The 244,840-nt window shown below is 42.2% G+C and overlaps 5 protein-coding genes across 11 annotated transcripts; 3 read left to right on the forward strand and 2 right to left on the reverse strand.

Moving 5' to 3' along the window:
- Window positions 1-623: 623 nt before the first annotated feature.
- Window positions 624-11,698, reverse strand: NUDT2 (nudix hydrolase 2). 2 transcript variants are annotated; one of them, XM_082621067.1, is made up of 3 exons: window positions 6,681-7,165; window positions 3,295-3,428; window positions 624-1,239 (listed from the first exon to the last, which is right to left on the reverse strand). In XM_082621067.1, exons 2-3 carry the CDS (start codon window positions 3,419-3,421, stop codon window positions 923-925), a joined length of 444 nt encoding a protein of 147 aa, XP_082477193.1. In that variant the 5' UTR covers window positions 3,422-3,428; window positions 6,681-7,165; the 3' UTR covers window positions 624-922. The 2 variants fall into 2 exon arrangements, with proteins under 2 accessions (XP_082477193.1, XP_082477192.1); XM_082621066.1 differs by lacking the exon at window positions 6,681-7,165 and adding an exon at window positions 11,562-11,698 and having other exon boundaries at window positions 628-1,239.
- A 239-nt stretch (window positions 11,699-11,937) lies between these two features.
- KIF24 (kinesin family member 24) lies at window positions 11,938-71,689 on the forward strand. 3 transcript variants are annotated; one of them, XM_082627819.1, is made up of 13 exons: window positions 11,938-12,062; window positions 28,292-28,939; window positions 32,210-32,399; window positions 37,394-37,491; window positions 42,068-42,283; window positions 45,319-45,406; window positions 51,758-51,879; window positions 52,706-52,811; window positions 58,957-59,028; window positions 60,753-60,862; window positions 65,492-67,687; window positions 68,986-69,175; window positions 69,701-71,689. In XM_082627819.1, the coding sequence occupies exons 2-13, from the start codon at window positions 28,317-28,319 to the stop codon at window positions 69,839-69,841; spliced, it is 4,152 nt and encodes a 1,383-aa protein (XP_082483945.1). In that variant the 5' UTR covers window positions 11,938-12,062; window positions 28,292-28,316; the 3' UTR covers window positions 69,842-71,689. The 3 variants fall into 3 exon arrangements, with proteins under 3 accessions (XP_082483945.1, XP_082483947.1, XP_082483946.1); XM_082627821.1 differs by having other exon boundaries at window positions 69,082-69,175; XM_082627820.1 differs by lacking the exon at window positions 69,701-71,689 and adding an exon at window positions 69,435-69,694.
- A 73-nt stretch (window positions 71,690-71,762) lies between these two features.
- On the reverse strand, window positions 71,763-128,276 carry UBAP1 (ubiquitin associated protein 1). 4 transcript variants are annotated; one of them, XM_082627970.1, is made up of 7 exons: window positions 128,131-128,276; window positions 96,899-96,939; window positions 88,781-88,905; window positions 81,953-82,876; window positions 74,680-74,862; window positions 73,438-73,539; window positions 71,763-72,825 (listed from the first exon to the last, which is right to left on the reverse strand). In XM_082627970.1, exons 2-7 carry the CDS (start codon window positions 96,930-96,932, stop codon window positions 72,685-72,687), a joined length of 1,509 nt encoding a protein of 502 aa, XP_082484096.1. In that variant the 5' UTR covers window positions 96,933-96,939; window positions 128,131-128,276; the 3' UTR covers window positions 71,763-72,684. The 4 variants fall into 4 exon arrangements, with proteins under 4 accessions (XP_082484096.1, XP_082484097.1, XP_082484098.1 ...); XM_082627971.1 differs by lacking the exon at window positions 128,131-128,276 and adding an exon at window positions 127,605-127,899; XM_082627972.1 differs by lacking the exon at window positions 81,953-82,876.
- Window positions 128,277-168,911: 40,635 nt separating this feature from the next.
- On the forward strand, window positions 168,912-210,669 carry DCAF12 (DDB1 and CUL4 associated factor 12). Its single transcript, XM_082623309.1, has 9 exons — window positions 168,912-169,283; window positions 170,370-170,624; window positions 192,725-192,928; window positions 193,999-194,059; window positions 203,021-203,214; window positions 204,198-204,263; window positions 205,903-206,065; window positions 207,872-208,050; window positions 208,575-210,669. Exons 1-9 carry the CDS (start codon window positions 169,206-169,208, stop codon window positions 208,731-208,733), a joined length of 1,359 nt encoding a protein of 452 aa, XP_082479435.1. The 5' UTR covers window positions 168,912-169,205; the 3' UTR covers window positions 208,734-210,669.
- Window positions 210,670-223,926: 13,257 nt separating this feature from the next.
- On the forward strand, window positions 223,927-224,547 carry LOC309802790 (translationally-controlled tumor protein-like). Its single transcript, XM_082618660.1, has one exon. The coding sequence runs from the start codon at window positions 223,942-223,944 to the stop codon at window positions 224,422-224,424; it is 483 nt and encodes a 160-aa protein (XP_082474786.1). The 5' UTR covers window positions 223,927-223,941; the 3' UTR covers window positions 224,425-224,547.
- The last annotated feature ends 20,293 nt before the right edge of the window (window positions 224,548-244,840 follow it).

Consider the following 244,840-nt stretch of genomic DNA (forward strand, 5'->3'; position numbering starts at 1 on the left):
TGCCAGTGGCCTCAGTCATGCTGACAACCATGCTGACCCTGGGAGTCAGGACTGGGCTGGGAGGTTGGAGTGTATGTGTCACTGACCTGGTGGCCCAGGGTTGCCTGTCCTTCCTTTCCCTGTTGTGACTGGGGATTTGTTCCAATGTTCCTTGGGTCTCGAATTATCTTAGGAAATATTTACTGAGAACCTATAACATACGTGCCTGGTGCCAGGGAAAGATACATTAGCGAGTACAGTCGTCCTTCGTCACCCGCGGAGGATTGGTTTGAGGACCCACTGAGGATACCAAATTCCCAGGATGTTTGAGTCCCACCGTCAGCCCTCGATATCCGCGGATATGGTGGGCCGATTGTATAGCAGATGCCATTCCTGCGCTCCAGTCCCACTCGCTTGTATATCCTGTCCGCTACAAGTCACTACGTCTCAGGTACACCGGTGGGGTGGGGTAAGGGTGCTTGGAGGTCCAGAGGCAGGAGAGCCACCCGGTAGCATTGGGTCTCTCTGATTCTGACTCTGTCCCTCAGCTTCTCTAGGGTACAGTGTTTGGACACAGGATTCCCTCCAGCTAAGGTCAGAGCTCTGATTCACTCTAGCTTTTCTCCCCACCCAAGGCAAGAGCCCATGAAATAAATACAGCGGGTTAGAAGGAGAGATAAGCTGCTTGACGTTTATTCATAACGTATAAGGATGCACTCACTGGGCTTGGCCTTTTTTTTTTTTTAACTCCTTTCCCTTCCTTTCCACCCAGCTGAGATTTTTTGCTTGCTCTTCTCTGAGGGTCTTCAGCTGATTTTACCAGCCTGTCTGCAATCTGCTATAATGAGCCAAAGACCAGCATAGGCTTCCCTGGAAGCAAAGGTAGTTCACCTCAGAAGCCCTCAAGGATCCTACGGAGGCAAAAGACCCTGATCTGGTCAGTTCAGACCACCGTGGAGCAGAGAAACTGGTGTCCTTCCTGGAGCACCGCCTTCATCTCCTTGAACTGAGCCAACTGGCAGGCCTCATGCAGCCCCAGCCAGCGATAGGCCTGGTGCTCGTGGGAGAGACGGACCTCCACGTCGTAGTCCTTTACCTCTGCCAGCCAGTATATGACGGTTTTAGGCTTCTTCCTGGCCACATAATTGAGCTCCCTTCTGAATCCCTCAATGATGGTCAGCTGGCCTGCTTCTATGCCTGCTTCTTCCTGAGCCTCCCGAAGGGCTGTTTCCAAGTCACTTTCTCCTGGTTCCACATGGCCTGGTTAGGAGAAAAGAAGAGGAGGTGGATATAATCTTCAACAAAGCTGGATTTTCCAGGTCAGATGATTTAAAGCTGGGGTCTCTGGCGACTTTTCTAGCTGTTGCTAAGCTTTGGCAATATCCTCACATGCCTAGGGATGGGGTACAGGGCAGGCAGTGTCTGGCTCTGTGGTGTCTGGGCAATCCCTCTTCCCCACCCCATCTTCTCTACAGGGAGTGAAACAAACCATATATTTGGCAAGTCTGGTCTAGAATACTGCCCTTCGATGGTGAGAGAGACAGCCTCCCTCAGACCTCTATTTTTCTTTGGAGTTCTCTTCATCCCATATCCTCAGGGAGACCCTTCCCTGGGACATCTTAACGTGATTTTCCCAAGGAGGGGCAGTCCTTTCTTGCCAGGTGGGAGCTGGCTGAAGAGGGAGCACTTCACCTACAATGCACAGTGAAGACTTAACACTGTCTGCAGTTGGTCTCTGAAGTCCCAGGGCCAACAGTCTGTCTCCGAACCCTGCACCGAGGCACCGGCAGCTGTTTCCAAGTAGCTATCAAGGCTCTTCCAAATTGTTTTCATCTTTCTAACTGAGCAAGGCCAGATTCCAGTTTCACAGGGAAAGTCCTGATGGGAACTTAGACTAAGGACAAGCTGAGAGCCAGTTCTAAGAAAATTTGTTGGCAAGGCCCAAACCCAATAAGACAACTGCCAAGAAACTGTTGTAAGAGAACTTGAAGCTCTGCAGACTGGGAGCAGCCCTCAGCTTTGCTTCAAGCCCTCCCTGCAAATTCTCAGCTTGCTCAGGGGGTGCCAAGAAGGCCTGGGAGTGGTCTGGCAGCCTCGGTCAACACATGGCTCCAGCAAGTTGCTGGGGGCCTCCTGGTTCAGGAGCTCACAGAGAGCAGGAATTCTTAGCTGTTCTCTTCTTAGTTCAAAGACAGGGCTACATCCTAGCCTCCTCCTTCCCAGGGGTCCTCAGAGCAGTGCCCTGAGTCAGCTGCTGCTGCACAGCTCCCACAGAAAGCAGCCAGGAGCTTGGACTTAAAAGCCCATTTTCGTTCACGGCTGCTAGGGAATTTTCTCTGTATAGCACCTCGTATAGCCACAGACACAAAGACAGGTAGGTAATGCACCAGGGGAGGAAGGTGGGAGGGATGCTGGTGGTGAGACAGGTGACGCTGATCCAGGATGCCCGACCTTCCCTCAGAAATGTGTGGGAGTCTCTGAGCACACCCTGCCTAGCGGCATCTATTTAGCACTCTGCCCATCGGTGTTAACAGGGTAACTTCTCCCCCAGGCCCAAGCAGGGAAAATTCAGAGAGGTCCTTTGAAATCTTTCAGTGAGAGGGACCGTGCAGTGTGACTCAGGTGATCAGGAGGCAAGTGTGAATATTCCTATTCATAGTATCTGTGACACTTCAGTCTCTTTTTTTTCACCTTGTTTCTCCTCAGTGAAACTTGAATGGGCAAATTTTATTTCCTATTCCCACTTCCTTGTTTTCCTCCAACCCTGGAGTCTTGTTCACCCCTCCATGACCCCACTTGCTCCCTTCTGTCTGGGGGTTGTTCACTATGAGCTCCTGACCTGCAACCCAGTAATAACTTGACCCCAAGGTCCCCAATTCCCAGCCCAGTGCCTCTTCCCCTACCCAGCCGTTCACCACAGAGGCTCTGGTGACTGATGCAAGAAAACCAGGTGTTATGACTTCCCTGGCAGTCCAGTGGTTAAGACACCGTGCTTTCACTGCAGGGGGCACAGGTTCAATCCCTGGTCGGGAACTAAGATCCCACATGCTGCATGGCACGGAGAAGAGGAAAAAAAAAAAAGGAAAGAAAACCAGGTCTTGCTTCTGCCCTGGAATTCAGCCACAGAGTTCTATTTCCAGTTCTTCTCTGGGCTGGCATGGAGACTTTGTATGTAGAAAGGATCAAGAGCTCTTGCCCACCCCACCCCCTCCTGCTACACAATCACTGGGAAGCAAGCCTAGCAGGGTGCCTGGGAGGGTGGATTTCTGAACAGTGCTTGGCATTTCCCCAAAGCCCGCCCCTCTGGTCTCGCACCTTTGGGAGGAGTCCAGTGATGAATGCCATCTGATGCCTGCAGCAGTAGAAACTCAATTGCAGTGTTGTCCATCTTGGGAATGAGACATCTTCGGAAGATGATCAAGCCACATGCTCTCAGGGCCATGGTCTATCTGAAGGCGTAACAAAAAAGATGTTCGAAGTTACACAGAACAGGAAGATCCATACTGACGGGCAGTACTCTGGTGCTGCGGAGTAGCACAGACCAGCTAACAGTGACCTCATCACCTCTAGACAAAGGCAGCATGCTGAGAACCAATGGGGGGAAACCAGGAGTCAGAGACAGGCCTTTGTGTGTAACTGCAGGACCTTGGTCCCTACCTGTTAGTGTAGCTCTATCCCAACTCCTCTAGGTCTCCCAGCTAAAACAGGGCTGGCATGTGTATGTAGAGACAGGAGATCCTCAGAAGCAACCCCACTGAAACTGGAGAGATGCGGGGAATGGGAGAGATGCAGTACAATATTATCATCAAATTTACAATCCCATTTCCCTCAGCCTCCAACCTGAGTCTCTAGAGCAAAGAGACCCCAACAATGTGGTTTGTGATGGCTCAGAGGGGTCACTTAGAAAGGGTAGCTTAGTGTACTAAAAATTTATTATCGATTTTTTTTCAATCTTTTATCCGTTTTGGAATGTTATACATTCACATGGTTCAAAACTCAAAATATAAAGGGGAACACATGGTAGAAAGTCTCTTTCCTACCCCATCAGAGGTGAACTGGCAGAGTAGTCCAGAGTGTGAACCTGGAGCCTGGGTTCAAGTTCTGGCTCTGCCACTTATTCACTGTGTGATTAGCTCCTAAGCCTGTTTCCACAGCTGTAAGACAGGATAGTAATAGCTCTACTGTAAAGAGCTGCTATGAGGATTACATGACTTAACTTTTGTAAAGTGCTTTAGAACAGTGCTTGGAATGTAATCTCAATAGATTTCATTATGCACAGAAAAATGTCTGAAGGATACACATCATTAATACTGTTTTCTGGGGGGATGAGATTATGGGGAGACTTCCATTTTCTGCTCCATATATGTCTGTTATTTGGAAATTTACAGAGAACATTGATTATTTTTATAATCAGAAATACAGTGAAGACAGACTTTTTTAGTCTTTTCCATTTAGCCTTTTTTCCATTTCAGAAAAAAATGTCAACAACAACAAAAGACAGGAAGGGAGCAGGAATATCTGCAGAAGTGAAAAAAAAATTCATCATCTGAAGGAGGACATGTAATCAAAGTAACAAAAAATATGGAAGATCCTTTATGTGAAGCCCTGCAAAAGAAAAACTTGCACCATTTGTTCACTCGACAAATATTTATTGAGTACCTACTATGTACCAAGTACTGTGCTTGGCCTTTGCCCTCACAAGAATATAGAATATAGTTTATATTCTAGTGGAAGAGGCAGACTTTAATCAAATAGTTAAGCAAATTTAAAAATAATTGCCAATAAGGTATGTGTTCCAAAGGGGAAATGTGAGATTGGTAACTTAACCCGACTGAGGGATCAAGGAATGCTTCCTGGAAGAAGGGATGTTTGAGCAGAGAAGTAAAGGATAAGTAGAAGGTAAGCTGTCAAAGGGAAAGAGGAGAGAAGATGTGTTCCAGGTAGAGGGAACAGCATGGGCAAAGGTTCCGAGGTGAGACAGCAGAACTGAAAGAAAACCCGGGGTCTCAAATGCAGCGGAGGCCTGAGGGAGTGGCCCAGGCGGGGAGAGGCCCAAGTCGGAGGGTCTCATCTCCAAGATTCCAGGGCCAAAGAAGGAGCTGGTGCTCACAGGTGGCAGAGCTGATGCTGAAAGGGTGGCTGGAGTAGATGCTGATGGTCTCCATGGCCCCCTTGTTGGTGCTCAATCAAGATGAGCTTGCATTTTGTCAAAGGCATAAAAATCAGACCCAAATCACAACCCATTCCAGGGCAATTCTCAGGGCTACCAACAGATGGTAATGTTACTCTAGAAAACAGTGGTTCCTTACTCAAAAAACCAAGCACACCCAACACTGTGACCTTTCCAAACCTTTCTACACCTGTAAGGAGAGTTTTTAAGCATTGGAAATAATCTCAAAATGGGTTTTTGAAATGGTCTGTGCTCTCATTTACTGTTGGTGGGAGATTAAATTAGCATATCCCCTTAGGAGGACAATTTGGTAGTAATTATCAAAACATAAAATGCACATTCCCTTAGACCCAGGAATTCCAATTCTAGGCATACTGACATATAGAAATACCTGTTTAAGATGTACACACACACACACAAAGAAAAAAAGGGCAGAAACAAATATCCATCAATATGGGAATGGTTAGATAAGTACAGTATTTCATCTATATGATGGGAGATTATGAGGCCTTTAAAAAAATGAGGTGGAGTCAAATGTGCTGCTTGTAAAAAGATTTTCAGTGGAAGAAGAATGGCTCATAACAGTATGTAAAGTATGGTTCTTTTTGAGTTTAAAATTCATATGTAAACTGGTATCAGGCTTTTACTAAATATGGTGTTCTGTTTCCCTGGTCTCCCCATTTAGGCTGAGAACATTCCTTATTCTGGAAGCCAGAAGGAACCCTGTCACCAAAGAACTGGTGAAGCAAGATTTCAAATGACTGGTTCCAGGTTTAGGCAGAAACAGGTACCTGATCCCATGCTTTCCTATCAAAATGCTCAGAAAGTATTAGCAAGTTATAGGTGTAGGGCACCTTGCCCCTGCTTCGAGTGGAGTCCCATGCAATGGATGTTGGAACCCCTCAATAAGCTTAGGGATCCCAGACTAGTGGGCACAGTGCCCTCCCTCCACACCACTGCTATTACCAATACAGCATGAGGAAACAAAGATGCTGCATGGGGATGGCCAAGAAAGACAGGCCTGGGGTGGCCATGTGGAACTACTGGGGAGAGGGGCGCAGGCCAATATTTTCCTATGGGGAGGAGGCTTAGGTTACTGACGGGTGCACCCAGCAAAAATGTATCTCAGTAGATACCAGTATTCAGTGGTGACCACATCTAAGAAGCAGACTGACCAACGGTTCATCTTGATGCAACAAGAAGAGCTAGGATCAGAGAGATGCTCACTTTCTCTCTATGCTCTGCACCCACAGAGAGGACAGAAAGGCAGAACTCCTATTTGCCCTTCAATTGCTTGGCTTGAGCCAGTTGTCCTCTAGAATTTCTCTTTCCTTCCCCATCCATTTAACCACCTCCTCATCCTTTCAGCAACAACTCAGATGTCACCTCTCCTGTGAAGCCTTCTGGCTTCTAATCATTCCATCTTCTGGGCCTTTAACATGGCTTGAATAATCTTCTGCTGTAGGGTTTGATAAGAGAAACAGAACACTATGAACAACAGTAAAGTAAGAATTTAGTATAGGGATTAGACCTTGTCCAATTAGGAAGTTGATGGAGAAATCCACACAACTCTGTCACTTCTGCATCTGGTGTTAGGTCTGAAGTCTCTGTAAGTCGGGGAGGCCAGCAGTTGGGAAGGAAAGCTGGCTGTGAGGTGGAGGAGTGGAAGAACTGGAACCTGTGAGAACAAATCGACTTCTGTTCACTGTCTCCAAGCTCACTGACTCCGGTGAGTTGCAGGAGAAGCAAGGACCCTTTGCCACAGAGCTGAACGTACATCTAGCCTAGGCCTCTCAGAGCAGCTGAAGGAGGAGATTCAGCAGGAGTCGGAGGGCTGCAGGCCTGGGTGCTGTCCTGCACAACCAAGGTGAGCCAGCAGGTCAGGGTCAAAAGGTATGCACTGCCACCATGCCTGGTGTCCTTCACAGTGTACTGGCTGCTACTCCACTTCAGTTTTCCAAATATTGCACAAAATTTTCTTGAGGTCAACCCCAACTGGAACCATACAGGAAGGGAATCCTGGGAAACTCGGTTCCAGCTCAGCTAAGTGGACACAGTATAAAGCCACCACAAGCACGCATGCCTAGTATGGTAAATCTCTGTCTGTACCTCTGGCAGGGAAGAGCCAGACTATGAGCTGTCTCCTGGGACCCAGCACAGCAGCTCTCAACAGATGTTCATTGACTCAACAGAACTGTCTCCCCACCTCCCACTCAAACAAATGTTCAGGGTACGTTCTGGGACTTTGGGAAATAGCCCAGTGTTTTCCTGAGGAGTGCCATTTACATAAAAGTCAATGGAGCTATTGTTGGAGGCTTTCTGTTTTTCTGGAGACCACGGAGCTGAAACTGTCCTGGGGTTTGAAAGTAGCCATATTTCTCTCTCTCTCCCTCATACACACACACACACGCACACACACACACACGTTCTGGCACGCACAAACTCTGAGTGGATTCAAACCTCAGGGGGTTAAAGAACACAGCGTCTAATATGCAAAGATGCCTGCAGCCAGGATTGCGGAGGTGAGAACTCCAGGCTGACAGCAGGCAATTCACACTTCAGAAAAGTGGCAAAGTGCCTTAGGTGGTTAAAAAAACCTGAACAAAAAAACCCTCAATGTCATCAGAAGGTTCCAGAAGCTAACGAAAAATACTCTTGGCTTTCTCTATAGATACAATTCCCTCACAGCCTAGGAGGTTCAGGACTTAGGTGCCAAAAAATAATTCACAGATAAGTGGCTAAACTGATGTGCTGTGTTCCAATATTTTCATCAAATTAATCAGAGCGCTACTGCAAGCATAGTTCAACCCCCAAAGCCCTCATAAATGTACCTTTACATACAGAAAGAGCTCTCCAAATCCTACCCCCCGACTTGTTCCTCCCAGTGTAAAATCCCTCTAGCAGAAACAGTATTTCATCCCACCATGTTATCAATTAAGCATCTACCCTGTGCAAGGTTCTTCACGTGTATCTTTTCTAATGCTCAAGACAACTCTTCACAATAAGCATTATCATCTCCAGTTTACGATGAGGAAACTGAGATTCAGAAAGGTTAATATACTTGCCCAAAGGCATAGCTGGTCTGTGAATGCTGAGATTTGAATTCAAGTAAGTCTAACTCCAAAATCTGTATTTTTTCCCCTTTATACTGCTTTGCTTACCGTGAAAGAGCAGGGCTTAGGGCACAAGTGGCCCTGAGAGAGGACATGAAAATGATTTATAAAATCATTTCCAGTTCCAAAATTCCCACTTTGATCTATATTCATATGGAGGATTTTAAAGATGTCTAACTGGACTCCTTTCCACAGGTTTTAGTTGGAGGGTGGTATAGATGAAGGTCTTGGTACCCAAAGACAACCCTGGAGGGGTAAAGTGTAGTCTGAGGCCCCTAAACTTTGTGTTTCTGATAAAGGTTTCTATGCCTCTTCTGCTTTTTTTCTGGGAAGCAGGAACCTATAACCACACGTTCAAAACCATACCGAGTAGCCTGAGGGTTCCCAAGCACCAAGTACTGGGGACACACTGGATGCTAGCCTTGGGCAAGCACACAAATTCCTAACTTAGGGCACTGGTGTCCCGAAAATTTGCCCAGGCCACTCCACTGCGAGGAGGAAGGCCAACTCTGCCTGCCCACAAGCGACTTTGTGACTCCTCATCTTTCCCTCACTTCCCACATCACAATGGTCTTTTCTCCAATTCTCCAAGTCCCTTCTTCCCTTTCAAAGGAGTGGACAGAAATGAGGCTCCCATCTTTGAATAAAGCTCTCTCTTGTAACAACAGCAAAAAGATAAAACTAAAAAGAAAGAAAGGAAAAAGCTCCCAACTACCATAAATTGAATAAATTGACAAAGAAAATGTTCCCTCAACTGCACCTTTCCCTGGACATCTGCCACTCTCTTTTCTCACAGAGACCAAGCTGCTGAGTCATCTTGCTATCTTTGCTATTTGGCTGAGGGAGGAAACAGGAGATTTCACCTGTAATGACATGAGTATTGGCTTCTAGGATGAAGCCAAGTCAGACAAGGTTGGGACAAAAATCATTTCTAGTGAAGGAGATCTGTTCAATGGCCTATTAGTGCCATCTGCTGTACAATTCTGGAAAGCAAACATGGGGAATTCTAATACTAGAGCCTGAAAGGATTCATTCGCTCATCTAATGTCTGTTGAGTGTGTCCCATGTGACAGGCAGTGTTAACAGGATTGAAGAGTAGATAGGAAGCTGAATACTACTGAAAGTGGAAGATGTTTAAACAGACAAGTTACCAAATGTGTTTTTTGCACCACAAGGGTACGTGTAAGATGTAAATGTAGCAAAGAAGGGGTGGTATCTTAGGTCAAGGGGTACGCCATAAGGATTTTGAGGGATGACTAGGAGTTTACCAAGCAGAATAAAGGTGGCAAGGGGCACTCCAGGCCAAGGGAGGAGTGTGAGCAAAGACCCTCAAGAACAAGACGACATTCCATTGATAAAACTTAGTTTCTATCCCGTAGGCAATGAGGAGCCTTGGACTGGTTTTGGACATGGCTGTAATATGGTTAGGTTGACATTTTACAGAGACATTCTGACAGCAACGAAAGCGGAGAAAGAATTAGAAGGTAAGGAGGCTGACCAGTTACAAGCCTGTTGCAAACAGTCCAGATGACAAATGATATAGAGTCAAATTAAGGCAGAGGCAGTGAGAAAGGAGAGGAAGGGATGAATTTGAGAGAAAATCAACACTATTTGATGTTTCATTGTCCAAGGGAGAGGGCAAGGGAGAGGTATTTGGTTTGAGTGACTAGGTAGAAGTAGGAGTAGAATGTACGCAAATGATTCCTGTTTGGGACAAGTTGAATTTGAAGTGCTATAGACTACCCACAAAGTAAATGGACACATGTGTCTAGAGTTCAGTGATCACCTCATCCCATCTCTTCATTTCCCAAGGCTGAAATTTCCTGTTAGAGAAAGATTTTGCTTCCACTGTAGGTATCTCTGCAGCCCACCTCCCTCCATTTGGGTAAAGCTGCTTGTACATCTGGTATTCCAAGTATTTTCATCCTCTGTCAGAAACAGCACGGCACAACACAGAAAAGCATGGCTGGCTTCACAGTGAGACTTAGCTCCCTAATTTAACAGTGTCTTACTTTGAGCAAAATACTTAACTATTCTAGGCCTCATTTTCCTCATCTTACAAACAAGGAAACAACAACCTACTATTCACGGTTGCTGCAGAGTTTAAAATAAATAATGTATATGTAGTGTCTGACATAGACGTACTGAATATACGAGTCACGTTTACCCCTGTTATCATACAAGATTATCAGAAAGCTTCTCTATGTTATGTTTTAAGGGCATGCTCTTAGCTTTTATTAACAGTTGAATCAAGAAATGGCTTTTCACATTTTCTGCAAAACTACCGGTGATCACACCATGTATATCCCTGATGGGGCCCCACAAGATAAATTCCTCTTGATTTAGCTACTAGGAAGAAATTCCACTCTTTTGAAGAATGTATTGCTTCCTGAATTATTAGTTATTTAACTGACAAGTTTTAAACTAAATTGGGTACTCAGTTACAGTACATCTGCTGGCTCCATTGGCTAGTATATTTGCTTGTTTCTATTATGAAGATAACAGCTATCATTTTTGGAAGAGTTACTACTTGTCAGGCATTGTGCCAAGTGCTTTACCTTTGTTATTTCACTTAATCTTCACAACCCCACGAGAAAAAGGAAATTACAGCTCAGACATGTGTCTGAGTAGTGACTCAAAAGCAGATTTGCCTGTCTCCCAACATCACTGCTCTCAGCCTCGACTCTACATTAGCTACATTTGCCTATTTGATTGCATTCAGTTTATTTTAATTTGTCATTCATATATTTTTCCCTTAGGAGATATAATAAATGCATAAGGTCCAAACCAAGCCACAACAAGGAAAAAGGAAGTTATTTTTTTAGGTAGTGGGACTCTCGTGTGACTTTCTTTACTTCTGCTATAATTGCCACGATATTATCCATTCAATAAATGAAGCTATTAGAAAATATAAAACCTCTTTTGGAAAGTAGGCAGGGCTTAAAAGGTAACAACAATGTTAAAACTGAGGCCCAAGGAGGGGAAGGAATGGACCTCGGGTCGCTGGGCCCTACACCGGAACTCTGGGCTTCCGACGACCCACCCGATCACCACTTGCATGAGGGCAAGCAGGGCTCGCGGGGCCACTGATCCCTTCTCCCTACGCATACAGGAAAACTGAGGTCCTGCGAGCGTCTGGGGCCTGGCCTAACGACGCCCCACTGCCAGCTTGGAGGAGGGAACGTCCACCTCTGACCCTACAGCGACGGGAGGTAAGTCAGCTGCAAACTCCCATATCTCCGAGCCTCAGTTCCGCCGCGGAGAACTAAAGCCAGTGGACCCACCCTAAGATTACTCACCTTCAGAAGTGGAAGCAGGCAGGAGGCGGGCCTTAAACGGAGACCTGGGGTACGTCGACCAATCCGGAGAGCTCCATTGCGCTTTGGGCGACCAACAGCTCCGGGCATTAGGATTCTGGACCCGCCTCAAAGGTGAGGTTCTCTCACTTAGAACATCGCGAGATCTTCACTTAAGTGGAGTAATTGGTTGAAAGACCAAAAGACGGGAATTGAGAGTTACGCCCACCGTTTCATTAGTTCCCTGATTGGTCTTCTGGAAGAGAAGGCGGCTCACGTCCACGAGTTCCCTGGATGCCCATTGGTGAACGGTGCTGGACTGCCAGCGCGCTAGCGTCGGCGCGGGCGTTCGAACCGGCGCTTGGCGGCGTTACCATGGGGATGCGGCCTGGCGGCAGGCTCAAGCTAGTGAGCTGACAGCACGCCTCGGTCGCCCGCCTTGGGGCTCTTTGCTGTCAGCGTTTTCTCCTGTCTTCAGACAGGGTTGATCGAGGAGCCTCCGAGGTGAGAAATGGCGGGGGAGAACCGGGGCGGGGTGGGCTGCTCGGGAGCCTTGCTGCCTGCCCCGCGGGAGACGGTGCGCAGGGCGCCCGCCAAGTGCGTGAGGAGGCGGGCAGTTGGGACGGAACCGGGAGTTGACCTCTTCCGATGGTCCGAACGTTCACCCACTCTCCTACCCTCTCCCTCACTTCTCCCGTGAAACCTTTTCTGAGTCTCGAAATCCTCTTTACCCCTTTGAACCTATAGCCCTGACTGGAACCTCTCTTAGAGAGCTTCTGTTCCTCCTTGGGTACTTCCGTGAACCCCATTCTCTTCCCTTCTCCCATATAATTGTGAGGTCTTTGAGGCAAGGCAAGCATCTTTCACAATGTTTTACACATAGTAGATTTTTCAGGAAATATTTGTTGAGTTGAATTTAATTCACCACAAATAAATTGGATTCCCCTCTATGCCCTGCCCCTTTTTCCCTCCCATACAGAGATTATTTTTTATCTTTATGGGGGAAGGGGGAGGGCATCCTGATCTCATATGCAAAAGGACCTGAAAGTTTACGGTTGGGCTTTCCACTCTTCGTGAAAGGGAAAACTTTTGGATTGCTTACTACAACTCTTCTCGCATTGTGGCTTTTAGTCTTGGTCTCCCAGTGTTTTTATTAGACTCCCGATTAGTCTTTGCTTAAAACAAACCATTCCGTTGTTGCTGTATGCCAAAAGACTTGATCTCAGTTTCTTAGTGACCCACAGCTGTTGTCACATTTTAAGTGTTTTCTGTTTTGTATTTCTGTTCTGCTTGTAGTCTCTCTACTTCGGCACATAAAACAGCTGCTCCGGTAGCCTATCCATTTATCAGGTGTCGGTGATAGAACTGCATTACCAAGACTGTTGTTTCGTTGTTAACTCCTAAGGCTATATATTCCCAATATGCTTTGTTGATTCTTATATCAAATCATAGCTCAATGATGACTTTAATAAGAGGATTGAAAAAAGTCAGGTATAGCAGCTCTGTTCTTATTACCTTCTTATAAAAGTTAGAACATAACCTTATAGCTAAACTGTAGACCTGTGGCATGTAATGGAACCCTGACTGGGGATTCAGGGTTTGGTCTTGGCTCTGTCTCTCTCACTGTGGCTGGCTTTGCAGGTCATTTAGCCCTTTTAGATTTCACGTTTTCCATGTGGAAAATCAAATATTTGAATTAGATTAGAAGTCATGTGTCTCTATTATCAATTTAGTCAAGCCGTTGATGCCAGGTAGATATGCACTCAGCCTTTCAAAGACCATATAGCTGGAAGTAATAGCTACCATTATTGAGCATCTACCCTGTGCAAAGCACTGTATTATATCAAGGGCTTTACATAAATATTACATTTTTCTTAGCATAGTACATTAATCTACTGCCCACATAACATTTCATTAAAAACTGTTGGTTTATGTTGTTAATGAAAATCTTTAGCTATTCATAGTATGTCCTTGGGGCAAACTAGGGCATGATTCTCTCATCTTCCAGTTTAGGAGGAACAGCAGTTTCTTTCACTGGGCTGCAGTTTTGTTTGTAAAGTGAGGGGCTGATTGAACTACTCTTCTCAGATCCCTTCAGTTTAATTGATGAATTAATCCAGTTTCCTGTGCTGGCTCAGCAAACCTATTCATAATTTGTTCAGAGTAGGTCCTCAACAAATTTTGTTAAATGAGTAATAGGGTGCTACTTCTTGTACTTTGAGTGTTGTGGTCATTGTATACTTTCCGAGGTATTGTCTCAAGGATTTTGATGTTCATATCCTATTAAACAAGAAGACTTTTCCATAGGCATAAACTAATAGGTACCATTCGTACTGGAAAAATTCAGTTTTCCACAAGTATGTCTTTTTCCTGTGTAGGGAAAAACCAAATATGTGGGGTCCCCACAATTCTCTGTGACACCAGCTGGGTGTCCTACCGTTTAACTCAATGTAACAGTTTACCTGGAGATAGTGTCAGATCCCAGAGGTTAAGGGCTTAGTCCCACAAGACTGCTCCCATACCACTTAAAATGCCAATCAAAAGTAGTTAGGTCCCCAGATACCCACAACTTCTCTCAGATTTGGCTACAAATTGGAAGTTCCCACGTCCCCCTCCTCAGGTTTGATTAATTTGCTACAGCAGCTCCCAGAACTCAGAGAAACACGTTTATCACCATCAGAAGTTATCTTGCTTATTTGATTATTGATTATCTCCTTCCATTAGAATAATAGCACCTTGAGGGCAGTGACCTTATCTGTTTTGTTCCTCAATGTCTAGAAAGGGCCCAGCTCATAAAAGTCCCTCAAGCTATTTCTTGAATGACTGGATGAAATTTTGTTGTAACTGTGACCATAGCTGTGTCCATAGCAACTCGTTTGAGTGATAGAAACTTCCTTCATTTTTTTGCTCAGGGGCAGTGAGTCAGGGCACCACCAACTCTGCTTTAGTTTTCTTGAGTAATCAAACTACCCTGATACAAAAGTTTCTATCACCTATGACTGCAAATGGTATCAAATGCTTTTGTATAGTTCTAAAAATCGTGTAGGGATATTTATTCATTAACTAATTATTGAAGGTTTATTATTCCCAGACATTGTTTTAGATTCCAGGGATAAAAAGATCAATAAGACACATTCCTTAACCACAAGATCATATTCTAATGGAGGAAATAGACATACTCATAGATAATTATTACAGAATGTAACTGCAATGATAGAGCTATGCAAAAGGTATGATATGAACATAGAAGGGAAATCCATCCACATCTGGGGAGACCAGAAAAGAACTCATTTGTGTTTTAATCAATGGATAAGAGGTAGACAGGTAAAGTGAGGTTTGATGAGAGTTGGAGGAGACCATTTAAGAGCACAATGTGAATAAATGCACAGAGATAACAGTCTAAGAAACTGACTAAACTGAAGAGTAGGTGGGAGAGAGAGGAATGGGCTAGACTGTAGAAGGCTTTGTAGGACGTGCTAAGGAGCTTGGACTTTGTCCTTTAGATAGGTGACAGGATGCCACTGAAAGGTTTTAAATAAGGGAGCAGCATGGTCATAACTGTGCTTTCAAAACAATGACCTGGTTCTGTAGTGTGGAGGATGGTTTGGAGGGGGCAAACTGGAGGCAGGGAGAGCGGTTAAGAGACATATAATGATCTAGGTGAACCACCATCTGAGGCTGAACCACCAGGGCTGTGGTAGTAGGAATAAGGATAGCAAAGAGGAAATCTGACAGATATTTAGGAGATTAAATTGACTGGACCTGTTGATCAGATTTGGGATTAAAGGAGAAGGAGGAGTCTAAGGATGCTTCCCAGATTAGCTCTGAGTGACTGGATAGATGGTATTTTGTCACTTACCCTACCCCAACCCTCACTTCCCCAAGGAACAAAGAGATGGAGGAACAGATTTTGTGGGGAGTTAATGAGTTTGGTTATTGACAAGTAGTTCAGATGCTCAATCATGGGGACATTTTGATAGTGATACCTGCATGTTTTTGCTGCAAGACATCCGTAAAATTGTTAGTTTTATTGTAAGGTGAACTAAAGTTACACTGGAATTCTGAAAGTACTCAGTTAATAACATTGCACAATATCCAGGCCAAAAAGACTAGTTGAGATTTCACAAGCAATGAGGAGCAGTACTGTGTCTATTATAGTCTTTTAAGTTACCTGCTTATGCTGAGATTTGATTGGTTAAAACTAGTGGTATAGAATTATGTAGCCAACAAATAGATATCTAATCACTTTCAAAAACAAATTCATATAGTTGTTTTTAATAAATTATCTATGCCTTTGTTTCTTCATTTGTATAAAGTGAGGTGATGACAACGTCCATCTCTCACAAAAAGTCTTGGAAGATTAATCAGGTAGCATAATTAATTATGTATTAATAATTTAGATCCCAGTGAATGGAATTGTTTTAATCGTTCTTTGCTTTCTCAGCATCACTCCTTTAGAAATAATTTCTGGTGCCATTGTGGCAACGGTTCCCAAGAGGATGTAACCCTGAGTAAAAGCATCTCTGTCATCTTAATAATTTATAAAAACTGATTGTAATCGTTATTTTTCCAATTAAACATGTGAGATATATTTTGTTGAAAGTATTTTATAACTGCAAAATGGCAAAAAATCTGAAAATGACAACTTCTGCAATTGGATTAGACCAAGATTTAAAAAATAAAACACTGAGTTTAAACCCAATATTGGTTACCACCTGTTTCTGGGAATTCTTTCAAAATTAAACCTCTATATTTAGAGAGGTAATACTTGAACTGTTTTAAGATAACTGGGTTCAACAATTTAGTTATGCTTATTTTTAGGTGATTGCTCCCATGTTTTGCACCAGACTTAGAAATTTTTAAATGTCATAGTGGGGCTCTTGAAAGGAATTGCAGTAATTGCAAAGCATTAGCTACTTAACCATAAACAAAGATGAAGCTTGTTTTTCAGTTACAAAAAGAAACAATCTTTCAAAAACTACTTTTGGGTATAACTCACATGATTTGTATCCCCAAGTTCGCATCCAGCCTGAAGAATTACATTAGGTATCCTATATTCTCATTCTTTGCAGCTGTTGTTTTAAGCAGCTGTCTAGTATCCCTTGTCTTCTTTTAAGACCAGTGGTCTATAGATAGAATAATCCCTAGAGTTTGAAATAACTTAATTCCCTTGTTGGAGGAAAAAGTGTATACTGTATTATCCACCTTTTAATCTCCCACTGATAGTATTGCATTTCTTGTGTTCTTAATTAGGGGTCTTATGCCTAATGTGGGGTACACAAACATCTTAATGCAAGTTCATTGAGAATGTTGGGTTTGTATTGTATCTGTTACTAATGGTGCAGTGGGTTCGGTGACTTTTTTAAAAAGTGATCATTACTAGTGGTTGCCTAGGGCTGGATGGGTTGGGGGTTTAGTATGTAAATGCATTAGAAGCCATCGAATTCACTTTAAATGGGTGAATTCTATGGTATGTGAACTATATCTCAATAAAGTTGTTATATATATATATATTTATTATTATTATTAATTTATTTATTTATTTTGCGGTACGCGGGCCTCTCACTATTGTGGCCCCTCCCGTTGCGGAGCACAGGCTCCGGACGTGCAGGCTCAGCGGCCATGGCTCACGGGCCTAGCCGCTCCGCGGCATGTGGGATCTTCCCGGACCGGGGCACGAACCCGTGTCCGCTGCATCCGCAGGCGGACTCTCAACCACTGCGCCACCAAGGAAGCCCTATTTATTTATTTTTGGCTGTGTTGGGTCTTCGTTTCTGTGCGAGGGCTTTCTCTAGTTGCGGCAAGTGGGGGCCACTCTTCATCCGGTGCGCGGGCCTCTCACTATCGCAGCCTCTCTTGTTGCGGAGCACAGGCTCCAGACGCACAGGCTCAGTAGTTGTGGCTCACGGGCCTAGTTGCTCCGCGGCATGTGGGATCTTCCTAGACCAGGGCTCGAACCCTTGTCCCCTGCATTGGCAGGCAGATTCTCAGCCACTGCGCCACCAGGGAAGCCCTATTTTTTTTAAGTGGTCATTGTCACAGTTTAGGGGAACTCAGTTGAAGAAATATTTCTTGGCGATCAGAAGCTATTTTAGTCCTTGTATTTCATACTACCTCTGTATTAATGAGAGCGTATATAATATGTTCTAATGCCTGCTGACCTTCCCGTGTAGTTCCTTACTTTCAGGAACAGTATATTCATTTAAAACATGTATAATTGAGCAAGTAGAAAGTGGAAAATAGTAAGGTGTTCGAAAAGGCCACTGAGGTTTAGCGTATCAAAGCTGTGTAACCTTAGGCAAGTCACTTAATCATTCAGAGCCTTAGTTACCACATAAAATGAAGGTGTTGGATCAGATCCTAGTTCTCAAATTCTGATGCCCACAGGGCTAACCAATTAAAGTAAATAAATAAAGTTGGTGGGTGTAAAGGAACTGGGAGCAGGGGACCTTGGCGTATGGATAGTATATGTTCTTCTAAAGAGAGCAGCCATAACTCAATTTTGATCCATTGCTGCTTTATCTTATTGTAGGCCCAATGTAACTGTATCTTTAATTTTCAAGAAAAGCAGAAACTGGATATTTTTAATTGTTCCTGCTTTTTAAATATTGCAACTAATTTAACAAAATTTTAAGGGCTTCCCTGGTGGCGCAGTGGTTGAGAGTCCGCCTGCCGATGCAGGGGACGCGGGTTCGTGCCCCGGTCCAGGAGGATCCCACATGCCGCGGAGTGGCTGGGCCCGTGAGCCATGGCCGCTGGGCCTGCGTGTTCGGAGCCTGTGCTCCGCAATGGGAGAGGCCACAGCAGTGAGAGGCCCGCGTACCGCAAAAAAAAAAAAAAAATTTTAAACACTATGCAAGCCAAACTACAAGTTATGAAGGAATCCTTCATGGGCCTAATATAGACAAGATCAGCTATAGACTAGACGATCTCTATTGACCCAGCTAGCTGTAGGATTCTTTTTTTTTTTCCCCTTTATCTTACCTAAATATTATGTGGTACATTCCAAAGGGTATGTGTGAAACATATATGTAAGTTATAAAGCACAATACAAAATGAATAAATACCTAAGACCTAGCAGGTAATATCCCTGTATTCTCTTCCTGTTCACCATTTTCTTGCTCTTCCGTCAGAGATAACCATTATCCTTCATTTTGTATTTAGATACCTAAATAATACACTGGATTTGCTTGCTTTTGAGCCTTATGCAAAGGAACGTAGTTTTCTGGGATTTGTTTTTTTCTTCATGATGTTTCTGAGATTGATAAATTGTTTAGTGTGGTTTGTCCTTTTATCACTATTGTATAATGTTCCATTGTATGAATATACCCAAATTTATCTGTTCTTCAGCCAATGGACATTCAGGTTATTTTGGTTTTGGCTCTTGTGAACAGTGCTGCTGTGAACTTTTTTGTATGTGCCTCCTGAAGCACACATGCAGAATTTTTTCTGAGGTATATACCTAGGAGTTGAGTTGCTTGGTTGTATACTGTATGAACACTCAACTTGGTAAGATAATGCCAAACTGTTTTTCAGTGTTTCTGATTTAGCCCCATGATCCTTTACTCTGAGAGTTCTCCATAACTCTCTGCCTTCTCTAATTTATTGTATTCTCTCCTTCCACACCTTTTTCCCCTTAGTGAAGATAACCTGCCTCACTGCCCCTTATTTTCTTTCTAGACAACTATATGTTCTCTGCCATTAAGAACTTTTCCTCTAACATAATAGAATTATATTTAGAAATAAATATTACACTTTTACAGTTAGATTATAAATAACTTGTTAAAAGTGCCTTTTAAATGCTTTTCCATGCAGAAATATTTATTTTAAAATTTAATGGTCATTTAAAGAACTTTGTAAGTTTTATTTGTCAGGTTTGATCTAAGATTAATTACATTTAAGTTATGTTTACTGTGTGTTTTTTTTAATTACCTCACAAATGATCATGTTATTTCTGGCATTTGTGAACTTTTAGTTGTTTCCAGGGTTGCTCAGCATAAATAATTTGAAATTTTATTGTTGAACGGAGAGGATTTTTTTAAACTTGGGAACATGAATTATTTCTGAAATAACTTTGAATATTTTTCTTTTAAAAAGGCTGTGACACACAGATGCTTTCAACTTTTGTTTTTTCTACTATAAATGTTACCCAAAGCCACATTTTACTTTCCTCTTCATTGTATTCTTTGTAACAAAAATAAATACACCTTTAAAGAGGAATTATTTAATTAACCATTATAAAAATAACAAAGATTATTTGATACTATGAAATCCATGTACAAACGAGTCAGACTTTTTTTCTTTTTTTAAACAGGCTGGTTTATTTTATTTAAAATAAGTAAGGGTAGAGTTCCTAAGATTCTTAATAGAATGAAATTGGCTTTGGTTTATGCATTATTAGACATACTTAATTACTTCTTGAAAACTATTGCCATCACACCCACCTAGAACATGTTTGGTATGCCCTTCTAATTTATTCAACTGAAGCTCTTGAAATTTTCATTCTGTGCTAGAAGAGTGTAAAAAATAACTCAGCCTGTGCATTCTTAATAGCTCTTGACCACAGCTCAAATTTCCCCAGAAAACTTCAATACATTTTCTCAATTTCTTCCATGGTTAATTTTGTTTTTGATAATTATAGAAGTGAACGTTTTAGGAAAAGCGCCTTTCTCTGTTAGATGCTAGTGTAACATCTAAAATTTAATGGTACAATGTTTCTTTTGGGAGTGATAAAAATGTTCTAAAATTGGATTGTGGTGATGGTTGCGCAACCTTGTGAATATACTAAAAACTATTGAATTGTACACTTTAAATGGGTGAGTTTTATGGTATGTGAGTTATATCTCAGTAAAGTTATTAAAGTTTAATGATGTCGTTGAGGTATTTATTGACCCTTTTTTTCCTTTTCCTCTTTGATAATTGAAGTTTTGGGAATGTCACATAAATTTGAGAAACTAAAACTAGCTTGGATGCTTTAGAACTTGGGCCATTTTCCCCCAGTTTTTCTGATTGGCAAGGAATATATAGACCTTAGATTTAAGTTTTCTACTTTTATAGTGATCAAAAACCTCTATTAGAGATATTGAATCTTGACAATTATACAAGCGACAGTAGATTATGCTATTTTCTTCAAATTTGTTTCACTACTTGTTTTTCTCAGTTAAATTAGACTGATTTAAGAAATTTTTTCCTTTATTAGCAGATGTCGTTTAGGTCAGTGAAAAAAGAGCTATGGTAAATAGTATGATCATTTTAACTTTTTTCCAAAGGCCTAAGAAAGGAAAATCACAAAATTTTCAGTCACTAAATGTTAAATAGATTTAAACTAACAATGACACTATATGATTTTATTTTACGACAAATTATAGAAAATACAACTCATCTATAGTGACAGAAAGCGAGGCAAAGATTACCTGGGACCAAGGGTGGAGGAGAGGATTGATTGCCAAGGGGCCTTAGGAACTTTTCTGATGGGACTGTCTTGATTGTATTTTGATTAATGTGGTGGTTACATGGGTATATATTTGTCAAAACTTATGGAACTGTACACTTAAAATGGGTCTAGTTTGTTATACATAAATTATACCTCAGTAAAGTTGATTAAAAGAAAATCAATTGAAATGACCACACATACACATGACTTATATTTGTATCAAGTGTTGGTCTTTTGATATGTAGCATCATCTAGTGTTTCCACATTATATATAGTAACCAGGCACTTATGTCAACTGTTTATGCCAATGAAGGAGAGAAAAGTATTTGTACAATTGTCATCGATGAAACAGTATTACATTAGTAGAAGCCTACACATAGCATTACTATTAATTAATTAGTATATTTTGCAAGTATAGTACATCTACTTCAGTATATCTAATTTCTTACCTTTCGATTCTGTTATGTATTCAGCTTTTCATCAATCGAATAATAGAAACCATCTTTTAATAGTGTTAAAAGTTTTTAATATGTTTTATCTATTTGTTTCTAATAAGTCAACACTTCCTACATGCCAGGCACAGTGATCCAGTGCTGAATAAGAGCATAGCTCCATCCTTATGGAGTACTTTACAATTTTCAAATTACTTTTACATAAATAATTTTTTTTTTTTTTTTTTTTTGCGGTACGCGAGCCTCTCACTGTTGTGGCCTCTCCCGTTGCGGAGCACAGGCTCCGGACGCGCAGGCTCAGCGGCTGTGGCTCACGGGCCCAGCCGCTCCGCGGCATGTGGGATCTTCCCGGACCGGGGCACAAACCCGTGTCCCCTGCATCGGCAGGCGGACTCGCAACCACTGCGCCACCAGGGAAGCCCTAGTTTTACATAAATAATTTTATCACATCCTTTGAGAGAGGGAAATAAAACTCAGAGAAACTAAGTGACTTTGTCCAAGGTTACACAGCTAAATGACTGAGAGTTATCTGATTCCAAATTCAGGTTCAGGCAGTTTAGGTGGGTAGAGTTACAAAGTGTAGGTAGATGAACGGAAAACTTGAGGGGACATGTTAAATAGTTGGATCTTATCCACATCCTGGAATGTGAATAAACTTCCTTAATTGTGTATAAAGTTGCATGTATTCCCCTTCCAGTTTATCTTCTCTGCCACCAGGATAAGAAAGTTTGAATTTCTGCCAACTGGATTTCTTCCAAGACTCTATTTCTGATTGTTACCCCAACAGCTGAGACCTAGCAGTCTCTGGGTTTGTCACGAAGGAGCACTCTGCATACTAGTGGCATTGAACGTGAGTGGGCCCTACATGTAAAAACCTGCCCATCTGGCCTCCATTGGATTTTGCTGATTTGCAGGGCATTTTCCAGGTGGTGGCAGCTGTGAAAGATTCCATGCTGCAGCACAGATCTGCAGGAGACAGCCACTCTGTTGAGCAGGGTAGATAGAGGGCCTGTTAGGGGGGCTGGCAAGGAGCTGTCTTTGCAGCTACTTTTTAAGGAGGCAGCATGGAATAGTGCAAAGAACATGGGAGTAGCCATGAGAAGACCTAAGTCTGAATCTTAGAACTGTCACTTGAGAGCTGTGTTACCTTGGGCAGGCAACTCACTGATTCATTCCAGTCTTTCTCCTCCTAAGTAAAATGAGGGCATGATATGTGCATTATGGATGAATCTCATAATCATTATGCTAAGTGAAAGAACCCAGATACAAAAAAGAATATATTGTATAATTCCATTTATATAAACTTTTAGAGAAGCAGACTTATATATAATGGCAGAAACATCATACAGATCAGTGGTTGCCTAGGGCCAGGGGCAGAGGGAAGGATGGAATGCAAAGAGGCGTGAGGAATCTTTTGAGGATGATGGAAATATTCTGTATTTTAATTACGGTGGTGGTTTCACAGGCGTATTCAACTGTCAAAACGCATGGATTTGTACCCTATTGTGCACACACACCCAAAAGGGGATCTTGAAGCTATTTCAGGGCTTAATAAGAAAGAATGGAGGGAATTCCCTGGCGGTCCAGTGGTTAGGACTTAGCGCTTCCCCTGAAGGGGACATGGGTTCCATCCCTGGTCAGGGAACTAAGATCCCGCATGCTGTGTGGCACGGCCAAAAAAAAGAAAGAAAGAAAGAAAAAATTGAAATAGATTTGGATTATTTACCATTTGTACAGGAGGGGAGAGAAGCAGCATGGATTGGTATTTGTGTTGTGTATTTGTAGGCTGTATATTTACCCTTTCTGCTCTAGGTTACCCAGTAAAGTTATAGCTAATATAATAGGAATTCTCCAACACTAAACAAAATCAACAATCATCCATCTTGACCTCTAACTCTTCCTTTACCCCTTTGTCATTTTTATCTGGATTTTTATGAACTAGTAATAGTAGGGGACATTTGAAATCAGACAGATTTCTTAAAATACTTGAAATACTTAATTTACTAAAAATTTTAATCTATATTCCATTGTCCAGTCATTCCGCTTCTTAGTGGTTATTATATCATATCACTTCTATGTTGAGGAACTCTACTGACATCCTTATAGTCACAGTGCAACAAAGATGTCAATGGTAAATGCTTAACTCCAGTATGTAAGGAGGGCTGCAAGAAATAAAATGGAAATGACTTGCCCTCCCCAGCCCCCCAAATTCTCATCCTGTATTCTATTAGTGATTGTAAATGCCTCAATGTCCTGCTTAATAAAGCCTCCCAGAAGCCACAACTAATTGTTTGGGGTTGACACTGAAGTCAGAACTTGATCTAGAAATACTATTCAGTAACTCAAATATGAAGTGAGTAGTGACTTTCCTGGATTAGCTACTTGTAGCTGTATAGCGTTATTCCTGATCTTCAAAGGGAAGAGAAGGGCCGGTGTGGTTGTGCTTATTCTATCCCCTCTTTCCCTAATGCCCAGGCCCTCTCTGCTTAAGACTTGCCAGGAATACATAACCTTTAGCTGGATGTGGGACAAAGGGCAGCTACTTCTAAAACAGAGATATGTGTTTCTTGGAAGAAAACTGATTTTAGGTTTTGGCCAGGAAATATACAAGATGAAGCTCTCAAAGACTAAGGCAATTGATAGAAACACATGGAATATATAAAAGCCATGAGTTAATAATGAATTTGAACCTGCCTCGCCCCCTCAAAAAAAAGCAAAAGCAAAACCCCAAAAGAATTCATTGGACACCGTCCAAAATAACTAGGGCACTACTACTACTTAACTCTGAAAATTAGAGATTAAAAGAAAGAATACTTCTATGCCCGCCTTCATGTGCAAACTCTACTTTGGATAATCAAATAGCCCTAGTTGTTGACAGAAAGTTTTTCTTTATCGGAAAACTCCACAAAGAATGATAGATTCAGAAAATCACCATTTTGCAACCCCAGTGAAATAACTGAGGCAGGTAGCGATCAACAGAGGATGAAACCATTGGATTGATTGGTTGATGAGAGAACTTTACAATGAAGGAAATCAGTCTGCAATTTGCAGACATTTGTATGTATTCTGATGTGATGTATTATGAAGCACATGATAACATCTATGAAGTATTTTTGCCCCAAATGTGGAACTTGATTCTAAGATAGGGTTGCCAGATTAAGCCAACACAAAACAGGACACTTAACCACTGCGCCACCAGGGAAGCCCCAACAGGGTTTTAAAAATAGAATTCTGGTATAACCAGACTAAATAAAATAGTTTATGTAAAGTACTTAAGCATAGCGCTTGGCATAAAATAAAACTTAGTAAATTTTAGTTTCATCAGATCATCAAGGTAGTATGACCATCAGCTGAAATAATGGGACTGGCTTTGTTATATAAAATGTTTTTTTTAACAGGGTATTTATTTATTGTTTTGTATTTATTTTTGGCTGTGTTGGGTCTTTGTTGCCCTGCGCGGGTTTTCTCTAGTTGTGGCGAGCTTGCGGTTTGAGGGCTTCTCATTGCGGTGGCTTCTCCTGTTGTGGAGCACGGGCTCTAGGCATGCTGGCCTCAGTAGTTGCAGCACGTGGGCTCAGTAGTTGTGGCACATGGGCTCTAGGACACACGGGCTTTGTTGCTTCACAGCATGTGGAATCTTCCCGGACCAGGGATCGAACCCATGTCCGTTGCATTGGCAGGCAGATTCTTAACTACTGCACCACAAGGGAAATCCCTATATAAAATGCTTCTTTGACCTATATGAAGTATTCAGGGTGATATTGGTAAAGACATTGTATATATTAGGCTCTTCTTGCTTGTAAGGACCCTGAGATTGTGTCCATTACCTTGGGTGATGGGTCTTGTAGAGAGTTAGGAAATAGAAAAAATGGTTCCATAACCACATAAGCAGGCTTAATGGAGTCTTCTTTTTTGTTTTTGTTTTTTTTGGATGTGGACCATTTTTAAAGTCTTTATTGAATTTGTTACAATATTGCTTCTGTTTTATGTTTTGGTTTTTTGGCCATGAGGCATGTGGGATCTTAGCTCCCCTAGCAGGGATGAAACCCACACCCCCTGCATTGGAAGGTGAAGTCTTAACCACTGGACTGCACGGAAGTCCCTTAATGGAGTCTTTTAATCATTTAGTTGCCTTAGGTAAAAAGTAGAAGTGGTAGAACCTTCTGTCCTGAAGGTTAGGCCACGATAGTAAGAGGCCCGCGCACCACGATGAAGAGTGGCCCCTGCTTGCCACAACTAGAGAAAGCCCTCGCACAGAAACGAAGACCCAACACAGCCATAAATAAATAAATAAATAAATTTAAAAAAGTTTTTTAAAAAAGCCAGCCTAGATGCAACAGGAGAAATAAATTCCATCTCTTTTTTTTTTTTTGTGGTACGCGGGCCTCTCACTGTTGTGGCCTCTCCCGTTGCAGAGCACAGACTCCGGACTCACAGGCTCAGCAGCCATGGCTCACGGGCCCAGCCGCTCTGCGGCATGTGGGATCTTCCCGGACCGGGGCACGAACCCGTGTCCCCTGCATCGGCAGGCGGACTCTCAGCCGCTGCACCACCAGGGAAGCCCAATTCCATCTCTTGATGGAAGGACCTGCAAAGAATTTGTGACTTTTCTTTTTAATCTACCACAGATGGAAAAGGGCAGGATGAGTTTAGAATGTGTTACTTATTAGCCCCTTTGGCCTTTTCTTTAGCCTAAGTAGCATTTCCTCCAACATTTATTACACAGGCTCCTTTTTTAAAAAAAAATTATTTGGTTGCATGGAGTCTTAGTTGCAGCAGGCGGGCTCCTTAGTTGTGGCTTGTGGGCTCCTTAGTTGCAGCACATGGACTCCTTAGTTGTGGCATGTTAACTCTTCGTTGCAGCAGGCATGTGGGATCTAGTTCCTTGACCAGGGATCAAACCCGGGCCCCTTGCCTTGGGAGTGCAGAGTCTTACCCACTGTGCCACCAGGGTAGTCCCAACACAAGGTCCTTTAATCATCACTTTTACCTGGCCCTGACCTCTTTCTCTGTGTCTCCTAAAGTGAAGATAAAATATAAATTGCAATGAAAAACAAAAAAGCTTTACCAAGAACTAACTAATTAATAGGGCTTCCCTGGTGGCACAGTGGTTGAGAGTCCGCCTGCCGATGCAGGGGACACGGGTTCGTGCCCCGGTCCGGGAGGATCCCACATGCCGCGCAGCGGCTGGGCCCGTGAGCCATGGCCGCTGAGCCTGCACATCTGGAGACTGTGCTCCGCAACGGGAGAGGCCACAACAGTGAGAGGCCCACGTACGGCAAAAAGAAAAAAAATGAACTAACTAATAGAATTTTGAAAACTCTGAATTATTATTATTTTTTTTAATAAATAAATAATTTATTTAATTTTGACTGCATTGGGTCTTCATTGCTGCGTGCGGGCTTCCTTTAGTCGCAGCTAGCAGAGGCTACTCTTCGTTGCGGTGCAGGGGCTTCTCATTGCGGTAGCTTCTCTTGTTGCAGAGCACTGGCTCTAGGCGCGCAGGCTTCTGTAGTTGTGGCGGATGGGCTGTAGAGCACAGGCTCAGTAGTTGTGGCACATGGGCTTAGTTGCTCCACGGCATGTGGGATCTTCCTGGACCAGGGCTCAAACCCGTTTGCCCTGCATTGGCAGGCAGATTCTCAACCACTGCGCCACCAGGGAAGCCCCCCAAAACTCTGAATTATTTAAAATAAATTGTAAAGAGAAAATGTAGTTTACTTACTTTTGAATATTCTCTTGAACTTGAACTTGATTAACAGTGATTAACTGTTTGTTAACAGTGATTAACAGTGATTAACTCCTCAGGGAGTTCTCCAGGATTTTAATAGTAGACCAGGATTATGTGTTATTACCACATCATTTGTTAGTATTTAATTAAATAGTTTGGTGTTAAATTTTTTAAGCATTTTACTGTATAATCATTTAAAATCTTGACCATAGTGTTAAATTTCCTAGGTAAATTCTTTTTTTTTAATTAATTAATTAATTAATTAATTTGGTTGCACTGGGTCTTAGTTGTGGCAGGTGGGCTCCTTAGTTGTGGCATGCGAAACTTTTAGTTGCGGCATGCATGTGGGATCTAGTTCCCTGACCAGGGATCAAACCCAGGTCCCCTGCATTGGGAGCACAGTCTTAACCACTGTGCCACCAGGGAAGTCCCCCTAGGTGAATTCTTTTATTTATGTTCTGTATAGGTAGACATCTACAACCTTTTAGAATAATCTGAAATCCTGAATTAGTAGGTTCTAAATTAATGATGTTTTTACCTCTTTATTCAACTAACTTCTGCCAATACTCAGCAAACACAAATGTGATTTCCTCTGAGTTATATTCATTTATGATCCTCTGTGGTCCACTATTTAATTCTGCTTTCCATTCTGAAAGAGCTCTTAACCTTTGTTCATTAATCATGGGAAACAGTTGTGCAACATGCCTTGACATTAACTTGAGCATCTAAAATTAGTCCTGTAACAATCAGCAGTTGGGAACAAGGTTTTAGTAGTTTGTGGTATATGTTAAGTAGACGTTGCAAGGTTGGAAGGAACTCCCTAGAAATAAGTAAGTGACTTGTGTTATGTGTGTGTGCATGTACCTGTGTGTATACACAATTGAAAGTCTCTTTTTATTAAGCAGATGGACAAATTACATCTGTTACTACAAATGCACTATAAGCATCTTTATGCACTATGCTGTTTAATCATTTTAGAAGAAAAATATATTTATTGAAAACCTGGTATGCTAGAATGGATTTTTCTGCATGTTTCTTTTGTGGTGTTCATTTTTTAAAGGAATAATTGTATTATATATACTATATTTCAAGTGAATGAATTTTTTTTTCTCTTCAGAGTTTATAGAAATCCATTCACAAAAATGACATCCTGGTTATATGAATGTCTTTGTGAAGCTGAACTAGCACAGTATTATCCTCATTTTACTGCCCTTGGCCTTCAGAAAATAGATGAATTAGCCAATGTTACAATGAAGGACTACTCCAAATTGGGAGTCCATGACATGAACGACCGCAAACGTCTCTTCCAACTTATCAAAGTCATTAAGATTATGCAGGAAGAAGATAAAGCAGTCAGTAGCCCAGAGTATCCTCTACAGACAAGCAGTCTGTGCATCAAGCCTCAGAAATCTAGATCTGGCCCTCGAAGGCAACTGCATTTTGATTCTTCTGCTGACAACAAAAACAGAACTACCAGCAACAATCAGTTTGAGCTGTGCAATTTATCACATTCGTCTGCAAGTGAACAGAAGTCTAGTTACCTAAAAGTACTAGAGCATTTGCTACCAGATGATTCCCAGTACTGTACAAAAACAAGAATTCTGAATGCCACAGCTGCTGATTCCTACCTACAAGAAGAAACTAACACTTCACTCTTTTCATCAAATCACTTTTCTCCGATACAGGGAGATTGTGATAGTCCCGTTATGCAAAGAGTCTGTCATGTTTCAGGGTATAACTATGGAATCCCTCATTCCTATATCAGGTAATAACTTATTTTTTTCTTTTTTAATTTTGGAGGGAGGGTAGCCTTAGGCAAGGGCAGGCTTCTCCAGGACCAGAGGAGACCAACTATTACATTTTTACAGAAAATGATAGTGAACAGCTTCTGCAGTGATAATGGAAGTAACTTGATAGGGCAAAATTAATGAAGAATTTGGACTTTCCAGCTGGGAGATGATATTGTTCATATGCATCAAGCAGCTGCTACTTACCAGGGTCTGCTATTATTCCTATAGCAGACATATTTTTATTATTATAGTGTAACATGATACATCGAATGCATCCATGAAGGTAAAATATCAATAGTTAACTAGCCTCTGCAGTGAAAAACAAAAATTACACAATCCACAGGATTTTTTTTAAGGCTATCAAATTCACTTCAGCCAGGAGGCATGAAGCTTAGTTAAAAACAGCTGTTTAATTCAACTAGTTGAATTAAATAGGTCTTTGGAGCAATTGATTTACCTGCACATATTGAAATATGGTCCTGATTTTGAGTGCTTTCTACAATCCCAGCCCTGGAAGGACAGGTGATTTTGGTTATTTCAAAGAGTAAGACACTTTTGATGGAGTTTAGAGTTTGGTTGTCAGAGTGACAGTGCTTTGAGTTAGAATTTGAAATAAGGTCCCTAAGAGGTGAAATATCAAGTAATCCCTAATACCAACCTTGGTATATGATAGAAAATACATTCTTTTAAAACTAATATGTATTGTTTGTTTTGTTATTTTAAAAGTTATAGATGGTGAGTTGTGGAGAATAAAATACATTCTTAAGCCACTTTTAAAAAAAAATAAAAGACTATTATTCATACCTTAAAACAAAGTATTTACCTCTGGTCTTATATTGGCTAAGGTTTCAGAGGATTTCATAACCAACTAGTTTTTTTATTCTAAAAAAATAGAAGACCCAATTTTAAAGGTAAAAATGCCTTTAGTTATTTGAAATACATAAGTGAATAATATAGTGTTTCTGGAAGAAAAAAAAATTTTTTTTTTTGGTTTGGTTTAGCAAAGCACAGAGCATATAGTACTGTTTTCTTCTTTCAGTTGTGAAAGGACTAGATTGTTCTATGATCATCAATGCCAGGATTGTTGCTGTCCTATTGGTTAGCTCAGTGGTGAAAGAACAAATAGTTTCTTGAATGTTAGTCTTTTTTTTTTTTTTTTTTTTTTGCGGTACGTGGGCCTCTCACTGTTGTGGCCTCTCCCCTTGCGGAGCACAGGCTCCGGACGCGTAGGCTCAGCGGCCATGGCTCACGGGCCCAGCCGCTCCGCGGCATGTGGGATCTTCCCGGACCGGGGCACGAACCCGTGTCCCCTGCATCGGCAGGCGGACTCTCAACCACTGCGCCACCAGGGAAGCCCTTGAATGTTAGTCTTTTATTGAACAACACATAAAAATCTAAATTGGAATTATTTATAAATAGAATAAAGATGTGACTTTGCATTATTTATTTAGATAGAATGGATATTTTAGTTTAAATATTGCTGTTTTATTTATTTGGCAAATATAAAGTACCACCTCTGCTTGCCCTGATCCTAGATATAAAGATAATTAGGATATCTGGAGACTCTCAGACTCTTAGGGGGCAGGGTAAGTGGGAAGACAGGCAACCATATAGTGAGATAAGTGCTCTCACAGAGGTTTGTACGTGGCAAACCCAGAACGAAAGCTATTCAATTGAGCTTTCTCACTTTATATCATTATTTTCATACTCTTCCCATTCCTTATTATATTAGAGAAATGGAGGTAAGAAAGTACATTTTCCCCAGTAATTCTCAATATTGTCTTCTCACCCAAACCCTAAGTAGGAGCCAGAGTTTCAGAACCCTGAGAAACTCCCTCACCAACTTAAGGCTTCCTATTAGTGAGCCATCCCTGTCCAAAGAGCATTCTCTTTGGATACCTCAAATCAGGTAAGTTCAAAATAAATTACTGGACTCAGAACTTTAATAAAAGTCTAAGGCATTTAGATAATTGGCTGCCCTGACTTATTTAAGATCTTGAACAGACCTAACTCTAGATGTATTAACTCTGCATGTCAGACAGATATATTTTATTTCTTCTAGGGAAGGTTGAGCAGTAAAAGCAGAGCATTTTAGAATACATTAAAACTTTGTTGTTTTTTTTTTTTCTGGGGAATTCCTTGGCGGTCCAGTGGTTGGGACTCAGCGCTTTCACTGCTGGCCCGGGGTTCAGTCCCTGGCTGGGGAACTAAGATCCGCAAGCCATGCAACATGGCCAAAAAAGAAAAAAATTGTTCTTTTCTTATAAAAAAATCTAGCAAAAGAAGATGCAAAAGAAGAGAAAATAGAACAGTGAGCCCCCACATGCCCATCATTCACTTTCAATGATTGTCAAGATTTTGCCACACTTACTGTCAAAATGGTACATTTTTTTAGACGTCTACTCTACATTGGTTAAAAAAACAAAACATGCTTCAAAGGGCTTGAGTAGTCTTTTTTTTTAAATTGGCGTATAATTGCTTTATAATGTTGTGTTAGTTTCTGCTGTACAATGAAGTGAATCAGCTGTATGTATACCTGTATCCCCTCCCTCTTGGACCTTCCTCCCACCCACCCCCCATCCCACCCATCTAGGTCATCACAGAGCACTGAGCTGAGCTTCCTGTGCTTCACAGCATGTTCCTCAACCAAGGAATATTGCCTCAATATTCTGGATGTTAAGGGTGATGAGTTCACTGAAGTCAGCCAGAGAAGAAATGTATCTAAATAGAAAGATGCATTAGTGGTGAATTAGCACCAGTCATAAAATTGTCCTGGGAAGAGGAAATATAGGATTGTGTTCTAACAAATAAATATATATCAGGGTAGGCAAAAAGAGGATGCGAGGAAATAAGACAAAGGGAGTGCCAGAATGTACCTGGGAGAAACAGGAGGAAAATACATTGAAACCTACCACCAAATTCAAGGTATTTAATAAACCCGGGTAGGATTAAAAAAAGAAATTAGATTGAATGGTCCAGAAAACAGTAAATGTACAATAATAACTGGTTTGAAAGGAAGCAAGAAACCTGCTTTTGGGTGGGGTGGAGTAGAGAAGGAGATAGAAGTAATCAGGAGGATTTATAGCGAATAAAAGAACTCAGTGTCAACACTTCAGTATGTAACATATTGTGTGTATATGTGTGTGTGCGTGTATTACACCTAATATGTAGCAAAATGTACTGATACTTTGACCTCTTAAGTAGTTTTATCGTATTATTAAAAATAAAACCCACTTATATATCAGCCAGAACACCTCAGAGAAGGAGAATCCTTGGACTGAGATGGAAAAAATCAGAGTTTGTGTTCGAAAACGCCCTCTGGGCATGAGGGAGGTACGTCGTGGAGAAATTAATATTATTACTGTAGAAGACAAAGAAACTCTACTTGTTCATGAGAAGAAAGAAGCAGTTGACCTCACACAATATATTCTGCAGGTATGATGCTTTCCTTCTGTGTTTGGAACTAACATTATCAAGTGTCAATTTTTTGTTTTTTGTTTGAGTAGCAGTACAAATTCTAAAATCCAGTTCTGGGTTTGGGTGTTGGCATTCATTCCTGATGTGACATTGCACTAAATCATTGATAAGCCTTAGCCTTCATTTTTAAAAAATATAATGCAGTGGGGGATACAAAAACGTAACTCCTCCACTCTTGTGCAATAGAGTTGCATCATACAGTCACTTAACATGCTTTATGTGAACTTAATTACACATATTCAGTCAGAAAAGAGTGAATGAGGGAATAAAAAGAGTTTAAATAATGAACTGGTGGTAAGCAGGGCCAGTCACTGAGCGTATGCACCAGAGCAACTATGAGATGTTCACACAGTCTCAGTTCTCTCCTGTCTCTCACAGTGTGAACTTCTCATTCTGCTGAGTGCGAGTCTGGAGTTTAATGATGGAGGGTATATTTTTGAGCAAAAAGACCCCAGATTGCCAGCCAACTGCTTATTTTGATTCTCACTTGTATTTGGGCCTAGGCTTAATTTGGTGGAAATTGGGCTCCTGAACAGGCCACTTTGTACAAGGTAGATTGCAGTGAGTAAATATAACCCAGGGATATGATTTTACATAGAACATATAAGGGGTTAAATAAAACACTGTAGTTCAAACACATTAAAAAATGTTCACTCCCTGCCAGAATGATCATGATGAGTCCAATGACAAAGGGTTTGATACTGAAAGGAATTTATTCCTAGCTGATAGGTACCCTTGTGATAATTCCTTCAGTCTCTTATAAAAGCAGCAAACCCCACAGATGGAAGATACCATAATTTAGGTACTCTTAAAATGATGAAGCAATTATGAATAATCTTAAACAGGGGATAATCCACCAGATGTTAAGATTTGGGAATTCAGAGTTTCTCTTATCTGAATCTGCCTCCCTGCATGTTCATATTATGTTCATTCTATTCACTCTCTCTCTTGCTTCAAAACCCAGTGACTGGGGGTTCCTTGGTGGTCTAGGGGTTAGGATTTGGTGTTTTTCACTGCCGTGGCCTGGGTTCATTCCCTGGTCAGGGAACTGAAATCCTGCAAGCCACGTGGTGCAAAAAAACAAAACCCAGTGACAGGTAGAAAGAAAAAAAAAAGTGGTGAGTAATCTGGTGTGCAAGCAATTCACCTTAGTCAGCTGAGATATTACTCTACTAGAATAAATCCTTTAACACTGAAGTCAAATTGTTAATACTCTCCCCTCTTTAACACTTGCATTGTTCTTTTTTTTCTTTGCTTACCAAAATTGGCTTTCACAGTAACATTCAAAGCAATCTACTGTGTCTTTCTATGGGCACTAAATTACTAGGCCACTGTATAACCAGCCCAGTCACTTTAACAGCCTTATTGATTGCTGGTCAATGCACAGTCTATTAGGTCTAGGTGGGAGGTACTTATATTGAAGATGGTCCAAATGACCAATTAGTTGTAATACTATCTAGTTCCATGGCTACTTATAGCCATGGTAATAGCCCTATCCAATCACCATCTACCCAAGACTGCCTTAATGATGCTTCTGTCGCAGTAATTCCCTCAAGGAGGCATCATCTTATCTTTTGTATTTTTCCATTATCCCAAAACACAATAACCTTACTCCTTTGTCATTGCCATTGGTCAATACTTATTGAATACCCATATTTTCCTTAGCACTTTCTGTGCTGTTTGAACTTTGGACCTTCACTCTCATAGGTCAAAGTCCTTACCTGTCAATACTTATAATATATGTGTTGAGAGGCCTTTTTTCTCCCCCTTTTTCTTAAGTAGAAAGAAGAAAAGGGAGGTTCATAGCAAACATAGCAAATACATATTGGTACTAGATTCTTTGGGTTTTATTTTTAAACTTATTCAGGAATTCAAATAGGTTTATGTGTCCTTTAATTAAACATCTTACCCTTTCAAATCTTCTTTTGTTACTTATGTGATCATATACATATAGTGTGCTGTTCTACTTACCATTAAATTTTAGGATATCAACATAATAAGTGAAAAAACAAGGAGACATATCTGTATGTGTTTCATTCCAATTTCTTAAAGAAAAATATATATAGAGAAAAAAAGATGGTACTGAAATATATCAAAGTCAATAGTGGCCATCTCTAGTGGTAGTAAGATTTACAGATAATTTGATTTTCTTATCTGTTGTTATCCATGTTTAAAATCTTTTTATGTAATCAGCAGTGTTACTCTTATAAAAAAAAAAGTAAGAACTTTTGAATAGGATAGATTTACCTATTTCAAAATCAAAACGGTATGCAATGAAGAGTGTCTCTAATCCCATTTCCTCCTTGAAGACAACCAGTATTACTTAACTGTTTTTTTCCAGAGATATTTTATAAAGACACTTACAACTTTAAAAAAAAACTTCTTTAAAAAATAAACTATGCAACTCTGATCATATCAAAGCTAAAGTGAATTTTTTTTTTTTTTGGCCGCGCTGCACTGCTTGCAGGATCTCAATTCCCTGACCAGAGATTGAACCCAGGCCACGGCAGTGAAAGTCCAAATCCTAACCAGCAGGCCACCAGGGAACTGCCTAAAGTGAATGTTAATCCAACTTCATTGATAAAATATGATCAAATGAAAGCATATGTGATGCACATGAATTATAATAGTAATCTTGTATGTTCACATATCTTTCATGAAAGATTCATACAAAATTACTGGGAAAATCAGTACTTAAATCTTATTGGAAGGAAAGATACTAATTCCTTTAGTCAATACATGCTTTCAAAGGTGTTTACTCAAGAGCACTTATAGAAAGAGAAGAATAGCCATATACTCATGAAATAAAAGAAAACCCCCCAAAAATGTATATCCACATTTACTTCCGTTCATTTTTTTATTTTCCTGAGAAATGCCAAAAATGCTTTTGACTTCATACTTAACTATAAAAACCTACAGTGATATTTGAGCAAAGAATGGATTTGTCTCCTTTCTTAAAGACCAGTTATGAGTTAGATATAAATCATGTCCATTAAAGTCAGATTTCAGAAATATATTTTACTCTTTATTATTGCCATTTTCAAGCTTAATCAAAAGTATAATGAACGCCCATCTACCTATGACCGAGCTAAAACAGAAACATTTAACTGTTCTTAAAATCAATCATATTTTTCAGAGCACTAAATGTTCACAGATCTCTTTATCATGCTGCACAGATTCATTTTTTTTCTCAATTCCTAACTTTTGGAGATTTTTTTTCTTTCTTTCTTTTCTTTTAGTTGTGCCATGCGGCTTGTGGGATCTTAATTCCCTGACTGGGGATTGAACCCGTGCCCCCTGCAGTAGAAGCGTGGAGTCCTAGCCACTGGGCCTCCAGAAAATTCCCTGGAGATTTTTTCTAATTGATAAATTTGACTTTGTGGATCCAATTTCTTTCAGATGACCTAAAAAATTTCCATTCTAATGTAATGTAATGGTACATGAAACAGAATTGAATGTGGGCTATGGTGACCCGCGATGCATTGGCTCAAGTCCACTTTTCCAGACTTGCCCATAAAACTTTTTCTTAACTGAATATTTAGAGCAGGCCCAGAAGGTTGCAGAAGATAGGGCCTCATCTCTCATTCATTATGTGTAGACTTCCATTATGATGCTACAATCAGACTTGAAATTATTAGGATTTCTTACTCAGATATAGTTGGGCTGCCAACATAGTGAGCCTCTAAATTATGGAAATTATTACAGCTGCTGAAGTAATGCTTTCCAGACCCAATTTAATGGGATTTCCTATCTCTCCTCTTTCAGATTACCATGATTTTTCATTTGGGAGTCATCTTGGACTCCTTTCTCTCCCCAGCTATCACAACCAGTCATTGCCAAATTTCTTATGCATCCATTTCCTTTTTATTTCCATTGTCATTGTCTAATTTAGACCCTTCTTAACCTCACCACTGAGTTACTAGTGTTCCTGTTTCCAATACATTCACAATACGAAGCCAGATTAGTCTTCCAATAAAATGGCTCAGGTCATCCTCTCCTTTGCACAGTTTTTTGTCTTTCCACTTTTACTGAATTAAATATAAGCATTCTACCCCTTCCCTTAAGGCTGGTGTACCAAGACCCCTACAACATAGTCCTAACTCATTATTCTCACCTTCTATTTCACTTTTCTACCTGCCAAGATCCTATATGTCAAACACATTGAATCCTCCCTGTCCCCTAAAGATTCTTTGTGCTTTCCTGCTTTGACTCTTTGCTCATGTTTCCCCCATGCCCAGAATACCTTCCCTGCCTCAGTCCCTACCTCTTAAATTCCTCTTCTTCCCCCATGGCCCATTCTTAGTACAAGTTTTTTCAGAATGTCTTTCCCAATCAGAGAGATTATGTTTTTCTTTTGAATTCCACATGTGCTTTATCTCTCAAATTTTTTCTACCTTGTGGTCATTTGTATACTTGTCCGGATTCACATCTTTAGGTTGTGGAGTAGGGTAATGGTAGAGTAATGTCTGTTTCTTTGGGCCCCTCGAAGTACCTACTGCAATATACATGCTACCAGCTGAGCAATAAATATTTATGGAATTATAAATTAAGCTATGTAACCTATGGAATAAAGATCTTCCTCTAGAATTCCCCCCAAATTTCAAATATGCTGGCTCTAGGTGGGCTATGAGGATAATTTCCATAGAATTCAGTTCCTCTCCTAGACCTAAGGAAGATTGGCTCACTGTTGGACTCTTTAATTTACTTCCCTTAAGAGAGAACAAAAATTGTGTGGTTTAGTTATTACATTGTGAGAACATGTCTACAGAGATCTCAAGTAAAAGAAGGCCCTGTCATTTGACAGTTAATGATTGCTTATTATCTCTAAGTTTGTCACGGACAGTTACTATTAGTTAAAAATGTATTTGCGCCTTTATCATGTGTTAACTAGAATAGTGATGAAGAAAATCAAGAAAGTGTCTCTTTCTATAAAAACCAAATTTCTTTTTCAGCATGTTTTTTATTTTGATGAAGTCTTTGATGAGGCGTGCACCAATCAAGATGTATACATGAAAACTACTCACCCACTCATTCAGCATATTTTCAATGGGTACGATAGAAATTATTTGCTCCTCCTGCCTTTTATTTTCTATTTTCCATAAATCTTATTTCTTTATAAATGTTACTTATGTTTTTCAATTATTTTGAATTAAACATGAAATTGTGTTTTGACTTAACGAATTTAAATTAGACTCTTCTGGAAAGTTCAGTGTCTCTATAAGGATTCACAAAGCATTTAGAAATATTCAGCAAAATTTCCATTTATACTGATGATATTGATTCTCTGTGCTTAGTGGAAAAATATAAGCTGTCAACAATATATATATTTTTTTATTTTTTTATTTTTTTGGTTGCATGGGGTCTTAGTTGCAGCAGGCAGCCTCCTTAGTTGCAGCTCACTGGCTCGTTAGTTGCAGCACATGGACTCCTTAGTTGCGGCATGCGAACTCTTAGTTATGGCATGCCCATGGGATCTAGTTCCCTGACCAGGGGTCGAACCCGGGCCCCCTGCATTGGGAGCGCGGAGTTTTATCCACTGCACCACCAGGGAAGTCCCTGTCAACAATATTATTTCATCACAGTCCTCAGAATAAGAAGGTGTAAGTGGTTGTAGTTAGTCTGAACTTTTGATAATAGGAATTATTATGTATTCTACCTATAGTTTCATTTTAATTTTAAAATAATTATTCACACATAAACATTAAATGGGACAGAGTAGGTACTAGGGGCCTCTGTTGTATATTCAAAATGTAGTCAGGTACAGGTAGAAAATGTTGAACAGCCTGCTAGAGTAACTGATTTCAGAGTATTTTTACTTTTATTTTTTAAAATAACTTTTATAACTTAAAAAAGTTGAGGTATAATTTACATACATTAAGATGCCATAACTAAGAGATCTTAAGAAGTACTCAGGTTTGATGAGCTTTGATAGTTGCACGTATCCAAGTAACCAATACCTGGAACAAGATATAGAACATTTCCATCACCCCAGAAAGTTCTCTTGTGTCCCTTTTTAGTTAATCCTCCCACCTTCACCCCCAGGTCTTATATAACCACTGACTTGCTTTCTGTCACTATAGATTAGTTTTGCCTGTTCTAGAGTGTCATAGAAACAGAATCATTACAATATATATCTTATGCCTGGCTTCTTTTGCATAGCATAATGATGGGGTTTTTTTATAAATCTATTTTTATTTTTATTTGTTTTTGGCTGCATTGGGTCTTTGTTGCTGCGTGCAGGCTTTCTCTAGTTGCAGCAAGTGAGGGCTACTCTTTGTTGCAGTGAGCGGGCTTCTCATTGCAGTGGCTTCTCTGGTTGCGGAGCACGGGCTGTAGGCTCACAGGATTCAGTAGTTGTGGCACACGGGCTTCAGTAATTGTGGCACACGGGCTTAGTTGCTCCACGGCATGTGGGATCTTCCAGGACCAGGGCTCGAACCCGTGTCCCCTGCATTGGCAGGCAGATTCTTAACCACTGCACCACCAGGGAAGCCCTACCACAATTTTTTTATCCATTCTCTTGTTAATGGACATTTGGGTTGTTGTTTCCAGTTTTAGAGAATCATGAATAAAGCTGTATGAACATTTTTATGCAAGTCTTTTTATGGACATCTTTTAATTTATCTCGAATAAAAACCTGTAAATGGAATTGCTGGGCCATTGGATAGGTGTATGTTTATAAGAAAGTGTCAAACAATTTTCCATGCATGGTTATATACTCCTAGAAGCAATGTATGAGAATTGCAGTTCTGCATCCTCACCATAGTTGATATTGTCAGTCTTTTTTATTTTAGCCAATTTAATGGAACTGTACCTCATTGTAGGTTTGGCCTTTTTTAAAAATATTTATTTATTTATTTTGTCTGTGCTGGGTCTTAGCTGTGGCATGCTGGATCTTCGTTGCAGCATGCAGGCTCTTAGTTGTGGCATGTGAAATCTAGTTCCCTGACTAGGGATCTAACCCGGGCCCCCAGCATTGGAAGTGCGGAGTCTTAACCACTGGGCCACCAGGGAATTTCCTCGTGTTTTTTAATTTTAATTTCCCCAGTGTCTAATGATACTGAGCATCTTTTCATGTACTTATTGGCCATTCAGATATCTTCATTTGCTTGTTTTTTGTGTTGTCTTTTTATTTTTTAAATAAATATATTTATTTATTTATTTATTTATTTATTTATTCATTCATTCCTGTGTTGGGTCTTGGTTGCTGCTTGCGGGCTTTCTCTAGTTGCAGTGAGCGGGTGCTACTCTTTGATGTGGTGCATGGGATTGTCACTGCGGTGGCTTCTCTTTGTTGCACAGCACAGGCTCTAGGCATGTGGGCTTCAGTAGCTGTGGCACGTGGGCTCAGTAGTTGTGGCTCGCGGGCTCTAGAGCACAGTCTCAGTAGTTGTGGCACATGGGCTTAGTTGCTCTACAGCATATGGGATCTTCGCGGACCAGGGCTTGAACCTGTGTCCCCTGCATTGGCAGGCGGATTCTTAACCACTGAGCCAACAGGGAAGTCCCTAATTTTTTTTTTTAATTTTAATTTATTTTTGGCTGTGTTGCGTCTTCATTGCTGCCCGCTGGCTTTCTTTAGTTGCAGCGGGCGGGGGCTACTGTTTGTTGTAGTGCGCGGGCTTCTCATTGCAGTGGCTTCTCTTTTTATAGTGCATGGGCTCTAGGGCACACAGGCTTCAGTAGTTGTGGCTCGTGGGCTCTAAAGTGCAGGCTCAGTAGTTGTGGTACACGGGCTTAGTTGCTCTATGGCATGTGGGATCTTCCTGGACCAGGGATCAAACCTATGTCCCCTGCATTGGCAGGCGGATTCTTAACCACTGCGCCACCAGGGAAATCCCTGTGTTGTCTTTATTGTTGTTGTGTAGAAGTTACTTTTTTTTTTTCCATGAGCAGGTTAAACTGAAGTCTCTGGGGACTTCCATGGTGGTCCAGTGGGTAAGACTCCACACTCGCAACGGCGGGGGCCTGGGTTCCACCCCTGATTGGGGAACTAGATCCTGCACACATACTGCAGCTAAGAGTTTGCATGCCGCAACTAAGAAGCCCGCATGCCACAACTAAGAAGTCCACATTTGCTGCAACTAAGAAGTCTGCATGCCACAAGTAAAAGATCCCTCATGCCGCAACTAAGACCCCGTGCAGCCAAAATAAATTAATTAATTAAAATAAATTTTTTTAAAAAGTGAAATCTCTTTCAGGTTCAATTCCTATGCACCAAATTTAGGGAGTGCTTTTTGAGAGAGCAAGTTTCTAAAATAAGTTAGAATGTTAAGACATTAATAAAAAGAGAATTGCAAGTTAGGTGAAATTATTAGGTTAGTCCTTGTAAAGTGTAATAAGAGCTTTCTTCATCTGTTGTTTTTTTTTTTAAAGTTCATCACGAAAATGTTCAGAAGATAAGGTGGATATTATTCTTTATTATTCTCATGTTCCTAGCTCTTCTTCAGTGTGTTCAAATTTTCCTCTTGTAATTCTTTTCCTTACTGTGTCTCTGCCAGTGTATTCAAGTGCCCACACTGCTGGGAGCCATGGTTTAAAACACAAGGAGTAACCGGTCTCTGCTTCTAAACAGCTTAAGTCTGATTAGCTCCCATCTCTTGATTCTCACACTTCCATGGTTACTTTGCTCTTGTCATATCATTCTTTCTTTGGTTTCTATCTGGCTTCATGTCCTTTCTATGTATTCATCTCTCTGCCCACCTCCAGCCTCCCTCCCTGTGTCCATACATAGAATTTTTTTCTTGCTGCAAGTAGCTACTTTTATCATTTATCCATGTGATTCCTGTTCAAGAGTCTGCAATAGCTACTTACTGCATAACATTATGTTCACTCTCTACTTAGTACTACATAGTACTAGGGCTACATAGTACATAGGACGTCACAGTACTCAAGTAATCTTGGCCTCATCTCCTCCTAAAACATACTTTGGCTGGCAGGTTGGCCTCCCAACTCTTCTGTCCATCTCTTATTTTGCAGTTTTTCACACTCATACAGGTTGTGTGTACATGCACGTATCCACATGCAAGAATAGTGACTCCCACTTAGAATCATAGGACATCAGGGCTAGAAGGGATCTTGGAAATCAAGTAGTCCAGTAATTTATCAATGAAAGTGAAAACTGAGGCCCTAAGATCTCTTTTCTGAGTCCTTCAAATATTTTACTTAAATTGATTTTACCTCTGTCTAAACTTCCTTAGTATTCATATGAGTGGTCACTACCATCCTGTTTATCATATGATCTTCTATTATTTATTGTATTTAATTCTCAATTACTTCTTTCACCAAACTTATCTTTCAGGATTAACACAATTTTTTTTCTCTAGGATCCTCTAAAGCACCTAACATGAGGTCTTTGTTTCCTTATTTTCTAGAGTTGTCTTATGGTCTTACCAGTTCCATAAAAAATTCCTAGTAAAAAAAACTCACGTACTGCTTTGAGAATTTTTTTCCTCCTCCCTTGTTTTTATAATGTAAAGCCCTCTACTCCTTAAAGGGCTCTATATTTTCTAGCTGAATTTTGTCAAGTATTCTTTTTCCACCTGACTTTTGTCATTTAAAAATCTGTGTGTAGATTAGCATTTCTCTTAATATTTAAAAGTAAATACAAATGATTCTTCCCCCAGAGGCAACGCCACTTGCTTCGCATATGGACAGACAGGTGCCGGAAAGACCTATACCATGATAGGAACTCATCAGAACCCAGGACTGTATGCTCTGGCTGCTAAAGATATCTTCAGACAACTAGAAGGGTCCCAGCCAAGAAGGCACTGTTTTGTGTGGATCAGCTTCTATGAAATCTACTGTGGACAGCTTTATGACCTCCTAAATAGAAGAAAAAGGTATTGGATATGAGTAGGAAACTGTAAATCTGTTCTTTATTGTTTTAAGCCAGAGTCCCACTGAATCATGGGATTTAATGAGAGGCTTTGGTACACTAATGCCCTTTTGTGAAATGAGAGTCTCCTGAATCAGATGCATATTTTTTTCAAACTGTCAGTTCAGCTAGAGAAAAATATAAATTAGCCTTCCATTAGTATTTTTAAGTGATCAATAGGCTAATGCTCATCAAAAAACTATATCCCTTTTATTTTGGTCTGTGAAAAAGATTATAATTTCAGGAAGTCAGGAAAGCAACATATACTTAAATCCCTTCCTATTCTTTTGACCTATTATTACACTGGAAGAACTATAATGTTTCCCACTTCGTCTTGTTTTTCTTCTCAATAATCTTAGGATAAACTTAATGATAGTTTTCTGATATCAGTAAAAAGAAAAGAAAATCTTTTCTTCACATTAACTCTTATAAGGCTTAACCTATTGCCCTTGCAACAATACTTTGAAATGTATTCATTCGGTAACTGATTTTAAATCCCTATTGTATTTTTCTGGCATAAAGTTTTGTTTAGGTTGAAACAGATGATTTTAACTGAGTAGGAGGCCACAAAGTTGTGGAGGTATCAACTGACTGGGAGAACAGGGAGGAGAGAGAGGGAACAGGGGAAGTGGAAGGATAAGAGGTTGTCAGGACAGAATTAACCAGACCTGAGACTTGTTGGGAGCAGCCACACCAGGTGAACAGGAGTGAGTTGAGGCTGAGCATGGTAGAAGTCTGGGGAAACCAAATCCGTGAAAGAGACTAGCCCCCAGCAAAGATATCTAAGTCCCTACAGAGCTGTCCAAAAGGTCGTGCAAGTTTCATGTGCTCCAGGAAAGCACTGGAATGGGGAGTAGGGGTGGAGGAGCAGCTCCAGTTCATGGAGAGCGTTGATAGGGCGGCCCCCGTCATAGAGGGGCACTAGAGTATTGAGTAGCATAACTGGAGAAGTCACTGGAGTGGGCTTAGGCAGGCCACCATCCTATGGACTATTTCAACAAAAAAGGGACCTTCAGTATGCCCCAATTCAGAGAATGTACAGGTGTTGGGGGTTCAGTCATGACACAATTGCCAGATAAAGAAGGGTGCTACTTTGGGGTTGCTTTGGGGAAGACTTGCTTTTCTTTTCTACTCTCTCTGTGTTGGTTTTGAAGCCTCAAGTTAGCTCCATCACAGCTTCTCTTTCAAGCCTCAATATCCTTATTAGGAGCCCTTTCCAGTCAGAACGGCCACTTCCTTTAAAGAACAGTTAGCATGAAAATAAAAGCCACTGTTGTGTGTGTGTGTGTGTGTGTGTGTGTGTGTGTGTGTGTGTGTTTGCGCACACGCATTTTGTTTCTTTGTGTGAAGGGACAGTTAGGATATCCAGCTGTTTTTGAGTGCAGTTCTTTAATGAATGACCCCGATACACTGTCCTGTTATTTCTACATTCTTTAATTATAGCCAAGGGGATGGGAATCTGCTAACTCCTGGGTTTAAAGCTTCTCTAGGGCTCACTAGGGAATATCCACACTTATTCTGCAACTGTCTTGAGCTGTGGGATTTGGGTTTTTTTTTTTTTTTTAATTCCTCTGGTTAATTGGCTAATATCTCTTTATTTCCTGCCTTTCTGAGACTTCTGAAATGTCCTGCTCCATTGATAATACTCTTTCTTGTTTGTTTAGAGCTGTTATGACTTATCCTGTTGTTTTTAAAATAAAATATATTTTCTATAAGAGGGGCTTTGTCAAAGGTAGATAGAAGTATATGTGCTCAGTCTACCTCCTAAACTAGAAACCAAAGTTTAAAGATCTTAAAATTAACTCTTTAAAGTAGAAGATAAGTTGTCTTTACCTTTGCATTAAAAGTGATAAAAATATACTTCTTGCTTCTATGATTTAAAAATACAGCAGTGCATTTTAGGCTATTCATTAGGAACTTTTCTGGGGCCTGGGAAGTATGTTCAGGAGTGATGTGAAGGCTCTGAAAGCTAGATCCTTCTTTTATTCCAGAAGCCTAACTGTTCCAATAGAGTTGTCTTCTGAGAGATCATGGGCATTGGTGAGGCCGTTTTCCTATCCTTCTGTAAAAATTTGGAAACTTGGGGTAAGGTTTAGATGGAGAAAAAAATTTTTTGAGAAACTCTTTTTTTGGCTGTGAAGTGAAATTCCATTTTTATTTTATTTTATTTTATTTTATTTGGCAATCAGTATCTTATTAAGGGAGAAGATAATCTTAGAGTCTTTGATAGATTCAATACATGCCCCTTGGTGGATCTGGTTCAGTGATAATGGTAAACCGTAACCATTCATTTTGTTACACTCAGGCCTGAGGCTTTCAGGTGAAACACCAGCTCTTCCTTGCTTCCTTAGAAAATGTATCAGGACTCCTTATGTTGCAAGTATTTAGTAAAATAAGACCCCACTCTTACTGACTCATGCACTTAGGGAAGTCATTGGCTCGTATAACTAGAAAGCCTAGAGGATAGTCAAGCCTTACGGTCTTTTTACTCTAGCAGTTCAGTGATGTTATAAAGACCCAGTTTCTTTGCATCTCTCTGCTCTACCTTCCATGGTATTAGCATCATTCCAAAACTGTCTCTTTTGTGGATGTAGAATGGCTGCCACTGCTCCCAGGGCCACATGCTTTCACTTCTAGAGAGAAAAAGAGAGCACCTAACAACCAGAGACTAGGACTTTATTTTGATGGGACCAGCGAAGATCCCATATCCACTCCTGAACCAATCACTGTAGCCAGGAATACACCACCCACTGATTGGCATAGGTCTGGGTTAAACGCTCATTCTATTCATTGTAGCCAAAGATGCTGATTTGTTTAAAACAATCAAAGACTGCCTCTGAAGCCTGGGGCTGGAATCAGGAGGTGTGGGGAGTGGTGAGGAGAATGCATATCGATCCCACACAAACAGCAAAACTGCTACTTAATGGAGAGTGGTGGGTTGGGTTCTGGGGAGTCTGTTACTGAAGCTCTGCCAAACCAACCATGTTCTTGCATCCGCAGGCTCTTCGCAAGAGAAGATAGCAAGCATGTGGTACAGATAGTGGGACTGCGGGAACTCCAGGTGGATAGTGTGGAGCTTCTCTTAGAGGTAATTCTTCCTCCTTTACTACCCCACTGTAGCAGCCTAAGTACCAGGGAAGACTTCATTTTGCTATCTCGCAAATATAATGGACTCGGGTTTAGGCAAAGGGCGATGACAAACATACCATTTCACATTTATAAAATATGAATCCTCCTCTGAGAAGTTGGCTCCTTTCTCTACAAGGTTGTTGTCTCAGTGCCTTGATAGTGGGAAGTAAGGCATGTGAGAGAGCCTAATGCAGGAGAGGATACTTTTGAGCCAGTTTCAAAAGCTGCTAATGTGTATTTTTATGGTAGTGGGCTCTGGTAAAGGCTGCTGGAGAGAAATATTCTATTTTCAATTAAAATTTTAATAGGTAATACCTTCACATGGATTCAAAATTCAGAAAGTACAATGGAAATATTCCTTCCATTCCCTTTTCCTGAGGCAACTAATATATTTTTTAGTTTTTTGTGTATCATTCCAAAGGTATTTTAAAATCTGCTTTTTTCACCCTTTTAAAATATATAATTTAGTGATTTTTTTTTTATTATTTTCAGAAAGTTGTACAGCCATCACCACTATCAAATTCCAGAACATTTTCATCACACCAAAATGAAACCCTGTACCATTAACAGTTACTCTTTATTTCCCCTGTGCCTGGTGCCTGACAACCACTAATTTCTACCTCTCTGGATTTACCTGTTCTGGCCATATCATATAAATGTAATCACACAATATGCAACCTTTTGTCTCTGCATTCTTTCACTTAGCATAATGTTTTCAAGGTTCATCCATGTTGTTGAATGTATCAGTACTTCATTCCTTTTTATGGCCGAATAATACTCTGTTGTACGTATATACCATATTTTATTCATCCATCAGTTGATGGGCATGTGGGTTGTTTCAACCTTTCGGCTATTATGAATAATGTTGCTATGAACATTCAGGTACAGGTTTTCATGTGGATGTACGTTTTCAGTTTTCTTGAGTATATGCCTAGGAGTGGAATTGCTGAGTCACTTTTTGGGGAACTGCCAAACTGTTTTCCAAAGTGGCTGCACCATTTTATATTCCCACCAGCAATGTATGCAGATGGGTATTATTTTAAAAGCTCCCAAGGTGATTCTAACGTGCAGCCGTCACAGTCATGCTAGTATTATCCAACAAGCCTGGCTAGAGTCAAAGGGAGAAGGCTCGAAGGACAGGCTGGGTACTTGACAATACCCACCTTTAGAACAGCTTCACAGTACATCCCTCCAGGGACTTGGGTGTGTGAAATGGCGAGGTGGCCCACCATTACTACATGTCTTTTTCTAACAGTTTCTTTTTCTTGGGACAAATAGGTAAATTTTGTTTAAGGGCTGGAACCTTGTATTTATGTGATTATCAGATTCCTGAATCCTGGTACCCAAAATCAAAGGATGGCACCTCAGTGTGGCTGCAAAGGCAGGCACAGAACAAAAGTGTGTGGGACATGTTGAAGGGCTCTTCTGAGGCTGTTGACCATTCTTAACCTGTCCAGAGCTCCCTCCACTGCAGAGTCCTGAGGAAATGGTTTCTTATACACCTATTCCCTGTGGTCCTCTTGCCCCTGCCTCCCCTAGTCGTTCCTTCATTTGGCTGGGAGTTTCAGGAGAGTTGGTCCTCATGACGCTGTTGTCCTTGGAAATTAGACCAATTGAATGGGAAAGGACCAAACACTAAAAGGAAGTCCCTTTTCCTTGGCTATGGGTCATAACTATGTTAGTGGGCAGTCTGGTGTCAAATCACTCTCACCCTGGAAGAGTTTATGACACTCTTCTACCCTAAGGTGTGTTTTCTAAGACAAGCAGAAGTTTCTTGTTAGTGAACATATTGCCATTGATACCCTCAGTCTGTAATACATACGAGGTTGTACAAGAGGGAAGCCAGCTGAGATCAAGGTGGAAAGTTGATATAAATTATGCATATCTGACATGGTTACCCTCATAAACATTTACTCACTTGAAACAACAGCACTTGCTAACTCAGGTGTCACACTTTCACTGTCTCTCAGGTGTCACCATTCATGCTCACTCAGGTATCACCTATGTGTTTGCTCAAGTGTCACCCTCAGGTGTCATCTTCATGTATGTCACCATCGCAGATCACCCTCAGGCTCACTCAGGCATGGCTACTTGTTACCTGCCTGCACAACTGGCAGCTTCATTTTTCACACAGGATTGTCCTTCCTCCAAGAACTTTCTCCTTCCAGGTGTATTTTATTACCTGGTCTTACCAATGCAGGGACCAGGACTTCCCTGCCTTTACAGAGGACTTGCTAATGCAACCAGATTTGGAATCAAGGTTTTGCTTGTCAGGCAAATGATGGACATTTTTTCCCTTGTAGAGTTTTTTGGGCTTTTAAGTCATTTCTACAGACATTTCATGTACTTATAGGTATCCATTCCTGAACTTCTAATAAATCTGCTTCGTGTTTTAACATTGCCTTGGCTGTAGTTGGTAGCAGAGGCCCACAGAGTAAGAGCTTCCCCTAGATAAGCCTCAGTTGTATGCCGGTGATAGAGACTTAGTCTATACACAGTGCCTATCCTACTGAAGTGCTCATAGCCTGTCTTTGGTATTTGTGCAGGAAGCTTAAAGTCTGGATGGAGCTGGGTCCCAGTGCCGTGTGTCCTTGAGCACATCCTTTACCTTTCTGAGCCCAAAATATGTGGATGTTAGGAGACGATTGGGTTGTGTGACAGAGAAGGAAATGAGATAATATACATATAATGCTTACTGTGATGCTAGTTAAATTTGTCATGTCTATTATTCTTATTAATAAGTCCCTGAATATTTCCCAGTGCCACAGAATTCCATAGTTGTCTCTACTTTCTATTGTATCAGGTCCCCATTTTACTACTCACATAACATGATTTGTCTAAAGCAGCGGTCCCCAACCTTTTTGGCACCAGGGACCGCTTTCATGGAAGACAGTTTTTCCATGGATGGGTGGGATGGGGGGTGGGGGCAGGATGGTTCAGGTGATAATGCACAATGTGAGTGATGGGGAGCGGCAGATGAAGCTTCGCTTCCTGCTGTGCAGATCCTAGTGCCCTGACCAAGGATCGAAGCCATGCCCCCTGCACTGGAAGCATGGAGTCTTAATCACTGGACCACCAGGGAAGTCCCTACATTGTTAAAAAGAAATAGTTTAAGTTTTGGAAGTTTACACAAAGATGTTAGTTCTTGGGGCTTCCCTTGTGGCACAGTGGTTAAGAATCCGCCTGCCAATGCAGGGGACACGGGTTCGATCCCTGATCCAGGAAGATCCTACATGCTGCGGAGCAACTAAGCCCGTGTGCCACAACTACTGAGCCTGCGCTCTAGAGCCCGTGAGCCAGAACTACTGAAGCCCGCGGCGCCTAGAGCCCTTGCTCCACAACAAGAGAAGCCACCGCAGTGAGAAGCGCGTGTACCACAACAAAGAGTAGCCCCCGCTCGCTGCAACTAGAGAAAGCCCGTGCCCAGCAATGAAGACCCAACGCAGCCAAAAATAAATAAATACATTAAAAAAAAAAGATGTTAGTTCTTTAGTATATTTTCTTTAATTAATATTTATTGAGAACATATGATGTGCCAGTCGTAGTACTAAGTGCTTTACATACTACATATTATCTCTTTTAGTCCTCAAAAGTAACCTATGAAATTACGGTTTTATAGATAAGAAACTGAGGCCCTGAAAAGTTAAGTGATTTGTAAAAGTTCTCACAATGCAAAAGTTTAAACAACCGTATTGTCAGAGCTGGCATGTAAACCCAGACAGTCTAACTTCAGATTTCACTCTTAACTGCTACACTTGAGTTGTATATCATTTACAAAAGTCTATCTAATGATCTTCACAGACTGCCTCATTTTTACTCCTCAGAGCTCAGCTGCTTTATACCACAGTTTCTGAAAAACATGGTGATTGCAGACTGTTACTGAAGCTGAGGAAACTGGACCATGGACCAGAAATTCCTTCATGTCTTCTCTAAAAGGCATTTATTTAGTCAGGAAAAGTCACCTCAACATGTTAGACGCACTCACAGGTATCTAGTACATCATGGCACAATGAAAAACCAAGTATAAAACTCTATAATAGAACCTCAGAAGACAGTCTTTCTTGACTCCCCTGGGGATGAACCACAAGGTCACCCCTTGAGCTTCCTGTCAGTATCCACAGTTCCTGAGTAGGTATGGCCTTGAGGCCTCTCTGAGCTCTCATCAGATTCCAGCAGAAGTAGCATCATTGATTACATGTGGCAGAGGGTACCTGGCTTCTATCCCTAGCCTGACCATATTCTGCCTGTGTGACCTTGGATAAGCCACTTAACTTCTCTGTGATTGTTCCTTTATCCATCAAGCATATTGCTTACACAATTCACAAATGTAGGCATTTAAAAGATCTCCCCTGTCTCTTCATGGGGTATGTAAAAGACATTATATATATATATATATATATCAAAAGAGCTGTGAGACCCCTAAAACCCTGGGAGGAAATGCACTAGAATCTTGTTAACTCTGGGGTTATGGAAGGTATATATTTTCTTCTTTATATTTTTCCTGTATTTTCTAAGTTTTCCCCAGTAAGCATGTCTTTCTTTTCTAATGAAAAAGAAGTTTGATAAAAAAAAAAGACTAATACAAATCTAAAATAATCCCTCATCATTGCATTGTAATCTATGAAAGTATGAAATCAGAGTGATAGAGAGAGACCAGGATGAGGAAGTGCATTTAAACTAGATGGTTCATGGGAATTCTCTGGCGGTCCAGTGATTAGGACTTTGTGCCTTCACTGCAGTGGCCCCGGGTTCAATCCCTGGCCTGGGAACTAAGATCCGGCAAGCCTTGCAGCGAGGCATGGATGGATGGATGGTTAGATAGATAGATAGATAGATAGATAGATAGGCAGACAAACTAGATGGTTCAGTCATAGATTTGGCCTTAAGTGACCTAGCCAGCATCCAGGTTTAGTTATCAGTGCTTTTTTTTTGGTGGGGGGGACAGTTGCCACACTCAGTATAAGGGATTACTACTCTAATTCTTCTGATTTCTGATTAGCAGCAACATGCTATCCATGCAGTTGATAATCCAGTTTTGTAAATTAACAATTTCTGCTCTTTACAAAAGGATTCATCAGATAGTCCCTTTAAACTTTTAGCAAGCTATATACAAAATGAGTGCATTTAAAATTTGATTCTAAATTTGATTCTAAAATACAATTCTGAATCTCACTGATAATCTTTAGAGACATAACTATTGCTTAGGCCATGGAGGAATTTATTATTAGTTAGTTAATTTTTTTAAAAGTACCTACCCCTGTTTGTTAAGATATTTTATGGACTATTGTTGAAGGTTTGACTCTGTCAATTTTTGGACTCTTAATCTGGAAACTGTAGCTATGTTCAATATGATAAAAATTAAACTTCTGAGAGATTGAGAAAAAAATTAGATAGGACTTTCTTAGTCTAATTCACTGCAAAATAGATGAATTTGTCCTAAGTGCCCCACAGTGTAGTAGAAACTACATGGGCTTTGGAATCAGACATACTAGATGTGGAATTTGGTTCTGCCACAAAACAGCTGTTTGTGAGCACATCAACCTTTGAATTTATTCCTCAGCTGTAAATTGGGCATAATAATCATACTCACTTCACCTTAGGCTACTGTGAGGATTCTGTCAAATATTTTTAATGTTCTTCACCTTTTTGATTCTCAGTAATCAACACTCCCCCAAATCAGGGCAGGATATTCTTATATGGCTGTGTTTTCAGTGGCTTGAGGCCATTCCTGAGGCTTCACATCTTCTCCCCCATTTCTTTGTGGCCAGAGGGACCCAAGTTAGCCTTTACTCCCATTTGGAGGGGCAGTGGTCTCAAGGGAAATCATGGGCTTATGGCACTTGCGATAACTCATCACTTCCATATTCCCACACATCAGTCCTGGTCTCCTTTATGACTGCATCGTGGTGGAACAGGTGGATGTGATCATTCATTCTGTGATGCACATTTCTGTCCTACTGTGACAGATGGGTATGATGGGACCTTACTTTGGAGCCAAGTTATGCCCTGGGGATTTTAGTCAGGATAAATCCATCAAAGATATTAAAAAGAGGATATGAGATCAAGAAGTAAATTAGCTCTTGAGCTATTGAATGTTCTCCCCCAAGATTAGTATTCCACATTGTTTTCATTGCTCTTGGGTACTTATTCTGTATGATTTAGAGTTTAGGCAGCTTTCCTCATAGAGGGAAGGGACTGCAGTCTACTAACAAAGCTATATGTCTGGTCTCTACTGCTCTCAGCCAACTCTTAGGAGCCAGAGGGCTTTGTTTACTCCTTGCAGAAGTCACCCCGTGGATTTTATTTTCAGGTGATCTTGAAGGGCAGCAAGGAGCGCAGCACTGGGGCCACTGGAGTTAATGCAGACTCCTCCCGCTCTCATGCTATCATCCAAATTCAGATCAAAGATTCAGCCAAGAGGACATTTGGCAGGTGAGCGGGAAATACACAGGGAATCGCATTGTGTGCCTTTCCCTAATGTGACTTTGAAATATGTGTTGTCAACAACAGGACATCCTGCCACTGTGGAGTTCTTTATTTCAGGGATACACAGTAGAGTTATTAACTCTGAAATAAATCATTGTACTAAAGTGCCATCAGTTGATTAACCATGAAGTAATGACCTATTGTTGGTCAACCCTAAGTTATTAAAAGGGACATTGATTGCTTCTAACGTGAAAAACAGTATCAGCAGAGGAGTAGTAGGAAATGCATCTCAGAGAGCTTACAGGCAAAAAAAAGAAAAAAGAAAGAAAGAAAATTAATCCATCCTTCCTGAAAGAAGCCATAAGACAACTGGGTACATTCATTGCCTCTCTGGTGCTATCTTAGCAAACTCTGCCACAATGATGGATGAACCTATCTCACCTCTGAGTAATGAGTCTTTTTTTTTTTTTTTTTTTTTGCAGGGAGAGGGGGTTTGCTGGAAAGCAGCCCATGGAAGTTTCTATTTAATTATCTAAGTGGTCACCTAAGTGATTTGCATTGTGGTCATTTAGCCTTATGGGAAGAATGTTTAATTAATTTCAGTCATACTTTCTCACAAATGATTAAAACCAACAGAAGGGTCTAAGTGAACAGTGCCAGCAGTAACTGACAGATTAGAATCTTGCAATACTTTTGGGAAGCTGACAGTAATATCTTTTACTTTCCTGAGGATGGGTCAGTGTTGATTTCTTCCTGGGGTCACAAAATGCTGGCTGATGTAAAAATAAACCAAAGCCCCAAATAAGTCATCCCTGCTGTGTCTTTTCTCTAGGATCTCTTTTATTGACTTGGCTGGCAGTGAAAGAGCAGCAGATGCCAGAGACTCAGATAGACAGACAAAGATGGAAGGTGCAGAAATAAACCAGAGTCTTCTGGCTGTAAGTTGTTCAAAACCTTTAATCTAAAAATCATTCTTGAGAGATTTTGCCCCTCTTTACATGAAGCCAAAGTAGGTGAGGATGGGGTGGAATAAGGCAGTGGAATTCCAAGGTTGGAGACAGAGACGAAGGGTGCCCAGTCAGATTCTCGGCAGTTCTCGACAACTCTTCCTTCTCTCCCTGCCTTCTCTTCCTCTGGTCAATCCCTGACAATTAGGAACAGAGAAGTATTTCTGCAGTTGCTTGAATGGTTAACTTAGGTACACTTTCTCCCTCTCATCAAGTCTTAAAATTATTTTTTCAAACATATAATAGTAGAATAAATAGTATAATGGTCTCCCAAATACTTGTCCCCCAGCTTCAACATGCGAAAAGTCTAACCAACCCTTTCCTTCCCCTGGTTGAATTATTTTAAAACAAATCCTGTCATCATGTCATTTCTTCCACAAATATTTAATGATGTATTTCAGATATAAGGACTCTTATTTTTTAATATAACATAATACCATGCATACCTAAAGAAATAATTATTTAATGATACCTGTTATCCAGTAAGTGTTATAATTTTACCAGTTGTCCCATAAATGTCATTTTACAGTTGATTTATTCAAATCAAAATACAAACAAGATCCTCGGATTGCTTTTGGTTGATATTCCTCTTTCATGCCATATCAGTTCTTCCCCTCTCTCTCTCTCTTTTTAATCTTAATGTATTTGTTGAAGAAAACTCAGTCACTTGACTTATGAGATTTCCCACATTCTGGATTAGGCTAACTGCATCCCATGTTGATGTTTAACATGGTACTCTATCCTCTATTTTCTATAAAGTGGTTAAGATTTATATTTGTGCTGTCCAAGATGGGAGCCACTAAGCCACATGTGGCTATTGGGTACTTGAAATGTGGCTAGTCTGAATTGAGATGTACTCTAAGTGTAAATTACACATTGAAGCATGTAAGATATCATTAATGTTTTTTCATACTGATTACATGCCAAAATATTATTGGATGTGTCAGATTAACTAAAATATATAATTAAGATTATACATTTAATATAATATACAATTAAGATTATATGTTTAATATAATATATAATTTCATCTGGTTTTATTTCTTTTTATTTTTTTCCTCTCTTTTTTTTTATTGGGGTATAGTTGTCTTACAATGTTGTGTTAGTTGCTACTGTACAGCGAAATTAAGTAGAGTTCCCTGTGCTATACAGCAGGTTCTTATTAGTTCTCTATTTTATACATACTAGTTTTATTTCTTTTTAATATGGTTATATTTCTTTTTAATATGGCTATTATAATAAAATTACATATATGGTTTGTATTTGTGGCTCACATATTTTGATTGGGAAAATGCTGATCTAGAGGCTTGATCAGATTTAAGTTCTGTTTTTTTGGCAAGAATAATTCATGAGTAGTTCTTAGACTTTCTAAAGGAACACATCAGGAGGTCCAGAATGTCTGATAATCTCTTTTTGTGATTTTGAAGTGTTATCCGTCTAATTCCTCCATTACTATGTTTTCCGTCAACCTTTTTCACCTTATGGTTTTAGCAGCCGTCAATGAGCATTATTACCTTTATCCATTGCTTCATTAGGGATTCCAAAATGGTGATATTCTAATTCTAATATTCCTTCTGTATTTATTAACTGGAAAGAACTTTCCCCCAACTATCTGATTATCCTGAAATATAATTCATACAATGGAGGCAAGATAAATGCTTGACTTTTTGCCTCACTCACCAGTTTTCAGAATGAGTTGATGTCCTGGTAACCTAAACATGACCATGAGTTTGTTGTTGTTGTTATTTTTTTGTTTGTTTTCATATTTTTATAAACATTGTCATCTTTTTTTTTTCTTCTTCTTCTTCTTAAATTACACATTTTTGGCCAGTGGGAGTCTTTTCAAATATGTTCCTACTAGTCCCTGGCTTTCTGGTATGACAAGATGTTGTAGGCTCATCTTGTACATTTCTTTCCCCAGGCCTCGAATCAGCCATTTCTTCAACAAGCCTTGGTTTTAGAGGGAAATGGTATTTAGAGTCCCTTTAGAGTGCTAGTGGTACTTACTACCACTGTTAGTCCTCGCCTCTAGGCCTTTTTGGTGGACAGAGCTTGGAAATTGTTTTTTTTTTTTTCTTTTGGCTGCATTGGGTCTTTGTTGCTGCGCGCGGCTTTCTCTAGTTGCGTCGAGCGGGGGCTACTACTCTTCGTTGCGCAGCTGGGCCTCTAGGCACGTGGGCTTCAGTACTTGTGGCTCGTGGGCTCCAGAGTGCAGGCTCAGCAACCGTGGTGCACGGGGTCAGCCGCTCCCTGGCATGTGGGATCCTCCCGGACCAGGGCTCGAACCCGTGTCCCCTGCATTGGCAGGCGGATTCCTAACTACTGTGCCACCAGGGAAGCCCTATATATTTTTTTTTAAGGTAAAAGTATATCAGGGACTCGTACTAATAAATTAATTCAAAATTAAGACTGCAGGATTTTTGCTTAACTTTTTAAAATTTGTATTTCTCTCCCTTTTCTCTTATGCTAAAATTCTTAGTTCCTAACAACATTAATATAATTTATTTGCTCTACTTCAATATATATGTATACCCAAATCATGTTACTATCACTCATAATATGATTACTGAATCCAGATTAAGATTTCTTTGCAGTTTCCTTTTTACCCTTAAATTGTATCCCACTAGGGATGTAGAGTCATAATACTGTGTTGCAAAGTCACTTGAAATAATTCTTCTCTGTGTGTTTAAGCTTACGAATTTTGTATGGAGTTAAAGTTATAAAATAAGCCACATTCAGAAAAGTCTAGTGTTCAACCCTGTCCTCTCCATCCTGTTACCTCCCTCCCCTTAGATAATGATTTTCTACCAATATATATGTTTGTATTCACCCTTCTCAGGAGGAAAAAAAAAAAAGGTAGCATACTGTAAGCACTTTACTTTTTTCACTTAACAGTATCCTGGAGCTCACTCCATGGCTGTGTACAGAGACCCTCATTCCTTCTTATAGATGCATAGTCCTGTCTTGTGCCCCTCCACAGTATTTAAGTCCTTTTGATCAGAACTGAAATCTCCAGCTAGACACATTATTTCCAGGCCTCATGAGGGATAAATTGGGAGGCTGAGAGAAGTGAGAGAATCAGCATCTTTGTATTATTGTTTAAAATTTTTGAATAATTTTAGATTTTAAAAAAGTTACAGAAATAAACATGTAGCATTCCTTCACCCAGCCTTCCTAATGTTAACATCTTACATAACTATAGTCATCTAAATCAGGAAATGAACATTGATATAATACTATTAACTATCTACAGACCTTGTTTGAATTTCATCAATAGTCCCACTAATGTTCTTTTTCGGGTCCAGGATAACATTTAGTTATCATGGGTCTGTAGTCTCCTCAGTTTTTGTCAATTTTGACCTTAACACCTTTGAAGAATGCTGGCCAGTTATTTTGCAGAACGTCTCTGAATTTGGGTTTGTGTAATGTTTTCTCATTATTAGATTGAGATAATGAATTTTTAGCAAGAATACCACAGAAGTTGTACGCTTCTCAGTGTATCGTACCAGTCAATATGTCTTATTACTGGTGATGTTAAACTTGATCACTGAGTTAAGGTGGTTTGTGCTAGGTTACTCCACTGTAAAGTTATGATTATTACCTTTGTAATAAGTATCTTATGGAGAGATACTTTGAAACTATGCAAATATCCTGTTTACATCATGCTTTTGCTGCCTAATTTTAGTATCCATTGATGATTCTTACCTGCAACAATTATTACTGTGGTGTTTACCTGATGGGATTTTCTATGTTCATCATTCTACATTAATTAGTTAGAATGCTACTGTAAAAAAAGAGCTGTTTTTTCTCTTTATTTATTTGGTTATTTAGTTATAATAGTAAATGGATATTTCTTTTATTTGCTAAATTAGAATCCATTTCTATCATTATTTATTTTCTTGCTCAAATTATCCCAGATGGCCATTGGGAGTTCTTTCAAGTTGGTTTCTGTATCCTTTTGACATGCCCCCATCATTTTTTGAGCAGCTCCTTGTCTTTTGGCACTATAAGGTGTCACACACTCTTCCCTGCCCTAGCCCTGGAATCAACCATTTCTCCAAGGAGCCCCAGAACCAATATATTTGAGCACGTACTATATGCTAGTCAGTTTACTCTTCACAACAAAGCAGGTTCTCTTATTCCCACTTTATAGATCAGGATTCTGAAGCTCAGGTTAAGTGAATTGGCCAAGGGTCCACAGCCTCTAGCTAGAAATCTTTGATTCTCATATTTAAATTTATGGTCCAGGAATTAACCAAGAAACCTAAGAAATACCTGTGAAGTTGGAGAACCCTCTGGGGCTTGACTGTGTCTATCTCACATGGGCGATAGCATGTAAAGGGGCCTGAGAACAAGCCTTATAGAATAGGATCAAAATCTTGTGCTTTGATGGGCTTCCCTGGTGGCGCAGTGGTTGAGAGTCTGCCTGCCGATGCAGGGGACACGGGTTCATGCCCCGGTCCGGGAAGATCCCACATGCCGCGGAGCGGCTGGGCCCGTGGGCCATGGCCGCTGAGCCTGCACGTCCGGAGCCTGTGCTCCGCAACGGGAGAGGCCACAGCAGTGAGAGGCCCACGTACCGAAAAAAAAATAAAAAATAAAATCTTGTGCTTTGTGAGGTGCACAAAGGTGCCCCTTTTTCTTTCCTGGGTATTTCCCTTGGTTTTCCCTTAGAGTTTAGTAAAGTCTACTTTCCATTCTGATTCAAGGCTAAAGGGACCCAAAGCCTCATAGAGATTGATAGCCACACTTGGATTTGAGTACATAAGGGGCAGGTGTAACTCAGGGACCAGGTTTGGGTACCTGCTTGTCCCTTCTAGAGAATATTCCCAGTGCTAAAGTTTGGGGATATTGGACTGATTTGTAATAAAAGAGGAAATTCCCTTATACCTTCTTATAACCTGGCAGCTTCTTAGATAGAGAGGGGTTAGTTGTGGGCATCTGTAGCTGCTGCCAAGAACAGCCACAGCAGACTCTCAAAGCTAATTACCTGTTCTTGGTGAACTCCCAGAACTGGCACTGCCAAGGGATTCCTTCCATTCTTTTCTCTCCCTTTCTTCTCATTTACTGCCACTTAGCGGAGATGCAGGACTCAGAAATAGAAGATCTCTCCTCCCTGATCCTGTCCCCCCAACCCCTGCTCTTTCTGATGGGCATGTCGCCCCTAGAGATCTACATATGCAGGTTTCTGCTGGCACTAGTGATGTCCAATGAGCACTTCTTTGAGGGGCTCTGCCCAGGAGCAAGTGACATGCCCTTGCCTTTGGGCCACAGTCCCCCATTTATTTATTTATTTATTTATTTATTTATTAAATACTGACTTTTTTTTTCTTTTTTTGGTGGTACGTGGACCTCTCACCGCTGTGGTCTCTCCCACTGTGGAGTACAGGCTCCGGACGCACAGGCCCAGCGGCCATGGCTCACAGGTCCAGCCGCTCCGCGGCATGTGGGATCTTCCCGGATCGGGGCACGAACCCGTGTCCCCTGCATCAGCAGGCGGACTCTCAACCACTGCGCCACCAGGGAAGCCCCCCCCCACCTTTTTTTTAAATGAGGAGGTAGACCTAGATGATTTCTCAGTTCCTTCCCAGCTCTGACTCTAGAATTTCTCCTGTCCCATCCAGACAACTTGAATCTGCACTTGAGTCCATACCTATAGGTGTGCATGTGTGAGCAGGGAGGCAGGGGAGTAGTATAGTATTTTTCTATTTAAGTGCATCTTGTAGTTGGGAAGAGTGTGAGAAGAGGAGCGAAAGGGAGCTGGCAAGCCAGAACTGCCACCACATAAGCTGGACTCTGGGACCTGTGGGAATGTCCCTGGGTTTGTCTGTTCTACGCTATCAGGGCTAATTCTGGGATCACAGCCTTTAAACTGGGGGACCCTTAACTAGGCACAGCTAGCACAGGATGATGTTTCCCAGTCTAGCTCGATTTTTCTTGTTGAACGAGAAACTACCACAGCATTTTGACTTCCTTTGGGGAATTGCATGACTGTGATTTACTTAAGAAAAACATGATCTGTTATTCTCACTTTGCATGTGATATTTGATGTGCTTCTTATTCTGCCACTTTGCAGCTGAAGGAATGTATCCGTGCACTGGATCAGGAACACACTCACACTCCCTTCAGGCAAAGCAAATTAACTCAGGTAAAGTTATATATGAGCTTTGAGTTCTGGTTCACTCATGTGTTCCTTCTTCCATTCATTTATTCCTTCAGCAGAGCATCCACAGCCAGCAAGGCGTGATGCTCCCTGGAGTGAGGGAGGGGGGAGGGGGGAGGGAGGAGGGGGCAGAGAGAGGAGGGGGAGGAGTCATGTTCCTTCCAGGAGCTCTCAGTCTTGGAGAAGAAAGGGGCATCCTCAGGCAGAGATACCTGCAGTACAAAGCAGCCAGGCTCCCGGTGGGGCAGCAGTGGTCACCATCCAACAGCTTTCTGCTTATTTCTAATGTAAAGAAACCTTGTTGATTTAGTGGAGTCTCTGAGCCTTTGAAGGGGATGGTAGTGCAGCTGTACTTGGTACTTTCTTAGTTGTAAGACTTAGACCAGTGTTTCAAGACGAAAAATAATAGCTGCAGTTAAAAAGAATGAGATAGATTTTTGACATGTCCTGACAGGAAAGATGACCAAGATCTATAGTTTAAAGATATGAAATGAGAAGAAAAAACTACACAGAAATTATGCATATGTTAGCTGATTATTTTGAGTGGTAGAACCATAGGTAATTCTTTTCTTCCATTTTTCTGTCACGAAAGTGTGCTTCTTTATTAATGGGAGACGCCAATAAGTGCGCATCTGTAATAGCTGCGGAGAGTGGCCCACGGAGGGGTCTGCCTAGGTACAAACAGCTGTGAAGACAGTTATGGGCACCCCTGGTTCTCTTCTGCACCAAATCCTGTGCACAGGAGGGACAGACTATGTAGAAGGCAGTCTAGGTGAGGATCTTTGTATTCTGGGAGAGGTTTTCACCCTGTGCAGCTAGACTGGCAGCCCCACAGGACCTGGGGCAGAACCTATAATAACATAGCTCCTTACTAGTCAGAATTGGGTTAGATTGTTTCTTCTCAAACATGATTTCAACCAGGGATCCAGGAAACCCTTCTTATAGGTGGTTGTCCTGATTCTGACATTGGTTTTGTTATTTTTCAAAATATGTCCTCCATCCCCAGAAATTGTGTCCTATTTAATTAAAAAAATAATTCCACACATGGATCCACTTACAGAATAATATACCTTTTTCACTCAAACCTAAGTTTTAGATCTTTCCAGGTACCTAAGTACATATATACATAATTATCTTTTATGGTTGTATGCCGTTTACAATTACTTAGTTTGTTACCTGTTTATAGACTTGTAGATTTTCCAAATTTTACTATTATAATAAGGTAATGAATATCCTGGGTATACTTTTTTGGGGGGGAATCAATTGAGCAATTATTATCTCTTTAGGATAAAGTCCTGGAAGTGTGATTGCCAAACCAAGAGTGTGAACATTTTTTACCAAATTTTTACCATATTGCCAAACTGCCCTCCCAAAGGCATGTACCAATTCATGCTACGTGGTATACGGGCAGTGTAGCAGTGTACAAGAGCGCCCTTTCCCTAGACCCTCACCAGAGCAGGGTAGTATGAGTCTTAATCTTATAGGTGCAAAAATTTTAGTTTTTTATAATGGTTTGTTTGCATTTCTTTGATTAGTGGTGAAGTGAGTACCTTTTCTTTTGTTTATTGACTGTTTATGTTTCTCCTTTTGTGAATTACCTTTTTGTAGAAGGGGGTGAGGGTGACTGTGGCCCAGTGTCCTGCACACAGTAAGTAGTCAGTAGGCCCTTGGTTAGTTGACTTCATTGACCTGCCTTCTGTTTCAAACAGGTTCTGAAGGACTCTTTCATTGGCAGTGCCAAAACCTGCATGATCGCCAACATCTCGCCAAGCCATGTGGCCACCGAACACACTCTGAATACCTTGCGCTATGCTGACCGGTGAGTCCCCCTCAGGTGGCAGGTCGTGTGTGTACGTGTGTGTGATACACACACAAGGATCTGACCTTGAGCTCCGCAAGCCTGTTCTTGGGGCAGTAATCCTACTGCCAGGGGAATGTGCAATTGGTCATTTGGAGAATGTGACCTAGGAGGCCCTGCCATTTTACAAGTGTGAATGTGACAAGAGGAAGGTGACACGCTCCCTTGTTTAGGAGACAACTCCATCAGTGGCTTTTTTTTTTCCCCCCCTGGCCACGCTGCACGGCATGTGGGATCTTAGTTCCCCAACCAGGGATCAAACCCGCATCCCCTGCATTGGAAGCGTAGAGTCTTAACCACTGGACTGCCAGGGAATTCCCCATCAGTGGCGTTTAAATGGCTAGCGGAAGATGAAATATTTTTCCAGAGTGGAAGGCTTAGTGAGGTTTTCTTCCTGCTAGCCTCAGCTCTAATTATTAGGGATAGAATACCTATTACTTGTCAAGGCAGAAGTACTCAGAGCTGTGTAGGTCCAGAAGAGACCAACCTTGTGTTATGGAAGGGGAAACTGAGGCCCAGAAAAGGGTGGAAACTTTAATAGGGCTCACTGGGAGTTGGTGTCAGAACTAGCACCTCTTACTGCCAGGTCAGGGCTCTAGTGACTTTGGTATCTGCCAGGGTCCCTCCCATCTCTTACCCTGGGGTCCAGTGTCTCCTGCACGTGTGAAAATGCTCTCATTACCATTCTTTCCTCTGGCTGCTTTGCTGCTGGTCCTGTCTTACAACACCTCCTCTTCAGTCTCCCAAGAATCCATCTCCAAAGTTAACAAACTATTTGAGGGGAACCTGGTTTTTTTTTTTTTTAATTACTGTTGAAGAATCTTTACTATCCATGGCATTTTATGAAACTCATTGGGAAGGAAAGATAAGCTACCATCTAAGTTCCGTGAGAACAGGAACCTTATCTTTTTCTCCACTGTATCTCTCCTGCCCAGACAGTACTTGGTACCTAGTAGATGTGTAATAAATATTTGTGAATGAAAGGAGGAGCTCCTCCTGGGCTTGGGGGCTTGAGTGAGGTTCTCTGTGTACCTTATCTCATTTAAATAGGAGAGATCATTTACAAAGCGGCTACCAGAGTGGACTCTGGAGTTAGACTATCTGGGCCAATACCCTGCCTCTGCCACTAGCTAGCTGAATGGTCTTGGACAAATTGGCAACTTCTCTGGGCCCCAATTTCCTTAATGTGAACAGGGATAATGATAGCACCTATCTCATATAACAGTTATGTGGAATCACTGATGCGATATGTTTGAAGGGCTTAGCACCACACCTGGCAAATAGTGAGCACTCATTATATGTTAACTTTAACAATAGGAATATTACAGGCATACTGTAGAGATATTGCAGGTTTGGTTCCAGACCACCATGACAGATCAAAGATCACAGTAAAGTGATTTTTTAAAAAATATATACATACCTTAATTTAAGAATAATGCTGTTGGAAAAATGGCACCAATAGACTTGCTCTATGCAGGGTTGCTACCAACCTTCAATTTGTTAAAAAAAATGCACTATCCACAAAGCAAAGCACAATAAAATGAAGTATGCCTATAATATGTCCCCCAAATAAGTTTCCTCGAAGAGGTTTTCTTTTCTTTTTTTTTTTTTTTGCATTACGCGGGCCTCTCACTGTTGTGGCCTCTCCCGTTGCGGAGCACAGGCTCCGGACGTGCAGGCCCAGCGACCATGGCTCACGGGCCCAGCCGCTCCGCGGCATGTGGGATCGTCCTGGACCGGAGCACAAACCCGCATCCCCTGCATCGGCAGGCGGACTCTCAACCACTGCGCCACCAGGGAAGCCCATAGAGGAGGTTTTCTTGTTGCATGGTTTCCTAATGCCAGCACCCTAGCACTTCTAGAAGACAGTGAAGACTGAGATCAGATAGAAGACATGGGATGATCCAAAATTGTTCCCCCAAAACCAGTATGGCTTCAAGTTCTTTCCCCCCACGTATCCATTACCCAGCTTCAACAATTATTAACCCTGAGTCAATCTTGTTTCATAACCCCATTCACTCCCCAAATCACAGACATATCAAGTACTTGAAGTAAGAACATCATTAAGGAACAGAGAACAAGACTTTCCTCTCAGCGCCTCAGTAAAGGAGGATGAAAGTAACCCTTTCTCAGAGGGGATGTATTGAGTACGATTGAGAAATTATTTGAAGTAATTTTGGTTAAAAAATAGAATAAGTATAATAGAAATAATCTCTTCCATTTAAAGCAGTCTGACAAATTATTGAAAATAAATATGAAAGTTATTTATTTTGTGTTTAAATTAATTGTTGGTAACAATCCATACACACACAGGATGAGGATGATTTTATTGCTTATTTAAAATTTTCCCGATTTAAAATTTTCATCTCTGCACATACTAGAAGAATGTTGCTAAATAGTCCAAAAATAAAGTTCCAGCTGGACCCCTAACAGGTGTATCAGAAGAGAACTCAGTAACAGGAGTGATTTTGGTAAAAGGTAGAGTACAGGGCTTCCCTGGTGGTACAGTGGTTGAGAGTCTGTCTGCCGATGCAGGGGACACGGGTTTGTGCCCCGGTCCGGGAAGATCCCACATGCCGCGGGGCGGCTGGGCCCGTGAGCCATGGCCGCTGAGCCTGCGCGTCCGGAGCCTGTGCTCCGCAACGGGAGAGGCCACAGCAGTGAGAGGCCCACGTACCGCAAAAAAAAAAAAAAAAAGGTACAGTACACTGGAAGCCTTTAGCACCAATGACCAAATTAACTGTAAGATTTCTTCCGGCACCCTCAGGTTTCTAGAATTATTTACTATGACTGCTAGGAGAAAATTTTGGTGTTTCTCTTTTTTTGTGTGTGTGGTATGCGAACCTCTCACTGTTGTGACCTCTCCTGTTGCGGAGCACAGGCTCCGGACGCGCAGGCTCAGCGGCCATGGCTCACAGGCCCAGCCGCTCCGCGGCACATGGGATCCTCTCAGACCAGGGCACGAACCCGCGCCCCTTGCATCGGCAGGCGGACTCCCAACCACTGTGCCACCAGGGAAGCCTGGTGTTTCTCTTTTAACAAAACTAATAGCTCAGATTTTTATAACAGGAAGTAATTTGGAACCATCTAGACTTGCTGTGGGACCTCTCAACCCATTCCGTGGATGTATGCCCTACTGCAATACCTCAGCAAAGGCCCAAGGACACACAATTCATGTGTCTTTAGTCACATCCTATGTCTCTTTGCTTACTGTGTTATCTGCTTGCCTTGCCTCTCAGACCTAAAAGGAAGATTTAAGTCAAGTCTCAGTGTCAGGTTTACTATCTTGGTTTTCAGTAATGGCCAGAGGAGTCATTTGGCTACTGTTGAGTGGATTAAAATCAAAACAATGGAAAAGACATTTTCTGGGAGCTCCCAGACAGAAGTACTGCTCCCACCTAGGGGATTTCCACAGAGAATCTACGAACAAACCACTGGAGAGTCACATTTTACTTGATGTCTCCTTGTAAATCCAAATTCTTATACTGTTTGTATTTTGTTTTAGGTATCACAGAGTGAGAGACTCTGATCTTGGCAACTGAATCCTAGCAGAGACTTAATTCTGGATTTTTCCACGCTCTCTAGAATTCCCTTGTAAGATAGAGCATGGTTCTCCATTTCTCTATCTAGGGTGCGATTTTGCCTCCTAGGGGACATTTGGCAATGTCTGGAGACAATTTTGATTGTTGTGACTGGGGAGAAATGCTGCTGGGATCTCAGGTAGAAGCCAAGGAGGTTGCTCAACACTCCACAGGACAGCTCCCCACAGCACAGAATTATCTGACCCCAAACATCACTAGTGCTAAGGTTGAGAAACCCTGTGAGTAGACAGGTCATTTTTCCCTTAATGGAATTAGCACAAGCCTGCTTATTTCCAGAGGGCTTTTGCTTCTTGAAGTGCCCAGCAGGTTCAAGGGAACTCATTTTCTCAGAGAAGCCTGAAAGGAGGTGGTTGCAGGGAAAAGAAGACTCTGATTATGGAAGAGTGGGTAAGGGGTAGACACTAGGCTCCTGAGTTGGCCGATCTTCAGGAAGCGTGGCATGGGCCCTGCATGGGCACAGTTCTGAGACTAGCTCCTCTGGCCTGGCCCTCACATGGGACTGTGGTAGTTCCAAAACTCTCCTGATCATGGAATACTGGATGCACACTACTATCCTGAGAGAAGACACTGGTCTTCTTTGTTCAGGTAAAGAGAGGTATTTCATGCTGAAATAGAATCTCCCCATTTCCTCCAATTCTCTCCCAGATAAAAAAGTAATTCCCAGGGGCTTCCCTGGTGGCACAGTGGTTGAGAGTCTGCCTGCCGATGCAGGGAACACGGGTTCGTGCCCCGGTCCGGGAAGATCCCACATGTCGCGGAGTGGCTGGGCCCGTGAGCCATGGCCGCTGAGCCTGTGCGTCCGAAGCCTGTGCTCCGCAACGGGAGAGGCCACACAGTGAGAGGCCCGCGTACCGCAAAAAAAAAAAAAAAAAAGTGATTCCCAGTCCCTGTAATAGTTTTCTTTGGTTTTTGTTTTCCCTGAAAGCTCTAGGAAAGAAGGTACAGAACATGCAAGAATGCACATTTAACCTAAAATGGTCGTTTACAGGGTCAAAGAACTAAAGAAAGGCATTAAATGCTGCACTTCAGCTAGCAGTCGAAATCGAACATCTGGAAACTCTTCTCCAAAACGAATTCCGAGCTCTCCTGTGGCCCTGCCAGGGGACAAGTGTTCTCCCAAAAAAGTCAAGTTGGGGCTCCAACAGTCGCTCACAGTGGCACCTGGCTCCACGAGAACGAAGGCCCATCCTCTGGCCAGTCACCCAGCCAATATCCCTTTTGCTTCTGTACCTAAGGCTCCTGGTAAAAGGGGTGGCTCTAGAGGGAGTCCTCCCCAAGAGTGGGTCATTCAAACTAGCTCTGTCAAAGGAACCATGCGGCCTGGACATTTAGCCAAAAAAAGGGCAGAAGAATCAGCTGCATCATGCTCTGAGAAAAATCCAATCGGCAACAAAACTGCCCTCCGGTGGGGAAGCAGGGCCCCTGGCCCAGGAGAAGCAGCAGTCCGTGGTAAGCTGCCCTCCCGGTGCGAGAAAGTGCAGACTGTGCAAAAGCAGTTTGTGTCACGAGTTGAGCTCTCCTTTGGCAACGTCCACCACTTAGTAGAGTACAGTCAGGGCAGCAAGGGGGGCACACCTACCAGGCCTGCCTCTGAAGCTTGGACAGACATCCCTCCACATCAGAAGGAGAGGGAGGAACATTTGCGCTTTTATCACCAGCAGTTCCAGCAGCCACCTCTCCTCCAACAGAAGTTAAAGTACCAACCACTGGAAAGGTTTTTATGCCAGTCCCGGCCTCCAGAGGGGCAGCTCCAGAATGACACCCCTCCTCCCTTCCACTCTTGTTGTGAGAGCCATGATGGTGCCCAAGCTGAGGACCTTGATGACAGTGATTTCAGTGAAGATTCTTTTTCACATGTCTCCTGTCAGAGGACCACAAAGCAGGGAAACACTCTGGAGAATAGCGAAGGCTCGTTCTTCCTTCATCAGAGGGAGCAAGGTCCTGAGGAGCAGGTAGCCGAAAGGCGGCAGAGTCTGTTTTTTAGCCCCAGGACAGAAGGTGACGAGAAGGGTCTAACTGGAAGCTGGATGTACTCCAGGGACGCTGCAAGCCACAGGATAGCACTTGATCACGGCCACAGCCCAAGTCAGGTGCCCTTGGACTGGAGCAGAGAGGAGGACTCCACCTCCTCAGGGCCTCCTCCCGGAGAAAACCTGGCAGAGAAGCCTTACTGCTCACAGGTAGACTTTGTGTATAACCAGAAAAGGGGGGTCAGCCCAGCCTTTGACCTCAGACAGGATGCCTTCAAAAATGAGGTTCCTCGGCAAGCTGAGGGCAGCTCCCCATCCCTGGAGGAAGATGGTTGCGCTTTCTCACTATCCCACATCACAGTTCCTGGATCCCCAGACCAAAGAGACACAGTGAGCACACCTCTGAGAGAAGTCAGTGAAGATAGCCCAACTGTGGTGACCAGAACAATGAAAAACAGTAACCCTTTCCAAGGAGAAGACTCTAGAGGGGAACTAGGCACATGCTCTGAGCATGCTTCTGGACTGATGGCTCCCCTCACCGTGTCTCTCCTGGAGAGCCCAGACGATGAGGGCTCTCCTCCCTTGGAGCAGTCGGCCCAGGATGGAACTGCACACAGTCTAGTGGCAGCAGACACAGGGGGGCCAGCTGTGGGCCACACAGTGTCACCTGGTGATCAAGAGGCAGACCTGCCAATGTCTTCAGCAACTGAGCACCTGTGGCTCTCATCATCTCCCCCCGACAGCAAGCCTGGGGGTGATCTTCCAGCTCTGTCCCTGTCACCCATCCATCAGCACCCACCTGACAAGCTGCCCAGCAGGGAGGCTGACCTGGGGGAGCCCTGTCAGAGCAGAGAGACTGCACTCTTCTCCCAGGGGCACTACGATGGCGATGCTGAGACAGAGCTGGGCTGCTCCCAGGGTTTCCCAGAAAAACCCTTCCTCACCACACATACCGGGGGACCCCACTGTGGGCCTACACTCACCCCCCAAACAGGAAGTAGTGATGTGGCTGACCAGCCCTGGGCCCAGGAGAGAAAGCACCTGGCAGGGCTTGGCTGGCAGGAGCTGGATTTGTCCACAGACCCCATCAAGCTGTCTTGCTACAATGAGGACATCGCGTGGCTCAAACGCAGGCCAATCCCAAGGTACTTAGCAAGGCTAGGCTCTCCCAAGACTGCCAGGACACTCCGTCAGCCCATCCTGGAGCACGCACAGTAAGTTGGACTTTCCTACCTAGACTTGAGCCCCTTTGGCACCCCTACTCCCACTACAGCTGAATGTTTTGTCTGTTCTGGGAATGGCTGTGGTTGGCTCAGAGAAAGGCTTTTTGTCCACCTTTTCAAGGGAGCCTGCCTAGATGCATCTGACATGAACAGCAGGAATAAAATGTATTGGAGCAGGCCTGCCAGGTAGGGTAGGTGGGATGTGAGTGAAAGAAGCTTGGGAAAGCTGAGATGTGAGTGAAAGAAGGGAGGATCTGACCCTATAAGCATAAGACCACCAAGACCTATGGTGAGATCAGAATCCTCTTCATTCTGTTGGGTCTGTGTTCCTGGAAGTGCTCCCCAGGGACACAGCAGCAGCAGCAGCCTTGTGACCCCAGAGCCAAGGCAGGCTGGTCACCTTCCAAGATGGTGAAGGTAAAAAACAGGGGCTGGTGATTTGTGCTGCTTTCCCCGAAGGAGGCTGTGGATGGTACAGCAGAATGAGAGAGCCTTTGAGAATATGAGAGAAAGGAGGGGAAGAGGTCTAGCAGCGTCAGAGGCCCAGGAGCAGGAAGGCAGGGCAGGCCTGTGGGAACAGATGCTTCCTCTGTGAGGCTGCGGCCCTCTGCTAGGGCTCCTGATACCTGGGCAGACCGTCTGCCAGCTGCTCGCTGGGGCTCAGGCCTGGGCCTTGGGCAAAGAGAAGGGCGTGTAGGGATGTGCAGCGGTGGAGCCCACCTCTACAAGGTGGACAGTCTTGCTGTTTCCGTGGTCTCTATCCATCAGTGGAGTCTGACACAGTTAGGTCTAATAACCCTGTAGATGTTTCTAAATTTGGGGATCAGAGGATGGGGGGGTGGTCAGTGGTAACCTAGAGGTTGGAGATCACAAGCTAGGGAAGACAACATGCTAAGCCCAGTTTTATCAGCTGGATTCTTCTGACAGAAGGCAGATCCTCCAGCTTCTAGCTCAAACCCCCTTGCTTTTTGGTCCCTGAACTCTCCAAAGAAAGTAGAAATCACAGCAGGCTAGGTGGCTGGCTCTACCTCGTGCCAGGTGTGCCAGCTGCAGTGGCACAGCCTTGAGCTTTCTTGCAGGGAAGATGTGGGCAGCTCCTGCGGAGGAGAAGCAGCATCCAGCCCTGTGCCTCAGTGTACCTGGAGGCAGGGGGCAGCTCCAGAAGCCCATCTCTTCCCAGAATCTCATTTGTAGCCCCCTAGCCCCTTGACAAGGCCTGAAAAGAATGGGTGAGGGGCAGGAGGTGCTGGCGAGCTGGTTCTGGTCGCAGCCTCGGCCTCTTTGGGCAGAAGCAGCTCCTGGCCTGGAAATGAGGCTCACTTCCAGAAAGCTGCCCAGGAGAGACGGGAGGCCCGGAGGACCACAGCATCCCCTCTGGTTCCCAGGCAGGTACTCATCCGAGCACACCAGGAACAGCGGAATGAAATGGCCAAGCTGGGCTTCAAGGAGGAGACCCTGATGAGCCAGCTGGCTCCTAATGTAAGTGGTCTTGGCCAGGCTCTCAGGGGTCGTTGGGAATTAGCCTGCAGCTGGTTTGACAGACCTCCTTGCTTGCTGTAGCTGTGTGTGCAGAAAGGGTCTGCTGTCACACTCTAACCTTGTCGAGGCCTTGGACCTACTCCTGCCACCCCTGAGTTGGCTTGAGGGCGTGCAAGGACAGGTGGGAGATGGTGCTACACTCCCCATTCCCAGGCCAAAATGTTTCCAGCCTCTGTTCTTTGCCATTCTGCCCTCCTAGTGGCTTGTCGGTGCCCCTCCCTGTGATGATAACAGTGACTTACTTGCCTCATGACCAGAGGTACTTCTACGAAACCACCCTTCTGCCCTGCAAAATACCTCTCTGCGTAGAGAAGTGGTCCCACCCTGTGCCATGGTGACTGTCCTGCAGATTTTCCAGCTGGAGGAAGGGCCTGGGCTCTGAAATCTTCCTACAAGAGAAGGGACTAGAAAAGCTGATCTGGCAACAACAGCAAAAGCTCCACTTGTCCTCTGTTTCCTTTCCAGGATTTTGAAGATTTTGTGACCCAGTTAGATGAAATCATGGCTCTGAAGTCCAAGTGCATCCAGAGTCTGAGGAGCCAGCTGCAGCTATACCTGGCCCGCCACAGGCGAGCTGCGGCCCCTCAGAGGACAGCGGTGTCTTAGAACAAGATCCAGTATGCGGTGGCTGGGCTCTCAAGAGCTGGAGGGCCCTCTGCCAGGTCCCCCTACAGATACCAGAACCCACTCCCTGGTCCTGCCCATGCTGGCCTCTCCCTAGCCACACGTGGCCTTGGCTGGGTCCCAGCCCCTCTCTCAGGGCCGAGCATCTGTCCCTTAATTCTAAGCACAGGAGCATCTGTAAGGAAGGACAGATCAGCCTGAAAAACTTAATAGTCCCCTCCCTTTTCCTTGGGGCTGGAGGAGGATTTGCCTTTACTGACCGACCCCTTGTCTGTGGAAACACAGTTAGGTCTAATAACCCTGTAGATGTTTCTAAATTTGGGGATCAGTGGATGGGGGGATGGTCAGTGGTAACAGAGGTTGTGTTGAGGTCACAAGCTAGGGAAGACAACATGCTGAGCCCAGAGGCTTTATCAGCTGGATTCTGTGCCTTTCTCCAGGACTTGGTCAAAAACTAAAACATTGGTGCTAGTGGGGTGGGGGAGGGTGAGCTCTGCCCCATCAGCCCTTGGAGATTGATTTGGGACTTTAGGTAGCTTTTGAAAATGTAAAATGAATAAACCTTGATGTCTTTAACAGCAGCAGATGTGGGACAGGCTTTATGCTTCCAGTTCCCTTCCCTCCCTGCAATCCAGTATTTAGACAGAAGAGGGAGCTCGCGTCACTGCATTATTCTTTTCCAACCTCTACCCTGTGCTGGGACCATCCACCTGCGTCATGCTCCTGGCTCCTGTCTGTGAATCCTCACCCCCACGCTCCCTCACGGAATAGTGGAAGAGCTGCAGTATCTCAGGCAAGTCTGTCCCCTAGTCTCACCCTCATCCGGGACTGCCCTGGCCATCTACTCCCCCCTCAATGGCCTGTGTTCAGGGTCTTGGCACTGAGTGCTCTGGTCAGTAGTGTGAGGCTCTAAAGCAGTTCTACACACATACACGCACACCTTCATGTGAGTTCTTTCTGTATCTTTTTAGCAGAAAGAAGCTTAAGAAATACCAAGTGGCCTCCAGGTGGCCCACTTAACCAAGGCCACCCTGGATCAAGTTAAAATTCATTTCAAAGCCCTTGGCCCTGACACCATTTTGGTATGAAACTTTGATTTCCTACAGGTAAAGGATAACTTTTACAGGTTTTAAAAGAAGGGTTTAATTAATTTTAAAGGCCAGAAGAGGGGCTTTCTGAGACAATGGCCATGCCTGATCTGACCACCAGAGGGCAGCCTCTTTCCAGCTTGGTGCTTCCCAGCCCAAAGCTTCTGTACCTGCTCCTCATGTGATCACTAAAAAAAAATTAGAGACCCATCCAAGCCAAGAGCACTGGAGGGACTGTGGGACAGTATTAAGTATAAGGACAAGAAACTCTAGGGATAAATCTAGTGCCATCAGATACATCAGCACTACTGAGAGCTAGTAAAGCAGTCTGAATCCCAGTCCTGCCTATGGAACACATAATTATGCATGATGCTGCTCAGAGGACAAAGAGTTTGTTCCTCATTTCTGAGTGATTCCCTTCAAGGCCCAGCCTGTCTCACCGCCACAGTCAGTCTTGCAGGAAGGCATATGTCTATGTCCTTGACCCAGAAACTGGGCTAGGTCAAGTTTAAACAAACAGACCCTTGTCTACCCCTGCCTTTACAAACCGAAAACCAGGGCAGACTGGGGGGACCAGCTCCTGGGTCCCATGGGCCTAAGAGTTGGAAGAAAGTACTGAAATGACAGAAAATGGCTAGCTCCAGTTCCATCCCCAGCAAATCCCTTTACCACTCACTCACCTCCACCCTGCAGTAATACAGTCCTTGGCAATAAAGAAGTTATCACAGCAGGATATACCTTTTAGATTTTTATTAGTAGTTCTCTCTGAAGAATCAAAATAGTTAGCAAATTACTTTAGATTCATCAAGACTGTATATCCTTTGTATTTAGATCTTTAATGATGTATAACATAATACAAAACAAACCAAAGAGACTGATTTCTATGACTAGGTGTTATTCATTGTGTCATCCTAGAGCAAGGGGCTGGAGGGAGAGGCTGTTCTCCAGGGAGAACTGAGGTGGAGTTAGTGCTGGGTGACTAAATCACAGCCTCTTTCTTCCCCACTTGATGTGCTGGGAAGGGGCCAATGATTTATTAAACTGACAACTGTTTTCTAGAGCAGGGGAATTTAAAATCTCAGGTAGCAGAAGACTGTGGTCCAAACCAGGCCAAAAGAAACAGGCTGGGGCAGGGAAGTATGGTAACTGCCTGGCAGAAAAGGCAAACTCAGGGCCCCAAGGGGAAAAGGGCATTCTTTGCACCTCAGAGACATTGCAGAACCAGTGTTAACACTAAGTGACATCGTTAAAAGGGGAAAAAAACAAAACCCTGGAAGAACCTTTCAATTGCACTCAACTTGGATTAGAGGTCAGTCCACCCTTGCAGAGAAGGGAAACATCTAGCCCCAGAGCAGCACTGAGTCTGGCCCTCCCACTTCCTTCTCCCCAACTCCTTTTGGCAGCTGGGCCAGGTTTCGGCTGAGGCCATACAGACCCCAGAAAGACCAGAGAAGTCTCTCTGGATGGCCAAGGTGGGAAGGACACTTCTCAGAATACAAATACTTTTACTATGGAAGGAGCCAGGACAGTTCCGGGGGCATATGCATGCCCAAATCTTCCCCACTTTCTCCCCAGCTCAGGACCTAGGCTCATAGAGACTTGGCAAGCACAGTCTCTACACCTGACCTTCCACCCCCAAAAGAAAATCCTGAAGTGTGCCCCTTCTTCCCCACAGGTGGTCTCCTAAGGGTCTTCGGCAGGGGGGGCTCCGTGGCAGGGCCTAGGCAGGGCCTGGTCTCAGCTGGCTCCCGCCCGAGCCATGAGGTCTTCCAAAGCATTGTCCTGGTCATTGTTGTGTAATAGCAGAACTTCCTTAATATCTTTCAGTTCAAATCCCATTTCCTTAAATTTGCTCATTAGCTGAAGAAACTCCATCATCTAAGGGAAATAAGAGAATACAGACTCAAGAAAGGGGTCCAGCCACACAGCACAGCTGAATGGAGGAATATGTGTGTAAGGGGGCTGCTTGGGGGAGCGTTCTTTGCCGGAGCCTCATGAGCCTCTCTGAGGTCCCCTAGCAAGCAGAGGAGGGCCGTAGAGGAAGCGAGGCCGTGGAGGAAGACAGGTTGATGCCATGGCCAATTGTCCATCAGGAGCCATGCCCAGTCCCAAACCTTGCTGACCTTCACTCAGGTCACACCATCCACATCTGTGCTCCCACCCAGCAGGATACTGAACCCAGAAATGGCTGCTCTCTGGCGAGCAGCCTAGGTGAAGTGACTAGCAATCTCCCCCAACATCCAAAAGTATGGCTTTTTGCCCAGGTCATTTTTCCCGTCCCTTCCCTGGGATTCTAGATAGTCTTCAACCCAATACTTTATCTGAGCCAAACTAGCCAAATACCTGTCTGGACATGGGAGATTCTCTACTTCAACTACCTCTGCCTATAGTCACTGGAAGGGATGAAGGTTGTAGTCCAGGAGGACCCCCAAGACAGACTACTTTGTCTCTGCTTTCCAGAGGGTTCCCGTGAAGCATGAAGGTTCCTACCTTTTCCTCTGAACACTGCTGCATTTCCAGAGCCTCTTCCACTAAAAGAGGGTCAAAGCCCTTCTCACAGAGCTGTCCATGTGCAAAGAGATAGTCGAGAATCTAAGAAAAGAGAAAGGTTTAAGCACCTATTGCCACTCTTATCTGTGCTTCCCAAAAGCCTTACACAAACCAGCAAGTGTGACATCTGCTCCCCACCTTGGCTATTAGATCCTAGATAGGACTTGATTTTGTACCTTGAATTGTGTCCAACACAGCAGTACCTCAGTGACTATTTGCTGATAGGTACACCCTATCATGCATAGCCATTTTTTAAAGGAGTTCCTGTCACAGCTGACTCACATCTCCCAGCTGATGTCAATTCCACAGCCTAGGCAGGATATGCTTTTTTTTTTTAAACGGTGATTTTTCTTTTTTCTAAATTTATGTATTTATTATTTATTTATTATTTATTTATTATTATCATCATCATCATTGGCTGCACTGGGTCTTCATTGCTGCGCACAGGCTTTCTCCCTAGTTGTGGTGCACGGGCTTCTCACTGCAGTGGCTTCTTGTCACACAGTACAAGCTCTAGGCACATGGGCTTCAGTAGTTGTGGCACATGGGCTCAGTAGTCGTGGCACGTGGGCTCAGTAGTCGTGGCTCGTGGGCTCTAGAGCGCAGGCTCAGTAGTTGTGGCGCATGGGCTTAGCTGCTCCGCGGCATGTGGGATCTTCCCGAACCAGGGCTCGAACCCGTGTCCCCTGCACTGGCAGGTGGATTCTTAACCACTGCGCCACCAGGGAAGTCCCAAGATATTCTTCTAAGAAACCACCCAAGTCAGAAAGTGCCCCCAAGGTTTAGGACTCCAGTACCCTATTTTGGAACTCCCTGGGCAGTCCTGACAGGATAAACATTTCTGGAAGAAGACATCTGACCATACCTCAAGCCTAGAATGCTGTCTCAGGAGAGGCAGAGAAGGGGATAACTGGGTAACAGTCAACAACTCCAATACTCTCAAAGCTCTCCTTCAGCCTAGGTCCCAGAGCAGCCCCCAAAGCAGAAGCACTGCTACTGAGGCTGCTGGTTTGCCCAACAAAGCACCCTGCATCCTGCCCACACCCCCTCAAGTCACAGGAAAAGACAATGGTGCTGTGAGTCTGAAGGACTCGAGGATAAAGGCAAGACACTATTCCAGCTCCAGAGATGTGGGACCTCTCTCCTACCCCCGCCCTGCCCCACGGCTGACTAACCGCTCACCTGCTCAATATTCTCTCCTTTCTTCTTCATGGCTTTCAAGACACACTCATATGAGTAGCCCATGCTGACCACCGTCTCCACACAATGTCGCTCACTGGGGGACAGCGTCTGCAGTTCAGAGTAAGCCTGGGGACAGCTGGGAGTGTTGGGCACTTGTGACGTTGAGAGATTAGGAGGTGTGACCTGGTGGTGGAGAAACAAAAGAATTAAGGCAAGAAGAAAGACATGGGCCCCGGAAGACACGTCACTGAGGTAGCCCAGTCCACGGGCTTGTCGGGCTTGTCGTTTCTGACCTAATCAAACCTCCCAGTCAAGCAACCTGCCAGACATCCTGAAGAAGACTGAAGAGTGGTAGGGGAGCTCCAGCTGAGGGAGAGAAAAACTGGGAAGACAGCTGCAACTGTGGCTGTCCTCTGCCTTCATCCCACCTTGCAGAGTGAGGAAGCACCACAAGAGCCACATGCCCTTCCATGCCCAAATCCCCTGGGCTTGAGGTGGAGAAAGAAGTTCTGAAAACTACATTTGGGACTGATGCCCAAGCTGGCTGCTGTTATTTCTCTCCAGGGCTCCTTTATCCCTTTCCTAGGCTGCCGTATCTGAGTCCTAAAGGGATCAGTAACCTCAAACACCCCCACTCTGGAATGACTCTGCCAGTAATGTGTCCATCCTCGCTTCTACTATCGCTGGCTGGGCAGAGACCGCCAGCGCCATTCCCACACTTGGCCAGCTCAGGGCTCCTGTGCTCTGAGGGCACTCCATCTCTGCCCCACACCATGCACTGTGCTTTGATTCCCTGCAATAGCCGCTGTCGTACGGAGCCAAGACTACTACCCACTCCAGGCTGTGCCCTCAAGGACTGGACTGTGGTCTCTAGGGTCCTGCCTCTACTGCACTGGCTACAGGACCTTACTAACCCCAGCCTGACTGGTGGACAGATTCCCAGGATTAAATCCTCCCACCACTTCCGATAATGAGTCAGCCCCAAGGCAAAAAGGCAGCTCACTCCCAGGCCAAAGGACAGAACCACCATGGGAACAAGGTCACAAGCTGTTTGACAGCTTGGCCCAGCTCTGAAGAACCAGGGAAAACTTTTCAACAAAATTTTCTTTATTTCCCTTTTTTTTTTTTTTTTTTTTGCGGGGGGCCGGGGTTGGGGAGGGAGGAGGGAAAGGAGCCTGCTATCCTAAAAGCATGTTCAAAATTATATAGCTCGGGACTTCCCTGGTGGCGCAGTGGTTTGAAATCCTTCTGCCAACGCAGTAGAGGCGGGTTCAAGCCCTGGTCCGGGAAGATCCCACATGCTACGGAGCAACTAAGCCCGTGCGCCACAACTACTGAGCCTGCGCACCAGAGCCCACGAGCCACAGCTACTGAAGCCCACGCTCCACAACTACTGAAGCCCATGCGCCTAGAGCCCGTGCTCCGCAACAAGAGAAGCCACAACAATGAGAAGCCCATGCACCACAATGAAGAGCAGCCCCTGCTCGCGGCAACTAGAGAAAGCCTGTACACAGCAATGAAGACCCAAGGCGGCCAAAAACAAACGAATAAATAAATAAATATTTTTAAATATATTGTAAAAAACTAAAAATAAAATATTTTTTAAAATTACATAGCTATAACCAGATGCTCTCCTCTAAGTCAGCTGGGAAAATCCAAGGGGGGTTCTACAGGAGTAAAAGCCTGTAGTTTCTGCTTAACCATCTCTCACCCACAGCATACTCCAGGCAGTCCAATCGTGGGGCTCAGTCATTAGGTTACAGGAGTCACGACAGGGCATGGGAACTGCATCACACCCGTCTGGCCACTTTGCAGGCCCCAAGATTGTCTCTCTCTTTTCAGGGGCAGGCTCTACCTGGGCTTGAGAATACCAATAGCCAAACAGCATTTTGGTCATACTGCTGGCACAGTACTTATTACACACAGTATGAGCTCCTAGAAGTTAGTTACCATGTCACATGCATTTCTAAATGCCTAAGGCCTGGTTTTGAGCTTGAAACTTACCCCTAATCAACAGTTACTGAATAAGTGGAGCTCTATTAGGATTTCAAAGGGGGGATATTCATTTAACACAATAAATTGACACTGATTCTCCTCTCCAAAACCCACTAAAATGATAATAAAACAATTAAAACTGTATTAACCGGGCTTCCCTGGTGGCGCAGTGGTTGAGAGTCCGCCTGCCGATGCAGGGGACACGCGTTCGTGCCCCGGTCTGGGAGGATCCCACATGCCGCCGAGCGGCTGGGCTTGTGGGCCATGGCTGCTGGGCCTGCGCGTCCAGAGCCTGTGCTCCGCAGCGGGAGAGGCCACAGCAGTGAGAGGCCCGCGTACCGCAAAAAAAAAAAAACTGTATTAACCTTTAAGGTCAAAGAAAAAGAGGGAACAGCAGAGGACAATATATTTCAATGAAATTTTAGAAGGTGGAATGCTAATGAAGGCAGAGTAATGGGCAGAGGCAATGAAGTTACACGCCCCTGGAGACCCCGGAGAGACGGGTTCAGCATTTGGAAGCACCGGGTACTGTTGGGATAAGGCAAGAAACGAAGACAGTGATCAGAGCAGAAAACCCTCAGGCAGACCTTCCCCACCTCACCTTTGCAGGAGGCAGAACGTTAAGTCTCTAGAAAACGTGAGCCAAAAAGGACTAAGGATACCAAGCACAGCATATGGCAGAGTGAGGTGCAAGAACCAAAAAGGGGATTAAGTAAGTCTACACCAGCATTCCCCACCTTCTTTAGCCTTCAAGCAGAACTCTCTAGATAAACTTTAATAGCCCCCAAGACCTTCACATGTTGATGTTTTGCAGAGCTCCCCTCAAAGCCAACTGACCTTCAACCTACAGTGAATCTTCATGATCAGCAAGCACACCCCAACATACACATTCCCCGTTTTGATTGTTTTATTTTAGTGCCTCACTCTTAAATGTGAATAGAAAGCCAAAGCCACCAACATAAGACCAAACCAGAAGAGGGAAAAGACAAAGCACTTGGAAATTTAAAATAAAGTAAAAATTTTATTTAAAAGATTATGAGATTTAACAAAAAAAAAAAAAAAAGGTTATACACAGGCAAGGATATATCCCAGAAAGTAAAACATAAAGTCAAAGAGATAGAAAATACAAAAAAGAAAATACAAAGTAACAAACCACATCAACCAGATTTTGAAAACTGAGCTGAGCCTTTGGATCCAGGAGGGCCAAGCACAATGAATGAACAAAGCCCATCACTGGTAAATTTCAAATCTCCAGAAATGAAGAAAAGAAAGCTTGTGGGAGTAGGGGAAGAAATCAGAATTTCTAGAAACAGTGGAGCTTACATACTTAAATTTGATTTTTTTTTTTTAAGGGAGCAATGTCTTAAAAATTCTTGAAGAAAAATGACCTTCAACTAAGAAATATAAATCCAAAGTATTATTCACATGTGAGGGTAAAATTAAGACATTTTTAGATATTCAAGGACTCAAAAACAGGACTTCCCTGGTGGCACAGTAGTTAAGAATCTGCCTGCCAATGCAGGGGACATGGGTTTGATCCCTGGTCTGGGAAGATCCCACATGCTGTGGAGCAACTAAGCCCATGCGCCACAACTACTGAGCCCGAGTGCTGCAACTACTGAAGCCCATGTGCCTGGAGCCCGTGCTCCACGATGAGAAGCCCCTGCACTGAGAAGCCCGTGCGCCGCAACAAAGAGTAGCTCTCGCTCACCACAAGTAGGGAAAGCCCACACGCAGCAACAAAGAACCCCCCCGCAAAAAAAGACTCAAAATCAGACAGGTTGACCAACATGCTTGAAAGTATTTGAACAAGAAAATTATCATTAGGTCTTTGGCAGCTCTTTTGGAGCATTTGGACAAAATTAGCAACAGGCACAAAGAAACCATGCAGAATTTTTTAATGGGGCAGTTAAACTAGAGAAACAAAAAGCTACCAAAAAAATCATCATCATCACCACAGTATACCATCTGAACTCAGTAATAAATATTTACTCAATCATAATAATATGAACAATAACATTAATTGAACCAAAATTTGTGATATAAATATGATGGGAGATACAGGAAGAAGGTAGAGGAGGGGCTATTATCAGAGTTAAATCCTCAACTACTGCAACAGGAAGTATAAACCTGTCTAAAATTGATAAATTTAGAAAAATATAAGCGTCTAATTCAGAAATACAGATATAAATCCCAGCATAAACAGTTTAAAGGTCAAAAGTGCCTGACTATGGGAAGCAAAACTGGAACTGGGGAGAGGTGAGGCAGGGAACTACTGTTTTTCAATACAAGCCTTTTAAATGCTACTTGATTTCATTAAAATATGCTTGTAGTACTTTGATAAAAATAAATTCATTTTTATTTTTATTTATTTAAAATTTTTTTCATTTTTTTCTTTATTTCTTTTTTGAGGCTTCCTATTTCTTTCTTCCTTTTCTTTTTCTTCTTTTTTTGGCTGTACCACATGGCTTGTGGGATCTTAGTTCCCCAACCAGGGATCGAACCTGGGGCCACAGCAGTGAAAGCGCCAAGTCCTAACCACTGGACTAGCAGGAAAGTCCCTCATTTTTTAAATCTAGAGATGGAGGAGGACTCTACTGTAAGTATTAAAGCAATGGCAACATAAGAAACGATCAACAGATTCAAACACCGAAAAGCTAAGAGATTGTATGTATTGAAAATTATTTAAAATACAATTTAAAAGCAAACTGGCACTACTCGTATGCTTCTTGGCCAAAATTAGTAAATTGAGAACTCAGAAGTATAAGGAAAAAGGCAAATATTTTGCTGAAGTAACTGTGAAAGAGTGGGAAATATATATCCATACCCAGAGAAAGAGAACCCAATGGCAGAATGAGCCTAACCTGTGAGCAGAGCAAGACCCCTTGAAGGGTTGAGGGGCAGTGGGAAGAGGCCCTGGTGCTAGGTCAGGCAGGTCTATGCTGGACACATTGTGGCACATCACAAGACTGTCCCTCTTAACATGATCCCATGGAGTTCTCAACTTCTAAGATTAGTTTATATAGAACAGTGAAACATGAAATCAAAATCTGAAAACTGAGACCCAAACACTGGGCCTGAAATAGCTGACAAGAACCAAATTCCAGGAACACTTCCCTAGGAGTTCCTATTTGAAGGATGTATACAGCCCAGCTGACCACCATCATCACCCCCCTGCCTCAAGTCCCTATCTTGGAGACAAGTGCTTCTCTCACTGGGAAGCTCCTACCATGGGCCTCAAAGACTCGCACTAAGGATAGAAAGCCAGGATGGGAACTAGGCTTTGCTCCCTGGAGGTAAGGGTCATGACTTCCTTAAAAGATCACCAGAACTCCAACTCTGTTTATATTTGCCCCCCAAAGGCAGTCAGTCCCCAGGCCAGGGTGAAGCATGGTTTCCTCTGACACTCTAAGTTGGTGGGAGTGGGGGAACCTTTCAGAGTGCTTTTAATTCCTCTAAAGCACACAATGAGTCACAAAGCGAAGAGGAGAATCCTGCTGACCAAAGTCCAACCACAAACCAGGAGGAATTAGGATAAGGTCCATCCTAGGAGATGTTATGCACTCTATTTAGTTTCTCTGGGCCTTGGTCCATGGACGTTTACAGGCAGCAGTAAGCTCTGACAATGGAAGCACTCACACAGAGAAAATCATTTACCAAGAATGTCACTGCTGGGAACTTGCACTCTTTGTAAGGCAGGCCAAGGCTCATCTTTTCTACCAGCTAACAGCAGGCTTATTATGGTCTCTTAGAGATTTCCCGCTAATACAATCGGCTCCTTTCTGGCTCTAAATACTGTCTTGATATGCTGTCATTTAAAAAATCTGAACTGGTGTAGCAAAAGGTTCTTGGTCTTCTGTGCTTTCTATTCTATAATGCAATTTTTCTGTGGGGCTGAAACAACCACAAAAAAATAAAGTAACCTCCCTGTATATGTATGCATCTCTCTTGTGTGACAAATCAGATTTTCTTCAAGATGATACAAATTACAACTTCTGTATCAGTCCACCCTTCAACACTAAATCTGACTTCCAACCTTCCCCTCTCCCTCCCTTTGGAGAAAACTGCACAATTCTTAGTAGTAAGAAAAAAAAGTAATTGCAGGATTAAAACCTATAGGTTTAAAAATGACAAATTTCTATCTTTTGCTGAAACTTCCAATACAAATTATGCCCCAGTTACTAAAGTACCGCCCAGTTTGAAGAAACATAACCCCAAATTAGTCAAACACAAAAGAGCCAAACTTCAAGGCAGAGTGAGATGGAAAGAGGGAGGAGAGGGAGGTAGGGAGAAGATAAAAGGAGGAATACCAAGCAACCACAAAAAAATTAAGAAAGGTAATAGGAAAAAGTAAAAAGGTACAAAGAAAGAAAGCCTTTAAAAAATGCAAACACGGGCTTCCCTGGTGGCGCAGTGGTTGAGAGTCCGCCTGCCGGTGTGGGGGACACGGGTTCGTGCCCTGGTCCAGGAAGATCCCACATGCCGCAGAGCGGCTGGGCCTGTGAGCCATGGCCGCTGAGCCTGTGCGTCCGGAGCCTGTGCTCCGCAACGGGAAAAGCCACAACAGTGAGAGGCCTGCATACCGCAAAAAAAAAAAAAAAATGCAAACACAAGACATGGCAGCACAGAAAAGAACAAATTGATTAGGCAGGAAAACATCATTCACATGATACACATCTTTTTGAAGGAAAAGACCAAAAAGATGCAGGGAGGAACAAGCCAACATTAACCAGGTTAGGTGCAAAGCTAATAATCTCTGTCCTCAGAAAAATAAACAGAACTACATATACTTAATGTAAGCAAGGTCAATTTGGTCATGCCCCATCCTGCCCTAAACCTTGCAAAGAAGAATGTGAGGGTGGCAACTGCTGGGTAGAATTTAGAAATCTGTGGAGCTTTAATTCAGGGGGATTTAAAAGGCTTACCGTGGGACTTCCCTGGTGGCACAGTGGTTAAGAACCCGCCTGCCAATGCAGGGGACATGGGTTCCATTCCTGGTCTGGAAAGATCCCACATGCCACGGAGCAACTAAGCCCGTGCGCCACAACTACTAAGCCCTAGAGCCCGCAAGCCACAGATACTGAGCCCGTGTGCCAGAACTACTGAAGCCCGCGTGCCTAGAGCCCATGCTCCGCAACAAGAGAAGCCACCGCAATGAGAAGCCCGTGCACCGCAACGAAGAGTAGCCCCCGCTCACCACAATTAGAGAAAGCCCGCCCGCAGCAATGAAGACCCAATGCAACCAAAAATAAATAAAATAAATTTATAAAAGGCTTACCGTGGGACAGGTATTTGGAGGTGATGATTCTTCTGTGCACACAGACAAGACAGAGAGGGAAGGCATCTGGGAATGGGTCAGGGTTGGCACCTCTGTGCCACTGTCCAAGTTCAAAGCTGAAAGCCCAAGAGCATGATGCCCATTGAGCTCACTGGCACTGCTTTGGGTAGAAGGCTTTAGGGAATTCCAGAACGTGCCACTGCGGAGGCAGGATGTGCTATGGAAAGTGCTTGCCATCTTGGCTGTCTTCTGACTGCTGTCATCAGAGTCAAGTTTGGGGAAGGACAGGGACTTGATATTGCTTACTGCAGGGATGGGAGGGAGGGACACTTTGGAAGACAGCGACATCTTTTCACAGTTGCCCAACTGTGGTAAGGTTATAAAGCCATTGGGTTTGTGAAGAGGCTTGAAATCTAGGGTTGCCCGCTCCAGGGATGCCAGGACCTCCTCATCCTGTAACACAGACCCAGAGCCACCTCTAGGCAAGTTACTGTCCAATAACTGGGCCATAATGGGTCCACTGGTTCCTACCAGAATGTTTCTCAGCTCTTCCTTCTCGTCAATAGTTTTTAACTCCAGATTATCAAACGGGTCTTCTTCACACTCAAAGTCAGCAGGATTGAAATCTGCCTTTGTGTGGGGTGGGCTGAGAACTTTCTGTTTTGTGGCACTGCTGCTGACCCGAGTCGGGGTGAGGATGCTGTTGTGCTGTAAGCTGGCAAGGATGGGATTGATAGGAGGTGGCATTGTGGCTGTACTGTGAGTCTTGGAGAAGCTCATTTTGCTGTCACCCTCTGGGCCACTCTTAGAATTCACCTTAGCTTCTGCTTCCTCAGCCTTGCGCTCTGCTTCCCACTGGGCTTCTTGGATTTTCTTAATATCTTCAGCCCACTCAATGGTTTTCTTTTCCAAAGAGAAGTCATACTGCAAAGATATATCAGAGAAAGGAAGTGTGAACCCAGGTGGCTGCCCCTCCCCCACCCAAATTCCTCCACCCAATTCACTTCTTCCTCACCCTGGCACAAGAGAACTGGGCAAGGCAGCATTTATTAAGGTGTATGGGAGGATCCCCACTCAGGAAAACTAAGACTTCCTAATCTTACTTGATTTAATCAAACTATGCTCCCTGGTTACTTCTACAAATTAACTAGAAAGAGCTCCCACCACCTCTAATCCTACTTACCAGGCCAAATGTACCTTGCCACTTCCCTTGCTTCTCTCCCCTCAGGCCATTTCCCTTCCTAGAATTCTTCATTGGTGGCTCAGGCAGAACTCAGCTGCCTCCTCTATAAAGCTTTCCTGATGGCCCATTCCCTCCTCTGAACTCTTACATAGTGTCTGTCTCTATCATTTGATACTGAGCACATGTGACCACAAGTCACTTTAGTCTTCCTCTAAACATTTCCCCAACACTATCACAAGCCTCTTGTGGGCAGCAACTGGGCTTTAGACCCTCTTAAGGTCTCCATTATCTAACACAATGCCCTAAATAGATCCCGTGCTCAATAAAAACAACAGCCCCTAGTATTTAAGAAGCACTTACAAGGTGCCATGCATGATTCTAAGCACTTTTTAGGTATTAGTTCTCTAGATTTTTTCAACATTACAGGGGCTATGCTCAAGGTCATAAAGCTGTTAAGCGGTAGAGCCTGGATCTGAACCCAGGCAGTCTGACAACAGATTCTATGCTCTAAACCACTACCAAATTACAATGAACAGACTGTACTCTAAATGTAGGAAAACTGCTTATTAAGAATCTAGACATAATCAAATTAAGATTTTACGATGCAAACTCAACAAAAAGCAAACAACCTGATTAAAAAATGGCCAGAGGATCTGAATAGACATTCTTCCAACGAAGCCATACAGATGGCCAAGAAGCACATGAAGAGATGTTCAACATCACTAATTATCAGGCAAATGCAAATCAAAGCCACAGTAAGATATAGCCTCATGCCCAGTGAAATGGCTATTATCAAAAAGGCAAGAAATAACAAGTGTGGAGAGGATGTGGAGAAAAGGGAGCCTTCATACACACTGTTGGTGGCAGTGTAAACTGGCGCGGCCACTGTGGAAAAGAGTAAAAGCTAAACAATGTGTGCACATTCAAGGTTGGAGGCACAATAAGAATAAAGAGGGGAAAGGGAGAGGAAGGAGGCCTACCATGACCTAGAGCCACGGTAGGCCTAGAGTTTTAGAGTAGAAGAAACATAATAAAGTGCCTCAGGTCGTCCCTAAACCTTTCAGCTTCAAACAACACAAAAGAAGCCTGGAAACGCACATGTCAAGAAGTTCACTTACACACCTTGAGCCAGCTACTGGGCCCCAAAAAGACACTTGGGGGATCACAGGGCTTCCTTTCTACCACTAACTGAATAGTGGGAAAACAGCACTGGGCAAAGGTTGCTGCTTCTAACTGTGGAGGAAATCCAATTATGCAACTGGTTTCCTCCACCAAAAACTGAGGCTGTGACCAACTCCCCACCGCCTGTAAACACAGATCTCTGAAGTTTTACTCCCAAAAACAAGTGTAAGTTTCTTTCCTCTTTAGTGTTTTGTTTCTTTGTAATTACCAAAGTAATGTAGAATACTTGGAACACAGGAAAAAACAGAGAGGAAAAAACAGCAGAAATATTACAGTGAAAAAGAATGTGACTTTTGAGTGTACAATAATAAATAATAACATCATCTAACATTTATGGAGTACCAGGAACCAGAATAAGCATTATAAATGCATTATTTTACTCAATCCTTATAATAACCTTAAAATCTGTACAAGATTACACAGCTATTACACGGCAATTCCAGCCCATGAATCGCTGAACCAGAGTCTGCTCTAAACCGTGACACTAAAGGCCACCCTCCACTACTGTGGCCACTACCACCATTTCGGTGAAAACTTTCCGGACCTGGGTGCAAAGGTTTATGTACGTTTTACTGGCTCACTTTGATGATTTTTAATCTGAAATCTCAAGTTTGTATTGTCATGCAAGGGCAAATATGAAAAAGTTACAGGAAGCTTCAAGCTGTCTAGGGCTCTAGGTCTGACTCTTCTCTGGATAGAGAGGGAGCCAGCGCCAACACCACACCAATACCACAGCCAAATCCCCCGCTGGAGACCCTAGGCAGTCAAAGTTTAAGGAAGCTACTGCAATTAGAGAACAAAAACACTGCAGCTAGCCCACACAGGAATGGAGCTTGGAGCCTTGATCTCCTCTTTTGTTATTAGTGGGTGTGATGAGTATGACAGGCACAGTACCAGGCACTCATTAGTGTGTCACACTGATCAAATAGAAAATTCCCAGCAAAGCCTATTAACGGCAACAATGTGGGATTCCAAACAAGCCTTCTGAATTAATCAATGAGGCAGCGAATAATATGAGGACTACTGAAATAAGATGTAGGTGTTATTTAAATCATATTGCTAGCAGTATTCTGCACACAGAGTGGTATTTACTGAATATTTGTTGCTGCCAATAAAAAAGCCACCAAGGAAACAGAACAAGGTAAAACTTCATAAGGGAAATCTCTATCTCTTCTGGCCCAATAAAGTCTCCATACACAAAAGGAGTATCGGTTCAGTATTCAAAAACATCTAAGATAGTCAACATTATTAGTAGCTAGGGAAATGTACATCAAAACCACCATAAGAGGGGTAATTTCCCTGGCGGTCCAGTGGTTAAGAAGCCATGCTTCCACTGCAGGGGGCGTGGGTTCAAACCCTGGTCTGGCAACTAGGATCCCAAATGCCACACGGCCAAAAAAACAAAAACAAAAAACGTAAGACCACTGCACACCCATTAGGATGTACATAAATAACCAAAAAGACAGATGATAACAAAAGTTGGCAAGGATGTAGAGGAACTGGAAACTTCATGCAGTGTAGGTAGGATTGTAGAATGGTGCAGCCACTTTGGAAATTAGTCTGGCAATTCCTCAAAAGGTTAAACGTAGTTAATATACGACCCAGCAATTCCACTCCTATGTACATACCCAAGAAAGCTGAAAGCATATGTCTGCACAAAAACCTGTAGACAAATGTTCACAGCATGGATTTCCCTGGTGGCGCAGTGGTTAAGAATCCACCCGCCAATGCAGGGGACATGGGTTCAATCCCTGGTCCGGGAAGATCCCCACATGCTGCGGAGCAAATAAGCCTGCTCACCACAACTACTGAGCCCACGTGCTGCAACTACGGAAGCCCGCTCACCTAGAGCCCATGCTCCGCAACAAGAGAAGCCACCGCAATGAGAAGCCTGCACACAGCAAGGAAGAGTAGCTCTGGCTTGCCACAACTAGAGAAAGCCCACACACAGCAACGAAGACACAATGCAGCCAAAAAAAAGTTCACAGCAGCATTTTTCCTAACAGCTAAAAAATTGGAAACCATCAAAAATGTCTATCAACTGGGGACTTCCCTGGCGGTCCAGTGGTTTTAAGACTCCGGGCTTCCACTGTAGGGGGCGTGGGTTCGATCCCTGGTTGGGAACTAAGATCCCGAAAGCCGCACAGCCAAAAAAAAAAAAAAAGTCTATCAACTGATGAATGGATATACAAACTGTGGTATATATCAATACAATGGAATTATTCAGCCATAATAATGAATGAAGTACTAATACTTCATTCATACAATATGGATAAAACTTGGAAACATTAAAGTAAAATAAATCAGTCACATATATATTTATGAATAGTTATATATAAAAGACTAAATATTGTATTATTCCACTTATATGATATTCCAGAATAGGCAAATTCATAGAGACAGAAAGTAGATTTAGTGGTTGCCAGGGGCTGGGGGAAGGGGAAAATAGGGAGTGACTGCTAATGGACACTGGGTCTCTTTTCAGGGTGATGAAAATATTCTGGAATGAGATGGTAATGATAGTTATGCAACTGTGAATATACTAAAAAAAAATTTATTTGCATTTCCCTTAAAAGGGAAAATTTTGTGGTATGTGAATTATATCAGTAAAACTTTTATTTAAAAAATATAACTGAAGTTCTCCCACTACGATTATTCCCTAAAAAAGACTGGAAGGTAAAACAAAGAATACACTTTATTTTATTTTATTTATTTATTTTTAATTATTATTATTATTTTTTGGCCACGCTGCCTGGCTTCCGGGATCTTAGTTCCCCAACCAGGGATCGAACCCGGGCCCTTGGCAGTGAAAACACTGCATCTTTTCCACTGGACTACCAGGGAATTCCCAATTTTTTTTTTTCAAAGAATACATTTTAGAGTAACATGGTAATGCCTTAGTAAATCCCCCTTCTTTGCCAGGAAGTTGTATTTTATTTTTTTTTTTTTTATTTTTTTTTTTTTTTTTCTGTACGCGGGCCTCTCACTGCTGTGGCCTCTCCCGTTGCGGAGCACAGGCTCCGGACACACAGGCTCCGCGGCCATGGCTCGCGGGCCCAGCCGCTCCGCGGCACGTGGGATCCTCCGGGATCGGGGCACGAACCCGTGTCCCCTGCATCGGCAGGCGGACTCTCAACCACTGCGCCACCAGGGAAGCCCAGGAAGTTGTATTTTAAAAAATCTAGAGTCACAGGAAGAAGTGTTTGGGTGAGTAGCGTATCTTTCTGTTTTTCCATGTAACTCCTTCTCTAAACTGTAAGCTCCTTGAGGAAAGTGATTAAGGCATTTATCTCTATCCTCAGCCCTGGCAGAGCGTCACTCAAAAGCAGGCAGTCAGTAAGTGTGTAGGAAGTCACGTAACATGGGGCTATTTGCTGCTTTCAAGATGTAATTTTATACATTTATAAATAACTGAGCTTTAAAGACGTAAGGGTTGAAAAAGAAGCTATTGAGGAGACGGCATTTAAGCGCACTCTAGAATAGATAAATTTTTAACAAGCAGACAGCTTTTAGTATGGTGAGAAAGAGAAGAATATTTCAAGTGGGGATAACAACTCATGAGAAAAGCATGGTTCAGACAGGTAATACACACAGTACATTCGACAAATTGCTATAGTATCGTTTCGGAATATAGAGGAGATGATGAGCTAAGGTACTCAACCATAACCTTATGTCTAGACTTGATTCAGTAAGGGCTGGTGAATCACTGTAAGTTTTTAAATTCAGGAATATTATTCTAGAAACAATATGAAAAATAGAAGGAAAATGCTGTAAGCAGAGGAGCCCATTAAAGAGGCTACTGAAATAGCCCAGGTGAAAAAATAAGCTAAGGATAAAGTGAATGGCAAAGGGAAGACACAGCAGAGAGAAAATACTATGTAACTTGAGTGACCAAGAAGGTAATGAGAGGGCCTCCCTGGTGGCGCAGTGGTTGGGAGTCCGCCTGCCGATGCAGGGGATACGGGTTCGTGCCCCGGTCTGGGAGGATCCCATATGCCGCGGAGCGGCTGGGCCCGTGAGCCGTGGCCGCTGGGCCTGCGCGTCCGGAGCCTGTGCTCCGCAACGGGGGAGGCCACAGCAGTGAGAGGCCCGCATACCGCAAAAAGAAAAAAAAAAAAAAAAAAAAAAAAAAGAAGGTAATGAGGACATTAATAGAGAGGAGGAAAGAGGGGAAGAAGCAAGTCAGATGAGCAACGGGGATTTGTTTTGGACAAGGCACAGAATCCCAGAAACATACAATCTATCAGATTACACAAGATCTGTAACAGATATATAAACATATATAAATGTGCGTGTGTGTGTGTACGCACACCTGTGTGTGAGACAGTGTGAGCCAAGCGATAACAGGAGCTATCAGAAACACAAATAAGAGACAGAATTTTTTCTTCTATTTCACTATACAGCAAATTCTTACTCCTTAAAATGTTAAATGTACTAAACTTTAACTAAAAATTACCACTTACCTGTACTTCTCTGACAACCTGCAAACAATCAGGCAAGGAGAAGCCAATAGGTAGACCAACTTTAGCTGGTGTTTTGAATTTGTCTCCTATCTTAAATGGGACATCATCAAGGTAACTGAAAGTCCCTACAATCAAAAATAAAGTACAAAATATCAGCAAAGAACTTATTATTTGTTTTGGTATAATCTTACGTCTAGGATACAACATTAATTTATGCTATCCTAAACCTAGAAGTTACAGAGTTCCTTCTCTGACTGCTTACCTTCTCCTGACCCTAGATCTTTAATAAGGACTCCTATTTTTTTTTTTTTTTTTTTTTTGCGGTACGCGGGCCTCTCACTGTTGTGGCCTCTCCCGTTGCGGAGCACAGGCTCTGGACGCGCAGGCTCAGCGGCCATGGCTCACGGGCCCAGCCGCCCCACGGCACGTGGGATCCTCCCGGACCGTGGCACGAACCCGTGTCCCCTGCATCGGCAGGCGGACTCTCAACCACTGCACCACCAGGGAAGCCCAGGACTCCTATTTGAGGTTACTTGATCTTATTAGGGTTTATATTCAATTATACTTAGCGTAAAAGCCAAAGTACTCATAGTAGCCTAAAAGTCCTCCCCAACGCCCATTACCTCTCTTGCCCTCAATTCCTGGCCCACTGAACTAAGTCAGAGTGATCCTGTGTTCCTCAACCATGACATGGTCAAAACTACTTCAAAAAGTCTGCACTGGCTGCTTCCTCTATCTGGCATGTTCTTCCCTCAGATATTCACACGGCTTACTCCTTCACCTCCTTCAAGTCTTTGCTCAAATGGCACTTTCTAAGTGAGGCTTACCCTGACCACCCTATTTAAAATTACTACCACACCCTCACCGCAGTAACCCTACATTATCATCTATCTTTTCTCCATAGCACTTATTACCTTCTAACATATATGTAATTTGCCTTTTAATTATATTTATTGTCTGTCTTGACCAGTGGAATATAAGCTCCCTGCAGGTAAGTATTTAAGTCTGTTTTATTCACTGATGTAGTCTCAAAACCTCAGCACTTCCTGGTACATATTAGGCACTTATTAAATACTGATGAATTGATGATAGAATCTTCACAAAAGAACCTCCTTGATTAGGATTTCTTTAGTAAGAATCATTTTTTAATTAATACAAAGAACTACTCTAGATTTTTTTTGAAGCTACATTCTGGAGATATGGAAATATTTAAGAAGTACAGCACTTATGGAAAAAAGGAAAACCAGACAAGACCATGGGAATCAGACCAGGATTATCAGGAGACACAAACCATACACAACTGAACTGCTTGAACTCCCTAAATGTTCTCTGCCCATCACAGATGTGTAATACAGAAAGATCGGGACATTATCATTGATTTATAGGGTCAGACAAAAATGAGAGTGGGTCTTGTATGTGACTCTCACTAGGTATACACTCTAAATCAGGTCATGATTTCTTTTCTGGACCAGGTTTGGGGCTAACTTAACTGGCAGAAGCATCAGGGAGAATGAAACATAGTTCATAAAATAAATTTTGCTTTTTGAATATTAGCAGCTAGTAAAATAAGGCTTACTTCTGGGTCTCACACTAGTATATTTTCTTGAGTGCTCATGTCCAGAATAAGACAATTACACCTCTTCCATAAAGAGATTTCTCTTCCTTCTAAGAACTCTGTAGATTTCAAGACTTATCAAGCAAGGTCAAGATATATTGGTAACCTTGTCATCATTCCCATTTCCCAAGGTAGCTATTGCTCTGATATACCTGAAATCCTCCCAAAGAAAGAAGAATAGGCCCCCTCTCCCACTCTTGGGGGAGGGCGTCTACCTCTTTCCCATGTAACTTCTAGCTAGAATTAAAACATTTTAACTATCTCTCACTCAGCTAGCAAATTAAATCCACAACTGTGTTCAATTTAATAATTTTTCTGAGGCATAACCATAACTGTTAACACTCTAGCAAAGTTTCCAAGTTGGTCATACCTTTGTAAGTGTTCTCTCAGCTGGCAATGCCTGTCACATTCCCACCCTTATTTACTTGATTAATTATGTCTTGTCCTTTAAGAATGAGCTTAAGAACAACTCCCTTCTCAATCTCAGAACAGGTCTTACCATTCTGTATTGATAATAGTATGTTTCCTTTTACTACCCTCCACCCTGCACCAGAGACTTTGATCAAGGATTTGATCAAATTCCTATCCACAGCCCCCCAAGCTCAGCATAACATCCAGCAGATGAGATTTGCTCAATGAGAATAAATAAAGAAGACATGGTCTTACACTTCTCTTGTATTTAACTCTCACACTAACTCACATTCAATTAGTATTTATTAAAATTCAAAATGATTTACCTAAAATGGCAAAGCTAGTCCTGAAAATGTTTTAACAGTGTACTCATGCAAGATACAAGCACATTTCTAAGGTTCTGCAGAAGTCACAAAAATGTACCAGAGGTACCAAGAAAAAGTATCAGGTACCAATCACAGCTTGCCAACAAAACTCTGGTTATAACACTAAAACCTTCTGCCACTTATAAAATGCTTTATATTACAGAGATCAAAAGCAACGCTCTTTTTTAATTGTAGAGAACTTTTATCTGTCTTCCATGGAAACAGGTGCTCAAAAGTTACTGAAAGTTAGAGTCTAACTTTGGCTAGTGCCCTGATTAACTGGAAACAAAGCTGGAACTAGCATTTTCTAAGAAGCATTGGAAAGATTTACAGTCAAGTTAATAATCACAAAATCAAGTCTTTTGTTTAAGAAAATTTTAAGTATACATTCAAAGTAGGTTAATTATATGACACACATATTAGAAAAATCCTATCTATAATAATACATATATGCATATATGATATACAAATCTAAGAAAACCTATCCACATTAATACTAACAAAATTTTCTTAAATGAATACTTCTATTATAGATTGGTAATGGGGAGTTGAGGGGGGAAAACCATCTGTTAAAAAGTACTATACTTGAGATATCTGAGCCAAATGATAATATCTTTCAAGAAGGGTGTTCAGTTTCCTTGCCTACCTTTCAGTTAGGAAACTATGACAGTGTTGTATACACTGACAATTTATATTCTATAAATGGAACTAGGCCCTGGCTTAGAGACAGACCAGATCAAGTAGAACACCTTGAAACAACTGCTGTTTCCCTTCATTGGCACCAATTACAGGTAATTGCTTTAAAAAGCAGTTTCATTTCACTAACAAAGCCAATGCCAAGGTGACTTAGCACATCTTCTAACCTTCCCCCTCCCCCCTTTAAGTTCTGTTAACCGGGAATGAGTAAACAGTTTTGTGATTATTGGGAGGAGGGGGTAGGGCTAAAGGGCAAAAGGCATTTAAGAGACAGCAACAAGAAAAGCAACTTTTTGAATGATGGCCAGAGACTACCATAAGTACAATGAATGATGTTGCTGTGAGGATTAAAAAGAACATTTTTGCAAATACAACCAACTATGCCTTAGGAACTATTCATTTTTATTCAATATATCAGAATATCTATTTAAAGACATCAATTTCTCTTACTTCTCAATACATTTTATTTTTTAAATAGATTCAATAAAAACTCTACCACATGGCCCAGAGTAAGCATTGTGGTTAACAATCTTCTGGCTCAACCTCAAGTACCTTTTAGTTTCAGTCTTTATTACTGAAAATCTTTCTAAGATGTCTGAGCCCATTTTCCTCGGTTCCATTTAGAAAAAGAGAGTACATCTCTGATGGCTGTGGCAGTTCCTTGAAGTCAGGTTCTGCACACTGCTCGCCATTATGCTATGGTGGAAGGAACTGGGCTGAACGTGTAATGACTCAGGATAAATTCTGGGAAAGTTTCATTCTGTTTCCTTTCTTTCTAAATTGCTGATAATGTTTATGATCTTGTGACCTGCCTGTTTTTCTGAAAAAAGGTAATTCCATGTGGGGAGAGAAATTCCTAATAGAGGGTAGCAACTGGATTATGCTTAATTCAGATTTTACTGTGCGTTCAAATTGAGGTTTTTGAAAAAGAAGAATAAAACAGATCAAACTTAAAATTAACTGAAAATTGCAATCCCATGACTAAGTATCATTACCTTAAAGCTGTAAGTCAGGTAACACTTGCAAAACTACATCAATAGTTAAATAGAGCGAGACGCATGCATACACACATGCACACACACACACAATTATACAGATATCAATACAGGATGTGAAGTCAAAAGAAAATGTTACTCATGTCCTAACAAAAAACAAGATAACCTACAAAATCAGCTTTTTAATATGCAGTATCTGGCATTAAATTTTTAAAAAGACACACAAAAAAGGAAGAAAATGTGATCCATCATCAAGAGAAGAAACAGTCATCAGACCCAAATTCAGGGATAGCCAAGATACTGGAATTATCAGAGAACTTTAAAGTAACTATAATAAATATGTTAAAGGACCTAATGAAATAGGTGAACGTGTGTGAGCAGATGGGGAATTTCAATAGAGAGATGGAAATAGAGACAAATGGAAACACTAAAAATGAAAACTGCAGTATCATAGAAAAAAATTTTTGATAGTTCATAAGCCAGGCTATGCTAATCAGAAGACAATACTCAGAAGAGGAAAGAATCAAAGAACTTGAAATTAAGTCAAAAGAAATTAAAAGAATTGAAACACAAAGAGAAAAAAAAATGGAACAGAGCCTTAGGAGATCTCTGGGACAATATCAAACAGCCTATGCATATGTGATTAGAGTCTCAAAAGGATAAGAGAGAGACATGGAGCAAAAGAAATGTGAGAAGAGATTATGGCTGCAAATTTTCAAAAGCAGTAAAAGACATCAACTCACAGATCCAAGAAGTTTAGCTAACTCCCAGCAGGATAAATATATAGAAAATCGGGCTTCCCTGGTGGCGCAGTGGTTGAGAGTCCGCCTACCGATGCAGAGGACACGGGTTCGTGCCCCGGTCCGGGAAGATCCCACATGCCGCGGAGCGGCTGGGCCCGTGAGCCATGGCCGCTGAGCCTGTGCGTCCAGAGCCTGTGCTCCGCAAGGGGAGAGGCCACAACAGTGAGAGGCCCGTGTACCGCAAAAAAAAAAAAAAAAAAAAAAAAAAAATATATATATATATAGAGAGAGAGAGAGAGAGAGAGAGAGAGAGAATCAAACCAAGGCACATCATAGTTAAAATGTTGCAAACAAAAGGAAGTCTTAAAAGAAGGGGGATGGGCAGCATATGACATACAGGAGAACAATGATTAAATGATGGCTGACTTCTCTACATTACTCTGTACTTAAAAAGCAATAACAGATTGGGATTTCCCCAGCAGTACAGTGGTTAAGACTCCACACTTCCACTGCAGGGGTCATGGGTTCGATCCCTGGTTGGGGAACTAAGATCCCATATGCCACACAGTGTGGCCAAAAAATTAAAAAACAATGATAAAAATAAGAAATAAAACAATCTAAAATAAAACACCTTTTTCTATCACTCAATAGAAGAAGTATTTCAATATCTTAGTAGAAATTAAACCAAGAGAAAAATAAACCTTTCCAGAAGTTAGCTAAATGGTCATAAATATGATAGCTTGGCATTTCAAAGGAGGGAGTTTAGTTTTATTAAGTCTAATTACAGACTTATTTTTTTCCCAAATTAGAATATCAGGGCATTTTTCCAGATATTAAAAGAGTAACTTATCTGTTTGTTGAAACATTTTAAAAAATCCTTCAAAAGTCACTTCTGGAAAATAACTTTTTTCTTAGATTAAACAAGTGGAAAATGAGTCAAAAATTAAAGAGAATTGACATTCGGAAAGGCGTGCTTTAAACTGAGCCAAACGTTTGCAATTTGCATGATATAAGGACAATATTTTTAAAGGCCTTTGAAAAGTAGCTGTTTGTATTTCTTATTCTATTATTTAGGGGTATGTGGTTATTAATAACAGTGGAAGAAGTTCAACCTCAGTTGAAAAGAATGAACTTGAAGAAAAATCAAATACTAGTCCTAAGACAGCACAGCGTAAGATATAGTCAGCCCAAGTATTTAAATAGAAAAAAAGGCATTTTGATATCCAGTCATGAGAGCAGTTGTCACCTCCTTGTCCACACCCCAAGTGCCCTAGAATTAAACACACACACACACACACTCTCTCACTCTCTCTCTCTCTCTCTAACCCCGAGTCAGATAATACCTAACTTAGGGGGAACCAACCCAGAGGCTCATAAACTAAAATGTTCCAGTCAGATACTCCCTTGACCAAAAGATACAAAAACTTCAGCTATATGATGCTAGCCACTATATGATCAAGTAGCAAGAAGCACCATAACTGGGGTGGCCATTTTTGGCCCTGTGCACTCTACACAAGTAGGCCAAGAAAGCAAGTCTATAAACAGAAGAATAAAAATGGAGCACATCTGCGAAGAAAAGCAGTGAAAGATGGAGGGAGTAGTAGCCTCAGTTTCCTGGCTTTCTAATTTCAGCCGTGTAAGGCCAGGCTGAATTTGATTTCCTGCATTCAGATGCCTACAAGATTGCCTATTAAATATTCTCCACCTATTCCCTTTAATTTCTATTCCTTAAACTACATGATATCTAAAAATAAGATTCATTATTCTAACAGCCCAACTAAAGCCACTGAAATTCAAGTAGGAGCTCAGCAAATTAAAGCAGAAGCAGCCAAAGAGAGAAAGAGAAAATCCTTCTCAAATTTTACTCAGGTAGAGCATTTCATTTAAACAATAAAATTTTGGTTAGGAATGTAAAGAGATGGAGGAAGTCCTAAAAAAATAAGTCATCATTGATCAGGTAACTTCAGAATATAATCTTCTCTCTGGATTGTCGAGCTGGAACATATAAACTGGGGTCCAACTTATTTTCACTCCAATCAAAAAGGAGTTTCTAAAGATTCAAGATAGAAAACATATCTTTTGAAGTAAGATTATAAATTTAATTTTCTCATTTTTGCTCTTTTCTCTCCCTAGGTCTTTCCTCTCTCCTTAGCTCTGTCCTCTCTGTTCCCTTGAGAAAGTGATCAGAGGCAACTACAGATCTGCCTCTCTATATCATTTGAAGACTTTGAAAGAGCCCTGTAATAATCCTTAAACAACAGGAGATAGCTTACCTGAAGATCTGATGCCTGACAGGTTATACAGAATGCAAATTCCAGAGTCTGAATGACTTAATTCCAAAAGAATTTAACAAAACATATGCAAGAAATGTATGTAAGTATATGCACAGTGGCAGTTCAAAATATTAAAGCTGTTGTATAAAAATATACAAGCAAGTTAAAAACCAAGGAACTGCTGCACCATCCTGACTCAGAGAAGTGATATTATCAAGTTTACATTTGTAGATCAGAAGAGCATAACAATACATGTTGCCACGCAGTCTAACAAATCATTCTTACAATGACATGATTTTTAAAATGGAAGATTAGTTTTAAAACCCCTTTTAAAATAATTGTGCTGTCTGGATATTTCTGATGTTTAATTCTTATCTTTGTACAAAGAGAGGGTCTAATTTTAACTTCTTAGGCACTTCCATTCCTATCAAATGCAGATAATAAAAGTTTATTAATGTACTCCATTTTGGAAGGTCATATCTTAGAAAAAGATGATAAACTATTAGTTTCAAACGCAAAATTGTAATTACTACTACTGATACTTCTGTAATATATTGATCTGCTAATCATGTCTTATCTGTAGTAAATCATTTCTTTTTATGGGGGGAGAAAACCTAAACCAAAACATCATAAAACGTTAACTAAAGGCCTAGAATTTTTCACATCTGATGGAGAAGAGATGGATTTTTCACACTTGATGGAGAAGAGATGGACCAGAATAAGAAAAGGAATGGTAACTACTTCAAAATACTGCTGAAAGACAACAAAAATAGGCAGGCTCCCTATCCACCTCCAGCAGTTTCAAGTACAATAAATACAGAGATACTCTAAAGTTTATCCATTTGAACTTCACATTAAAGTTATGTGAAGTCCTATGGAATGAATATGCTACATTGTTGTACAACTTTATTCTCCTCAAGCCGCTTATTTAAATAAACAAAAAGGGACACTTACTTTATGTGATTTCCAATTCTCTGATCAGATCAAAACTTAAACCGTGATATCTAACAGTCCACTTACCATGAAAATCTGCACCCAACTTCTTAGAAGCCATTTAGAACCTGAAAAACAAAGAAATATTTCTTAGGCGCATTATGCCTTGAGGGGATATAAACAAACCATTATAAGAAAATTGAGGACTTCCCTGGTTGCGCAATGGTTAAGAACCCGCCTGCCAATGCGGAGGACGTGGGTTCGACCCCTGGTCCGGGAAGATCCCACATGCTGCAGAGCAACTAAGCCCGTGCGCCACAACTACTGAGCCTGCGCTCTAGAGCCCACAAGTCACAACTATTGAGCTCATGCGGTGCAACTACTGAGCCCACGCACCGCAACTACTGAAGCCCTCGTGCCTAGAGCCCGTGCTCCTCAAGAGAAGCCACTGCCATGAGAAGTCCGTGCACTGCAACAAAGGGTAGTTTCCACCCGCCACAACTAGAGAAAGCCACAGGCAGCAACAAAGACCCAACGCAGCCAATCAATCAATAAATAGCTTAAAAAAAGAAAGAAAATCGAGACTACAAAAAGAAACCAGAAGACTAAAACGTTCCAGGACTGACATAACCCTCAGTCCCAAAGTCTCAAAAAAGAAAGCAGAAAGGGGGAGAAACCACTTTTCTAGAAAAAAAACATTTCTGAATCTGCATGTTCTGGAAAAAAAAAAAACAGAACAGCAAACTGGCCATTGACCAATTTATACACAAACTGTCAAAAAAATTACTAAACATTTATCTTCCTGATATAAGCTACTAATGTCAATATTTGTAGTTCTGTCAAGATTTTTTATATATCCCATTTTATTCAGTATGTAAATATAGACCTTTTACTGACAAATGTAACTCTAAGACTGACATTTCTGAATTAGGGAATCATGACATACAACCTTCTGTACTGTTTTAATTTTGTATAAAAATTTCAAAAAAGGGGAATTCCCTGGCAATCCAGTGGTTAGGACTCGGAGCTTTCACTGCCGGGCTGGGTTTAATCCCTGGTAAGGGAACTGAGATCCCACAAGCCGTGTGGTGTGGCCAAAAAAAAAAAATTCCAAAACAGGAAGGAAGAAAAACCCATAAAACCACACATCTAGCTTAGTATTATCTTTGCACTTTGCCCTTACATGAGTAGGTACAAAGTCCTTTTCTTGCGAAGACAATCTGAGATCTTCAAAAGTTTATTTCCCTTGATATGATGTTTAGACCTTTAACTTACCTAAGACGGAAGCATAACAAATGTATGGTATGGTCTCTACTAGCTTGTATTACCTACAATACAATGCAAGGCATCATACTTAAAATGATCTACAGGCATACCTTATTTTATTGCACTTCACTTTACTGCACAAATTGAAGGTATGCTCAACCTTGCATTGAGCAAGTCTAAGGTCTAAGGCACCATCTTTCCAACAGCATTTGCTCACCTCGTGTCTGTGTCACATTTAGGTAATTCTCACGATATTTCAAACTTCTTCATTATAATTATATTTGCCATGGTGATCAATGACCTTTGATGTTACTATTATAATTGTTATGACATTTTTTAGCAATAACCATTTTTTTGGGGGGGCTGCATCAGGTCTTAGTTGCAGCATGTGGGAAATTCGTTGCGGCACGCAGGCTTCTCTCTAATTGTGGCTCGTGGGCTCTGTAGTTGCGGCACACAAGCTCTCTAGATGTGGCCCACATGCTTGGTAGTTGTGGCCCTCGGGCTTAGTTGCCCACCCCCCCACCCAGCATATGGGATCTTAGTCCCCCCACCAGAACATAACTTCTACATGCACTGGGCAACCAAAAAACCTTGCGTGACTTGCTTTATTGTGATATTCGTTTTACTTCAGTGGTCTGGAACTGAACCCACAATATCTCCAAGGTATGCCTGTATGTTCCACTGTAAGTTTTTTTTTTAAAGAAGGCGAGTATATTGCACATATCATGTGAAAATTATTCAAAATAATTACATCTGTACAGGATTTTAAGAAACTGACAAGTTGATTTTAAAATTTACATGTAAAGGCAAACGAAACAATAGCCAAAACAATTTTGAAAAAGAACAAAGCTGGAGAACTTACTACCTAACTTCAAGACTTACTATTAGAGTAATTTAGACAGTATGGAAATGGCATAAATATATCACACAGACCAATAGAACAGAGTACAGAAACAGACCCATATGAAAAAAATGTCCCAAAGATGTACCATAACGACCAACCACTCAAGTGCTTTAGGCTGTACTTCACTGAGAAAAGAATTCAAACTGACCCAGACATGTGTAGATCAGAAGAGCTGTGTGCTGTGAAGTATGCAACAAGTGGATTTTTTGTTCAAAATGAAATTAAAATAATGACAGTGAAAAAAAAAAAGAAATAGACCCATATGCATATAGTTAACTGATTTTCAACAAAGGTGCAAGGCAATTCAAAGGGGAAAGGACAGTCTTCTCAACAAATGATGCCAGACATTTGTATGCAAAAAATAAACCTCAATCCATACCTTGCACCGTATATAAAAATTAACTCAGGGGAATGGGGAAATTATGGCTAAGAGATACAGGGTTTCTTTTTGGGGTAATGAAAATATTCTAAATGTGATTATGGTGATGATTGCACAACTCTGTGAATATACTAAAAGCCACTGGATTGTACACTTTAAATGGGTGGACTGTATGTGATATGCTGATACACTACAACAACTTGGATGAATCTCAAATGCATTAAGGTAAGTGAAAGAAGCCAAACTCAAAAGGTTACATACATGTATGTATGGAATAGGATTCCATTTACAATATTCCAGAATAGGCAAAACAACAAGAACAAAAAAGTAATCTAGCTACTGGACACTAATAGTGGGGGAAGGAACTGACTATATAAAAGGGAATGTGGGAATTTTTTGAGGTTATTGAAACTTCTATATTTGATTGCACTAATGGTTACAGGACTATATGCATTTGTCACAAATCACAGAACTGAAAACAGGGTAAATTTTACTATATGTAAATTATACCTTCAAATTTTTAAAAAGTGTATATATATACCCATCACATTGAAATTAGATAAAAGAGAATCACTGAATAACACTAATAATATTTTAAGCTACTCCACTAGGAGTAGAATAAAGTTTCATTTTTAAAATGCCAAAATTCAAAATAATATATTATATGGCTGTACCAAATTCTATTAGTATGCTTTCTGCCTGATGACAAGGGTTTTCTACAGTGAAGTACGGTTTCTAACAATGGATTTCTTCCCAATTTAAAAGCAAAAAAAAAAAATTTAAGTGCAAGTAAATCGATTTATCTCTCTCTTAGCTTAGTCTCCTTTAGAAAGAAAGAATGAAACACAAGTTGAAGATTACAAATTCAATTAACATTATTTTAACACTATGTCTTTAACTGGTAAAATACCTTTTAAACATCGCAAAGAGCAAGGCTAAAACTGTTTTTACAATGCAGTCACCATGGCTAGCAGGAACCAAATTTCTCTATGGGGTGATGAAAATGTTCTAAAACTGACTGTGGGGACAGTCCCGAAACTCTGTGAATACGCTAAACACTACTGAATTGTATTCTTAAATGGTTGAATTGTATGAGATACAAATTATATCAATAAAGCTGTTACCAAAAAAAAAAGTAGCTCTGAATTTGATAAGGTACTCAAACTAAAGAATGATTATTTAGGTACAGAGGAAGGGAAAGAGAAAGATGAGTGACATTTTTTCACTTTCTTAATGGCTATTATGAGTGAAATAAGTAATAATTTCAGTCGTTGGTAAAAGAGAAATTTATTCATTAATTTTTACAATCTGAAGGATAATAAATTAACTCTCTTTAGTGGGGGGGGGGGAAAGCAGCTACCAAACAAATAAAACAAACCACTTCCAGTAGCCCATTCTTTTTTTTTTTTTTTTTTTTTTTTGCGGTACACGGGCCTCTCACTGTTGTGGCCTCTCCCGTTGCGGAGCACAGGCTCCAGACGCGCAGGCTCAGCGGCCATGGCTCACGGGCCCAGCCGCTCCGCAGCATGTGGGATCTTCCCAGACCGGGGCATGAACCCATGTCCCCTGCATCGGCAGGCGGACTCTCAACCACTGCGCCACCAGGGAAGCCCGAGAGTTAAAATTTTAAAGTATATGGATCATCAATTTTCAAAGAACCAACAAACCATACTGACAATGATTTAACTTTCTTCTATGTACAGAAGATATTTCATAGACTCTTACAGGCTTCAGTGTCATCATAATGTACATAAACCACAACAATACAGGGAGACTTTTAAACCCAGAAGCAAGATTCTTGGCAGCCTCAGTCTTCCCACAGAGGCACAGACCAGAAATGTATTTTTTCTAAATCTCTGTTGAAAGAAGCAGAATCTAAGCATCCAGCAATGAGACCTGGGAATATGCTCACAGACAGGTGCAGGAAATCAGTGTTTTCATCTCTGTGTTCCTAATATTTATTGATATTGTGGGATATCAGCTGTTTGAAGAAGCAGCTGTGTTTGAGAGGTAAATGCCTTGGGAGAAGCTCTGATTTCTTTTGTTTGGGGGGTGGCTCTGATTTAATAAATAATTCTGTGAACAACCTAACATCAGGAATGTTTTAAAGAAGTTCCACCAAATTTAAATGAATTTTTTTTCCCTCAAAGAGATTTGAATTTTATTTTTTTTTATTTGGCAGGTTCTTATTAATTATTCATTTTATACATATTAGTGTATATATATCAATCAAATTTAAATGAATTTTTAATGGCTTTTTAAAAAAAGCCTCAACCAAAGAAAACCTACAGAAAGGGAGAAAATATTGCAAATCATCTATCTGATAAGGGACTTGTATCTAGAATATATAAATAACTCTACAATTCAATAATAAAAAGACATCCAATTAGAAAGTTGGCAAGGGCTTCCCTGGTGGCGCAGTGGTTGAGAGTCCATCTGCCAATGCAGGGGACACAGGTTTGTGCCCTGGTCCAGGAAGATCCCACGTGCCGTGGAGCGGCTGGGCCCGTGAGCCATGGCCGCTGAGCCTGCGCGTCCAGAGCCTGTGCTCCACAACGGGAGAGGCCACAACAGTGAGAGGCCCGCGTACCGCAAAAAAAAAAGTTGGCAAAAGAATCTGAATAGTTAACTCTCCAAAGAAAATACACAAATGACTAAGAAGCACATGAGATGTTTAACACATTTTTCACTAGTCAGGGAAATGCAAATCAATAACTACACCCTACCCCATTAAAACACGCATATTGGGACTTCCCTGGTGGCGCAGTGGTTAAGAATCCACCTACCAATGCAGGGGACGCGGGTTTGATCCCTGGTCCAGGAAGGTCCCACATGCTGAGGAGCAACTAAGCCCGTATGCCACAACTACTGAAGCCTGTGCATCTAGAGCCCATGCTCCGCAACGAGAAGCCACCACAATGAGAAGCATGCGCACCACAGCGAAGAGTAGCCCCCGCTCACCTCAACTAGAGAAAGTCCGCATGCAGCAACGAAGACCCAACACAACCAACAATAAATAAAATTAAATTAAAAAAAGAAACATGCATATTATCAGCAACAAAGCAAAATTTCTCTTAAAGAAAGACTAATAAATGAAAATTAAAACACAGTACCCCTTATTACTAAAAAACAGGTGAAAATTCTTTAAAATTATGACTCAATAGAGCTGATAAAATGTAGATTATCTAGGGGTTTTCTTTAATTATTAAAATAGTTCACTGAACGCAACTCCTATTATATTTTCCACAAACCATAAGAATATGAGAAATCCATCCATATTTGGTCACTTAAAGATTTTTCTAATGTCTGCTATGCAGTAACACTTCACTATCTCTGAAGTATCAAAAGCATTTTAATAGCTACTTAGGGTCAACTTTTTTTTCCTGGAACATCTGAGCAAAATTAAGTGGGGTGTGTGTGTGTGTGTGTGTGTGTGTGTGTGTGTGTGTGAGCTTCCACATAAACTTCCTATATTTTATTTAATTATAACTACTTATTTTATAATACTTTCCTATAATCTAAATGTTCAATCATGAAAATGATTAAATTATGGAACATTCAGAAAATAGGTTGTGATGGCACGAAGAGTGTTCATTAAAAGCATATAAATGATGGGAAATAAGTATAAGTTTTAAAATGTTTTTGTAAGTTGCTTTTACTAAGTAACAAATGTACACAAAACAAGACTGAAAAAAATGTATTTGACCCAAATGTAAAATTACAAATGCTCACATGAGAAAAAAATTCTTAAGCAATCATAAATTTCTGCTAAAATAAATATAAATGCTTCTATTAAAGGAAAAGTAGAACTAAGAATAACACACTTTTTTTTTTTTTTTTTTTTTTTTTTTTTTTTGCTGTACGCGGGCCTCTCACTGTTGTGGCCTCTCCCGTTGTGGAGCACAGGCTCCGGACACGCAGGCTCAGCAGCCATGGCTCACGGGCCCCAGCCACTCCACAGCATGTGGGATCTTCCCAGACCGGGGCACGAACCCGTGTCCGCTGCATCAGCAGGCGGACTCTCAACCACTGCGCCACCAGGGAAGCCCAACACACATTTTTAATTCATAAACTTTACACTAATAAAGTGTAGAACTCCCTGAAGCAACCAAGAATTAAAAGCAATGTTTTATTTTGCTGGTTCAGTGCCACTTTAGTTCAAATGCTACAGGAAGAAAACCGGATAACTTAAAATTTTGAATCACTGATTAAAGACATCTAAGAACAAAGAGAGATGGGGAAATAGGTAACAAGAATAGAACTGCAGGGAGAGAAGGAGTTAGAATGCAAGAGGCAGAAGAGACAGAGTAAGGAATGAAAAAAAGGGAAAGGTGAGGAGGGTAGGGGAAAGGAAGTAAGGGTAGGAGACCAGGAGAATGAAAACATATTAGCAAAGCCCAGGCAGCTTCGTAAGGGGAAGAGAAAGCCCAAGAGAAATTTAATATTAATGTTCTAATTTTCTTTCTTCCCTTTCTCGTATCATCATTAAATTACACACTACAAACATCTTCCCAATACAAAACAGCAATTTAACAACTCAGTAAACTATCCTAATCACACACAACAATGTGAGCTGTAATCAGGAACTTCCCAAGATGCAAATTAATCCTGGAAATTCTCCAATTTACAGAGAAAGATGGCTTTGGTAATCATCAAATTTCAAGTCTGAAAACCAAGTTAACATCCATACAACATATATATGACAAAAATCACACGTGTAGGAAATTCCCTGGCATAGTCCAGTGGTTGGGACTCCGAGCTTTCACTGCCAAGGGCACGGGTTCAATCTCTGGTTGGAGAGCCAAGACCCCACAAGCCCTGTGGCATGGCCAAAGAAAAAGAAAACAAAATCACACATGTAGATGCCATTAAAATGTCAAAGCCAAGTGGCACGGCCAAAAGAAAAAAGAAAAAAAAATCACACATGTAAATGCCATTAAAATGTCAATATTAGACTATACTATACTCATTGACAAAAAGCTTTCTTCTCTCTCAGGTCTCAAGAGACATTTTGGAGCCTCAGTTTCTTCATGGGTAAGATAAGGGTAGTAGACTGAATAATCAGCCAACTCTAAACATACCATAAATCTATAATGGTATAATAAAATGAAGGAAAAATATTCATGTTTCCAAATTAAATATTCAGTATTCAGGTTAAGTGGTATCATTTACACAGTAATGTCTTAAAGATGTCTTTAGGGACATCCCTGGTGGTGCAGTGGTTAAGAATCTGCCTGCCAATGCAGGGGACACGGGTTCGATCCCTAGTCTGGGAAGATCCCACATGCCACAGAGCAAATAAGCCCGCAAGCCACAACTACTGAGCCCATGTGCCACAACTACTGAAGCCTGCGCTCCTTGAGCCCGTGCTTCGAGACAAGAGAAGCCACTGCAATGAGAAGCCCGCTCGCCGCAACTAGAGAAAGCCCACACGCAGCAACGAAGACCCAACGCAGCCAAAAATAAATAAAACAAATTTATGGGACTTCCCTGGTGGCGCAGTGGTTGAGAGTCCGCCTGCCGATGCAGGGGACACGGGTTCGTGCCCTGGTCTGGGAAGAACCCACATGCCGCGGAGCGGCTAGGCCCATGAGCCATGGCCGCTGAGACTGCACGTCCGGAGCCTGTGCTCCGCAATGGGAGAGGCCACAACAGTGAGAGGCCCACGTACTGCCAAAAAAAAAAAAAAAAAAAAAAAAAAAATTTATAAATAAATAAAGATGTCTTTACTGGCAAAATGAAAAGTTGGCAACCATATGTTAAACACCTTGCCAGTTTGGAAAAGAGGGCAGTATATCTATGTGAATATGGAAACAAATAAGGATAAGACATAGTCTTATAATGGTGGTTGTATCTGGGTGATGGGTTTACAGGTAAGGCTTTTGGTTTTTTCTTTTTATGCTATTTCTTTCCAACATTCCTATATTGAGAACATATCTACCAACTGACATACATACACATACTTTGTAATTAAGGGGAAAAAAATATAGTGAGCAACAGAGGGAAAACAAACCGCAGACACTGGTAAGAGAACTATTTTTTCTTATTTTTTCCCCTTGTGCTATCTGCTAAAATGAGCAAATGCCACGATAGTGTTTTTCCAAAGGAGCAGAACTATTAACAATTTATAGCCTGTGTAGGTTGTGTTTCAAACTGATGCTTGAATTTTCAATAGCTGTGGGAAAAATGATGTAAAACACAGAAAAGATGTACAATATTGCAGTGGTTTTTTTTTTTTAACTGTTAGTGCATTATTGCACTGAGCATAGTAAGTATCTGTGATAGACCTAATATTAGTTCTAACTTATTTTTGATTTTGGGAACCCAAAATAAAGGAAGTGATGTTTTCATGTTAAAACAAAACAAAACAAAAAGAGAAACAATATAGTATGTAACTAGTAAAAGGTTGTAATCTCAGAGACAGAAGAAAGAATAAATCGGAGGTTTCTAGACCACTAAGAATACCTGAAAACATACAAATGGTTCTAGGTAACAGACTTCATGAAGTCTAATAGGTGTTCTACTTTACTGACAATAAAGAATGCAATCCATGATGAAGAGCAGAATATACCTTTCAAGTACCCACAGAACACTTTACAAAAAACTGAGTAATTATTAGGCCACAAAGAAAATTCCAATGAATTTCAAAAATCAACAGTAGCACAGCCAATAGTCAAAAGGCAAAAAATTATAATTTAATTACATCAGAAAACAAAAAAGTCCTACTACCTGAATTATTAAACTGGCTCTTACAGAACTCATGGATCAAAGCAGGAACCAAAAGGGAATTCCCTGGCAGTCAAGTGGTTAGGACTCCACGCTTCCACTTCTGGGGACCCAGGTTTGATCCCTGGTCAGGGAACTAGGATCCCACAAGCCACATGGCACAGCCAAAAAAAAAAAAAAGAGGAAACCAAAAATAAAATGCAAAAGATAATGACAATGAAAATACTGCACTTGAGAACATACAACATGCAGCTAAAGCAGTACTCAGGAAAATCTATAGCACACAGCAGTCTCAGAGGAAAATTCACAGCATGAGAACTTAGGGTATAAATAACCACACCCACAGAAAACACAAGAATGGAAACAGCAAAGATATAAACAGAAAATAATCAATTAAAAATCAGAAAAACAGATCAACCAATAAATAAACCCAAGAGCTGATTCTTTGGAAAATTATAACCATCCAGCTAACTTAATTTTAAAAGGGGGCAGGGGGTGGATATGTATACAAAATAATAGAGGAAATTAAAATAATCCCAAATAATTGCTTTGTTCCCCTTCTGTCAAATACATTTGAGAACCTGGATAAAATGGATTATCTTCTAGAAAAATATTAACTATCAAAACTGACCATAGAAGAGGTAGAAATGTTAACAAGACCTATAACCAAAGAGGAAAGAGAAAAAAATTATCAAAGAGCTCTTGCCACCCAAAAGAAACCTTAGTCCAATGAGATTTTCATGGTTCTAAAACATAAGAAAAGAAGGAAGGTTTCTAATTTTTTTAAAGTAAGAATATGACGCCATAAAAGAAAAAAACTACAGAAAAATCTCATGTATAAATACAGATTAAAAAATCCTCAAAATAAAAAACACAAACTTAGTAGTACATTATAGGAATACATCATGTCCAAGTGGGATTTATTCCATGAATACAGGACAGTTCAACATTAGGAATCTGTTGATATAATTCACCATATATTAATAGATCTAAGAAGAAAAATCATATAGCCATGTCCTTAACATAAGGTTAAAACAGTAACAAAAATCATCCCTCTCAATACCAAAGCCAGAGAATGCTGACTAATGGGGAAACTATATAAAGATTCCACTAAGCACAGGAACAAGACAAAGATGTCTTATCACAATTGCTTTATTTAACATCAGATGAAAGAAGTAAAAAGTATAAAAAGTCAGAAGATAGACTTTCCCTAGGAAGCCCCCAAACTGAAAAACTATTACAAATATAATACAAAAAGGTGTTTAGTTACAAATGAATATTCTGAAACAAATACCCTTTATATATACAATGAGCAGATAAGAAGTATAAAGGAAGCATGATATACCACAGGAGATAAGAAGTAGGAATAAACTAAGATGTAATGGAAGAAAACTAAAGCTACTGAGACACAAAAGAAGACTTATACAATTGCAGAAAAATATATGATAATCTTGGCTAGGACACACAATATCATTAAGATCAATTCTTCCTAAGTTGCTATATTCATTTGGCATGATGCAAATGAAAACTGGAGTCTTCTGTTTTCATTTTTTTAACTAGACAAGCTAACTCTAAAGGTCATATGGAAATAACAATTAACAGTAGCCAAGAAAATTCCAAAGAAAATAATAAAGGGAGAATAGCCTATCAGATATTAAAATACTTATTACAAAATACAACACTTAAAGCTGTGCTGTACTGGCACATAAACAGATCAATGGGACAGAGTAGAAATCCCTAAAAATACCCCAAATGTAGACATTTAAAGTGCCATTTAAGGGACTTCCCTGGTGGTCCAGCAGTTAAGACTCCACGCTCCCAGTTCAGGGGGCCCAGGTTCGATCCCTGGTCAGGCAACTAGATCCTGCGTGCCGCAAGTAAGAACTGGAGCAACCAAATAAATAAATAAATATTTTTTTAAAATAAATAAAGTGCCATTTAAAATCTGTGAAGTGATGAGACAGCTGAGCAGCCACCTAGAAAAAAGTAAAGTTGGATGCTCACCTCACACTTCCATACCAAAATAAATTCCAAACAAACAAAAGTACAGTAACAGTGCACAACTGCCCAAATACATAAAACCCATTTCACTCTATACAGAAAGCTAGTGGGCAAAAACAACTTTCTGAGACTTAAACTCCAACAAAACGCTTGCCTCATGAAAAACTTTGAAAACAAAAGATTATTTTTAAAGTCAAATTGTTGTGCTGTACAAGGTTTCTCATTCATTTCTCTTGCAAATGAGGTGTTTACCAAAGCTACTAACCATAGAGTATACTAAAGGCTTTAAGAAAAGCAAATAGTGACTGAATGCAAAGTTCATTTCACAGTTTAATAAAAACTGGTTATAGTTAAATATCAGCTCACTAAAATTTAAAAAGCAACAAGTAGTACCCAAAAAAGATAATATAGTATTGTCAAGGCAAGTTACTGACTCAATGTGATTTTATCAGAACTGCAGTTAAGAACTCTAGTTAATTCCAAAATGGGTCAAGAAAAATCCAAACAAGGATTTTCCTGGACTCTGGGCTCCTCTTAACCCTCCAAGCACAGTGTCTAATCTTTAGCAGAGGTGGCCTTTTCATATCTTCTTGCCCTCCCAAACTTTCTGAAAATATGATAATTTTATATCGCTAACTAATACGTAACTTGGGAATGAAACGAGACAAAACAGTGCCCTTAAAAAAGTTAAACAATGATTTCCTGTAGTTACCAATAAATAGTATGAAATGGTAAGGCCTGTGAGGCTAACATAATGTAAGAACAGGAAAGTACTGACTAGCTAAAAGCTAGAATTGGGAGTCATGACATAAAGCATTAGCCAATTAAAAATTTCAAGTCAATATCTTAACCAATTTATTAAAATTCACTTAACATTCCCTTTAATGTAATTTAGAGTTCAGCAAGTAAGAGCACAACGTCCCAAGAGGAAATAAAGCCATAAACCTATCCAACTTAATTTTTTAAACTATGAATAAACATTAACTGGGAAAAAATAATTTCAAGAAACTGCTGAACCAAAAATATCATCTCCTCCCCAACTCTTTCAAAAACTACATCACAACTTATGGCAGAATACAAGAGAGAAAAGAGCACTCTGGACAGTTAAAAACTTAGGTTCTAGTCTCACTTCTTTCATCAATTTGGTATGGTTTAGAGCCAGTCAAAACTTTTCAAAGAAAGAAGAAGAAAAAAAAAAATTCAGGGCTTCTTCTGTAAAAAGAGAGGCCTGGAGTAAATTACCTCTGACAATCTTTGCAAAACCTTTAAGGGTCTAGACACATTCTTTTATAACTATGTACTTCAATTGTTTTTATAGTAATATATATAAGAAAGATATCACAAGACTTCATATTCTTAGTTATGAGGGCACATAAACACATGTAATTACTTGTTGAATCTATGACTCAGTAGGTATACATAGTCCACACCCATGTTTTTTGAAGAAGAAAACGCTTACTATTTGACACTAATAAAACAATTTCACTCTACTAGAAGCCAATACAAAATAATTGGTCAATTTAAAATACAAAGAAGCTGATTATCATATCAGAGGCTATTAATCTGACCTGAGATAAGTAATCAAAAACATAATTTTTCTGTCTTTTCAACAGTCTTCACACTCAGTAGATTGCATCATTCTGACTGTTTCAGTCATGTGAAATCTGAATGATTTTTTTCCCATAGAAACAAAGAAGTAACAGAGCCTTGCTCACCAAACTTGAAAACTCATACCCCCAGGGGAACACTGTGCAATACCAGGGAACAAACAATATAAAAATGGTACGACTTCACAGAATAATATCAAGGATCTGAGGGGAGAAGGTAAGGGTTGCTAAGTAATTTCACAGGCAAATAAAATAATTTTATGTAAATATAAGCATCAGAATAGATGATTTTATTTAAAGTTCTAGCAAGTCTTTAAGCAACAAATTATTCCTATTTTACTTAAATTATTCCAACACATAAAATGGAAACAAACACAGCTTTGCATTTGTAGTTTTATACAGGGTTTATTTATTGCCTAGCTTTCCCCACTAGGCTTTAAGCACTATGAGTACAAGAACCACTTTGGTTTTGTTCACCATTTCACCAAGCATAGTGTCTGTAAATAGTGCTCAGTAAGTATCTATTGAATTAATGTTGCCAAATTTCCAAGTTATCATATGAGATAAGCATAATACTGATACCAAAATTTGACAAAGGAGAAAAAAAGGAAAATAAGAAACAAACCTCATATATTTGTATATATGTATACTTATATTTATATATAGACACTAAATTCTAATTGAAATAGTAGTAAATTGAATTAAACAGCAAACTCCTAGCTGTAAGACACTTTTCAGGAAAAATTGTTTCCTTCAACACAGAATTTCAAAGAAAAAAAAAGAAAAATAGAAAGGAGGGAATCTGTAAGTTAAAAAGGAGCATAAGCAATAAATCTAAAGCAATCACAGGGACTTCCCTGGTGGTGCAGTGGTTAAGACTCTGCTCTCCCATGCATGGGGCCCAGGTTCAATCCCTAGTCAAGGAACTAGATCCCACATGCATGCCACAACTAAGAGTTTGCATGCCAAAACTAAGGAGCCCACGTGCTGCAACTAAGGAGCCGGCTAGCCACAACTAAGACCTGGCGCAACCAAATAAATAAATAAAATTAAATTAAAATTTTAAAAAATATTATTTAAATAAATAAAGCAATCACAACATACAGATCTTATTTGGATCCCAATCCAAACACACTGAGGAAAAAAGTCAAAACAATTGGGAAAATATGAACACTAACTGGATATCTGATAATATTAAATAAGTTAAATTTTAAGGTAGGACAATGGTATTACAGTTTTTTTATAATTCCTATCTTTCAGAGATATACAAAAATATATTTACAGATGGAATGATATGACTGGGATTTGCTACAAAATAACTGGGAAGAGGGCATGTATATGAAATAAGATTGTTATAACTATAAATGGAGTGTAACCTCTAAAAATTGTGAATCACTATGTTGTATACCTGAAATTTATTAAAAAGAAAGAACGAAAGAAAAAGAGGAAGGGAGGGAGAGAGGGAGGAAGAAAGGCAGATTGACAGCTATTATGGCTAGATCTACATTTATAAGTTTGGAACTTTCTAAAATAAAGAAATAAAAAGATGCTACTGCTATAGTGTAAAATGAAAGAGGCTGCAGAATAATCACATTTTAATTTTCTAAAACTGTGCATTAAACCTAACTCATAATTGGCAACCATCATTTCAATAATCTGAATTATCAGTATCAGTAGATGCTAAAACAAGTGGGTTCAAGTTCCACAAGGGTAATGGGATATGTACATAGTCTCAGAGTATCTCCCCACAATATATTTTTTATTAAGTATGGTGGAGAAAACAGTAACTTTATCTTGGCAGACACCACCTTAACCAAGTGATCAAAATTAACATTACCAGTAATGGAACAAACTGACACCTCCATATATGATACACTGAGAACACATCAATTCTGTGGTATTCCTGCCAAAAGTGAAACTATCATGAGGAAGTATCAAACAACCTGAATCTAATCATGAAGAAATATCAAACAAACCCATCTTGAGAGACGTTCTATAAAATAAATGGTCTGTACTCTACAAATATGTCAAAGTCATAAGACAAAGACTAAGAAACTGTTTCAGATGAAAGGCAATTAAAAATACAAAACCACTAAATGTAATGCATGATCCAGGATGTTCTTTTGCTATAAGAATGTTGCTGGACAATGGGTGATTCAATAACAGTTAATTTCCTGATTTTGATCATTAGTATGTGGCTATGTAAGAGAACGTTCTTATTTTTAGGAAGCACGCACTGTAAAGCAGTAATCGGGTACTGTGTCTTCAACTTACTTTTCTTTTTTTTTTTGTTAACTTATTTATTTTTGGCTGTGTTAGGTCTTCGTTGCTGCACACGGGCTTTCTCTAGTTGCAGCAAGCGGGGTCTACTCTTCATTGCAGTGCGCAGGCTTCTCATTGCGGTGGCTTCTCTTGTTGTGGAGGACGGGCTCTAGGCACATGGGCTTCAGTAGTTGTGGCACGTGGGCTCAGCAGTTGTGATGTACAGGCTTGGTTGCTCTGCAGCATGTGGGATCTCCCCAGACCAGAGATCGAACCCATGTCCCCTGCATTGGCAGGCGGATTCTCAACCACTGTGCCACCAGGGAAGTCCCCAACTTACTTTCAAGCAGTTATGAAAAAAATAATATGTATATGTAAATACAAATAGAGGACAGATAGATGATAGGAAAGGAGAATGAGTGAAGAACAGAACAAAAATATGAAACATGTAGGTAATCTCAACAGAAGGTATACAGCAACTCTTTGTACTATTATTGCAAGTTTTCTGGTAAATCTGAAATGGTATCAAAATAAAAAGCTTAAAAAACCCTCAACAAACACATATATTTGCATGGCTTTTTGTATGTACACAAAAATCAGAAAGGATTCATACCAAACTGTTAACAATGGTTAGTTCTGGAAGAAGGTAAAAGAAGGTTTTCATGTTCAACTTTCTGTACTTCGGTAGTTTTAATTCTGGAGCTAAAAATATACTAACTGAAACAAAAAGTGCACTAGATGGGTACGACAGCAGATCTGAGCAGGCAAACGAAGAATCAGCAAACTTGAAGATAGAGCAATGTCTACAAAGAAAGAAAAAAGAATAAAGAAAAGCAAACTGAGCCTAAAAGACCTGTGGGATGCCATTAAGCATATCAACATCCACATTACAGGAGTCCCAGAAAAGAGAAAAGGGCAGAAAGACTATTTTAAAAAATAACGGCCAAAATCTTCCCAGATTTGATGAAAGACATGAATCTACAAATCCAAGAAGCTCAATGAACTCTAAGTAGGATAAACTCAAAGTGATTCAAACCAAGACACATTATAACCAAACTGTTGAAAAAAAAGAATGAATCATTAAAAGCAAGAGAAGCAACTCATCATTTACAAGGGAGCCTCAACAGATTAACAGCCAATTTCTAATCAGAAACTATGGAGGACAGAAGACAGGAGGATGACATATTTAAATTACCAAAAGAAAAAAAAACTGTCAACCAAGAATACTGTATCTGGCAAAAACTGTCCTTCAAAAATGAGGGAGGGGGACTTCCCTGGTGGCGCAGTGGTTAGGAATCCGCCTGCCAATGGAGAGGACATGGGTTCGAGCCCTGGTCCAGGAAGATCCCACATGCCACAGAGCAACAAAGCCCATACGCCACAACTACTGAGCCTGTGCTCTAGAGCCCATGAGCCACAATTTCTGAGCCCTCATGCCACAACTACTGAAGCCTGCGCACCTAGAGGCCGTGCTCCGCAACAAGAGAAGCCACCGCAATGAGAAGCCCACACACCACAAAGAAGAGTAGCCCCCACTCACGACAGCTAGAGAAAGCCCACGCACAGCAAGGGAGACCCAATGCAGCCAAAAATAAATTAATTAAAAAAACAAAAAATGAGGGAGGGGGACTCCCCTGGTGGTCCAGTGGTTAAGAATCCACCTTCCAATGAAGGGGACAGGTTCCATCCCTGGTCAGGGAACTAGGATCTCACATGCCACGTGGCAACTAAGCCTGCCCACCACAACTACTGAGCCCATATGCCACAACTACAGAGGCCTACGCTCTGGAGACTGCACGCCACAACTACAGAGCCCACATGCTCTGGAGCCTGCACCACAGCTACAGAGCCCATGTGCTCTGGAGCCCGTGTGCCACGACCAGAGAGCCCATGTGCCACAACTACTGAGCCTGTGCACCAGAACTAGAGAGAAGCCCACACATTGCAAGAAAGAGTCCTCGCACTGCAATGAAAGATCCCACATGCCGCAACTAGGGCCCCGACACAGCCCAAAAAATAGATGATTTTTTTTTTTTAATGAGGGAGAAACTGAAACATTCTCATATAAATAAACCTGAGAGAGTTTGTTGCCTACAAGAAATGTTAAAAGTCCTTCAGGCTGAAATAGCAGAATACCACAGTAACTCAAAGCCTCAGGAAGAAATAAAGACCTCTGCTAAGAATAAATGGGCTAGGACTTCCCTGGTGGCACAGTGGTTAAGAATCTGCCTGCCAATGCAGGGGACACAGGTTTGAGCCCTGGTCTGGGAAGATCCCACATGCCGTGGAGCAACTAAGCCCGTGAGCCACAACTACTGAGCCTGCACTCTAGAGCCTGCAGGCCACAGCTACTGAGCCCGCGTGCCACAACTACTGAAGCTTGTGCACCTAGAACCTGTGCTCCACAACGAGAAGCCACTGCAATGAGAGGCCCGTGCACCACAGCGAAGAGTGGCCCCCACTCCCCGCAACTAGAGAAAGCCTGCACACAGCAACAAAGACCCAACGCTGCCATAAATAAATAAATAAATAAATAAATAAATTTATTTTAAAAAAGAATGGGCTAAAAGCTAGTATTTTTTTTTGGTTTCCAACTCCCCTTTTTATTTAGTACAGATTTTTTTTTCTTTTTTTTTTCAGATTTTTTTTTAATGCACAAAAATTATTATAAATCTATGTTACTGGACTTCCCTGGTGGCACAGTGGTTAAGAATCCACCTGCCAATGCAGAGAACAAGGGTTTGAGCCCTGGTCTGTGAAGATCCCACATGCCGCGGAGTAACTAAGCCCGTGTGCCACAACTGCTAAGCCTGCGCTCTAGAGCCCACACACCACAACTACTGAAGCTTGCGTGCCCTAGAGCCCGCGTACCCCAACTACTGAGCCCACGTGCTGCAACTACTGAAGCTCATGTGCCTAGAGCCCATGCTCCACAACGAGAAGCCACCGCAATGAGAAGCAAGCACACCTCAATGAAGAGTAGCCACCACTTGCCGCAAATAGAGAAAGCCCGCCCGCAGCAATGAAGACCCAACACAACCAAAAAAAAAAAAATCTATGCTATTGTCTTTCTATGCCTGGCTTATTTCACTTACCATAATGCCCTCCAGGTTCATCCATGTTGCACATAAGTTGCAATCTGTGACAACAACGTTTAAAGGGGGTAGTACAGAACCATACAGGATCAGACTCTTTGTATGATATTGAAGTTAAGTCGGTTATCAGTTCAAACTAGACTGTTCGAAATTTAAGATGTTAAGTGTAATCCCTGAGAGAAATGAAAACATAAATCCACATAGACAAAGTGGAAACAACCCAACTGTCCATCAACTGACAAATGGATAAATAAAACATGATATATACATACAATGGAATATTATTTGTCAGTAAAAAACAATGGCATGGGGCTTCCCTGGCGGTGCAGTAGTTAAGAATCTGCCTGCCAATGCAGGGGACACAGGTCCGAGCTCTGGTCTGGGAAGATCCCACATGCCGCAGAGCAACTAAACCTGTGTGCCACAACTACTGAGCCTGCATGCCACAACTACTGAAACCCACACACCTAAAGCCCATGCTCCTCAACAAGAGAAGCCACTGCAAGCCTGCACACCACAATGAATAGTGGCCCCCGCTCGCTGCAACTAGAGAAAGCCCGTGCGCAGCAACGAAGACCCAATGCAGCCAAAAATAAATAAATAAAATAAACTTATGGAAAAAAAATGGCATGGTTGAACACAGAAAACATGCTAAATGAAAGAAGCAAGTCACAAAAGACTACATATTTCCATTTATGTGAAATGTCTAAAATAGGCAAATCCAGAAACAGAAAGTAAATAAGTGGTTGCTAGGGGCTGTGGGGAGAGTGGAATAGGGAGTGAATGCTAATGGACATGAGGTTTCTTTTTGGGGTACTGAAAATGTTCTGGAACATTTTCAACAGACTGTAGTGGCGGTTTCACCACACTGTGAATACTAAAAAAACACTGAACTGTACACTTTTTTTTTTTTTTTTTTTTTTTTGCAGTACGTGGGCCTCTCACTGTTGTGGCCTCTCCTGTTGCGGAGCACAGGCTCTGGACACGCAGGCTCAGCGGCCAAGGCTCACGGGCCCAGCTGCTCTGCAGCATGTGGGATCTTCCCAGACCAGGGCACGAACCTGTGTCCCCTGCATCGGCAGGTGGACTCTCAACCACTGTGCCACCAGGGAAGCCCTGAACTCTACACTTTTAATGACTGAATTTTGTGATATATGAATTATACCTTAATAAAGCTATTTTTAAAAATCCAGCCCTAAATACAGACGAGTTTAGAAGGTGGAAAAAATATGCCATGGTGAAACTGTTTCAAGCTCAGGATCAATAGTTTTAAGCAGTTCTCAAATTGGTCTAACAGGACTTTCAGGAGAGAACTGAGAGTACGGAAAAAGAGAAATAAAACCTCTAAGAGCTAAATAAATAAATAACACAGTCTTGAAACTAGAAGAGGTGAGTACCAAGCAAAATGCACTGGTAAAAACTGAAATCTAGACATATCATAAAAATTTAGATCATCACCAGATTTTTAAAAGTCTGAACAACAAACAGCTTCCAGATACAAAGTGGTTATATACAAAGGAAAGAGAATAAGACTAGCTTCAAGAACTCACTATCATCAACAGAGGCTATAAAATTATGGAGCAATTATCTTCAAAAATCTAATTAAGAATAGTTGTAAAATTAGAACCCTAGTATCTAAATAAGGGAGCAAAATGAAAACATTTCAACATCTAAAGACTGAAAATTCACTCTTCATTGATTCCTCCCTGAAAAAAGAATTCAGAGATATAGTTTACCAAAGCATAAAATTAATCTAAAGTAGGAGAAATGGAAAACATCAGAAAAAGCAGTGGGCAAATAAATCAGTAAAATATACGTAGTCCAAGGCAATTCCTGACATAAAAGTAAGTAAGTGATCTGGAAATAAAATCTGAGATGACCTGAAAATGGGAGAAATTTGGAAGAGAGGAGGAAGTAAAACAAACTTGTCAGGCTTCCCTGGTGGCGCAGTGGTTGAGAGTCCGCCTGCCGATGCAGGGGACACGGGTTCGTGCCCCGGTCCGGGAAGATCCCACATGCCGCGGAGCAGCTGGGCCCGTAAGCCATGGCCGTTGAGCCTGCGCGTCCAGAGCCTGTGCTCCGCAACGGGAGAGGCCACAACAGTGAGAGGCCCACATACCGCAAAAAAAAAAAAAAAAAAAAAACTTGTCTTATTGTAGAGATTACATATACAGGACATATGGACTTTATGTATAAAAATTACATACATTGGACTTCCCTGGTGTCCAGTGGCTGATACTCCATGCTCCCAGTGCAGGGGACCCAGGTTCAATCCCTGATCAGGGAACTAGATCCCACATGCCACAACTCAAGAGTTCGCATGACACAACTAAAAATACTGTATACCACAACGAAGATTCTGCATGCAGCAACTAAGACCCGGAACAGCCAAATAAATAAATGAATTTTAAAATTACATATAAAAATTCTAACAGCAACCAACATAAAAAAAGGAATAGGATGAACAACTTTCAAATAACTAAAGCAAATAAGTCAAATATAGAAAATTCATCAAAAGGAAGAAAAAGATTTTAAAAAACAAGAAAAAAGGAGGGTAAACAGAAAACGTAGAATAAGAATAAAACTAAATAGATTTATAATCATAATTAATATGAAAGAATTTATTCCCCCTGTTCAAAGAGCAATATTTGGCCTGGGTTCAAAAAAAGAAAAAGCATAAAAGACAAGCCTTTTAGAAAATGGGAAATTAGGATAGGAAATGTTATAGAAAAGATATCTGTGTAGTTAGAGTCTAGGAAACAAAATCAACAAAGGCTCCTCATCCTTTGAAAATTATCCACTAACAGATTTGCTTCAGATTACCAAATGTAGCAATTAACATAGTAAGATTATTGGCAATTGTCCTAAGAGCTCTACTTCTAAAGCTAAAGGTACATACAATACATATACAAAAGAATTTTTCTTCTATATTTTATAACTTCATATATTTTATTATGAAATGATTTCCAATAAAGGAAAACAAAAAGCACATGGCAGACCTTTCAACAAATCTTAGTTGTTTTACAAGTATCTATCTCTAATAACAAAACTCAACAAACACATTCTTCTTATAAGTAAAAGCAAAGATTAATAATATAAGAAATGTTAATATGAAGTAAATCAAAAGGGTTATTATAAGGACAAAATAAGATAACACAAGCAATAGTTACCACTGTCTACTGGGACCTCCTCACTTTCCTAAACCAGATCTTATTTTTTTTTTTTTTTTTTTTGCTGTACGCAGGCCTCTCACTGTTGTGGCCTCTCCTGTTGCGGAGCACAGGCTCCGGACGCGCAGGCTCAGCAGCCATGGCTCACGGGCCCAGCTGCTCCGCGGCATGTGGGATCTTCCCGGACCGGGGCACGAACCCGCGTCCCCTGCATCAGCAGGCGGACTCTTAACCACTGCACCACCAGGGAAGCCCCCCAGATCTTATTTTAATAAGAGTAGTTCTACACTTCAATGGCTTATACGTACTCTAAAGAATAAAGAAAGCTGGTACCAAGAGACCAGTCACCCATAATAAGAAACCCATTCATTTTTACATTGACTTATAAGTGAGTCCCTGAAGATCAAATAGGAAACCCTCTATAAAGGTTAAAGATTAAAAATAATAATTAGGGGCTTCCCTGGTGGCGCAGTGGTTGAGAGTCCGCCTGCCGATGCAGGGGACGCGGGTTCGTGCCCCGATCCGGGAGGATCCCACATGCCGTGGAGCGGCTGGGCCCATGAGCCATGGCCGCTGGGCCTGTGCGTCTGGAGCCTGTGCTCCCCAACTGGAGAGGCCACAACAGCGAGAGGCCCGCGTACCACAAAAAAAAAATAAATAAATAAATAAAAATAAATTAAAAAAATAAAAAAAAAATAATAATAATAATAATAATTTTAAAAAGGCTGGGACTTCCCAGGTAGCAAGTGGTTAAGAATCCACCTGCCAATGCAGGGGACACGGGTTCGATCCCTGGTCCAGGAAGATCCCACGTGCCACAGAGCAACTAGGCCTGTGCACCACACTACTGAGCCTGCACTCTAGAGCCCACGAGCCACAACTACTGAGCCCGCGTGCTGCAACTACTGAAGCCCGCACACCTAGAGCCCCTGCTCCACAACAAGAGAAGCCACCACAATGAGAAGCCTGCGAACTGCAATGAAGAGTAGCCCCCACTTGCCGCAACTAGAGAAAGCCCACGTGCAGCAAGGAAGACCCAATGCAGCCAAAAAAATAATAAAAAAAAAAGAGAACACAGGAATATGCAAATAGAATTCTATAGTGAAGAGAGATGTTATCTGGCTTTTATTCTTTTCCCCCAATGGAAAAACTAGCTAAATAATTACTTTTTTTTTAAATTTTGTGTGTGCGTGTGCACATTTTGGGTGAAAGGGAGAATTCTTTTTTTTTTTTCTTTTTTTTTAAATTTATTTATTTTTGGCTGCGTTGGGTCTTCGTTGCTGTGCACAGGCTTTCTCTAGTTGTGGCAAGTGGGGGCTACTCTTCCTTGCGGTGCTCGGGCTTCTCACTGCGGTGCACAGTCTTCTCACTGTGGTGGCTTATCTTTGTTGTGGAGCATAGACTCTAGGTGCGCGGGCCTCAGTAGTTGTAGTAGGCAGGCTCAGTAGTTGTGGCACATAGGCTTAGCTGCTCCACAGCATGTGGGATCTTCCTGGACCAGGGCTCAAACCTGTGTCCCCTGCATTGCAGGCGGATTCTTAACCACTGCACCAGCAGAGAAGTCCCTAAATAATTACTTTTTTGTTCCCCCCTTGCTGGTTCCCAATCAAATTTTGTTCATTTGAAAAACTATCCCTGCCTGGTCACAGCAAAAGGCAATTTCTCAGGCTTCATGCCTCGTTCACTCAACATCTGTTTAAGGTGTACCTACAATTATTGCTTGGTACTTCTCTAAGTGGCAGCTATAACAGGACAAAATCCCTCATTAAAATTAATTCTAATGGAAAAAGACAAACATTAAGCATAAAAAAATAAATAAAAGTTACTGAGAATTCCCAGATAAAATGCAGTATATTAGCTTTAGAAAAATAAGAATGTTAGCTAACAGTGGAAAAGTATTATGCTTCTAACAAAGTATATGTTAAAAACTTTATAATTTTCAAAACTATATGTTAAAGTCTTAGGTACTTTTGAAAAGACCATCACATACATCATCTTATATGAACCTCACATGCTAGGAGATATAAGCAGGTATCCTCATTCTACAAACTAAAAAGTTCAAGTCTGAAAGAGATGGTTAGTTTTATTTTTTTTATTTTTATTTTTTTGCGGTACGCGGGCCTCTCACTGTTGTGGCCTCTCCCATTGCGGAGCACAGGCTCTGGACGCGCAGGCTCAGCAGCCATGGCTCACGGGCCCAGCTGCTCCGTGGCATGTGGGATCTTCCAAGACCAGGGCACGAACCCGTGTCCCCTGCATCGGCAGGCGGACTCTCAACCACTGCGCCACCAGGGAAGCCTGAGATGGTTAGTTTTAAATGGGAAACCAGAACTAGAACTTTAGATCTTTCAACTCACTGTCCAGAGTTCTGTCCATTACAATATAATCTCTCCTGGCAAAAGACGTTAATTAAAAAGCTTATAATATATTAAGAAAACATCTCATAAAAAGGTCCCAAATCAACCTCATTTTATTGTAAATTGAAAACTTTACTATTGAGGGACTTCCCTGGTGGCTCAGTGGTTACGAATCTGTCTGCCAATGCAGGGGACACGGATTCGAGCCCTGGTCTGGGAAGATCCCACATGCCGTGGAGCAACTAAGCCTGCGAGCCACAACTACTGATCCCGCGCGCCACAACTACTTAAGTCCACACACCTAGAGCCCGTGCTCCACAACAAGGAGAAGCCACCGCAATAAGAACCCCGCGCCCCACAGCAAAGTATAGCCCCCACTTGCTGCAACTAGAGAAAGCCCACGCACAGCAACAAAGACCCAACGCAGCCCAAAAATAAAATAAATAAATTATTTTTTAAAATTACTATTCAAAGTATGGTCCTTGGGACATCAACATAACCTGGGAGCTTATTAAAATACACAATTGCAAGCCCACCCAGAACTACTGAATCAGAATCTACATTTTACCACAATCTCCAGGTGATCTACACGCACAATAAAATTTGACAAGCATGTGTCGAGAACAGTGCTGTCCAAAAGAACTTTCCATAATGATAAAAATGGTTTATATCTGGGGCTTCCCTGGTGGCGCAGTGGTTGAGAGTCCGCCTGCCGATGCAGGGGACACGGGTTCGTGCCCCGGTCCGGGGGGTTCCCACATGCCGCGGAGCGGCTGGGCCCGTGAGCCATGGCCGCTGAGCCTGTGCGTCCGGAGCGTGTGCTCCACCACGGGAGAGGCCACAACAGTGAAAGGCCCACATACCGCAAAAAAAAAAAAAAAAAAAAAAAAAAAAGTTTTATATCTGCACTATGTGGCTATCGTATTTGACAGATCAAGAACGTCTCAAACTAGAACTGTGCCTAAATATAATTTCTTACAATACTAAATAAAATAAGCCTCAGTTACCCTAACATGTACACTCTTTCACTAAATTTTACTGCCAGTAATACATACAGGCCAAAAACATTTTTTTTTTAAACAGAGACCCAACAACTCAAAAAGCATAGCTTCCTAGAGACATTTGGAGTAAGACCTACATTATTATGGGGTAAGCCATACATTATTACTGACTGCATTATAAAAGGTATAGTTATAAAAGATTCTCATTTAATAATCTACCAATAATTTTGTTTAACATGGGCTCTCAAAAAAGAAACGTTCCATTATCTTAAAATTCTGCTTATATAAAACACCAAGTTCTCTGAATAAGCCAGGTAAGTGAAATATTATTGTAAAAACTATCTACTACAAGGATAAAGTTAGATTCCCTATTAAATTATAAGAACTAGCTAGAATTTCCTGTTTCAGAAAATGGATGGGACAGGATATAAACAATTCAAAACCTTCAGTAATTTTAAAGTATTTCAGAACAAAATTTGTGGTAAGTTGGTTGGTTGATTTCCTATTGGTGTTATCACTTGGAAATAGAGTAACCTTTGATGGAAGAAAATTTTTTGAGAATTCACAAGCTACCCCTAAATTCCACTCCATATAATAATTTGTAATCTAGCTGACATTTGACTTTGAATTCCACCCACAGAAAGGAGTCATTTATCATACATGGTGTGGTATAAGGTATAATCTGCCTGAAGGAGAAAATAGGGAATTTACTGCCCATATCCTTCGCCACTGAACTCTAGAAGGAAATATTAACACTCCCAAACTATAGGAAGATGTCAGGATTAGGAAGATTCCATTCTTACTAACGAAGGAAGAAATGAGGATATGAACCCTGCCTAGGACTAAGACCATGATGATAAGATGCAGCACAAGACAAGCAAAGCCAGTCTGACCTTGAGTCTCCAAAGGGTTATTAAAAGAGGCTGGGGATAGGCCAGCCAGCAGTGACAAACAGCAAAAGATTGGGAGTTAAAGATAGTTGAAGACTGAGTTTAGCATCAAAATCTCTAATTCTGTTGTTCTCTTCTATTTACCCATCAAATCTGATGGTAACTAAAAATTTTCCATTATACTCTTCTATAAGCTATGAGGGACATTCTAAAGTATGGTATTTATGCAAGGATTATCAAAACTCTAGGGACATATCTTTCACAAATACCAAGGGTGTACTGTATATCACTATACAGTATTTGCAGTATAATTAAAGTCTGGTGGATGTTTTATATTTCAATATGATCTTTGCCAGGATCAGAACATCCAACTGCTGAGAAGAACAGTTCCCAAAGTTCATAGTACTCCATAGTCTTCTCATGAAAAAAAGAAAAAAGTTTTTAGAGGCTTTAATACACGACAGAGTAAATCAAATCGCTCAAGATTTTTATAAAAATAACCTAAGAGATAAGGGTTTAATGGTGGATAGGAGCCACACAGTCCAAAGAACTGGGCAGAGAGTTTAAAAAACAAAACAGAAAAACCATATCCTCCCTCACATATGTTCTAGTCAGTTTGCAATATTCATCATAATTTTTTTTTTTTTTTGGCCACCCACGTGGTTTGCAGGATCTTAGCTCCCTGACCAGGGATTGAACCTGCTCCCTTGGCAGTGAAAGCTCGGAGTCCTAACCACTGGACCACTAGGGAATTCCCCATCATAACTTTAAACAGATGTAGCTTCTCCAATACTAAGAAGAGTACTTCATTCTTTTAAATGTATCTAATGCAATTTAAATACCATAAACATACGAGCAAAAAAAAACCAACCCCCCCCAACACACAGGAACAAGTTGTTGTTTTGTTTTGTTTTGTTTTGTTTTGTGGGGTTTTTTTAATTAATTAATTAATTTTATTTATTTTTGGCTGCTTTGGGTCGTCGTTGCTGCGTGCGGGCTTTCTCTCGTTGTGGCAAGAGGGGGCTACTCTTTGTTGTGGTGCATGGGCTTCTCATAGCAGTGGCTTCTCTTGTTGCAGAGCACGGGCTCTAGGCACACGAGCTTCAGTAGCTGTGGCTTGCGGGCTCTAGAGCGCAGGCTCAGTAGTTGTGGCTCACAGGGTTAGTTGTTCTGCGGCCTGTGGGATCTTCCCAGACCAGGGCTTGAACCTGTGGACCCTGAATTGGCAGGCGGATTCTTAACCACTGCACCACCAGGGAAGTCCAAAGTTCTTGTTTAACTATGAAAATTTACTATTTCTCCTTTTTACTTAATGTAATTACATTCCACCTAATTTTATCCTAATTATATAATATTGTATTACTTGAAAATAAAAACAAAAAAACTCTTCCAAAATGTTTCCACATCAGCTCTCTCACAAACCACAATTATTCTTGATAAAGCCCACACTAGACAGGACTAGATATCAAAAAATCTTTTAAAACATATTTTAGTAGAAATCCTAACTGCTCAGAATGAGTGACTCATGAATTGTCCGCACCAGAAAACTCTCTCACTGTCATACCACATTATTAACATTTTGTAAAATGCATACATCATTCACAAATCTGTTAGTTTCCCAGTTTGGGGAAATATATGTAACCTGTGTATAAGGCACAACTCAAGCTGCTTTTAAAACCCTCTGGCCCAAGACTTCCCTGGCAGTGCAATGGTTAAGAATCCGCCTGCCAATGCAGGGGACACAGGTTCGATCCCTGGTCCGGGAAGATCCCACGTGCTGCAGAGTAACTAGGCCCGTGCACCACAACTACTGAGCCCACGAGCCTAAGGCCCGTGCTCTGCAACCAGAGAAGCAACCACAACGAGAAACCCACACGCCCGCAACAAAGAGTAGTCCCTGCTCGCCGCAACTACGCGCAGCAACGAAGACCCAATGCAGCCAAAAGTAAATAAATTTATTTTTTAAAAAAAGTCTGGCCCTGTAACTCCAAAGACAATACAAACACAACTCTTGAGAAGCTGGCCTTTCTAATCAAGCAAATATTGGTACTAAATGTCACATTAGATGCCACATGACAGACATGTATACTCTTGTATTTATTAAAATAGCATGCCTAGAAGAGGATTTCCTAAATATGATATAAAAAGCATAAAAGACTGAAAAGTTCAGTTCACTAAAATTATGAACTTTTCTCATCAAAAGACTATGAAGAGATAAGACAAGTCACAAATTGGGAGAGGATATTTGCAAACCATCAACAAATAATTAGTATACAAAATAAATAAATAACTCTTAAAAATCAATCAGAAAAAAACTCAAAAATAGGCAGAGAACTTGAATATACACATCACAGAAGCACAAATGGCCAATGAACATACAAAAAAGATGCTCAACTTTGGGAAATGGTAATAAAAACACAGTAGATACTATTTCAAACCCAAGAGATTTGAAAAAAATTTAAAACTCTGACAATATTAAGTGTTGGGGAGGAAGTGAAACAACCAAAACACACACACTGCTGGCTCTTGACTCAGTAAACCACAAGATTCACAATTACCATGAGCCAATTCAGTGACTCAAACACTGGAAGTGTTTGGTAAGCATTAAGCAACTGACAATGACCAACCCAAAATTCTGAGAACACATGAGGATTACTGCCAAATACAAATTTTGGCCCTTGCTGAAGCAGGTCCAACCTGACTCAGCAATACAAGTATAAAAACTTTTAGTCCCTTATCTAGTTTATCCAGTTTATTTTGTAAAGTACAAAATATTCAGGTATTTACTTCCTCCTAGAATACTGACGATATCTTAAGTGACTAAAATTGTAATGAACTATTTATCATTCCAGTTACACTACTATTTCAGTGAGAACAAGTAGTTTAAAATGGTATTACTTTAAAACTCATGCTTATACTTTAAATTTACTTGATAGGAATTGAATGGCCCTGTGACCATCTAAGTGGGGCAAAATGATGTAACAGATGCAGTAAAGGCATTGAAATCGGACAAATTTAGTAAACTTGGTTAAGTTACTCAACTTTTCTAATCCTCAGTTTCCTCAACACCTAAAAAGCATGCCTCTCACGACCTGCTTACCTAAACAAATTGTAAGGATTAAGTGAGATTATGTAAAGTGTTTAACAATGCCTAGCTCATTAATATTGACCCAATTTTAGCACATATCCCTTTGTAAATCTAGCTGCCCTCACCTAAAATTTTTTAAATCTGAAATTATAATTCTCAATTCATAGGAAAATATTATTCTTACATTCAAATTATTTTCCAATATTACAAGAAATTGTGTGCTACAGGTTTAGAAGAGCAACACCCTGCTTACATCTTTCTCTGACTGAAAGGCTCTTTCCTATAAGGAATTAGATTCTGGAAAAGAGGATAGATTTTCACTTATCTTCGTGATACAGATGCAAGGATTCCCATGCTATGTGGGAAACTAAATCCAGTTATTTCTAAGCTTCAACTCAAGGTTTTCTTGACTCCAAGAAGAAGCTTATTTAATACCTAATTAAAGGTACTGTACGCTACCTTTTGCATTTCTTGAGAAAGATTGTCTGAAGAAAATTACCTGGTTAATGATAAACTGATGGTCTGGTTTTGGTTTTGGGTGCTCTGTGGGGAAAATGTTTACACTTAAAATAATCTACATATTAAAAACCCTCATAACATTCAACAATACAATTAAATAACAGGAAAAATGTATAATGCTGACAACTACACTCTGAGGTAATGAAGATACATTTATAATGCTGAAAAAATTCAGAGAGAATTTTAGTCACTGAATTAAACTTCAGGAATCCTCATTTTAAATACATTACCACAGTCAAGACATCAAGGAAAAGTCACCCAAGATAAAGTGATGTTTGCCAGCCTAAGAAATGGGAACTGATGAGAAAAACTACTGATGAGAATTGTCCACAGACCTAATATTATCATATTAGGATACTGTTACTGTCTTCTTCAAAATCAAAAAGAAAAATAAAATCTTTCAGATATACATAAAGTATGTCATGATGAAATAATGAGTCAAATACGAAACAAAAGAAAAATTCAGTAAGTTCTTATATTTACATAATTTTATAAGACTTCCTTAGTCTTCATTTCCAAAAAACACTTTTTCTTCCAATGAGGCTGTGCAGTGATATTCTCACTAGAGAAATATTAATTTTCCCATTTCCATAATTATAATGACTTATTAATGCAACACACATTTGGCAGTCAATAAACGTTGAATAAATAAGTAACAAAGAATGAATAGGATGGATTAGAAACAAAAATTTAATTTACAAAATCCCACTTTATTTTATTTATTTTTTTTTTTTTGCGGTACGCGGGCCTCTCACTGTTGTGGCCTCTCCCGTTGCTGAGCACAGGCTCCGGACGCTCAGGCTCAGCGGCCATGGTTCACGGGCCCAGCCGCTCTGCGACATGTGGTATCTTCCCGGACCGGGGCACGAACCCGAGTCCCCTGCATCAGCAGGCGGACTCTCAACCACTGCGCCACCAGGGAAGCCCCAAAATCCCACTTTAAAAAGTAGGTTAATGCAGACAATGTAATTCTTTTAGACTTCAGACATTTTACATTCTTTGCTACAAAATAATACAGAAACTTTCAGTTTAACTAGTTTGGGACATTAACTAGAAAGAGCTGTCTATCACTAAAGACTAAGTGCCCCGTTTTTCACATCATCAAATCTGACAAAATTCTAAAGAGAAACATCCATCATATCTATCCAAATTCTCAAATTCTAATAATTAGAACTGAGGAAAGAAAGAAGCCCTAGTAAGCTGAGTTAGAACAGAAGCTATTTAATAGATAACTAAATTACCAAATCTGGTTTTGCAACACTCCGTGGTGTCTAAAAACTCTCAAAATTTTATTTCAGTTTAATATAAAATGTATTTTTATGCCTAGCCACACTTTTAAGAAACTGTCTGGAAACAAAAACATGTGGCGACAACACAAAGGTCAGAGATCGCTGATAGAGATCAAATAAATGAACTATAAATTAATGATCCACAAGCAAGATTAGGGGCTGTTTCTGAAACCCAGGGGGACTGTACAGATAAGTCTCCACCCAAGAAACAAACAAAAGAAGCAAGATTAACATACCTGGAGAAGACCAGGCAAGGCCAAATATATCCCCAAAGATCACTCGCCCCAGATCTGGTCTCCTCCCTTTCCCCCTAACCTCATCGCCTCAGGGAAAACTAAATCTGTATCTCACGTCCCCAGCTCAACCTCAAGTCGTCCCCATCTCTAACCTTTACTAAAACCTGGGTCCCTCTCCCCAACATCCTCTAATTCCCACCGAGCTCTCGCTCCAGCCAGATAGATGTCTACTGCGCCTATTTTCCAGTAGAGTATTAGTCCCCTTAGTCCTAACTCATTTATTTTCCCGCGTCCCATCTGCCCTCCGCCCCTTCAACTCTGGTCCCCTCACTCCGACCCTTCTCCCAGAATCCTCCCCAAGTCACCCGTCTCTGGCCCCTGCGCCTTCACACCCCCTGAGATGCCGCTCCTCTCATTCCACTCAGCCTCCAGCTTCGTCCCTATCCCTCCCCCATCCATCTCCCGGTACCTGCTCCCTCCCCCAACTCCGCCCCTCTCCCCCTCCCCCAGCGGGAGGCCCCCTCACCTGAACGCTGCCGCCGCTGTCCCAGAACCGAAAGGTGCTGCCGCCAACCGGCCTCCCAGGCTCGGCCCCCGCTGAGCTCCTGACGGCCCCTAGGGAGAGCGAAGACCACCACCTCCAACTCTGCCCTCCCCAGGCCAGGCCGTCACCGTAGCCACCGCCAGTGCCACAGCCGCCATGTTGAAGCCCAACTTCCCTCCTCCTTCCCCTCACCGCTCCTCCTCTTTGGGCGTCTGACGTCATAGCGCCGCGCTCCATCCCTCGAGCCAATGGGAGGAGTCAACGGTGACGTGACTAATCTCCGCAAGGGTTTCAGAGCGTCGCTGTTGGAACCAGGGAACCCGGCACACCCAAAGGGAGGGAGGAAAGGTGGGGGTCACTGAGAGGGTAATGCGTAAGGGCTGGAGAAGGGGCCCAGGTGGGAGTCCGAGAGACTTGAATCTCGAAGGGAAGCACAAAGGCTTACCAAGGAGACCCACTTGGAAATCAGAATGTCTGGCTGGTCCTGGGTCATTGAGTTGGTACAAAGTCCTACCCTTTCTGGGCCTCACTTTCCCCATTTACAAATTGTAAGGGAGCACGACCCTATGAGGCCTTACCAGAACAGACCCCCACCCATGTCCTCTGCCTGCCTTTTGTCTGTAAAAAAAAAATTTAGTCGAAGAATAAATTTAATCAGAGAATTGAAAAAAACGCAGAAAGAAAGAAAAACAGTCAAGCAAGACACAATAATAATACTTTAGCCATTAAGCAAAGTCAAGGACCTTTAGTTCTTCCTGAGGGACTATAGATAATATTCTGAGCTATGTCCTTTGAGCTGTTTTGCAGATACTGAACCCCTACCCCCACCAGGTGGAAGAAGTTAACTGTAGGCTGCCCACAAGCATGTAGACCCGAGACCAGTTGGAACCAGAAGGTAGATGATGCCGACTCCTGATTACCTCATCACCAACCAATCAGAAGAATGTCCACGAGCTGACCACTCCCTGCTCGTTGAACACTGTAAGACTCCTCACTACCTCGTCCAGGGCGGGACACACAGTCTTGAGGGCATTAGCCCACTGTGACCCCCTTTGCCTGGCAAAGCAATAAAGCTGTTCTTTTCTACTTCACCCAAAACTGTCTCCACGTTTCTATTAGGCACCAGTGAACAGAGGCCGAATTTCAGCAACACAATGAATGGGTTGAATGTTGACCTCTAAATCTCCCTCCAGTTCTGACATTCAACGGGTTTAAACCAGGTAATCCAGTCCCAAACCTTTACTGCCTTCTGTACTTATTGGATGTCTCCTAGAATCAAGTGCATTGAGGTTCATAACTGAATGAGATGAGTCATTGTTCCCAAAAGTTCCTAACTGGTGGGAAAAATAGAAGCATAAACAGTAACTCTAGAAAAAGTCAGGGTGATGATGACATCAGTTACTCTGGAAAAACTGACCTTTGGCTAAAGGATTAGGAGAGATTTACATCTCTATACTTTCTTGGTACTGTACTTAAAGAATGTGTACCCTTGTGTCTAATTCTCTAGCCCTGTTTTCTCTCCAGAACTCCAGAGAAGATTAATTGTATTTTGAAGAGTGCAGCAGTTTTAAGCCACAATGAGAGAAAGTGGGCATTCCAGAAGAGGGCAGTTAAAATGAACAGAGAGGGACTTCCCTGGTGATCCAGTGGGTAACACTCTGTGCTCCCAGTGCAGGTGTCCAGGGTTCCATCCCTGGTCGGGGAACTAGATCCCACATGCATGCTGCAAATAAAAGTTTGCATGCCACAACTATGAGCCCGCATGCCACAACTAAAAAAAAAAAAATCCCACATGCCACAAGGAAGATCTCACGTGCTGCAACGAAGACCCAGCACAGCCAAAATAAATAAATAAATAAAAATACATATTAATGGACTTCCCTGGTGGCACAGTGGTTACGAATCTGCCTGCTGGGCTTCCCTGGTGGCACAGTGGTTAAGAATCTGCCTGCCAATGCAGGGAACATGGGTTTGAGCCCTGGTCCAGGAAGATCCCACATGCCGCAGAGCAACTAAGCCCATGTGCCCCAACTACTGAGCCTGCGCTCTAGAGCCCATGAGCCACAACTACTGAAGCCCATGCACCACAACTACTGAAGCCCGCGTGCCTAGAGCCCATGCTCCTCAACAAGAGAAGCCACCACAATGAGAAGCCCGCGCACCACAACAAAGAGTATCCCCCGCTCCTGCAACTAGAGAAAGCCCACATGCAGCAACAAAGACCAAATGTAGCCATAAATAAATAAATAAATAAATAAATAAATAAATAAATAAATAAATAAAACATTTTTAAAAATACATGTTAAAAAAATAAACTGAACAGAGAATAGCAAATCATCACTTTTGGACTACTTTCCTACTTAATTCAACAGATAATGGGCAGCCACAGAAGGTTTGTGGAGAGAGCAGTATCTGAGCAAATCTCTTCATCAGGAGAATTAAAATAGTAGCAGTGAATAAAATGGATTGGAGACTACCTTGTAGACTTCTACACTGAGTAAAAGACTTACACCTGAACTAAAGCATAGACAGTGGGAATGGAGACTAGGAGATAAGCTGAAGCAAGACTTAGGAAATGGACTCAACAAGATTTAGAGACCTGCTATATGGAAGGAGAAATCACAAAGAAGAAAGAGCCAAGTTTTGGAGGTGTCTTATTAACAGAAATAAGGCCTAAGATTTACTGAAGTACTAAGGGAGATAATAATGAGTCTAGCTGGCCAAACTGAGATTAAGATGATGGCAGATTTTCTGCAGAGACGCTCAGGAGGAAATGTGAGCTTGGAAATCAGGAAAGAGATAAGGAGTACACAGGTATAACATAGTGGTACTCCTTGAACAAATAAATTTGTCATTCATTTATCCAGCAAGTATTAATTGAGTGCCTGCAGTATACCAGACACTGTTCTATGCACTAGGGATACAACAGTATATAAAAATACACCCCCCCAGGGGCCTCCCTGGTGGCGCAGTGGTTGAGAGTCCGCCTGCCGATGCAGGGGATACGGGTTCGTGCCCCGGTCTGGGAGGATCCCATATGCCGCGGAGCGGCTGGGCCCGTGAGCCACGGCCGCTGGGCCTGCGCATCCGGAGCCTGTGCTCCGCAACGGGAGAGGCCACAACAGTGAGAGGCCCGCATACCGCAAAAAAGGAAAAAAAAAAAAAAAATACACCCCCCCAAAAAAAAAAAACCTGCTCTCACAAATCTTACATTCTAGAGGAAAATAATAATAGTGGTGACAGGTTTTACGAAGAAGAATAAAGCAAGGAAAGGAAATAGAAAGTATCCAGGGTTGAAATTTATAAAGGATGGCCAGGGAAAGATGACATCAGAGAAACTGAAGGAAGTGAGGACATGAGGTCATGCAGATACCTAGGAGAACAAAATGCCAGGCCAAGGGAACAGCAAGTACAAACACCCTGAGATGAAAGCTCACCTTCTATGTTCTAGAATCAGTAAGCAGCCAGGTATGGCTGGCATGGAGTGAGTGAGCAATGAAGAGAATAAGGCAGGTGAAAGCCCAGAGGTAACAGGGGGCTAAATCATACAGGGTTTTGTAGATAATTTTAAGGACTTTGACTTTTACTCTAAGTGAGAGTCTTGACAGAGAAGGAAAATGATCTAAATTTTTAGCAGGATCACTGTAGTGACTACACTGAGCATAGCTAAAGAAGGGCAAGGGCAGAAGAAGAAAGACCACTTGGAGGTTATTGCAGTAATCCAGACAGGAAATGATAGTGCTGTAGATTGAGAAGTAGTAGTAGTGAAGGGGATAAGAAATGGTCGGGTTCTGGGTAGGTTTTGAATATAAAGCTGTAAGAATTTGCTCACAGATTAGATGCACAGTGTGAGAAAATGAGAAGACTCAAGGATGATTTTAAAGTTTTTGACCTGAGTCAAATTTTTGCAGGTATGCCTACAAGAATAGAAAATCATTAATTCAAATTTCTGGGGATACGACCCTTTGGAACACTGACAACTACGGCATGGGAAGATAAAGCAGAGAGATGGAAAAGTGGTGGCCAGAGAAGTAGAAAAGGAATCAGGAACTGTGGTGCCAGGGAGGACTAGGAAGGAAAAACTCTTTGGAGGACTGGGCCTGTGCCTCCTCTCAGAGTAGGACTCCCTGAGGCCAGAGACAAACCTCCCCCATCAGGCAGGGACTTCCTGACATTCCTCATAAGCCTAGGTCTCCTGATTTAGTTATTTTTCCTTCTCTGCCTTCTTGCTTTAAGTGGGGACCGAGTTGCTGACCACCTACAACTGGGCCAGCCTGCCATGTCCCTCCAACCCCCATGGAGGCAACACATCCTTAGGAAATGGAAAGGCACAGAGAACTATATTCAGTATACTATGATAAACCATAATGGAAAAGAATATTACCCAAAAAAGAATGTATATATGTGTATAACTGAATCACTTGTCTGTACAGAAGAAATTAACACAACATTGTAAATCAACTATACTTCAACATTTTTAATTTTTAAATAATATTTTTAAAAAAAGAAATGGAAAGGAAGTGAGGATATTTCCTAGAAAAACAAATAGTTCTTCATCTTCCTAGGAATGACTCATACTTGTCAGTTTCCACATATGAATCCCAGTGCTAGCTCACCTGGGGCCAGAAGATGGTGAACAGGGTGCCAGTCCTCTACTTTCCCTGCCCTGTGTCTTTCCCTCCCAGTGCCAGCATACCTGCTGGCCTAGAAGGAGCTCTCCAGGCAAGGAGCACCAGTTTGTGCTTCTCCCACTTTTCCTCTTCTTTCTCCCTCCCTTCATACACTAGGCTTTGGGGTATTTAAAAGCAGGGACAGGAAACACATACAAGCAGCCCTAGAATCTTTCATTCATTTAGCCATCCAACATGGACTAAATCCTACTATGTGCCAGGCACCATGAGTCTATAAAGATGCTCCAAAGAATGTTAAGTAAGGAAATCAGACAGATAATGATGGTACCTGGCAGAAAATCACCTGAGTTTCCTAGGTAGCACTTTTCCTGCCTGAGGGGTAGAGAAGAGAAAGAATTCAGGCAGTCTTGAGAAATCAAAGAAGACTTCATGGAGAAGCAGTTGAGTTAGGCCTTAACAGACAGGTAGAACAAAGGGTGCCCAAATCAATGAGAACAAAGCATTTTGAGCAAAGGCATGGATTCAGGAAAGTTCCAGGAAATTCAGATTTAATAAGTAGAGCAAAGGGTATATGTAGAAGAGCAGAGGGAGATAAGGCTGGAGAGACAAGGGGGACAAGGCTTGGCTTGGGTTTAACAATTCTAAAGCTGTAAATAAAATTACTGACATCTTTCCTCCTGGGAAATTCAAGAGAAAAGTCTGGATGAGTCCTTACAATCTTGGAGGTCAGGTTGAAACCCTCTGCCCTTCCGCAGAAGCTCAAGGACTCTGGGTGACCTCTGGAGTTCCTTCTGATTGTAAGACCTATGTGATGACCATCATATGAAGATGCAATTATCCTGATGATCATGAATGGATAAAGATGATTTCAAATTCCAAAAGGATGAAAATATAAACACACACACACACACACACACACACACACACATTCTAAAATATTAGAAGAGAATATAGAAAAATATTTTTTGAATCATGCGTTGGGAAGGACTTTTCTAATCATGACGCCAAATTCAGAAGGCATAAAGGAAATGATTGACAGATTTGATAATGGCAAAAGACCCCCTACACAAAGTGAAAAGATAAACTGACAGAAAATATCTGTGACCTATATAATAGGAAAAGGGTTAATTTTCCCCACATACAAAGAGTCCCTACAAATCCGTAAGAAAAATAGAATGATTCAATAGAAAAATATGGGTGTAACTTGTTAAGATGCAATCACTAAAGAAGAAACACAAATAGCTAGTGAACATATGAAAAGATGCCCCATATTACTGATTCTTTTTTAGTTTGAAATAGGTTATATGCCATTTATCTGTTTTTTTAAATTAATTAATTTACTTATTTATTTGTTTTGGCTGTGTTGGGTCTTCATTGCTGTGCACAGGCTTTCTCTAGTTGCGGCGAGCAGGGGCTACTCTGATGCGGTGCACGGGCTTCTCATTGCAGTGACTTCTCTGGTTGCGGAGCACGGGCTCTAGGCATGCGGGCTTCAGTAATTGTGGCGCACAGACTTAGTTGCTCCAAGGCATGTGGGATCTTCCCAGACCAGAGCTCGAACCCGTGTCCCCTGCATTGGCAAGTGGATTCTTTTTTTTTTTATTTATTTTTGGCTGTGTTGGGTCTTTGTTGCTGTGCGTGGGCTTTCTCTAGTTGCAGTGAGCGGGGGCTACTCTTCCTTGCGGTGTACGGGCTTCTCATTGTCGTGGCTTCTCCTGTTGTGGAGCACGGGCTCTAGGCGCTCAGGCTTCAGTATTTGTGGTACGTGGGCTCAGTAGTTGTGGCTCGCGGGCTCTAGAGCTCAGGCTCAGTAGTTGTGGCGCACGGGCTTAGTTGCTCCGCAGTATGTGGGATCTTCACGGACCAGGGCTGGAACCTGTGTCCCCTGCATTGGCAGGTGGATTCTTAACCACTGCACCACCAGGAAAGTCCCATTTATCTGTTCATTAAAAGTTTTCGGCTCTTCACTTGTTGGCAAACTATGGTCATGGGCCAAATCTAGCTCTACTGCTTGCTTTATTTCCCCCAGTTTTATTGAGCTATAGTTGACATACAACATAGTGTAAGTTTAAGGTGTACAGCATAATGATTTGACTTACATATATAATGAACTGATTATCACAAGTTTAGTGAACATCCATCACTTCATATAGATATAAAATTAAAGAGAAAAAAAAAGTGCGTGTGATGAAGCTCTTAGAACTTACTCTATACAACTTTCACATACAACATAAAGCAGTGTTCATTATATTCATCATGTTGTACATTACATCCTAGTACTTATTTACGTTATACCTGGAAGTTTGTACCTTTTGACCGCCTTCATCCAATTCCCCCTTCCCACACCCTCATCTATGGTAGCCACAAATCTCTTTTTCTATGAGTTTGTTTGTTTTGAAATATTTGACCTACAACACTATGTTAGTTCCTGTTACACAACATAGTGATTTGGCATTTCTATACATTTCAAAATGATCACCACAGTAAGTCTAGTTACAATATGTTATTTTACAAAGATATTACATAGTTATTGACTATATTCCCCACACTGTACATTTCATCCCCATAACTCATTTATTTTGCAGCTGGAAGTTTGTACCTCTTAATCTCCCTCACCTGTTTATTTCCTCCCCCTACTCTCTTCCCCTCTAGCAACCATCTGTTTGTTCTCTGTGTCTATAACTCTGTTTCTGTATCACTGGTCATTTTTAAAATGAAATAAGGCCCCATGTTTCACCTAACAGATTGGCAAGAGCTAAAAGGATTAATTACATCCAAAGCTGGCATGGATGGAGAAATAAGCATTCTTATACACTTTTTTTTGTATCTTTAAAAATTTTTTTATACAGTTTCTAAAGGTTACTTCCCATTTACAATTATTACAAAATATTGGCTATATTCCATCTGTTGTACAGTACATCCTTGAGCCTGTCTTACATCAAGTAGTTTGTACTTCCCACTGCCTCACCCCTATGTTGCCCACCCCCATTCCCCACTGGTAACCACTGGTTTTTTCTCTATATCCGTGTCTGCCCCTTTTATGATATATTCACTGTATTTTTTAGATTCCATATGTAAATGATATCATAAAGTATTTATCTTTCTCTTTCTGACTTATTTCACTTAGCATTAGGTTCTCCAAGTCCATCAATGTTGCTGCAAATGGCAAAATTTCGTTCTTTTTTATGGTTGAGTAGCATTCCGTTGTGTATATATACCACATCTTCTTTAACCATTCATCTGTTGATGGACACTTAGGTTGTTTTCATGACAATTTACTAATTGGAAATAGTGTTGCCATGAACATTGGGGTGCATGTATCTTTTCAAATTAGTGTTTTCATTTTTTCTGATATATATCCAAGAGTGGAATTGCTGGGTCATATGATAGTTCCATTTTTAGTTTTTTGAGAAACCTCCATGCTGTTTTCCATAGTGGCTGCACCAATTTACAGTCCCACCAACAGATACAAGTGTTCTCTACATCCTCACAAACATTTGTTTGTGTTCTTTTTTAAAAATATTTATTTATTTATTTAGTTGCACTGGGTCTTAGTTGCAGCAGGCAGGCTCATTAGTTGTGGCTTGCCAGCTCCTCAGTTTTAGCATGTGGGGCTCTTAGTTGTGGCACGAGAACTCTTAGTTGAGGCATGCATGTGGGATCTAGTTCCGTGACCAGGAATCGAACCCAGGCTCCCTGCATTGGGAGCACAGAGTCTTAACCACTGCACCACCAGGGAAGTCCCATTTGTGTTCTTTTTGATGATAGCCATTCTGACATGTGTGAGGTGATATTTCACTGTGGATTTGATTTGCATTTCCCTGATGATTAACGATGGTGAGTATACACTCCTGATGACAGTATAAATTGGTGAAAAATTTTTGTAGAGCAATTTGGCAGTGACTATCACAATATATCGTGTAATAAAAAAGCAAATTGCAGAACAATGCATATTGTATTCATTTTTGAAAAATTAAAAGTACATATAGATAGATATTAAAATGCATAGATAGGGACTTCCCTGTGGCGCAGCAGTTAAGAATCCACCTGCCAATGCAGGGGACATGGGTTCGAGCCCTGGTCCATGAAGATCCCACATGCCGCGAAGCAACTAAGCCCATGTGCCACAACTACTGAGCCTGAGCTCTAGAGCCCACGAGCCACAACTACTGAGCCCATGTGCCACAACTACTGAAGCCCGCGTGCCTAGAGCCCGTGCTCCACAACAAGAGAAACCACCACAATGAGAAGCCCATGCACCGCAACGAAGGCCCAACGCCAAAAATAAATAAATAAATAAAATGCATAGATAAAAACCTGAAAGGATACACACCAAACTATCAACTGTGTCTCTGGAGGGAGCAGGACTTGGCTGGAGGTATATGGGCAGCAGGACCTGGAACGAAGGAAGAAAGGAAGTAGAAACCGTGTAGAAGACGGCAGGCCCTGCTGGAAAATGCTCCCACAGTTACAAAAAAGAGGAAGAACCACCCTGACTTCTCCCTTCCTCCCTCTCCTGTCAGTGCCTAGCTGACAGTGAATCTAGCTAGTATCCAGTCGGCAAAGGAGCTGGGAAATGTAGTTTTCAGGAGAAAAACAAAGAATTGGTTTGAGAATGACAATGTAATAACCAACTTCAAAAAGTTATTGTGTAGTTCACAGAATTAGTAAGAGAGATGAATGTGAAAAACAGGAGAAAACCTAGTAAAAACACAGCAGGAAGTATGGGAAGAGTCATTCCGTAAAAGAATAAAAGTAAATAGTAATAATAAAATATAATTAATTAATTTTATTTAAAAAATCTTAATGGTATAGGTAGACTGTCCTGGCACTGAGCTAAAAGAGTCTGTCCCTAGTAATCATTTAGCTAATACACTGATGTCAACTATAAACCAAACCCTGCGCTTCAATGGGAACAAAGATTAAATAAGACCAGGTTTCACTCATCAAGAATCTTTGGGAAATTCCCTGGCGGTCCAGTGGTTAGTACTCAGCGCTTTCACTCCTGTGGCCCAGGTTCAATCCCTGGTCGGGATCCTGCAAGTCACGTGGCCAAAAAAAAAAAATTTTTTTTTGGAGGAAGACAAACATGTAGACAGACAACCACAACAGAGTTAATTTCAGCAAGCTCAAGGACAAGGCCAGCAACTAAACTAAACTGTGCCTTTGTGTAAGATGGAAAAAGTCACCCTCTCTGAGTGGATGCAATGCCAAGGTTTACAATTTGGCAGGCTGAATGCAGCTGAATTTCAGCGCTCTGGATCTTCAACCAGGTACTTCTGTACAGAGGACAAAATGCACATCCATGCATAGCTGCCTGGCTTGAGGAGGTAGATATAGGCACCTATGAAGCAGAGTAGAGGTAGCCTATATGGATGTGCACCTGTGCAACAGGAAGCTCTGGGAGCCCAGCCTCCTGGCCCAGAACATCATTAGAAACCTCAATGATTTTGTTTTTGGTGCTGCTAACTGTGACAAGGATTTGGCAAAGCAAACCTCCAGAAATTTGTAAAGGCTCCTTTGGAAGGCAAAATTGACAGATGGTGTTTACAGCTTTGCTTTGGTTCTTCCATCAGAGTGAATGCCAGATGTTTTCTTTGGTTTCCAAGATAGTGTGTGAGATCTAAAAGGCTCCTTTGCCCAAAGATTATGAAACATCAGTACACACAGTTAAGTGTGAGTATGTGGGCAAGTGAATCAATCATGTGCCCAAGGTCGGCAAAATTTGATTTGCTGCTGTGTGAATCCAAGGTTTGGTGTTATCATTCTAGTCTTTAAGTCATGTAACAAAATCAGTGAAACTGAGCGGTGGGGCTCCCAGGCACAGAGGCCCTTTTGTTCCCTGTTTCTTGTAAGCAAGACTCCATCCTCCACGACCTTCCCTAGATTCCTGAGGGCAGATTTGAAAAGCTGCTAATCAAGGGAGGAGAAGCCAAGAAACCACCTGAGGCAAGATTAAAGGGACCAGAGAAGCTCATCAAGATTAGCAGACCTGGGGCTTCCCTGGTGGCACAGTGATTGAGAGTCCGCCTGCCGATGCAGGGGACGCGGGTTCATGTCCCGGTCCGGGAAGATCCCACGTGCCGCGGAGCGGCTGGGCCCGTGAGCCATGGCCGCTGAGCCTGCACGTACTGAGCCTGTGCTCCGCAATGGGAGAGGTCTCAACAGTGAGAGGCCCACGCACCGCAAAAAAAAAAAAGAAAAAAGATTAGCAGACCTGACCACCTGAGATGAGATTAAGGACGTGCAAGCCCTGCTCACGCCCTAATCTTGTCAGAGACCCCACCTCTGAACCATTGTCATAAAACCCTCATCAAACCCTCCCGGGTTGGGACACATAGTTTTTCAAGGCAGAAGTCCAGTGTGTCTCCCTTGCCTGGCAAAGCAATAAAGCTATCCTTCTCTACTTCACCCAAAACTCTGTCTGGGACTTCCCTGGCAGTCCAGTGATTAAGACGATGTGCTTCTAATGCAGGGGCGCAGCTTCCATCCCTGGTTGCGGAACTAAGATCCCACATGCCATGCGGTGTGGCCAAAAAAACCCCACAATCAGAAGAAAACTGTCTCCAAGATTTGATTCGGCACCAGTGTACAAAGAGGCAGAGCTTTCGGTAACATCAGAGTCCCTTAATAGAGGGTAAGTTGGACAAATCCACATGAGACAATGTTATGCAGCCATCAAAAAGGATGTTATAGGGCTTCCCTGGTGGCGCAGTGGTTAAGAATCCGCCTGCCGATGCAGGGGACACGGGTTCATGCCCCGGTCTGGGACGATCCCACATGCCGCGGAGCAGCTGGGCCCGTGAGCCACGGCCATTGAGCCTGCGCGTCCAGAGCCTGTGCTCCGCAACGGGAGAGGCCACAACAGTGAGAGGCCCGCGTACCGCAAAAAAAAAAAAAAAAAAAAAAAAAAAAGGATGTTATAAAAGACAGAATTATAGACAAAGTAAGATCAGTGGTTGCCAGGGCTTGGAGAAGAGGGATGAATAGGGGAAATACATAGCATTATTAGGCCCGTGTCTTTTTTTTGTTTTGTTTTTTTGTTTTACTTTTTTTGCGGTACGCAGACCTCTCACTGCCATGGCCTCTCCCGCCGCGGAGCACAGGCTCCGGATGCGCAGGCCCAGCGGCCATGGCTCACGGGCCCAGCCGCTCCGTGGCATGTGGGATCCTCCCGGACCGGGGCACGAACCCATGTCCCCTGCATCGGCAGGCGAACTCCCAACCACTGCGCCACCAGGGAAGCCCCTAGGCCTGTGTCTTAATGGTGAATACATGACATGGGGTTGTCAAAACCCACAGAACTGTACAAAGAATGAACCTTAATGTAAACTATGGACTTTAGCAAGTAATAGTGCTTCAATACTGATTCACTAATTGTAACAGATGTACCACGCTAATGCAGTGTGTTAATAGTGATAGTAGGGAAGGGCTTCCCTAGTGGTGCAGTAGTTAAGAATCCGCCTGCCAATGCAGGGGACACAGGTTCGCGCCCTGGTCCAGGAAGATCCTACATGCCGCGGAGCAACTAAGCCCATGCGCCACTACTGAGCCTGTGCTCTAGAGCCCGCGAGCCACAACTACTGAAGCCCGCGTGTCTAGAGCCTGTGCTCCGCAACAAGAGAAGCCCCTGCAATAAGTCCGTGCACTGCAACGAAGAGTAGCCCCCGCTCACCACAACTAAAGAACGCCTGCGTGCAGCAACAAAGACCCAACGCAGCCAAAAATTAATTAATTAATTAATTAATTTTTAAAAAATTGATAGTAGGGGAAATAATAGTGGGGCTGGGGGAATATGGGAACGCTGCACTATCTACTCAATTTGTTTCTGTAAACCTAAAACTGTTCCAAAAAATAAAGTCTAAAAAAGGATGTTAGAGTATGTAAATATGCAAAGATTATTCTAAAACATTACTAAGGTAAAGAAGAGCTACTAGCAATGTATACAATATGGTCTCATATTTTTGGTAACATTATACACACATGCACAATATAATTTTGAATCTGAAATTCTGGAAGGACATATGCCAAAATATTTACAGTGGTTAAATCAGTGGAAAGATTATGGGTAATTTCTAATTTCTTTTTGTTTGCTTTTTTTTTTTTTTTTTTTTTTGCGGTACGCGGGCCTCTCACTGTTGTGGCCTCTCCCGTTGCGGAGCACAGGCTCTGGACGCGCAGGCTCAGCGGCCATGGCTCACGGGCCCAGGCGCTCCGCGGCATGTGGTATCTTCCCAGACCGGGGCATGAACCCGTGTCCCCTGAACTGGCAGGCGGACTCCCAACCACTGCGCCACCAGGGAAGCCCTTTGCTTGCTTATTTTAAAATGCATTTGAACATTTTTTATTACACAAAATGCACGAATACTTTCCCATTGTAAATGGTTCAAAGAATAGGAAGTATATTTTGTTTTGATGTGCTCCCCAGATCTCCACCCTTCAAAACTGAAACATTCATTCCCCCAGCTGCTAGCAGTGTTAATGACTGATAGTTTGCAGTTAAGCTCCCCATACAACCTTACCTGAGGTTCATTTAAAATCATGCCTTCTTCCCCAGGGCAGCCCACATTCAAAGACTGATTGGTGCAAGGGCCTCGTAATAAAGGCCTCGTTACCCTGGCTTCAAATGTTGCAGGAAGGGGGATCCCTTCCAGGGCCAGAGAGTGGGCTCTTATCTAACACTCAGAAATGAATTGTCTGAGGAGACACATGTGCTGACAAAGCAAGAGACTTTACTGGGAAGGGGCGCCCGCGCAGAGAGCAGCAGGGGAAGGGAAACCAGGAGGACTGCTCTGCCATGTGGCTCGCAGTCTTGGGTTTTATGGTGATGGGATTGGTTTCCGCCTTGTCTCTGGCCAATCCTTCTGTCTCAGGGTCCTTCCTGGTGGTGCGGGCAGCCACTCAGCCAAGATGGATTCCAGCGAGGAGGATTCTGGGAGGTTGGTAGGCCATGTGGATTGTCATCTCCTCTCTCCTTTTGACCTTTCCCGAATCCTTCTGATTGGTGGTGGCTTGTTAGTTCCACGTTCCTTACCAGGATCTCCTGTGGTAAAATAACTCATGCAAACTGTTACTGTCTTTGCCTGGCCAGGGCAGGCAGTTTCAGTCAGTGTTTCCCCTAACACAAATAGGGACAATTCCACAGGGCCATCCTAGCTCCAGTGTTCTGCCTGGAATAGACTGAAGCTTTTTTGTGAATACATTGCAGCCTAACTTCTGCCCAGCCTTGCTTCCTTCACTCTCCCACAATGAACCCAAGAGCTTTCACCAATAAACTTCCAAGATTCAAATTTCTGCTTCCTGGGGAACCTGATTGACAGTAATTGGTGCCAGGAGTGAGCCAAGAAAGCAAACTCTAAAATGAGATTTCAGAGATGGACCACTCACCAGCCTGTTGGCAATGAGGATTCCATCACTAGTGGTAGGTGGAGCATTGTGTAGCCTGTGGTAGTAATGCAATTGTTAAAATTTTCACCAATAGTGGGGCTTCCCTGGTGGCGCAGTGGTTAAGAATCTGCCTACCAATGCAGCAGACATGGGTTCGAGCCATGGTCGGGGAAGATCCCACATGCCACGGAGCAGCTAGGCCCATGTGCCACAACTACTGAGCCTGCGCTCTAGAGCCTGCGAGCCACAACTACTGAGCCCACATGCCACAACTACTGAAGCCCGCATACCTAGAGCCCGTGCTCCACACAAGAGAAGCCACCACAATGAGAAGCCCGCACACCACAACAAAGAGTAGCCCCTGCTCGTCACAACTAGAGAAAGCCGGCATGCAGCAATGAAGACCCAATGCAGCCAAAAATAAAATAAATAAATAAATTAAAAAAAATTTTTCACCAATAGTAAATTGGAATGTTTTTGCCTGAGGAAAGGAATACATGGGGCGTGGGGGAGAACAATGTACTAGGCGTTTGAGAAGTAATAGGATGTTTGTCATTGAGAGTAATAAATACATTGGAGAAAGACTATAAAGGTTAAGTGTGAAAGTCAAAGGGTCTTCTTGGCCACCTATAAAGAGACTATCATCTCCTGTAGCCAGAGGGCAGAAAAACTTGAGGATCAGGATCAGGATCAGGCCGAGGTCTTAATTATAAGATTTTCAGGAATTCCAGAGAATTGAAATCTCAACCATGACAAATTGGCTACATCCAGGTTAGAGTCCTGATTGAGGAGTGGAAATCGGAGGTATAGGATGTTAAAATCTAATTGCCTGTACCTCTTGAACCTCCAGTTACCCCTGTACCTCTGGGCCTTTATAAGTTACCCACTCCTTAAAGATTAGTTCTCCCAATTGCTTGAAAATGATGCAGAAATCTCTGCCTTACTACAAATGTGCCTCCCCATCTGGATCTACCCCAACATCCCAACCTGGCCATTAGACCAATAACTGGGATTAAGTAACAACACAAATGTCCAGGACCTGACAAGGGAGTAAAGGAGCCTAAAAGAGCTGGAGAACATAACCAATATGATCTGACAGAAGCCAGGAGAATATAAATGGGAATGCATTTTGAGAATTCTGAGGCTGCATCTACGTTGGGAGAAGTTGAACCTAAAATTAGATGAGGGAGAGGTTATCAATATGGGAGCATTAGAATAAAATATATATATATGGGAGCATTTCCTAGGACACAGGCTTTAACACACTGACAAGGACCCTGAGAGACAGTGCTAACATGTTGCTAGGAAGGTTCTTGCAGAAAGCTATGTATATGAAGTAGAAATGTCAGAACCACTATGGGAGATGGTGCAAGTAGGGATCGAAGGCTCAGAGAAGAGGAAAGTTGAAGTGGATATAGCATGTAAAAACCAGAAAACTCACCGAATGACCATTCCACAGGAGGACCCTGAGGAATGCTCTGGGGAAAGGGGCATTGGCATCACTGAGAAGCTTAGTGGTGGCTACTTCTGCATTTTCAGAACAGGGCTCCTTGGTAGCAATAGGAATGGTAGTGAAACGGGAGGGAAGGAGGTAGAGCACGACCTTTGAAAGAATGACATAACCCGAGGACATGACATAAACTGATTAGAACCAACTGGGTCCAAGATGGCAGACAAGTCAACTTTTTCCACTAGACCTTGAGCCTCAGTATACACTTACATCAGCAAGCTAAATGACACACCAACAGGCGCCATGACAGTTCCAAGACCGACCATAATGATCAAAACGTGGGCTGTGGCCCAGTTCCTGGAAATCCCCACCCTTCCCTAAAATAGCTGGCATATTCCTCCCACTCATTAGCCTATGAAATTACCCACTCCTATAAAAACTGACAACCCCATACCCTGCTGCCTTTCTCACCTTCTGAGATGGCCCACACTCTGTCTGTGGAGTGTGTTTCTCTCTAAATAAATCCACTTCTTACCTATCACTTTGTCTCTCACTGAATTCTTTCTGCAATGAGACATCAAGAAGCTGAGCTTCATTAAGTCCTGAAACCAGGTGTGTGGTCTCAGTTGGAAGACTATGGGTTTTGGCCAGGTTCGAGTCCTGGCACATTGGTTCAAGTCCCATCCTGAGGTGCATGGTTTCATCAGGATCCCAAAATAATAAGAGGCCAGATGGCAGGGCTTAACCATCAAAAGCGCCATGGAAAAGGAGAACCAGAAATGTACATAGTGGCCCCATTGAATCTGATGCTGAATAACACACTAAGCTGCATGTGACTAGGCTGAAACTCCATAAGGCTAGATAAATACCTTGTCAGAGATAAACAAAGCCAGATGCTAGCTAAAGTGGTAAGGACAAATTTTCATCTGTAACATACTGTTGCAACAGGGAAGAGAGTCCAGCATGAACCAAGCTTAACTTTGATTGGTACAAGGGTGACTGGGAGACAATGAGGGAGTAGGCAGGGAGAAAGGTAGAGGCCTGAAAAGACTAAGGGAATTAAAAAATTACAAAGGCCAGGGTAAATGCCAGTTAAGTCAGCTATGTCTGTTAGCTGGCAATTATCTAAGTCTATCCTTCAACAGAGCCTGGGAGAGCCTTATCTATCCTGATGATTACATTTCAAAGGAATAGATTTCAGTCCTTGAGAAAGACACTTTGGGGTTATAAAAGATGTAGATACATCTCAAAAGGACAGAAGAAAGGCTCATAATTGTAAGCCCTTTTTAGTACATGTGTTAGGGGAAACACTAACTAAAACCCGCCCTCCCTGGCCAGGCAAGATAGTAGCCACTTGCATGAGTTATCTTAGAATAGGAGGTCCTGGTAAGGAACGCGGAACTAACAAGCCACCACCAATCGGAAGAATTCGGGAAAGGTCAAAGGGAGAGAGGAGATGCCAGTCCACATGGTCTACCAACCTCCCAGAATCCTCCTCGCTGGAATCCATCTTGGCTGAGCGGCTGCCCGCACCACCAGGAAGGACCCTGAGACAGAATGATTGGCCAGAGACAAGGCGGAAACCAATCCCATCACCATAAAACCCAAGACTGCGAGCCACGTGGCAGAGAAGTCCTCCTGGTTTCCCTTCCCCTGCTGCTCTCTGCGCGGGCGCCCCTTCCCAGTAAAGTCTCTTGCTTTGTCAGCACGTGTGTCTCCTCAGACAATTCATTTCTGAGTGTTAGATAAGAGCCCACTCTCGGGCCCTGGAAGGGGTCCCCTTTCCTGAAACACATGCTCTAAGAAAGAGCGGTCAGGGGCCTATTGTCAGGTGTTGGATAAAACAAATTCCTTTGGTAACTTTGAGCTTTCTCGGGCACTTTAAGGAGAATTATTCTAAAGATGCACCCTTGAGCTGTTAGAAACAATGTTAGTGTTTGTGTAAGACATTTAATGTGGGGGAAGGGGTCTGAACAAAATAATTTGTGCTGAGAGTCTATAGATTTTATAGGCCAAAACTGAGTCCATGAATAAGAGGGCGAGGGCTCAGAGGAGCCTGGCTAGAGTTTAATCAAAGAGAGTCTTTGTCAGACTATAAGAGAACTGTTGGCTGAACAAGTCCCAGAGCTCACACAGGGCTGAAGGAAGTTCAGTTTCCAACCAGAGAGGAGAGAACCCATCGAAAACCTGGGGAATTTAGTAGAGAGGCCCAGAGGATCTCACCTTAAAGTGGGACTGAACAAGCCCTAGAGCAAAAGCTGCTCTAGACCTTTCCCAACAAATGTTAAAAATAAGCCTTGAAAGGATCAAGCTTATCTGAAAGTAATTTAACAGCAAGCCAAAACAAGAGTCAATGCTACATAAAGGGAAAAAAAAATCCAGACTCTCAACAATGTAACATTCACAATCTCTGGCATGAAATTTTTAAAAATGCAAGACATGCAAAGAAGCAGAAAAATGTGACCCAGAACCAGGAGAAAAAAAATCAGCCATTAGTCCAATCAAAAAGACGTCCCTGGTGGTCCAGTGGGTAAGACTCCACGCTCCTAATGCAGGAGGCCCGGGTTCAATCCCTGGTCAGGGAACTAGATCCCACATGCATGCTGCAACTAAGTCCACATGCTGCAATTAATAAGCCCGCATGCTGCAACTAAAAGATTCTGTGTGCCGCAAGGAAGATCCAGCGCAGACAAAATAAATAAATTAATTAAATAAATATATTTTTTAAAATGGCCTGGGACTTCCCTGGCAGTCCAGTGGTTGGGACTCTGCGCTTCCACTGCAGGGGGTGTGGGTTTGATCCCTGGTTGGGGAACTGAGATCTTGCGTGCCACGTGGTGCATGTGGCAAAAAAAAAAAGGGGGGGCAGAACACCTAAATAGACATTTCTCCAAAGAAGATATACAGATGGCCAACAGGCACATGAAAAGATGCTCAACGCCACTAATTATTAGAGAAATACAAATTAAAACTACAATAAGATTGGGACTTCCCTGGTGGTACAGTGGTTAAGAATCCACCTGCCAGTGCAGGGGACACAGGTTCGAGCCTGGTCTGGGAAGATCCCACATGCCACGGAGCAACAAAGCTCGTGCACCACAACTGCTGAGCCTGTGACCTAGAGCCTGTGAGCCACAACTACTGAGCCCGTGTCTAGATTACCTTAAAATACTTCAGTATAAAAAACTGAATTGAAAAAAAATTGAATTGAAAGGGGAAAAATATTGACTAGAATCTAAAGAAGTTTCAAGAGAAATGTTTATCTGTTCCTAAAGTAATTACTCCTTTCATAAAATCATTACAAAATTAAATTTAAAATTTTTAAATTAAACAAAATAATTAAATTAAAATACTATAAAAATATGCAGGTGTTTCTGAAGAGCATTCCTGATTAAATTTATTTTTGACCTAGGTTATCACTGTACATTAATTTTTCACCATATCTAGATAAATTAAAAGTTATGAGAGAAAAAAAGTGAGGAAGGAACACTATATGTCAACACGTTTGTTTTTTTTTTAATTTATTTATTTATTGGCTGTGTTGGTTCTTCCTTGCTGAGTGTGGGCTTTTCTCTAGTTGCAGCGAGCAAGGGCTACTCTTTGTTGCGGTGCATGGGCTTCTCACCGCGGTGGCTTCTCTTGTTGCAGAGTGCGGACTCTAGGTGCACAGGCTTCAGTAGTTGCGGCACATGGGCTCGGTAGTTGTGGCTCACGGGCTTTGCTGCTCCGTGGCATGTGGGATCTTCCCAGACCAGGGCTCGAACCCGTGTCCCCTGCATTGGCAGGCGGATTCTTAACCACTGCACCACCAAGGAAGTCCCAACGTCAACACGTTTTATTACACTTAGCACTATGAACTCAAGCAGACCAAAAAAAAAAGATGTTACAAAATTTAATGGTACCAAATTATAACAATTTCTGTCCTAGGTTTATTAAATATTTTCTTTTCTCTAGTTTACTACTAATTTTTGTAATTACTAGTTTTTATTGAAGAAGCAATTTTATCATGAATATGATTTTAAAAATTAAGTAGAACAAAAGGATATGCAGTGAAAAGTCTCCCTCATAGATAGTAGAGTGATGTTATCAATTTCTTATGTAAATTTCTGTAAGTACATCTTTTTACCAGGAGGAAGCCTATTACACACAATGTACTGTATATTTTTTCTTTCTTTTTTATTACTTTACATTATATCTTAGAGGTCATTCCATATTAGCACATTCTACCTTATTCTTTTCCAACAGTTTCAGAGTATTCCATTTTATTGATATTTCAGAACTCTATCCATTCATTAATTCAACAAGTATCTATCTTTTGTGCATCCACTCTGTGCGAGGGAGAGAGCAGAGGACCGTTCAAATTCATGAGAAGGGGGACACTTAGGGAACAGCAGATGCAAAGGTCGAAGACAAGAACAAGCTTGGCATGTTCAAAGGGCACAAGGCCAGTGTTGGTGAAGAGCAGTAAGCAAGGATGAGAGTGGAAGGGAATGAGATTGAAGAAGTGGCCAGGAGCCAGATCATACAGTCTTGTAAGGTCGTGGAAAGACTTTAGTGCTATTCAAAACATGATGGGAAATCACTGGAAAGTTGAGAGCTGGATGTGGCATGATCTAACTTATAATTTTAAAAGATCACATTGGCTTCCAGGTGGTGAATGGATCGTAATGGGCAAGAATGAGAACATGGAGAGCAGTTAGGAAATGATTACAGTAGTCTTGGCGAGAGATGATGGTAGCTTACGCTAGTGAAGTAGTAAAGAGTTGAAGGTGATCAGATCCTGCAGCTTTTAAATGTAGAACTGATAAGAATTGCTGATGTATTGGTAACATCAACTGAATCAACGGTCTAGACCTAATTCCAGCCTAAGTACAACAGAAGTCCACTGTTTAGGTTGTCCTGAAACACTGGAACATTCTGTATGTGAGGAGGACATGAGAGTATGGGGGATTGCTGGGAGGAGGTAAGCAGATAAGATAGAACTAACATTTACCTAACATCTGTGCAGCAATTATGGTTCCGAGGTTGCTAGTAACAGAAACTGTCTCTGGCTAATACGATATAGAAAAAGGAAGTCATTGGAAGGACATGGGGTGCTCACAATCTTGAAAGAACAGCTGGACCACCAGGCCTTAGAAAAGACAAGAACCAGGTGGCTCCAAGGATCTAGATAACACCTGGGAAGAATCAAATCCAACCATTTTTCATCTCTGTTTCACTCTGCAAAGGGTTCACATTACAGGAATCAAGGGTCTGGCTAGTCTAAGTTGGGTCATAAGCCCACTTGCCCTGGGCAGAAGGGCACCTTGACTGCCAGATCCACCATTAGAGAGTGCAGTGGGGGAAAGGGAGCTCTCCAAAGAAAAATCAAAATATGCTACTAGAACAAGGGATACTGGAACTGGCAAAAGCAATAGATTCCACCACTACTTAGATGTGCTAGGCATACAAATACATCATCTTGTTTACTCCTCACAATAACCCTGTGTGATAGGTATTAATATCTCTCAGAAAGACTCAAAGATGTGATGGAATTTGTCCACCATCATGAAGCAATTAGGCAGCATAAACAGCATTTGAACTCAGGTCAAAACCCTACTTTCAAAACCCATACTCTTTCTGTTACAGCATGCTATTCCACTGGGTAGAAGATTAAATTTCTACTCCTTCTCAGTTTTCCCATCAGTAGAAAGAAGTAATTACTTGCTCTGGGTGTCCTGAGTAGCTTGGATATCTTAGCTAACAGGGTTGCAGAGCATCCAGGGCTCTCTTGGAAGTGAGTGACCTCCTACTTCCTTTGTTTCTTCTGTCATTGATTAGAAGATGAAGAAAAATAAAGCATGGTGTAATGAAATACATAATATTAGCCATTTTTCAAATGCTAACTATGTTCTAAGCAAGGCTTTAATGTGGCGATGTTTTGGCTGCTTTTGATTACATTCACCGTTTCAGAGGCTCCAGATCTCTGGGGCCACCAGAGGGAACTGGAGTAGGAGAGCAAGAGGAGGGGTTCTTCCCATCACACAGGAGCCAGTCTCCATAGTTTATCACTTTATTACTCCAAGCCCAGCTCTGTCCACAGGTTCCTGTGGCCACGGGCATGCTGATGGACCTGGCCCTTGTGGGTGTGTGTTCTCTCGACCCTCACCTGCCTGAACCCCATGCAAATATTAAAGTCCCAAATGAGGGCCTCCTGCTTAGGCGACTGAAGTTCAGGTCTCTGTGGCTAAAACATTGGGCGTTCATGGTGGGGTCCCCATTTCTGACAGGCAAGGTGATGAAGTGAGGAAGAGTATGACAGGCCAAAGGACCAGAGCCTGTAAAGCCTTGGAGGTGCACCTGAGCCAGAAGCATTCACAAACCTGGGGTGCGACTCCTGTCTGCAGGGATCAGAGAGTGTGAGGAGGGGTCACACCTGCCATAGCAACCTGAGCATTTGGACTCTCAGTCTGAGTATTTGGGGAGACTTGGAGGGTTGTGAATAAAAGAGAACATGATCTAGGTTATGGTTTTAATGTATTTCAACGGCTGCTTAGGGAGGAACAGAGACGTGAGTGATGAGGGTGGGGCAAGACCTGTGAAGAGGCTGCCACCATAGACTCCAAAGAATGACGCTGGTCTCTAGACCAGAGCAGCGGCTAGAGGAAGAATATAAGTAATAAGATTCCTGATAAATCGAGTGAAGGACAACCGAGATTTGTGGGGGGGGGGGGGTGTCTATTTTGTTTTGTTTTGTCTTGTCTTGTTTTGGCTGAACATCTGCAAGAGTTGAGATGGAGAAACCAGTGCGGGCAGCAGACTTCAGGGAGAAATGAGGAGCTGGATTTTGGACCTGCTCTTTCTGAGGTGTCAAAGCAGAGACGACATATAGGCAGCTGGAATCCCTGGTCTGGAGTTGAGGGAGGGGTAGCTGGCACAGTCCATGTGGTGACAGCTTAAGTCCTGGAGCAGGACCAAGGCTGGATCTCAAATTTAGAATGGAAAGGCTTGTCACTTTTCTGTGAGACAGGCTGTGAGATGAAGGAAAAGAGGGCTGGGGCTGTGGATTGTGGGGGAAGGGAGGCAAGGCAGTGCAGGTGGGACTTTCTGAGGCTGCCTACAGATGGAAGGGTCCTGTGGTTCCCAGGCTCTCTGGGGGAGGGGAGGGTGTATGGAGTGAGGAGCCCTGCCTAGGATGAAGATGGAGATGGATGTGTGAAGTGGTGTCAATTTACTGCTCTCGGGACGCAGAAGACTGTTCACCCCTGAAGATCCAGGGAAAGTTTAGCCAAGCTGATGCAGCAGCTCAGGCCCTCAAGGGCACAGGTGCCTCAGTTTCTCTCCCAAGAAACTACAAGTTTAAAGCTGTACAGCTTTGGGACTTCCCTGGTGACACAGTGGCTAAGAATCCGCCTGCCGATGTAGGGGATACAGGTTCGAGCCCTGGTCCACAAAGATCCCACGTGCCGCGGAGCAACTAAGCCCGTGCACCACAGTTACCGAGCCTGCGCTCTAGAGCCGGTGCTCCGCAGCAAGAGAAGCCACCGTGATGAGAAGCTCACGCACTGCAACAAAGAGCAGGCCCCACTCGTGGCAACTAGAGAAAGCCCGCGTGCCGCAACGAAGACCCAACGCAGCCAAAAATAAATAAATAAATGTTATTTTTTTTAAAGTCTACAATAACAAATGCTGGAGAGGGTGTGGAGAAATGGGAACTGTTCCACACTGTTGGAGGGAATGTAAGTTGGTGCAGCCACGATGGAAAACAGTATGGTGGTTCCTCGAAAACCGGCTCCGCACGGCATGTGGGATCTTCCTGGACCAGGGCTCTAACCTCTTGAGCTCACAGCTGATTCCCCGGAAACGTCACACTCAGAAACAGGATGAAGTTTCTGTAAAACCCAGACAGAGGGAAAAGCAAGGTCCCACATAATGGACTTTGTGCCAGGACCAGCCCTGAGCCAAGCTCTGAACCAAGCTCTGAACCAAGGGACTTGGCTTATTCAAGTAAAGAAGGGGGCTCCGGAAGGCTGGCCGTGGGGAGGTAGGCTGCAGATCAGTCAGAGAAATGACTGGGTAGAGTGAACAGTGAGATACAAAAAAGAGAATTTGTTAAGAAAAGTGGGCCACCCTTTGAGGAAACTTCATTTTCTACTCCTCTTGCCCTCATCTTTAGCTCTATTTTCTTTCTTTCCCATATTCTTGGGAGAGTAGGGAGGAGTAGATGAAGTTGAAAGGAGTTTGCTGCTCAATGGCAAAAAAAAAAAAGCAATAATTTAAACCAACTTTCTCCTCTTCCCAAACAGCCCACAATCAGTGTCATTCTAAATGGTAAATAGGAATCTGAAAACTTCATTTTTGCTCATGATTTTTCATTATAGAGAATCAATTTTAACCAGATCAATATACTATCATTACTAGAATTCTGCTGTAATGTCATTAACCTGCATTTGAGTGTAGAAAAGATATTTCCTTGCTCACCCTGATGACTCAGGCTTCAACTTAAGTCAGGTCTGCAAAAGGGAGATAAAGGGGCAGAGGTCTCTATGGAGAGAGGAAAAAAACACTCCTTCAGCCAGAGTAGGTTTCCACCCAGATGCAGCTCTTGGATATTGGTTGGTGGCCAAGAGTGGGAGGATGTCAAACGGTCCCCTGATGTTTGCCAATGCCCAGGGTATTGGGGCACAGCTGGATGGGAAGGATTTCTGCCTAGAGCTCCATCTCCCAGCCCTACTCTCTGACAAAAGTGATCCCATAGCCAGATGATAGGGAATGGGGAGTAAGGAAGTCTGGAGAAGAGGAGGACTGGCCAGATTAGCAGGCAGTCCCTTCACCAGAGCAGGGGCTTGTGTGTCAAAGCAGGGCACAGATGGTTTTCCAAGTAATTAGAGAAATTAAGTCCCCAGCATTTTTTAATCCCTGTACATCCAGACTGCTTAAAAAAAAGAAAAAGAAAGGAAGGAAAGGAAGGAGGGAGGAAGGAAGGAAGGGAGAGAGGGAGGAGGGTGAAAGGCTCTTTGAATCGCTTGGGCAAAGGGGTACATCTTGACATTCCTTCCCAAAAGCACTAAGGTTTCTCATCTTCCTCTTTTACAATTTCCTGAATCATGTTTCATCCTTTGTCTCTTCCTCTAGCCCCCACCCTCTCCCATCCGGCTCATATAATTAGGAGAATTGGCTGAAATATAATCTCTTGGCTGAGGCCAGAGATTTCTCCCTTATAGGTTCTTGCTGATTGTTTCAGCTGAATTCCCATTAATAGTAGAAAAGCTTCATTATCAACATCCTCAGTAATGTTACAACTTGACCTGGGAGCCTGGGATAGTGATTACTGCTTGATTTTGACCCCATCCTTAACTAGTTGTAAAGGATGAGTGAACCCTTTGTCACTAGCTCTGACTACACATTTATGGTGACAGGTGTACAGGATCTAGTGTAAGAGGTACCTCTCGTCTCTGGCCAAGGAGAAGGGGCTTTACAAAGAACCAGAGGGACAGATGCCCTTAACAGAGCTACCTGTTCCTAGAATGAACTTCCTAGACTGTGATGGGGCTTTGTGAGTATTATCTCACCACTACAGAAGGTGAACAGTGTCCCTAACAGTGTGATATAGGGGAAAGACTGTTGGATTGGGTGGCAGTGGATATGGTTTTAGTCCTGCCTCTGCCATAATTCACTGTGTTGCTTCTGCAACTTGCCTTACTTACCTCTCTGAGCCTCAAATTCCTCCTTTGTAGAATGGAGATGATATTGTCTATTTCTCAGGGTTTTTGAAAGGCTTAAGCAGAATAGTGCTGTGATAGTGTTTTGAAAAGCATAAAGAGTTATAAAATAGAATAGAATATTATTTTATCCACCTTTTCCCCTAATCATTCTTTTATATTTTAAATGTATGAATAGGTCCCTCATCCCAGATACTTACTCCTGGGAGAACAAAGTTGAACTGAATGATTTCAGAAGTTACCAAGCATGGACTGAAATGGATTTGAAGAGATGTGGATCATTGGGCCATGATTTAGCAGGTTCACTGAGGGTGTGTGTTCGCTCATTCACACAACAAATGAGGCAGAAGTGAAGGTGTCCTTTTCTGCTGCCACAACAGACTGTAAAAGCCTCTGGCCAACTATTTTATCTAACTACCATGCTGAAGAGTCAGCTGGTACTAAGGCAGGAGAAAAGCAGCTGCTGTCTGCTCTTCGTGCAGATTTTAGGATGCTGGTTTGGAAGATTTTAAAAAATATCTCCAGCTGCCTGGAAAGCACCATTCACAAGGCTAAAATGTAGCAATTAGCTGCTTTTTTCAGACTAGCAAATATTTTAAAAATTGATAATACTGAGTGTTGGCTGGGATGTGGGAAAATAGACACTCTCATAAGGAAAGTGTAAATAGCAGAATCTTTGGAGGATGATGTGGCCTTTCTACTCTATCCCAAATTTCACAACACAATCAGGCTATGGAAAGGAAGAAGGATTCCCTAGATCCTGAAAGTCTGCTTTATAATAATTCTTAACATGTTTAAAGCATTTTATAATTTATATATGTGATCTTATGTGATCCACAGTGTAAGTCAATACATGTATGTAATCATGCATCAATTTGACAAATAAGGAAACCAAGGTTCAGATGTATTCCCTTGATTTGTTCAGAGTCTTACTGTTAGGAAGTGGTGGAGGTGGGATTAAGAACCCTAAATTCCAGTTGGTGCTCCTTTTCCTACACAGCAAAATGGACAGAACACAAAGGAGGGATCTTCTTACGAGAAGGGACCAACAATACTTTCTGGAATAGGATGGAACATAAGTCAATTTTTTAAAAAGAAACATCTGGGTAGGCATAACATCTGCCAAAGTGTCACTTAGATGTTTTTGATATGCCCTGTGGATTGTCAAGACTTGTTTGGTCGCAAGTGACAGAAACTCTACTTAAACTGCAGCAAGTTCCCAGACAAAGTCATCAGGCTTGGCTTTTATCCCTTGGTTCTGTTTTCCTCAGTGTTGACTTTTTTTTAGTTAGGCTCCCCCCATGGCAAACTCATACCAGCAGCTCCAGCCTTATACTCTTCTAGTGTAGTAACCCCAGCATTATGAAAGTCTTTTTCCCAATACCTCCAGCTTTTTTTTTTTTTTTTTTTTTTGTGGTTTGCGGGCCCCTCACTGTTGTGGCCTCTCCTGCCGTGGAGCACAGGCTCCGGACGCGCAGGCCCAGCGGCCATGGCTCACGGGCCCAGCCGCTCCGTGGCACGCGGGATCCTCCCGGACCGGGGCACGAACCCGCGCCCCCTGCATCGGCAGGCGGACCCCCAACCACTGCGCCACCAGGGAAGCCCTACCTCCAGCTTTGACCAGAACTGGATTACATATGCAATATGCAATCCTGGGGTCAAATGACTGGGTCAGCCCCAGGCCAAACCCCATGACCTGAAATTGAAAGTAAAAACAGGATTCTGTTACCAAAAGCATGGATACTGAGAAGACCAAAACAATACTTACAATACTCTGTAAAGTAACATAGAGAAGTTAGACATTTTGATTGGAAAAGGGGAACATAAGGCTTTTGTGATTCCCACATTGAAGACTTCCTCAAAACACCCTTTTATGGAAAAAGAGAAACCTTCCCAGGAAAAATACGGTTCCTCTATTCCCTACAAATCGATTTGTACAAGGAAAGCAATACCCTCTGCCCACTGTGACCAGGAAGACGTCCTGTCCACTGCTTGTCCAGATGCCTACTGCCTCACTGTGCTCTGTGGGGAGCCTCTGAGGAAGGAAATGGTTTCCATACTTAGAGCTGTTTCACTGGTGGCTAGATTAAGCAGGAAGAACATAGAAGATGTGAATCTGTTGATATGTCTAGAGCTAAAAATCTGGAACCAAGGGGATATGGAAGAGCAAATATGTGTGTATATGTGTATTTGTGTGTGTATATACATTTATGTATAACTGTAGGAAACAAAGGATAGATCAGAAGAGGGGAAGGGAAGGAAAAAAAAGAAAGAAGAAAGGAAAAAGTGAGAATTTGTCCTTCTAAGTATGTTCCATATCCTCATTGCCTTTCTTCTCTTCTTCCTGCTTTTATTAGTTAGGATATTGACTAGATGGAGACAAAAATATCCATGACTTAATCAAGGTAGAAGTTCTGTTTCTCTCCCAGGTAAAACTCTGAACTAGTAGACTGTGCAGGGCTGATCAGAAGCACTGTTCCCCAAGGTCATCCTGGGACTCAGTTCTAGCCATCTTGTTCTAGCCATCTAGTTCCCTGGTCAGGGAACTAGCTCCCACATGCATGCCACAACTAAGGAGCCCATGTGTCACAACTAGGGAGCCTGTGAGCCACAACTAAGGAGCCCTGGAGCCTCAACTAAGGAGGCTGCCTGCCACAACTAAGACCCAGTGCAACCAAATAAATAAATAAATAAATACTTTTTTAAAAAAAGTATTTATTTTATTTATGTATTTTTGGCTGCATTGGGTCTTCATTGCTGCATGCGTGCTTTCTCTAGTTGCGGAGAGCAGGGGCTACTCTTTGTTTTGGTGTGTGGGCTTCTCATTGCAGTGGCTTCTCTTGTTGCAGAGCATGGGCTCTAGGCATGTGAGCTTCAGTAGTCATGGCACGCAAGCTCAATAGTTGTGGCTCACGGGCTCTAGAGTGCAGGCTCAGTAGTTGTGGCGCACAGGCTTAGTTGCTCCGTGGCATGTGGCATTTTCCCAGACCAGGGCTCAAACCTGTGTCCTCTGCATTGGCAGGCAGATTCTCAACCACTGCACCACCAGCGAAGCCCAATAAATACTTTTTTTAAAAAGTCCCCTACTATTATTGTGTTAGTGTCAATTTCTCCCTTTACTTTTGTTAATATTTGCTTTATGTATTTAGGTGAACTTATGTTCCAAACTTATGCCAAAGTTATGGCCATAGTGTGTGATAAGTGCTTAGTTAAGATGGAAAAGGCATTAAATATGTACAATAAGATATTTTGAGAGAGACCACATTCACATAACTTTTATTATAGTATGTTGTTATAACTGTTCTATTTTATTATTATTCTTGTTTATCTTTTCCTGTGCCTAATTTATAAATTAAACTTTAGCATAAGTATGGATGTACAGGAAAAAAGCATAGTGTATACAGAGTTCAGTACTATCCACAGTTTCAGCCATCCTCTGGGGGTCTTGGAACATATACCCTGTGGATAAGGGGAGACTGGTCTATATCCATAAATGTTTTATTATCCATTTCTTTTTTAAAAAACCCAGAATACGGGCTTCCCTGGTGGCGCAGTGGTTGAGAGTCTGCCTGCCGATGCAGGGGACACAGGTTCGTGCCCCGGTCTGGGAGGATCCCACATGCCGCGGAGCGGCTGGGCCCGTGAGCCATGGCCGCTGGGCCTGCGTGTCCGGAGCCTGCGCTCTGCAACGGGAGAGGCCACAACAGTGAGAGGCCCGCGTATTGCAAAAAAAAACAAAAAAAAACAAAAAAAAACAAAACAGAATACTATTATCAATAACACTTGAAAATAAAAATAAATTGTTAATATTATGAAAAATTAATACTATGTTAAAACTTTGAGTAGGGCACTTTTAATCCATGTTACCCTACATGAACAGATTTCCTAGCTGCCTTTTCTGCTTCCAGACCCTTAAGTTTGGTGTTTTAAAACTCTATGATCAGAACTTTCCTGGCAATCCAGTGGTTAAACCTCTGTGCTCCCACTGCAGGGGGCACAGATTTGATCCCTGGTCAGGGAACTAACATCCTGCATGCTGCTGTGTGATACAGCAAAACAAACAAACAACAATAAAAACAAACAAACATCAATGATCAATTAGGCAGATATATAGAAATGAGAATAGACACAAGGATCCTTGTTCCAGTTCCAATTCCCTGTTCATTCAGTTCTGCAAGATACACTTGAACTTCCTACTTCATCGGAAACTAGTTTTTTTCACCTATAAATGGGTCTTTCCAATCACAAAGCTAGCTTTTGTATGATCATTTTTTTATTGGCCACCAGCAAACAGAATGAGTGCTACTCTAAAGAGGTTGGAGGTGATGATATTAAGTAGAGGGTAAGGTAGCTTCGGAAATTTCTCTATCATAATTGCAGCAATTTTCCAACAAGTGCAGCAATTTTCCTGCCAGAAAGACCTTGCCAGTCTTCCTCTATCAATGTGCTATACCTAAAAGAATCTGGCCCATGTTGGCTATAAGATTTTTGATTTACCTCCTCAACAGAAAGCTCTTCTGAGAACAGTTTATTCAAAGTAGTTGACAATGATAATATGCAGTAGCAGTAATGATAACAATGTGTTGAAATAGATAACACTCATGCTGCTAAAGGGTGCAAACTGACATGAACTTTCTGAAGGGCAATGGGACATAATCTATCAAGAGCCTTAAAAATGCTTATACCCATTGACTTAGTACTCTTACTTCTGGGAATTTATCCCATGAAATCAGAGATATGCACAAAGATTTCTCCAGGAGCCTGCATATTCTCTAAATCAGCATGTAATATTTAGTGCTGTTTCTTCAATACCCAATATTCATAGGTCCAGGAATCAAGGGGTAAAAATAGGAGTGGCACCCTCACTGTTATGCCTAGTAATCTACTAGCAAAGTGTTTGCTTTCTGTCCCCATGACCTAATGCTCTGCTTTGTCTAGAAATCTTAGTTCCAAAGGGAAGAATGCATCTGCTGGGAGATAACAACGATTCCATTGAACCAAAGTTAAGACTGCCACCTGGCTAATTTGAGCTCCTCATGCCTCCAATCAACAGGCAAAGAAGGGAGTTACTATACTGGCTGGGGTGATTGATCCTGATTACCAAGGGAAAGTTGGACTGCTACTATACAGTGGAGTTATGGAAGATTACATCTGGAATACAGGTGATCTCTTAGGGAGTGTCTTAGTATTACCAGGCCCTGTAATTAAAGCCTATGGAAAACTACAACAACCCAATTCAGGCAGGACTACTTATGACCCAGATTCTTCAGGAATCAAGTTTTAACTCCTCCTACCACAAAATACCACAACCAGCTGAGGCGCTTGCTGAGGGCAAAGGGAGTATGGAATGGGTATTGGTAGAAGCTATTAGCTATGACCACGTGACCAGTTGCAGAAACAAGGAGAAGACTGTAAGTTTATGCATAATTCTTCCCTTTTTGTTCTGAATATGTTTGTGATGTGTATCAAATATCTTTGTTTCTTCCCTCTCTTATCCACCTGTCATATAACATAAGATGCGTTAATAAAGTTACCTTTACATCAAAGTATTTCAGTTACAGGATATCAAGGAGAAGAGTGAACATCACCCAGAGATTTTGTGTCCTCTTTCGGGGAAAGAGTTGATGTATTTTTGGTTGTATGCAGGATAGTTGTATTATGTTAGGCAAAAGTATGATTTTGTTATTGTCCTTATCTGGAGATTAAGTATAGCTTAAGGAGTTAAGTATAGGTGTCAAGTTAACAAGGGGTGGACTGGGATAATTAGTTTTATGTGTCAACTTGGCTAGGCTGTAGTACAGTTATTTAATCAAACATTAGTCTAGGTGTTGCTGTGGAGGTATTTTGTAGATATGGCCAATATTCTACTTAGTTAACAATACTGTGTTGTACAGTTGAAAGTTACTAAGATAGTAAATCTTAAAAGTTCTCATCACACATAAAGAAAGGTAACTATGTGAGGTGATGGATGTGTTAGTTAACCTTAACTTAATTGTGGTAATCGATAAAGAAAATTGCAGTCTTCCTCCTGTGTTTTTTTTTCCTAACAAGCAATTAACTCAATTCTGACACTATAGTGTCAGATCCCACAGGTTAAGGGCTCAGTCCCTCAAACTGCCCCCTACTTCAGATATGAATCACAAGTAGTAGGTCACCAGGTTACCCACAACTTCTGTTCGACTTGGATACAAACTGGGGATTCCCATGACTTCCACTGCCTTGGATTTGATTATTTGCTGGAACAGCTCACAGAACTCAGGGAAATGCTTACACTTAAAATTATTATATAACAAAGGATATGATAAAGAATACAGATAAACAGCCAGATGAAGAGATACATCAAGGTGGTATGGGAGAGGCCTGAGCACAAGAGCTTCTGTCCCTGTAGAGTTGGGAGTGTGTTGCCCTCCCAGTATATGGATGTATTCACCAACCTGAAGTCCCCTGAACACTATATTATTGGGATTTTTATGGCAACCTCATCATGGTAAGTATGATCGATTATTAGCTTCATTCCCTCCTCTGGAGAATTGGAGGTGGGAATGAGAATTCCATGCTTCTAATCATGGCTTGGTCTTTCTGGTGACTAGCCTCTCCCCAGGAGCCAACCAAGAGTCACCTCATTAAAACAAAAGACATTGCTATCACCCAGAAAATTCCAAGGGATTTAGGAAACCTGTCAGGAAACAGGATCAAAGACTAACTATTAGAACAAAAGATGCTCCTAGTGCTCTTATGTAATTTCTCAGGAAATTACAGGGTTTTAGGAGCTCTGTGCCAGGAACTAGAGGCAGAGATCAATATATATTTTTCCTATTTTTCACATAATCATTTTGCAGTATCTATGTATATCAAGTCATCATGTTGTACACCTTAAACTCACCATAAGGTATATGTCAATTATGTTTCAATGAAACTGGAAAAAAATTTTTTCAATTCTACTATCAGTTGATTTTAAGTAATGAAGCTTACCCTTGATAATGTGGGTGGGCCTTATTCAATCAGTTGAAAGCCCTTAAGAGGAAAACAGATTTCCCTGAGGAAGAACTTCTGCCTCCAGACTGCCATATCAACTCTTGCCTGAGTGTTTCCAGCTTGCCCTGCAGATTTCAGACTTGCCAGCCTCCACAATCACATAAGCCAATTCTCTGAAATAAATCTCTCTCTAATATCTCTCTCTCCCTCTTTCTCTCCTTCTGAGATATATATATATATACATATATAATATTAATATCCTTATATTATATATAAATATATACATATATCCTCTGGTTCTTTTTCTCTAGAGAACCCTGCCGGATACACAGCCTAAAAACTAACAATAAAGAATTCCTTGGCCATCCAGTTGTTAGGACTTCACGCTTTCACTGCACGGGGCACGGATTTGATCCCTGGTCAGGGAACTAAGATCCTGCAAGCCATGTGGCCAAAAATAATAATAATAATAAATAAAATAAAATCCAACAATAATTAAATAAAGTATGATATATTCTTTCATTGAGTTATTTTCCAGCATTAAAAACGATGTTGTCAGAAAATATATAAATAACATGGGGAAGTTCTCATAATATTATGTTAAGTTTGAAGAATAGGAGATGGGACTTCCCTGGCGGTCCAGTGGTTAATACTCCTCACTTCCAGTGCATGGGGCACAGGTTTGATCCCTGGTTGGGAACTAATATCCCACATGCACTGTGTTGCAGCCAAAAAATTAAAAAGAAGAAGAAGAAGAAGAAGAAGAAGGAGGGGGAGGGGGAGGAGGAGGAGGAGGAGGAGGAGGAGGAGGAAGAAAGAAAGAAAGAATAGGGGAAATTTATGTCTGCAATTTTATTTCAAAAAATAAACACACCCATAGATGGAAGGAAATTTAAAAAAATTCACTGCATTTATTTCTTGGTAATGATTCTTTTTTAAGATTTTTTTAAATCATTTTTATTTTTGGCTGCATTGGGTCTTCGTTGCTGTGTGCAGGCTTTCTCTAGTTGTGGCGAGTGGGGGCCTACTCTTCATTGGGGTGCGTGGGCTTCTCATTGATGTGGCTTCTCTTGCTGCAGAGCATGGGTTCTAGGCTCGTGGGCTCTAGAGTGCAGGCTCAGTAGTTGTGGCGCACGGACTTAGTTGCTCCACGGCATGTGGGATCTTCCTGGATCAGGGTTCGAACCCGTGTCCTCTGCATTGGCAGGCGGACTCTTAACCACTGCACCACCAGGGAAGCCCTTGGTAATTATTTTTTAATTAGTTTCTGGAAATTTGCTATTTTTGTTATCAGAACAAAAATGTTATTATGTAATTGCCTAATGATAAGGAATCCTTGCTCCACTTTGTAAGTCATTTTACTTTTCTATCTTTTATTAATTTTTATAAATTTACTTATTTTATTTATTTTTGGCTGTGTTGGGTGTTCGCTGCTGCACATGGGCTTTCTCTAGTTGCAGCGAGCAGGGTCTATTCTTTGTTGCAGTGCATGGGTTTATTGTAGTGGCTTCTCATTGCAGAGCACAGGCTCTAGGCGCGCGGGCTTCAATAGTTGTGGCTCACAGGATCTAGAGCACAGGCTCAGTAGTTGTGGCGCACGGGCTTAGTTGCTCCACGGCATGTGGGATCTTCCCGGGCCAGGGCTCAAACCCACGTCCCCTGCATTGGCAGGTGGATTCTCAACAACTGCACCACCAGGGAAGCCCTACTTTTCTATCATTAACTGATGCCTACGTGTTTGTTTTTATGCCAAGATTTCCTTACATTTGAGACAACAGATATAGCTGGTAAAAGATACTTCAATAAAATTGTACATAATATTCTTTTAAAATTCTTACATTTATATTTAATTCCCAATTAGGCATTTGGGAAAAGTATGAAGGAGGTAGAATGACACTGTGAAATGTATTTTTTAATGAGCCATTTTTTGCTTATCTTTTTCCAAATAAATTAATGAGTTTATAAGTGGAAAAGTTTCATCTCTTCTTTTTCTTTCTTATCTTATTGAGATTACACATAAAAGTGAGATTCTTTAAGTGTAAAGAGGAAGAGAAAACAAGGAACCTGGATAATTTAAACACTATTTCAATTCCTAAATGGTTAGAAATTGTCTGTATTTACAAATTCTATCAGTGTGTGTCAAATTATACCTAAAATGCAGAAACAGAATTTCTGGTCTCAAAGTAGTTGATATTCTGGCTAAAATATTTCAGGTTCTGAATAAAGATAAAACATAAGAATACTAGGAAAATGTAAAATAAATACCAATTACAAGTTCAACTGGGTCCAGATATTTAACATGGCAGAGTTGAAAAAATGACAGAGATCCTGGGTTCCATTTCTCACTCATGGGCTATCTGCCTATGTGACTTGACTTTTTTGGCTTCAGTTTTCTATAAAAGTATGAGTTTAATGAGATGAGCTATCTTTATAGTATCTTCCACCTTTAATAATCTATGCCCCAGCGTCTGGAAAAATTTCCACAGGGGTGAAATAATTACCATTCACATGCCTGAAGTCTTCTAACATTTTTACATCACAAGAGAGCAGTTATTAAGCACTTACCACCTGTGCCAGTTCATGTTCCTATGTCTTCCAGGTCTCTTTTTTTACTATGTTTTATTATAGTTTGTATGAATTAAAATTCCAAGTACTTTTCCTAACAGAAATGCTTTCCTCCTGAGCCATTTGCCAGCAAGGATAGTTAATTAGCTCGAACACATTAAGGGAAATGTGTCATAGCAACATCTGCTTTGTTTGTTCCAAGGAATCTATGCAAATAAACAAGAGAAATTACTGTTACTAAGCGTATATAACACAATTCAATTTGTCCAAAGTATTTTATAGTATTTCTTGTTATTTATTCTTCCTGGCAAGACCAAGACAAAGAGAAGGTAAGAGGTTAGCAGGTCCTGGGTCCCCCGCCCATTGATGGGCTTCCTACAGCATATTGCATTGTGATGGAATGGTTACAAGGACTGATTTGGAGGGGTTGAAGTGAAGGAGATGGGAATTGTTTAGTTTTTTATTTAAGTATATAAAATAGTATAGTTTGAAATAATCTTTTAAAAGAACTATATATGGATATACAGACACAGATACAGTTACATACAAAAAAAGAATTGGAAGATCACACATCAAGATGTAAACAGTTGCTATCTGGAGGCTGGAATTATGGGCAATTTATTTTTTGTCTTTTTTTTCCTTTCTTGCTTTCCAAGTTTATACCTTGAGCATATATTATTTTTTAATTAGAAAAAAAGCTACCTTAAATAAGTAAATAGATTTGCCCAAGATTCTGGAAGCGAGTTATTACAGCATTACTCTCATCACAGTTTCTTCCTTATGCCTACTATTAACACCACCATGAACATACCTAGAGCACTTTGTAAAACATACATTTGACTTACTCTTCATTCAGTCATTCAACATCTAGGGAATACATCAAATATGCTAGGTGCCTTCCCACGCACTAGGGATGTGGAGGTGAATAAGGGCATCCTTTGCTTGAGTGGCTCTCAAGCTAGTGGGAGAGACAGACAAAGTGGGAGAGAAAACAGACCATTACAATACAGTGTGACAAATTAACCATGAACATTTTCTGTGAGGGCACAGAAGAAGAGTATCTTAGCCAGGTTGAAAGATGAGTGATGGTAGGAGGGGACCAGTCATGGAAAAGGTGATTCTCAAGTCCAAGAAATTATTTACTAAGAATGAATGATTCTTATTAGATGTGGGAATGAGTGGACAAACCAGAGACACTTTTCTTAATCTTGGGAGGAAGTTTCAAATTGCATTCATTCATTAATTTATTCATTTATTCAACAAATATTTGTTGAGTGCTAGCATGTGCTAGGCACTAGAGATATAATGGTAGCAAAAATAACCATAGTCCCTGTTCCTGAGGAGCTTATATTCTAATGGAGGAGAAAGACATTAATCAAATAATCATACAAATAAATGTAAAATTTTAATTGTGTTAAGTGCTACAAAGGAGAAGTGTATGGTGCTATGAAACTGATAATGGGGAAGGGAAGGATTACTAGTCAAGGAGGCCAGGGAACACTTTCCTGAGGAAGTAATGTTTAAACTGAGATCCAAAGAATGACTAAGTATTACAACAGCAAAAAGGCAAAAAGAGTGAACCAAATAGAGGTAAAGCTGTTCACAGGCCCTGTGGCAGTAGGGAGCATTTTGGTTAGGAAGGATTGAAAGAGGGCCAGTATGGCTGGACCTGAGGAAGGGGGAAGACTATGGTATGAGATGTGGCTGGAGTCAAGTTAGGAACCAGGTCATGCAGGGTCTTATAGGCCAGATTAAGGATTTTATCTTTATCCAAAGAGCAAGAGAAAGACACTGAAGAAAGTTAACCTGGAGTTGAGAATGGGGATGACTTGTTCAAATTTGCATTTAAAAAGATAAGTATCTGCAGAACGCAGAACAGAATAACAAAAGAGGTCAGAGTGGATGCTGGTAGTTCTTCTAGGAGACCTTCACAAATGGCGGGACCAATAGGTGACAGACTTGGACTAGGGTAATGGAGAGATGTGAATTGACTCAAGATACTAATAAGGTAAAATAATTAGGACTTGGTGATGGAATAGATGTGTGAGTGTGTGAAAGAAGAGGGTACAAGAATTGGGAGAGGGCCTCCCTGGTGGCGCAGTGGTTGAGAGTCCGCCTGCCGATGCAGGGGATACGGGTTCGTGCCCCGGTCTGGGAGGATCCCATATGCCGCGGAGCGGCTGGGCCCGTGAGCCATGGCCGCTGGGCCTGCGCATCCGGAGCCTGTGCTCCGCAACGGGAGAGGCCACAACAGTGAGAGGCCCGCATACCGCAAAAAAAAAAAAAAAAAAAAAAAAAAAGAATTGGGAGAGAACTTCCCTGGTGGCACAGTGGTTAGGAATCTGCCTGCCAGTGTAGGGGACACAGGTTTGATTCTTGGTCCGGGAAGATCCCACATGCCATGGAGCAACTAAGCCCGTGCTCCACAACTACTGAGCCTGTGCTCTAGAGCCCACGAGCCACAACGACTGAAGCCTTCGTGACTAGAGCCTGTGCTCCTCAACAAGAGAAGCCACCGCAATGAGAAGCCTGCACACCACGATGAAAAGTAGCCCCCACTCACCTCAACTAGAGAAAGCCCGTGCACAGCAATGAAGACCCAAAAGAGCCATAAATAAATAAATAAATAAAATAAATTTAAAAAAAAAGAATTGGGAGAGATAAAGGTGATTTCCAGATTTTCATATGTCTGGAGAGTATTTTTGTTTTGTTTGTAGAGCTGAGGGCAAAGTGATGAATTCAATGTCCTCTCAGGTTCATTTCAGCCTACAGTATGGTTTAAAATTTTTTCCCCTTCCTAGCCTGATTGTCTCTTATAAAGTACAGAGGAGGAGCCCAGGTGAAAGAATTTAGAATGTTTAACTTTTTTAATTAATTATTTTTAAAATTTATTTTATTTTTGGCTGCGTTGGGTCTTCATTGATGCGAGCGGGCTTTCTCTAGTTGCGGTGAGCAGGCTTCTAATTGCGGGGGGCGTCTCTTGTTGTGGAGCACCGGCTCTAGGTGTGCGGACTTCAGTAGCTGTGGTTCACAGGCTCTAGAGCACAGGCTCAGTAGTTGTGGCGCACAGGCTTAATTGCTCCACGGCATGTGGGATCTTCCCAGACCAGGGATCAAACCTGTGTCCCTTGCACTGGCAGGCGGATTCTTAACCACTGCACCACCAGGGAAGCCCCTAGAATGTTTGTTTGTTTGTTTGTTTCTTTTTTTTTTTTTTTGGCCGTTCCATGCGGCATGCAGGATCTTAGTTTCCCGACTAGGGATCGAACCTGTGTCCCCTACAGTGGAAGCATGGAGCCCTAACCACTGAACCACCAGGGAATTCCCATAGAATGTTTATTTCTTTATATTGAGGTATACATACTTAAACTGCACAAATCTTAAATGTACAGCTTGATGAAATTTTACATATGTATACACTAGTATAATCACCACCAAGGTCAAGATATAGAATTTTCCAGCACACCAGAAGCCTCCTTGGGTTCTCTTCCCAGCTAGTAACCACCAAGAATAATGACTATTCTGACTTCTATTACTGTGATATTGTGATATAAGAAATATATACATTTGATCATGACACAAGAGCTCCTAAAACTCTTTTCCCAAATGATAATGGTTAGAGGAGCAGCTCTTATTATTCATAATAAGTCCCTTTCAACCATACTTGAGTTTATGTTAATGGGGTGACTCAAGATGGGCCCCTAGGTAACTTTAGGATGGGGGCTATTTGCCAGGGGAACCAACCTTGTGATTAGAGCATTGGAACTTTCAGCCCCACCCTCTCAACCACCAGGAAGGGGAGAGGGACAGGGAATTGAGTTAATAAATGGCTAATGATCTAATCAATCATGCCTATATAATGGAACCTCCATATAAACCCTAAACTATAGGGTTTGGAGAACTTCCAAGTTGGTGGACATATCCACGTGCCATGACAGTAGCATACCCCAAACTCCATGGGGACAGAGGTTCCCATGCTCAGGACCCTTCCAGACCTCACCCTATGTACCTCTTCATCTGGTTGTTTATTTGTATCCTTTTTAAAGTTCTTGATAATAAACCAGTAATAGTATTTATTTCCCTGAGTTCAATGACCAATTACGGCAAATTATCGCACCTGAAGAGGTCATGGGAACCCCAATTTATCTTTTTTACCATTGATTGACATTTGAACTATTTCCAGTTTAGGGCTATTATGAATAAAGTTGCTATGAATATTCTTGTAAATGCCTTTTGGTGGACATAAACACTCATTTCTGTTGGGTTTACAACCAGAAGTAGAACTGCTCCATCACAAGGTACACGTGTTTAGCTTTGGTAGGTACTGCCACAGATTTCTTCAAATTGTTTGTACCAATTTACACACCCTCTAGCAATATATGAGTTCTAGTCATTCTACCTCCTCACCAATAGTTCATATTATCAGTCTTTTAAAAACAATTGTAAACTTTTAAACTTTCAAATAAATCTTCATTCTATTTTATTTCCACAGAAATGGTGAGCTCTGCTGGAAGGTGCATTCGGGGATAGTTCCTGGGATGTCAAAAGGAAGTGCACCAACCTCGAGGATGAAGTTACAGCCTGTGACACTGGCAGAGGAGACCAAGATTCAAGGGCAGCCCAACAAAAACCTAGAGATTCTCAAAGGAATTCCAGATTCTTGTCCTCAGTCATCCAGGGCATTGTGAGGCAAGACAGAATTGGAACAACAGGCTCAAAAAAGGAAGCTGACCCACTACTGACCACTCACTGCATGTATGTCTCTGAAGGGATAGGTCTGACCAAGTAAGACGGGGCTGCCTTTCCCAAGGTGGCGTTAGGGGTTAGTGGCCATGCTGACTTGGGATGGCGGAGGACACTATCTCAATCTGGTCTTTGGTTCCGCTTGGAAAACAAATCCAAATCTCCTCATAGGCAGAACTTCAGATGGGCCAACAGAGCTCCCTGGAGGTATGAGGCCTGAAGCCTGAAGGGATCAGCGGGTAACTAGACACTACAGCCTGAGGGCCGTCAGCCCCAAGGAAGAGCTTCCTGCTTCCTCAAAGGATTTCTTTGCCTGAGGAAAGGTGGGAGCTGGCACACAAATCCATACAGAATCTTCTGAAAATGGAGGCAAGGGTGATCCTGAAGAAGCCCCCTTGTCTGGTGACCAATGACAGCCCTAACTGGACTGACAAGTTAAAGGCTCCTCTCTTTGTGGTTCAGAATTTCACCCAATCTGCCCTATGGAGACATAACCTGGGCCCCAAGGAAGAGGCAGGCAGTAGTCCCCTGTTCTAGTCCTCACCCTAGGACTGCATGGAAGACATAAGAAACATAAATTATGGAGGGAGGCCTATTTCACAGAGCACAAAAGACTGTGTGGCCGGCAGGTCACGGGACTCTAAAGGGAGGCAAAGTCCCACGCAGCAGGTAAGAAGAGGTGACTGAGAGGCTGCTGCGATTAGGGCAACACAGAGGGTCAGGCGGGGGGAGGGGGCGGGAGGAGGCCAAAGGAGGGAGAAGACTGAGTGGAAAATGAAGCCTGAGAGCTCCCCAGGAGTGGGGAGAGGGTGGCCTGAGGCCCTGGGTCTGGTGTTGGGGGGACCTGGGCTGACTGTGCCCAGCGTGGATTTCGAGTCGGACACCACCTTGCGGGTTGGGAAAAGGAAGTTAATGCCTCCTCTCATAGTGTCCAGCCCTTGGCGCCAGGGCCAAGGTTTGGGGAAACGTGCAGCGCTCAAAGGGAGATAACCAGCGGTGAATGCGGGGTAAAGGCGTGTTGGGAGGGATTCCTTCCCCGAGCGAGGGTAATTGCCCTCACTTCCGGGTGCCTGCGGAGGGCGGGTGGGGCTCCGAGGTCGGGGGCCAGAACCCAGATTCCTTTGCCCCCAGGTCGCCCACCTCCAGCGGCAGTCAAACCACCGTTGAAAAAGGGCTGGCGGCTGCTGAGCAACTGCCGCGAACTCTACAGCGACCCCTAAACCCAATCCTTCTGTCCGCACTGCATCTCCGTGGCGACGCGCTACGAAGTGCGGCTGCGCGGGGATGACGAAGCGCGGGCGAAAGGGAGAGGGTGTTTTGGTTCCAACCGCTCGCCGTCCTTTCCAGATTTGGTCGTTGGAAAGCTTCGGGTTCCTGTCTCCCCTTCCCCTTCCCCTTCCCTTTCCCGGCCCCGGTCCTCCCTCCCTCCCTCCTTCCCTTCTGCCTGCCTCCCTGTTTTTCTACTGCCGCCCGGGGTCCGGGCCATTTTCCGGACCGGACGCACTACGGTGCGCGGCCCCGGGGCCCAGTATATGACCTGCCGTCTTGCTCCCGCTCGCTTCCCCCGCCCCATGTGGCTGCGGGGCCGCGGCGGCGCTGTCCACTATGGCCCGGAAAGCAGTTAGCAGGAAGCGGAAAGCGCCCGCTTCGCCGGGAGCTGGGAGCGACGCTCAGGGCCCACAGGTGAGGGCTTAGAGGCCGGGCCCCGGGTGATAAGGCCGAGGCACCCAGAGGATAGGGTTCGCAAATCAGGGAACCGGAACGAGGTCCAAGGTCTTGGGGGGACGGGGGGCGGGTGAAGAGCGGAGCCCTGGTCAATAGGGTCCGGGCTGGGCCCGCAGGAGTTCACTGGAAAGCAGATAGGCCGCAGGGGTGAAGAGCTAAAGGGGAACGTGAAAACGAGACATATTCCGGGGAGGCCTGCAGCCGGGAACGGGGCTTGAGGAGGAAACAAACTTGGTCTCTGAGGAAGGGAAACCGAAGTCGAGGAGAATCGGGAACAAAACCTCCCGTAAAATACCGGGAGAGACAGTGAAGTCCGCCTTCCTGTGGCCCGGGGAAGGGGAGATGATTGCGTCTCTCATATAGGAATGAGCCTCCCTTTGGATACCCAAACTCTGAGCTGGGCCTTTTGGCACTTGGACCCCTAGATGAAACAGCAGGTTCCAGGTATCACTCCTGTCCTGCTCTCTGGGTCTCTTCAGACTCAGATTTCCCGTGCCTCCCACCCCATTGGTGTTTAATTTTTGGAATTCTGTAATTGCTTGGAGCGTGGACCTGGTGACAGGAAGGCGGCCACTGATCCCTATCCCTGAAAGACCTGGGACCCCAGTTGGGCTCCTTGGGTTGCACCGTCCATGCTTCACGGGGAGTACAGGCTGAGAGGGAGAAGGGGGCCCATTAGAGATGCAGCCCAGGTCTGTATGTTAATCTCTCGGCCCTTCACTCCCTTCTCTATCAAGGATAGCTTTAAGGTACCTGAATCCCTCACTTATAAAAGGCCTTAGTAAACCTTTCGTACTTTTTTCTGCTTACATTCCTTTCTTTTTTCAGCCCTTGTTTTCCATAGGTATCACTATGAGCAGCATCTTTTCAATGTTGGAAGAGTTAAACTGGACTTCTAGATTGACTTTCCTGTTGCATTGTATTTGTATTTCTGTTGTATGTAAATCCTGCAGGATGAATTCTTAGTGATTTCTCCAATACAGTAGGATCCCTTATTCTGACAAAGGTAGCCAAAGCAGTGATTTCTAATTTTGCTTTCCACAGTTTGGCTGGGATCACTCACTTCACAAAAGGAAAAGACTCCCCCCAGTGAAGAGATCCTTAGTGTACTACCTGAAGAACCGAGAAGTCAGGCTACAGAATGAAACCAACTACTCTCGAGTATTGCATGGTTATGCAGCACAGCAACTTCCCAGCCTCCTGAAGGAGAGAGAGTTTCACCTGGGGACCCTTAATAAAGTGTTTGCATCTCAGTGGCTGAATCATAGGCAAGTGGTGTGTGGCACAAAATGCAACACGGTAAGTTTCTGGGTGGATGTGAACTTTCTCCTAGTTCTGGATGTATGGCTCCACATGCCCTAGAATCTCTCACTGCTGGTTTTCCCCATTAGTTCTTCGGGGGAGGAGATTGCCTTATTCTCCTTTCCATTCCCTCCTATCTGTTCATGACTTCTTCTCTTTTCTATTCCTTTTCCCACTTCCACATTTCTTTTCTGGTAAATCTTCAGAGGAGTCTATTTCTTTAGGCCTCTTGCCATATGGATATGCCACTGCTTCTTGATTTTTTTCCCCCCATTTTTATGTTGTCTTTTAAGTCAGAGGCCTCAGAGGAAAGAATGATGGTCTGGGCATCATTCAGGATACAGGATAGTGAAAACCTAGGTGTTGTCTGCTAGGCTAAGGGCATATGTAGAAGTATTTAAACTCGTACTTGGCTAAAGATAGGAATAAGACAAACACTCTCTTTTTAGGGGATAGAATTTAAAGATGTATTTCCTATAAGAAAGGGCAGGGAAGTATGTTCGGTGGTATATTTCAGGATGTATTGGGTTGGCCAAAACATTCATTTGGGTTTTTCCATTAGATTTTATGAAAGACATGAACAAACGTTTTGGCCAATCCAATAAATGTTTGGTCTTTGCAAAGTAGCCTTCTGAAAAGGATTCAGTAGCAAGAAAAATTGAATATGACATGAGTAGGAGAATATTTTTACGTAGAATGACTTAGAAGATAGTTATAAGTGAATGAAGGGGAAATTTTATCAGTAAATTTAATTGAACCAGAACAATTAAAGGCATGGATAAAATGTCAATCCATGATTGGATATTGTGGATATGATTGGAACAGAAGAGCACAAATAGCATGATGTCAGAGGAATGGCAAGTGAGAAAAGACGGGGCCTGCAGGTGGTAAGTGATTTTTTTTTTAAAAATAAATTTATTTATTTATTTATTTTTGGCTGCTTTGGGTCTTTGTTGCTGTGCGCAGGCTTTCTTTAGTTGCGGCGAGCCGGGGCTACTCTTTCATTGTGGTGTGCAGGCTTCTCATTGCGGTGGCTTCTCTTGTTGCAGAGCACGGGCTGTAGGCACGCTGGCTTCAGTAGTTGTGGCACACAGGCTCAGTAGTTGGGGCTCACGGGATTAGTTGCTCTGCGGCCTGTGGGATCTTCCTGGACCAGGGCTTGAACCCGTGTCTCCTGCATTGGCAGGCGGATTCTTAACCAGTGCACCACCAGGGAAGCCCTGGGAAGTGATTCTGATTAACATGTGAGAAAAGATCAGATGTAGGTCCAGCTGCTCTCTGTTTTCACCTCACCCTGGGTGAATAGACAAGAAATGTCATAATGGCTGGGTGAATTTACCCTGGACAGAAACACATCTTGCATTAATTGAAAGAGAAGATGGCTCTAGATCAAGGAAGTCTTAAGTACTAGGAGAAGTATTTATTTATAAAGGACATAGGCAAAGGTTTAAACATGAGTTTTAAGGAACCATATAATATCATGGTGGTTGAGGCCAAGCTTTCACTTCCTCTTTTGTTGAAGGTTGCTTGTTATAAAGAAGCCTTTCAAAACTAAATAGTGGTGGCAAGCTCCTACAAAACTTCCTTTTCCTAGTCTCTCAGGTCACTACTCTTGGTTTAAGAGAACTGTCATCATTGTCACTTGGATTAGGAAGAGTCTTCCATTTAGAGGAATTCATTTCACACCCCATACCGATACAAACCATCATAGTGTTTTGCCCCAGCAAATGTTGCTGAATTTTAAACTGAATTAATCATCGTAGTCTCCTGCTTCTTGAATTTATTGACCCTCTTTTGAAGGTGAGAATAATGTTGAGTAGTAATTTAACCTACTCTTGATACGTGCCTCTTTCTGTCTTCCTGTTTCCTCATGACTTAAAGTGTTTAAGTGGAGTCTTGCTTTCTTTTCTTTTTATAATTAGTGTTTTTCTTTGCTTAGCTTTCAGAACCAAAATTGGGAACCAGGAACAGTGTTCTTGTCTGAACTTTGTAATATTTGGCAAATGATTCTCTTATCTGTGCCTTTGTTTTCCCATCTGTGAAATGCAAGTGCCGAGAAGGTAGCTGTATACATCTTGGGAAATATTTCAAGTTAGCAATATCTTACTTGTTCAAAAATAGTAGTGGTGATAATGAATCCAAAGCCTTTTCCAATGCTCTTGGCACTCCCTGGGACTTCCCTCAGTTTAAAAGGAAAATTACTTAAATAGTTAGCACTATCTTTGGATAATATCTGAAGAGTTTGGGGAGGGAGGAGTTCATGTTGGATTCTCAATAGTCAATTAAATTTTGATGTATTGAAATTTTACCATCAGTGAAATGACTTAAATGTATTCAGTAGGAAAGGTATACCACAACTATTTATATTCTAAAATAGTCTTTTAATATGTATCTGCGGGTTAGAAGTGCTTTTTCTCTTGGCTGCTGTTGGTATTCATGAGCGTTTAACTAAGTGTACACAGGTGCTAAAAAGGCCATTTCCAAGTTAACTGACTTGGGGCTATAGTATAGAAACATTTGCTGAGGCAGTGGGTCATCCTCTGTGAAAAAAACAGTAGAGGTTTTGTAAATTATTCTGTAGCTTGATTGGTGGGGTGGGAATTTCCCTGTGCTATGGGCTAACACTCAAACTAGGGACAGTCCATTCAACCTCTCTGAATTCCCTGGGCCTAATAAGCACAGGAATAAGATTGCTAGCCTATGTTTTTTTTTGTTTGCGGTACGCGGGCCTCTCACTGTTGTGGCCTCTTCCGTTGCGGAGCACAGGCTCCCGACACGCAGGCTCAGCGGCCGTGGCTCACGGGCCCAGCCACTCCGCGGCATGTGGGATCTTCCAGGACCGGGACACGAACCCGTGTCCCCTGCATCGGCAGGCGGACTCTCAACCACTGCACCACCAGGGAAGCCCTAGCCTATGTTTTTTTGCTTTTTTTTTTTTTTTTTTTTGCCACACCACACAGCAGGATCTTAGTTCCCCGGGGGATCGAACCCATGCCCCCTGCATTGGAAGCTCGGAGTCTTAACCACTGAACTGCCAGGGAATTCCCCAGCCTATGTTTTAATCATTAACAACATTACAACACTCATATTTTTACTAAATTATTTAAAGAAGGAGAGGTAGTATAACCTTAATTGAAATGTGGGTTTGGGAACCAGGATGGGTAGGTATATTTTCCTGGTTTAGTGTTACAAACTCAGGTTACGTACAGAGCCATATAGAAAAGCAAAATAAGAGAAGCTTGCCACAAAAACGTTTGAAACAAAAAAACATTTGAAGAGGGGCTTCCCTGGTGGCGCAGTGGTTGAGAGTCCACCTGCCGATGCGGGAGACACGGGTTCATGCCCCGGTCCGGGAAGATCCCACATGCCGCGGAGCAGCTGGGCCCGTGAGCCATGGCCGCTGAGCGTGCGCGTCCGGAGCCCGTGCTCTGCAACGGGAGAGGCCACAGCAGTGAGAGGCCCACGTACCGCAAAAAAAAAAAAAAAAATTTGAAGAGAAAATGTTTAGTTTTGTGCTTTCAATCAGTTGAAGTTTGAGAGGGGGTAAAGATTGAAGTTAGTGGTTTAGGATTCACATATGTATAAGGGATTATTAAAATTATTCTTTTACCATGGAGAGAGGGTAGAGAAGTCACTCTCGGGTTCCATAAACCTTCCCTAAAATTGCAAAAATATCATTAGATGTATATTTTCTGAGCATGATGTGGGAGGGTGGTGTAGGGGAGCAGTCCATAGATTTCATTACATTTTCGGAGGGAATATTGTGAGCCAAAAATGGGTAAGAACCATTGATATTGACAGAGGGTTTAAGAACAGAACCTTGGAGAACACCTACATTTATGGTGCAGGAAGATCTGCTGCAGGGGGAGCAGGGAGGTCAGAGGAGAACCAGGAGAGTACCAAAAACAATTCAAGAAAGTGGATATTTTGAGAGGGTTTGGTTTGGGAAGGATGGTGATAGGCAGAGTGATAATGTGTGCAGAGTTCGAGGTTTTTAATTTTAGACATGAACTCTTATTTCCCATATTTTGACTTTCAAGGACTCACTCACCTATAATAGATAACATTGCTCCTTGCAGCTAGAGTCAACTTCCACCACAGGGAACCATGAAGCCACTCAGTAAGAGGGTGTTAGAAAGGATTTACAAGGGTGATTTGGGGAAAGGCTTAAGTAAATAGGATTTTCACAGGAAAATCTCCTGTGGAATTATTTTCAGCAAGACCCCAAAGCCTAAGTGATAGTGCCAGGCTAACTCCTGTTGCCGGAGCTGCTTTTATCTTTCTCACCAACTCCCAAAGTAATGGTCAGAGGTATACTGCTGACTTCACAGGTAGGCTTGGTGGATCACAATGAAGCAGACAAGATGAGGCTTGGGCTGCAATTTGCTGCCAGATGAGAGGAAGAAGCACTTGGAGAAGCCTAATTTTGGGGGTGGGGTGGAATAGTAGTTACCAGGGTTGAGAAAATAGCTATAATATTATAAACTTGAGTTTACATATTCAAACTCCTGAAATCATAAAAGCAGCATATGAAACTCAGTTTGAGACACATGGAAACAAACAAAGGAAAAATGTGGGAGTTTTTTTCTGACTGGATTTTTTATTCATTCCTCCTCATATTACTATTTTATTTTCCCAGTGGCATTACAGCCCTTTAGAAAATGCTTTAAAATGCTTGCAGAATTCCTTGGGTTTGGCCAAGTGTACATCTCAGGTTAACAGCATTCTTTTTTTTTTTGAATTTTATTTTATTTTTTATACAGCAGGTTCTTATTAGTTCTCTACTTTACACATATTGGTGTATACATGTCAATCCCAATCTCCCAACTCATCTCAGCACATCCCCCCCCACCTCACCCCACTTTCCCCCCTTGGTGTCCATACGATTGTTCTGTACATCTGTGTCTCTATTTCTGCCTTGCAAACCAGTTCACCTGTACCATTTTTCTAGGTTCCACATATATGCATTAATATACCATATTTGTTTTTCTCTTTCTGACTTACTTTACTCTGTATGACAGTCTCTAGATCCATCCACGTCTCTACAAATTACCCAATTTTGTTCCTTTTTATGGCTGAGTAATATTCCATTGTATATATGTACCACATCTTTATCCATTCGTCCATCGATGGGCATTTAGGTTGCTTCCATGAGCTGGCTCTTGTAAATAGTGCTGCAATGAACATTGGGGTGCATGTGTCTTTTTGAATTATTATGGTTTTCTCTGGGTATATGGCCAGTGGTGGGATTGCTGGGTCATATGGTAATTCTGTTTTTAGTTTTTTAAGGAACCTCCATACTGTTCTCCATAGTGGCTGTATCAATTTACATTCCCACCAACAGTGCAAGAGGGTTCCCTTTTCTCCACACCCTCTCCAGCATTTGTTGTTTGTAGACTTTCTGATGATGCCCATTCTAACTGGTGTGAGGTGATACCTCATTGTAGTTTTGATTTGCATTTCTCTAATAATTAGTGATGTTGAGCAGCTTTTCATGTATTTGTTGGCCATCTGTATGCCTTCTTTGGAGAAATGGCTATTTAGGTCTTCTGCCCTTTTTTTTAATATAAATTTATTTTATTTATTTTTATTTTTGGCTGCGTTGGGTCTTCGTTGCTGTGCTCCGGTTTTCTCTAGTTGCGGCGAGCAGGGGCTACTCTTCATTGTGGTGTGTGGGCTTCTTATTGTGGTGGCTTCTCTTGTTGTGGAGCACAGGCTCAAGCAAGGCACTTGGGCTTCAGTAGTTGTGGCTTGAGGGCTCTAGAGTGCAGACTCAGTAGTTGTGGTGCATGGGCTTAGTTGCTCCACGCGGCATGTGGGATCTTCCCGGACCAGGTCTGAAACCCATGTCGCCTGTATTGGCAGGCAGATTCTTAACTACTGTGCCACCAGGAAAGCCCTCTGCCCATTTTTTGACAGGGTTGTTTGTTTTTTTAATATTGAGCTGCATAAGCTGTTTATATATTTTAGAGATGAATCCTTTGTCAACAGCATTCTTATCCGTATGATCCTTCTATATTTTGTAGTTAGGATATTAACCTACTAATTGGGTTTTAGTTTTTTAAATGGCATGTGGTTATTCTTTGTCTAGTAAGAAATGTTCACAGTTATCCCAGAATTAGTCTTTATCTTATTTTGAGAATATTTGACTCTTTTGAGAGGAAGATTTTAGATGTGGAAGTGATAGAATTGCTATCTTGGCAAGTTCCTTCTGCTGGGCACATGTGCAGAAGTGTTTGTAGATTGAAAATCATTGTATAAATGCTTCAAAAAGTCTAAAGTACTATGTCAAGTTAATTGATGTTATTAGGCTTTAGGAAGAGGAGCAGTAGGAATAAGTTTATGCCTCTTATATGTGATGGTGCTAGAGTTGGCTGCCCTTTTCTGACTTGTCTTCATCTTGAGAAGGCCTTGCTTGGATTAACGCAGGTATGGGCCCCAGGAATCCTGTTTCATGTAGTGTGTTGCAGACTTTAGTCACCCTCTGTATGAGAGGGAATTAATGGTCAAGAATGTTAGGGCGTGACCCATGTACTTATGATCAGTTAATCTATAGCAAGAGAGACAGGAATATACAATGGACAAAAGACAGTCTCTTCAATGAAAATTGGTGCTGGGAAAACTGGACAGCTACTTGTAAAAGAGTGACAGAACATTTTCTCATACCATATACAAAAATAAACTCAAAATGGATTAAAGTCCTAAGTTTAAGACTGGAAACCAACAAACACCTAGAAGAAAATATAGGCAGAAAACTCTGACATAAATCATAGCAGTATTTTTTTGGGTATATCTCCTAAGGGAAAAGAAAAAAAGCATAATAAGCAAATGGGACCCAATTAAAAGCTTTTGCACAGCAAAGGAAAGCATCCACAAAATGAGAAGACAACATACTGAATGAGAGAAAATATTCTCAAGTGATATAAACAATAAGGGGTTAATACCCCAAATATGTAAACAGTTTATACAACTCAATATCAGAAGAACAAACAACCTGATTAAAAATTAGGCAGGGGGCTTCTCTGGTGGCGCAGTGGTTAAGAATACGCCTGCGAATGCAGGGGACACGGGTTCAAGCCCTGGTCCGGGAAGATCCCACATGCCGCGGAGCAGCTAAGCCCATGCACCACAACTACTGAGCCTGCACTCTAGAGCCCGCGAGCCACAACTACTGAAGCCCGCACCCCTGGAGCTTGTGCTGCACAACAAGAGAAGCCACTGCAATGAGAAGCCCACGCACTGCAATGAAGAGTAGCCCCCGGTCGCCACGACTAGAGAAAGCCTGCGCACAGCAATGAAGATCCAACTCAGCCAAAAACTAAATAAATAAAATAAATAAATTTATTTTTAAAAAAAGATTGGGCAGAAGGCCTGAATAGACATTTTTTCAAAGAAGACATACACATGACCAACAGGCACATGAAAAAATGCTCAATATCCCTAGTCATCAGAGAAATGCAAATCAAAACCACAGTGAGGTATCATTTCACACCTGTGAGAATGGCTATTATCAAAAAGACCACAAACAACAAATGTTGGTGAGGATGTGGAGAAAAGAGACCCCTTGTATGCTGTTGGTGGGAATGTAAATTGGTGCAGCCACTATGGAAAACAGCATGGAGGTTCCTCAAAAAACTAAAAGTAGAACTACCATATGATCCAGCAATTCCACTCCTGGGTATATATCCAAAGAAAAAGAAAGCAAAACCTCTTAATTCGAAAAGATAACGTGCACCCTAATGTTCATAGCTGCATTATTTACAATTGTATGGAAGCAACCTAAATGTCTTAACAACAGATGAACAGATAAGATGTGAGATATACAGACACACACAGAGACACACATACATACATATATATACATACACTTGCATACAACAATGGAATACTCCTCAACTTTAAAAAATGAAATTTTGCCATTTACGACAACATGGGTGGACCTGGAGGGTATTATGCTTAGTGTAATAAGTTAGAGAAAGACAATACTGTATGTTATCACTTATATGTGGAATCTAAAAAATAAAACGAATGTATATACAAAACAGAAACTGACTCACAGATATAAAGAATAAACTAGTGGTTTCCAGTGGGGAGAGGGAAGGGGGAGGGGCAAGATAGAGGTTGGGGATTAAGAGATACCAACTACTATGTATAAAATAAATAAGCTACAAGGATATATTGTACAACACAGGGAATATAGCCAATATTTTATAACAACTTTAAATGGAGTGTAAGCCATAAAAATTTTGAATCATTACATTGTACACCTGAAATGAATATAATATTGTAAATTAGCTATATACTTCGATAAAAATTTAAAAATTAAAATAAAAGGTAAGGGCCTGAACAGCAGTCCTATGGAAGGATTCAAGAATTTTAGGGCAGCTTTTCTCAACAAGAATGTTGATGGTGTTTTGGTGGTTTCTTCCTTCTCTGGGACTTTACCTCATATTGCTGGAGATTTCACATTCTTGGCTTCTGCTCCATAGATGCCAGCAGTCCCCCTCTACCCTGCACCCTCAGTTATTGTGACAACCAGGCACATGCACGTGTACACGCAGGCACACATGCATGCATTTTCAAACATTGTGCCCTCAGTTGACAACCACCTCAGAGCTTGAGGAGGGCAGTTTTTCTCTTAAGTGATCTGAGCCCTTTATTTCAGGTATAGTCTGTTGGAAGCTTGGGATGTTGGAGAATGAACATAGGAGTAACATAGTGACTCTTGCACTCCAGGCTTTTTTTTTTTTCTAGCTGGATCCTTGATAGACATTACAGTCAGAGAAAAAGGTCTTCTCAAGCTGACACATGGACGTTTTTTCTGTTGGAATGGGAGCAGTGCCCGGGTCTGGTTCAAGATGAATGAGAGTTTTTCCTGGTGATATCTAGGAGTATTGCTTTTTAGCTTGACCTTAAGCAGGATTCTTCATATATTTCCTGGTGTAGGAGATAAAAGGAAGAAACTGACCCAAAATTGGCAACTGGGTTCAATCCAGGATTATGGTTGGACTGCAACATTCGGCTTCTTTTTTTTTTTAAATTAATTTATTTCTGGCTGCGTTGGGTCTTCGTTGCTGCATGCGGGCTTTCTCTAGTTGTGGCAAGTGGGGGCTACTCTTCATTGCAGTGCGTGGGCTTCTCATTGCGGTGGCTTCTCTTGTTGCAGAGCACGGGCTCTAGGCATGCGGGCTCAGTAGCTGTGGCTCGCAGGCTCTAGAGTGCAGGCTCAGTAGTTGTGGCGCACGGGTGCAGAGTAGTTGCTCTGCAGCACGTGGGATCTTCCTGGACCAGGACTCGAACCCATGTCCCCTGCATTGGCAGGGGGATTCTTAACCACTGCGCCACAAGGGAAGTCCCAACATTCAGCTTCTTAAACTGCTGATTCCACTTGAATGCCCTTATATGCCTTTGGATCCTTGGAGGCCATCAGTCCCTCTCACTTGTAGGTGGGGATGTTTTCATCAGGACAGTTTTTGAATGTGAGAAGAAATGGAGTAATATTTCTGCATTTCATTGGCTAGAATGTAGTGGGACAACTTTGTGGTTTGTGTCTGCTTTTACTAAATTTATAACCATTTATTGAGTTTCTCCCATGTATATCAAGACACTGCTTCATGTGGGGTTGCGGTGATATAGAAACAAATCTCAGACAGAGCTGGAAGGGACTGTAACCACTGGCCTCCACTTTTTCTTTTAGAGTTGAAGAAACAGACCCAAAGGGAGAAAAGTTATTTGCCTGAGATTCTGTAATGAGTTAAGTTTGGGTCCTAATTTTCCTTATTCCTTGTCAGAATTCTTTATGTTATGCCAAGTACTCCTCAAACTTTCACTGCAATACCCGTAATGGCCGAGGACTGCCTGACCTCTGCTTAGCTTGGCTGGGCTACAATACATAGCTGCATGCAAAGTTAATAACAACATAGATGCCTCATTAGAAGCGCTAACCAGGAGTGCTCCCGAGAGGAAGTCGTTCCTAGCTAGGGTATTCAGAGAGGATTTCCTAGAGGAGGAAGAGGCTTCAACTATGGGAAGGAAGCAGGGATGTCCATTCCATAGCAGAGTCAGGAATATACAAGGAATGTTGAGCAACTCTGGATAGACCCATTTGGCTGATGCTGGGCAGAAACAAGGGAGAGTGACTCAAGCCGCTGGGGATTTGGTTGACAAGACTAACTGAATCTCCTGTAGGTAACTTTTTTTTTTCTTTTCCTTCTGACTCATGTCTAGTCTTTAATAATGAATAATCCTGTTAATTACCTTTCTTATCTGGAGAATTGAGTCACATGCTTCGCAGCATGGCCCCTGGTGAATTTATGGCCTGTTCCTGCAGCCCTGTAGACTTGGAAGATGGGGAGACGAGGGTAGCTGAGAGCAGAGGTTTGCTGGGAGGTGCCTGGCAGGCTAACTACCTGCTGAAAGTTAGTAATGAGATAGTCTGGTTACTTGATTTGGTTCCTGTTTTCCTTGGGCTCTTCCTTTAGTCTTCTTTTGCCAGTCCACCTTCTTCTAAATTGATGTATATTTGATTTCTGATTGCTTAGGCCTTTGTTTCCTAAGCATGACTCAGGAACTGTCTGCATCACAATCACTTGAGGTATGTGTTTAAAATGTAAGTTTCCTGGTCGCCACTCCAGTACTGATTCAGGATTTTTCCTTCCATGAAACCTAGGAATTGGAATTTTAAACAAGCTCTCAGGCAATTTTTATATGAATCACTGGCTTAGACTTTATGCTGTATAGCAATAATTTTTTTGTCACCTTATTAAATCTAGACCATTCATTTGAATCCTCCTTGTATTTTCTAAACCACACTGAGGGCATAGGTGGGACATCATGTTTAATGGATCTGGAAGAATTTCCTTGTAGGCATCTTGGTTAATATCTGTTCAGCAACCAGTAGTATGTAATCAAATCTTATTTCTGCACTTTGAGGAAGCCCTTGACAAATAATTATTTTCCTTATATGCCAGTTCTGGTCTCAACAGACAAAGAAAGACATTTACCCATTCTTTTTTGTGTGTGTGGCTGCGTTGGGTTTTCGTTGCTGCGTGGGGGCTACTCTTCATTGTGGTGCACGGGCTTCTCATTACAGTAGCTTCTCTTGTTGTGGAGCACAGGCTCTAGGCGCGCAGGCTTCAGTAGTTGTGACACGCAGGCTTCAGTAGTTGTGGCATGTGGGCTTCAGTAGTTGTGACACGCAGGCTTCAGTAGTTGTGGCATGTGGGCTTCAGTAGTGTGGCTTGCGGGCTCTAGAACGCAGACTTAGTAGTTGTGGCGCACGGGCTTAGTTGCTCCACAGCATGTGGGATCTTCCTGGCCCAGGGCTCGAACCCCTGTCCCCTGCATTGGCAGGCAGATTCTTAACCACTGTGCCACCAGGGAAGACCCTGCCCATTCTTTTTTTTTAGGTCAGATCTTAGCTTAAGTCATTACTTTCCAATTTTTTGATCTCTTTACTAGAAGAGTTATAGTAAACAAGTCAGAAATATCAACAAGTTTAAGTCATTTTGTATTGTGTATTTGGATTCAGAGATTCATGGGTTGAATCTGGGCTCCATTTCTTACTAGCTTTGTACCCTTGGACAAGCCAGGTAATTTCTCCTTAGCCTTTCTTTCACCTTTAAAATAAATAGAGTGGAGACTTCCCTGGTGGTCCAGTGGTTAAGACTCCACGCTCCCAATGCAGGGGGCCTGGGTTTGATCCCTCGTCAGGGAGCTAGATCCCACATGCATGCCGCAACTAAGAGTCCGCGTGCCACAACAAAGATCCTACATGCGACAACGAAGATACCACGTGCCTGAACTAAGACCCAGTGCAGCCAAATAAGTAAATAAATACATATTAAAAAAAAATAATAATGGAGTGAGTAGTATCTGCCTAGCTCAGTCATGAAGAAAATTAAATAAGGTGTTGGTAAGCTCGGTGCCTAGAACATGTACTTAGTAAATTGTTGATTTAATTAATGGCGGGAGGAGGAAGTGGTAACAGTAGTTTGATGGTTCTAGCCTTATAGGTGTATTTCTGGCCAAATACATAAGAAGTGACCATTTTTCTACCCTGTAAATTGGTTATTTTCTGTATGTCAGTCACATCCCAAGGAGCTTAAACATTTAAAAATAATTCATTTAGATATAATTTATATAAGAAAAAATACAATTAGGAAATTATAGTTAATTTCATCATAAAAGGGATATAGATAAAAGCAAAATATTTTTCTGTATACAAATTAAAGTGTTAACCAGTTCTGATAAGGATGTGGTGGAACAGGTCATATATTTATTGTCACTAAAACCCTTTTTTGAAAGTAATTTGACATTATGTTTCAAAGACCTGAGTGTATTGTTTGTTGAATGAAGAGCCTAATAAGTATTATACCCTTTGACCTAATATTTTCATACTTTGGAAATTATCCAAAGGAAGAAAGAAGTCTTTTTTAATAAAATAATTATTGGAAGCTATTTTATCAAAATGTTAACAATAGAATACTTAAGTAATTTATGGTAAATCAAATCTGCATGATATTATGGAGGTATTGACATAATTGTGAAGACTGTAATAACACGCAGAGCTTTTGATATGTTAAATGTAATGAGATACAGAATCCTCTCTCTGCTGATTATAGCTATGCACCATTATACATACATGTGATTAAGGACTGAACAGGAACTTGACAAATGAGAAACAGACTTGAAAAGAGGGATAGGATTTTTTTTTTTTTTTTTTTTTTTGGCTGCGTCATGTCTTAGTTGCGGCACACAAGATCTTTCGTTGTGGTGTGCGGGCTCTTTGTTGCAGCATGTGGGCTTCTCTCTAGTTGTGGCGCAGGGGCTCCAGGGCACATGAGCTCTGTAGTTGTGGCACACGGGCTCAGTAGTTGCAACATGCGAGCTTAGTTGCCCCGCGGCATGTGGGATCTTAGTTCCCTGACCAGGGATGGAACCGGAGTCTCCTGCATTGGAAGGTGGATTCTTAATCACTGGACCACCAGGGAAGTCCCGAGAGATAGGATTCTGAGCAATCTTTCTTGCATTTTTTATTTCCAGTATTATAAAGTATTGTCAATAAACTATAATTTAAAAAAAGAAAGTTACTTCAGCTAGATGTTTTTTCTTAGCCTAAAGCAATAGTGAAAGTGGCCTTGCCAGGTTGCTATTCAGTGCTTGTCTTGTTTGCTGACAAAGATTGAGCAGTCAGGAGTATACCTCCTCTCTAGGGAAAGGGTGTAAAGAAAGAGCTTGGAAATACAGTGGTAGGATATACGGCAAAAGGAGTTCCCCTCTGAAGTCACAGAAGTTTTCTGGAGCTCCAGATAACACCTGGAGAGAGTTCTTGCTTTTCAGTGGGCAGATACATAATCATATTATCATTAAGTCTTTGTGCTGTAAGGCTCAGGAAGTAAGAATGAGAGAATAAGGATTATGTTATTGTTTTGAACTGTTATTATTAAAAGTTTATAATCTCTTAATATACTAGATAATTAATTAGTGTGTAATGACAATCTGCTCTCCAGTAGTTTGCAGTTTAGAGATAAGGCTTCCTTTTAATTCTGAGTAGAAGGTCTTATGCCTTGAAATGCTCTGGGGAACAAAAAGCTGAGAATATCTTGTTTTCTTCTGAATAATCTATACATTAACTATTAGTATCCTTCAGTACTATAGGAATTAATTTTCATCTTCCATAGGAAGAAATGAGGATCTGTGTAAAATCAGGCTAGTTGACCAATTCTTTTGTTTACCCTTCTATTCTGTGATTGGATGGTATATCACTTGGAAGTAGGACATGGGCTTTGTATTTAGATAAAGGCAACACTCAGTTGAGTTCTGATTTTACAACCTAAGAGAAATTTTTTACCAAATGTTTGTCAAGGTGCTTGAGGTAGCTAAACCTCTGTGGTGTACTGTCAGAGGCTCTTCACTAGGTGACTTTGGCAGATACCAGGCAAAATCTTAGGTGTCTTGCCAAAGCTGACTCTCAGGACTTATTCCATTTTCAACAGAGCCCTCCAAAATCAGGGGTTAAGAATCAGTTTACTGGACATGTTAACTATAACGCTTGTAAAGAATTATGTTACTGGGAATTCCCTGGTGATCCAGTGGTTAGGACTCCATGCTTTCATTGCCGAGGGCCTGGGTTCAATCGCTGGTTGGGGAACTAAGATCCTGCAAGCTGCGTGTCCCCCCCCCAAAAAAAATTATTATGTTACTTAAATTCAGGATAATTGTAAATCCTAATTTGGTCCTCCTCCCACAAAATCATGATTCTAGTGGGAAAATATCAGAACTCAGCACCTAATACGAAGTACCATTTCTGATTTCAGCAAGCCAGCCCTATAGCCATCTTTTGGAGGAGCAGCTTAGATTCACAATTCAAAGAGTAAGAGATCTTAGCATAACACAGGCACCTGGATTTAGATACAAGAATGTTCACTGCAGTGTGTTTTGCATTACTGAAAATTTGGATACAGCATAAATGTTCGATAACAGGGAATGTGTTCGATAAATTCTAGCATACCCATGCAGCGAATCACCTTAAAGCCATTAAAAATTATTTAAAGGTATATAGATTAATTTGAAAAGGTGTTAAAAGATATAAAATAATATGTATGAGGTCACATTTTTATAAATGGAGAAAAATATGTATGCATTGACTGGGTATATAGTGAAGGACCTGAAAAAAATACACCAAGTGGTAGTAGGTAGTGGTGGTGTTCATTTTCTAATTTCGCCTTTTTCTATGTTTTACAAGTTTATGATGTGTTACTTTTGTAATTTGGACCCCAAAAATGTTATTTTACTTTAAACAACCACATGGGTCTTTCCTTTAATAGACTTGCAATAGAAACAGTGACTCAACTTTCTAGGTGTGACAACTCTTCTAGCTCCTGAACAGTCTAAAATATTTATAGCTATAGAGTCTTGATATTGTTCAAGCAGCTTATTGATCTTGGCCATCCCCCTGTCTCCTGCACAGTAGGATGCAGGTGAGTAGGCAGCAAGCTTTTAGAGATGGGCTGGACAGAATACCCGATTCTCCTGGACACCATTGGAGTCCTGAGTAAGTGCAGCTCATTTCAGGGCCTGTGGTCCTTTCTTTTATCTTTTAATTATGCACGTCATATGTGTTCCCTGAGGGAAAAAAAAATCAACATGCCTGGATGCATTTTTATTTATTATTATTATTTTTTTTTTTAGGAGTTTATTAATTTATTTATTTTTGCTGTGTTGGGTCTTCATTTCTGTGTGAGGGCTTTCTCTAGTTGTGGCAAGCGGGAACCACTCTTTATTGTGGTGCACGGGCCTCTCACTATCACGGCCTCTCTTGTTGCGGAGCACAGGCTCCAGACGCGGAGGCTCAGTAGTTGTGGCTCACAGGCCAAGTTGCTCCGTGGCATGTGGGATCTTCCCAGACCAGGGCTCGAACCCGTGTCCCCTGCATTAGCAGGCAGATTCTCAATCACTGTGCCACCAGGGAAGCCCTATTATTAATTTTTAATATTTATTTGGTTGCACTGGGTTTTAGTTGCGGCACATGGGCTCCTTAGTTGCAGCAAGCAGGCTCTTTAGTTGTGGCCCATGGGCTCCTTGTTGCAGCTCGCCGGCTCCGTGGTGTGCAAATTCTTAGTTGAGGCATGCATGTGGGATCTAGTTCCCTGACCAGGGCTGAAACCTAGGCCCCCTGCATTGGGAATCTTCACCACTGAGCCACCAGGGAAGTCCCTGGACTCATGTTTTTAAAAGCGAGGGTATTCATTTAATAACATAGCATGACCAACTTTCCATGTTAATAAATATCCTGTACTCCATCATTCTTAAAGGCTGTATAATAATCCATTGTGTGGGGCCTCCCTGGTGGCGCAGTGGTTGAGAGTCCGCCTGCCGATGCAGGGGATACGGGTTCGTGCCCCGGTCTGGGAGGATCCCATATGCCGCGGAGCGGCTGGGCCCGTGAGCCATGGCCGCTGGGCCCGCGCATCCGGAGCCTGTGCTCCGCAACGGGAGAGGCCACAGCAGTGAGAGGCCCGCGTACCGCAAAAAGAAATTAAAAAAAAAAATAATAATAATAATAATCCATTGTGTGGATATTCCCAAATCCCCTGTGATGTTTCACTAGTTTAAAATTCACTGTAATTTGGGACTTCCCTGGCATTCCAGTAGTTAAGACTCTGTGCTTCCGTTATAGGGGGCACCGGTTCAGTCCCTGGTCAGGGAACTAAGATCCTGCGTGCTGCACAGCAGGGCCAAATAAATAAATAAATAAATTAAATTCACTGTAATTAAAATTGTTCACCCATCATTATTTCCTTATCATAAATTTCTAAAATTGAAATTGCAGAGTTTACACATTTTTAATTTTTGATACATATTATCTAACCATTTCCTGTTGTGTTTCTGGATCTTGGCTCTCTCCTTTGCTCCTCCCCATCTCCATTTGGAAGAGGAAGTGTATTCCTCTGCTTGATTTCAATTATCCTCTCTTTCCCATACTTAAGCTGCCCTCTTGCCTTTTACCATCTGACTTGGTATAGTCATCCTCTCTGTGCGACCTATGTGGATTTGCTTTCCTTTCTCCATTAACCTCCATCTAAAACACTCTTTGATACTTTGTGAATCTCCCCTCCCCCCATTTTATTAAGCCACCTTGACTTTCTGTTCACACAATTGCATATGTCTATATGCAGATACATGCATTTAGAGGTGTACTCACTAGTCATACAATCTTCCTGATTGTAAGGCCTTTGCTTTCTTTTTTCCCTCTGTCCTAACTTGTAAGTTGCAGGGAGCCATTAAGCCTCAAGCTTATCTTGCCGGTGCTGCTGGTTTCTGGCAGGGATCCCAGTAGGTTAATGTGGAGCAGCCTCATTCTGGGAAATGTTACAGGAGCTGTATGAAGCCTTGACCCTTTATCAGACAGCCTGGGGAGATAGTCTGTGGCACTCCATCCGCATCCCTGTTCCTTCCTTTGAAAAAGCAAAAAGGCTCTGTCCTTCACATGGTGCTTAGTCATTCCTCTGCGAGGATGAGGGTGAGGTTGGGGGTAAACTCTTGGTTTCCTGGGCCTCTACAGAGCCAGCTGTTTGCATTTCCCTTGTATGAAATCTTTTTCATCTAGTGTAGAAGCCATTCTTATAAACTATTGAATGAAACAAACATTAGAATAGAATGTTACTATTAGCTAGTACTTGTTAAGTACCTATTCTGTGCTGAGCCCTGTGCTAGATACTTTACATTTTATTAGACCTCCTAACAACCCTATTAGATAAATAATATTATTCAAGTTTTATAGATAAGAAACAAGATTCAGAAAGGTGAAAGTGACTTGATCAAGATCACATAGCTACTAAGTAACCAATGGAATTCAAACCTAGGTCTCTCCCAAGTCCAAAACTGGAGAGGTTGGGCTTAAGACTTTCTTGGACATGAATAGATGAAGCCTTTTCTCTTCACCTTTCCTGGGTGGCAGAAATGGAGCCCTGTTTTAAGGCATAGGGTTGTGTCTTACCAAATGCATCGGCCTTAGTGTACAGAGTAGATTCTCTCTACATCAGTGCTTCTCCAACTTCAGTGTACTTGGAGATCTTGAGAAACTCCAGATGCTGATTTAATAGGTCTAGGGTGAAGGCCTGAGATTCTTTGTTTCTAACAAGCTTCCAGATACTCCTTTGAATAGCAAAGCTCTAGATCAGTGATTGTTAAACCTGGGCAGTCATTAGATTCACCTGGAGATCCTTGAAAAAAATTCACTTTTACTGGCCCCAAACTCAGAACTTTCTAATTGGAGGAGTTTTAGGGTAGGGCCTGGGAATTGTTTTTAAATATTTATTTATTTATTATTTATTTGGCTGTGCCGGCTCTTAGTTGCGGCATGCGGGCTCTTAGTTGTGACATGCAGGATCTAGTTCCCTGAACAGGGATCGAACCCAGGCCCCCTGCATTGGGAGCACGGAGTCTTAACCACTGGACCACCAGGGAAGTCCCTGGGAGTTGTGTTTGTTTTGTAGTATTTTTTTAAAAAGAAAATTCCCCAGGTTATTGTATTATATTATATTGTATTATAATCAGTTTGAGAATCACTGATCTAGAAGCTAATATATTATGGTTGCACTGTCCCACACAACACAAAAGTGTAAGTGGGCAGTACATTTTGCTTTATTAAACATTTGAGGGGCTGTGTTGGTTAGAGATCGTTTGTTTAAAAGGGTAAGAAATCCACTCACATTTATTGGAAGGGCTAGCTTGCAAACCTGAAGAGCAGGAAGTATCCCTGGATCTCAGAAAAACAACTAGGAGTTGGAAAGCCCCTAGGAACCAGGGATGTCCATGCTTCCTGGCTTCTGTTTCCTTTTCTCTGGGGACTGGCTTTGGTAGAAAATGGCCACCCAGACAGTTTGGTATAGTGCTACCAGCCAGTTCCATATTGCTGAGAGAATTTGAATGACCCAGTCCAGTCTAGCCTCTGGACTGGTTCTCCTTGAGCCAGGAGGCTACCCCAGGACAGTGCTGTGATCTGGAAATCTGGGCTGTATCAAACTCAGCTACAGGCCCCCACTCTGAGTGCAGGGATGTGGGGGCCCCCTAACATCCTTGGGCAGGTCCCCTGAAAGGTGGTTACTGTAAGCACTTACTATGTAGCTCTGCATGGTTGGGGCAGGAGAATAGAACCAAATAGGGTAAACCCTCTGCTCTTGGAATTGGAAGGACATTATTAGCTTAATGGAGAAGAGAGACAAGTAAAGAATTTTTTTTTAAATTTATTTACTTTGGCCGTGTTGGGTCTTTGTTGCAGTGCGCGGGCTTCTCATTGCGGTGGCTTTTCTTGTTGCAAAGCATGGGCTCTAGACACACAGGCTTCAGTAGTTGCAGCACTTGGGCTCAGTAGTCGTGGCTCGCAGGCTCTAGAGCACAGGCTCAGTAGTTGTGATGCACAGGCTTAGTTGGTCCATGGAGTGTGGGATCTTCCCGGATCAGGGCTCGAACCCGTGTCCCCTGCATTGGCAGGCGGATTCTTAACCACTGCGCCACCAGGGAAACCCGAGACAAATAAAGATTTTGAAACTGTGGTAAGATCTAAGTATTGTGAGTAGAAGGCTGTCTTGGGAGCCTAGAAGAGAGGAACTTAACCAGTCTGGACATTAAGGAATGTTCATAGAGGACATGTCTGAACTGAATCATGAAAGGTAAGGACATGAAGGCCAGGTAAAGAAAAGAGTAGGAGGAAGCATTTCTGGCATTGTGAACAGCATGAGCATGAAACAAAATAATTATATTTCATTGAAGAGTCTTCATTGAAGACCCAATGAAGTCAAAAATAAAATAATTATTATTTGTGTGAATAATAATTAATAAGCAGTTCTTTCTAGAGTATAAGATCCATGGCAGGATTTGAAGCTAGAGAGATAGGTAGGGGCCACATTGGGAAGAGTCTTGATGCCATGCTAAGGGGCTTGAATTTAGGTAAAGGGGAACCATTAGATATTTTTTAATTGACTTGGGAGGATTTCCATTTTTATGAAGATGAATGATAATAGTATGGAGAATAGTTTTTTTTTTTTTTTTTCTTTTTGCGGTATGCGGGCCTCTCACTGTTGTGGCCTCTCCCGTTGCGGAGCACAGGCTCCGGATGCGCAGGCCCAGCGGCCATGGCTCACGGGCCCAGCCGCTCCGCGGCATATGGGATCCTCCCAGACCGGGGCACGAACCCGTATCCCCTGCATCGGCAGGCGGACTCTCAACCACTGCGCCACCAGGGAGGCCCTGGAGAATAGTTTTTTTGTTTGTTTTTTTTTCTGTACACGGGCCTCTCACTGTTGTGGCCTCTCCCGTTGCGGAGCACAGGCTCTGGATGCGCAGGCTCAGTGGCCATGGCTCACGGGCCTAGCCGCTCCGCAGCATGTGGGATCTTCCCATACCGGGGCACGAACCCGTGTCCCCTGCATTGGCAGGCGGACTCAACCACTGCGCCACCAGGGAAGCCCCTGGAGAATAATTTTGATGGTGACCTTGCCTGAAGGCACAAAGACCAGTTGTAGTTGTCTAGAGGAGAGAGGATGGAGAGGAAGGAGTCAACTGTAAGAATATTTAGGAGATAGTTTGGCAGGACTAGCTGGGATGATGGGAATGAGGGAGGAGGAGTCTAGAGTGAATCCCAGGCTTGTGTGACCAGGCAGATTTTGGTGGCATTAGATGAAATGAGCAATTTGGGGAGGAAGAATATTTGTTTTAGACACATTGAGTTTAAAAATGCCTGTCAGACACATCAGTGACTGTGCCTGTTAGGCAAGAGGGTCTGCCTTAAGTAGTTGTCAGGGCTTACAGATTCAGGAGTGGTTCCCCTCTCTCTACCTTCCCTTTTAAAATTTTTCCTCAGTCTCTACCTGGCGGTCTTGTTCTAGCTACTCCTCCTTTCCTTTTTCTATTTTAAATTTAAGGCTTACCTACTTTCTACTTTCATAGATCTTCCTGTGCAAGCAGTAGGTTACTTTATACAAAGATATAACATGATTTGGCTTCACTCTGAGAATTGCTGATAGGATTTTAAATGAACTACCTAGACTATGAGGTATATGAGGGCAGAGATCATTCCTAGTAGTTATATTTCTAGCACCTAGAACAATTCTTGGCATTTAGTTGGTGCTGAATCAGTGAGTGAATAAATGAATCATTGAATCACATAAAGAGTTTAATAATAATAGACACCAGGGACTTCCCTGGTGGCACAGTGGTTAAGCTTCTGCACTCCCAATGCAGGGGGCCCGGGTTCAATCCCTGGTAAGGGAACTAGATCCCACATGCATGCTGCAACTAAGAGTTCATGTGCCACAACTAAGGAGCTCATGTGCCGCAACTAAGGAGCCTGCGAGCCACAACTAAGGAGCCTGCCTGCCGCAACTAAGACCCAGCACACCCTAAATAAAAAAAAAAAAAAAAAAAAGACTCCACTGGGAATGCCCTTTGTCTAAGACTGATCTTTTCCATAAAGTATTTCTCTGAATTGAATTTTGGAGAGTGAAAAGGGGTCAGTTTGGTACGAAGTGGATAAGAGCATTTCAGCCAGAAGCAGCCGCATGAGCAAAGGCATGGTGGCACAAAACAGAATGTGTGATAGATAAGCAGTGAGATATGAATATCTCTTACCTTGTCATGTCTCAGGTCACTCTTGCAAACATGGTAATGTTTATAGGTATGTCTAATAGTGGTTATGATGTGTTTTGTTTATAAGTTTCTATGCATGGTTAGATAAGAATTAGTTATATAGGGACTTCCCTGGTGGTCCAGTGGTAAAGAATCCACCTTCTCCACTGCAATGAGAAGCCCGCGCACCGCAACGAAGAGCCCCCGCTCACCGCAACTAGAGAAAGCCCGCACTCAGCAAGGAAGGCCCAATGCAGTCAAAAATAAAATAATAAAATAAATAAAATGTTTTAAAAATCTTTAAAAAACAAAACAGAAAAAGAATCCACCTTCTAATGCAGGGGACACAGGTTCAATCCCTGGTCGGGAAACTAAGATCCCGCATGCCACAGGGCAACTAAGCAAGCTCACGCGCCTCAACAAGAGAGCCCATGTGCCACAAACTACAGAGCCCATGCACTCTGGAGCCCGCTCACCACAACTAGAGAGAAACCCGAGCAGACCATGCTCCATGAAGAAAAGATCTGGCATGCTTCAACAAGGATCCTGTGTGCCTCAACTAAGACCTGACGCGGCCAAAAAATATAAGGAAAATAAAGAAATAAAATAAATAAATAGAAAATAAAAGAGTTATATAAAATATGCTTGAACTGGTAGAAAACCTTTCATCAGGTTCATTAGAGCCATAATCCTCTTTGAAGCCATATTTGAATCCCAGGCAGAATTTACTTCTTCCTCTCTCTGTTTATGTAGCATATTATATCTATCTCTGTTATGCTTTCTTATTTACATGTTTCATTTGACTAGTGTCGCCCTGACCATGCATTTAATAATGCCCAGGGTCTAACGTAGTAGACATTAATTAAATGTTTGATGGGTAACTGAGTGAATGAATGGATGTTTGTACCCAGCGTTAGCCACACTGAAGAGAAACTGCATTCAGCTTCTTTATCCCTTTTCTCTTGTAGCTGTTTGTAGTGGATGTCCAGACAAGCCAGATCACCAAGATCCCCATTCTGAAGGACCGGGAGCCCGGCGGTGTGACACAGGGCTGTGGTATCCATGCTATCGAGCTGAATCCCTCTAGAACACTGTTAGCCACCGGAGGAGACAACCCCAACAGCCTTGCCATCTACCGGCTGCCTACACTAGATCCTGTGTGTGTGGGAGATGTAAGTCTCCTCAATAATTGTAGATAGAGGTAGCCTTGTTTTTTAACAGAGCCCAGTCCTCATCCCACAAGCCCCCCAGGAAGGGACAGTTTCCTCTAGACTTCTGCAGACTTGGGTTGGGGGTGCGTAATGGTGAGGTATGGGGTGGAGATTTCAGAGTTGGTATTCCACTCACCACAGGGAGGATCAGATATGTTGGCAGAGGGTATGTTTGATAAAGAGGCGAGCAGTACACCTCAGAGGCCATCAGCGGTGGGTTGGTGTTTGAGTCCACACCACAGTGGTTACACATCTCCTACTGCCCATAATCAGAAGGGTTTATGAAGTTATTCATTCAGCAACTGTTTTTTGACCCTTCTATGGCTGGTCATTGTTTCAGACACTAGGGACATAGCAGTGAATAAAACAAAGTCCCTACCCTCTTGAAGCCTGCACTCAAGTGAAGGGAGGCATATAAACCAACAAAAATGTACCAGCAGTATGTCAGAGTGTGATGAGTGCCATGGAGAAGAGTAGAGGCAGGCTAAAGGGAGAGAGCATGGTGGAGAATGCTATTTCAGAGGATAGTTGGGAGGGCCTCTTTGATAAGAATGACATTTGAGCAGGGGGACTTAAAGGAAATGAGGGTGCAAGCCATGCTGATGTCTGGAGGAAGAGAGTGCCAGACAGATGGAACAGCATAGAGGTCAGTTGTAGCTATAGTCCCAGGAAGCAAGGGGAGAGTGCGAGGAGGTGTGTTGGAGGGATGAGAGGTGGGTAATTGTGCGTAGGAACCACAAGTAGAACATCCAGAGATAGAATGCTAGAGCTGTGTGTCCACCGGCCATGTTTATTGTCCACAGGAATGCCAGTTTCATTCCAGCTTTGCGCTTCTCAAGACAGAAGTTAAAAATTGTGGGATCATTCCATTTGGGTTGAAATCACCAGAGATCAGAATTGTAATTTTTACAAAGATATTTTCAGTCAGACTCGTAAGCTTTTTAGGGGTGTACATTGTAATCCTTATTTTACTGATTTCTTTTTTTCCTTTTTTTTTCTCTCTCTGTACCTGTCACTCCCTCCTCTTGAAGGATGGACACAAGGACTGGATCTTTTCCATTGCGTGGATCAGTGACACTATGGCGGTGTCTGGTAAAATTGCCCTTTTGTAGGGAGTTCTGGTGTGGCAGGGAGGGAGGGAAGGTAGAAGTTGAAGAAGGAGAGTAGTGTGACTGGAAATAGCCCAGTAAACCGACCATCAGCCAGGGGCCAGGAAACCTTGTTCCTAATACTCTTTCTCCTGACTTACCATGTGACCTTGCGTAAGTCATTCCCCTTGTATATTCCTGATCTGGAAAGGGGAGGTACTAGCACACGTACTATTCATACTCTGCCTTGTTCCAAAGAGCCTGTGCATTGGCATGTTAGCCTCAACGGTTTTGTGGGGCTTCACTGAGACAGTAGTTGTGAAAGTGCTTTTGGAACAGTCGGTGTGCTCTGCAAAGTATTAGGAGCAACTGTCACTTTCTGTACAACTATGTAGTGTTGAGAAAGCTATATAGGATTGGGGGACTTTCTCTCCCAATGGTAGAACAGTCATAAAAAATACATGGAAATGAGTGTAGAGAAGATAATCTAGAGATACTCAAATGCTTTCTGAATACCCACAGCAGCCTAGAAAGTAGGCTCAGAGTGCCAACCAGTTTTGCTGGGTACGTATATGTAAAAATATAATCCCCCATTCCAGATTCCCAAATTTTTAGAAAAATTATAAGAGTTGCTAAATTAAGTACTTCATGTGTGTTGTCTCATAGAATCCTCAGAACAGTCCTAGAAGGTTTGCATTATGAGCCTCATTTCACAAATGAGAAAAGGTAGATTCTGAGAAGTTATAATTTGCCAAAGGCTACACAGGTGGTGAGAGATGGATTCAGGATCTGAATCCAGCTCTGAGTTCAAAGCCCATGCTTAGAACTGCTATGAACAAAGCTAAGGGAACATAAATGTTTCTTCTTTGGATTCTTTGCAAGGCAATAGAAAGCAGCCAGGAGGGAAAATAAATCTAATGGACAAGCATAGTCACAGTTCAAAATTACTCAGTAGTGGTTCAGAAGCTTTTGGATTCCCTGTCATTTCTCTCCCCAAGAAATGAGAGCTCCTTGAAGGCAAAGGCTGAATCATGTCACCTCTATAGGGGCTATCTGTATGACAGTAACTTGCACTAAGTGTGGTTGTTAGGAGCCAGGACGTGGCTTTTTCTGGGAGCTTCCCTTCTCTTTTTTCATATAGTCTGTGAGTATTCTATGTTTTTAGGCTGATAGCTTCCAAGTCTACATTTTGTGAACAGTATAGCAGATTTTAAGAATATTGGCTCTAAAACAGGAACAGATTCACAGATATAGAATACAAAGCTGTGGTTACCAAAGGGGAGAGGGAGGGGGGAGGGACAAATTTGGAGTATGGGATTAACCAATATAAACTACTGTATGTAAAATAGATAAGCAACAAGGATATACTGTATAGCAGGGGTCCCCAACCCCCAGACCGCGGACTGCTACCGGTCCGTGGCCTGTTAGGAACTGGGCCACACAGCAGGAGGTGAGCTGCGGGTGAACGAGCAAAGCTTCATCTGCCATTCCCTATTGCTCCCCAATGCTTGCATTACTGCCTGAACCATCTCCACTCACCCACCCTGCCACCCCCCGGCCCATGGAAAAATTGTCTTCCATGAAACCGGTCCCTAGTCCCAGCAGTTGGGGACTGCTGCACAGGGAATTATACCTAGTATCTTGTAATAACCTACAATGGAATATAATCTGCAAAAATACTGAGTCACTTTGCTGTACACCTGAAACTAATATAATATTGTAAATCAGCTATATTTCAATTTAAAAAGAATAAAGAATATTGGCTCTGAGTGAAAGACCTATATTCTGAAAACTGTAGAACATTTATGAAGGAGATTGAAGATGATACAAAGGAATGGAAAGATATCCCATGTTCTTGGATTGGAGGAATTAATATTGTTAAAATGTCTCTATTTCCCTAAGCAATCTACAGATTTAATGCCATCCTTATCAAAATACCCATGACGTTTTTCATAGAACTAGAACAAACAATCCTAAAATCTATATGGAATCACAAAAGACCCCAAATTGCCAGAGCAATCTTGAGGAAAAAAAGAACAAAGCTAGAGATAGCATGCTCCCTGACTTCAGACTAAACTACAAAGCTTTGGTCATCAAAACAGCATGGTAAGACTTCCCTGGTGGCACAGTGGTTAAGAATCCACCTGCCAATGCAAGAGACACGGGTTCGAGCCCTGGTCCGGGAAGATCCCACGTGCTGCGGAGCAACTAGGCCCATGCGCCACAACTGCCGAGCCTGCGCTCTAGAGCCCGCGTGCCAAGAGCCCGTGCTCAGCAACAAGAGAAGCCACTGCAGTGAGGTGCCCATGTACCGCAGCGAAGAGCAGCCTCTGCTTGCCGCAACTAGAGAAAGCCTGTGTGCGGCAACGAAGACCCAACGCAGCCATAAATTAATTAATTAAAAAAAAAACCCAGCATGGTACTGGAACAAAAAGAGACACATAGATCCATGGGACAGAACAGGGAGCCCAGAAGTAAACCCACACACTTCTGTCAATAAATCTATGACAGAGAATATACTATGGAGAAAAAACAGTCTCCAATGAAGAGCGGTGCTGGAAAAACTGGACAGCTACATGTAAAAGAGTGAAATTAGAACATTTTCTCACACCAATATGCAAAACTAACAAAATGGTTTAAAGACCTAAGTGGAAGACTGGAAACCATAAAACTCCTAGAAGAAAACATAGGCAGAACACTCTTTGACATAAACTGTAGCAATATTTCTCATATCTCTCTCCTAAGGCAAAAGAAACGAGCAAAATTAAGCAAATGGGACCTAATTAAACTTAAAATCTTTTGCATAGCAAAGGAAACCATCAACAGAACAGAAAGACAGCCTATGGAATGGGAGAAAATGTTTGCAAATGATATGACCAATAAGGGTTATCCAAAACATATAAACAGCTCATACAACTCAATATAAAAAAATAAACAACCCAATTAAAAATTGGGCAGAAAACCTGGATAGATATTTTTCCAAAGAAGATATACAGCGGCCAGCAGACACATGAGGAAATGCTCAAAATTGCTAATCATCAGAGAAATGCAAATCAAAACCACAGTGAGATAATAATCACTTCACACCTGTCAGAATGGCTGTTATCAAAAAGTCTTCAAATGTTGGTGAGGATGTGGAGAAAAGGGAACCCTAGTACACTGCTGGTAGGAACGTAAATTGGTGTGGCCATTATGAAAAACAGTATAAACGTTCCTCAAAAAACTAAAAATAGGGACTTCCCTGGTGGTCCAGTGGTTAAGAATCTGCCTTCGTTCAGAATCTGCCTTCCAATGCAGGGGACGTGGGTTTGATCCCTGGTCAGGGAACTAAGATCCCACATGCTTCAGGGCAGCTAAGCCAGCATGCTACAACTACTGAGCCCTCACACTCTAGAGCCCGTGCACCACAACTAGAGAGCCTGCGCGCCACAACTACTGAGCCCATGCGCCACAACTAGCGAGAGATCCGTGTGCCACAACGAAAGATCCTGTATGCCGCACCAAAGATCCCATGTGCCGCAGCTAAGACCCAACGCAGCCAAATAAATAAATATTTTTTTAATTTAAAAAAATTGAAAAAGAAAACCTAAAAATAGGACTACTATATGATCCAGCAATTCTACAGCTAGATATATATTTAAAGAAAATGAAAACCCTAATTCGAAAAAATACACGCACCCCAATATTCTTAGTAGCTTCATATGTAATAGTCAAGATATGGAAACAACCTACGTGTCTTATCGACAGATGAATGGATAAAGAAGATGTGGTACATATATACAATGGAATATTACTCAGCCATTAAAAAGAATGAAATAATGCCATTTGCAGCAACATGGATGGACCTGGAGGTTATCATCCTAAGTGAAGTAAGTCAGAGAAAGACAAATATCATACGATATTGCTTACATGTGGAATCAAAAAAACAACAACAAAAGTTCATACAAATGAACTTACTTACAAAACAGAAACAGACTCACAAACTTAGAGAATGAACTTATGGTTACCGGTGGGGAGGGATAGATTGGGAGTTTGGGATTGACATGTACACACTGCTATGTTTAAAATAGATAACCAGGGAATTCCCTGGTGGTCCAGTTGTTAGGACTCTGCAGTTTCACTGCAGAGGGTACAGGTTCAATCCCTGGTCAGGGAACTAAGATCCCACAAGCCACGTGGGTGGCCAAAAAAAAAAATAGAAAAATAAAATAGATAACCAACAAGGACCTACTGTATAGCACAGGTAACTCTGCTCAACATTCTGTAATAACCTAAATGGGAAAAGAATTTGAAAGAGAATAGATACATGTATATGTATAACTGAATCACTTTGCTGTAAACCTGAAACTAACATACTATTGTTAGTCAACTATACTCCAATATAAAATAAAAGTTTTTTAAAAAGATGTGGTATAGGGCTTCCCTGGTGGCGCAGTGGTTGAGAGTCCGCCTGCTGATGCAGGGGAAGCAGGTTCATGCCCTAGTCTGGGAGGATCCCACGTGCCGCAGAGCGGCTGGGCCCGTGAGCCATGGCTGCTGAGCCTGTGCATCCAGGGCCTGTGCTTTGCAGCGGGAGAGGCCACAGCAGTGAGAGGCCCGCGTACTGCAAAAAAAAAAAAAAAAAAAAAAGATGTGGTATATATACACAATGGACTATTACTCAGCCATTAAAAAAGAATGAAATTCTGCCATTTGCAACAACGTGGATGGACCTAGAGGGTATTATGCTTAGTGAAATAAGTCAGAGAAAGATAAACACTTTACTACTTATATGTGGAATCAAAAAAATAAATAAAATGAATGTATATAACAAAACAGAAACAGATTCACAGATAAAGAGAACAAACTAGTGGTTACCAGGGGGGAGAGGGAGGGGGCAAGATAGAAGTATGGAATTAAGAGATACAAAGTACTATGTATAAAATAAGCAACAGGGCTTCCCTGGTGGTGCAGTGGTTAAACATCCGCCTGCCAATGCAGGGGGCACGGGTTCAAGCCCCGGTCTGGGAAGATCCCACATGCCGCGGAGCAACTAAGCCCGTGCGCCACAACTACTGAGCGTGCGCTCTAGAACCTGTGAGCCACAACTACTGAAGCCTGTTCACCTAGAGCCTATGCTCTGCAACAAGAGAAGCCACCGCAATGAGAAGCCTGCGCACTGCAACGAAGAGTAGTCCCCGCTCGCCGCAACTGGAGAAAGCCCGCGTGCAGCAATGAAGACCCAACACAGCCAAAAATAAAATAAATAAATTTATAAAAATTAAATAAGCAACAAGGATATATTGTATGGCACAGGGCAATATGGTCATTATTTTATAATAACCTTAAATAGAGTATAAAAATAATGAATCACTGTGCTGTACACCTGAAACTAATATTATATTGTAAGTGAATTATACTTTAACGAAAAATTAAAATCTAAATGTTTGTGATAATTCTCATCTTCTACTGAGACTTTAATTATGATAATATAGAATACACCTTCCTTATAATCTGTAGAATCACTATAAATCAACATACACAACAAAAATCCTTCCATCAATGTACCTAATATATAATTTTGCCATCTAAATTGAGGAAATACAGCTTTGTAAAAGTACTAATCTTCAAATGCTCTGTTCTCCAAATTGTTACATATTGAAAGAAGCTGTGTTTCAGTTTCCTAATCATCAAAGTAAGTTAGTACACTTCCCTACCTTAGTGATGGAGTTGCTGTGTGACATACTGTTGACATATTACATGGTACACAACATCACATACAATTATGGAAGATAGAGAGTAAAAACACAGTATACATTTTATTTATTTATTTTTTAAAAATCCTCCCAGCTCAACCTTTCCATTTGTTCAAAGGCAGAACAACCACAGTGAAAGAAGCCCAGGAAGTGTGAGCTACTGATCTGTGCTTTTTTTTTTTTAATATTTATTTATTGGCTGTGTCGGATCTTAGTTGAGGCACACAGGATCTTTCATTGGCGCACGGGCCTCTCAGCAGTTACAGCACATGGGCTCTCTAGTGGCGCAAGAGCTCTAGAGCACCTGGGCTTAGTTGCCCTATGGCCTGTGGGATCTTAGTTCCCCGATCAGGGATCGAACCTGCATCCCCTGCATTGGAAGGCAGATTCTTAACCACTGGCTCAATAGGGAAGTCCCCAGTATACATTTTAAAACTAATATGTGCAGAGACAATTAACGAGGAGCCCAATTTGGAGGAGTGTTATACTATACAAATATTGAGAAACTGCCTCAAAATTTTGCAGTAAGCAGCTCAGTTGGAAATAGTTCTAACGTTCAGCTGTGCAGGAGGGCAGGGGACAGTGTTTCTCTTGGGGAGTTCCCTGGCAGTCCAGTGGTTAGGACTTCATGCTTCCACTGTAGGGGGCCTGGGTTCGATCCTTGGTCAGGGAACTAAGATCCCGCAAGCTGCATGGTGCGGCCAAAAAAAAAAAAAGTTTATTTTGAATTTTCAGTTATGCTTTGTTCACATCCAAATCAGGAATTTCATAATCTGGGAGGTCACATCATCAAGAAAGTCCAAATAGTTTTAAGTCAATGTAGATGTCTTGTTAAATTGGATATAAACAAGGTTTTATTATTTATAAAAAAGAGTGTTTGATGTACCATTAACAGTAGTTTTTGCTGCATTTTTAAAAAAAAGAGTATTGGCTCTGATAATAAAGATCTGAATTTGAATCCTGGTCTTACCACTTATTAACACAGAGGGCAAGTTATTTAAGCTTTTGAGACTTGGATTTCCTCATCTGTAACATGGATAATGATTATATATACTTCACAGGGTCATTGGGAAGATCAGATGAGTTAGTGCTTAGTGTCTGCCATATTGAAAATGCTCAATACTTGTTACCCAGTGTTAATGTTCAGACTTGATGATGAGCATCAACCCCTGAACATTCCCCTCAAATTCAGTGTATTCAAACTCATCATCTCCCTTCCAGAACCTCACCTCCCCCTGCCATTGACATATATTGGTAAATTCTCCTACCTCCCACCTAGGTGCACAGCCAGAGAACTAAGACTCTTCAGTCTCCTTAGATTACCAAGCCATGTTATTCTGTTTTCTAAAATATCTCTTATATCCATCAATTTCTTTTCTATCTTGTCTGCTTGGGTGCTCATCGTCTATCTTTTGAATTACCCCAATGTCCTTCCATATTTTCTCTCTGCCTCTAGTCTTGTCTCCTCCAATCTAATCTTCATGTTGCTGCCAGATTAGTTCTTAAAATAATTTTTTCTTTACTGTAAAAGTAATACATGTTTATTGTAAAAATTTTTTTTAATTCAAATAAACAAAAAAAGGAAAGAATTACCCACACAGTTTGTGCCCAGAGATAGTCACTGTTAACAATTTGAAATCAATCTTGCTAGTCTTTTTTCAGTACATATTTGAGTTGTTAAAATGGGATTATCAGTAGGTTAAAATGGGATCATATAGAGGGATGGATATATGTATAGATATATGATATGCCAAGTATAAGAAAATGTTGATAGTAGACTATAGGTGTAAGTATACAATTCATTGTAAAATTCTTTCAACATTTCAATATGCTTGAAATTTTTCATAATAAAACTTGTAGGGCTTCCCTGGTGGCGCAGTGGTTGAGAGTCCGCCTGCCGATGCAGGGCACACGGGTTCGTGCCCCGGTTCGGGAAGATCCCACATGCTGTGGAGCGGCTGGGCCCGTGAGCCATGGCCGCTGAGCCTGCGCGTCCGGAGCCTGTGCTCCGCAAGGGGAGAGGCCACAACAGTGAGAGGCCCACGTACAGCCAAAAAAAAAAAAAGCTATAAAACTTGTAGTTTTATTTTTTAAATTTGCATTATAAACCATACGTGGTTCTCTAGACGTGCCCTTCTCTCTGGCCTTTTCTAGATTTCACACATGATGAGCCCTCTGCTTTGAACCTTTGTCCACAAACCTTATGATACAAACAAGTTGGATGATATTTATCCCACGTTAGACAATTTTTACTGTGAACTAGTCAGGAGATTTGCAATGTGAGAAGGGCACCTTCTGGTCTCAAAGGAGTGTTGGCAGATAATGCTACTGGAAAGGAATTTGAAAACTTTTTTTATTGGTTATTTTATTTTATTTTTTAATTTATTTTTGGCTGAGTTGGGTCTTTGTTGCTGGGTGTGGGCTTTCTCTAGTTGTGGCAAGAGGGGGCTACTCTTTGTTGTGGTGCGTGGGCTTCTCATTGCGGTGGCTTCTCGTTGTGGAGCATGGGCTCTAGGCTTGCGGGTTTCAGTAGTTGAGGCTCACGGGCTCTAGAGCGCAGGCTCAGTAGTTGTGGCGCACGGGCTTAGTTGCTCCGCGGCATGTGGGATCTTCCCAGACCAGGGCTCGAACCCGTGTCCCCTGCATTGACAGGCAGATTCTTAACCACTGCACCACCAGGGAAGCCCAGAACAGTCATTCTTAATTCAGGGATTATAGTTCCTTCAAAAGGCCCATGAAGCTCCCTGAAACTGAGTGTGCAAGGTAGGTTTTTTGTGTATTTTTCTAGAGAAAGGGGTCTTTAACATTCCTAAGTCTGTCAGAGGGGTACATGACTCAGAAAATATTAAGCACCACTGATCTAGAGTGGAAGTTCCCAAACCCTATTGCCTAGTAGAAATCACCTATGCATGCATGCCCAAGTGACCTAAGCATTTGGCTTGGAAAATTACTGAGCTTTATCAAATGTATTCTCTCTTTTCAAAAGTCCCACCGACTACGTTACACTTAAAGGTTATATTTTAACTCCTACACTTCAGTTGAATCATCCTCTTGGTGTGGCTTTTAAAATACATACTGCTTTCTGTTTCAGTGTGGACCACCTGGCCAAGCTTCAGCACATGTGAGCATGGTACACAAAGAGCTAGACTAAGAAATCCCATTTGGCTTCTGTGGGATTGTCTCATGGAAAGTTGGATATGTCTGACATCTGTGGTTTCCTTGCCCTACAGGCTCACGCGATGGTTCTATGGGACTCTGGGAGGTGACAGATGATGTGTTAACCAAAAGTGATGCAAGGCACAATGTGTCACAGGTCCCTGTGTATGCTCACATCACTCACAAGGCCTTAAAGGACATCCCCAAGGAGGACACAAACCCTGACAACTGCAAGGTCCGAGCTCTGGCCTTCAACAACAAGAACAAGGTATGAGCTTGCCAAAGGTTCCCTGAAGCCTGTTCCTCTTGCTTCAGCTTCTTGGCTTATGTCTTGGGAGGTGCACTGTCCTTCTCCTTCTCCTTCCCCAAGTCAGAGCTTACTACATAACTCAGTTCTGAGCCCATGGAGCATCTCTTGAAGGCTGAGGGATGCTTAGTTATAATCTCCCTCTGAGAAAGATTATAACTGAAATTATGAAAGCCACCCCTTGCATTGAGTATTCTCTGGATGGTTCATATCTATTAGCCTCTCATAGTTTCCCCAGCGCCACTCTGATTTGACTGTCTCTCATTTGCACATGATCTTGCCGGTGCTCTATTTTGGGTGTGATTTTCTTACATGCAGTCACTTTCTTCTCTCGTATTCAGTTTCTTTTCATTCTTTACTGCCTCTTCTCAACACTGCCATCAAGTCTTAACTTAATCATTTGAGTCAGATCTGAAACTGCTGGGCTATTAAGTAGAGTGTTAGTATGGAGACCCAGAGCCAGAAGAGAAGAAGGGCTCTTTTCCCAAAATTTGATTCAGGCCACAATTTGAGGGGTAGTTCCCTTAGCCGCCTCCTATCTCTCATCCATATTTATGGGTTAGGGGTAGACTTATCTCTCCCAGCTTAGACCCTCTACTTATAGAAGCTCTCACACTGAGACTTACAAAACTGTTTTTCATGTGCATGCTCTGCTCTAACTATCAAACAGGATGTCATGTGTATGATTGTATAGTATGGGCTTTTTTAACCATGGGTGCCTGTGTTCAAACCAGGACTTGCTTCTTGGGTTCTGTCAAGAAGCAGCCTTGCTTTAATATGCTGTACAGCTGCATTTTGTAGGGTAAAATGATGGGCTGATAATCCCTGGCACCATCATAGGATAGGAGTGAGTAATGGGAGGACCCCAACCTGCAGAGTCTTCCCCTGCTTACTGTTATATATTAGTTGCTGTGAGTATAACCTGTTTTTCATTGCTCTTGCAGGAATTGGGAGCAGTATCTCTGGATGGCTACTTTCATCTCTGGAAGGCTGAAAATACACTGTCTAAGGTGTGATGAACATGACTTAGTAGTTTCACCTTATAGTTAAAATACTTTAATCCTCCCTAAACTTTTTCATTCTTGTCTAAAGCACAAATTCTCCAAGAGTCTGGGCATGTGATTGCATAGTGTGTGAAATTCTGAGTCTGGCCTGCCCCTCTTAAAAGTCTTTTAAAGAAGTCAGAGGGAGGGCTTCCCTGGTGGCACGGTGGTTGGGAGTCCGCCTGCCGATGCAGGGGACGCGGGTTCGTGCCCTGGTCCGGGAAGATCCCCCATGCCGCGGAGCGGCTGGGCCCGTGAGCCATGGCCACTGAGCCTGCGCATCCGGAGCCTGCACATCCGGAGCCTGTGCTCCGCAACCGGAGAGGCCACAACAGTGAGAGGCCCGTGTACCGCAAAAAAAAAAAAAAAAAAAGAAGTCAGAGGGAACCCAGTAGAAACTATGTTAGCAGTTGATTGGAGTAACATGTACAGGATAATCTATGCATTTCCATTACCCAACAATAAGAGATCTGTCTATTTCCTGTGAAATAATTAATTTAGAACAACTTACAGCAATTTTATGACAGGGATACTGGCAAACTGAGTAAAATTTTTATGCTCTTCAGAGAAGGTGAAAATGACTGATTAAACTAATGTCCAGAACTGGAAAAAAGAAAAAGAAAAAAAAGAGTCAGAGGGGGTGATTCTTTCACATTGCAAAGACTTGCTGAGAGACTCCTTTAACTAGCAGTCTTCCAATCCACAGTGCATTTAAGTATTTGCTTATGGATTACTGACTATTTGCAATATTGTGAGGGCAGGAAAAACCTAAATGTTAGGAGCCATTGGCAACCGAAGATCAATTAAACTAAGAGTAATCCTCTCTAAAATAATCATGTAAGGTATGGATTTAATTTACAATATTTGCAAGCACCTTTTGCCTAAAGTTAAACCTACGCGTGGATCGTTTGTCCTCTTCTTGTCCCAGAGGCCTTTGCTGCTTATAACTTCTATGATAGACTGTTTTTCAAGAGGAAGCAGAGCTCCAGGAATTATTGATTTCCTTCATGTCACAGTAGCCTTTGAGCTCCAACTGACCTTGCTTGGTGCTTTATGTTCAGTAGCCACTGAGGATTGGCTAAATGACAAGGATCCAGGGTTAAGGCTGATTGGGGTTACCTGGGGTTGAGCAGTCCCACGAGTGTGCTTTCTATAGTGTACAACTCCCATACAGTTGGGGAGTTAGGCTGAGGGTAGCCAGAAGTCAGCCCCTTTACCTGAAGATCAGTGAGAAGGGTAGTGGCTCTTCCCAGCAGAGAGAACAGAGTGGGACCTTGGCTTTAGTGCCCTGGGGTTATCCCTGGAAACAGCCTGTGTTTTTTGGCCTTTCTCTCTGCTTCTGATTATTTAATTCGAGCTTGACCTTTTTCCCTAACTGGTCCTCTTCAGTACCTAGATCTTGTTTAGTATCATCATTCTTTCTTTCTCTTACATACATAGGGGTGGAGCAGTATGTTATTTCCTTAATTGGGACATGTCTTTTTGTCTGTGACTTTGTTTGTCTGGTATATGAGGAAAGCCCACAGAGGTGGGCATCTAAGAACAATGCCCTGCCGTGTGCTTTCTGGTAATGCCATGGGTGCATCTCTTCTCTCTCTGTTTTCAGCTCCTCTCCACCAAACTGCCATATTGCCGTGAGAATGTGTGCCTGGCCTATGGTAGTGAGTGGTCAGTGTATGCAGTGGGCTCCCAAGCTCATGTCTCCTTCTTAGATCCACGGCAACCATCATACAACATCAAGTCTGTCTGCTCCAGGGAGCGAGGCAGTGGTAAGAGGCCCCCGTGTGCCCCTCAGGCTTACAGCTGCGTTGTGAATGGGTTTTGACCTTCAGTTTCAATATTGGTTTCCAAACAAATATGGTGATCTTTATGGAACCTGGTGGAGGTGTTTGGTGACACAGAGGGGAGATTGAATACCTGCATACAGCAGCAAAGCTTCAAACACCGCACACAAATGTGTGGCCACAGAAGCCTTTGATGGAAACCAATAGTCAGCGTATTGGTGGTTTCCTTGTTCTTCCACAGAGCCCTACTCCTTGTGGTAGTTTTTTGCTGGGACCCTACCTGAACTATAAAATTGTTTTATGCTAAGGGATGATGTGGTGGGGTGAGGAGGATTTTACAGAGGGTCATGAGGAAACTTTTGGGGGTGATAAATATGTTATTTTGATTGTGGTGGTGGTGTCATGGATATATACATATATTAAAACTTCAAATTGTATAACCTTGAATATGTGCAGTGTATTCTATGTCAGTTATACCTCAATAAAGCTGAAGAAAATATTCAGTTTAGTTCTTACCCACTGGGTGAATTAGGCTTCAGGCCCCCCCGCCTCCCAATCTTTAATAGCATATTCTCTCCGAGGGCACCCTCATTCTTCACTGAGGAATAAAAAGAGACTTACGTTTGTACTGTACTTTAAGATTTCAGAATACCTTTGTCTGACATCTCATTTCATCTTACCAAGAACCCTGTGGGAAGCAGTTTACATCCCATTTTATAGATGAGGAGACTGAGACCCAGATTGGTTAAATAACTTGCCAAACACCACACAGGTTGGAGGGGGAACAGCCAGGGACCAGAATCCAGGTTGTCCAACTTAACAAAGTGTGTTTCCTTCTTCATCTGACATTGTCCCCCTTCTCATGCAAAAATGTGGCTACGTTATCCTGGGAGTCCTAAAAGGCACAGTATCTTCTCTCTTTCAAGTAGTACTTATATTCATGTAGATGCTGCAGTTTTGGCCATTGTTTTAGATTTGTTTTCAGTTATTCTTGAAATACATTTCAGAACAGAGAGAATAATGTGTGTAAGGAAAGTAGTAAGGGAAAGAATAAATAGTCTTGGCCGGAATGATGTCTGCAATGAAGTTTTAAGAGATTTTGGTTACTGTTACAGGAGCAGCTTGCAAACCTAATAAGGAAATATTGATTTCACACATATTAGTGAGCACCTCTTTTGTACTTAGAGACACCTTCACATCCCATGCACTTATCTGATCCACAGATGCAGCAAATGTATTTTCCCTGTGACCCAAAGTGATTAGGTGACTTGTCTTAAAGTCACAGGTGAGAGACAGTGCTCCTTTGAGTGCTTCAGTTCTAGGCTGTTTGCCACTCTCATAACACACTTAATACCAGATAAAGACCTCTTGCAGTGCCATGGTAGTGGTTTTAGGTCAAATACAAGAAAGTCCTTGTTAATGTAATGATTTTTAAATATGCAGATTACCCTCAGTTTCAGTATGGGTTGGAAACATATAATGGAGAAGAACTTAGAGTTATGAAAGGTGACTTCAGAGTGAGTCGAGGGGAGGCAAGCAGGTTCAGGGCATACTTACAGTCTTGGACCCAAAGCATCTTGGGCATCATCAGGCATTTGGTACTTCTGAGGCTTACAGGAAGGCTCCTGTTAGTGTGTGGATGGGCAGTGTGGCATCGGGGTTCTCTGGCTTGTGCGTGAGCTAGGTCTGCCTTGGGAAAGGCGCTGTGGTATTTAGGAGTGCCATGTGAACTCAGTGTCAGAGAGGTTCAGGCTAGCAGACCTGACTGCCCTTTACTTTTCTCTCTCTCAGGTATCCGGTCAGTGAGCTTCTATGAGCACATCATCACTGTGGGCACAGGGCAGGGCTCCCTGCTATTCTATGACATCCGAGCTCAGAGGTTCCTGGAAGAGAGGCTCTCAGCTTGTTATGGGTCCAAGCCCAGACTAGCAGGGGAGAATCTGAAACTAACGACTGGCAGAGGCTGGCTGGTGAGTAAGCCCATGCCTCACATGGTTACTGGACAGTGACGGAAAAGTTGTATTCACTTACCCACCCACTCCCACCCCCACTGACACACCACCTACCACATAGTTTTTCACTAGTAAGAGACACTCCTTGGAGCAGAGAAAGGCACTTTCCCTTGGTTTTGTTTTTGTGTCTGCATGTCTGTGGGAGAACAGGCCCAGTAAGACACACCGGTTGGCCCAGGATAACCCCCAGGTGATAATAGGGCTGGAAGGAGAGGAACCTCCCACTGAAGCTGCCAGTGAATTCTGAAAGCATTTGGTTCCAGCAGTCCTGAGAAGACCTTCAGTTTGCGTAGCAGTTCTTCAGCCTGCTTGGCTCCTCCCTAATGTTCATTTGGAAAAATGGGGCTCCAAATCCCATGAGCACCAGTCTCCTGTATAGATACAGAACCCTCTCCTCTTAAGGAGCCCAGAAAGCATTCTTGTCCCTTCTTTCCCTTTTCTTCCCCACGGCGAGTGCTCACAGAGTCTCTTATTTCCCACAGAATCATGACGAAACCTGGAGGAGTTACTTTTCGGACACTGATTCCTTCCCCAACGCTGTCTACACGCACTGCTATGACTCGTCCGGAACGAAGCTCTTCGTGGCAGGAGGGCCCCTCCCTTCAGGACTCCATGGAAACTACGCTGGGCTCTGGAGTTAACGGCAACTACGTCTCTCCCAGAACGCACAGAAATTCACTAACTTCCATCCTCAGTTTCCATTTCTTATTTTGATTTTTTTCCAGTTGTGTGAGTCCCTCATATTTTAGTGGGAACACCAGAGTTTGCCTATGGTTTAGGCACTTGACAGGAAGAACCTCTGTACAGAAATCTAAAGGGTTTTCCTTCTTTTTTTTTCCTTTTTTCCCTTTTGGTAAACAGAATTTTACTTTACTATCTTTTTTCTTTCTGGCTTCTCAACCAGACATTGTTGTTAATTCCTCTTTATATTTTTTCTTTAAGTGACACACAGTCTCCCCTCTCTGGCTTCTTTAGGTTGACATAGTCATTCTCACCCTTACTTCACTCTTGAGAGCTGGGGCTCCTTTATAATTATATGGTTGCTGTCAGACTTTCTGTGAAAGTTTGGGGGCTGTGTGTGTGTGTGTGTGTGTGAACTTGTGTGCCTGCAAGTACCGTTTGTCACTGAAATTATCTGGAGTGAGGATTACTGTAATTAAAATATTTATAAAAGAAACAACTATATTCACAGAGTCCAGCTTTGGGACTAGTTTTTATCTTGTTTTGTAAAGTCTAACAACACTGATTATAGGAAGTAAAAATAGAAAGGAAAACAAATCACCAGTAGGAAACCCTCTGAGTTAGATTGAAAGCTTCCTGGGGACTCATGCCAGGACTCCAAAGTAATCCATCTCCCACCTGCCTTCCCATCTGTGTGCCCCCCAGGTGAGAACATTTCTGTGTATATGTCACTTCCACTTCAGTTTCCCATCTGGTTAAATCAATGGCCACTCCCACAAAACATCAGGGTCTCCATCCAAGATGCAACTCTGGAGGCTACAGAAGCCTTGGTAGGACTTGGTAAAAAGAATCTCCATCCAAACCTCCCTCTCCCTCCTCTCAAGTAAGACCTGATCTGGTTTCTCAGGGGCCTGGAGCTGAGGGCCTCAAGTTTGCTAAAATTCACGTACTCGGTCCCCTTGGCTTTGGGGAGAAACTTCTTTGCCTTTCTTCTAATCTCCCCAGTGGGTTTTGCTTTTGTTTTCTAAATTGGGTTTAGTTCTGGAGGGTGGGGATGAACAGGGGATTTATCTGTGTGTAATGAGTGCTTCCTGTGTGTCATGTTTGTTTTTCTTAGTACAGTGGAGCCACTCTGTTGGCTCAGCCCTGGGATGGTGATGGGGTGGCCTACAGCCAACAGTGGTGTGCATGTAAAGCATCTATGTGATTAGTAGTTTGTTCCTCCCTCGGACTGTCTGTTTAGTCTGTGGTTTTTAAACTTGCAGGCAACTGACCGTGATGTCCAGTTACTCCTTGCTTTTTATGCATCATTTTGCAGATAATAGCTGTTCCCACCCACAAACTCCTCCACCATTCTAAAAACATACTCTGCTTCTGTCAGCAGCCCATTCTGGGGAAAGGAAGTCACATTCCTGCACTCTCATTTCTAAGTTGCTTTCCCCGTTATCCCCCTCTGCTCTGGTAGTAAGTGGGGAGATTGAAAACAAAGAGTGTCTTCTCCCTGGTGATGCGGGCTGGTGCGGGGGGAGACAGCAGGTCCACCCTGTCTTGCTGTGGTACAAGGCATACACCACAGGTCTAGAACTCTCATCTTCCAACCTAGAGAAATAGGTGCTATAAAACAGGGAATTAAGCAAACTGCTGGATGCTACAGATCTTTTAATTGTTTTAATTTTTTTCTATTGTTAAACTACAAGCTGTAGATTTCTTAGTTCTCACAGAACTCATTTTAAACCTACTTGTATAAAAAAAAAAAAATCTTAAGTAGGATGGTTTGTACTGTTGCCAGACCCTCTTCTGTGATGGGTAATGCGTTTGATTGTTTGAGATTTTGTTTTTAAAAACGTAGCACTTGACTTTTTGCCAAGTAAAAAAAATAAATGAATATTATTCCAATGCAAAGTTTGAGTATGTATAGCCAAGAGACAGCAGGAAAAAGGCCCCTAATGTCTGGTTGGAAGGTCAGCTTGGGGTGCTTGGATTGCTTGGAGCAGAAGAACACAGGAGTTCCCTCAAGGGTAAAGGCAGGTCAAGGGCAAACACACAAACACTAAGACCTGCTTGCTCCTTGTCCCCAGCCCTGGCCCAAGATCAGTTGCTCTGGAGTCCAGTTGAGAGTGGGTATTCCCAGGGGAAGTCGTGCGGTACTTGGAGAGAAAAACAGACTGACGATGAGGGAGCGTGCTAGTCCTTGCTCTGAATGACTGTGGATGTGAGCAACGTGACCAGCTCCTCTTACATGAACCAGGGTTAGTTAGGCCCCATCTGCTTCAGTGGCAGGGCCCTGAGAATGACTGTGATAGTGCCCTGGGAACAGTATCATTTTTTTGAAGTTGGAACCATAGATCCTAGCTTTAAGAGGAGGATGCAGTGTCCATAGTGAGTGATGCTCTTCCCGGAAGCTGCTTGGGGCTGTAGCTGAGAGAAAGGCAGGCTGCTGAACCCTACCAGTCTCCTCAGTCCTCTCTGGGAGACCCATCAGGGCTGGGCCACAGAGCCAGGCAAGCTGAATACAGCTGCCCTTAGAGACTGATTCAGAACGTGACTCATACAGGCACCTACCTATATAATCAAAGGCTGCAAAATAGGAAGGGGGAAGTGAATGAGTTGAAGCAAGTGAGAGGGCTTCCTAGAGGAGAAGAGTTACATTTGGAAAAGGACTGGAATTGGCCTTTCCCAAAATGAGATTTTCAGAATCCCCAATCCATGGAACAGTAATTGGTGTTTGCAAAATGCTCCATGGTCAAATTATTTTAGGGAAATGCAGATTAAAACAGACATGCTTCTCACAACCTGAGGTTTGGGGTTACCATGGGACTTAATGCGCATGAAACGTGCTCAGAGAAAGGTGACGCAGGATGTGGGGAGGGCCTGGCCTGGACCTCTGGCCTCTGTGGAATCTTGGCCCTGCTCTCACTTTCCAACCAGACTTTGCAGCAAAGTGTGTATCACAGAAGGGCTTTGTGGACTTTATGTGGTCCCTCCCTTTCCTGCCAGCAGTCCTTACTCCCAGGCCATGAAAGAACTTCCTTGTTCTCAGGCGCATGCCTCATTCCAGATGGGCTGCTGGCTCCACCCATCATCCTTTGGGTCCTTTTGCAGAAGTCTTTGGAACCTCATTTATGCCCCAGGTTCCCTCATGCCTGCCACTTCCGAGTTGATTAGTATTAATCTGGTCCATGAAATTAATTAACTAGGGCTTCCCTGGTCGTGCAGTGGTTAGGAATCCGCCTGCCAATGCAGGGGACACAGATTCGAGCTCTGGTCAGGGAAGATCCCATATGCTGTGGAGCAAATAAGCCCGTGTGCCACAACAACTGAGCCTGCGCTCTAGAGCCCACGTGCCACAACTATTGAAGCCTGCGCGCCTAGAGCCCGTGCTCCGCAGCAAGAGAAGCTACCGCAACGAGAAGCCTGCGCACCACAAGGAAGGGTAGCCCCCGCTCGCCGCAACTAGAGAAAGCCTGCATGCAGCAACAAAGACCCAATGCAGTCAAAATAAATAAATTTATCTTTTAATTAATTAACTTAATTTTCTATTAAATTTATTAGTGTTCCTAATAAAGCTAAAGATTGCCAGTCCAGGGCTCTCTGATCCCATACATTTCCTAGAGCAGGTACCCAGGAAAAGTAAGGCATGGTGTCAAGACCCGTGGCTTAGGATTGGGGGGGGGTGTCAATCTTGTAAGATCCTATGACCCAAGTGTTTTTTTCCTTCCTTTTCAGTTGGCTGGTGTCTGGGAGACAACAATGTGGAGGGGAAAGGGGGGAAGAGGAACACTCAATGTTTCTTGCTTTTAGCCACATCTCATTTCATGCTATTGTGCTGAAATGGCTGGAAGACTTGGGAAGGTAGAAACGTGGGCTTCTAATTCTGGAATTACTGATGAAGACAAAAGAAAATTCAGGTTTGTTAGCTTGGTTCTCCTGCCCTCATTTCAGCTCCTCCAAAGAATATTCTAGAGAAACAAATGTGAGAAATTTGTTTCTAAACTACCACTAGAGAGAGAGGTGTGAACTGAACTCAAGATGGGACTGTAAACTCATGATTCAGCTCTCCAAGACAGGTATGAGCTGTCCTCTTAAACTCCCCCTGGGGTTGAGCCTCACATCTGAACATTCCTCTTGATTAGTGCGTAATTGCCAAAATCAGAATTTTTTAAAGATTATAATACTCATTAACTGAGCTCAGAGTCACATGTTTACTGCGTTGCTTGTTAAGCAGTATTCAGAGCTGTAATGAACATCCCTAGTACTAAGAACAGGAAGAAAACAAATGATCAACTCCCATCTTAAAGAAAATAAACTTCCCTTACTCATAGCTACTTTTTTCTTAGCTGGTGACAGCCTGGACAGAGGACTGGAAAAAATGATGCAGCTTCTTTTGTCTCCAGGGTCAAGGCCGTTTGTTGATGCATAGAACACTGTGCTGGGGTATGTTGGCCTGAGGAGTGGCTGTTTGGGCCGTGTAATGTGTTGCTTGCCCAAAAAACATCCTTAACTACCACCACTGCAGCTCTCTGCTCCCAGGCCCTTCTGCTAGAAACACAGAATTATTGTGCCAATCACCATGCTTAAGTTCCCACCATTAGCCCTTTCTTTTTTCTTGAGGAAGGGGGATGTTATATTACCTAATTAAAGATACTAAAAAAAAAGAGAGAGACTTTCCTGGCAGTCCAGTGGTTAAGACTCTGCGCTCCCAGTGCAGGGGGCCCAGGGGTTCAATCCCTGGATCCCTGGTTGGGAAACCAGCATGCCTCATGGCATGGCACCCCCCCAAAAAAAAAGATACTATTGCTCTTCCCTGGAGGAGGTAAATTCATGCCACCCCCAAATGCCAATTGCTCAAGGTAAGTGTGGACTGAAAGGGGAGGATATGGGTTCAGTTATACATCTACTGCTGCTGCTCATGAGCATGACTTTAAACAAGTCTTTTCCCCTCTCTGGACATCATTTTTCTTTTTAATCTTATACGATGAGGACAGGAGTTCAAATTAGACATTGGATTTCCTGGATCCACAACAACTATTCTAATGGTGCAGGGAAGGCTAAGAAGAATAGGCAGTGATCCTCAAGCAGTTTGTCCTCAAAGCAGGTAAATATAGCAGGTTTGTTAAATGAATCTTATTTTCCTAACGGTTTCCAGTAAAACATTGGGAATTGTAGGTTGAATAGTGTTGCCGCAAAATTCAAGTCTACCAGAAGAACCTCAATGTAACTTTAATTGGAAATAAGGTCTTTGCGGATGTAATTAGGGGAAGGATTAAGATGGGCTCATAATGGGTTAGGCTAGGCCCTAACTCCAATGAGAGTGTCCTTATGAGACAGAAAAGGACGTACAGGGACACACAGAGAAGATGACCTGAAGACAGAAGGAGATTGGAGTGATGAATTTATAAGCCAAAGAATGCCAGGAGCCACCAGAAGCTGGAAGAGTCAAGGAAAGAGTCTCCCTTAGAGCCTTGCGAAGGATTGTGGCCCTGTTGACACCTTGATTTTGGATTTCTGGCCTCCAAAACTGTGAGGGAATGAATTTCTGTTTTGTTTTTTTTTTTTTTTTTTAAGATTTTATTATTTACTTATTTTTTAAATATGTGGTCTTAATTATTTATTTATTTTTATTTTTGGCTGTGTTGGGTCTTCGTTTCTGTGCGAGGGCTTTCTCTAGTTGCGGCGAGCGGGGGCCACTCTTCATCACGGTGCGCAGGCCTCTCACTGTCGCGGCCTCTCTTGTTGCGGAGCACAGGCTCCAGACGCGCAGGCTCAGTAGTTGTGGCTCACGGGCCTAGTTGCTCCACGGCATGTGGGATCTTCCCAGACCAGGGCTCGAACCCATGTACCTTGCATTGGCAGGCAGATTCTCAGCCACTGCGCCACCAGGGAAGCCCTTCTGTTGTTTTAAAACCACCAAGTTTGTGGTAATTTGTTTCAGCAGCCCTAGCAAATTAATACAGGAGTATTCTAAGGAATTTTCAGATACCAATTTTTATGAAATCACATTTGAGATTTAAGAAAAACTTTTTTCTTTTATGATGATACAAAGAGGAAATGTACTTATATAGTAGTGCTAAGGCTTGTAAACGCAAAAATTAAAGCTCAGAACCATACTTTAATTGCTTCTGCCTGACAAACCTGTTCCTTCCAGGACCGAGACAGTAATCCCCAAAACCGCCTACCTCTGGTTGCTTTTTCCTAACTGTGTCAAACTGCCTCAACATTTTTAACTTTTACCCTAGGTCATCTTTTCACAGTGTAGACAGCAGAGTCTCAGGATGCTTTCCCATCCTGAATTTATTAGCCAATAACATGGACAGCTCTCTGCAGTCCCCCTTGATAACAGGAGAAAATAGAATATCTAGCTAAGACCTAACATACCTAAACTAGCTTTACAATAGGATCTGCCCCGTGCCTGCCTATGCAGACCTGGACCTGCTAGCCAGAATGAGAAGGATGCCCAAGTCAGCAGAAGAAGTCAGCATTGGCTTTATTGTTCCTGGGCTACTGGTTTATTTTATTTACTGTGGTCTTTATTAGGAAGGCTTAGCCTATCAAAATGGTATTTATTGCACTGAAAAGTTATTGGTTATATCCATTGACCCAGACTTCTGGGAATTTTAGGAAATATTCTAGGCAAGCATGCAAAGACAGATGTATAAGAATGGTTGTCGTAGCATTAATTAGCAAAAAACACAAAAACTGGAAGTATCCTAAGTCTATTAATAAGGAAATGGTTAAATAAAAATTTTAAATATTCTCTGGTTAATCTTATTACAGAGTGAGACCACTACATACTATGTTCCTCCTGATGGGTCACAATAGGAAGTTAACAGGATTACCTAAGAAGTATTCTTGCCGGGAAATCAAACTTGATCTGAGTAAGCTTTTAGAGCTATCGGTTCTCAGAAAATACAGTGGATGGAAAAACATATTAATGGTAGAGCAGGGATGCAAACAACCAAATGCTGAACATAAGGAAAATGATCTACTTTTTTCAATAAACAACTAGCACGAAAAAAGAGAACTATTGTATATTAAGGGAGACTTGAGACAGGCATAGAAAACAAATGTAATGTGTAGAGGGTGTTTACATCCTAATTCAAAACAATGTAACTGAAAAATATAACCAGGGAGGGAATTCCTGGCCGTCCAGTGGTTAGGACTCGGTGCTTTCACTGCCGGCCCGGGTTCAATCCCTGGTCAACTCCACAAGCCACACGATGCAGCCAAGAAAAAAAAATACTATTAAAAAAAAAAAAGTAATCAGGGAAAACTTAACACTGACTGGATATTAGATAATAACAAAGAATTACTGTTACTTTTTCTAGGTATAACAATGATACCTTGATTATGTTTGTTTGTTTGTTTACTGATTATGTTTTTTTAATCTTACCTCTTAGAGATATTTTATTTACAGATGAAATTACATGATGTCAAGGTTATGTTTTAAAATAATCCAGAGGGGGACTTCCCTGGAAGTCCAATGCTTAAGAATCTGCACTTCCACTGCAAAGAGCACGGGTTCAGTCCCTGGATGGGGAACCAAGATCCCACATGCCGCGCAGTGTGGCCAAAAAAATACTAATAAATAAATAATCCAGAGGGTTAGATTATTTTTATTTTTTTGGCTGCATTGGGTCTTCATTGCTGCACACTGGCTTTCTCTAGTTGTGGCGAGTGGGGCTATTCTTTGTTGCGGTGCGCAGGCTTCTCATTGCATTCTCTTGTTGTGGAGCGCAGGCTCTAGGCCCACAAGCTCAGTATTGTGGCTCTCAGACTCTAGAGCACGGGCTCAGTAGTTGTGGCGCACGGGCTTAGTTGCTCCACGGCATGTGGGATCTTCACGGACCAGGGATCGAACCCATGTTCCCTGCCATGGCAGGTGGATTCTTAAGCACTGTGCCACCAGAGAAGTCCCTAGATTATTTTAAAGAGGTATGTTGATAATTATTGAAATTGCAAGATGGGTATATGGGGACTTATGATGCTAGTATTTCTAATTATGTAATGTTAGAATTTTTTTATAATAAAAAGTTTTAAAAGTGGTATATAACAAGTAAATATATATGTAGTGACATAGGATGATTATAACATAGAATATATTATTAATTAACAAAGTTATAAGCCAGCTTCTAAAGCAGGATCTCTTGTAAAATTCATACATATCTACATTTAGGTACAGGAAAAATCTAAAATGTTATCACTAGAATGTCAGTAGTGGATCTCTTGGCAGCAGAGTTTCAATGATTTTTTTAAATTAATGAATTTATTTATTTTTGGCTGTGTTGGGTCTTCGTTGCTGCGTGTGGGCTTTCTCTAGTTGTGGCGAGCAGGGGCTACTCTTCGTTGTGGTGTGCAGGCTTCTCATTGCGCTGGCTTCTCTTGTCGAGGAGCATGAGCTCTAGGCGCACAGGCTCAGTAGTTGTGGCACACAGGCTTAGTTGCTCCACGGCATGTGGGATCTTCCCGGACCAGGGCTCAAACCCATGTCCCCTGCATTGGCAGGCGGATTCCTAACCACTGTGCCGCCAGGGAAGTCCCTCAATGATTTTTTTTTATTCCTTTGCTTATCTGTATTTTCTAGTAGTGTCACTTAAAATACACCCTTCCCAGTTTTTCTTCAACATGTGCTGGTTGTGAATAAGAAGTTAGTAATAAAGGAGGAGAGAGAATATTGATTGCTCCTTTGCTCAAAAAGCCTAGAACGAAAATTCCTCACTTCCCTTTCCTGGGGCACAAACATTCTGCTTAGGCCCGCCAGCTCATCCAATCCTCTCAATTCACACAGCACTTCCCTTCTCAAAATTGCTCACCAACAACTCCTCCTGTCAAAATCTTTCAAGGTGTAGTTCAGGACCTAACTCTTTTAGAAAGTCTTATATGATCACAACCTTCCTCAGGGAGCCCTGTTTTTCGGGGTCTTTCCAAGCACAGGCAGGAACATGATCGTCCCCAGAGCCCCAGAATCTTCTGGGGAGACTGAGTAAATTCCTTTGGGCCAATGAATTCATCATGAGCCCGGTAGGGGGAGCCAGAACTTACTTCCCAACCTCTGGAGGCACCACCCCTGTATAAACAAACTCCATATGGAGTGTGATCAAAGATATGCACAAAACATTTTTTTAAGAAGGGAGGGAGGAGAGGTAGGCAGGGCTGTAATGTAACGTAAGTCTTAAAGGAGGCCTTTTTGTCTTATTTTCTATAATGAACTTTTCAGAGTGACAATCCTTGAACCAAGCTCCCCTATGCATTTATGTACAGATTTGACTTACAAAAATATATGCACGCAATTTCTCAAAAGTATGTGTGTGTGTGTTGTTTAAAGCCATATAGACCTTGCTGTTCAAGGAACAACAGGATGTTGCCAGGGCATCTCCAAATTCAATAAACTGAGCATTGGTTGGAGGAATTAGGTAGAGGCAGCTTGGAGAAAGAGCATTGGATCTGAGGTTGATGTTCCTAGTTGCATCCTGTCTCTAATCATTAACCAGCTGTTTGACTGTAGGCTGTTTGAGTCTCTCTGGGCTGACTGTGAACTTCTGCGATAAGGGATGTGAAGGTGCTTTGAAATAGGGCACAACTGTTAAGCATTCATAGAGCTCCCAACAAGCTGAGCCATCTGCTGAGATTTCACAGTCCCTGGAAGATGGCCAACCTCCCTCACTTAAACTCAGTCCAAATAATTGTGACTATGGGACAGCCAGGAGCATGGGAACTAGCTGGAGTTAACTTGGACAAAAGGATCCAAGCCTTCAAGCATCCAGCCAGACGTTTACCCAAGCTAGAACTAGGGGCCCCTTTACACTTCCTGGTTGCATCCTCCCCTTTTAACCACAGAGAGGCGAGAGGCTTAGCCAGGCTGCTCCTGCCGGAGGGAGCCATGTGTGGCTTTTCCCTAGGACACAGGGGACCTGAACAACCCTAGAGAGAGGAGCTGAAAGCTGGGCTCCTTGAGTCATTGTTGGGATGCAGCTTCTCTAAGAACTCTGCTAGAAGCTGAGCTGGTAGAATTGGAGCAAGGCCTCAAGGAAAGAGATGTTTTTAGAAGTGGCCACTGCTGACCAGGGTTAGGGCACGATGAGCATTAGCTCTGCCCTGCAGGCAAGGCCCCAGCGTCTACAGGTCCAGTTTGGGTTCATCTATGTTTGGAGTCAGGTGCTGATTTGTGTTTTCTCTGAGATCTTACCCCTCTTTCTGCACTATTTGTAGCTGACTGTGGCTACAGTTGGGGACAGTAGTTTTCTGCAGGGACTACTCCTCAACAGAACATGTTCAGGCCTGCAGGAACTGGCTTAACTTGCTTCTGAGAGTCTTAACTCCACCCCAGACTTCTTTGGCTTCAGGGAAGAGCGGTATAAGGGTGGGAGAGGAGGAGACAGGATACAGCCAAAAGGAACTGTGAAATCAGGAGATGCCTGCAGAAGTAACTTTATTCTGAGGAAGGAGAAGGTTCCCTAGGTCTCCCTGAGCTTCCACCAAACTATCTCCTCACATGTCCCAGGACAGAGATGCCAGCCCCTCTCTCCTATAGTTGGCATCACTTTTTTGTGTGTGTGTGTGGTACGCGGGCCTCTCACTGCTATGGCCTCTCCCGTTGCGGAGCACAGGCTCCGGACGCGCAGGCTCAGCGGTCATGGCTCACGGGTCCAGCCGCTCCGCGGCATGTGGGATCTTCCCGGACCGGGGCACGAACCCGGGTCCCCTACATCGACAGGCGGACTCTCAACCACTGCGCCACCAGGGAAGCCCACTTGGAGCTTTCTTGACTCCTGTTGTATCTTATGTTCCTGGCAGCTTGCTGTGTTGCACACTTTAAGGCCAAATTATGGGGCATGGACAGCATTGTTTGAAATTTCAGTGAATAGAATGGTGATAGGTTGCTTCCTTGTAGCCTCCAGATCTGCTTTCCACCCTCCCTGTTCAGTGCCTCAGTTTGGTCTTTTATCAACAGACTTCCTCGTCCTCTGGCTTCTAGTTAGGTTCAGCCAATGGAGGCTAAAAGTGGGAAAAAGAGGGATGTGAGATCGTTTATTCCCCATCATACACCCCACCTTCCTAAAAGCAGGGTCTCTGCAGACACCTTTCATACACTCTCTGCTCCCTCCCTTTGTCCCCTCAGGTCCCATAGTGATCAAGTTTCCCACTGTCATTGGCCCTGGGATACTGCGTCATTTCTTGTTGCTTTTCCTTTATTAAACTCTCAATTATCCATCTGTTTCTTTCTGGGACCCTCATAGATAGGACAAGTGCCACTGAGATATATGAATTACCACCTAACCTAGCTCTGTCACATGTCTGTGGGACCTTGATAAGTTACTCAACCTCTCTGAGCCTTGGTTTCCTTATATGTAAAATACTGCAGTGAGAGGAGGTATGCTCTGAGGTCACTTTTCAGTTTAGAATCTTTGGTTCTAAGGTGATAAGTGTAGGTCCTACAGAATTTAACCAGGAGAATATGGGTCTGAATGGAAAAATATGTAAAATTATTCCATTGGGCATTTGGGAGTAGGGGTTACAGGAGTTACCTCAGACTTAAGAGTTGGTAGAGAAAAAGGCAAGAAATACCTCCATCTGTGCTGCATGTGTATTTATTTTAAACATGATCCTTTCCAAGAAATTCTCCAGACTTGTGGTAGGAATCAGCTCTTATTTTGTCTTCAGCTCTGTTTGTATTTGTCTTCTTTTGTTAGAAAATGTAGGAAAAATCTCTTTCTCTTGGTGTTTTTTTCTTTACTTCTATTAATCTATTTCTATTAACCTAGTCTCTCTCTGTATTTGTTTTCTTCTTTTTATTTCTGTTTCTCTCCATTAAAACAAAGAAAAGAGGGACTTCCTTGGTGGCGCAGTGGTTAGGAATCCGCCTGCCAATGCAGGGGACGGGTTCGAGCACTGGTCCAGGAAGATCCCACATGCCGCGAAGCAACTAAGCCTGTGTGCCACAACTAGTGAGCCTGCACTCTAGAGCCTGCAAGCCACAACTACTGAGCCCACGTGCCACAACTGCTGAAGCCCTTGCGCCTAGAGCCCGTGCTCCACAACAAGAGAAGCCACCGCAATGAGAAGCCCGTGCACCGCAACGAAGAGTAGACCCCGCTCGCTGCAAGTAGAGAAAGCCCGCGCACAGCAATGAAGAGCCAACACAGCCAAAAATAAATAAGTAAATAAATAAAAAAATTTTTAAAACCAACAACAAAGAAAAGAAAAAAAAAGTATTCCCTTCAGCACCTACTTAGCAGGGGAGAATCAGAAAGTTCCTAAACAAAGGCTCCTGGCAGGCATCCAAATGAAGCAGTTCAAACTGACCAGCACCTGGAGCTGCCAGTTAAAGAGAGTCGCAAATGCTGGAAATTTTTGGCTCAGGAGGAGTTTTCCCAGGCTGAGATCAAGGCTGACAATTTTAACTTTCCACTTCAGACTGAATCCACTTTGGAATCTACCTGGCTGTCTCTCACACCACTCAGGTGCCTTGTACCTGTGATTTTAGGAATAGAGCTTAAAACCCAGAGAGGGAGGCTGAGATTTCTCTTTAACTGGAGTCATAGAAGGCCCTAAGATTTCTAGAGCTGGAAGGACTTCAAAGATTATTTACAACAAAACCTCTATGTTTTACAAATACAGGAACTAAGATCCAGAGAGAGGAAGGGTCTTGCCCAAGGACACACAGTAAGTTAACAGCAGAGCTATTAACAGTTAAAAGGTACAAGATGCCACATATTAACTCATTGAATCCTCATAACAACCCTATGGAGACAGCATTAGTAGCACCTTCTCATTTTACAGATGAGGAAACAGGCCCAGAGAGGTAAAGAACTTGCCTGCACTGAAGTCTGTGTTCTCCACTACTTCACTCTACCACCTCCAAGGATGATGTTGTAGCTTGATGTAGCCTGTGGCTTGAAATATGGTGGGAATATTCATGTCACAGAAATCAGCAAATACTACAAATCAGCTTGTTTTGTTGATTGTCACAGTATAAGAAAGTGATGAAGGACTTCCCTGGTGACGCAGTGGTTAAAAATCCACCTGCCAATGCAGGGGACATGGGTTTGATCCCTGGTCTGGGAAGATCCCACATGCCACAGAGCAACTAAGCCCGTGAGCCACAACTCCTGAGCCCGTATGCTGCTGCAACTACTGAAGCCCGCACACCTACAACCCATGCTCCGCAGCAAGAGGAGCCACTGCAATGAGAAGCCCGCGCACCACAATGAAGAGTAGCCCCCGCTCGCCACAACTAGAGAAAGCCCACACGCAGCAATGAAGACCCAAGGAAGACAAAAAAAGTAAAATAAAATAAAAATAAATAAATGAAATAAAATAAAATTATTAACAAAAAAAGAGAAAGTGATGAAGATACAGAAGCACGGGGAAATGCAGGGACCCCCATGAGAGAGATGGGAGGATCAATTTCAATGAGTTTCCAATATGGATCCCATTCTCTCTCATGTGTAACCTTTAAAATAAACTCCTTTTTTCTTAAGTCTTCCCCATTATCAATAAAAGTATGTGTGTATGTGTGTGTGTTTAGATATAATTTATATAAAATAAAATGCAGAGATATTAAAAATTCAGTTCACTGAGTTTTTACAGTGTTTACCCCCAGGCAACCACCACTCTAAATGAGAGAACATCCCCATCATTCCAGAAAGTTTGTTCATGCCTCTAACCAGTAAAATTTCCACCATGGCTTCCAACCTGCCCTCTCCCAGCCATTTTCTGATTTCTTTCATGTATATGGTATTTCAGTCTTCCAGTTGCTCAGGCCAAAAACCTCAGAGTCATCCTTGACTCATCTCTTTCTCTCACACCCCACATCCACAGTGTTTCCTGTCAGGTAGATTTTCAAAATATATCTAAAATCTAACTGCTTCTCATCAACTCCACTGCTGCCTCCTTGGTCCAAGCCACATCATCTCTCACCTCTGACCAGTCTCCAGCTTCCTTACCTTCCCAAGCTCCTCCACTCCCCCTACAGTCTGTTCACACAGCTGCCTGAGCAATCTTTTAAAAATGTAAATTCAGATCATGACACCACTCTGTAAAATGCTCCAATGCTTACCATCTCTCAGAGTAGAATCAACCTCAAGTTCTCTACCATTGTAAGGTCCTCTCCACCTTTTGGATCTCAATCTACTGCTCCCTGCTGGCTTACCAGGCTCTAGCCAAACCAGCCTCTTTGCTATTCCCAGAACACACAACCTTATTCCCCCCTCACAGACTTTGTCCTTTCTGGTTCTTTTTTTTTTTTTTTTTTTTTTAATCAGCTCTAGGGTGTGTGTGTGTGTGTGTGTGTGTGTTTTAATATTTATTTATTTATTTGGTTGCATTGGGTCTTAGCTGCAGCTCACCAGCTCCTTAGTTGTGGCATGCTAACTATCAGTTGCTGCGTGCTTGTGGGATCTAGCTCCCAGACCAGGGATCAAACCCGAACCTCCTGCATTGGGAGCACAGAGTCTTAACCACTGCACCACAAGGGAAGTCCCTGTCCTTGCTGGTTTTGAAACAGGAGGGAAGGGGCAGGGCACAACCTTTAAAAGAATGACATAGAGCCTCATCCACCAGAGGGCAGACAGCAGAAGCAAGAAGAACTTCTGCAGCCTGTGGAAGGAAAACCACACTCATAAAAGAATAGACAAAATGAAAAGGCAGAGGACTTTGTACCAGATGAAGGAACAAGATAAAACCCCAGAAAAACAACTAAATGAAGTGGAGATAGGAAACCTTCCAGAAAAAGAGTTCACAATAATGATATGAAGATGATCCAGGACCTCGGAAAAAGAATGGAGGCAAAGATTGAGAAGATGCAAGAAATGTTTAACAAAGACCTAGAAGAATTAAAGAACAAACACCTAGAAGAATTAAATAACAAACAAACAGAAATGAACAATATGATCACTGAAATGAAAAATACACTAGAAGGAATCAATAGCAGAATAACTGAAGCAGAAGAACAGATAAGTGACCTAGAAGACTGAATGGTGGAATTCACTGCTGTGGAACAGAATAAAGAAAAAAGAATGGCTTTTTGTCCCCCTACCCCCTACCCCCGAGCACCGTTAATGCTGCACCACACTCGCTCTGAGCTCCGGGCTCCTACTAAGCTAGTGCCACCGTTGTCTCCCTCCAGTCGTCATCACGATCATCTGCTGGGACCTCATCAGCCATGATGAGATGTTCTCTGACATGTACAAGATCTGGGAGGTTGCAGACAGGCTGTGTCTGGAGGTGGAGGGAAAGATGGTCAGTAGGAGAGAGGGTAACATTGCTGACTTGCTCATTGGTGGAGATGCCTCCTCTGAAGGCCCTGAGGGCAAAGGTACTGAAAGCGTAGTAATCACTGGTGTGGATACTGTCATGAACAATCACTTGCAAGAAACCAGCTTCACAAAAGAAGCCTACAAGAAGTACATCAAGGATTACATGAAGTCAATCAAAGGGAAGCTTGAAGAACAGAGACCAGAAAGAGTAAAACCTTTTATGATAGGGACTGCAGAACAAATCAAGCACATCCTTGCTAATTTCAAAAACTATCAGTTCTTTATTGGTGAAAACATGAATCCAGATGGCATGGTTGCTCTGCTGGACTACTGTGAGGATGCTGTGACACCAAATATGATTTTCTTTAAGGATGGTCTAGAAATGGAAAAATGTTAACAAATTTGGCTGTTTGGATCTATCACCTGCTCATCATAACTGGCTGGCTGCTGCTTTTCATCCACATAAAACCAGGACTTAGACAAATGGGACTGGTGTCAACTTGAGCTCTTCATTTTGATGTTGATTTCTTTGGAGCAGAGGCACTGTTTTTTTTTGTTTGTTTGTTTTTTTGCGGTATGCGGGCCTCTCACCGTTGCAGCCTCTCCCTTTGCGGAGCATGGGCTCCAGACGTGCAGGCTCAGCGGCCATGGCTCACGGGCCCAGCCGCTCCGTGGCATGTGGGATCTTTCCAGACCAGGGCACGAACCCGTGTCCCCTGGATCGGCAGGCGGACTCTCAACCACTGCGCCACCAGGGAAGCCCGGAGACACTGTTTTTGAGGAAAATAAAAAAACATGTCATGTAGGTTGTCTAAAAATAAAATACATTTAAACTCAAAAAAAAAAAAAAAAGGAATGAAAAGAAATGAAGACAGCCTAAGAGACTTTTGGGACAATATTAAACACAGCAACGTTCGTATTATAAGGGTCCCAGAAGGAGAAGAGAGAAAGGACCCGAGAAAATATTTGAAGAGATTATAGTCAAAAACTTCCCTAACTTGGGAAAGGAAATAGCCACCCAAGTCCAGGAAGCACAGAGAGTCCCAGGCAGGATAAACCCAAGAGGAAACACGCCGAGACACATAGTAATCAAACTGACAAAAATTAAAGACAAAGAAAAATTATTGAAAGCAACAAGGGAAAAATGACAAATAACATACAAGGGAACTCCCATAAGGTTAACAGCTGATTTCTCAGCAGAAACTCTACAAGCCAGAAGGGACTGGCACAACATATTTAAAGTGATGAAAGGGAAGAACCTACAACCAAGATTACTCTACCTGGCAAGGATCTCATTCAGATTTGACGGAGAAATCAAAAGCTTTACAAACAACGTGGGGAGGTGGGGGTGGTGGTGTGATGAATTGGGTGATTGGGATTGACAGGTATACACTGAAGTGTAAAAAATTGATGACTAATAAGGACCTGCTGTATAAAAAAATAAATAAAATAAAATTGAAAAATGAAAAAAAGAGAGAACAGATGAAAAGCCAAAACTGATTATCTTATTCCTAATGACATTTTATATGTTAACTAATTATTTTATAAATTTTCAGTTGATTATATTGGATTTGATAGGAATAAAAAAAAAAGCTTTACAGACAAGCAAAAGCTAAGAGAATGCAGCATCACCAAACCAGCTCTACAACAAATGCTAAAGGGACTTCTCTAAGTGGGAAACACAAGAGAAGAAAAAGACCTACAAAAACAAACCCATAACAATTAAGAAAATGGTCATAGGAACATACGTATTGATAATTACCTAAAACGTGAATGGATTAAATGCTCCAACCAAAAGACACAGGCTTGCTGAATGGATACAAAAACAAGACCCATATATATGCTGTCTCCAAGAGACCCACTTCAGACCCAGGGACACATACAGACTGAAAGTGAGGGGATAGAAAAAGATATTCCATGCAAATGGAAATCAAAGGAAAGATAGAGTAGCAATACTCATATCAATAAAATAGACTTTAAAATAAAGAATGTTACAAGAGACAAGGAAGGATACTACATAATGATCAAGGGATCAATCCGAGAAGATATAACAATTATAAATACATATGCGCCCAACATAGGAGCACCTCAATACATAAGGGAAATGCTACCAGCTATAAAAGAGGAAATCAGGGCTTCCCTGGTGGCGCAGTGGTTGAGAGTCCGCCTGCCGATGCAGGGGACACGGGTTCGTGCCCCGGTCCGGGAGGATCCCACATGCCGCGGAGCGGCTGGGCCCGTGAGCCATGGCTGCTGAGCCTGCGCGTCCGGAGCCTGTGCTCCACAGTGGGAGAGGCCGCAGCAGTGAGAGGCCCGCGTACCGCAAAAAAAAAAAAAAAAAAAAAAGAGGAAATCAACAGAAACACAATAATAGTGGGGGACTTTAACACCCCACTTACACCAATGGACAGATCATCGAGACAGAAAATTAATAAGGAAACACAAGCTTTAAATGACACATAGACCAGATAGATTTAATTGATATTTATAGGACATTCCATCTGAAAACAGCAGATTACACTTTCTTCTCAAGTGCACATGGAACATTCTCCAGGATAGATCACATCTTGGGTCACAAATCAAGCCTCTGTAAATTTAAGAAAATTGAAATCATATCAAGCATCTTTTCCGACCACAATGCTACGAGATTGGAAATAAATTATAGAGAAAAAAACATAAAAAACACAAACACATGGAGGCTAAACAATACATTACTAAATAACCAAGAGATCACTGAAGAAATCAAAGAGGAAATCAAAAAATACCTTGAGACAAATGACAATGAAAATGTGACGATCCAAAACCTATGGGATGCAGCAAAAGCAGTTCTAAGAGAGAAGTTTATAACAATACAATCTTACCTCAAGAAACAAGAAAAATCTCAAATAAAGAATCTAACATTACACCAAAAGGAACTAGAGAAAGAAGAACAAACAAAACCCAAAGCCAGTAGAAGGAAAGAAACCATAAAGATCAGAGCAGAAATAAATGAAATAGAAACAAAGAAAACAATAGCAAAGATCAATAAAACTAAAAGCTGGTTCTTTGAGAAGATAAACAAAATTGATAAACCATTAGCCAGACTCATCAAGAAAAAGAGGGAGAGGACTCAAATCAATAAAATTAGAAATGAAAAAGGAGAAGTTACAACAGACACTGCAGAAAAACAAAGCATCCTAAGAGACTACTACAAGCAACTCTATGCCAAAAAAATGGACAACCTGGAAGAAATGGACAAAATCTTAGAAAGGTATAAGCTTCCAAGACCAAACCAGGAAGAAATAGAAAATATGAACAGACCAATGACAAGTAATGAAATTGAAACTGTGATTAAAAACCTTCCAACAAAGAAAAGATGGCTTCACAGGTGAATTCTATCGAACATTTAGAGAAGAGCTAACACCCATCCTTTTCAAACTCTTCCAATAAATGGCAGAGGAAGGAACACTCCCAAACTCATTCTATGAGGCCACCATCACCCTGATACCAAAACCAGACAAAGATACTACAAAAAAAGAAAATTATAGACCAATATCACTGATGAATATAGATGCAAAAATCCTCAACAAAATACTAGCAAACAGAATCCAACAACACATTAAAAGGGTTATACACCATGATCAAGTGGGATTTATCCCAGGGATGCAAGGATTCTTCAACACATGCAAATCCATCAGTGTGATACACCATATTAACAAACTGAAGAATAAAAACCATACGATCATCTCAATAGATGCAGAAAAAGCTTTTGACAAAATTCAACACTGATTTATGATAAAAACTCTCCAGAAAGTGGGCATAGAGGGAACCTACCTCAACATAGTTAAGGCCATATACGACAAACCCACAGCAAACATCATTCTCAATTGTAAAAAACTGGAAGCATTTCCTCTAAGATCAGGAACAAGACAAGAATGTCCACTCTCGCCACTATTATTCAACATAGTTTTGGAAGTCCTAGCCATGGGAATCAGAGATGAAAAAGAAATAAAAGGAATAAAAATTGAAAAAGAAGAAGTAAAATTATCACTGTTTGCAGATGACATGATGTTATACGTGGAGAATCCTAAAGATGCCACCAGAAAACTACTAGAGCTAATCAATGAATTTGGCAAAGTTGCAGGATACAAAATTAATGTATAGAAATCTCTTGCATTCCTATACACTAACAACAAAAGATTAGAAAGAGAAATTAAGGGAACAATCCCATTCACCATTGCAACAAAAAGAATAAAATACCTAGGAATAAACCTACCTAAGGAGGTAAAAGATCTGTACTCAGAAAACTATAAGACACTGATGAAAGAAATCAAAGATGACACAAACAGATGGAGAGATATACCATGTTCTTGGATTGGAAGAATCAATACTGTGAAAATGACTACAAAGCAATCTACAGATTCAATGGAATCCCTATCAAATTACAAGTGGCAATTTTTACAGAACTAGAACAAAAAATCTTAAAATTTGTATGGAGACACAAAAGACCCCGAATAGCCAAAGCAGTCTTGAGGGAAAAAAATGGAGCTGGAGGAATCAGACTCCCTGACTTCAGACTATACTACAAAGCTACAGTAATCCAGACAATATAGTACGGGCACAAAAACAGAAATATAGATCAATGGAACAGGATAGAAAGCCCAGAGATACACCCATATACCTATGGTCAACTAATCTATGACAAAGGAGTTAAGGGTATACAATGGAGAAAAGACAGTCTCTTCAATAAATGGTGCTGGGAAAACTGGACAGCTACATGTAAAAGAATGAAATTAGAACACCCCCATCATACACAAAAATAAACTCAAAATGGATTAGAGACCAGACCCTGTAAAACCAGACTCTATAAAACTCTTAGAGGAAAACATAGGAAGAATACTTTTTGACATAAATCACAGCAAGATCTTTTTTTTTTTTTTTTTTTTTTTTTGCAGTACGCAGCCCTCTCACTGTTGTGGCCTCTCCCATTGAGGAGCACAGGCTCCGGATGCACAGGCTCAGCGGCCATGGCTCACAGGCCCGGCCACTCTGCAGCATGTGGGATCTTCCCAGACCGGGGCACGAACCCGTGTCCACTGCATTGGCATGCGGACTCTCAACCACTGCGCCACCAGGGAAACCTGCAAGATCTTTTTTGATACACCTCCTAGAGTAATGGAAATAAAAACAACGATATACAAATGAGACCTGATGAAACTTAAAAGCTTTTGCAAAGCAAAGAAAACTACAAACAAAACTAAAACACAACTCTCAGAATGGGAGAAAATATTTGCAAATGAATCAACAGACAAAGGATTAATCTCCAAAATATATAAACAGCCCATGCAGCTCAATATTAAAAAACAAGCAACCCAATCCAAAAATGGGCAGAAGACCTAAATAGACATTTCTCCAAAGAAGACATACAGATGGCCAAGAAGCACATGAAAAGCTGCTCAATATCACTAATTATTAGAGAAATGCAAATCAAAACTACAATGAGATATCATCTCACACCAGTTAGAATGGGCATCATCAGAAAGTCTACAAACAACAAATGCTGGAGAGGGTGTGGAGAAAAGGGAACCCTCTTGCACTGTTGGTGGGAATGTAAATTGATACAGCCACTATGGAGAACTGTATGGAGGTTCCTTAAAAAACTAAAAATAGAACTACCATATGACCCAGCAATCCCACTACTGGCCATATACCCAGAGAAAACCATAATTCAGAAAGACACATGGGGCTTCCCTGGTGGCGCAGTGGTTGAGAGTCCGCCTGCCAATGCAGGGGACACGGGTTCGTGCCCTGGTCTGGGAAGATCCCACATGCCGCGGAGCGGCTGGGCCCGTGAGCCATGGCTGCTGAGCCTGCGCGTCCGGAGCCTGTGCTCCGCAGCGGGAGAGGCCACAACAGTGAGAAGCCCGCATACTGCAAAAAGAAAAAAAAAAAAAAAAGACACATGCACCCCAGTGTTCATTGCAGCACTATTTACAAGAGGCAGCTCATGGAAGGAACCTAAAGGTCCATTGCCAGACAGGTGGATAAAAAAGATGTGGTACATATACAATGGGATATTACTCAGCCATAAAAAGGAATGAAATTGGGTCATTTGTAGAGATGTGGATGGATCTAGAGACTGTCATACAGAGTGAAGTAAGTCAGAAAGAGAGAAACAAATATCCTATATTAACGCATATATGTGGAAAAATGGTACAGATGAACTTATTTGCAAAGTAGAAATAGAGACACAGTTGTAGAGAACAAACGTATGGACACCAAGTGGGGAAAGTGGTGGTGGTGGTGGGGACAAATTGGGAGATTGGGATTGACATATATACACTAATATGTATAAAATCAATAACTAATAAGAACCTGCTGTATAAAAAATAAATAAAATAAAATTCAAAAAAAAAAGAATCACATAGTCTGAGGACATGACATAAACTGGTTAGAACCAATAGGTCCAAGGTGGCTTATGACTGACTTCCACCAGACCTTGAGCACACTAAATGACACACCCACAGGCACCATGACAGTTCCAAGGCCTACCATAAAGGTGAAAAAGTGGGCGGTGGCCCAATTTCTGGGAATCCCCACCCCTTTCCCAAAATAGTTGGAATACTTCTCCCACTCATTAGCCTATGAAATTACCCACCTCTATAAAAACTGACAACCCCATACCCTGGTGCTGCTCTCTCCTTCTGAGATGGTCCACATTCTGTCTGTGGAGTGTTTCTCTCTAAATAAATACACTTCTTACCTATCACTTTGTCTCTGAATTCTTTCTGTAATGAGACCTTAAGAAACTGAGACGAGGTGTGTGATCTCCATTAAAAGACCATGAGTTCAAGTCCCAGTCTGGGTTTTTGCTGGGTTCAAGTCCCAACCCATGGGTTCAAGTCCCAATCTGAGTTACACAGTTTCAGTTTCTCTACTTGAGACACTCTTCACGTGGCTCACTCCCTCAGTTCATTCAGGTTTCTGTTCAGCTGTTATCTTATTATAGAGACCTTCCCTGACTGCCCATCCAAAATAGCACATTCCCTGACACTCTGACCCCAGTCTCTGTTTATTATTTCTTCCTAGTCCTTAAGACCTCACATTTTGTTTTTCAATTAATTAATTTATTTGTTTATTTACTTTTGGCTGTGTTGGGTCTTCATTGCTGTGTGCGGGCTTTCTCTAGCTGTGGAGAACAGGGGCTACTCTTTGTTGTGGTGCGTGGGCTATTCATTGTGGTGGCTTTTCTTTGTTGCACAGCATGGGATTTAGGCGCATGGGCTTCAGTGGTTGTCATACACGGGGTCAGTAGTTGCGGCTCAGGGGCTCTAGAACACAGGCTCAGTCAGTAGTGTGGCACACAGGCTTAGTTGCTCCGTGGCATGTGGGATCTTCCAGGACCAGGGCTCGAACCCGTGTCCCCTGCATTGGCAGGCAGATTCTTAACTACTGCACCACCAGGGATGTCCCAAGACCTCACGTTATATTATGGCTATTTACTGTCCTTTTCTCCCAATGGGTATGCTGGTAAAATATTTAACAACTAGCTCTCTGAAAACTATTGAAACCGAGCGGGGCCCAGTGGGGCTCCCAGGCATGGAGGCCTTTTTGTCCCCCACTTCTTGTATCCAAGACACCAGCCTCCATGACCTTCCCTGAGTTCCAAAGGGCAGATTCAAATGGTTGCTCATCCAGGGAGGAGTAGCCAAAAAACCACCCAAGCAAGATTAAAAGGATCAGAGAAACTCATCAGGATTAGGAGACCAAGACGAGATTAAGGAGGGCAGGCCCTGCTCGCACTCTAATCTTGTCAGAGACCCCACCTTTGAACCGTTGTTATAAACCCTCATCAAATCCTCCCGGGTTGAGACACAAAGTTTTTCCGAGGCAGGAGCCCACTGTGCCCCCTTTTGCCTGGCAAAGTAATAAAGCTATCCTTCTCTACCCAAAACTCTGTCTCTGAGATTTGATTTGGCACCAGTGTACAGAAAGGCCAAGCTTTTGGTAACGGTATGAATGTGTTACGGAACACAGTTCAAGTGCCTGACGGACAGTGAGGGCAAACATACCGAAACATCAGAGTTTGGAGCAGAGAAAGGTTTATTGCAGGGCCACGCTCAAACTCCCCAGTGGTTTTTGTTTTTAAATTTTTTTAACACCTTTTTTAGAGTCTAATTGCTTTACAATGGTGTGTTAGTTTCTGCTGTATAACAAAGTGACTCAGCTCTACTCCCTAATGGTTTGGGGGGAAAGGTTTTTATAGGCAAAATTTGGGGTGAGGGCTGCAGGGTGTGTGACTTCCTTCCAGTTGGTTGGTGGTGAGGTAACAGGGCAGTGCTCTAGGAATCTTGTGCTCAGGGACCTTAGTTCTCACAGAATAACTCAAAGATATTGTTTTGTATATTCCCCCCCTTTATTTTTGGCCACACTGCGAGGCATGTGGGATCCTAGTTCCCCACCCAGAGATCGAACCCATGCCCCTTGCAGTGGAGGTCCCTGTTTTGTATATTCCTTGAGGAGGAAACAGGACCCTACCCCAAGGCTGCACTAATGTTTCTTGACTGTTCCTCCCTTGTTTCTGCAACCCCTCCCTTCCCTGATTAGCAACTTTCTGAATCTGCCCTTTTAAATTCAGGGAAGGTCAAGGAAGCTAAATGAAGCCTTTTTCCTACAAACAAAAAATAGGGGACACGGAAAGGCTTTTGTATCCTGGAGGGCCCCACAGAGCCCTTCTCAGTTTCAAACGTACATATATACATACCTAATTTTTTTAAAAAATTTATTTCATTTTTGGCTGCATTGGGTCTTAGTTGCTGCACATGGGCTTTTCTCTGGTTGCGGTGAGGGGGGGAAGCAGGGTGCCACTCTTTGTTGCGGCGCACGGGCTTCTCATCACGGTGGCTTCTCTTGTTGTGCAGCACGGGCTCTAGGTGTGTGGGCTTCAGTAGTTGTGGCTCACGGGCTCAGTAGTTGTGGCTCACGGGCTCTAGAGTGCAGGCTCAGTAGTTGTGGTGCACAGGCTTATCTGCTCCGTGGCATGTGGGATCTTCCTGGACCAGGGCTTGAACCCGTGTCCCCTGCCTTGGCAGGCAGATTCTTAACCACTGTGCCACCAGGGATGCCCTACATACCTAATTTTATTTATAAATTTAGTGATACAAAGGATGTGTAAAACACAATTTACATATAACAAAATATAAATGCTCTTACTGGAAATTCCATATTCTCACAGAATGCTTTTGTTGCTATTTGACAAGCTCTTGTATCCATAGCCAGTCTATCTTTGCAGCTAACAAGTGTAGTTCCAACATAAACATTGGCTGATATTTTTGTTTATAGAGTGTTGTCCAACACCACCAAGTAATTCTCCAGTTCTCAGGTGGACACAGACCTTCCATTGTAACTCAGTTCTGACACTATGTGTCAGATCTCACAGGTTAGGGGCTCAGTCCTACAGGACTGCCCTCAATTCAGATGCCAACTGCAAGCACACACTGCACCTGGACTTCTGACCAACTGGCTGTAAATTAGATGTTCCCATGACTCCCTCCTTGGGTTCTTCATTTGTTAAAACAGGTCACAAATCTCAGGGAAATATTTACTTACGTTTACCAGTTTATTGTAAAGGATATTATAAAGGATACAGATGAGCAGCCAGATAAAGAGGTACACAGGTCAAGGTCCAGAAGGATCTTGAGAGAAGGAGTAGAATTGGGGTGTACCACCATCCAGTCCAGAAGCTCATCAATTCTTTCCTGAGGTCAGTGGGCGGGACTGAAAGTTCCAACTCTCTAATCACTGGGTCTTCCTTATGACCAGCTCCATCCTGAGACTGTGTAGGGAACTCCTCCAGGTCATCCATTAGTGTAACTCAGGTGGGAGAGAAAGAGCTTATTATGAATAACAAAAGACAGACAATCCTACCACTGAGATAATTACAAAGATTTTAGGAGCTTTGTGCCAGGAACCAGGGGCCAAATACAGTTTGTCTTCCAGCCCTCTGTATCTGTGGGTTCACATCCACAGATTCAACCAAGGGAGGTTGGAAAATATTTTTTTTTTTTGTTGGGGGTAGGAGTTTATTAATTAATTTATTTATTTTTGCTGTGTTGGGTCTTCGTTTCTGTGCGAGGGCTTCTCCTAGTTGTGGCAAGCGGGGACCACTCTTCATCGCGGTGCGCGGGCCTCTCAGTATCGCGGCCTCTCTTGTTGCGGAGCACAGGCTCCAGACGCGCAGGCTCAGTAGTTGTGGCTCACGGGCCTAGTTGCTCCGCGGCATGTGGGATCTTCCCAGACCAGGGCTCGAACCCGTGTCCCCTGCATTGGCAGGCAGATTCTCAACCACTGCGCCACCAGGGAAGCCCTGGAAAATATTTTTTAAAAAGTTCCACAAAGTTCCAAAAAGCAAAACTTGAATTTCTTGTGCACCAGAAACTCTTTACATAGCATTTACATTGTATTAGGTATTATAAGTAATCTAGATAATTTAAAGTATACGGGAGGGGGAATTCCCTGGCAGTCCAGTGGTTAGGACTCTGAGCTTTCATTGTCTAGGGTGTGGGTTCAACCCCTGGTCGGGGAACTAAGATCTTGCAAGCCCCTGGCACTGCCAAAAAAAAAAAAAAAAGTATACGGGAGGACACGTGTATAGCTAGGTTAAATGCAAATACTATGCCAATTTTATATAATGTACTTGAACATCTGTGGATATATCCTCTGGGGGGTGGGGTGGGATCCTGGAACCAATCCCTCTGGATGCTAATGAAATAAAATTCATAATTAATGGCGAGACAAAAATATTTAAACATAAAATTTTTCTTTGCCCCTTTGGGCCTCCTCCCTCCCCTTTACTGTGTATTGTGCATCTGCATTAACCAGACCTCCTTAGGCGATAACATTCCTTTTTAATCTCATCAAGAGTCACAACTCATTAGGAGATAACCTTCCTTCTTAATCTTGCAAGGGGCCAACATGACCCAGGAGCCACTGCTTTGTACCTGTAGATCTGGATTGTGCAAACTGTCAATAATATGTCATTTGATGTAAACCCTTTGTGTCAAGAACTTCTATAATTGTGCTTTGACCTCCATGGGGCAGAACAGCTCTCAAAGCTTTCTGAAAGACTGTCTCCCAGGTTATAATCCTCAGGTTGGCTCTAGTAAAATTTTCCACTTTTTTTAGATTGAATATTGATTAATTTTTTCATCAACAATACCAAGGGACAACTATATATTTCCTTAAAAGTTTTGTTTTTAACTTTTATTGAAGTACAGTTGATGTACAATATTATGTGACTTACAGTTGTACAATATAGTGATTCATAATTTTTAAAGATTATACTCCATTCATAGTTATTATAAAATATTGGCTATATTCCCTGTGTTGTACAATCCATCCTTGTAGCTTTTTTTTTTGGCCATGCCACTTTTGGCTTGCAAGATCTTAGTTTCCTGTAAAGGGATTGAACCTGGGCAGTGAAAACCCCAGGTCTTAACCATTGGACTGCCACGGAATTCCCCTGTAGCTTATTTTATTTATTTATTCATAATTTTTATTTATTTATTTATTGGGCTGCTTTGGGTCTTCATTGCTACGTGTGGGCTGTCTCTAGTTGCAGCAAGTAGGGGCTACTCTTCGTTGCAGTGCATGGGCTTCTCATTGTGGTACCTTCTCTTGTTGAGGAGCATGGGCCCTAGAGTGCACGGTCTTCAGTACTTGTGGCATGAGGGCTCAGTAGTTGTGGCTTGTGGACTCTAGAGTGCAGGCTCAGTAGTCATGGTGCACGAACTTAGTTGCTCCTCGGCTTGTGGAATCTTCCCAGACCAGGGCTCGAACCTGTGTCCCCTGCACTGGCAGGTGGATTCTTAACCACTGCACCACCAGGGAAGCCCCTGTAGCTTATTTTATACATAATAGTTTGTATTTCTTAATCCCTTACCCTTATACTGTCCCTCCCCCCTTCCCTCTCCCCACTGGTAACCACTAGTTTGTTCTCTGTGAGTCTGCTTCTTTTTTGTTATATTCACTAGTTTCTTGTATTTTTTAGATTCAACATATAAGTGATATCATACAGTGTTTTTCTCTGTCTAACTTATTTCACTTAGTGTAATACCCTCCAAGTCCATGCATGTTGTTGCAAATGGCAAAATTTCATTCTTTGTTGTTTTTTTTTTTCGGTACGCGGGCCTCTCACTGTTGTGGCCTCTCCCGTTGCGGAGCACAGGCTCCGGATGCACAGGCTCAGCGGCCATGGCTCACGGGCCTAGCCGCTCCACGGCATGTGGGATCTTCTCGGACCAGGGCACGAACACATGTCCCCTGCATTGGCAGGTGGACTCTCAACCACTGTGCCACCAGGGAAGCCCCAAAATTTCATTCTTTTATATGGCTGAGTAGTATTCCATTGTATATATGCACCACATCTTCTTTATCCTTTCATCTGTTAATGTACACTTAAGTTGCTTCCATATCTTGGCAATTGTAAATAGTGTTACTACGAACATTGGGGTGCATGTATATTTTTGAATTAGTGTTTTTGTTTTTTTCTAACATATACCCAGGAGCAGAATTGCTGGGTTACATGTGTATACTTTTTTTTTTGGCCACGACACCTGGCGTGTGAGATCTTAGTTCCCTGACCAGGAATCAAACCCATGCCCCGTGCAGTGGAAGCACAGAGTCCTAACCACTGGACCACCCAGGAATTCCCAACATGTGTATACTTCTTATCACACAGTAAATAAGAGGCAAGTATAGGAACTTCTCTCATTCATCAGAGAAGTGAGCAACTTACTTGCTGAATTGAACAATAGCTTTTTATTTATTTATTTGATAAAATTTTTTATTCGTTTTAGTTGCCGGCACGTGGGATCTTCGTTGTGGTGCAAGGGCTTCTCTCTACTTGTGGCGTGTGGGCTCCAGAGTGCGCGGGCTCAGTAATTGCAGAGTGCGGGCTCTCTAGTTGTGGCATGCAGGTTTAGTTGCCCTGCTGCATGTGGGATCTTATTTCCCCAGCCAGGGATCGAACCCACTTCCTCTGCATTGGAAGGTGGATTTTTAACCACTGGACCACTGGGGAAGTCCCTGAATAATAGCTTTTGAATGGTGGAAAAATATTTATTTAATTTTTGTGGTATCCACAGTGTAACAGCTGCAGACACACTTTTATTTATTTATTTATTTATTTATTTATTTTACATCTTTATTGGAGTATAATTGCTTTACAATGGTGTGTTAGTTTCTGCTTTATAACAAAGTGAATCAGTTATACATATACATATGTTCCCATATTACAGACACAGTTTTAATGTGCATTAGTCATATTTTCTCCATCACTTTCTTAAGTCTAGACAATGACCCAAACTAGCTCTGATTGGTAGCATTTGCTGATTTCTGTGGGTAAATACTTCCAGCATAGCCTATCTCAAGCTGCCAACAATGATGTCACTGAACATGAGTTAGGAAGAAATGCATAGTAGCACACCATTATGTAGTTTTTCCACCACACAGATACAATAGCATAGATAATAGTAAAATTATTAGAAGGCAATAAATTGGAATATTTATTATCTTTATTTTTATATAACTTATTTAACTTTAAGTTTATGTAATTTAATTTTTGAGGACTTGCAAAATTTCTGAAAATTTAGCAATTGGCTCTCATGAGCCCACAGAAGCCAGCTCCAACACACCCTGGTTTCCTTACTAGACTGTAAGCTCCATGAAAATAATACCTGGCACATAATATGTACTCAATAAATTCTTCTGGCATAAATGAATGAAAGTGATTTTAGTGTTATTTAGTTCCTTGCCACCTAAAGAACCTGATTAAATTAATTTGGGAGGGAAGTAAGAGATGGGCACTATTTGAGCTGTTGTCAGACTCTCATGCCATTTCTGAAGAAATCTGGAAGCAGGTTAGATAAAGGGGTAAATTGGTCAGGGAGGCCTGAAATCTCCAGACTGAGGATGAGGAGAGTGGGAACGTCCATAACATTATCAGTTCAGTCATCCTCCACAATGCTGCCATAATTTATTATTTTTTAAAAACACATTTCTGCTGAAATCCCTGCCATATCTTCCAGCCTTCAAGATAAAATTCTAAATTTTATCTAGGCCCTTCATGTTTCCAGCTTAATCACTATTACTGCATTCTATACCCCTATATCCAGCCTCTTGGGGCCATTTACCTTCCCCTGAACTTGCTCTGCACTGTCTTGTCTTCAGACCTTTGCCCATGCTGGAGTCCCTTCCCTACCAGGAATGCCCCCCTACTCCTTTCTAACCCAGAGGCATCTCCATTTTTTCACATCCTGCTTGCATAGTTTCTCCTCTCTGAGGTCTTAGCTGGCACCCCATCCCCATCTCCTCTGGCATAATTAATTCTCTAGTATTTTCCTACACTGGAAGGATTTACATGGAGGAGATGTTGGTCAAGGACACAAGCTTTCAGTTATAAGAGAATAAGTTCCGAAGATCTAATGTACAGTATGGTGATTACAGTTAACAATACTGTCTTGTATACTTAAAGCTGCTATGAGGGTAGAGCTTTCATGTTCTCACCATAACAACACCACAAAAGAGGGAATTCCCTGGCAGGCCAGTGGTTAGGACTCTGTGCTTCCACTGCAGGGCACAGGTTTGATCCCTGGTCGGGGAACAAAGATCCCTCCCGCAGGCCACACAGTGCCGCCAAAACAAACAAACAAACAAACAAAACCCCCACAAAATGGTAATAATGTAAGGTGAAGGACTTGTTAACTAACCTTATTGTGTAAACATTCAGCAACATATATGTGTATCAAATCATCACATTGTATATCTTAAATTTATACAATGTTATGTGTCAATTATATCTCAACAAAGCTGGAGAAAAAAAGAATTGACATATCTGTTTCCCTAATTGATTATGAAAGCCTTGAGGACAGAATTTGATTCATTGTCTCCCATTGTCCAATTTAGTCTCAGGCATTTATTTAGTAGGCAACAATAATTGTTCATCAAAGGGGCAGCCTAGGGAGAGGAAAGCATAACAGCTAATCTCTCTGGGCCTCAGATCCTCCTTTTTACAATAAGGATAATGTTTCCTTGCCTGCCAGGAAGCTGAAGGAGATGAGCTCACAAGTCATTTCCCAGATCCATGACCTACTTCACAATTTCCCCTAGAGCAGAGCCCGGTATCAGAAATGTTGAGAAGCACTGTGGTTTTGTCCTTCACCCCAAAGACATTTGATGTTACTTTAAGAAGCCAACAGGTGTAGCCATTCTGTCCCTGCAAAAGGCCATACTGAACTATCTTTGGCCCGGAACAAGGCCCAAGCTGCTGGGAGATTAGTGTTTGGCTGGCGGAATGTCAGGGAAGGTCTGGGCTGAACAGGTTATTAAGCCCCCGCCTTTCCCTGCCAGTGTGCTATGGGAGGTGCCCTTTCTTCCACAGCCAGGCTGGGAATTTTCCTCATCCTTGTCAGAGCAGATTTCTCCTGGCGACTACCATGTGCATGTTCTTGGAAGCCCAATAGGAAAGTTTTGCTTAAGTTTACTCAGGAACTGAAAATTGACAGGCAAGTGAGTGCCGAGTGAAAATATTCTTTCTTTAGCGAGCACAGCTGCCCACCCTCAAGTTGGCAGAACTGGCGCCATATCAGCAGAGGATCTGAGGGGGTGGCCTCCTCATCTAAAATATCCACCCCTCCACCTGTCATTCCACCATTAGATCTTAATTCCTCAGCGTCTCTAAGGAGGCTTTTCTGCTTCTAGAAACCCAATTGACATTCCAATTCCTCTGGAAAGTGCATTTTAGCTGGGATTAGTAATAGGAAGAAATAAATTCCTTAGCTTAGCATCAAGATACTATACAATCAGATGCTACTGACCTCTATAATTTTATCATTCACTACACTGATCCCCAAAGAACTCTTCCTTTAGCCAAACTGGTCTTTGAGCCTACCTTGTGTTTATTTCCCCCTCTGCCTGCTGTTCACACAATTTCCCCTGCCTGGAATATTCGGCAACCCACCTTCCCCTAGTCTGTCTCTCTTCCTTTTCTTTTTCTTTCTTCTTTTTCTTAAATGGCTGCGTCAGGTCTTAGTTGAGGCATGCGGGATCTTTCGTTGAGGCTCACAGGCTTCTCTCTAGTTGTGGCGTACTGGTTTTTTCTCTCTAGTTGTGGCGAGTGGGCTCCAGAGTGCATGGGATCTGTAGTTTGCAGCAAGTGGGCTCTCTCAATGAAGTGTGTAAGCTCAGTAGTTGTGGCGCATGGGCTCCATTGCCCCACAGCATGTGGGATCTTAGTTCCCCCACCAGGGATTGAACCTGTGTCCCCTGCATTGGAAGGCAGATCCTTTACCACTAGACCACCAGGGAAGTCCCTGTCTTCCTTTTCTCAGTAGACATTTATTTATCACCTACTACAGTGAAGCACTGTGTCAGGTTTTTTGTTTTTAATTGTTCACAGAGCCCAGAGCAAAGCTAGGCACATAGTGGGCATACAATAAACCCAAGGTCAAACTTGCCTTGTATTCTTTCCATCTCTAGATGAGTTATAATTTGGACATGCAGGTGGGTATGTATTGGTTTCTGCATCTCCCTTGTAAGCAAAACGTAGAAGTGAAGGGCTCCCCTTGTGGCACAATGGTTAAGAATCCGCCTGCCAATGCAGGGGACATGGGTTCGAGCTCTGGTCCGGGAAGATCCCACATGCCACAGAGCAACTAAGCCTGGGCGCCACAACTACTGAGCCTGTGCTCTAGAGCCTGCAAGTCACAACTACTGAAGCCCATGTGCCACAACTACTGAGCCGGCGCGCCTAGAGCCCGTGCTCTGCAACAAGAGAAGCCACTGCAATGAGAAGCCCTCACACCGCAACGAAGAGTAGTCCTTGCTTGGTGCAACTAGAGAAAGCCTGCACACAGCAATGAAGACCCAACACACAGCCAATAAATAAATAAATAAATAAAATCTATTTTAAAAAAATGTGAAAAACAGAATTTTAAAAGATAACCATTGAGGGGCTTCCCTGGTGGCGCAGTGGTTGGGAGTCCGCCTGCCGATGCAGGGGACGCGGGTTCATGCCCCGGTCCAGGAAGATCCCACATGCCGCGGAGCGGCTGGGCCCGTGAGCCATGGCCACAGGGCCTGCACATCCGGAGCCTGTGCTCCGCAACAGGAGAGGCCACAACAGTGAGAGGCCCGCGTACTGCAAAAAAAAAAAAAAAAAAAAAAAAAAAAGATAACCACTGAAAGTATCACTCTTCATTTTAAAAATATTGAGTATGCTTGCTATGAGCTAGAAATTCAGACATGAAAAGACATGCTCCCCTTGTCTCTAGAAGCTTACAGTCCTGTGGGGAGAGGTAGGCAAAAACACTAATGATTTTGGAGAAAATAAAGCACTATGTTTGGAGTTAGGGAGACTTGGGTTTTAATCCTGACTCTCCAACTTGTTAGCAGTATGTTTTGAATTAGCTCTTTCTGAGGGGTGATGATAATGATGACGATGATGGTACTTCAGAGTTGCTGTGGAAAAGTAATTTCTATAAAACGTCTTGCACTGGGCACTTCACATGGGCTCAATAAATATTAGTTTTCCTTCTTTTCTCTTTAAACCACAAGTATTTACGGAGTCACTCCTCTGAGTCTCATGAGGGCTAGACCGTGAGGGAATTTAGAACAAGTACCAGCTGTGATTTTCTGCTAATTTATATGTTAGGGTAGCAAGACCCACACATATGAAGAGTTAATAATACTGTGAGACTGGATTAAGGAGGGCTGGGATTCCCTGGAGAGGTGGGCCTGGAGAGGAGGTGAGATCTACGTTGTGGAAGTGTAGGTATTGGGCAGATAGTGAAGGTAGGGAGTCATGAAGGTCTTGGGATGCAGGAGTGGAGGGGCTCCAATGTGTAGGAGAGAGAAATAAAGTGGAGCAGGTAGTACGAACTGGACTGTGGAGGGCTTTGAGAAAAAGTCAGAGTTATTTTATGCTTATTTTCAAAGTACCGTGTTGATTTTTGAACAGAGGAGTGGTGTGTTTTAAAAATATAATTTCTCTATACATTTAGAATGTACTTAATCTATAAAGGATTGATATACAATTGTCTTTGAAGGAAATATTTATGCATTAAGTGAGGTCTCTGACCTTGAGGACCAATGAAGGTTGGGTACAAGGTGTATGTGGGGTGTCCTTTTTTTAAAATTTTTTATTCAAACAGGGTGTCCTGTTCTTCATCAGACAGTAATGGTCCTAGATCTTTCTACTTCCCCAACTATGCAATTTGAAAACAAATCTCTTCCAAGGGGAAGGAAGGCAATTCTTTTTTTTTTTTTTTTTTTTGCGGTACGCGGGCCTCTCACTGCCGCGGCCTCTCCCGTTGCGGAGCACAGGCGCTCTGGATGTGCAGGCTCAGCAGCCATGGCTCACGGGCCCAGCTGCTCTGCGGCATGTGGGATCCTCCCAGACCGGGGCATGAACCCGTTTCTCTTGCATCAGCAGGCAGACTCTCAACCACTGCGCCACCAGGAAAGCCCAGGAAGGCAATTCTTTGCCAGTCCATATTCTGCCTGCTTAGTAGCGCTCTAACACCCCATGTGTACTAGTTTGTTAGGACTGCTCTAGGACAGTACCATAGACTGGGTGATTTAAACAACAGAACTCTATTTTCTCACAGTTCAGGAGAAGTCCAAGATCAAGGTGTTGGCGGCATTGTTTTTTGTTTTTGTTTTTTTTCCTGAGACTTCTCTCCTTGGCTTACAGATGGCTATCTTCTCCTTTTATCTTCACATGGTCTTTCCTCTCTCACTAATGTTCTTATAAGGACCTAAGTCATATTGGATTACTGCTCACCCCAGTGACCTCATTTAACCTTAATTACCTCTTTAAAGACCCTGTCTCCAAATACAGCCACATTCTGTAATACTACTAGTGGGTAGGACTTCAGCATATGAATTTGAAGCAGACATAATTCAGCCTGTAACACCACCCTAGAAATTCAGTCTTCTCTTGTAAGTTATTATATTCATATTTATGTATCTTGGATTCCTCTCTTAAAGCATACAGCTTTCAATATCCCAGCTCTAAATGCTTTGTTCAAACTTTTTTTTTTTTTTTTTTTTTGGCTGTACTGTGCGGCATGAGGGATCTTAGTTCTTAGTTTTCTTAGTTCCCTGACCAGGGATCGAACCCGCACCTCTTGCAGTGGAAGCATGGAGTCTTAACCACTGGACCACCAGGGAAGTCCCTGTTTAAACATTTTTTAAATCATAAAAGACTTGAGTATTAAAGGCAATTTGAAAATACAGAAGTGAAAATGAGAAAATATTACCTACAATCCCATTATCTAAACATGGTCCATATTAATATTCTTTTGATGTATTTTTATAGCTTTTCCTATGCACAGTGTTCTTACATAGTTACATTCACTCAGCAGATTTGGTTCTGGCTTTTTATACCTAGCAGTATATAGCCAGCATTTCCCCATGTCCTGGCATGTTCTTTGTAAATGTTATTTATAAAGCCTGCATAGTGTGGGATCTAGTAAGAATGCCATAATTTATTTAACCATTCCTCTACAGTCAGACATGGAAGATGCTTCCAATTTTTTGCTGTTATAAATAAAGCTGTGAGAAACGTTTTTTTCGGCATAACAATTTTTCCATATTTAAAATTATTTCCTTAGGGCAGAGTACCAGAATTGCTTTGGATGAAGGAGTTTTAATATATTATAACTTTTTGCTTTCCAAAGGGTTTATGCCAACATATATTTCTATTAGGCAAATAAGAGAGTGCCTCTTTTATGAAACACTGATTAGCATTATGTGACACCATTATTTTCACTCTTTATTAATTTGGTAGGCAAAATGCATATTATTGTTATAACTTTCAACTTAAAGAATTGTGAGTTAAACATCTTCCCATATGTTTGTTGATGGGCTCTATTCCCTCTTTTAGGAACTGATGGTATGCTTTGTCCTCTTATCTACAGAAATTTCAGGGTTCTCAATTTGTATAAGCCTTTTTTTAAAAAAATATATTTACCTATTAATTAATTTATTTGGTTGCACTGGGTCTTAGTTGCGGCAGGCAGGTGCCTTAGTCGTGGCTCCAGGGCTCCTTAGTTGCAGCAGGTGGGCTCCTTAGTTGTGGCATGTGAACTCTTAGTTGCGGCATGCATGTGGGATCTAGTTCCCTGACCAGGGATTGAACCCAGGCCCCCTGCATTGGGAGTGCAGTCTTATCCACTGCGCCACGAGGGAAGTCCCTGTATGAGGTTTTTTAATGGTAAAAATATTAGACATTCAAAAATTTGTTTCCTCCATCTATCGTTTATCTTTTTTTTAAATGTTACATAAAGAAGTTTTCTATTTAAGAGTTGTTTTATCTGTTGATTGCTTCCTTTCTGCCTCTCCATGGCTTGAATATTTATTTCTGTTTCCTTCAAGCGTTTCTATTTTATTTATTTAAATTAAATGTTTAAAAATTATTTATTTTATTTTGGCTACACTGGATCTTCGTTGCGGTGCGTGGGCTTCTCTAGTTGCAGTGTGCAGGCTCTCTAGTTGTGGCGTGTGGGCTTAGTTGCCCCACTGCATGTGGGATTTTAGTTCCCCAACTAGGGATCAAACCCATGTCCCCTGCATTGGAAGGCGGATTCTCAACCACTGGAGCACCAGGGAAGTCCCAAGGTTTGCTATTTTAAAAAAATGACAATTGTTGTTCACTAAATCAGGTTGGTTTCTTCTTTTTTTTTTTTTTTTTGGTACATGGGCCTCTCACTGTTGTGGCCTCTCCCGTTGCAGAGCACAGGCTCCGAATGTGCAGGCTCAGTGGCCATGGCTCA

The sequence above is a fragment of the Mesoplodon mirus genome, assembly GCF_964341445.2.
Source record: "Mesoplodon mirus genome assembly, chromosome: 1".
NCBI lineage: Eukaryota > Metazoa > Chordata > Mammalia > Artiodactyla > Ziphiidae > Mesoplodon > Mesoplodon mirus.

Bases quoted from the DNA above. Each gene is read 5' to 3' on its own strand.
- NUDT2 (XM_082621067.1), bottom strand. From the start codon at position 3,421: ATGGCCCTGAGAGCATGTGGCTTGATCATCTTCCGAAGATGTCTCATT. The intron at 1,240-3,294 runs GTGCGAGACCAG...TCTCCTAACCAG, and splicing joins TCACTGGACTCCTCCCAAAG to GCCATGTGGAACCAGGAGAA.
- DCAF12 (XM_082623309.1), top strand. From the start codon at position 169,206: ATGGCCCGGAAAGCAGTTAGCAGGAAGCGGAAAGCGCCCGCTTCGCCG. The intron at 169,284-170,369 runs GTGAGGGCTTAG...TGCTTTCCACAG, and splicing joins GCGACGCTCAGGGCCCACAG to TTTGGCTGGGATCACTCACT. The intron at 194,060-203,020 runs GTAAAATTGCCC...CTTGCCCTACAG, and splicing joins TGACACTATGGCGGTGTCTG to GCTCACGCGATGGTTCTATG.
- LOC309802790 (XM_082618660.1), top strand. From the start codon at position 223,942: ATGTTCTCTGACATGTACAAGATCTGGGAGGTTGCAGACAGGCTGTGT.
- UBAP1 (XM_082627969.1), bottom strand. From the start codon at position 88,987: ATGTTGTATCCTAGACGTAAGATTATACCAAAACAAATAATAAGTTCT. The intron at 73,540-74,679 runs GTGAGCGGTTAG...CTCTTTTCTTAG, and splicing joins AAGGAGAGAATATTGAGCAG to ATTCTCGACTATCTCTTTGC. The intron at 72,826-73,437 runs GTAGGAACCTTC...TATTTCCCTTAG, and splicing joins AGCAGTGTTCAGAGGAAAAG to ATGATGGAGTTTCTTCAGCT.
- KIF24 (XM_082627819.1), top strand. From the start codon at position 28,317: ATGACATCCTGGTTATATGAATGTCTTTGTGAAGCTGAACTAGCACAG. The intron at 59,029-60,752 runs GTAAAGTTATAT...TGTTTCAAACAG, and splicing joins GGCAAAGCAAATTAACTCAG to GTTCTGAAGGACTCTTTCAT. The intron at 60,863-65,491 runs GTGAGTCCCCCT...GGTCGTTTACAG, and splicing joins ACCTTGCGCTATGCTGACCG to GGTCAAAGAACTAAAGAAAG.